This window comes from Canis aureus, chromosome 28, assembly GCF_053574225.1.
Source record: "Canis aureus isolate CA01 chromosome 28, VMU_Caureus_v.1.0, whole genome shotgun sequence".
NCBI classification, from domain to species: Eukaryota; Metazoa; Chordata; class Mammalia; order Carnivora; family Canidae; genus Canis; species Canis aureus.
Window position 1 is genome coordinate 22672657 of NC_135638.1, and position 288358 is coordinate 22961014.

At 41.1% G+C, this 288358-nt stretch overlaps 2 protein-coding genes and 1 pseudogene across 11 annotated transcripts in view; all 3 read left to right on the forward strand.

Annotated features, from left to right (window-relative positions):
* The first annotated feature begins 5187 nt into the window (after positions 1-5187).
* On the forward strand, positions 5188-188534 carry PRDM14 (PR/SET domain 14). 8 transcript variants are annotated; one of them, XR_013367184.1, is made up of 10 exons: positions 5188-5932; positions 6536-6589; positions 6677-6834; positions 7830-8100; positions 13157-13359; positions 42862-42966; positions 46557-46618; positions 49958-50026; positions 185391-185444; positions 188459-188534. XR_013367184.1 is itself a non-coding variant. In XM_077876620.1 (7 exons), exons 1-7 carry the CDS (start codon positions 5212-5214, stop codon positions 21290-21292), a joined length of 1737 nt encoding a protein of 578 aa, XP_077732746.1. In that variant the 5' UTR covers positions 5188-5211; the 3' UTR covers positions 21293-21717. The 8 variants fall into 8 exon arrangements, 3 of the variants coding, with proteins under 3 accessions (XP_077732746.1, XP_077732747.1, XP_077732748.1); XR_013367186.1 differs by lacking the exons at positions 185391-185444; positions 188459-188534 and adding an exon at positions 169727-170043; XR_013367187.1 differs by lacking the exons at positions 185391-185444; positions 188459-188534 and adding an exon at positions 158722-158766.
* On the forward strand, positions 50264-72713 carry LOC144300149 (vesicle transport through interaction with t-SNAREs homolog 1B pseudogene; annotated as a pseudogene).
* Positions 188535-193825: 5291 nt separating the features above from the next.
* Positions 193826-288358, forward strand: part of SLCO5A1 (solute carrier organic anion transporter family member 5A1) — a 135401-nt gene continuing 40868 nt past the window's right edge. Inside the window, exons 1-5 of one of the 3 annotated variants that reach the window (XM_077876619.1) lie at positions 193827-194010; positions 195716-197120; positions 246529-246661; positions 251981-252198; positions 271964-272128. In XM_077876619.1, the coding sequence (XP_077732745.1) occupies positions 196205-197120; positions 246529-246661; positions 251981-252198; positions 271964-272128 (1432 nt within the window). In that variant the 5' untranslated portion in view covers positions 193827-194010; positions 195716-196204. Of the gene's footprint in view, positions 194011-195715; positions 197121-246528; positions 246662-251980; positions 252199-271963; positions 272129-288358 lie in introns of all 3 variants that reach the window. The other 2 variants (XM_077876617.1, XM_077876618.1) reach the window with 2 other exon arrangements.

A 288358-nucleotide genomic window follows, 5' to 3' on the forward strand; every position in this document is an offset into this window, starting at 1 on the left:
AATATACAGAATGTGCTGTTCAGTATACTGTCAGAGTCTTTACTCCGACCATGAAATGTTTTGAGGCACCCTAGAAAAAGCACACAGCCAGGATAAGGGGTAGAGATGTACTGATACATGCAACTGCCAAAACTCATGGTACGCTTAAGATATGTGCATTTTGTCATGTATAAATTCTGCTTTAAAAACAAAAAAACTCCAAATATTGAACTTCAGTTAATGATATTTATGTTGAAATTATTTAAGCATGAAGTATACTGATGGCTACAGTAGCTTCCTATTCCTTTTATTAAAGACTGACAATAAATAGATGATAGATAGATAGGTAGATAATAGATAGATGATAAAGACTATTATTCCTTTAATAAAGACTTGCAAGTAAGGAAGTAAGGACACTTACAAGTGTCCTTTGAGAGACCTGGCCTCTGCAGATTCTGTGACTTCCTCAGCTGTCTCCTCCATACCAGACACCTTTCAGGCCTGTAAAGTGACCCTCCAGGCCTCAGGGCCTCGGCCCCAAGTGTTCTCTTGAACTGGAAAACCACTTGCTCTCATTGCCTAGTTAACTTCTGCAAATCCTTCCAATCTTATAGGGCACAGTCCTCCCTGCCTAGGTCAGGACATGATCCTCTTCCCCTTCATTGCTGCTTTGTGTTTTCTTCTTTGCGCCCATCACAGTTCACAGCTGCACATTCATCAAGTAATCACAAGAACATTTATCTTCCTTGTAAGACTGTTATGGGGACCAGGGCCTTGACAGAGAGCTACTTGACTCACAATTGTATTCCCCAGTGTCTGGCTTGGTGCCCGGCACATCAATAGCGAGATATTCAGGAAGTTTATTGGATAAATGATTAAAGCAAATTAAAATAAGATACCACTTTTCACATACAAGATGGATAGCTTTAAAGGACTGGCAATACTTACTATAAGGTAAGGGTGTGGAAAAGCAGGGCACTTGGACTCATTGACGGAGGTGTAAATTAGTATGGTTTGAAGTGCCTATCAAAATGTTCAGCGTTGGGACACCTGAGTGGCTCAGTGGTTGAGCATCTGCCTTTGGCACAGGTTGTAATCCTGAGCTCCTGGGTTCAGGTTCTGCATTGTGCTCCCCACAGAGAGTCTGTTTCTCCCTATGCTTAGGTCTCTGCCTCTTTCTGTGTGTTTCTCACGAATAAATAAATAAAATCTTTAAAAGAAATGTTCAAAAAAAAAAAAAAAAAAAAGAAACGTTCAATGTTGATACCTGTGGATCCAGATCTTTCACACCTAGGTATTTATCCTACAGGCACAATAGCACAAATATGTATTTGTATAACAATGTTCCCAGGGATCCCTGGGTGGCGCAGCGGATTGGCGCCTGCCTTTGGCCCAGGGCGCGATCCTGGAGACCCCGGATCGAATCCCACGTCGGGCTCCCGGTGCATGGAGCCTGCTTCTCCCTCTGCCTGTGTCTCTGCCTCTCTCTCTCTCTCTCTGTGACTATCATAAATAAATAAAAATTAAAAAAAAAATAATAGTTTCCTGGGAGCCTATTTAAAAAAAAAAAAAAAACAATGTTCCCAGAAGTTGTTTCAAGTGCTGAAAAACTGGCAACAATTTAAACACCTTTCCAGAGGAGGCTGAAAAACTAAACTACATCCATAAAATAAATTTCTGCATTATATAACCATTATAAGGAATATAAATCCCTTAGGGGATAGGAGTAAAGACTAAGAGTGAGAAAAAGTTGCACACAAGTATAATCCCATTTTGTTAAAAAAAAAAAAAAAAAAGCAAACCCTACCCATGTAAACACAATTTAAAACTATGTATTAAAAAAAAAAAAAAGAGGGATGCCTGGGTGGCTCAGCGGTTGAGCATCTGCCTTTGGCTCAGGGCGTGATCCTGGGGTCCCCAGATCGAGTCCCACATCAGGCTCCCTGCATGGAGCCTGCTTCTCCCTCTGCTTGTGTCTCTGCTTCTCTCTGTGTGGTTCTTTCATGAGTAAATAAATCAAACCTCTAAACGAATTAAAAAGAAAGAAAGAATAAACCAAACTATTAATCAGTATCGCCTCCAGAGAGTGGGATAGGAGACAGTCGGGGACTGCTACTTTTACTTTATGATTATGCTAAACAAGCAAGTCTTATCATTAATTTTTTTATCATTGTAAACTCTAGATTATTTCCAGAACAAGACCTGAAGATAAGGTTCACGTTGCTTCTGCTAAAATAAAGCCACAACCGGTGAACGACTGCACAAGAAAATGGCCTCCTAAGGACCTAAGTCCACAGACCATCCAAGTGTCGGCGCATGTCTTTAAACCCCACAGGTTTGGGCAACCCAGGTGGCTCAGCGGTTTAGCGCCGCCTTCAGCCCAGGGCCTGATTCTGGAGACCCGGGATCAAGTCCCACGTCGGGCTTCCTGCATGGAGCCTGCTTCTCCCTCTCCCTGTGTCTCTGCCTCTCTCTCTCTCTCTCTCTCTCTCTCTCTCTCTCTCCCTCTCATGAATAAATAAATAAAATCTAAAAAAAAAAAACAAAACCCACAGATTTAAAAAAAAAAAAAAAAAGGCAGCCCCGGTGGCTCAGCGGTTTAGCGCCACCTTCGGCCCAGGGCGTGATCCTGGAGACCGGGATCGCGTCCCACGTCGGGCTCCCTGCATGGAGCCTGCTTTTCCCTCTGCCTGTGTCTCTGTGTGTGTCTCTCAGGAAGGAAGGAAGGAAGGAATGAATGGATAAAAATCTTTAAAAATAAAAAATAAATGAATAAACCCCACAGGTGAGGTCCAGGAGGAAGGAAGGTAAGGGTAATGGAAGCGGGTGGGAGTCCTGGGGTGGACACGCCTCCCCAAGAGGCCCGCAGGACTTACTCGGCTTTTCCAAAAGCACAAGATCCTTCCTAGACCTGCTGTCCCTCGAGGGAAGCTTCGTCGGGTTCTCCTTGGACGACTGGCCAGGTTCTCCGCAGGACTGGGTAGAGATTTACAAGAGGGAGAGAAGGAAACCCCGAGCTCCTCGCCGACCCGTCCGGGGTGAGCAGATAACGCTCGCCCGCCCCCGAGCCTCGGTGCGGCGGGGGAACCGGTCAGCACCGCCTGCTCCGGCACCGCCGCGCCGCGGGCTGAGGCGTCGCTGTCCGCCGGCCGCCTGGACGTGGCCTCCCTTCCCTCAGGGTCGGGCCGGCGTGAGGGCGCCGACGGCGGGGGCGGCGGGGAGCCCGGCCCAGGCCGTCACCGGCGGTACCGGGGCTTCTCCCCACCCCGGATGCTTCCCCGGGAATGTGAACGGGCCCAAGTGCTCCTTTCTTTCCCTCAAGGGCCGGCGCGGGGAATAAAAATGCGGTCCCTGAGCGCCGGGTCTGGGTCTGCGTCTGGACGGTGCCTTCCAGAGCCCCGCGCGTCCGAGGCCCGGCGCCCTCCTTCCCCGGGGGCAGCCGCGGCGGCGCTAACCGGGCCCCGGACGGCCGCGGGAGCGTCGGGGCCGGGCGCCGCGTCCCAGCCCGAGGGGCGGCGCCGCCTCCCCACAAGGTACCCGGGACCAACGTCCCCCCGGCCCTTGGGGGTGACGCCGCCTTCGGCCGGGCTCCGCGCTCGCGAGCTCGGAGCCGAGGGGCCGCGGCCGGCGGGTGCGCGGGCGCCCGCGCCCCCCGGGCCGCCCCCCGGCTACCCCCTCCCTCAGCCGGCGGGCCCGGGGGCTAGCGGAGCCCGAGCGCCCCCGGCAGGGGTCCGGGGCGGGGCTGCAGCTGAGGAGCTACAGGCGCGACCCCCTGGGGACGGGAGGCTCGCGCGCGCCGGCCAATGGCTGCGGTGGGCGGGGAGGAGAGCGGCCGGGGCCCTGCGTGGGCCGCGGGTCCCTTCCCCACCCTCGCCGGGTCCCGGCCCGCGGCCCCGCCCGCCCGCCCGCCCGCCGCCGCCCTCTTAAACCCGGCGCTCGACCCCGTCGGCCCGCCCGAAGCCTACCGGTGCGGAGCCCGCGCCGCCCTCGGGCTGTGGAGGCGCCCGGCCGGCGGCGGCGCTCGGGAAGGTGGGTGCCGGGCGGGGGCGCCGCGGGGTCCGGGGCCGTCGTCCGCCGGGGCGGTTGGGCGCTGTCACCGCCGCAGGGGCTCCCGGCCCCCAAGGGGCAGAGCTTGGCCCGGGGAGGCGGCAGCCGAGCGCCCTCGGGGCTCAGGAGAAGGCCGCAGGCGCCGCCGTCGTGGCTGACCTCTTCGCCCGACCCCGTGTTCTTCAATTTCGGAGTCACGACCCCGCCGCGTCTCCTTGTTGGCTCATCGATCCTGCCCTCGAGCCCCGGCGGCCCCTCGGCCTGGGACGACGCGCGGCCCTGAAAACGCCGTCCTGGCGGCGCGGGGGCGGCGGCCGCCCGGGCTTCCCTCCCCCCGGCCCGGGGCGCGTCCTCGAGCGCTGCCGAGCGGCGGCCGCGGGCCCCCGAAGGGCCAGGTGCGGCGACCAGAGTCCCCGGAGGGGCTCGGGAGGTGGCGGGCCCGGCCCACGTGGCGGACGCGGCGCGGGCCGCGGGCTCTGAGGGGGGCCGGAGGCGGCGCCGTCCTGGGCCGGGCAGCCCGGGCCCCTGGGGCCGCGGGGTCAGACCCGGGGCTCGCGGAGGGGCGGCCTTCCCGACCTGCCCCCGGGCTCGGCCGCCGCCGCTCCTCCTGCGCCAACTGGCCGGGGCGGCGCGGGGCGGCGCGGGGCGGGGGGCGCCTTCGCTGCGTGGGGACCCAGGGGCCGCCGCCCGCCGCGAGGCTCCGTCAGACCTGGGCGCCCGGCCCCGGGGGAGGGGGAGGGGGAGGGGGCGGGGGAGGGGCGGGAGGGCCCGGGGGCTGCGACCCACCCTGTGGGGGAGTTTTGTCGGACCGAGAAGAGGGCGGAAGAGGGACCTGGAGACGGGTTTGCGGGAGCCGGGTCTGGGGCCGGATGCAGGGAGTGGGGTTTGGAAGGCAGCGGTGCTGGGTCGGGCTGTGTTCGGAGAGGGAAGGCGAAAGCGACCCGCACCGGGCACTGGGGGTCGAGCCAGGTCGCGGAGGACTTTGGTGTGCGGCTTTGCGTGCGTGTTTGCCCGGCGGTTTCTGTTGGGCTTGTGAGCACAGGGACGGCTTGCGGGATCGAATCGGAGGCTCGCTCGGACGGTGGGGTTTGGGCAGGCGGCAGCAGGCCCGCGGCGGCCCCCAGCCCCGGCTCCCCTGAGATGCGGCCTGCTTCCCCGCAGGTGCGCCGCGCGCTGTGGCCCGGGATGGCTCTGCCGCCGCCAGGGGAGGCCGGCCCGCAGGACAAGATGTGCTACGCGCCCGAGAGGCTCCAGCGCAGCCCCCAACACCTGGACGCCTACAACATGCCCTTCCTGCCCTACGGCCACTATGGGAACTTGCTACCCGCTGCGGAGGAAAATCTCCAGGCTTTCCCGCCCCGGGAGGCTGCGGTGTCCGAGCCCCACACCGTGCCCCCCTTCACCTTCCGGCCCGCGCCTCCCTTGCTGAGCTCCAGCCTGGCCCTGCAGAGGGAGCCACTCTACGATCTGCCCTGGTACAGCAAGCTGCCACCGTGGTACGCGATTCCCCACCTCCCCAGAGAGGTGCCACACTTCAACAGCAGCCACGAGTACAGAGGCGCCACCAGCGGAGACTTGGACCACGTTGGTGGCCAAAGCGACAGTGGCCAGTGTTGTGGACCTGAGATTTTAATTAAACCGACGGCTGTGAATGCTTCCCTGGTACCCGAGGTGATGAAGACCGCCCAGTTACTACCTTCCTCCCCAGGCAGGCGATCTGAGGAGGGCTCCAAACTCCCCAACCCGTATGGAAAGTCGATTCCCCGTTACCACTTCACCCAGGAGGACCTGCACTTCGTTTTGTTCGGGGTTATCCCCAGCGTGGAGCACTCAGCCCCTCTGCACCATGCAATTTCCGGCTTCCTGGTCCCCACAGACAGCTCTGGTAAAGGCGGTCACAACTGGCGTGAGTCAGGTGGCATGGGAACAGAGGTGGGAGCCCCAGGGAGTGGGGGAGGTGGGTGTCAAGGTGGATCTGAGACCGTACAAGTCCAGGGGGGAAGTGCATGTACTTCCCATCAGAGTATGAAGGGGGTAGGCCAAGCTCACTTCTGAGGCTCTACTTGCTTAAATGCATGATTCCTAAGGTGGGTTTTACTGGGAGCTGAGGGTCAAGAGAGACCTGGTTCACCCCGTGGACTTGTCAGCTGGGATCAGATTCTACCAGAAAGTACAAGATATCTCCTTGATAGCCTCATGCAGTTCATACTTGGAGTCCCAGCCTAGACAGCTATCTTGACCTTAGTCAAAGTCAGCAGGATCTCTGATTCTCTGATTCTTTAAGTTCTTTAAATTTGCAAAATGGGTTTAATCACATAACCTTCCAAGGGTTGTTCAGAGTCTCAAATGAGAAATTTTATGTATAATATATAAAAGGAGCGGAGGGAAAAAATAAAAAGGAGCAGGAAAAATATAAAAGGGTAAACCTCAAATTCAGCATAATGGTTACCTCTAAGATGTAGGGAGGGAAACACCTTATGAAAAATAAAGTTTTAACCCTCTTTTCTAGGATCCGATTCTCTTTGTCGAACTCTGGATAAAGACTCCCTTCAGCTACCAGAAGGTAGGCAGGGCTCCTTGCCTGCATTTTTGTCCCTGAACCAACACAGTGACTTTCCTCATTGGCTCTCCTGCCTTGGGTTTCCCCCAGGTCTCTGCCTCAAGCAGACGACGTTCGGAGAATTGCGGCATTTTGGTGTATTCTGCAGTAGCCTCATTGCCAAAGGAGTCAGGTTTGGGCCCTTTCAAGGTAAAGTGGTCAACGCCAGTGAAGTCAAGACCTATGGAGACAATTCTCTGATGTGGGAGGTAAATGAATATGTTTCTGGTGGGTCGACAAAGTGGGAAATGACACTGGTGGGGCACAATGTTGGCCTCTGGCCCTCTAGGAGATCACTAGCCTGGAGGAGGGGACACTCTGCTGTCTGTGCTGCCCGTTTTTGCAATATAAAGAGGAGGGAAAGGCAGAAGTTCACTGCATGAAGATAGCTCTTCGACATGAATTCTTTGCATTTTGTGCTGCCTTAAATCTGTGAAGAGTAACCATGGAATATGTATTTAAATAATTAATATTTGTCTATATTTATAGACAAAACCAAATGCTTTAAAGGTTATACAGTGGTGCTGAGAATATGCCAAAGAGAATAAAAACAAATTTTAAAATTTGTGGTATCATTTGCCTGTGACATTCGCAATGGATTTTTAAAAACCGATACTCTTGATTCTGTTGGGATGCATGCTGGTAAGACTCCAGTTTGTCAGAATATATCGATCGGATCCCTCCCCTTGGCCCAGAATTTCTACTTCTAGGACTATAGTTTAGGAAAGTAATCTGAAATTCAGACTATGTGGAAGATGTTAATCACAGAGTTGCTTATAATAACAAAACATTATTCGAGTCAGTGGAATTGCCAACAGCCCAGAAAGAATTAAAGTATGGCTCCACTAATATGCATGACAACTAGGTGGGGATAAAGCACAAATCTAATTGGTTGTCTTTAAGTTGTGAATTAAATGCAACCTTGCTCTTGTTCCCCTTTTTCTTGGCTAATGGAATTAACATATTCACTATAGAAATCTGAAAACGAAGCAAGCGATAGAAGTAAGAATCTTAAAATGTCACAGCACCTATGGAGATATTCTGAAGCTAATAAATCCATTTGGGCTTCATAATGTTAATAAGTAATAATAAATATATTCAGTGGACTCAAGCATGAGATTTGGACTATAAATTTTTAATAAGTAATTTTATAAGTGAGGCCAAAAGAAAGTGCATTTTAAACTTTCTGTTCTATTTTATTTAGATCTTTGAAGATGGTCATTTGAGCCACTTTATAGATGGAAAAGGAAATGCAGGGAACTGGATGTCCTATGTCAACTGTGCCCGTTTCCCCAAGGAGCAGAACCTAGTTGCAGTGCAGTGTCAAGGGCAGATATTTTATGAGAGCTGCAAGGAGATCTGCCAGAACCAAGAGCTCCTTGTGTGGTATGGAGACTGCTATGAAAAGTTTCTGGACATTCCTGTGAGCCTTCAAGTCACAGAACAGGGGAAGCAGGCTCCTAGGTCCTCTGAGGGTGAGTGTAACACCTTTGCCTTTCCCCGGGGAGTCTTTTCTAGTGGAAGGACTTGGCTCTTTTCGGAACTAGAACAACCCTTCAGCAGTCTCTCCCTGACCTGTGGGGCTCATCCCCCCACAGAGGCTAATGTGGGGGAGATTAAGCTGAGGGCATCTCTAACTAGGGGGACACTACCCAGCTGGAAGAAAGTGCCCTTATCTTTCCAAAGCTGCTGAAGGTACTTTTGTTCATAAGGATACCTTTTCTTTTTCTGATTCGCCTCTTTCTAGAGAAAAAAATAAGGGCAACATAAATAGATGCAACCTCTTGCCTAGGTGAGCCAGATTCTGATTCATCTCTGCTCAGACTAACCCAGCTGATGACCCCATCAAAGCCCTAGAGCAAGCGGTGCTTTTCCGATGGAGGTTGCAGTATCTTCATGTGGGAAATGTAGTGGTTTAGATCATCTTTAAAGGAGAAAAAAAAAAGAATAAAATAGAATAGAAAATGTCGATGTGAATCTCAAAGTAAGAGGAAGCATTGTTTGGGGAAGTTTTTTATTTCAAAAGGAGATGTGTGTACATGCTAAGTATCAAGTATAAAATGTCTTTCTTACTGTGGATCTTCGTCACCTTTGAGAAGCATTGAGCTAGACTCTCACTCTCAAATTTTATTTATTTATTTAAAGATTTTATTTATTTATTCATGAGAGACACAGAGGCAGAGACATAGGCAGGGGGAGAAGCAGGCTCCCTGTGGGGAACCCAATGCGGGACTCGATCTCAGAACCCCGGGATCATGACCTGAGCCAAAGGCAGATGCTCAACCTCTGAGCCACTCAGGTGTCCCTCACTCTGAATTTTTATTTTATTTATTTATTTTTTAATTTTTATTTATTTATGATAGTCACAGAGAGAGAGAGGCAGAGACTCAGGCAGAGGGAGAAGCAGGCTCCATGCACCGGGAGCCCGACGTGGGATTCGATCACCGGGTCTCCAGGATCGCGCCCTGGGCCAAAGGCAGGCGCCAAACCGCTGCGCCACCCAGGGATCCCTTACTCTGAAATTTTAATGTGGATGTGAATATCTGGGGATCTTGGAAAGATGCAGATTGTCATTCAGGGTTGGGACCTGAGATTCTGCTTTTTTTTTTTTTTTTTTTTTAAGATTTTATTTATTCATTCATGAGAGACAGAGAGGCAGAGACACAGTCAGAGGGAGAAGCAGGCCCCATGCAGGGAGCCTGACCTGGGACTCGATCCCAGGTCCCCAGGATCAGGCCCTAGGCTAAAGGCAGCACTAAACCGCTGGGCCACCAGGGCTGCCCAGATTCTGCATTTCTATCAGGCTTCCAGGGGAGGCTGATGGCTGTTGACCCCTGGACCACATGTGAGCAGCAAGAAGCTAGAGGACCACCAACCCACTTCTGGGAGTGAGCCTCTGGAATTTGCATTTTTAAAAGCTCTCGGAGTGATTTTTACTTACACAAAAGCTTGGGGAACGCCCCCACCCCACCCCCGCCATCCAGTAGGTGGTATGAGATAAATGCAAATTATTACAATGTGTGTGCATTGAATGAAAGCAGAAGATGTTAGGACCAACTTGGAAAAAGCTGCTTAAGGGTGAGGTGTGTTAGACTGGGAGAGAAAGGCAGGTTTGGGGAATAGTGAAACCAAAGGAAGGAGGACATGCTCACAGGGCTTAGGAAGTGAATAATGAACAGCCTCTTGTTTCAAGAGTCCAAATAATAAGGGATGCTTGAGTGGCTCAGTGGTTGAGCATCTGCCTTTGGCTTGGCTCAGGGTGTGATCCTGGAGACCCAGGATTGAGTCCCACATCAGGCTTGCCTGCATGGAACCTGCTTAAAAAAACTTTAAAAAAGGGGGGATCCCTGGGTGGCTCAGCGGTTTGGCGCCTGCCTTTGGCCCAGGGCGGGATCCTGGAGTCCGGGGATTGAGTCCCACGTTGGGCTCCCTGCATGGAACCTGCTTCTCCCTCTGCCTATGTCTCTGCCTCTCTCTCTCTCTCTGCGTGTCTCTCATGAATAAATAAATAAAATCTTTAAAAAAAAAATCTTAAAAAAAAAAGGGTCAAACGAGGGCCTGTCAAAATTGTCTTGATAAACTATCTTCCTGCTACCCCTGTTCGTGGATGGTGTGGGGGTCATGCTGGGAATGGTGGTGAGATTGTGGACTCTCTGAAGTGTGTGGACCTCACAGTTGTGTCATAATGATCACCAAACCAAGTCTTTTGGTCACTTCCAAAATGTACTGAATGTTTTTGAAATAAAAGTGAAAAGTAGATTTGAGAAAAACACATGCTTGATAATTCACAATATAATCATTGTTTTGAAAAAGCACTTAATGCTATGTATTAAGCTATTACAATGATCATAACTTTTGACTTCTCAGTAATACTCTTCTGGAAATTTGTCTTCTGAAAATAGTCCAGAAAGGAAAGCTTTGTCCATGAGGAGTTTTACTGTAGGACCATCCATATTAGTGAAAAATCACAAACAACCTGAACGCTCAATAGAAGACTAATTCTTGGGTAAATGATGATATATTAATATATGGAATAATATGGATGCAGAAATGAGAAATCCCTATCTGGTAATAAGGAACAGGGCTGAGGGTTTATGATAGTAAATGGGATTGAATATTGTATTTGGGACAATGTGTGGAAGGAAATCGGTGAGCAGTTTAATTTGTTGGAAAGAATTATGGATGAATTCATTTTTTTTTCTATTATGAGTGGTTTGGGATAGGATTAACAAGGAAAGAAAAATAAAAATTCCTCTGTCCTCTGAAAAGAACTGTTTTCCTCAAAGGCTTTAGGCGAGGATTGGTGGAAACTTCCCTCTTCAAGGTGTTGAGTGGAAGGGAAGAGTCTGAACCCTATGTAGGCGGGTTATTTGAGTATGCAAGCCTGCAGAATGTGTGTTTTGGGGGATGGAGGTGTGGAATGTGAAGACCACCCTTAATCGTTACCAAACTGTATGTGGTGGGGCAGGAGGCATCATTGTCCATGTTGGGAAAGCCCTTGGCTAAAAAAAGAGTAGTTAATGTGGTTGGGGCGGTGGAGAGGAGAAAGAAGGAAAGGGAACAGGATAAAATTATTAGGTTATAAAGTTAAATTTCCAAAGACCCGAGCAGAAAAGGTAGGCAGCTAAGGGGATGGTATGTCATTTTTTGCCTATGCCTAAGCCGTTGTTCTTATGCAAACTTACTATTGAACCATTACTCTGAATTTTGGTGTGCTTTAGTGCTTTGTAAATTTGGATCACTGATCCTGCCTTGTAGACCCTCTCCTCTCACCCCAAGAGCAGAAAAGCCAGGTATTTCTGACCAATGAAAATTCTAGCTCTGAACAAAAACCATCCCAGCAAGGGGATTCGGAAGAGTATTAGCACCTCAATGAAAGTGATAGACATCCCAGGCAGTGGCTGGTCCTGGGGTTGGTGGTTGCCTTCCTGGTTATTTACTTAGTGAATGGTTTATTTCCTTAGCTACCTGTAAAACGTGCCTGGGATGTAGTTGTCAACTAACAAAGCCCCTGATGGATAGCTTCCCTGCAGTCCTGATGCTAAAAAGATTTCCATCTACAGACTCTTGCATATACTTACTTACTCCTGGGTCTTCTCTCCCTCCCTAGGGCCAGACAATGAGGTCTCAGTGATGCATTCACAGTCAAAGCCACTTGATCCTCTGGAATCCAGAGTGTCCTCAGCAGGGATGCTTTTGTAGGTGGCCCCTGTCCTCTCCTCTCCTCCAACAATAGACACCCCTGGACCTGGGGACCTCCCTTGCTAGAGTCCGATGAACCCTCTCTAACCTCTCTCCCCCACCTCTTCCTTTGATAAAAACAGATTTACCTTTCTGGGTCTTGTCTATCACTCAGCGATAGTATCACTCATAGTGGTAAGAACTCAATAAGTGATAAGATTAAATTAATCATCATGATAACCCTATGAATACAAGGGAAGGCAAGATAATGTCATCCTGACTCTATACATGATGGTTCTAGCTCTGGAATCTTTTCCAAAAGTTCACAGAAGCAAACTGTAAGCTAAACAGGTGCCTAGGACTTCATAAATGGGGGCAAATGGAACAGCCCTTGTGAAGGCTAGAAAGTAAGCCATTGGTATCCATCATTATTTGGTGTTCATCATTGATGGAGGTGAACTGTTTTGAACTTAGAGCTTACGCTGATCTGAAAAGGGACACTGTAGGTATGTTTGGTATATTAACCTAACTGCTTAAGACCTGCCAGTCAAGAGTGCGTTAAAGAGCTGTTAGGGTTAGGGGGCGCCTGAGTGGCTTAGTCTTCAAGTGTGTGCCTTTGGCTCAGGTCATGATCCCAGAGTCCTGAGACTAAGCCTGAGTCCAGCTCCCTGCTCAGCAGGAGAGTCTGCTTCTTTCTCTCCCCCTGCCCCCCCCTTCCCTGCTTGTGCTCCCTCTCTCTCTCTCTAATAAATAAATAAAATCTTTCTTAAAATGAACTATAGAGTTGAACTGCTCTTAAGTAGGGCTGGAGGCACTGCTTCTACAAATACATTTCAGGGAACAAAAGGAAAGGAGAGCCTACGAATTAAGAACTTGAGCAGAAAAAAAAAAAAAAAAGAACTTGAGCAGACATAGCAAACCATAGACTACAAGAAGACTTTGAATCCTAAATTGAACTAATTGGAAAATAATTAAACGTATGTGTATACCAATGTATTTCTTTAAGGAAAAAATAATTGTTTAAGTATGTCAGTGGCAATATGGTTACTACTTTTTAAAAAGTATTGTCTTTTAAAAATTATAGTTTGAGGTATTTTATGAACCAAATGATGATTACTATGGAAATAGTCATGGAGGCAAGTGATATAAATGAAAACAAAATTGGCTATGAGTTGGTCATTATGAAAGCTTGGTGTTGAGGACGTGAGGGTTAGACTCCATTGTTTTGACTTTCCTATATGTTTAAAGTATTCTGTAATGGAAGTTTTTTAAACTTCCTCTTGGAAGAAGTAAGAATGCAGTAAGATAGCTGACAAAGCCACTGGCACTTATTTCCCCTGTGTTTGACAGAGTCTGCAGAAGGCTACAGATGTGAAAGATGTGGAAAAGTATTTACCTACAAATATTACAGAGATAAGCATCTCAAGTATACCCCTTGTGTGGACAAGGGTGACAGGAAATTTCCCTGCTCTCTCTGCAAACGATCCTTTGAGAAGCGAGACCGGCTCCGGATCCATGTCCTTCATGTTCATGAGAAGCACCGGCCTCACAAGGTAGGAAGTAGGGCTGGTGAATGACGGATGGCCCGTAACTCACATTGCTTTCATGCTCCTACCTCAAACGCCTGAATCCACCTTGAGGATCTCCTAGGTATGAGTTGCTGGGACACAGTACCTGATAAGACAGGGTCTGTGGAAGAGAGGACAGTGCTGTGGACAGTGGTTGGATGTGAACTACCTTAAGAGGTAGTCCCTTAGGGGCAGTGCTAGGACAGATGGACAAGGCAGAGAAGTGCACGATGGAAGGGTGTCTGCTTCTACCTGGACACATAGGTTGTGAAAGTTCTCAAGGTGGCCTTGAGCCGAGCCTGAAAGGACAACGGGATAAAACTAAGAGTAATCTTCGTAAAATTGCCCTTATCCACCCCTTCCTGTTCACTGCTAAGCTTCAGAAGAATCCCAATCCCTATATTATTTGCTCCTGTAAAATTTGAGTATTTTTACAATAATCTAAGAACTCCTTTTTGCTCATCAAAAGACATTTAACACAATTAGTTTTCAGTAACCCCTTGGTGATGCAGATCTACAAAGATATCCACGCCAACCTGAATCCCTCTAAATCCCAGTTCCCACAGAAAAGCACATACAACTAGAATTCTAAGAACATTTGAAGTATTAAGACAATGAAATTCTATCTTTTACCTGTTGACTAGGCAAAAGGAAAAAGGTATGCTCCAGTATATTTTGATAGTAGGAAGTTAGATATTGCATGTTCGCATGTTCATCAACACAGAACTGGTTGTATAAATTATGTTTTGCTTATTAACCCAAAACAAGCTGCAGAATATGTATATCATGATGCCATTGGAAATGGTTTATTGCATATGCTATACATGACGCTCACACATGAATGGAAAAGTGGAAAGTTAACACATCAGACTGCTAACTCGTTCTGGGGGTATGATGAAGAACAAAGCCAAAATCGATTTTCATACTTTTCACTTTGGTAAATGTTTAAATTTTTTTATTTCCAATTTGGGGGGAAAAATGTATGCTTGGTAAATAGAATTTGCAGAAAGCAAAACAAAAGTCACCTGATATGCCATGACCCAAGTTGAAACATTTAAGGTGTAACTTTTTTCTATATGTGTATGTGAATATGTGTGTGTATGTGTTTAGTACACTTTGGGCTACTGTGAGGCTACTTTTCTGACTTGACACTACATCATGACTAATTTTATAAACATGGTAATGGCTGCATCAGTGTATGAGATGGATGTGCCATCATTCATTGAACCAATCTCCTGCTTTGTGAATTTTCCCCCCAGTATGTCTGCCTTGAACAATATTATATAGAAATCATTATCTCTGTTATCCGTGTCTGATGATTTCTATGGGATAGATTCCTAGGAGAAAAACCGGGTCAAAGGGTGTGTACAATTTGAAGGCTCGAATTGAAGCACTAACCTGCTTTCCAGAGAAGGTGTCAATTTATGGTCCATCCGGTGGTGTTTGCAGTGTGGTAGGCAGCACTGAGCCTCTTGCGGTACTGCTGTCCTTTTATGTTGCCATTTTGATAGATGAAAATGATATCTTGCTTTAATTTGCATCTTACTTAGTAACGTGGTTTGAAATGTTTAAACTATATTTTATTGGCACTTTGTATTTGTCCTGCAATCTGTCAATATATGTCCTTGGAAAATATTTCTTTTTTTTTTCTTTTTTTTTTTTTAATATTTCTATTGCTACATGCTTTTGTAATATTTCACAAGTCATATTTGATCAATTCTAGGTTTTGGAGTTTTTTGACCTTTATGTTTCTGAAACATATTTTCTGAAACCGAATGTGTTTAACAAGTGATGGTATACTATAATTTTAGTCAGTAGCATTTTCATTTTTAGTTAGCACAGCAAGTGATGATGGATCTTAATGGCCAATGGGATATACACCACTTGGGATATTTGTCAAGTTTGCTGTGGCTGGACCAGAGGCTATTTGTTAAGAAAGTGGAAACTACAGGACTTATTTTTGTTTGTTTTTAACTAAAAAGAATACAGGAAAAGGTTATTAGGGCTCACTCAAGATATTTCTACTAAAATGTTGGCTAGGTCCTCTGCCTAAACTCTGAGTGGTGGTCTTGGGTTGGGCTTCGGAGAAGCTGTACTCAGGTGCTGCCATCTTTGAAACTGGGGACTGTTGACCAGGCCATCTGTAGGTGACAGGGATGACAAGGAAAGTGTGGAAGCTAGTAATAAGTGAAATAAGAACTCGATTTTACAGTAGAGCTGAGGAATAATAATTTTAAACTGGCAATACAAGAGGATGAATCCTGTGTCCTCAGTATTCCCAAGAATTCTTCTTTAGTGATCTTCTCTTTGCAAACTCTCCCTGCGTGGTCTTGTATTATGACTATAAATAGCATTTTACATTGGGTTTTGATCTCTAGCCAATTCTGTCCTAAGCTCATCTGTCTAGCTGTATTCTGAGCATCTCAACTGAAGTTTCTCATGGCACTTCTTTCTTACTTTTTTACTGCTAAACATTTTTTATGCTGTTAGTTTTATTTTATATACTTTTTAAGTTTGAGTACTTAACTTCTAAGGCAATTAAATATACTTAGTTTCTGCAGAAGCTCAAAACAAAACATTAACTTAATTTGAAAAAAAAAAAAATCTCCAGTGAAGCAGACATGCAAAACATAAGATAAATGATTTTATTTTATTTTTTTTTTAAATATTTTTTTTTTATTTATTTATGACAGTCACAGAGGGAGAGAGAGAGAGGCAGAGACACAGGCAGAGGGAGAAGCAGGCTCCATGCACCGGGAGCCTGACGTGGGATTCGATCCCGGGTCTCCAGGATCGCGCCCTGGGCCAAAGGCAGGCGCCAAACCGCTGCGCCACCCAGGGATCCCAAGATAAATGATTTTAAAAACAAAAACAAAAAACATTCCATTTCTGCAAGAAAGAAAAAATGCTTGACCAAAAAAAAAAATGTCAGAAGATGCTGGGTGCAAACCAACAGTGGAAAACTTCGTATTATCACCCGTTTCTAACATTTAAAACCTAAATGTACCTCTTTTTCAGATGATTTGTCAAGCATAATTAATAAAGAACACAAAAATGTCAGAGGAAATCTCTAGTTCATAACAATGAGACCCAAAAATTTATACACGAATTTAGAATGTTAGCCCTCTCCACCCTCCTGAAATTCCTGACCAATGGAGAGAAGCCGGTTTTTCCAAAAAGCATTTTTTTTTAATATTCTATCCATTGCTCAAAATTATGCCAGACTTTAGCTTTCTTTATTTTCTGTTTTTTACTTCCTTCCAAGCTTTTTGTTTTTGCTAGGATTTCTAATTACAAGAGGAAAATGTAGTTTCTTATTTTGTGTGTGTGTATGTGTGTTTGTAGTTTCTTAATTGTGTAAACCTGTGTAATATTTACATCTTCTTTGAAAGCGTTCTTCAGGGAGCTTATTCGAATTTGAAGCAGTTGCTTTATAGGCCTGTGAATTATCGTATTTGGATGGTTACCATCACGTTTATGAATTAGTTCCACTGATTTTTCTATCCTGCTCTTCCTCTTTCTTGATTTCCTTTTTGTAATACTGGGTCATATCTTCAAATAATTTTTTATCTAAAGGTTTTATTATTCATGAGAGACACACAGAGAGAGGCTGAGAGAGAAGCAAGCTCCCTGCGGGGAGCCTGATCCAGACTCCATCCCAGGACCCCAGGGTCACGCCCTGACCCTAAGGCAGATGCTCAAGCACTGAGCCACCCAGGCATCCCCAAATAATTGTTGTTGTTGTTTAATTTTATTCATTTATTTTTAAGATTTTATTTATTTATTCATGAGAGACAGAGAGAGAGAGAGGCAAATACATAGGCAGAGAGAAGCAGGCTCCATGCAGTGAGCCCGACGTGGGACTCGATCTTGGGACTCCAGGACCACGCCCTGGGCCAAAGGCAGGCACTAAACCACTGAGCCATCCAGGGATCCCCCTAGAAATCATTTTTAAAAACCTTCAAGACATCTTTCTATTTTCTCTTATCATTTGGTGGCAATTTGTTTCTGGTCTGTTTTATAAATAACCAGTTTTCTTCTTTGTGGAAACTGCACTTTATCTTTGGAATTCTGAAATTTTAACAGAACATGTCAAGTTGGGAGGTCTTTCTCTTTGTTTTCTGCTTTGTAATCAGTGAAATATAATGTACTCTTTACATTTGAAGACACAAGTTCTAAACTGAAAGGAATTTTCTCGTTCATCTGTCTTCTAGATCTTTGCTCTTCCTGGAACTCCTTTTGGCCAGATGTTCAATCTACCTCCCTGTGCTTAACCTTTCATTTCTTTTGCTCTTCATTCTCAGAGTCCCCTAATCCTGTTTTCCAAGTCATGTATTTAGACTTTATATTTGATCTCTTCTTTTGCAGTATTAACTCAAACATCTGACCAGAACCCAGGATTGCAGATTTGTCAGGGTAGCCCTGGGTTGTTTTTCTACTACCTTAATTAGACCCCTCAGCTTGAGTCTGTAGCCTCCGACTACAGACATATGCTGGATAAAAACAATATTACACCTCTTATAAACATAATGGCAAAATGAAGACGCGATTTTAACTGTATGTTTCTTTTACACCTTAGTGTTCTACCTGTGGGAAATGTTTCTCTCAGTCTTCCAGCCTAAACAAACATACAAGAGTCCACTCTGGAGACAGACCATACCACTGTGTATATTGTACAAAGGTAAATGGAACCTCCTTCCAAGGGATCTGCATTGAGCCCTGTTTGGATGTTCATGGATAAGAACTTGAAGCATAAAGCCTGGCTTATAAGGAGTTCTTAGTTAGTCCATTATCAGCCCAATCCCCATTTTTACCACTGAATATGCTCCAGTTTGCTTAAGATGGTCAAATATGACCTCCTATTGCCAAATTGGCATTTACGACATATGTAATGAAATATACCCCTAGGGGTACTGGATGGCTCAGTTGGTAGAGCATGAGACTCTTGAGCTCAGGGACAGGAAGTTCAAGCCCCGTATTGGATGTAGAGATTACTTAAATAAACTTAAAAAAAAAAAGAAGAAGAAGAAGAAGAAGTACACCCCTAATTTACAAGGAGACCTGATGATTGCAGACATGGTTACATAGTATTTAAGAGCATAGAATCTAACTTCCTAGAGCAAGAGTGCTAAAGTGGAATCTAATGTAAATTATACATACAGAATATTGAAATGATAAAAATGAAGAGACAGATATGTGATTAGGGGGTCACTGGAATAGAAACTATGGTTTGACCATGCTTTAGAAATTATACCTAAACACATCATGTCCTATTTCGATGATAAACATCTGTGCTGTTCAATGCTTAATTAGCCATTAACCATATGTAGCTATTTAATTTAATAAAAATGAAATAAAATGGCAAATTCTGTAACTTGGGTGTACTATCCACATTTCAAGTGCTCAATAGCTCCGTGTGGCAAGTGACCACCAAATTGTATAGTACAGACATAGACCACTTTTGTCATTGCAGAAAGCCCTGGTGGATAGCACTGGAAGAGACTGGTACTATCATCCAGCTACTTAAATTTTTATGATAAAGCCATGAAAGAAACCTAGGCCATGTTAGAGGGATATCTAAACGTCCCACAGAAACATAAAACATTGAGTGTACCAGGCTTAGGGACAAACACTGCTGAAGAACTTGTGTGTCAATAGAATGAAAATAATCAACATAGAAAAATGAGGCTGACACATAAGTAGACCATGTGGAGCCAGCACAAGCTATAGGAAGAGACCGTGGATTTGTTTTGTTGTTGTTTTGTTTTAAAGATTTATTAAAGACAGAGAGAGAGGGAGAAAACATAGTTAGAGGGAGAAGCAGGCTCCATGGAGGAAGCCCAATGTGGGACTTGATCCCGGTGCTCTGGGATCACGCCCTGAGCCAAAGGCAGACACTCAAACTGCTGAGCCATGCAGGTGTCCCGAGACCGTGGATTTGTGTGAAAAAAAAAAAGCAAGCTGTCCTACGGAAGAAATTCTCTCCAGCGGGGTTTCCAAGGCAAGGTCACAAAATAGCCCCACGACACATCCTGTTTCTGGGTTCTTACTCTGATCCTCACGTTGGACTTATAGCTTACCTAAGATTGAGAAATGCTTGGAAGGGGAATTAAATCCACGTAGGACATGAACTAGTTATTTGGCATCCCGGTTTACACATTAGACTCCAGTTACTTAAGCTGGTGAAGACTGGCCAGGTTCCAGACAAGTATGGCTTGTGCACCTCACTAGGTAATGACCCAACTCCAGACACCCCATTGTTCAGTGCTTTTCTCCCAGCCCCTCAAATCTGAAGTCACCAGGTGTTTAACCTGGTGTTTTATACCACCAAAATAAAGTCATTACGTCTCTAATATATTACTTGAAGGTGACAAAGGTCAGAGCATAGTACTGAAATGAATGAGGAGAAAGGCTATAAATAAGGGAAAGAACAGAATTGGCCAAGAGAAGATGTAAAAACAGCAAAGTACTCATGTTACAGCCATTCTGGAAAAGTTTGGCAATTTCATTGAAAACCAAACTTGTTAACTACCACAGAACCCAGTAATTGTCCTCCTGGGCACTTATCTCAGAAATGAAGGTGTATATATTCACACAAAAACCTGTACACAAATGCTTGTAGCAGCTTTATTCACGAGAACTCAGACTGGAAATAACCCAGATGTCCTTCAGTGGGAGTGTGATTGAACAGACTGAGGCATATTCCCCTCCTCTCCCCCCATGGAGTGCTACCCGCAATAAAAAAAAGCATGAACTGTTATGCACATACCAACCTCAATGGATCTCCAGAGAATCAAAAAGTTTTAAGGTTTTTTTGTTTTTTAGAGAGCAAGTGCTTAAGAGCTGGGTTGGGCTGGGTTGGGGGTGGGGCACAGTGGAAGAGGGAGAGAATCCTAGCAAGCTCTATGCCCAGGGCAGAGCCTGACCTGGGGCTTGATCCCAGGACCCTGAGACCATGACCTGAGCCAAAATCAAGAGTCAGATGCTTAGCCGACTGAGCCACCCAGATGGCCCTCAGAAAGTTGAAGTTTAAAAAAATAAATAAAAATAAAATTAAAAAAAAAACAAAGAAAAAGAAACCAGAGTGTCCGGCTGGCTCAGTCTTTAGAGCATGCAGACCTTTTTTTTTTTTTTTTTTTTTTTTAAGATTTTATTTACTTATTCTTGAGAGACACACACAGAGAGGCAAAGACACAGGCAGAGGGAGAAGTAGGCTCCCCTCCAGGAGCCGGATCCCTGGGAGCACACTCTTGAGTTTAAAGGCAGAGTGGCTGAGCCACCCAGGTGTTTCTCCACCCCCACCCCCCTCACCCCAGCATGCAACTCTTGATCTTGGAGTTGTAAGAGTGGAAAGATTACTCAACAAAGTCTTAAAGAAAAGAAAAAAATAAGGTTCTGATTTATGCAGAGACCTTGGCCAATAGTAGCTGCTCCATAATGCACATTCTTGGGGTGTGGTCCTAGGACCAGCCACACTGGAATTGCTTGTTTAAATGGAGGCTCCTGAGCCTTCTGTCAGTTGTGCCCTTTTTACGAAGGCTACTACTGTTGACCAAGCCTGCTCTATGGCCTGAAAACCCAGATTCATCCATTGGAGAACTAAGGATCAGTGACAGTGAAATTAACCCCTTTGCCTAGTTAGCTGTCAGGGTGAAGGAAGTTTACTTCTGCTGCTTTGTGTTCTCTGCAGAGGTTCACTGCCTCCAGCATCCTCCGCACACATATCAGGCAGCACTCCGGGGAGAAGCCCTTCAAATGCAAGTACTGTGGGAAATCTTTTGCATCCCACGCCGCTCACGACAGCCACGTTCGGCGCTCACACAAGGAGGATGAGGGCTGGTCTTGCAGCATCTGTGGAAAAACCTTTCCGAATCAAGAAGCATCCTACTCCCATATGAAGCTGCATGAAGGCCACTAGCCCTCAGAGTATGGAGACCATGCAAATCTAAAGGCTAGGATTCTGTCTTCATTTTTGTCGCTTTTGGGTGTGTCAAGTGAACAGGTGATAGTTACACTGAGATGAGAAACAGAAAAATGGGACCAGCCAATGAACTGGATTTATCGATTTATTTCCTCTGCTTTCGCAGAAATATTTTCCACAAAAACGGAGTTTTGGTGAATCTACCTAGAAATAGTGAGAGCTGGCTATTGATATAGCTCAAGGGGTCTGGAAACCACACAAACCCTGGGAGAGGGACTGTATTTTATTTCAGAAACTGGGAGTAAGTAGAGTTTGATTTTTGTGATGAAAATTACCCTTTCTCTACTATTTGCTTTGGATTGTAATATGGCTGTGGCCGTTACCTGGTCTATTCTTCATAGAATAAATTCTTTAAAAATTCATTCAACTCTGAGCTTCATTATATTATAACTAAGTGTTCAGACATAAATTAATCCCTCGTCTTTTTTGGAGTCATTTTAAACCCCTGGTTCCCACCCACCCCCATCACGTGACAAATGCCTGTTAATTTGTTTAACACCACACAATTACTCAGAGGACACAGAAGTTATTTATTCACCTCATCATCTATGAGCTTTGTAATTGGGGAAGAAAAATTATTACCAAATGAAGAAAGGCTTAAAAATTGCAAATCGACTAAAAAATAAATATGTATTGCTCTAGTTTTAAACCTGATTTCATTCCTGATAAAGAGACCAGTGGAATCTTTTCAGGTCTAATTAGTGGTTCATACTAGTATATTGAATGTTTAAAAAAAAAAAAGGAGGAGGAGAAAAATGCGCTTATCAGTTACCACGAAGCGAAGCGGATACAAGCCTTGGGGAATATGTTTTCTAATGTGAGAGAGAGGAACTCATTTCATGTGGGTAATATTAGCCAATATTTATAAATGAACATGAAACCTGTTGGATGGTACCACTGGCCTCCCCATTGACAGATTAGAAATCTAGGCTGAGAATAAGGAAGTGATGCAGTCTTTGCCTCCAAGGGACAAAGCCAAGTCTCACCACTCCACTGCCCAGTTTCTTAACGAATGAGAACCAGTATGCTCAACAATGAATCCTGCTAAGGACATAGCATTTTTCAACCAATGATCCCATTCTTCCCTATATTAAAGCAAACAACACACTTTTAAATATTCACAGGAACATTTGAGACCAGAATAAAAGTGTTCCATAGGCGACCATATTACTAAGCTATTATGTCACATCCCTAGCCATGCTGCTATTGACTGCTTAGGATTTTTCCTCACCCTTTATCCATGGTCCATGGCTTTCAAAGTGGAGCAAATTCAATATGGAACAGATGCCCCATCCAGAGGGAGGCTCCCAGCTGTAGCAGAGTCCTTTGAGAAAGGGCTGTAGTGCAGGTGGAAAAGCAGTGACAGATTTTCCTCTGGGGAATCCTGCTGCCTTGACTAGGTCTGAGTAATTTATCCTAATGGGAATGTGCCCTGTTGTTTTAGGACTGTTTTAGTTCATGTTAATTAAGTCAGAACAATGGTCTTTTGAAAAGATGGGGGCTCATCCTGTAATTAGGCAGCCTTTCTTTGACTGCTAGTTCATTTTAAAATCAAACAGTAAAAAAAATAAAAAAATAAAAAAATAAATAAAAAAAAAAATAAAATCAAACAGTAAAGCAAGACATCAGGAACTCGTGTGATGCCAATTTTTTCACTAGTTGAATAATTCAAATTAAGTACTTTGTTCTTTGAGCCAGCATAGTAGCAAAGGAAGGTAAAAATTTTTTTTTTTTTGTCCTTTTCTAGCAGTCACTTCGAAATGCCTCCATGCCAAGTAATACTGTATACGGACCAAGCCGACTTAATCTGACCTGCTTCCACAAAGTTTGGATCATCCTGATCAGATTACATATCTCAATTTTTGGTTTGGAAAATGTAGTCAATTCACAACATCCTTCTTTAGTAATTACGTTAAGCTCTCATATTTATTTAAAACATGTATCTCATCTTTTTTTTTTTTTTTTTTTAAGATGTTATTTACTTGAGAACAAGCATGGGGGGTGGACAGCAGAGGGAGTTGGAGAAGCCGACTCCCTGCTGAGCAGGGAGCCCAATGCAGACTCTGATCCCAGCACCCTAGGATCCTGACCTGAAGGCAGACGCTTAACCGATAGAGCTATCCAAGCACCCCTCATCTATTTTTTTAAAGTAATCTTTATGCCCAAAGCTGAGCCAGCCAGATGCCCCTTAAGTGTGTATCCTACCTATTTTTTATTTTTATTTTTTTAAGATTTTATTTATTTATTCATGCGAGACACACACAGAGAGACAAGCAGAGAGAGAAGCAGGCTCCATGCAGGAAGCCCGATGTGGGAATCTATCCCGGGACTCCAGGATCAAGCCCTGGGCCAAAGGCAGGCGCTAAACCACTGAGCCACCCAGGGATCCCCCCTACCTATTTTTTTAAAGATAATTTGAGTCTGGTTATAACAATTTTAAAAAGACTAAGGCAGTCCATTAACCATTACATGAAAGTAGAATGAAATTAAAGCTCTGGGCTGATACAATTGCACCTGCTAGATATTGTTGGAACATCACACATGAAATACAGATTCTAGAGTTGAACAAGCTTGTATTTGTCTACCATTTCCTCATTTGCATAATGCCGGGCAAGTCATTTCATTTCTGAGGTTTAACATTTTCATCCATAAAATTATGTCATAATTATGTTGTAGGGTGTTAAGAGGATTAAATAAAATGAGATGACTTTCATTCCGGATGATACTTAATAAATCCATTTCCTTTCTCTTGTCCGTCAAGGAGACAGAATTATGTAGATTTTACTGATGTCTATCTTTGAGTGGTTCTCAGAAAGTGTGATTCCTGAATCAGCAATGTCAACATCACCCGGGGACTTGTTAGAAAGGTGAATTCTCTAGTCCTACCCAATATCTACTGAATCAGAAATTCTGAGGGTGGGGCCCAACAGTTTGAGAACTGTGGCTGTATTTGAGATCTCTTCCTAGTCCCTGCAGCAAAGCAATGGGTAAAACTGAACAGCAGTATAACATGGCAAAATCACAAAAGCTGTTCATTAGGAGGAACCCTTAGAACACAGATTGCAGGCACAATAGTGCTCTTCCTTGGAATAATAGATACCAACAGAACACAATTTTGTCTTTTTACTGTTGGAAATACAGAACTCTTTCTGCTGCTATGACCTGATCAATGGAATTTAAAAGCCCGCTCATGAGTTAATTTCTCTGGTTATATTTCTTTTCTCAATCTGAGTCTAAGTGTGATGATAAATAGCATCCTTTGATTCATTCAAATGTTCTTTTAAAAAATGTATAAAAAGGGACATCTGAACCCTAGAAAAATAAGTAGGCTCAAAATAAAGTGGTCTCCTGATATTGATGGAGCTCTTAATGGGCCCTCAGGGTGTCCTAGGACTGGGGGAAGTTGCTAGTTGCAACAAACAAAGCTAGCAAAGCAGACAGATGCTTGAGTCTAGGCTCAGCGTGGTAGCCATAAAGTCATAGCTCCATTTGTACCCAAGCAATGATGGGCAGGTTGGGATTTGGAGGAGCTGCCATTCACAATATGATAGGGATAAGATCACAAATACTGTCCTAGACTACCTATTATTGTTGAGCCTAACTTTGACACCACAGGTATTTCATTCATGGGGATTTTAAGTACTTTGAGTTATTTATGACTTCTTAGGCCCAGTAATTGCACTGAACTGTGATTTCTTGAACCCTATCCAAAGCTTAGAAGGACACATTTCTACACTGAATTTTAATAAAAACATGTAACCAGAACATCACATCACAGCACTTTTTTGTTGACTACATATGTCAAAATAGAAGAACCAAAAATTTTTTTTAGGATTTTATTTATTTATTCATGAGAGACAAAGAAAGAGAGGCAGGGACACAGGCAGAGGGAGAAGCAGGCTCCGTGCAAGGAGCCCATGTGGGACTCGATCCCAGATCCTGGGATCATGCCCTGAGCACTGAGCTACCCAGGCGTCCCAGAATAACCAAAACTTTTAAAGAATAGTGTTAATATAAAATAGAAAAAAACTTCTACCTCATTGATAATCTCTTCCATAGAGTATGGGAATCTCATAGAAAAGAATACTTTTTTGGGCAGCCCAGGTGGCTCACCGGTTTAGTGCTGCCCTCAGCCCAGGGTGTGATCCTGGAGTCCCGGGATAGAGTCCCACATCAGGCTCCCTGCATGGAGCCTGCTTCTCTCTCTGCCTGTGTCTCTGCCTCTCTCTCTGTGTGTGTCTCATGAATAAACAAATAAAATCTTTAAAAATATATATATACATAGAAATATAAGGCACATGAAGCTTTCCTTTACTGTTGCAAAGAATTTTTACTTTATTGCTTTGTTGACCTAAAGTAACTTTGATAAAATATGGTATTTTGAAATGAGATATTTAGCCCTAATTGCAGTGAAGGTAGAGAAGGGTCATGGAGAAGATTTGGGGGGTAGGGGTTGCATATGTTTTCAGGATAAAATATGTTTTCACTGCCACTTTTTCATCTTAAATTATCTCAAGAATTTTGTAATCTTGGGCGGCCCTGGTGGCTCAGCGGTTTAGCACCTGACTTCGGCCCAGGGCATGATCCTGGAGACCTGGGATCAAGTCCCACGTTGGGCTCCCTGCATGGAGCCTGCTTCTCCCTCTGCCTGTGTCTCTGCCTCTGTCTCTCTCTCTCTTTCTCTGTGTCTGTCATGAATAAATAAATAGAATCTTAAAAAAAAAAAAGAATTTTGTAATCTCATATTAAAAACTGGGATAAATTGGGCAGCCCAGGTGGCTCAGTGGTTTAGCACCTGACTTTGGCCCAGGGCATGATCCTGAAGACCCGGGATCGAGTCCCACGTCGGGCTCCCTGCATGGAGCCTGCTTCTTCCTCTGCCTGTGTCTCTGCCTCTCTCTCTCTCTCTCTCTGTGTTCTCATGAATAAATAAAATATTTTTTTAAAAAACTGGGATAAATTGTGTATGCTTTCACGTAAATTCTACCTATATGCTCATGAAATTTGATTTGGATTTATTTCTAGCATAGTACTTTGTGTCGAAGGCAGTTTGCTATCAAAATATATCAAAGGGGGGGATCCCTTGGTGGCTCAGTGGTTTGGTGCCTGCCTTCAGCCCGGGGTGTGGTCCTGGAGACCCGGGATCGAGTCCCAGGTCGGGCTCCCTGCATGGAGCCTGCTTCTCCCTCTGCCTGTGTCTCTGCCCCTCTCTCTCTCTCTCTCTCTCTCTCATGAATAAATAAATAAATATGTAAATATATATATATATATCAAAGGGATTGAAATTGCGTTCTTAATTATTTACAAACGGTTTAAAAATGTTATGTGCTCTTCCGCTTGCTTTCACAGTATGTTCTGTTTTACATATATCTATATTAATTGTTTTTTAAATACCAATAAAAATAACAAGTAAGATTTTCGAACCAAATATGTGATCTTTCCTCATTTTTAACCAGTTAGACACAGCAAGACAACTAAAAAGGCAAACACCGACCGCCCACATCACTTTGGGCTTGTTTTTGACAACAGCAGGATTTTTCCTTTTCAAAGGTTTTCCCCACCTCTGATTGTTGCAAGACTGTTAGTAACCTGAACTGAGAAAGGTGGGCAGGAATCCTCGTGAAGTCCACTCTTGTGGGTTATCTGATTTAAAGGTGCCAGAGCAAAAAAAAAATAAAATAAAAAATAAAGGTGCCAGAGCCAAATTCTTCAACTTGTTTTGAAACTCTATTCCATTAAAAATGGGCAAGATGTCTTCTAAGGTTGTTGCAGTTTCTCCTTTAGCCAAAGGTCTCTGTTCCCTCCCTTTTTTTTTACTTTAAATTTTAATTATTTTATTTTATTTTATTTTTTAAAATTTAAATTCAATTAATTAGTATGCAATGTATTATTGGTTTCAGAGGTAGAAGACAGTGATTCATCAGTCTTTTCTTTTTTTTTTTTTAAGATTTTATTTATTCACTTGACAGCACAAACAAGGGGAGGAGGAAAGGGAGAAGTAGGCTCTCCAAGCAGGGAGCCCTATGAGGGCTCTATTCCAGAACCCTGGGATCATGCCCTAAGCAGAAGGCAGATACTTAACTGAGCCACTCAGGAGCCCCAATTCATCAGACTTATATAACACCCAGTGCTCATTATCACACGCCCTCCTTAATGTCCATCACCCAGTTACCCCATCCTCCCCACCTCTCTCCCCTCCAGCAACCCTGTTTGTTTCCTATGATTAAGAGTCTCTTATGGTTTATTTCCCTCTCTGATTTCGTCTTAATTTTTTCCTCCCTTCCCCTATGATCCTGTTTTGTTTCTTAAATTCCGCATATGAGTGAGATCATACGATAATTATCTTTCTCTTTTCTCTGATTGACTAATTTCACTTAGCATAATACCCTCTATTTCCACCCATGTCATTGCAAATGGCAAAAAAAATCAGCCAATTTTTTTGATGGTTGAGTAGTATTCCATTGTGTATATATACCACATCTTATTTATCCATTCATCTGTCAATGGACATCGGGGCTTTTTCCATAGTTTGGCTATTGTGGACATTGCTGCTATACACGTTGGAGTGCAGATGTCCCTCCGGATTACTACATTTATGTCTTTGGGGTAAATTCCCAGTAGTGCAATTGCTGGTTGTAGGGTAGCCCTATTTTCAACTGTTTAAGCAATCTCCAATACTGTTTTCCAGAGTGGCTGCACTAGCAGTGTAAGAGGGTTCCCCCTTCTCCACATCCTTGCCAACATCTGTCATTTTCTAACCTGTTTAACCATTCTGACTGGTCTAAGTGGTGTCTCATTGTGATTTTGATTTGTGTTTTTCAGATGCCTAGTGATGTTGAGCATTTTTTTCATGTCTGTTGGCCATTTGTATGTGTTTTTTGGAGAAATGTCTTTTCATATCTTCTAGCCATTCCCATTCTTAAATACCAAACCCCTTCAGCCACAAATATGCCCCTGAGCAAGGCTTTTTTCTTTTTTTTAGATTCTGTTTATTCATGGAGAGACACAGATAGAAGCACAGACACAGGCAGAGGGAGAAGCAGGCTCCCTGTGGGGAGCCCGACACAGGATTTGATCCCAGGACCCCAGAATCACAACCTGAGCCAAAGACAGATGCTCAACCACTGAGCCACCCAGGCGTCCCAAGCCCAAGGCAGTTTTATTCCCTTAGCAAGAGGGCCTAAAATCTTCCCAGGTAACTGGAAGGGCAGTCAAGAGCAGGCTTGAGATGGGACTCCAATCTTTTCCACTTGCCAGGTGAGAGGATTAAAGGGCCTGGAAGGGCCAGTGCTGAAGATAGTGCTTAAATACAAAAACCAAAGCCCCTTTGCGCTCTCCCCAGCTCTGGGAGCTTGCCAGTGGAGTTTAGAAAAAGACCCTTGAGCTTGGTTGCCAGGAACTTTGATACAAATTGCAAAGGCCTCAGCTGGTTCAGTCAGTAGAACATAGATGGGATTCTTGACCTTGGGGGTCTTGAGTTCAAGCCCCATGTTGGCTGTAGACATCACTTAAAAAAAAAAAAAATTAACGAACTTAGAAAGAAAGAAAAGAAACTGCAAGGGCTCTCCTGGTTCACTAGTTACTAGAGTACTTACATGCATTTTTTTTTTTTTTTTTTTTTTTTGAGGAGTGGCAGGATTTGAGAACAAAGGGAAATACAAATGAAGAAATGGGTGTTTATAATCTGTGTTACATGAATAACAAATACAAAATGTCGTGAGACACCAAAAATGGAGGTCTAGGGGCACCTGGATGCCTCAGTCTGTTAAGCTTCTGCTTTTAGCTCAGGTCGTGATCTCAGGGTCCTGGGATCCAACCCCATGCAGGGCTCCCTGCTCAGCGAGGTGTCTGCTTCTTTGTTTCCCTCTGTGCCCCACCACCTCCTCCCCACCCCACCCCCCAGCTTATGCTTTCTTTCAAATAAATAAATAAAATCTTAAAATGAAATAAAATAAAAAGGGTGGTCTGTGTGTGAAGGATACTAATTACAGAAATACTTCAATGCAGAGAGGAATTCTGAGAAAGGTAATCCTACAACCAAGGTCATCAGTGAGTCTATCAAGCCAGACTTAATGACTAATTTTAGATATAAAATGAGAAGGATGGGTTTGTGGTTACAGGTATTCACTTATTCATCCTGTGATAGTGCCTGGCCCCTAACTTTCTAGTAATAGATAACAAACTTCAAGAACAGGAATCCAGGGATCCCTGGGTGGCGCAGCGGTTTGGCGCCTGCCTTTGGCCCAGGGTGCGATCCTGGAGACCCGGGATCGAATCCCACGTCGGGTTCCGGGTGCATGGAGCCTGCTTCTCCCTCTGCTTATGTCTCTGCCTCTCTCTCTCTCTCTCTGTGTGTGACTATCATAAAAAAAAAAAAAAAGTTAAAGAACAGGAATCCATACTTTGAAAGAAATACAACCAGCCATTCATTTATCAAATTTGTGATGTTTTTAACTTCTAAATAGAAGGAACTTGTTGGTAGTGAAGGGGTCTGTATCAAGCTAAAGCTTGACTATCTCAAACTTGCCTAAAGATCAGAATCACCCAGGACACCTAGTAAACCTCAGGTCCCCTATACATACCTCCTCCAAACCACTGATTCCCAGTCCTGGGTGAGATGAGGATCTAAGAATCTGAAGTTTTTATGAACACCCAGATGGTTCTTCTCAGAAGTTTGAGAAATTCCAGTCATCTTTAAAAGGTTTCATTGCACCATTGTTGTAGTATATATATATATATATATATATATATATATATATATATATACTCTGAATGGTAAACATTGAGGGGAGGGGCAAGGGTGGGAAAGGCAGGAGGCTTGGGATGCTCCAAACCAGGTATTATTTTTCTAAGTATCTTGGGAAGGCTTTCTGGGTCTCATTCTTTCAAAATTGACATCTAGGAAAGAAGATGAGGAAGTGAATTTGGAATAAAAACTCAAGACCACACAATAGCCAAAAGGCAGAAACAACTCAAAAGTCCAAGGACAAATAAATGGGTTTTAAAATGGTATATATACATATAATAGGATACTATTCAGCCTTAAAAAGGAAGGAAATTCTGATAGGTGCTACACCATGGGGCAAACCTTGAGGACATTATGCCAAGCAAAATAAGCCAGTCACATACTGTACCACTTATGTGAGGTACCTAGAGTGGTCAAATTCATAGACAGGAGGTAGAACGTCCAGGGGCTGGGGAATGGGCAATGTGGCGTTATTGTTTAGTGGGTACAGGCTTTCAGCTTTGCAAGATGAAAAGACTTTTGGAGCTGGATGGTGGTGCTGGCTGCACAACAGTGTGAATGTACTTAGTGCCACTTAAAAAATGGTTGAGATGGTAACTGGTTACATGTATTTTACCACAGTTTTTTTAAGATTTTATTTTTAAGTATCCTTTACTCCAACATGGGGCTTGCTAACCCCGAAGTCAAGAGTGGCATGCTCTACCGACTGAGCCAGCCAGGTGCCCCTATTTTACCATAATTTTTAAAAATTAAAATAATGGGGCACATGCAACTCTTGATGTTGGAGTTGTGAGTTCAAGCCCTATGTTGGATGTAGCAATTACTTAAAAAATAAAATATATATATATATATATATTTTTTAAGATTTTATTTATTTATTTATTCATGAGAGACACAGAGGGAGAGAGAGGCAGAGACACAGGCAGAGGGAGAAGCAGGCTCCATCCAGGGAGCCCGACGTGGGACTTGATCCCAGGTCTCCAGGATCACACCCTGGGCCGAAGGCAGTGCTAAACCGCTGAGCCACCCGGGCTGCCCTAAAAAATAAAATCTTAAAAAAAAAAAAAGAAAAAAAATAAGCCAATGACAGATCCTACAAATGGACAAACCTTATGAATTCTGGGGTTCTAAAAGTACCACCACACCTGGCCCCCAAAAAGAAAAACGTACCACTCAGATGGAAGGCCTTTCCTAAGCTCTGAATGGCTTTTTCCCCTGTTACCTAGTCTTTGTCCCTAATCTTTTCCTATCAGATCCCAGCACTGACTGTAATGTGAGGGCTGGACACTCCCTCACTCCCAAGAGAAGCTTTACTTCCAGAGTGTTTACCCCATACCCCCTCTCTAAGTGGCTACCTGTCAGTTTCCATTTCAGCTCTACCTTCCTACTTACAGGGCTGCTGACCACCAGCTGACATATTACCTGTATTGATTGTCTAAGAGCTGTCAAGGTGGAGGGAAAGACTATTCTAAGGCAGGCCTGAGCTCTTAGCTGAGTGGGATCATAAACGCTCCCATTAAAGGTTTCATTCAATAACAATCTTTGCTAAAGTAAATGGACATCAGTCTCCGACCCCCACAACGAATACAGAGCCCATTATCAATGGGCAGAGAGCACTGAACTGTGGCAGTATCAGTTTCCACATTTTCAAATGATTCCTTTAATGAAAAGCTGCGTTCTTTTCAGGCCATAAAACACCAAGGAAAAGTCTATTCATTTAGTTATGGTACATATTAGCTTATTTATTTATGGCTAATGCTGCCATCAGCATTCCCCGGATGTGGAGTTAACTCACTTAATGATTGCTTGATAAACTGCTAAAAAACAAATATGCTGAAATCAGCTCTCATGCAGGGCGTGCTGCATATTGCCATCACGCAGGGTAATTTAAGGTTATTTTTTTCATTTCAAACAAATCCACTGGTCTTTATACTCTATGTTAAACTATTCATCCCCTGTAGAACATTTTACATGTGCATGCTTATTTGACCCAGAGCTCACAAAAATTTATTTTCAACCAATTTCATAGGAAATAAGCATAGTGCCATAACTTAGCCAAATATCCTTTAGTGATTTAAAGAAAATCTTTAAAAAAAATAAAAATAAAGAAAATCTTTACCACCAAATTGTGGGCTCTCCCCTGACATTAATATCTTCACCCTTCTTTTGTCTTCTTCCCTACCTCCTCGGTGTCCTGTGCTCGTGACATAATTCCTGAGCACCTAATCTGAAGCGTCTTAGCAGTTGTGTGATTTATATGGCTGGAACTCAATGGTTGTGGACAGAATCAGGTTGTGTGTGTGTGTGTGTGTTTTCAGAATCAGTTTTGTTGAGGAAAAAATAGTACCTAAATGAGACTAGTCATTGAAGGATATAGGAAAAGAATTGGGACTTGTCCATTGGTGTTTGCTAAAGATTAGGATTCAGAATTTGATTCACTGTTTCTGTTAGCACAGTTCTAAAAACATTTTTAAATGTTCAATTATATTTATTTGTTAATGGCTAATACCTAATGGAAATAGGAGTAATGAAAGTGTATACAGAGAAATAGAAGTGTTAGAATTAATACCCTTTTCTGTTGTTGCTGGTGAGATTATAAATGTAAAAATCTGAAAGAAACTACAAAGAAAGGCCCTCAAAGTCACTTCAAAATCCTGTTCTGCTGAAACACTTGGGGGCAGAGGGAGAACTGTTCAGCGGCCTCACAGTGTGTGAGGGCTTCCCCCTAAACCCCATGGATATTTTAATCTCCACCCCATGTCGGTGGTGTCAGAAGTGTGGGTCTGCATCTGAAACACATCAATCCTCCTGATCTTCTGCCCGCCCGTTTCCTCTGGAGCCCCTCACAGGGTCCCTTCCTGTACTTCATCTGTAAATGCTGGCATCCTGCCTTGTCTTCTCACTGCACACTGTCACTACGGTCTCCTGCCATGCCGTCTTTGGCTCCAGCAGTCATCGCTACCCTGGTAATTCCTACATTTTTTTTTTAATTTTTTTTTAAATTTTTTATTTATTTATGATAGCCACAGAGAGAGAGAGAGGCGCAGAGACACAGGCAGAGGGAGAAGCAGGCTCCATGCACCGGGAGCCCGACGTGGGATTCGATCCCGGGTCTCCAGGATCGCGCCCTGGGCCAAAGGCAGGCGCCAAACCGCTGCGCCACCCAGGGATCCCTAATTCCTACATTTTGATTTGACTTCTCACTTGGGATTTCTGTGTGTCTTGGAAGCAACCGATTTCAACACATCTGAAAACAAACTTAAAATCTTTCCTACAGGGACGCCTGGGTGGCTCAGCAGTTTAGCGCCTGCCTTTGGCCCAGGGCGCGATCCTGGAGTCCTGGGATCGAGTCCCGCGTCAGGCTCCTGGCATGGAGCCTGCTTCTTCCTCCTCCTGTGTCTCTGCCTCTCTATGTCTATCATAAATAATAAATAAATAAATATTTTTAAAAAAATCTTTCCTACAAACACGACTGCCTACCAGATATCTTTGGAGTGGCCCCACCACCCACCATCCTAGGAACCTGGCTGTCACACAGCATAACTATTGCATCTATTCTTGCCCCTCCCCAAATCATTTGCTTCCCGCCAGAGGCATCTTTTCAAAACACAAATCTGTTAGCAATTCTTTGCTTGAGTATCTTTAATTAACTTCACATTTATAATTCAAAACCTTTCACCCTAGGGCACCTGGGTGGCTCAGTCAGGTAGGTGTCCACCAGGACCCTGAGAAAGATGAAACCCTGATTCAGGCTCCCTACTGAGGGAGCCTTCTTCTTCCTCTCCCTCTGCCCCTCCCTTTGCTCATTCTTTCTCTCTCCCTCTCTGAAATAAATAAATAAATTTTAAAAAATAATAATAACTTTTCACCCTAACCACAAGGCCTCCAGTTTAATTCTGAGACACATTCCTCTTGGAACTCTGTCCTTTGGTTAATGAGCCAAACTGTTCTCTGCCCCAGGGCCTTTACTAATTATTTAATTCCTTCAGCCTGGAACGTTCCCTATTCTTGGAGCCTACTTAAGATTCTCTTTCTTTCTCTCTCTCTCTCTCCCTCTGCCCCTCCCCCCACCCCCTCTCTTCTCAAAAGAAAAAAAAAAGAAGGTACTCTACCCTGTGATGCCCTTGGAAGATCCCATATGGCCACCATTTAGTTGCTTCTGGACCTTGTTACTTTCATGCACGCAACAAGTTCTAACATCACCAGTAATCAAAGGAGGTGGGCGCACTCGTTCTACCAGGGACAGCACACAATTGGCACAATCCTTTTAGAAAGTAGTTAGGCACTGTGCATCCAAAGCCTTCAAAAAATTCTGCCGTCTGTAACCTGGTAGCTCTAGTTCAAGGAATGCATTCTACAAAGTGAGAAGTAGGAGGCTTGTGAACAAGCATGTTCTTTTCAGCATTGTTTTCAGTAATGAAAATTGATAACATAAACATTTGGCAACAGAGCTTGTAGTACATCGATACAATGGAGTACTGAGTGGTTGTTGAAGTTTTCCAAAGAATGTTTGATATTATTTCTACAACCCAGCATGACATTGGGAAAAGCTCACAATATAATGCTAGACCAAAGAGAATCCAAACTCTCATCAGCAGGTGTAGGTCTATACAGAGATTGGTATGCACAGCTCTTCATTTAAAACAGATAAAAACTACAATTTTCCAGGTATTAGTACCTAGGCAGAAGGAAATTAGAAAAAAAAAAGAGAAAAAAAATAGAAAAAAAGAAAAAAGAAAAAAGAAAAAGAAGGAAATTAAGACAGGAAACCTTCCTAGCAAGCTTCCTTCTCCTTCTTCCTCTCCCTCTGCCCCTCCCCCTGCTCATTCTCTCTCTCTCCCTCTCTGAAATAAGACTGTCTCTAAGCAATGAAGGTATCATGCCAGCCAGGACTGGCCTGACACTCCACGGGCTTCAGTTTCCTTATCTGTGAAATGAAGGGGTTGAACTCTATTATTATCACTAAGCCTTCTGTAAACAAACAAATACGCAAGGTAGACTCGATCTCGGTTAACATTGGCTATTGTCAGGACTTCCTCTTTTTGGCCCCATTTGGAAAGGCTCCATTGGGGTGCAAAGCTAATAAGCATTTGAATCGGAAAACTCTAGAAACAGCTAGCAGCCTCCAACGTGAGAATTGAGGCAGAAAGAGAAAAGCACAGAATGGGGGGTCTAGCATGTTGGGGGATGGGGTGGGCAACGTGACAGGTTGTGAAGAATACAATCACGGATCAACCGCTCCTAGGGACCCGCAAGCAGATGCCTCGGGGCCAGCAGATGGCCAAGATACACTCTCCTGGCTGCGTCCCCGCCCCGCCCCCCACCACCCGGGATTCCATCCCCGCCTTGCTTTGTGGTCTCGAGTGGGTATCGATCTGGTGAGTGTTTTGGGTTGCTCAGACCTTCCTTCCCCGCCAGTCTAAGGGGCGGGGTGGAGGCTGCCAGGGGAGACGCGGCGCAGCCCCCTCCCACCTGCAACGATTGCCTTCGGCAGATTTCGGGGTGAGAGGACGCCAAAGGTCACCGCGGCGGAGACCTCCAAGGGACTGAGGGGTGTTTGAAGCGTCTCAGGCCTAACCAGAACTCTAAATCGGAGGGCATTTAATTGGCCTTGTAATTTCCGATCAATTCCCGAAATCAACACTCTGCGAGAAGGGCGGAGACCCCACGACCCCGGCCGCGCGCCACCCCCCACCCAGCAGGAGGCGGGGTCGCACCGACCTCCGCGGGTTCTCTGGGCCCCGGCTTGTCGCGCCCCTTCGAAGTGCGGGTTCCCGGCTCGCGGCGGGGGGCGGGGGGGGGGCGTGGAGGGTATGCAAGCGAATACCCTTCTCCCGGATTGGCAGCCCCACAGCCCGAGGAGGCCAGAGGGAGAGAGGATTCCGAGAGGGGCGGAGTAGAGAATTTTAAAAGATTTTTCCCCCCTCTTACCCTTAGACAAAATTGATGCTTAGCATCCCGCCACCTAGAGATAACTATTTCCTGGTTTCTGTCCATTCAAATTATGTCTGTACGTTTTCTTTATTAAACGGAAATTGTTGGGGTGCCTGGGTGGCTCAGTGGTTGAGCTCTGACTCGGGGGTCTGACTCGGGGGTCCTGGGATCCCCGCAGGGAGCCTGCTCCTCCCTCTGCCTAGGTCTCTGCCTCTCTCTCTCTCTTATGAATAAATAAACAAAATCTTTTTAAAAAATCACTAACTGTATAAAAAAATAAACAGAAATTGTTTTATAAACTGCCCCACTTACTATGTAGTGAACGTCTTCTGTGTATCGTTAAGTATTTTATAAAATGACTTTAAACGCGCGCATTAAATTCCGCTCAAAGGATGTACCAGGAGTTGGAATCGATGGCGTCCTGTTGGCCACTTCGGTAGCTTCCAATTTTTCAATATTGCAAAGAGCTGTGCCAAACATCTGTGTGGATAAATATTTGCCTACATCCCGGATTGTTTTTCATTCGAATCGATTTCTAGACGCAAACTAATGGCACCAAACAGGGAAGGAATGGAAAGATTTAGAAGGGCCCAGGTGTGCTGACAGCACAGCGACCGCGCCACGGCGGAGACCCGGACAGAGGCTGAGACCTCCACGGTGGCTACCGTTATTACTTTCCTGATTTATCCTCTGGCTTTCTCCCAGCCCCCCCTCACCCCCCAATTATTATTCAGAGCTTTCTCGGAGAAAGCCGGGCCCGGATTTCCCCGGGACAGCCAGTGGTTTCCCAGGTAGGGACGACCGAGCCAGCCCAGAGGCTCAGCTTCGGGAGTCGGGGTGGAAGGGCTGGAGGGAACAGGCGCACACGGGGTCCAGATCCAGCTTGAGGGTGGAAGCCTCCCCTCCAGGTGACCTCCAGGGCCCGGCCCCTCCGCATCCCCCCCATGCATGGGCGTGTCAAGGGGGGGTCGTGACAATGGCCTTGATGACTGGTGGCCCTCCTCTGAGCCTCTGGCCGTGGGACCCCCGCAGTCTCCCCCTTCCTCCTCCTTCCTCTCCCTCCCAACACCTTCGGACCTCCTCCTCCCCTCCACCCCGGCTGCCGGGGCCCCGCACCCGGGTGAGTGGGAAGTCTGGCCCGGGGCTAGAGAGGGGGCGGGCGAGAGCAGCGGCCGAGCGTGCGCATCCTGCGGAGAGCTGAGGCCGGGACTCGCTGCCTCCCTCCCCTCCCCGCCCAGCCCCGGAGCTGGAGCGCGAGACCCGCGGCGGGCTCAGCCTCCGCCCGCCCGGCTCACCGCCCTAAGCCTGGAGGCTGGGCCGGCTCTCCGCTGACTTCCCGGAGCCGCCCAGGCTGCTGCTAGAGACCGGCCGGTAGAGGAAAGGGTCTAACTCGGGGCTGTCTACCTGCGCGCCGAAATGGGGCGACTGGTTTCTCTTGGTGATCTTTTTCTTTTTTGCTGGAACACGTCCCAGACCTCAGGGAGAGCTTCTCGGTGGGGCAGGGCTGAAGCAAGGCCTCGGAGGGCCGGCAGCCTATTCCCGCCGTCCGTATCTTTCAGTGTCGAGAGCTGGTTAGAGAGTGAAGAGGTGAAGCTTGGTGCAGACCACGCACCTAACATTTTGCGAAGGGTTTCCATTTCCCACTCTCCCTAAGTCGGACACTCTATGTCCTTCACTATGTAGACTTTTTGAGTGCAAGAGACTACCTCTTACACTTATGTTGGTTCCTTGATTTTTTATTTTATTTATTTAAATTTCTATTTATTTATGATAGTCAGAGAGAGAGAGGCAGAAACACAGGCAGAGGGAGAAGCAGGCCCCATGCACCGGGAGCCCGACGTGGGACTCGATCCCGGGTCACCAGGATCGCGCCCTGGGCCAAAGGCAGGCGCCCAACCGCTGCACCACCCAGGGATCCCTGTTGGTTCCTAGATAGATGAAGATGCATATGATTATTTTCATATACTGAATTTCTATTTTAATATATAACCCATCTATCTGTATACTACTCTTTAGGCAAGTGATAAAGCTCGGTGTAAAACAGCAGCCAGGTACATGAAATAGGCTGCCTCTCATGCTCCCTGTCAGGGGAACCAGGGTCAATGGGAATGTCCTCTGAGTACTGTGGGGGTGGGGTGGATATAATTTTCTCTACCTGGGTCACAGCTTTCGCCTAGCTAAAATCCACATTCCGTATGTCTCAGCCTCATTTACATTCCTTCACAAAATTAGAAAACAAATCCTCAGGAATCCCCCTGTTGAATGGATTAATTCAAATGGATGATCTCCTTCTGATAGTCTAGATTCCATTGGAAATGAAGGAGTGTGAGTTGTTGGAAGTATACCAGATATAAAGTAAGCATGAAAATGAAATATGCACCCAATATACCCCTCGTGAGGTAGAATGAACCAGAAGGATTGGGACACCATGAAGTCAGAACGAAGAGAAACTCTATGGAAGGCAAACTTTGTGAACAGAATTTTAGAGAAATGGAAGGGCAACATTTAAGAAGAGGGATGAAGTCTTGTTAGGCTGTCACTCTAGAAAGATTGACTCAAGCTGTGGGAAATCATAAAAGAAGCCAAGCAGTTTGAAAAATTGAAAGGTTTATTTTGCCTTTGTTGTCCTATTTCTGGAAGCAAGTGTGATAAAGACAATAAGATTGGTAACTACTATAAGCTTGCACAAAAATGTAAATTAGGGAAAAAGTGCCAACTTTCTTTTGTTTGCTTAGTTTGAAAAGTCCAGAGGAAACATGGCAGTTTGAACCCAAGTGCTTGTATCTATTCCTTCATAAAACTCTACCAAAATGATACTAAAAGAAAAAAAAAAAAAAAGGAAGGAAAACGGGAAAAGAAATCACAGAAGATGAGATATATCTTTTTTTAAAGAAAGATTTTATTTATTTATTCATGAGAGACACAGAGAGAGAGGCAGAGACATAGGCAGAGGAAGAAGCAGGCTCCCCCCAAGGAGCCTGATGTGGGACTCAATCCCAGGACCCCAGGATCACGACCTGAGCCAAAGGCAGACACTCAACCACTGAGCCACCCAGGTGCCCCAAGATGAGATAGTCCAACAAAATTTTGGAATCTGGAAAGCAGATGGTCAAGTGTTAGCTGACAGCCCCCCTGAAAGAGCTGACTCTCAAGTGACTTTGCTGGACCTTGACGAGAACCAAGATGAGCCCTCCATAGATCCCAGGAAGACTCAGAAAATAAGACCTCCAGTTCTTCTGCCAGTGGGAGTGTGGGTGGGGTTAAAATTAAAAGAATTGGTTGAAGATTTTACAAAGACCAGTTAGATCCTCCGACCTTATTCCAGCCTGTGAATCCCCACTTTATGCCAAAATGAGCATCTACATCCTAAACAAAGATCACTAACATTGGGGATCCCTGGGTGGCTCAGCAGTTTAGTGCCTGCCTTTGGCCCAGGGCGCGATCCTGGAGTTCTGGGATCGAGTCCCACGTCGGGCTCCTGGCATGGAGCCTGCTTCTCCCTCTGCCTGTGTCTCTGCCTCTCTCTCTCTCTCTCTCTCTCATAAATGAATAAATAAATCTTAAAAAAAAAAAAGATCACTAACACTGAAAAAGCCTTTAATGTGCCAGATAGAGATCAAAACAAGCAAAAAAAAAAAAAAAAAACTGGGAAGACACAGAGACAATGTACAGGAGCAAGAGAAAAGTTTTTTTTTTTAATTTTTATTTATTTATGATAGTCACAGAGAGAGAGAGAGAGAGGCAGAGACACAGGCAGAGGGAGAAGCAGGCTCCATGCACTGGAAGCCCGACGTGGGATTTGATCCCGGATCTCCAGGATCGCGTCCTGGGCCAAAGGCAGGCGCTAAACCGCTGTGCCACCCAGGGATCCCGTGGAGAGAGAAAAGTTATTTTTAAAAATCTCAGGTCTCTAGTGAAAGAGATGTGCTAGATGACCTTGCATTCATGGAAGAAAAACAGGGGGCTCTAACCAGGAACCCATAGGGCAAAAACCTCTTAGGAATTAAAAATAGGTTAGCCAGAAAATAGAAGAGTTGAGAAAGCAGAAGAAGTCGAGGAAATTACCTAGAAAGTGGAACAAAGAGACAAAAAATGGCAAATGGGAGAGAAAAAAAATAAAAGTTCAATTCAGAAGACCCCAAATCAAAATAGAAAGTACAGGTTCCCCTTTACCTCATAAGCACCCTTTCCTAGAAAGCTCTGCAGGGTGTTCTACTAAAGGAAAGGCCGCAACAACAACAAAAAGAAGTCCTAGGATCCAGGAAAGAGAAGGCACAACTTGGATGTGTTGTATCCTAGAATAATGGCAGGAGAAGTCACAGGATGATGGCCATATCCCAGGGTAAACTGAGAAGCAGTCCAAACCAGAGAACGATGGAGGCCACCTGAAGGAACATCTCAAAAGGGATGGGGAACAGAGTGAGAAAATCCCATAGAAACCCAAGCAAGTAACAAACCAAAAAGGCAGACAGTTATGAACTTTGGGATAAAAAAAAATGATACAAAAAAGAAGAAGAAGGAGAAGGGGAAGGAGAAGAAAGGAAGAAAAAAGATACAAAGAAGGAAAGGTACACTGTAGCCATTACACAGTTTTGTTCAGCTGGGAATAATATTTACATACATAGTAACAAGGAATAATATTGATTAATCTGAATATATTATGAGAGTAGACAGAGGGAATGAAAAGAAATGGTCATATATACACATTATACAGAAATTTGGTGATAGCTCTTGTTCATAGTTTTCTTCGGGAAAGTCGGTATCACAACCTAGAGGGCTAAAGTGAGGGCTTGCTGTAAACTTTGTAAAACTGTGTGAGTCTCAAAAGTTTTTATTTTGAAATATTTTAAGCCTAACAAGAAGTTACAAAAATACTACAGAGAGAGATCCCTGGGTGGCGCAGCGGTTTGGCGCCTGCCTTCGGCCTAGGGCGCGATCCTGGAGACCCGGGATCGAATCCCACATCGGGCTCCCAGTGCATGGAGCCTGCTTCTCCCTCTGCCTGTGTCTCTGCCTCTCTCTCTCTCTCTCTCTCTGTGACTATCATAAATTAAAAAAAAAAAAAAAATACTACAGAGAGTTCCTATGTGCTTTTATCCCATTTCCCCCGTCAATAACATCCTATGTAACCACAGAACATTGTCAGAACTGGGGGATTTACATAATACTATGAACTCTACTTAACTTTTTTTTTTTCTACGTAACTTTTATAATTGCGTTCGGGTATTATTTTGTTTTGAATAAGCATTAAAAAAGGCCTATTTCCTTCTTAAATGTGTTGGTATAAAGTTGTGTAAACCATTCTCTTATAATTTAAAAAGCTCCTTGGTGTCTGGATTAAGTCTATTTACTGTTCTTAATGTTATTCATGTTTCTCCCTCATTCTCATTCTCTTGTCCTCTTTTTTTTATACCACGCTTAAAGTTTTCTCTCTTTTTTAAAAAAGATTTTATTTGAGAGAGGGAGAAACATGTGGGGAGGAGAGGGAGAAGTAGAATCCCCGCTAAGCAGAGAGCCAGAAGCAGGGCTTGATCCCAGAATCTTGGGATCATGACCTGAGGTGAAGGCAGAGGTTCAACCAACTGAGCCACCCAGGCACCCCTAAAGTTACCTCTTTTATTGATCATTTGTTTTGTTGATCAACTCTAGTAGCTTTTAAGCTTCCTATATAAATGATTTTTGTTTTTATCTTTTGTTTTAAGAATTTTTAAGATTTTATTTATTTATTTATTTATTTTAAAGATTTTATTTATTTATTCATAGAGACAGAGAGAGAGAGAGAGGCAGAGACACAGGCAGAGGGAGAAGCAGGCTCCATGCAGGGAGCCTGATGTGGGACTCGATCCAGGGTTTCCAGGATCATGCCCTGGGCTGCAGGCGGCGCTAAACCGCTGTGCCCCCAGGGCTGCCCAAGATTTTATTTATTTATTCATGAGAGACAGAGTGAGAGAGAGAGAGAGAGAGAGAGGCAGAGACATAGGCAGAGGGAGGAGCAGGATCCCAGCAGGGAACCTGATGTGGGACTCCCTTCTGGAACTCTGGGATCATGCCCTGAGCCAAAGACAGCCGCTTAACTGCTGAGCCACCCAGGCTGGCTTGCTTTTTCTTTCTTTCTTTCTTTCTTTCTTTCTTTCTTTCTTTCTTTCTTTCTTTCTTTCTTTCTTTCTTTCTTCTTTTCTTTCTTTCTTTCTCATATAGAGAATGCGCGCAAGCACACAGGAGCATGTAAGGGGAGGGGCAGAGAGAGAAGCAGGCTCCATGCCCCAGGAAAGCCTGGCTGGGGGCTGGATCCTACCACCCTGACGACATGACCTGAGCCAAAATCAAAAGTCAGGGACCCCTGGGTGGCTCAGCAGTTTAGCGCCTGCCTTAGGCCCAGGGTTTGATCCTGGAGTCCCGGGATTGTGTCCCATGTCGGGCTCCCTGCATGGAGCCTGCTTCTCCCTCTGCCTGTGTCTCTACCTCTCTCTCTCTCTCTCTCTCATGAATAAATAAATATAATCTTTAAAAAAAAAAAAATCAAAAGTCAAAGGCTTAACAGACTGAGCCATCCAGGTGCCCCTACTTTTATCTTTATCTGTTACCATTCCTACTTACTTACTTACTTACTTATTTATTTATTTGTTTGTTTGTTTGTTTGTTTGTTTATTTATTGTTCCTACTTTTTTAGAGATATACGTGTATTTCTTTTACCAAGCTTCTTGAATTGAAATACTATTTGTTTTCAGTCTTGTATCAGGTAAACTTCTAGCAGGAAACAGTGTTGATTGAAGACAGGTGAATAAAGGAACAACTTATAAAGTGTGGGTACTTCTATCTTCTCTAGACTAAGAAGGAAGAGCTACAGTGACCCCACAGTGGGAGTCTGGAGGAGTAGACACCTGATCTTATGCATTTCTCTGACATCCACCCCTGCTGAAGACTCCAGAAGGTAGGGAGCTCTTTCATGGGATCCATAGGGTCATTTCCACCAGGTCCAAACTATGGAGAAGGAGGAGAGTGAATGTGGAAAGACCAGCAGAAGATATTCAGCACACTTTTTTCCTAATAAAGTCGCTTAAGGCTTTAATTCCTCTGAGTATTATTTTGGCTACATTCTTGATTTCTGACTAGTTTGAGATTTCCCTCTTAAACCAATAATATTTTGGAACAGCAGGTCAAAATTCCAAGGAAAGAAGAAGGTATACCTTTTGGTTAACTTATAATTTTAGGGGACACCTGGGTGGCTCAGCGGTTGAGCATCTGCCTTTGGCCCAGGGCATGATCCTGGGGTCTCTGGATCAAGTCCCACGTCGGGCTCCCTACATGGAGCCTGCTTCTCCCTCTGCCTGTGTTTCTGCCTCTCTCTCTCTCTGTGTTTCTCCTGAATAAACAAACAAACAAACAAATATTATTTTATTTTATTTTTTTTTTAATTTTTTATTTATTTATGATAGTCACAGAGAGAGAGAGAGAGAGAGAGAGGCAGAGACATAGGCAGAGGGAGAAGCAGGCTCCATGCACCGGGAGCCCGATGTGGGATTCGATCCCGGGTCTCCAGGATCGCGCCCTGGGCCAAAGGCAGGCACCAAACCGCTGCGCCACCCAAGGATCCCCAAATATTATTTTAAAAACTTATAATTTTAGTAGATTATGGTCAATGAATGTGGCTTCTATAATTTCTAATTTGAGAACTCCTTGGTATCAGAATGGTCTCACTAGTATATGGCTAATATTTGCAAATATTCCATGAGTGGTTGAAAAGAATGTGTAATTTGTTGTTGGGTAAGAAAGTCTGTATGTGTTTAATGTATTATTTAATCCCTCCATCTACCTTTCTGTAGATATTTGATCTGTTGATTTTTGAATAATATAGGTTAGTATCTCCCACATTCTTCTGGGTTTGTCAATAGCTTTTTGTTCTGCTATACAGTTTTGCTTTATATATTTTCAATCTGTAATTAGGTACATAAAGTTTTCTGGCTGTTATATATTTTTGGTGGATCATAATTGTTATAAATATAAAATATTTTTCCTGTCCTAAGACTTTCAGCAATGATTTCAAGTTTGTCTGCTATTTTTATTGGCATCTACCTCATAGATCAATTTTCTTTGGTTCCTTTCTTTCCTTTTTTTTTTTTGTCTTTTATTATTTTACTTTTGTCTTTTATTATACTCAATGAGAGGGAAACAGTCAGTCTAATAGTGATTTCTACCATTTTTGTGATCATTTTTCAAATTGTATCAATATAGTTTTGTTCTTTTTCTTCTTTCCGTTCAGATAGCTCTCTTTTGGATTTCGTTAAAAACCTTCATCCTCCAAGGGAGGAGCAATGAAGGGAGTCTCAGAGGCTGAGCAATACTCTGGTGGCTGATGTCTTTCAGGAGGACCTAGAGGTCCTGCACCTATAATTCTAGAATAGCAAAAAAAAAAAAAAAAAAAAAATTCTAGAATAGCTTAACTGGACTGAACCATGCTCATTTTGATAAGCTCATTTTTATGTGCCTGTTACCATTTTTAGTTTTGAATACCATACTGGTTTGAGTTGTCTCAAGTAAAGATTATACATGAAAAACCCATACTCAGGTGGTTTTTATGGTTTTATTTATTTATTTATTTTGGTTTTATACTATGCAATGTGGACATTGAGTAAAATCTATACAATAATAATTAAATCGATTGGAAGTGTGTAAACAGTAAAAAAGTTTCTATTCACATCTATTAGTTAAAGCTATAAATAGTAAAATCATCTACCTCCTTACAATTCAGTGGGTATGTATTCTAATTGTGTTATTAGAAGAGCTGATAATTGATCTATTTCTGGTAACCAAGCTTTCACATTCAGAAAGCATTGACTAGGGATCCCTGGGTGGCGCAGCGGTTTGGCGCCTGCCTTTGGCCCAGGGCGCGATCCTGGAGACCCGGGATCAAATCCCACATCGGGCTTCTGGTGCATGGAGCCTGCTTCTCCCTCTGCCTCTCTCTCTTTTTCTCTCTGTGACTATCATAAATAAATAAAAATTAAAAAAAAAAAAAAAAAAGAAAGCATTGACTAATCTACTCGCCTACAAGAGAGATTTGGGTATTCTGGTTTTATGATATGACTTTAAAAAAAAAATTATTCATGAAAGACACAGAGAGAGAGAGGCAGAGACACAGAGAAGCAGGCTCCATCCAGAAAGCCCGATGTGGGATCGCAGGACTCCAGGATCACACCCTGAGCTGAAGGCAGGTGTCAAACCACTGAGCCACCCAGGGATCCCCTATGATATGATTTTGAATAACTTTCTATGATTCGTCCTGCAGCATTTTTGGCACATACCCTGAAATTCCAAATTTATTTTCCTTTTCCATTTGTCTGGGGAAATGTCCTTTTGCTTTAGACATTTTCTTTTCCCTTTTAAAAATCACCTCAGGAAAAAAAAAATAAAAATAAAAATAAAAATCACCTCAGGACGTCTGGATGGCTCAGTTGGTTAAGTGTCTACCTTTGGCTCAGGTCATGATCCTGGGGACCATAGGATCAAGCCCCGTGTGTTGAGCTCCCTGCTTAGCAGGGAGCCTGCTTCTCCCTCTCCTGCTCCTGGACTTGTACTATCTTGCTCTCTCTCTCGCTTATACTTTCTCTCGCAAATAAATAAACACAATATTATTAAAACGTTTTTAAATATATTACAGTCTCTATATTGAAATGTAGTCTTTAGTCATACTGAGCAATTTATCTTCCTGAAAAAGAAACTCCAAATCATTGAAAATATTTTGTCTAAGACTTTCAGAGAGTTGCTGATCTATCTTTTGAAGTAGTTTGGTGGAGATCATAATTTTAAAAATTTTTTTGGGGGGGCATGAGGCATGACTTTTGAGAGAACATGTAATCTTGACCAGTTTTTCATCAATCATCTGGTATACATTTCTGGTTGTGTACACATCTCTGAGCAAACATTGAGGACTGATTGAACATTTGCTCTAATTCATGCAAAAGGCTTCTTACTAGAAATTGATTTGTTGATTTTTAAAATGCCTCTTAGAATAAGAATCCGCATTAAATTTTGTATTGGATAAAGAAGCAATATGCATGATTGACATTACCAAGATTGTCTGTGTGCTGCATGTGTACACTTTTTTGCAGTCATTATATTGAACATGCCTCATTTTGAAGATATAACCTTGAGTTGTCATTGCTTTAGAAAACACGGACTGGTTAGGACATCCATTAATGTCCTAGAACAAACACTATAGCAGAATCCCCAAGGGAGACAGAGATTTTACTCGTCTCCGGACACAGGAATCCATTTGTTGGAGCATATGCTGAGTGTGATGAGCTGTAAAATGAAGTTAATTTCTGTGTCAGACCAAACTAGGTGAAAGATCAAGTAACTGGATAAGCCACATATTCTTCAGAAGGAAGAATAACACTTTCAGATAGTGTCACACATTTTTGGTTTATATGTGACAAGGCCCATATAGAGCAATAAAGAGGAACACAATCTAACGCCATGTTGGTATCTAGGAAGCTCTCACTGTGAAATCTTTAATTTCAGGTTGTACTTCATGCAGAGTAGTAGAAGAAAAGAGGACAGTACCTCATCGCTAAAAGCATCCTGTAAGTGGAAAAGCTATTAATACTCTCATGAGTTCTTGTAGTTGAAGTTTTAAAACAGAAGAATTTGAATTTTCTGTCTTCCATTTGTGTTACTGATTGATTACCAAAGCAGGATCAATATAACTTTTTTTAAAAAATATATATATTACGAGGAGTTAATTTTGTTGAAATTTTAGGGTATTTTTCTAGATGAGATTCTCCTTAAGTTAGTAATAGTTATTCCATTATTCTATGCAAAGCTTTTCCCTGTCATTTACAGCTGTCCTCATATATTTTTTTAAGTTTTGTTTATTTTTTTAGTTGTCTCTATACCCACTTTTAGGAGTGAGATCAAGAGTCGCCTGTTCTTCTGACTGAGCCACCAGGAGTGAGATCAAGAGTCACCTGCTCTTCTGACGACCCAACTTTAGCCCTGCCATTTTTATTCTTAAAATTATTTTTTTGAGGGATCCCTGGGTGGCGCAGCGGTTTGGCGCCTGCCTTTGGCCCAGGGCGCGATCCTGGAGACCCGGGATCAAATCCCACATCGGGCTCCCGGTGCATGAAGCCTGCTTCTCCCTCTGCCTGTGTCTCTGCCTCTCTCTCTCTCTGTGTGTGACTATCATAAATAAATAAAAATTTTAAAAAATTTTAAAAATTATTTTTTTGAAAGATTTTATTTTTATTTTTTTAATTTTTTTTTTTTTTTTTAGATTTTATTTATTTATTCATGAGAGACACAAACAGAGGCAAAGACATAGGCAGAGGGAGAAGCAGGCTCCCCGATCAAGTCCTCACTGTGGGACTTGATCCCAGAGTCCTGGAATCACTTGAGCCAAAGGCAGACACTCAACCACTGAGCCACCCAGGCGCTCCAGTCCTGACATTTTTAATATTATATATATATATATATATATATATAGAGAGAGAGAGAGAGAGAGATTTTATTTATTTATTTATGAGAGACACAAAGAGAGAGGCAAAGACACAGGCAGAGGGAGAAGCAGACTCCATGCAGAGAGCCCGACGTGGGATTTGATCCCGGTTCCCCAGGATCAGGCCCTGAGCTGAAGGTGGCCTCAGACACTCAACCACTGAGCCACCCGGGCTGCCCCTAAACATAATATATATTGACAGCAAAGCTCACATTTTTATTCTATTTCCCACCCCTTCCTAGCCCTCAGTCATAATTGCTTTGTAAGTAGAGTATTAGTCTTATGATACTGCCAAGTATGATAACTAGCTTGGATATTTTTAAGCTATTGTATTTATTTATTTATTTTTTATTTTTTTTTTATTTTTAAAGATTTTATTTATTTATTTGAGAGAGAGACAGAGAGAGCAGGAGCCAAGGGAGAGGGAGAGGGACAAGCAGACTCCCTGCTAAGCACAGAGCTCCACCCCAGGACCCTGAGATCATGACCTGAGTTGAAGTCAGATGCTTAACTGACTGAACCACCCAGGAACCCTGAACCCTATATATTTTATGTTTTTTCCCAATAAATACATACTGGTAATAAAAGTTTAATTTAAAAAAAAGTTTAATTTATAATTTAGACCCAGGAAGCAATTAACAACATAACTAATAATAAAATAGAACAATTATAACAATATATCATAATAAATGTTATGTGAATATGGTCTCTCTCTTTCCATTGACTGGACAACTATAAACCAGCCATTTGGAAATAAAGGTCAGCCCTGAAGCTGGACATCAGGGTCCCAATCACACCTAGAAGGCAGTCAGCCTCTCTCCTATTCCCCACAGTGGTCATTCTGAACCCTTTCACTTCTCTCAGGTTCTATACTCCATATCTAGTCTCATCTCCTGGTACAGAGAACTTCACCTCCTTTCTACCCCTGGGGAAAAAAAGAGAGTCACCGGTTTCCACCATCACACTTCCTGTATACCTTACATTATAGTGTAGTGAAGGGCAGCACTGGCATACAGCAGGTGGTCATAAAGTAGGTGTTGAATGATGGAGAAAGCATAGGCTTTAGAATCAGTCTAGGCTGTAAGCCCATATCTATTCCAGATTCCCTAGAAAATAGAGCCTGAGGCAAAGCTTACCTGCTGGTCCTTTATTGGGAAGTGGGACCCCAGGCAACAAGAGTGTGAGAAAATGAGGCAGGAAAGAATGGGAAGAAAATACAAGGTGGGGTGCCTGGTAAAATGTGACTCTTGATCTCAAGGTTGTGAGTTTGAGCCCCATGTTGGGTGTAGAGATTACTTAAGAACAATAGAAAAAAAGAAGGGAGGAAGAAAGGAAGGAAGGAGGGGCACTTGGGTGTCTCAGTTGGTTGTGTCTGACTCTTGATTTCGACTTAGGTCATGATCTCTGGTTCAGGCTCAGCCCTTAGGAGGGAGTCTGCTTGAGATTTTCTCTCCTTTCTCCCTCTGCTCTAACCCCACTCAGGAAAAGAAAGGAAGAATAAAATGTAGTGTGTATGGAGCTTCCTGCTTTATGAAGGCACCCAGGCTCAGCCGCAGGTATTTTTCTAGGGAGACTATACGGCAACAATATGTTTTAGAAAACATTTCAGAAGGTAAAATGGAGAAGGACTTAATCTGCTGCTCATGGGAAGTTAACTTCTGCATTCCTTGGGCAGTCACTGGAGGAGCTCTGTTGCCTGTTGATTCAAATGAATCTGGAAATTGTGGGAGGAGCCAATGAGTTTGGTGGCCAAGGACTTCAGGATGGGGCAGGAGCCAAAGGCAGACACTCAACCCAGGTGGCATGAAAAGAGGTGTTCAGTAGGCCATCTGGGAGACTTATCCTCTCTGGTGGGGAAGAAGTTATTTAACTTCTTTTTCTTCACTTTCTCTTTTTTTAAAATTTTTTTTAAGATTTTATTTTTAGGTAACTACCCAATGTGGGGCTCAAACTCACAACCCTGCCATCAAGTCGCCCACTCTACTGGCTGAATCAGCCAGGTGCCCCTCCTTATCTGTAAAATAGGATAAGGGGCGCCTGGGTGTCTCAGTTGGTTAAACATCAGACTCTTGATTTCAGCTCAGGTCATGATCTCAGGGTCATGAGATCAAGCCCCACATCAGGCTCTGCACTCAGCAGGGGAGTCTGATTCTCTCCCTCCCCTCTCCCCTCACCTTCCCTTATTTACATGCTCTCTCTTAAAAATAAAATAAAATTGGAATAATAGTAGCCTTTTAGGATTAGTGTGGAAATTAAATAAAGCAATGACTATAGGAATGATAAATAACATATGGTAACAGCATCCCGCATTTCCTGAGCATATGCTATATGCTCTCTACAGGGTGCTAAGCACTGTATGCTAATTGCCTTATATAATCTAAGCAATAATCCTATGAGGTAATATCTTTTTTTTTTCAATCAACAGATGAGAAAAAGAAGGTTAAAAAAGGTTACACAGCTAGTGAGCAGCAGAGCCCAGATGTGAATTCTAAGTGTAAGTGACTATTGAGTGTAAACATGTAATTCGTACTCTTTCTCATTTGTTAATTGGTTCATTCATTCTTTCACCAAATATTTTTGAGAACCTATGCTGTGTCAGGTATGCTCTAGGTGGGTGGGACACATGGATGTCAAAACCTATACCCCTACCTTCATGGAGCTTAAATTCTAGTGGTGGAGGGTGGGGGAAACCTTCACTAGGGAACAGACAGAATGAAAAAGGAAATGTGTCATGTCAAAAGCAAGTGCTTTGGAGATCAGGCAAGGTCAGGGGAACTGGGAATATGAAAAGGTGGTAATCAGACCAAGGGCAGTCAGGGCAGGCCTCACCACCAAGGTAAGGAAGTCCTGGGTGGTTATCTGGGGAGGATCCTTCCCATCTGAGGAGCAGGCACATTAAGTCTTAAGGACAAAATGTGTCTGTGATGAAAGGATAGCAAAGGGGCCAGGCTGGTTGGAGCAGAGGCAGGGAGAATGATAGGATTAAGGGGTGGGAGGTTGCAGACCATACAGTCTTGGAGGACCTTGGAGGCCATTGGAAGGGTTTAGCTTGCACTCTTGAGTAATGCATAGCATGCCATAATGCTATAGAATGTAGAAGCACTTAAAAAAAAAATGTAGAAGCACTTATTACATCAAAGCATTTATGACAATTGCAATCTTTTCCTTGTTTTCTGTCCTCAGCACGGATGGAATCTACTCTTGCTAAGTAAGATCATTAATAAACTCCTAATGGGCAACTGCACGTACACCTAAAAAAAATTTTTTTTTAAGATTTTATTTATTTATTCATGAGAGACACAGAGAGAGGCAGAGACATAGGCAGAAGGCAAAGCAGGCTCCATGCAGGGAGCTTGATGTGGGACTTGATCTTCGGACTCTAGGATCACATCCTGAGCTGGAAGGCAGAGGCTTAACCGCTAAGCCACCCAGACGTCCCACATTCACTTTTCTTGATCAAAGAAGGTTTTCATTTGGGGCTCTAATTTCAGAAACTACATAGTTTGCACTCATTGCAGCAGCATGCAATTTCTTTTTTTTTATTGTGGTAAAATACACCAAACCTAACATTTATTTTATTTTATTTTTTTAAAGATTTTATGTATTTATTCATGAGAGACAGAGAGAGAGAGAGGCAGAGACACAGGCAGAGGGAGAAGGAGGCTCCATGCAGGGAGCCCTACGTGGGAGTGGATCCTGAGACTCCAGGATCACGCCCTGGGCTGAAGGCAGGCACTAAGCGTCCCTAAAATTTATTATTTAAATCATTTTCATTATTACTTTAATTATGGTAAAATATGCATAACATAAAATTTAGCATCTTAACTCCTTTTAGTGTACAGTTTAGTGGTATTAAGTACATTCATTCACATTGTGGTGCATCTAACACCAGGATTAGTCTCCAGAACTGTTTTCGTCTTGTAAAACTATAACTTTGTATTCATTGAACAATAACTTCTATTCAACCCTCCTCCCAGCCCCTGGCACCCTTCCTTCCTTCCTTCCTTCCTTCCTTCCTTCCTTCCTTCCTTCCTTCACATTGTGGTGCATCTAACACCAGGATTAGTCTCCAGAACTGTTTTCGTCTTGTAAAACTATAACTTTGTATTCATTGAACAATAACTTCTATTCAACCCTCCTCCCAGTCCCTGGCACCCTTCCTTCCTTCCTTCCTTCCTTCCTTCCTTCCTTCCTTCCTTCCTTCCTTTTTTTTTTCATTTATAGATGAACTTTATTAGACACAAAAACAGTCATTACATAATGATTAGAAATTCAATTCCTTTGGAAGATATCAATTCTAAGTTACCTATACCTAGTTAAAGCCCGAAACACACAAAGCAAGGAAAATTGACATATCCTCCATCATACTGAAAGATTTCAACACACATTCTCAGCAGTTGGCTATTGAAATAACATAAAAATCAGTAGTTTTATAGAAAACTTAGGAGAGCCTGGGTGGCCCAGGTTAGGCATCTGCTTTCTGCTGGGATCGTGGTCCTGGGGTCCTGGGATCGAGCTCTGCATTGGTCTTCCTGCTCAGCTGAAAGCCTGCTTCTCTCTCTTCCTCTGCCTGCCTCTCCCCCTGCTTGTGCTCTCTCTCCCTCTCTCTGTCAAATAAATGAATGAAATCTTAAAAAATAAAAAAGGAAGGAAAGAAAGAAAGAAAGAAAGAAAGAAAGAAAGCAAGCAAGCTTAAACAACACAGTGAATAAATCTAAACTAATGAGCATATATTGAATGCTGCACTTAATGGCTCAAAATGTACATTCTTTCCAAACATTCTTGAAACATTTTTATCAAATGGTGTTTCCAAAGAAGTTTCAATAAACCTACCCTTACTCCCACCCCCAAAATAGTATCATACAGATGAAGTTCTCCAACCACAATGGATTTGCAACCAAAAACACATAATTAGAAAAATTCCTCTATGTTTGTAAATTAAGAAACCCTTTCTGATTACTTAAGGTTCAAAGCAGAAACTATAATGAACATCAGAAAACATTCAGAACTGAATTTTATTTATTATTCATGAGAGAGAGAGAGAGAGAGAGAGAGAGACATAGGCAGAGGGAGAAGCAGGCTCCATGCAGGGAGCCCGATGTGGGACTTGATCCTGGAACTCCAGGATCATGCTCTGAGCCAAAGGCAGATACTCAACTGAGCTACCCAGGTGCCCCTCAGAACTCAATTATAAACAAAATAGTACATATCAAAACATATATAACATATAAAATAGTACATTATGGAGCTAAAGAACTAACAGGAAAATATACAGCTTTAACCTTTTTAAATTTCGGTTCAATTAATTAGCATATAATGTATTATTGGTTTGAGAGGCAGAGATCAGGGATTATATAACACCCAGTGCTCATTACATCATGTGCCCTCCTTAATGTTCATCACCCAGTTACCCTGTTCCCCCACCCCCGCCAATGGCCCTCAGTTTGTTTCCTGTGATTAAGAATCTCTTGGGATGCCTGGGTGGGTCAGCAGTTGAACACCTGCCTTTGGCTCAGGGTATGATCCTAGAGTCCCAGAATTGAGTCCCACATCCGGCTCCCTGTGTGGAGCCTGCTTCTCTCTCTGCCTCTCTCTGTATGTGTGTCTCTCATGGATAAATAAATAAAATCTTTTCAAAAAAAGAATCTCTTATGATTTATCTCCCTCTCTTATTTTGTCTTGTTTTTTTCCCTCTCTTCCTCTATGAGCTTCTGTTTTGTTTCTTAAATTCCACATATGAGTGAGATCATATGATAATTGTCTTTCTCTGATTGATTTATTTCGCTTAGCATAATATCCTCTAGTTCTATCCATGTAGTTGCAATTGGCAAGATTCCTTTTTTTTTGATGGCTGAGTAGTATTCCATTGTGCATATATACCACATCTTCTTTATCCATTCATCTGATGATGCACATCTTGTCTCCTTCCACAGTTTGGCTATAGTGGACATTGCTGCTATAAACATTGGGGGACATTTGCCCCTCAGATCACCACATTTGTATCTTTGGGGTAAATACCCAGTAGTGTAATTGCTGGGTCACAGGGTAGCTCTATTCTCAACTTTTTGAGGAACTTCCATACTGTTTTCCAGAGTGGCTGTACCAGGTTGCATTCCTACCAACAGTATAAGGGGGTTCCCCTTTACCATTCTACTTTCAGTCTCTATGATGAGTTTGACCACTCTAGGTACCTCATATAAATGGAATCATACAATATTTGTTGTTTTGTAACTAGCTTATTTCACTTTGCATAATGTCCTCAAGGTTCATCCATGTTCTAGCACATGTCAGAATTTCATTCCTTTGTAAGACTGTATAATATTACATTGTACATATAGGCGACATTTTGCTTATCCATGCATCTGTCCCCAGACATTTGGCTTGTTTCTACCTTCTGGCTATTGTAAATAATTTTGCCATGAACCTAGGTATAACAGATATCTTTTTTGAGGGGTGCCTGGGTGGCTCAGTCAGTTAAGCATTTGCCTTCAGCTCAAGTCATGATCTCAGGGTCCTGGGAACAAGTCCTGCATCAGGCTCCCTGCTCTGTGGGGAGTCTCCTTCTCCCTCTCCCTCTGCCATCCCTGTTCACTTGTGGTTGCTCTCTCCCTCTCAAATAAATAAAATCTTTAAAATAAATGATATTTTGAGACTGTTTTTAAATCTTTTGAGTGATTTTAACCATTTTTAAGTCTACTACTCGGTGGCACTAAGTATATGCGCATTATGGTGCAGCCATCACTACCATCTGCTCCAGAACTTTTTCATCTTCCTCCTGACACTTTTTTAATGTTTTTTTTTTTTTTAAGATTTTATTTATTTATTAATGAGAGACAAGGAGAGAGAGAGGCAGAGACACAGGCAGAGGGAGAAGCAGGCTCCATGTGGGGAGCCCGATGTGGGACTCGATCCTGGGATTCCAGGATCACACCCCGGGCCGAGGCAGGTGCTAAACCGCTGAGCCATCCAGGGATCCCCCAATGTTTTTATTTATTTATCTGTACACCCAACTTGGGGCTTGAACTCATGATCTGAGATCAAGAGTCACCTGTGCTCCTCTGACTGAGCTAGCCAAAGCTCTCCCTTCCTGACATTTTTAATTAACACCAATTCTAAGCAAGGCAGGTGATGCTGGAGATAAGTGATAAACAGGATAAAATTGTCCCCAATTTTCCAGTGACTCTGGAAACACTGTCAGGAAAATTTTTTATCTCAAAGGTACAGCTTTTCAGTCATGCAAATGATGGGGCTTGCTTCATCTTTGGGCCTGACAGTTTCTTGGCATGGATAAGTCACCTGAATCTAGTGTGTACAGACACATTAATTTTTTTTTAAGATTTTATTTGTTTATTCATGAGAGAGAGAGGGAGGCAGAGACACAGGCAGAGGGAGAAGCAGGCTCCATGCTGGGAGCCCCATGTGGGACTCAATCCCAGGACCCTAGGTTCACAACCTGAACTAAAGGCAGATTCTCAACCACTGAGCCACCCAGGTGCTCTGGGGCCCCTGTTTTAAATGTTGAATGGTCTCTGAGCTTCAGGGTTGGACTCTTCTCTGCCTGCCTGCACACTCTCCCTAGGGATCTCATTCACTCTCTTGGCTTCGAATACCACATTGATGCATGTGGTTCCCAAATCTCCCTTTCCAGTACAGACTGCCTCCTAGCCCTTCCATCAGCATGTCCCACAGGCACATCAAGCTAGAAGCGTCTTCTTGACTGTCACCTCATCTAAAGGTATGGCACCTACATACCTGGATGCCAAGTCAGAAATAAAGGGCTCATCTTTGATCCCTGCCTTCCTCTCCCTTGGACACAATGTCTGATCCCCTCAATTCTATCTTCTTCTGTCCATTAAACTTGCCTGGTTCTCTCCACCTATACTGCTACGCATAGTCTGAGCCACTCTGCATTTGTCTGCTGTTGGAATAGCTTCTGAATTGGTACCCTCCTCTCACTCCCTTCTCCACACAGCAGTCTGACATTTGAAAGAACACACTGGGTTTTAATACTCCCCTGCTTAGAGCCCTTCAGCGGCATTCTGTTGTTCTTAGGAAAAGTCCAGTCGCTTTAACATATGTTCAGAGTCCCACCTGATCTGGTTCCTGCCAGCCTTTCTGGTCTCATGTCTACTTTCCTGTGATCCAGGTACATTGGTCATTTCACATGCATTCCCTCTTCCCTGGAGTCACACAATCTCCTGCCCTCTCTCCTATCCATCCTCTTTGCCAAGTCAACTTAGTTTTAGTTTTCAACTTAAATGCTTCTCCCTCCAGGAAGCTTTCTTTGGCACTTCCACTTCCCCTCCACACACATTGGTTAGGTCACCCCTTATATGATCCCTGTTATATGTGGCATGTGGAGAAGGCATGAATTAGCAGGCTGTGTGCAGGGCAAACCAAGAAGCCTGTTGTTGTTGCTAGCAATGCACACAGGGCAAGGTGGCAGTACGAACAGAAAGGCCTGCAGCAGCTGTGGTGGGAAGACCTGAGAAGGTGAAAGAGTGAAGGGCATGTGGGCTTTGGGAAGAGACGGACAGTGGTTAGAATGGTGCCTGGGTGGCTCAGTTGGTTAAGTGTCTGCCTTTGGCTCAGGTCATGATCCCAGGGTCCTAGGATCCAGCCACAGATTGGGCTCCCTGCTCAGTGGAGAGCCTGCTCCTCCCTCTCCCTCTGCTCTCCACCTGCTCATGCTCTCTCTCTCTCTTTCTGTCAAATAAATAAATAAAATATTTTTAAAAAAGTATTCAATCTTTAAAAATAAAGAAATCATATAAAAGCTTTATTTGACGGTTTTATCCTCCATGTTTTTAATAATTTGGTAGTTACAAAAACAATTCCTGTCCCATTTGAAAGGAATCTGTTATACTGATCCATACTGTTTTAGCTGTTTAAAGGTAACCCCACCCCCACAGTGCTGAGTCCCAGAACTGAGTATTGAGAAAAATTGAAAAAATTTCTCACATTTAAAATCTTTTTAAGCATTCAACATGCCTTACCCATGCTCTTTCCTTTTTCTCTTGGCACTGGATCTCAGGAATGAAGCATTCTTTGTCAAATGATCAGGGAAAGAGGAAAATTTCCATATGCCATCATTTACTCTATCATATCTTTAAAATCAAAATCCTGGACGCCTGGGTGGCTCAGCAGTTGGGCATCTGCCTTGGGCTCAGGGTGTGATCCCAGAGTCCCCAGATAGAGTCCTACATCAGGCTTCCTGCATGGAGCCTGCTTCTCCCTCTGCCTATGTTTCTGCCTCTCTCTCTGTGTCTCTCATGAATAAAGTCTTTAAAAAAACAAATAAAATAAAAATCTTCACTGCAGACCAAAATATTACATTTCTAAGGTCATGCATTTCCTTTAATAGAGCTGTGGTTATATAGAGGAATGCAAGTCCCAGAGACTTATCTAAGGTGACTGGTGTGGTCATTTGGGGCCCCAGGAGGGGGCTTTACACTTTGAACCACAGATCAGTTTGGATGAGTGAGAGTTGCATTTTTCTTTTATCAAGCTGTTGCAAAGCTGGGTAACTATGGAAGTAAAGGGTCTGGAAAATAATTCCTTTAAGACCATCCAAGGTAGAGATCCCTGGGTGGCTCAGTGGTTTGGCTCCTGCCTTTGGCCCAGGGCGCGATCCTGGAGTCCTGGGATTGAGTCCCGCATCGGGCTCCCGGCATGGAGCCTGCTTTTCCCTCCTCCTGTGTCTCTGCCTTTCTCTCTCTCTCTCTCTGTGTGTCTATCATAATAAATAAATAAATAAATAAATAAATAAATAAATAAATAAATCTTAAAAAAAAAAGACCATCCAAGGTCATATAATTTCTAGCAAGTGTCTACCCCAGGTATGTGCACCCCAGTTTGTATATGTGCTGCCGAAGCGAGCACAGCACCCCAGTTTGAAGTCTTGGCCACGGGAGTGATCTATGGAAGGCAGAATTTTCAACACTCCTGGGAACCTCCATCTCCACTTGCTCAGAGGCCACAGGGAAAGAGGGTGACTCTCATGTTAAAGATGTAACAACCAAGGTGCTAAGAGTAGTTCTAGCACATGTCTAAGATCACACAGTTGCTAATGGCAGAGCCAACATTTGAGATTGTCTGCCTCCGCAAGCACACCTCCACTCTGCCATTATTTTGCCAATACCCTACTCTCCAATGATCTAAAAGTTTTCATTATTTTCAGAGCTCTTCTATGATCATCACCTCTTTTCATTCTCATGACAACTTTGTCAGGTCAGGAAGTATAACCTCCACTTAGTAACTTGCTACAATGGGGTACTGGTGGTCAGGGAAAGCTTTCTGGAGGAAGTGGTGCCTAAGCCAAGTCTTAAAAGGAAAGCAAGAGTTAGCCAAACAAAGGAAAAGTGGAGAACCTTCCAGGTGGAGGAAATAGTACTGTCAAAGGCAGAGCAAAAATGAAGACATCCTGATGAAAGCAAGGAGGTGTAAGCAGTCTTATAGATGGAGGATGAAGTGGGAGATTGGGGGTGGAAAAGGCATGAGACTCAGAAATCAGGCAGGGGATTTGTAAGCTGTGAATGTCTGAGTGGGAGCTCACTCTAGAGAATGAGCCAGGACTGGTGCTTTAGACTGGCACCGTGGACTATGGCCAGGGGTGGCTGAAAGGCTGGAGAGTGGGGAAACCGTTTGGAGGCAGTGTGTGTATAGGAGCGGGGAGATCATATTTATGAATTCCTCTAACAATGGCCATCTTCAGGATGCCTGGGTGGCTCAGTGGTTGAGCTTCTGCCTTAGGCTCAGGTCATGACCCTGGAGTCCTGGGATCGAGTTCCACATCGGGCTCCCTGCATGGAGCCTGCTTCTCCCTTTGCCTGTGTCTCTGCCTCTGTCTCTCTCTCTGTCTGTCTCTCATGAATAAACAAAATCTTAAAAAAAACAAAAACAATGGCCATCTTCATGTACAGCGATGGTCACAGCGCTGAAGAGAGAGCAATACAGAGCTGTTGGTTGAAACCAAATTACCTGTCTCTGCTTCCCAATCCTTTTTTTTTTTCCCCAAAGATTTTATTTATTTAGTTATTCATGACAGACACAGAGAGAGGCAAAGATACAGGCAGAGGGAGAAGAAGCAGGCTCCTCGCAGGGAGCTCAATGCCAGAGTCGATCCTGGGACCCCGGGATCACGCCCTGAGCCAAAGGCAGACACTCAATCATTGAGCCACCCAGGCGTCCCTCTGCTTTTCAATCATTTATGAATATCTTTTCTGTTGCTTTTTCAAAGTTAAAATATATTTTTTTTATGAAATCTAATATTGTTTCTGCAATCTTCAGAATACAAAGGAAGAGTTTAAGCTTCTGAAATTTCCTTTTGGAGTTAGAGGAAGCATGGTCTGTGGGCTATCTGTAGAAGCCACAGTCATTTAGGAAGTATTTATGAAGCTTGCTTATGTGCTTGCTTCTCTGCTGGCAATTCATTGATATCTAAGGGCTTCTTTGCTATGTGTCTTATATTCTTTTTAGAAGTTGAATGTTCTTTGATTTTTTTCTTTTTTTTTTTAATGTTACTTGATTCTTTAATTTTATTTTATTTTTTTTAATTTTTATTTATTTATGATAGTCACAGAGAGAGAGAGAGAGAGAGAGAGAGGCAGAGACACAGGCAGAGGGAGAAGCAGGCTCCATGCACCAGGAGCCCGACGTGGGATTCGATCCCGGGTCTCCAGGATCGCGCCCTGGGCCAAAGGCAGGCGCTAAACCGCTGCGCCACCCAGGGATCCCGATTCTTTAATTTTATTTAATTTTTTAATATTAAGTAGACTACACTGAATGTGAGGCTTGAACTCATGACTCTGACATTAAGAGTTGCACACTCGGGACGCCTGGGTGTCTCACTGCCTTTGGCTCAGTGCATGATCCCACAGTCCCAGGATGGAGTCCCTCATCGGGCTCCCTGCATGGAGCCTGCTTCTCCCTCTGCCTATGTCTCTGCCTGCCTCTCTCTCTGTGTCTCTCATGAATAAATAAATAAAATCTGGGATCCCTGGGTGGCGCAGCGGTTTGGCGCCTGCCTTTGGCCCAGGGCGCGATCCTGGAGACCCGGGATCGAATCCCACGTCGGGCTCCCGGTGCATGGAGCCTGCTTCTCCCTCGGCCTATGTCTCTGCCTCTCTCTCTCTCTCTCTCTCTCTCTCTCTCTGTGACTATCATAAATAAATAAATATTAAAATAAATAAATAAATAAATAAAATCTTAAAAAAAAAAGATTTGCACTCTACAGACTGAACCAGTCAGGTGGCCTTTTTTTTTTTTTTCTTTCTTTCATTTCTTTTTTTAGACCATCCTTTGATTTTTTTTTTTAAGATTTTATTTATTTATTTGAAACAGACAGCAGGGGGAGCAGCAGAAGGAGAGGGAGAAACAGGATACCACTGAGCAGGGAGCTGAATGAGGGGCTCCATCCCAGGACCCTGGGATCATGACCCCAGCAGAAGCCAGACACTCAATCGACTGAACCACCTAGGTGCCATCCCATTCTCCGCCTCTCTGATTCTTAATATCAGATTTTATTTAGTTGTTTTGTGGTTTCTTAACCCTTAATGTCAATTTTTTGTGGGGTACTAGAGTGGAATTTTTTTTAAAGCTTTCTGGAATTAAAATATTAAAAATTGCTCAGTCATCAAGTTATCCTGCCTAAACCTCAAAGCTATTATTAGCTGGTTGCAATTCACCTTTCTCTCTTTCCCCATCTTTCACGTGAAAAGTTCAGTTGGTTGCATTCAATTTTGTGGAAGCTGTGTACTGTATTTACTGGTTCTGGAATTGCACTTGTGGTATGATTTATTACGATTGTTTTACATCTTTGAAATGAAGTAGGGCTAAAACCATAGACTAGCTGCCTGTTCTTTTCTTTCCATTTTAAAAATATAAGTGTACATATATGTGTGTGTATATAAAAGCATATATATATATACACTTACTAGTAGATTATCTCTGGAAAGGCACACACAACACTGAGAACATGTTAAATTCCTGGGAAGGCAATTAGATGAGGAAAACTCAGACAAAAGGGAAGGAGGCACTGCTTTCTCACTGTCCACCCTTTTGTAGTGTCTGAACTGGTTCCATCACGCATGTGTTACCTTATTAGCAAAAAGAACTGGAGACAAAAGTAAGAAACTGTACTTATTTGGTGGTGATTTTCTTAAGCCGACAGTATAGGGAAAAGCAGCTTGAGATGGTAGGGGAGGGACTGGGTGAGGGAATGAGCCAGAAGGTCTCAGTGCTGGCACAGCCCCTGCTGCACAGACCTGGGGAGTCTGGCAAGTAAAGCCTTTCTCCCAGGCTTCTGTGGAGTGGAGCCTTTGGTGATGAAACAGGTGTCTGGAGACACAGGTCATGAAGACACAAAATAATTTGATTTAGTACATGCTTAATGCTGACGTGATTACAGAGTACAAAACAAGATCTAGTCTATTCCTTAAACTTTAGAATCTCATGTGATTTGGGGAGACATTGGAGGGTTGAAGCTAGACCAGATTTTAAAAATGATGGAGGGAAACAGAACTGAGACGAAGTCATGAACCTACCTTGGTGGAAGGGGATGTTGGTTTTCTATAGATCTCTGTAACCTGGAGAAGATGCATTGAAATCTTTAAAAAGTATATATATATATATATATATTTTTATTTTTATTTATTTATGATAGTCACACACAGAGAGAGAGAGAGAGGCAGAGACATAGGCAGAGGGAGAAGCAGGCTCCATGCACCAGGAGCCCGATGTGGGATTCGATCCCGGGTCTCCAGAATCATGCCCTGGGCCAAAGGCAGGCGCTAAACTGCTGCGCCACCCAGGGATCCCTAAAAAATATATTTTTTAAAAGGAATATATCTTGTCCACGGATGGATGAATGGATAAAGAAAATGTGGGGGAGTATATATAGCTATACACACACAGTAGAATATTATTCAGATAAAGAGAAGAAAATCTTGCCATTTGCGACAATATGAAAGGAACTTCAGGGCGTTATGCTGAGTGAAATTAGACAGAGAAGGACAAATACTGTATGATCTCGCTTATATGTGAAATCTAATAAAGCTGAACTCATAGAAACAGAGTAGAACAGTGATTGCCAGGGGCAAGTGGTGAGGAAATGGGAAGATGTTGGTCAAGGATACAAACTTGCACTTACAACATGAATCAGTTCTGGTGACCCAAGGCAAGGCATGATGAGTAGTTAACACTATTGTATCATATTTTTGAGAGCTGCTAAGAAAATTGATTTTACTTGTTCTCAACACACACACACACACACACACACACACACACAGATGAGGTGATGGAGGTGTTATTAACTAACATTATTGTGGTAGCCATTTCACAATATATACATGTATCAAATCCTCACATTAAACTCCTTAAATTTACACAATGTTATCTATAAATTATATTTCTTTTTTCTTTTTTTTTAAATAAATTATATTTCGATAAAGCTGGGGGCTGGGGCAGCCCGGGTGGCTAAGCGGTTTAGTGCGGCCTTCAGCCCAGGACCAGATCCTGGAGATCCGGGATCGAGTCCCATGTTGGGCTCCTTGCATGAAGCCTGCTACTCTCTCTGCCTGGGTCTCTGCCTCTCTCTCTCTCTCTCTCTCATGAATAAATAAATAAATCTTTAAAAATAAATAAATAAAAAGAAATAATAAAAAAAAGAAAAGAAAGAAAGAAAAGAAAATTGAAATATTCCCCCAGTGGTAGGGAACGCCCTTCGGAGTTTGGGTTTAAGGGAGAGGAGTTTCTTACCTCTTTTGTCAGTTCCTGCAGAGAAGGTCATCATCATCCTCACCATCATCACATTCTTTCTCTGGTCATGGGCAACACCTACCTGATTTCCAGAATAATGGAGATCCTGTGTTGCTAATGCAAGGTCCCCAAATAGTGTGATCAGATAGGACTATTGGAGCAAACAAAATGGCTATGATTGCAGGATCTGTGGTCTTCTTGGAACTATTCATGTATTACTGTATTTCAACCTGGCTGCATTAAAAAGTAAGGTTAAAAAAAAAAAAGATGGTTAAAAACCAGTAAGTTCTCTGTCTTGAAATAAAATTGCCTCCTTAGTTTGCCCTTGCACAGTTTGGCATCAGTGCCTTATTGATCAGAATTAGGAAGTTAATAAGGTTTGGGCTAATTAATCAGATGGGTAGGGACTGGAACTGCACTGCAAGGCTTAATCAAGTCATCAAAGCTCTCAAGCCATGAAGAAGGTAATTAAAGGAAAAAGATGCCTGTTATATAGTAACAGGAGACCAGGAGAGGACAAGAGCAAGATAGAGAACCTCCATTTTCTTTTGTACGTTTTCCTCATATAAATCAGACCCAATGACCAGAGCACATTGCTCAGCTTCCTATCAGAGAATTAAGTTGAATGAATTTATAAATCACCTCATTGGGTAATTTACTTGCCCTAGACTGAATGTCAATGAAACTATACTTATTTATAACAAATTTTATCTTTGTCAAGTTCCACAGAGATGAGTTCTTTGGGATAACCTGCAGTTGTGTCTAAGGACTGCAGTAATTTTGATTTATGAGCCACAAATAATTCAACAGATACTGAGTACCTCTGCTTCCAAACATTGTACTAGATACTACTGTGGACTCTGTAGAGAGCTATCTATTCGGGTAAATTTTGCTGTATGGCAAATATTGGAGGTTCTTGGGGAGCCTTTGTAACTCCTGGGTCTTGTCAGTGTAGTTCCCCTCCCCCCCAACTCTTCCTGAGGAACTCAAAATACTTAGGAACTCAAGTGGGGAAAGAATAAGGACAGTGTTGTCAGGGGAGGCTAGGAGGTGGGGGAAGAGGTGGAGGGGGTAGGGAGCCGGGAAGTAAGGGCAGAGATTATTGTGTGTGTGATCCAAATGTCACCATGTGGACTGGAAAGACAAATTCTAAAGGAGTTGAGGTTTGCAGCCATTCCAACTGCGTCTGATCTTACAGCTTTGAGAAGGTACCAACAAAGTACTGCTATATTTTGGAGGCTAGCCATAGGCCCCTAAGAGAACAGCCCATTGTATACAGGAACCAGAAAGCCCAGTGTCCCTGTCCAGAGCCCTACAGTGGAGTGGAGAGAAGAGAAACCATATCGAAGGGGGGAGGGAATGCCAGTTTCATCTTAACTCTTCCCTTCTCAAAATTATCTTCCTCATCCTCTTTCTTTCAGGAAGGAGGTGTCTGTGTGGCCCAGCTGAGCTAATTAACATCTGAATGTTCCTTTTTTTCCTGCCCTAGTCAAATCTCTGATTCTTTGAGTATCTCTAGTACATGCTTTATTATAAAGTGTGAATGAGGGACGCCTGGATAGCTCAGCGATTAGGCTCTGCTTTCGGCTCAGGGAATGATCCTGGGGTTCAGGGATGAGTCCCGCCATCAAGATCCCTGAGGGGAGCCTGCTTCTCCCTCTGCCTATGTTTCTGCCTCTCTCTGTGTGTCTCTCATGAATAAATAAATAAAATCTTTAAAAAAAATAAAATAAAGTGTGGGGGAGAAGTATCTCTAAAGTAATTCCTCTCTACGATGTAATGCAATTTCTTCACGAAAATTCAGAAAATCAACAAATAAAAGGAATGAGGGAGTTTTATCCTTAATAGATCTCAAAATGTTTTGTAGGGGCCCCTGGGTGGCTCAATCGGGTAAGCATCTGCCTTCAGCTCAGGTCATGATCCTGCTCCCTGCTCAGTGGGAGTCTGCTTCTCCCTCTCCCTCTGTCACTCCCCCTCACTCTGGCTTTCTCTCAAATAAAATCTTTTTTTTTTTTTCAAATAAAATCTTAAAAAAAATGTTTTGTGAAACTTCAGTATGTGAAACAATTTAGTATTGTCACATGAATATACGGATCAAGAATATATAGATCAATGAAACGTGACAGGGAGTACAGAAATACAACAAAATTATCCTTTATAGAATAAAGGTAGAAGTTCAAATTGCTGAGGTAAAATACAATTCAGTCAATAAACCATATAGACGTTACTAACTTTCTCACCTCAAAATCTAATTCCACATGGAAACAAGCATTTACAAGGGTGATAATTACTAATTTATTTGTAATAGAAAAGATGGAAAATAACCTAAAATATGTTGTAGGGTTAAATAATTTTTGGTAACTGGAGAATAATGGGCTATCTGAAAGTAAAAAGGTGTGTTGTAGCAAATAATTCCAACATCTATTGCTAAATATGGAAAGGAGGGTGCAAAACCACATGTAAGTATGTATGTACACATATACACATCTGCCTGTGTGTGCAAGGAAATATTCTAGTAGGTTATTGAAGAAACCAAGAATGGTGAAGATAAATTCTACCCACCAGCCTTACCTGAAGGTTTTCCCTAAGCATATCCATCTTTATGGCTTGAATTTTAAATTAATCTTTAAATCAATTGAATTTAATAAATTAATTATTTTTATTATTTGTTTCAATTCAGTAAACCCAATGTGGGGCTTGAACTCATGAACCCAAGTTCAAGAGTTGGATGATCTATGGACCGAGCCAGCCAGGTGCCCCTATGTCACATCTTTTTTAAACTAGTCTTTAAAAAAAATAAAAATTAAAAAATAAATTAGTCTTTTTTCTTTTATTAAGATTTTATTTATTTATTCATGAGAGACACACACACACAGAGAGAGGCAGAGACACAGGCAGAGGGAGAAGCAGGCTCCATGCAGGGAGCCCGATGTGGGATTCAGTCCTGGGGCTCTGGGATCACGCCCTGAGCCGAAGGCAGATGCTCAACCACTGAGCCACCCAGGTGTCCCAATAAACTAGTCTTTAAAAATTAATCAGTTTAGGGGCACCTGGCTGGCTCAGTCGGTAGAGCGTGGGACTCTCGATCTCAGGGCTGTGCATTTGAACCCCATGTTCAGTGTAGAGTACACTTAAATAAATAAAGAAAAACTCTAAAAATAATAATACTAATAATGAAAAACCAAAAAGATACGAAAGAGGTTTAATTCTTTCTAGTGACTTCTGGAGCAGTTCTGGAAAAATGGTAAGATTTGGGGGTGAGAACAGGGGTGCCTGGCTAGCTCAGTAGGAAGAGCATGGGACTCTTGATTCCAGAGTGGTGAGTTTGGGCCCCATGTTGGGTGTAACGTTACTAAAAAAATAAAGAAACTTGAAAAAGTAAAGACATTAAGCTTATTTAAAAAACAAATGAACAAAACAAAATGAAAAGATTTGGGGATCAAAATGGGGTACCTAGCTGGCTCAGTTGGTAGAACATAATACTCAATCTCTGGGTGGTAAGGTCAAGTTCCATGTTGTGGGTAGAGCTTACTTAAAAAAATAGAAAGATTTGAGTCTCCACTAAATCCTTGACAAACTGTGTCCCTTACTGGCAAATGTCCTGAGCACAGCTTTTCTTTAAAGAGAATTAATAGGGATGCCTGGATGGCTCAGCGGTTGAGCGTCTGCCTTGGGCTCAGGGCGTGATCCCAGAATTCGGGATTAAGTCCCATATCGGGCTCCTTGCAGGAAGCCTGCTTTTCCCTCTGCCTGTGTCTCTGCCTTTCTCTTTGTGTTTCCAATCAATCAATCAATCAATCAATCAATCAATCTTTGAAAAAAATAAAGAGAATAATAATCTCTGATTTTAGCTTTATTTTGAAGGTCAAATGAATTAATCCATAATTAATGAATTATGCGTACAGTTCATAGCATAATGCCTGACTCTTTTTTTTTTTAATTTTTATTTATTTATGATAGTCACACAGAGAGAGAGAGAGAGAGGCAGAGACATAGGCAGAGGGAGAAGCAGGCTCCATGCACCAGGAGCCCGGTATGGGATTCGATCCCGGGTCTCCAGGATCGCGCCCTGGGCCAAAGGCAGGTGCTAAACCACTGCGCCACCCAGGGATCCCTGCCTGACTCTTCATACGTGCTGATGAAGTGCAAATTCCTTCTATTTATTTATTTATTTATTTATTTATTTATTTATTTATTTATTTATTTTGTGGGGGGGAGTGCAGAGGGACAAAATCCTCAAGTAGACTCCCCACTGAGCTTGGAGACAGGGACCCATGAGATCGCAACCCAAGCTAAAAACCAAGAGTTAAATGCCCAACTGACTGATCCACTCCAGCACCCCAAATTCCCTCCATTTATTTTTATTTTTATTTTTATTCCCTCCACTTATTTTATTTATTTTATTTATAAATGATTTATCTTTTTATTCATGAGAGACACACAGAGAGAGAGGCAGAGACACAGGCAGAGGGAGAAGGAGGCTCCCTGCAGGGAGCCCCGTATGGGACTCCATCCAGTATCCCAGGATCACATTCCAGCTCAAGGCTGACTCTCAACTGCTGAGCCACCCAGACATCCCCAAATTCCATCCATTTAAAATGACTCCTTATGTCAGGGAACTATGTTCCTCTCTGCCCTATTCAGAGACTTCTGTCTGAAATGGCTGTGAACTTTACCTTCTGAAAATAGAAAATACTGGCATCTCTAGACCTTGCTGTCTGAGTTACTTTTTCTCAGTCTTCTGCACCCCTCCTGTCTTTCCTTTCTTCCTGGTCCAGTTCAGATTCCCCAGGGACTCCAACCACTCTCCTGTCATAACCTTTTGCCTTTTGTCTATTTATCACATTCATTAGGCAAAACCCAAACCCTGGGCTATTTCAGTGCCACCTTCTACAAGCCTCTGTCTCCAACCTCAGGCGAACTCTCAACACTGCCTGGCAACTCTTTCTCTGCCCTAGTGAGCTTACTTTTCCACTCATCACAATTTTCATTTCAAACCTCCTCTGTCCTAAAATCTCCAGGCCTTCTAGTGCTGTCAGCAAATATGCCCAATCTACAATTTCACAGAGAAGATAGAAGCCATCAGAAGAGAATGCCTTGAAAAAAAGAGAGAGATTGAGAGAGAGAGAATGCCTTCAAGTTCTGGTCCATTGCATACTTAAATTACATTCTGCACTTACTCTACTCTCCTATTCTCATGACAAAAGGGAAAACATGCCCTTCATTCTATCAAAAACTAATCCCAAACTCTGGATTACCATTCTCCATGTGTCCCTTCCTCCTCAGCATCGACTTCTCCCTCCTTCCCTTCATTCAAAACATACTTCACTGTCCCTATCTCAAGCAATGACAAGGACAATAACATTATCACCATTGTTATCTATAACCTCCTCACCACCACTAACTGTAAATCCTTACATAAAAGGTAACAAAAACAGACTCATGGGTTTCTCTAGAGTATCTCCAGTTATCACCATCTCTCCCTTCCTTTTTATAAGCAAATGTTCTGCAAGAATTTTGTACACTCACTGTCTCTACCTCCACACTTCCTCCTTCCCTCCCTGCCCTCTGGTTTCTCCCTCTTCTCCACTCAGAAGTTCTTGACAAGGATGCAAGATTGTTTTAATTGTTAAAATGGACTCTTCTTGGGACACCTGGGTGGCTCAGTTGGTTGAATGTCCAACTCTTGATTTCAGCTCAGGTCATGATCTCGAGGTCGTGGTATTCAGCCTCATGTCAGGCTCCATGCTCAGCCAGGAATCCATTTGAGATTCTCTTTTTTTCCTCCCTCTCTGCCCCACCCTCCACTCACTGTCTGTCTGTCAGTCTGTCTCTCTCTCTCTCTCAAAAAAAAAAAAAAAAAAAAAAAGGGCAGCCTCGGTGGCTCAGCGGTTTAGCGCCGCCTTCAGCCAGCCCAGGGCCTGATCTGAAGACCCTGGATCAAGCCCCACATCAGGCTCCCTGCAGGGAGCCTGCTTCTCCCTCTGCCTGTGTCTCTGCCTCTCTCTCTCTCTCTCTCTCTCTGTCTCTCATGAATGAATAAATAAAATCTTAAAAAAAAGACACTTTTTTCATCTTTATTGTCCTCTTATAGTGTTTGCATCTATAAACTGAACACTTACATATTCCTTCTTCTACTAGAGAAGCCACCTTCTCGTTTTCCTCATATCACTCTGAAAGGGCTTCCTCTTTATTAGCCTCCCTTCCTTGGCCATTCCCTTGAAGGTTGACATTCCATGCATGGAACTCTGTCTTACCTCCTACCCTGTTCCTACTGTACACAGTCATCGAGGATAATCTCATACAGCTCTGTGGCTTCAAACTCTACTTGCTAATGATTCTCTCATCTCTACTTTTAGCCCAAATCTCTAGAAGTTCAGAACTATACCTACATCTTGTCACTCATTCATTAAAGGATTTGTTCATTGAGCAGTTACTATGCACTTGGAAACAGAAATGGCAAACAAAGTTTAATTCTACTGTTGCTTCCTTCAAGTGTATATTCAAAGATTTTCAATTTCCATTTATTTATTTATTTTTAAAGATTTTATTTATTTATTCATGAGAGACAGAGACAGAGACAGAGGCAGAGACAGAGACAGAGGCAGAGACACAGGCAGAGGGAGAAGCAGGGTCCATGCAGGGAGCCGACGTGGGACTCGATCCCAGGACTCCAGGAACACGCCCTGGGCTGAAGGCAGGCGCTAAACCACTGAGCCACTCAGGGATCCCCTAAAATTTCCATTTAAATCTCATTTTTCAGGACACCTGGGTGGCTTAGCGGTTGGGCACCTGCCTTGGGCCCCAGGTGTGATCCTGGAGTCCTAGGATCAAGTCCCATGTTGGGCTCCCTGCTTCTCCCTCTGCCTGTGTCTCTGCCTCTCTCTCTCTCTCTCTCTCATGAATAAATAAATAAAAGTCTTTAAAATAAATTAATTAATTAATAAAAATAAATAAATCTCATTTTTCTTCTGGGATGTCTATTTGGATACCACCAATGTACAAAACCACCTATTCAAATATATCCAAACCAAAGTCTTGATATATGTATGACTCTTCATCTATCTCTTTCCTGAACTATTCAACCACCACGCTCTATATTTTTGCCTCTTGAATCTCTCTTTTTAAAAAAGATTTTTAAAGATTTTATGTATTTATTTGAAAGAGAGAGAGGGGCAGAGATAACAGCAGAGACCACAAGTGAGGAGGAGAGGGAGAAGCAGGCTCCCACTGAGCAGGGAGCCCCACGTGGGGCTTGATCCCAGGACCCTGAGATCATGACCCAAGCCAAAGGCAGATGCTTCATTGACTGAGCCACCCAGGCACCTCACCATGCTTTCTTTTCTCTCTACTTAACACATAAACTCTTTCTACCTATAACACTTCCTTATCCCCTTCTTTGCTCCAATCCTGGTAACTCCAACTCAGCCTTCAGGTCATAGCATAGACACTGTTTTCTGGGAAATTTTTCCCTAAATACCCTGAGTTCAGGTAATCAAAAGAGGTAGAATGCATGATTAAGAACATGGACAGGAAAAAAAAAAAAAAGAGAGAACATGGACAGGAGACACCTGGCTGGCCCAGTCAGAAGAGCATTGTGACTTTTGACCTCAGGATTGTGGGTTTGAGTCCCACGTTGGACATAGAGATTACTAACAAAAATAAATAAATAAATTAAAAGAAAAAAAGGAACATAGACTAATTATGATTGCCTAGGTTTGAAGCCCCACTTTGTTGTCTTCTGTGTGACCTTGATCAAGTGACTTAACCTCACTACACTTTAGTTCCTCATTGACAAAATGCAGCTGATAATACTACCTTCCTCATAGAGTTATTATGAGGATTAAGTGAATAATTTGTAGTGCACTTTATACGTACGTCACAGAGTAAATGCTATTTACTCTTTAAATAATGTGAATGGCAAATATTAGCCATTATTTTCCTATTTGTCCCAACCATGACACGGTCATGGTTAATTGCTACTTTGCAAATCTGCATCCCCCACTATGAAGGCATAGGCTTCTTCAGAGCTGGGACCACATCAATCCTGTTCGCCACTGTTATCTCCAGTACTTAGCTCAGTGCATACCAACATTCATTGAGCAGGCTTCTAAGCACTGAAGATATATTAATGTATATAATACATATTTTCATCACAAGGTAGCCGTTATTATTGTCTCATTTCATAGGCGAGGAAACTATGATACAGAAAGTGAAGTCATTTGCTCATGATAGCCACAGACTTAATAAGGCAGAGCCAGGATTTTACCCTATCTTTCCAAACCATGTTCTGAACCACTGTATTCTACTGTGTAGAGGGTACCACAAATCAATATTATCGACTGACTGGCTGGCTGAATTTCTGTAGTTGCTCAGCAAGTTTCTTGTATCTCACTGCCCCCAGCTTGGGATAGTCTTCTAGGATAAGAATAATTACTAGTCAGCATTGTATCCTCCATTTCATGGTTCCCATTTCTCTGGCAATTCTCTGTCCTATTGAGTTGGGCTGGTTCCAGCAAATATTCAAAGAAGAGTCAACAATGGAGAAAGCGCTTATATAGAAAGAAAGTGGTTTTGTTGGAGAATAGATCGAAAAATATTAAATACAAATCTTTCTTTTATATTCTGGCCTCTTGCCTCATGAAGGGCATTCATAATTTCTAAGACTTAGTGATGTAATAGAGTCTCCATTTAGATTCAACCACATTTAAGTGCGCTTTGAATTAATAACCAAAAAACCCCAATACAATTATATGCTGATTATTTACTTTATTTTTTTTTTATTTTTTTATTTTTTGCAAATTTCAAACCTGGAGAAAAATTTCAAGAAAAGTACAAAGAATTCCCGTATCTTGACCATAAGATTTACCAATTTATTTTTTTAAAAATCACTAAAATAAATAGATAACTAAATATTTGAAAAGTACTGATCCTAAACATTTTTTCCACCCATTTTTACTGTATCATATGCTTGCTAGCAAGCATATGATATACAATAATATCTACTTACTTACAAAGTACATATTTAATAAATTACCTTTTTTTAATGTCAGTTTTTTATGGTTGTTCATAAGAGCCCCTATTTGCAGGTGTTCTATCACATTAAAAATCTTGAAAAAGTATTTTCCCCATAATGTCCCCTTTCGAATTTTTCACAAGAAATACTAAAAGAAAAGAAAAGAGACATTGCTTGTAGCTGGCGGAGGTGGCTGCGGTGGCCGTGATGCCGCGGGGCTGGGCGGGTGACGCCGCAATAGGGGCGGCCCAGGGCCCCAGATCTCGGCGGCCGCCGCTCCAGTGCAGCCTGCGCCACGGCCACCTCCGCCGTCCCCTCGGAGCATTTCGAGAAACTTCACGAGATCTTCCGCGGCCTCCATGAAGACCTGCGAGGGGTGCCGGAGCGGCTCCTGGGGATGGCAGGCACGGAAGAGAAGCAGCAGCTGATCAGAGATTTTGACGAAAAGCAACAGGAAGCAAATGCAACACTGGCAGAGATGGAAGAGGAACTACGTTATGCACCTCTATCTTTCCGTAACCCTATGATGTCTAAGCTTCGAACCTATTGGAAGGACCTTGCCAAACCCCATCGGGAAGTGAGCAGCACACCGTTGACAGCCACACCTGGAGGCCGAGGAGACATGAAATATGGTTCATATGCTGTAGAAAACGAACATATGACCCGGCTGCAATCTCAAAGGGCATTGCTTCTGCAAGGCACTGATAGCCTGAACCGGGCCACCCGGAGTATTGAGCGTTCTCATCGGATTGCCACAGAGACTGACCAGATTGGCTCAGAAATCATAGAAGAGGGATCCCTGGGTGGCGCAGCGGTCTGGCGCCTGCCTTTGGCCCAGGGCGCGATCCTGGAGACCCGGGATCGAATCCCACGTCGGGCTCCCGGTGCATGGAGCCCGCTTCTCCTCTGCCTGTGTCTCTGCCTCATTCTCTCTCTCTCTGTGACTATCACAAAAAAAAAAAAAAAAAAAAAAAAAAATCATAGAAGAGCTGGGGGAACAATGTGACCAGTTGGAACGTACTAAAAGTAGGCTGGTAAACACAAGCGATAACTTGAGCAAAAGTCGAAAGATTCTCCGTTCAATGTCCAGAAAAGTGACAACCAACAAGCAGCTACTTTCCATCGTCATCTTACTGGAGCTGGCCATCCTAGGGGGCCTGGTTTATTACAAATTCTTTCACAAGCATTGAACTTCCTAGAGGGAAAGGTTTGTGGACCAGAACTTTGACCCTGTGAATGAATGGTGTTAAGAGAGGAGGAATAAGCATAGTGCTGCTGTGAGGTAATGGTTCAAGGATGCACGGTGTAGCCAGACCGTTAGAGGATGGGGTGGGGAGAGACAGAAACCACAGCAATGAGACCAGTATGATATACCAACGTAATAAATGCGGTTTATGACTTCTTTAAAAAAAAAGAGAGAGATATTAAAATGAGCAACATCATTTCCTGGATCTTCATCTCAGTGTGATTTCCTGAAAGCATTATGTTGTTCTAGCATTGGCCTTTCTATGAAAATTATTGATTCAAAAAGTCTTCTTTGCAGTAGCTCATTAGCTGCTCTCTTACTATCCTTACTCTATTGGTATAATGGAAAGTGCATGAGTTTTAAGTCAGACAAACTTGGAGTTGAATTATGATGATTGCTTACTAATGGTAGGAATTTGCTCTTCAAGACTTGGAGACCAGGGCAGCCCGGGTGGCTCAGTGGTTTAGTGCTGCCTTCAGCCCAGGGTGTGATCCTGGAGTCCCGGGATCGAGTCCCACATCGGGCTCCCTGCATGGAACCTGCTTCTCCCTCTGCCTGTGTCTCTGCCTCTCTCTCTTTCTCTGTGTGTGTCTCTCATGAATAAATAAATAAAATATTAAAAAAAAAAAGACTTGGAGTCCATAAAGTAGCTGATCAAACAGGGTTCCTACAAGGATTAAATGAGATCACCTAGGCAAAGTACCCAGTACATCATAAGTTTGATAAACAGTGCTTAAATGATTTGTAGATTGCTGGATAACTACGAAAGCTAGGAAGATAGAAGGGAAAATAATGATGGAGCATCTTCAGACCACGCTGAGGCATAAGTCAATTTACCACACTGCTGCTCTAGACTCTGCATACTGTCCATGGCTGCGGCACTGCTGGGAAGGCTTTCTCTTGCAGAGGAGCTAGAGACGGTTTATATCTCTTATACCTCTACATATCAATTGTCATCTACTGTCTGACTACTATCTATCCACCTATCACATATAGTATCTATATTTATGTCCATCGCCTATACTTACATCCCAATTTCTTTTGTTGACATATCTAACTTCCTACAGTAGATATTAGCTTATTGACATTAAAGGATTTTTGGTCTAGGTCATCATGTATCTTCAGAATGTAACAGAGTAAATACTCATTAAATGTGGAAAGAATAAAAGAACAGTGAATGAATACATAAATAATGAATGAATGCTTTGGGAAGAAAGGGCATGATTTGGCCTCACTGCAGATCATCAAGATAAAGGATGTTTCTCAGTCATGAAGTCACTGCACACTCTGATACGTCATAGTTGTTAGTAATTCACAAATATATTTTTTTCTAGTAATATATTCAAGGATGCAAACATACCAAGGTTGGTTTACCTAAAAAGAAACTCAGCACAGATTTGAGATTATCCATACAGTATCACTTTTACTTGCTTTCCAATATGCTTTCTTGACTGGAAGGAAAAAAGGTAAAGTAAGTAGTGGCCAATCAAGACTGATGCCCTGCCCTGGAGATGTTCAGATATGTGCTATCAAAGTGGACAGCATCTGTTAGCAGTCACAGAGGAAAAGAGGACAAAATTTCCAGGTTAGGAAACCATGATGAAGGAGCCTGTGGGATGTTGATTCTAGAGGCTCCTTCCCTGACTATGAATGGAGCAAAGGCAGCATGTCGAGAATGCATGAGGAGGATGGTAATTCTGCAAGATTCTCATCCTTGGCATGTAGAGTAGATGCAGCATTCATGTTTTCTTTTCTTTTTTAAAGATTTTATTTATTTATTCATGAGACACACACACACACACACACACACACACACACACACACAGAAGCAGGGACACAGACAGAGGAGAAGCAGGCTCCATGCAAGAAGCCCCATGGGGGATTCAATCCTAGGACTTCAGGATCATGCCCTGGGCCGAAGGCAGGCACCAAACCACTGAGCCGCCCAGGGATCTCCTCATGTTTTCTTTTCTCTGAATGTGCAAAGCACTGACTAGTAGCCATATTTCTTTCTGGATGTCAAGTGAGATTTTTCTAAAAGAAAGACCCAGGGATGCTTGGGTGGCTCAGTGGTTGAGCACCTACCTGCCTTTGGCTCAGGACGTGATCCCCCGGTCCCAGGATCGAGTCCCAGATCGGGCTCCCTGCATGGAGTCTGCTTCTCCCTCTGCCTGTGTCTCTGCCTCTCTGTCTGTGTCTCCCATGAATGAATGAATAAATAAAATCTTAAAAAAAAAAAAAAAAAAGACCCAGACTTTCTTGGAAAACATTGCGACAAGGCTCATGCATTTAGAAAGATTTCTATCTAAAATGATCAGAAGCATTGGTGATGGAAGCCTCTGTGACCTGGAAAATTCATTTGTTTTTACTTCTTTATAGCCTGAGTACAAAGACCCATTGTCTACCAATTCCTCTTAAAGTTCAATTATTAGAAAATTGATCACTTGTCGAAAAGTGACAGATTAATTGCCCCAGAAGTCCAAATGTGTAAGGAGCTGGCATCTGCAAACCAACTGGTGCTTGCATGTTTGACTCAGGAAGAACTGACCAGGCTCATATACACGTATTATTTTGGCTGTTTAATAACTAATAGGTATAGTGGCTCATCTAGGTTTGCTCGGTATATAGGATGATTTAAAAGTGGCAGCCAATGATGATAATGTTTGTTTTATTTATTTATATATACCTTAATTCTAAGGGAAAATCTTGAAGAATCTACGTGCATTTTTCCCTCAAGATTTTTTTAAAAAATATTTTTAAAATTTATTTATTTTTAGTAATCTGTACACTCAATGTGGGGCTTGAACTCATGACTGACCTGGGGATCTAAAGTCACAAACTTGGGGGATCCCTGGGTGGCTCAGCAGTTTAGCACCTGCCTTCAGCCCAGGACGTGATCCTGGAGACCCGGAATGGAGTCCCATGTCAGGCTCCCTGCATGAAGCCTGCTTCTCCCTCTGCCTGTGTCTCTGCTTCTCTCTCTCTCTCTCTCTCTCTCATTCTATGTCTCTCATGAATAATAATAAATAAATAAAGTATTTTAAAAAATAAATAAAGTCACAAACTCTTTTGACTGAGCCAGCCTGGCACCCCATCCCCAAGATTTATTTTTTTTAAGTTTTTATTTTTTTTAATATTGTATTTATCTATTCATGAGAGACAGAGAGAGAGAGAGAGAGAGAGAGAGAGAGGCAGAGACACAGGCAGAGGGAGAGGCAGGCTCCACGCAGGGAGCCTGACGTGGGACTCCATCCCGGGACTCCAGGATCACACCCTGGGCTGAAGGCAGCGCTAAACCTCTGAGTCACCTGGGCTGCCCTGTATTATCATTTTAATTATGCAAAATAGGTGCTGTAGAATAACAGCTAATACATTGAGCGCCATTCTCAAGTGTCCTGGTTTCTATATGATTACCCTACTCACTGAGCACTTACTTTGTGAATGTGCTTTCTTAAATTTTATATAGACTCATTTATATATAGTCACGGTCCCATATATCATAAGACCATGCCTTCAAATTTTGAAGACAATTAACCATTTGGCATCAGCTAAATGATATTGTGCATGCTGTTAATAGACTCTTAGCATTTTCATCAGTCAGGAGTGTAATGGTGCTGGGAAAATCTAATAATAAAGGTAGGCAATGGTAATTGGTTGTTATGGATTAATCAAAGAGTATATAAAGCAGAGCATATAAATTTTGGATCTAATCATCACTGTTTGGAAGTGTTCTGTGTCCTTTCAGGGAAGATGAATGAGCATTGAAAGAAAACTGACATTTTTTTCTCTGTTTTAATGACACTTCTTTTCATTAAAGATGAGTTCATCACTGGTAATTACCTTCTTTCCTTTAAGTAGGCTTTGTAGAGAATAACATGACTAGAGGGAAAAAAAAAAATACTAAAAAATTTACCTTAATCATGGCAGTTGTTGGTCATTTCACATTTACCCTCCTGTATAACAAAGGTTAAATTTTAGGTTCCTGACAACTCTGAATACAGTAAAAACCATTGAATTGCACACTCTAAATGGTTTGATCACATGGTATATGAGTTATATCACAATAAAGCTGTTTAAAAAATGCAGGTCCTTGTGCCACTGGGGTTTATAATCTCAAAAAAAAATGTATTGCTGCAACATATTGTATAAACAGCTGAGTGAAGTAAGTCAGTCGGAGAAGGACAAACATTATATGTTCTCATTCATTTGGGGAATATAAATAATAGTGAAAGGGAATATAAGGGAAGGGAGAAGAAATGTGTGGGAAATATCAGAAAGGGAGACAGAACGTAAAGACTGCTAACTCTGGGAAACGAACTAGGGGTGGTAGAAGGGGAGGAGGGGGGGGGTGGGAGTGAATGGGTGACGGGCACTGGGGGTTATTCTGTATGTTAGTAAATTGAACACCAATAAAAAATAAATTAAAAAAAAACATATTGGGATCCCTGGGTGGCGCAGCGGTTTGGCGCCTGCCTTTGGCCCAGGGCGTGATCCTGGAGACCTGGGATCGAATCCCATGTCGGGCTCCCGGTGCATGGAGCCCGCTTCTCCCTCTGCCTGTGTCTCTGCCTCTCTTTCTCTCTCTCTCTCTCTGTGACTATAAATAAATAAAAATTAAAAAAAAAAAATGAAAAAAAAAGAAAAAAAAAAAGATAAAAAAAAACATATTGTATAAACAAAAAGTATATATAACTACATCAATTTCCATTTAGTGCATGTAAAATTATTGCATGCTTTGTACCATAATTTTACTTGAGAGAGGATTTATATAATATGGGCAAAAAGAAACATGGGCATTGTATGTTCTATAAAAAGACTATAAAAAGACTAAATTATGCTTTGGTAGGATTGATATTTGTTTATTTATTTATTTATTTAGAAGTCCGTTTCTTTTCTTTTTTTTTTTTAAGATTTTGTTTATTTATTTATTCATGAAAGACACAGAGAGAGAGAGGCAGAGACACAGGCAGAGGGAGAAGCAGGCTCCATGCAGGGAGCCTGATGTGGGACTTGATCCCAGGACTCCAGGACCACGCCCTGGGCCTAAGGCACGCGCTAAACCGCTGAGCCACCCAGGGATTCCCGGTAGGATTAATTTTAGTGTAAACTGAGCAATGATAAACACAATTTGATAAACACAAATGCACCAAATATAAAAAGTGAAATCTGCCCTACTGACACTCAGACCTATCAAAGCAGGATCTCTGCATGTGGGATCGGAGCATCAGTAGCTTTAAAAATTTCCCAGGTGGAGATACCTGGGTGGCTCAGTCAAGGATCAGATTCTTGATTCTGGCTTAGGTTCTTTTTTTTGGTCAGCAGCAAAGCAAAATTTGTTTATTGGATGATAGTACAAAGCTCCCAAGAGGGAGGGAACCTGAGAGAGTTGCCCTGGCTCAGGTTCTGATCTCGGGGTTGTGAGATCAAGCCCCATGAGGGAACTCCCTGCTCAGCAGGGAGTCTACTTAAGATTCTTTCTCTCTTTAAAAAAAAAAAAAAAGATTCTCTCTCTCTCTCTGCCCCTCCTCTACTGAGCACACACTCTCTTTTTCTCTCACCCCATAGCTTAAAAAAAAAGTTTCCCAGGTTATTTCAATGCCCCACCAAATTGAGAGACCTCAGGTTAACTGAAAATGGCTGGATTACAATCAACTTCTTTCACGTGGTGCTAGGGATGGACTTCTATCAATAGTTAAGAGCTGCTCTGCTTATATGTAAATATACTCCAGGATACTTTAAGTACTAATTTAGGATAAGCTCAGGACATACCAAGTGGACCAAAAATAAGAGGAAAGCACAGGGCTGGAAGCATGAATTAAAATAATAATAATAATAATAATAATAATAATAATAATAATAAAAATAAAAATAAGGAAGAGTTAAGAAGGCAAACGAGAATCTTGAGGCCCTTCCATTGTTCTTACATTTTAACACTAGAAATGACATTAAGAACCCAAGTCAATATCCACACTTTTCCCAGTTAGATAAGGGATTAGAAGTCAAGCAGTGTGTCCAAGGACATACAACTAGTTCACAACAAAACCTTGAGTACAAGCCAGTACTTGTCAGGGCCTGTGTATTCTAGTCCTCATACTGGGTGAGGGGTGCTCCTTTTCCTCCCAAAGGATCTGTTGCTGCAATTTTTTTATTTCCAGAGAAGCTACAAAAATATGTAGATAATTCCCATCAACCACCCACCCAGCTTTCCTTAAGGTTACTCTTCAATGCCAAGGCACAACGATCAAAGTCAGGAAATTAACATTGGTACAATGCTGTATTCTTTTACAAATGGAGAATCTGAAGCCTAGAGAGGTTAGGCAACTTGCCCAAGGGTGCACAGCCAGTCGGTGACGAAAACCCACTTCAAGGATCGAGTATCCAGTTTCCTTTGTTTCATCAGAAATCCACTTTACATTAAAATGTGTTTCTTGAGTAACAGCTGGGGGCAATCATCTTATTGTCCCGAAGAGATCAGGGATGTGACACACCTTAAGGGCATGGGAGAGCCCTGCCTCTCAGGAGGGCCCTCGCACGTTAATACTCTGCTGCGGTCTTTAAACTTTTAATAATTTTATCTCCGAACTTCTGTTTTCAAAGTAAAGGCCGATGGTATCAAGAAACGATAAATCAAGGAGCTGCAGGGCTGAGCTGTTGGCCTGGAGTTTAGTGCGCATGCGCAGGCCTTGGGGCGGTCCCGGACAGTGGGGCGGGGCCCTGAACCCAGGTGAGCGGTGGCCAAGGTCGCTGCACCTGTGGAGACAGGTAGACGGTGGCGATCTACACCACCGATCCCTGGATTCCTGAACCTTCAGCACCTTTCTGGCCTGGAAACTTCATCAGAAAATTATTACAATAAAAAAAAAGAAAGAAAGAAAATTATTACAAACAAAGGCGTACACGTGGACATTGCGATAAAGCATACCCATTGCTACTAGAATCTTAAGTGAGTTTATTAGGATCTCTAGTTTTGAAAACTACCCGCCACATTGCAAAGGCAGACTTAGGAATAGAAATTTTTGTTGTTGTTGTTCTGAATAAATATTTATCTTTTGTATTGCTAAAAAAAAAAAAGGAATAGAAATTAAATGTAAAGATTGTTGCATTCAATGAAAAAGAACACGATTCTCATATGATGCTTCAGAGAAGGCAGGGTTTTTTTGAGATTTATTTATTTATTTATTCATGATAGACCCAGAGAGAGAGAGTGAGAGAGAGAGAGAGAGGCAGAGACACAGGAGACGGGAGAAGCAGGCTCCACGCCGGGAGCCCGACGCGGGACTGGATCTCGGGACCCCAGCATCATGCCCTGGGCTGAAGGCAGGCGTTAAACCGCTGAGCCACCCAGGGATCCCCAGATAAGGCAGTTTTTAACCAAGACAATTTTAAAATTAATTTTTCTCCTGTAAGTGAAGATATAGCGGTAAAAATGCATACACAGACTTTTGAATTAGGTACAAATCATGAAGCCACTTTCGGTTTCTTCCTTTTTTTTAAAAGATTTTATTTATTTATTCATGACAGAGAGGCAGAGACACAAGCCGGCTCCATGCAGGGAGCCCGACGCGGGTCTCGATCCAGGTGTCCAGGATCACACCCCGGGCTGCAGGCGGCGCCAAACCGCTGAGCCACCCGGGCTGCCCCCACTTTTGGTTTCTTGTACAACTTCCGCCAGTCATAGGAAATGTCAGAGGTAGCATTAAAATACCGTTGTATATATTTACATTTAAAATTAAGGGCAGGGATCCCTGGGTGGCGCAGCGGTTTGGCGCCTGCCTTTGGCCCAGGGCGTGATCCTGGAGACCCGGGATCGAATCCCACGTCGGGCTCCCGGTGCATGGAGCCTGCTTCTCCCTCTGCCTGTGTCTCTGCCTCTCTGTGTGTGTGTGTGTGACTATCATAAATAAATAAAAATTTAAAAAAATAATAATAAAAAAAAGAAAATTAAAAAAAATAAAAAATAAAAAAAAATAAAATTAAGGGCAAAGGGCAGCCCCGGTGGCGCAGCGGTTTAGCGCCGCCTGCAGCCCGGGGTGTGATCCTGGAGATCTGGATCGAGACCCGCGCCGGGCTCCCTGCATGGAGCCTGCTTCTCCCTCTGCCTGTGTCTCTGTCTCTCTCTCTCTCAATAATAAATAAGTAAATCTTAAAAAATAAATAAAATAAAATTAAGGGCAAAAAAAATAATAATAATAAAAAATTAAATTAAGGGCAGCCGGGATCCCTGGGTGGCACAGCAGTTTGGCGCCTGCCTTTGGCCCAGGGCGCGATCCTGGAGACCCGGGATCGAATCCCACGTCGGGCTCCCGGTGCATGGAGCCTGCTTCTCCCTCTGCCTATGTCTCTGCCTCTCTCTCTCTCTCTCTCTCTCTGACTATCATAAATAAATTATTAAAAAAATAAAAAAATAATAAAATAAATTAAGGGCAGCCTTAAATCCTAAAACATAAGGGCAGCTAAATCTTTTTTTTTTTTTAATTATCTAAGGGTGGGATCCCTGGGTGGCGCAGCGGTTTGGCACCTGCCTTTGGCCCAGGGCGCGATCCTGGAGACCCAGGATCGAATCCCACGTCAGGCTCCCGGTGCATGGAGCCTGCTTCTCCCTCTGCCTGTGTCTCTGCCTCTCTCTCTCTCTCTCTCTCTCTGTGACTATCATAAATAAATAAAATTAAAAAAAAAAAAATTATCTAAGGGTGCCAGGGTGTCTCAGTCAGTTGAGCAACGGAGTCTTGATCCCTGCCCAGGTCTTGATCTCAGGTCCTGAGTTCAAGACTGGGTTTGGACTCCTGGCTGGGTGTGGAGCCTATTTTTAAAACAAACAGCCTATTTTTATTTTTTATTTTTTTAAATTTTTATTTATTTATGATAGTCACAGAGAGAGAGAGAGAGAGAGAGAGAGAGGCGGAGACATAGGCAGAGGGAGAAGCAGGCTCCATGCACCAGGAGCCTGACGTGGGATCGATCCCGGGTCTCCAGGATTGCGCCCTGGGCCAAAGGCAGGTGCTAAACCTCTGCGCCACCCAGGGATCCCCCAAAGCCTATTTTTAAAAACTAACAAACAACAACAACAAAAAGCATGAAAATCATCAGTAGTGAATTTGCTAACATTTATGTTTTGAAATAATTTGCCAGAATTGATCCAAATATTGCCACAGCCTATAAAATAGTCTTCAAAATTCCAGAAACGGTTACATTAGCAGAAAAATCATTATCAAAAATTATTTGTGATATCACATTTGCCAAGTGACATTCAATTATACCCATTGAAAGTGAAGTCTAGTGTTGCCTGTTGGCTCAGTTGGTGAAATTCGCCACTCTTGATCTCAAGGTTGTAAGTTTGAGCTCCATATTGGGTGTAGAGATTACTTAAAGATAAAATCTTTGGGACCCCTGGGTAGCTCAGTGGTTGAGCAGCTGCCTTCAGCTCAGGATGTGATCCTGGGGTCCTGAAATCAAGCCCCATGTCAGGCTCCCTGCATGGAGCCTGCTTCTCCCTCTGCCTCTGTCTCTGCTCTCTTTGTGTCTGTCATGAATAAATAAATAAAATCTTTTTAAAAAAATCAAAAATAATTAAAATCCTTTAAAAGAAAATGAAGTTTAAGAAGTACACATTTTTTAGGGGAAAAAAAGCATAAATTCTGATGACATAATACATGAATTTGCAGAAAAGTGAGCCAGAAGTCTTATGAGATATCCATTAATAGGGGGCCCCTGGGTGGCTCAGTGGTTGAGCATCTGCCTCTGGCTCAAGGCTTGATCCCAGGTCCTGGGATTGAGCCCTGCATCAGGCTCCCCACAGAAAGCCTGCTTCTCCCTCTGCCCCTGTCTCTGTCTCTCTCTCTCGCTCTTTTTTTTTTTTTTTTTAAGATTTTTAATTTAATTATTCATGAGAGACACAGAGAGAGAGAGACAGAGACACGGGCAGAGGGAGAAGCAGGCTCCATGCGGGGAGCCTAATGTGGGACTCGATCCCGGGTCTCCAGGATCACACCCTGGGCTGAAGATGGCGCTAAACCGCTGAGCCACCGGGGCTGCCCTGTGTCTTTCATGAATAAATAAACAAAATGTTCCCAAAAATTCCATTAATAGGTATTGTTGTGTTCTTAAAATTATGCCACTAAATTTTTTTTTGCAATTTTATTTTTACTCATGTATTGCTATCCCTATTATAGTTTATATGTCATAAGATATTTTTAAAGGAAAAAGCTTTACATTTCAGTACTCAATGGCACTTTTTCTCAGCCCTTCTAATGAGGGACTGCACTTTCATTTTGCACTGTGTCCTCCAAATTATGTGGCTGGGCCTACTGAGGTACCACCCTTTTCATAATGATTTGCTTCCACATTTAAATCTTGAGATTTTGGGGATCCCTGGCTCAGTGGTTTAGTGGTTTAGTGCCTGCCTTTGGCCCAGGGCGCAGTCCTGGAGTCCCGGGATCGAGTTCTGTGTCTGGCTCCTGGCAGGGAGCCTGCTTCTCCCTCTTCCTGTCTCTCTCTCTCTCTCTCTCTCTCTGTCTCTCATATAAATAAATAATAAATAAATAAATAAATAAATAAATAAATAAATAAATAAATAAATAAATAAATCTTTAAAAAAAAAGGTACCGGAATCCATCTTTAGGTGGAAATTATGGTTTAAAAAAAAAAAATCTTGAGATTTTAAATCTCTGGCAGATGTGTCTGTTGGCAGACTGTACCTTTCTTGTACAAGAGGCTAGTATGCATATATTTGGATGCTTTGATGGCAAGTGGTGGCTCTGTCTCATAAACTAGGAAATTATATACCTAAGAAGGAGGTTCAGATACTAAGCAGCCAAAAAGAAAATGATGACTGTCCACTAGTCCACTACAAGGGGATACCCTAAGACTGAATTAGGAATAGCTGTTACACAGGACCCCATGGATTAGAAACACTCTGAGTTAGGGGCATTTGGCGGCTCAGTTGGTAGAGTGTGCAACATTTTTTTTAAGATTTTATTTTTAATTTTTTTAAAATTTATTTGTTTATGATAGTCACACACAGAGAGAGAGAGAGAGAGAGAGGCAGAGACATAGGCAGAGGGAGAAGCAGGCTCCATGCACCGGGAGCCCGACGTGGGATTCGATCCCGGGTCTCCAAGATCACGCCCTGGGCCAAAGGCAGGCGCTAAACCGCTGCGCCACCCAGGGATCCCTAAGATTTTATTTTTAATAATCTCTACACCCAACGTGGGGCTTGAACTCACAACCCCAAGATCAAGAGTCACATGTTCCACTGACTGGACTAAGCCAATCAGACTCAGCATATGACTCTTGATCTTGGGGTTGTGAGTTCGAGCTCCACATTGGGTATAGGGACTACTTAGACATAATATCTCAAGAAAACCTACATTGCTCTGAGTCAAAAACAAATGCATTTAATAGTGATGTTATTATTGACTTAAACTTGAATTCTGAATAAAGGTGTCACTTGAGTGAGCAGCTTTATAATACTGGCTGCCTAATGAATGCATGGCTATGAGTGAATGACAACATTATTGAACAGACACCCAATCAGAAGGTTTGAAGCTTAGAAAGTAGTATGTCCACTGCCTGAATGATAATTATGGGGTTGGGTATAAGGAGTGAAACTGGCCAAATATGTTTTTTTCAGCCTGAGGAACCTGATTCTCAATTACAATATAATTCTGTGTTCAGGGAGTGGTGGACATTTGGGTCTTGTATTGATCAGACTCATGAAAGGACAAGAGTCTAAAAAGATGCTACAGAAGATGCGTGTAGGAAAGAGATTTACCAAAGATTCCTCATTTAAATTAACCTTTGGTTGTCATGGCTTGTTCCTTCAGTGTACAGGATTTGACCCTCTAACAAGTAACCATGAAAAAACTACCAAGAAAATCCAAGTAAATAGAAAAGTGAGACCTTTGTCCTGGTGTCCCTATGGTGTACTCATAATAAGTTAGCCTTTGTTTTTGTTTTATTTTTTATTTTTTATTTTTTTTGCTGTGATTGTCATTGTTTTATTGAGATGATAAAGATATTTAACATTCAAAGGATTAAGTATTCAGAGCTGGTAGTTGGAGTAGGGTTAATGGTGGACCCCCAGAAGATATGTCCCTGTCCTAACTTCTAGAAACTGAAACTGTGACCTTATTTGGAAAAAGAATCTTTGTAGATATAATTAAGTTAAGCATTTTTTAATTTAATTTTATTTATTTATTTATTTTCATTTATTTATGATAGTCACACAGAGAGAGAGAGAGGCAGAGACATAGGCAGAGGGAGAAGCAGGCTCCATGCACCAGGAGCCTGATGTGGGATTCGATCCCGGGTCTCCAGAATCGCGCCCTGGGCCAAAGGCAGGCGCTAAACCGCTGCGCCACCCAGGGATCCCCAAGTTAAGCATTTTTTAAATAACACTATCTTTTTTTTAAAAAGATTTTATTTATTTATTCATGAGAGAGAGAGAGAGAGAGCCAGAGACACAGGCAGAGGGAGAAGCAGGCTCCATGCAGGGAGCCTGACGTGGGACTCAATCCCAGGTCTCCAGGATCACACCCTAGGCTGAAGGTGGCACTAAACCGCTAAGCCACCGGGGCTGGCCCAAGTTAAGCATCTTGAAATGAGTTCATCCTGGATTATCTTAGATCTAGTGGGCTCTAAATCCAGTGAAGATGTCTTATAATAAGATATAGAAGGCATGGAAGCCATGTGAAGACAAGGCAGAGATCAGAGTCATACATACAGCCATAAGCCAGGAATGCCTGGAGCCACCAGAAGCTGGAAGAGGCAAGGAAAGTTCCTCCCCAAGACTCTCTGGGAGATGTGCAGCCGTGTGGAGCACCTTGATTTCAAACTTCTAGACCACAGAACTGTGAGAGAAGACATTTCTGTTGTTTCAGGCCACCGTTGGGACAACAGTCCCAAAGTTGTAGGACTTTGTTATAACAGCTTGGGAAACTAACATGATAGTCTCCATAAGGTAGTGAAGTTGAATGAACTTCAGTGTTCATCAGTCTTTTTAAAAAAAATATTTATTCATGAGAGACATAGAGAGAGAGGCAGACACAGGCCAAGGGGGAAGCAGGCTCCCTGCAGGGACCTCTGGTCTTCAGGATCACACCCTGGGCTGAAGGCCGCGCGGCACTAAACCGCTGAGCCACCTGGAAGCCCCCCCCCCCCCCCCCCCCCCCCCCCCCGTTCATCAGTTTTTAGAAGATTCAGGGCAGCCCTGGTGGCTCAGCGGTTTGGCGCCACCTCCAGCCCGGGCTGTGATCCTGGAGACCCAGGTCGAGTCCCTGCATGGAGCCTGCTTCTCCCTCTGCCTCTCTCTCTCTGTGCCTCTCATGAATAAATAAATAAAATCTTAAAAAAAAAAAAGACATTTCGACTGCATCATCCATAACTGTCCTGTGGCTCTTTGATCTTACTACCACCATTAGGTAATGCTATAAGCACCTCCCCCTTTCCATTTTTAATTTTTTTCTTGAACCGCTGCTCTGAAGAGGGCATGCATAGGAAATACCAAGATGGCTTAGTAGTAAAACAACTACCTAATTTAATATTCCAGAATCTGAAAACATAAATCTAATGAAGGATGATTTTTACCCAAATGAAGGTCAAGAAGGTCATCATCACTGTGATTTTGCGGTGCAGTGTTCTACATTGTTTCCTCAAGGTATTGCTTCTTTGGGGCAGCTTGGGTGGCTCAGCAGTTTAGCCCGCCTCAGCCCAGGGCATGATCCTAGAGACCCCGGATCAAGTGCCATGTCAGGCTCCCTGCACGGAGCCTGCTTCTTCCTCTTCCTATGTCTCTGCTTCTCTCTCTGTGTGTGTCTCTCATGAATAAATAAAAATCTTTATTTAAAAAAATTCATTCTTTCACATTTCTGGAGGCTAGAAGTCCAAAATCAAGGTGTGGGTGGGGCCATAGTCTCTAAGGATCTAAGAGAATCTGTTCCATGTCCTTCTCTTAACTTATGTTGCAAGGGATCCTTGGTGTTTGCTGGTTTGCAACTATAAACCTCCGATTTCTGCCTGTGTTGTCACATAGTGTCTTCTTTCTGTGTCAGTCTTTTTTCTTTTCTTATAAGGACCCCAGTAGCACTAAGGACCCACCCTATTTCAGTGTAGCCTATCTGAAGTAATTACATCTGCAATGACCCTATTTCTGAAGAAGTTCAGATTCTGAGATACTAGGGGATAGGACTTTAACATATCTTTTTTGGGGGAGACACAATTTAACCCATAACAGTCTGGATGTCACCGAGCTTGTTAAAATCATACTTTTTAAACTTTTTTTTTTTTTAAGATTTTATATATTTGGGCAGTCCCGGTGGCGCAGCGGTTTAGCGCCGCCTGCAGCCCAGGGCGTGATCTTGGAGATCCAGGATCGAGTCCCATGTCGATCTGTATCTCTCATGAGTAAATAAAATAAAATCTTAAAAAAAAAAGATTTTATATATTTATTTGTGAGAGACACAGAGAGAGAGGGAGAGGCAGAGACACAGGCAGAGGGAGAAGCAGGCTCCCTGCTTCTCCTGGGGAGCCTGATGCAGGATTCGATCCCAGGACCCCAGGATCACGCCCTGAGACAAAGGCAGATGTTCAAACACTGAACCACCCATGTGCTCCTAGAATTTTTTTTTAAATGAAAGAAATACCAACAAGTACACCAGTGAGATAGATTTATATAATATCTCCTGAAGAGAGATTCATTACCCACTGGGATTGAGGCTTATTAACCTTGGCCTCATTGTGGTCTGGAGCTGTCACTCATTTATTATTTATCTTCATACCCTCTAACTCAGATCTCTATCCATTTTAAACAAACAAGGCAGCCCTAAGGACTCTCTTAAACCACGTAAAATATAAGCATTCTTCTACTTGCATATAGGCACTAGGTCCTCTCTGTGTAAAAAGTGGTTGATCTATGCAGGACCAGCAGCAGGCCCAGAATTCTTGAGATAGATAAGACTTAATTCTTGCATTTTTAAAAGAGATCCAAGACTAAAGAGCTACTGAAAGATTTCTGGCATTTGTCAGCAGAGGCCTGGAATTCTCCAGGGCTTGCTCTCTTGCCTGACCATCAGTGGCCCTGCATATTGCCACTTTATCAGTGTCAACCTGGAACATAGGTAATGCAGAGTGCTAGAGCTGTATGTACAACTGAAATTATAACACTGCATGCAACCAATCCCTTAAATTATGACACTGATTTAAGAATACCCACTTAGGTGGTCAATTACACATTATTTTCCTTATCTTGTTGCCCAGAAGACATTTCACTAAAACCTAACCAACTCTATTTTCTTTCTTTCTTTCTTTCTTTCTTTCTTTCTTTCTTTCTTTCTTTCTTTCTTTCTTTCTTTCTTTCTTTCTTTTCTTTCTTTCTTTCTTTCTTTCTTTCTTTCTTTCTTCTTTCTTTCTTTCAAGATTCTATTCATTTATTCATGAGAGACACAGAAAGAGAGGCAGAGACACAAGCAGAGGGAGAAGCAGGCTCCATGCAAGGAGCCCGACATGGGACTGGATCCCGGATCTCCAGGATCACGCCCTGGGCTGAAGGCGGCGCTAAACCACTGAGCCCCCCCCGGGCTGCCCCCCCCCCCCCAACTCTACTTTCCATGTTTCCTTTGTCTCTGTACACAGGCACATCTCGCTTGTTCTCTTTGTCTTTGGCAAGGGTTTCTTTAACTGGGGGAAACAACCATTTACCTCCCTCAGGCTTCCTTGGTCTAGTTCATGCTGGAATCATCCTCTTCACCTCAACCTCACTGGCTCTGGGGTGGGGCCGAATATTTGCATTTCTCACCAGATCCCATTGGCAGCTGCTGCAGGTCTGGGAACCCCACCCGGACAACCGCTGAGTCCAGTCCAGTGGCTTCATTTGAACCTGACTTAGTGGACTACCGGCGAAGGGACACTTCGGCTACATCTGTGCCACGGAAACGTGAGCCGTACTTCTCAATTAAAAACACTAACTAGAGAACACTTCCTAAAACAAACAAGCCCGCCTCCGAACCTCCTGAACAAATCCGCAAAAAGTCCCTATAACTGGGGGTTTTCTCACGCGCCAGAATAACCAATGTCTTATTCTTGGTTTTCAAAGCTCTAATTTCACCTTTGCTTTCCACGATTTTCCAGTTCTTTTCGTTGCCAAATTCTCAGAATGGCTGGGGAAGCTTGTGCTGTCCTAGCCAGAGAGCCCCACGACTACTGTAGCATAGTGTCGGCAGGGAAAGGAGCTCTGGGTCCAAACAAAGAGGCGCGGGACCCCCTTGGGGATCGGGTGTCGCTGCTTCCTGGGCTGCGCATCGCGGGCGGTGGAGACCGTGCAGCGCCCGGGCCTCTCTGCCTGGAAGCGGCTTGCAGCCTCGGTCGTGCTGCGGCTCAATGCGGCACCGATGCGCTCGCTGCTGTAAGTAGGTCTTCCGGGAGGACTAAGAGGGGATCCGATACTTTGATGCTGCGCTACTTTGCAGACAGTTTGCAGAGAGTTAATAAAACTCATCACCTCTTAGCTTCTTAGCTTCCTTCTGGCGACGGACAAAACGCTCGTTTATTGGAGGCATGGTCCCGTGCATGTGTTCGCGTGCAATTAAAGTGACTTTCGTGGAGAGGAATGCAGAGTGCAAACCGGGTTCCTGACGTTTATCAGCAACGTGTTTGTGAAAGCCTACAGCCTCAGTGTGTTGTCACGATCCTACTTTCTGTGCCTGGCTTCTTGGAATATAAACATCGGCAAGAGAATGGTAACCTGGCGTGCATTCATAGGCAAACATTTCCATTCGTGGCCACAGACAGAAGGGAGAGCTTAGAAAGCACGGATCAGGTCGGCGGACCGGGGAAGGAGCGTGCGTGAACCTGTCAATTACTGTTTCACGGTGTACAGGGCGCACGTGTAACGTGAGAATAATTTAATAATAAAGGGCAAAGGACAAGTGTTCTTTGCGGGATGATCTGTAGGCAGAAAAGTTCAAATTCGTTACAGAGGGAGAAAAATAAGTATTGGAGATTTCTTCTAATCGACGGCACAAGTGGGCTCTACAAGATTTTCAGTACTTCCTAAAGTCTTTGTGTAAATGTTGGGGAAATATAATGAATGGTCCAACAGGAAATCAGATGTAAATCAAACGTATAAGCCACTAGGCAAAGGCAGTCAGAGCGAAAGAAAAACGTAATCAAATCAAAGTTCTGTTTTCAAAACTACTTCCTCATGCCTTCTTTCAAGATTTACATAATTAGTTTTTATCCACTGAGGAGAGATGAGACTCCAAGATTCCGTTCTGTATATTGTGCGGGGAAAATAACTCAGAAACCATGTTCCTGTCTAGCACGTTTTGGGAAGATGTGCCTCAGAGAATTCTTGAAAGTAGTAACCATACATTTCATAGAATAGATGAAATGCATACATTCCTCTTTCTTGAAAAAAAGTAGTGGAAGTCAATATTTTGTCAAAATATTTTTTTACCATTATTATTTTTAAATAAGCTCTTCACCAATGTTGGCTTGAACTCAGGATCCCAAGATCAAGATTGTCAGCTCTACTGACTGAGCCAGCCAGCTATGCCTATCAAAATATTTTTTTAATTTAAAAAATTATTGTTTTGTATGATTCCAAAATACTGCGTGCTCATCATACAAAGCTCAAATATTACAGAAGTGTATGTGACATAACTATCTCCTTACTCCAGTATTTCTTGAGTAGGGGTAGCACTAGCATTCCCATTTTAATCAGAAAACTAGGGTAGATTATGAATAAATACGTTCACCACATTTTCTAAAGAATTAATTGGAGGGATTGGCTGCCTCAGTCCCGTAGAACATGTGACTCTTGGCCTTGGGGTTGTAGGTTTGAGCTCTACACATTGAGTGTAGAGATTACTTAAAAATAAAATCTTAGAGATCCCTGGGTGGCGCAGCGGTTTAGCGCCTGCCTTTGGCCCAGGGCGCGATCCTGGAGACCCGGGATCGAGTCCCACGTCGGGCTCCCGGTGCATGGAGCCTGCTTCTCCCTCTGCCTGTGTCTCTGCCTCTCTCTCTCTCTCTCTCTCTCTCTGTGTGTGTGACTATCATAAATAAATAAAAATTTAAAAAAATCTTAAAAAAAATACAGGGTTGTCTAGGTGACTTAGTTGATTAAGAATCTACCTTTGGCCCAGGTCATTATCCCAGGGTCCTGGCATCGAGTCCCGCAGTGGGCTCTCTGCTTAGGGAGAAGCTTGCTTCTCCCTCTCCTCCCTGCTCAAGCTCTATCTCTGTCTCTTTCTCATAAATAAATAAATAAAATAAATTCTTAAAAAAAAAAAAAAGAATTGGAAATCCTAACCACTGAATCTTAAGCTCAAGGCACGCTTTCCTATGCTTTCTCTCTGTGGACTTCTAAAAATGTATATAACGTTTTTACTAAGCTGCCTCACTTTCAGAATAAAATTTAAGGTTAGATTTTGACATTCAGGGATCCCTGGGTGGCGCAGCGGTTTAGCGCCTGCCTTTGGCTCAGGGCGCGATCCTGAAGATCTGGGATCGCATCCCACGTCGGGCTCCTGCATGGAGCCTGCTTCTCCCTCTGCCTATGTCTCTGTCTCTCTCTGTTTGTGACTATCATAAGTAAATTTTTAAAAATTTTTAAAAAAAGATTTTGACATTCAGTAGAATTTGTCAGTTAATCATTCTTTTACAGGATAAATTATTGCACATAAATGCTTCACTTTTCCTTTGTGGTTCTATTAATCCATTCATTGATGAATGTCTCATGAAAAAATAAAAAGGTAAGAATAGACTTTATGGCATATAGACCCACTTAGTTAATAATCTACAGAGTGGACTTGTCTGCTCCTTTAGGAAAGACCCGGCCCCAAACACTCTAACCTAGTAAGTCTAATTAGTATGTGTTTAAATAATTGCAGTTGCTGCAATGTGGTTAGGAATGAGGGAGAGCGATGCTTTTTGGAGGGCGGGGGAGTTTTTAAAACCTTTAGGGATTTTCAGTTTTTCATCTCATTGTAATCATGCAAAGATGTTGCAGGGACCCACGACTGACTTTGGTTCTTTGTGCTAGTGGGGTCTCTATTTAGGTTAAAACGAAGCACTTAGCTCATCATTTAAACAATGCAAGGTAGTCACGCTCTAATACCTTAACCCTGTGGTGCTATTGTCTACCTGCAAGTATATTCTATAGGCTTTGCATTTAAGATTGATCTATGCAAATAAGAGAATCTTTTGTTAAGTAAATTTAGGAATGCAAATAAATATGCAAGAAAAAGAAGTAATTAAAAAATCTTTAACTTACATCAATAGTCACTCAGGTAATAAAGCAATGGAGAAAAAAAAGAAATGTGGGGTTGTAAATGCTTACTTATTAAGAGTTGCAATAGATACTGTATTGCTATTTTAACACAGAATTATACCATTTGTAAATTTGATGGGGAACAGATAAATGGAGTTAAGTGAAACATTTAGAAATGTATTCTTAATAATAATGATGTATACCAATCATATTCTATCTCCTGAATATAATTACAGTGTGCCAGATTTGGTCTAATCATTCACAATTTATCTCTGTCTTGTTACTCTATTTAATGGAGGCAAGATAAACATCAAATCATGTCTTAAGAGAAAGTTTCGAGAAGTCTACTTTCTACTTTTTTTTAACGTTGGCAATGCTTTATCCTCATGGTTAGGACTATGGGGCTGTGATTTTACCTTGTACTTCTACATTGGGCAAATCTCAATGACATTTTACCTGTAGAGAACTGGTCTTGGGTGAGTGGTGGTGGGGGAGTGGGTAGATGAGGAACACACAGAGCAGGCTTTGTTATTCCTTTCCTAGATTTTGTGCTGGGCCAAGGCCTTCTTCCTTCTCCCATCCCCCTTCGTGCTTATAATGAATCTATGACCTTGAGCAAGTAAATAAGCTCTCAATACTTAAATTTTTTCTCATCTGTAAACTGGAAATAATAAACTAATACTATATGAGAGAAATGCTATGTGAATTGAAGAGACTAAAGCAAAATGCCAGCTCATGCTTTGAAATCTAGCAAGTGCTTAAGAAGCAAACTGCAGCTTCTTATTATTATATTGTATAGTAAGGTATATATTATTAGATATAAAAGTTACACATTCAAGAACTTGTGAAAACATTGAGATGTTTTCCAGTAGAGAGAATAACCACTAACATTTATTTAGTATATGCTTGGTGACAAGCATGTTTCTCATTTGATTGTCACAGTTATATCTTGTGGCAGAGCTGAGATAGAGTACCTGGTGTACTGGGTTGGGCACAAGCTCATTGTGTGAGTTCACTGTTGACTTGGTTCTTAGCCTTCTGAGTGAATTCAGGCAGAAAACTCTCTGAGGATGATGCCTGGCTGGCTCAGTTGATGGAGCATGTGAGTCTTGATCTGGGGGTTGTGAGTTCGAGCCCCACACTGGGTGTAGAGATTACTTAAAAATAAAATCTTTTTAAAAAGAACCCTAAACTTTCTTAAAAAAAATAAAAGGAGGGCAGCCCAGGTGGCTCAGCAGTTTAGCACCCAGGGCGTGATCCTGGAGACCCGGGATCGAGTCCTGATTTGGGCTCCCTGCATGGAGCCTGCTTCTCCCTCTGCCTCTGCCTCTCTCTCTGTCTCTCTCTCTGTCTCTCTCTCTCTGTCTCTCATAAGTAAATAAATAAGATCTTTTAAAAAATAAAGTAAAAGGAATGGAAAAGAAAACTTCTAACCAAGATTTGGAGAAAAGTTCTTACATGGGATAGAGAAACAAGAGATTTGAGAGTTAACTTCCCATGGGGCAGAGAGGAGGTAATAACTATGATTCTGTGCATGCCAGTCAGGGAGGCCTGCTGCATATGAATGACATTGATTAGATTCCTTCTACCATGCAGCCATTACCAAAAACAGCTCCAGATTGGAACACTGGATTTTTCATACTCACATGTTATTTTTTTTTAAAGGTAATTGAAGGGCAGCCCTGGTGGTGCAGCGGTTTGGCGCCTCCTGCAGCCCAGGGTGTGATCCTGGAGACCCAGGATCGAGTCCCATGTCAGGCTCCCTGCATGGAGCCTGTTTCTCCCTCTGCCTCTCTCTGTGTATCTCTCATGAATAAATGAATAAAATATTTTTTTAAAAAATAAAGGTAATTGAAGATTATCCGTCCATCCACACACACTCACAACATATTTCATATATAATAATAAATAATACATATGCATCTCTATATGCTATTATTCCCCCCCCCCTTTTTTTGGTAAAAATGAAAAAAGTCTATTTTGAGGGGCATCTGGCTGCCTGAGTCAGTAGAGACTCAGATCAAGAGTCTTGATCTTGGGATTGTGGGTTTAAGCTCCATTTTGGATGTGGAGAGTATTTACAAATAAAAATTTTATTTTTTTATTTTTTTAAAGATTTATTTATTTATTTATTTATTTATTTATTTATTTATTTATTTATGATAGACAGAGAGAGAGAGAGAGAGTCAGAGACACAGGAGGAGGAAGAAGCAGGCTCCATGCCGGGAGCCCAATGTGGGACTCGATCCCGGGACTCCAGGATTGCGCCCTGGGCCAAAGGCAGGCGCTAAACCACTGAGCCACCCAGGGATCCCCCTACAAACAAAAATTTTAAAAAATTATATTGAATGGAAGTTTGAACACCACATACCCTAAAGTTGCTGTTATCTCAACAATTTTAATTTTGAATCTGCCGCTTTACTGGATTTAAATGTATTTTTCATTATGAGAGTTGGGTTTTTAAGTGGTGGGGGCATCTGGGTGGCTCAGTTGGTTAAGCATCTGCCTTCTGGATCAGGTTATGATCTCAGGGTCCTGGGATGGGGCCCTGCATCAGGCTTTCTGCTGAGCAGGAAGTCAGCTTCTCCCTCTGCCCCTCCCCAACTCCTGTGTATACTGTCTCTTAGATAAATAAATAAAACCTTCAAAAAAGTGGGGGGTAGGGACTCCTGGGTGGCTCAGCCAATGAGCATCTGCCTTCGGCTCAGGGCATGATCCCACGGTCCGGGGACGGAGTCCCACATGGGGCTCCCAGCCTGGAGCCTGCTTCTCCCTCTGCCTGTGTCTCTGCCTCTGTCTCTGTGTCTCTCATGAATAAAGAAATTAAATCTTAAAAAAAAAAAAGAAATTGGGTTTAAATCTTTTTTATTTTTTAATTCCAGTATAATTAATATTATATATTATGATTTGTTTTTAAAAATTATTTATTTATTCATGAGAGATGCAGAGAAAGAGGCAGAGGGAGAAGCAGGAGCCTAATGTGGCACTCTTGGGATCAATCATGCCCTGAGCCAAAGGCAGAGGCTCAACTGCTGAGCCACCCAGGTGTCCCGTATATTATGATTTTTTTTTAAAGGGTTTTATTTATTTATTCATGAAAGACAGAGAGAGAGGCAAGAGACATGCAGAGACACAGGCAGAGGGAGAAGCAGACCCCATGCAGAGAGCCTGAGGTGGGACTCCATCCCGGGTCTCCAGGATCAAGCCCTGGGCCGAAGGCGGCGCCAAGCCACTGAGCCACCGGGGCTGCCCCTATTATGATTTTTAAACTTTTTTTTAACTTTGAAATTCATTTCCTTCAAGTGGGTGACAGTGCTTTGTTAAAATTCTCACATTTTATTGCTAAATATTAATGACATTGCTAGTTTCTTTTTTTAAGATTTTTATCTTAAAAATGTATGGATGTATGTATTTTTTTAAATTTTAAAGATTTCTTATTTATTCATTTGAGAGAGACAGAGAGAGCACAAGCAGGGGGAGAGGCAGACAGAGAGGAAGAAACAGGCTCCCTGCTGAGCAAGGAACCTGATGTGAGGCTTGATCCCAGGACCTGGAGATCATGACCTGAGTCAAGGCAGATGCTTAATCATCTGAGCCACCCAGGCACCCTTGTTGTTATTTTTAGATTCCACATATAAGTAAGGTCCTAAGTATTTATCTTTCTCTGACTTATTTCACTTAGCATAATGCTCTCAAGATCCATCCATGTTGTCACAAATGGCAGGATTTCCTTCTTTTTAATGGCTGAATAGTATTCCTGCGTGTGTGTGTGGGAGGACATTTCTTTGTCCATTTATCTATTGATGGACACTTAGGTTGTTTTCATGTCTTGACTGTTGTAAAGTAAATAATACTGCAGTAAATGTGAGGGTGCAGCTATCTCTTTAACATAGTGAATTCATTTCCTGCAGATATATACCCAGAAGTAAAATTGTTGGATCATATGGTATTTATATTTTTAATTTTTTGAGGAGCCTCCATAGTGTTTTTCATAGTAGCTGCACCAATTTGCATTCCCACCAATAGTGTGCAAGGGTTCCCAAGGAAGAAAGGTTGATCACCGTAGTTTGAGCCAGGGTCCCGATGGAACTAATCTGCCTTGACCAGGTTGAGGTTGGGTTTCTCCCTAGGTGTGGAGGGAGCCATTCCTATAACCAAGAGTATGGATAGAGGGCATTCATCCCACCCTCAGATAACAGTGAGCCACTGGCAGACAGTACAAGAACGGTCTGCTGTGCAATGTTATAGCACTTTTATTAAGAATACTGGGCAGCCCGGGTGGCTCAGCGGTTTAGCAACGCCTTCAGCCCAGGGCTTGATCCTGGAGACCTGGGATCGAGTCCCATGTCGGGCTCCCTGCATGGAGCCTGCTTCTCCCTCTGCCTGTGTCTCTGCCTCTGTCTCTGTGTTTCTCATGAATAAATAAATAAAATCTTAAAAAAAAAAGAATACTTAAAAGTGGACACCTAGGTGGCTCAATCAGTTAAGCATCTGCCTTCAGCTCAGGTCATGATCCCAGGGTTCTTTTTTTTTTTTTTTAAGATTTTATTTATTTATTCATGAGAGACACACACAGAGAAAGAGGGAGAAACAGGCGCCATGCAGGGAGCCTGACACGGGATTTGATCCTGGAACTCCAGGATCATGCCCTGGGCAGAAGGCAGGTGCTAAACTGCTGAGCCACCTGGGCTGCCCTGATCCCAGGGTTCTGGTATGGAGCCCCACATTGGACTCCCTGCTCAGAGGGAGTCTGCTTCTCCCTCTCCCTCTGCCCTGCCCCCCCATTCTCTCTCTCTCTCACACACATAATTAAATAAAATCTTAAAAAACAAACAAACTTAAAAGTTATTAGCCAAGACCTAAAATGTCTGCCTTGTCTGCTCACATTTTTTCCCTAATACTCATGCAAAGAGAAATACATTAGCTAAATGCCACTTAATTCAGAAACATTCCTGGGGCACCTGGCTGACTCAATCAGTAGAGAAGTGATTCTTGATCTCAGGGTTGTGAGTTTGAGCCCCATGTTGGGTATGGAGATTACTTAAAAAAATAAAATCTTGGGCAGCCCCAAGCGGTTTAGCGCCGCCTGCAGCCCAGGGCCTGATCCTGGAGACCCGGGATCGAATCCCGTGTCAGGCTCCCTGCGTCGAGCCTGCTTCTCCCTCTGCCTCTCTCTCGCTCGCTCTATATCTCTCATGAGTAAATAAAATAAAATCTTAAAAAAAAAAAAAAAATCTTAACCAAGCAATTCAGAACATTCTTACAATATCTTTTATCTTTTCCTAGCAATCTGCCAACCTTTCTTTTATGATGCTTTCTGGGTCATATCACATCTTCTGCTAGTGACAAACCAAGGTCAGCCTAACACTGAGCACTTATGGTAACCATTAGAGGAAATGGTTGTTGTTTGTTTGTTTGGTAGTCCTTTTAAAATAATTTTACTTTTTAAAAACAATTATTTAAAAAATATCTAAATATGAGTGAACTTCATATAAAAATAGAAGAGGAGAGATGCCTGGGTGGCTCTGGTTCAGCATCTGCCTTTGGCTCAGGTCATGATCCCAGCATCCTGGGATCAAGTCTCATGTCAGGTTCCTCGCAGGGAGCCTGCTTCTCCCTCTGCTTATGTCTCTGCCTCTTTGTGTCTCATGAATAAATAAAAAGTAAAAATCTTAAAAAAGAAAGAAAGAAAGAAAGAAAGAAAGAAAGAAAGAAAGAAAGAAAGAAAGAAAGAAAGAACACTGAAGCCTTAGCCAAAAAAAAATAGAAGAGGATGCACCAAAAGTATAAAGAGAAATCATGTTCTCTTTCTTTCTCCCATCTACTTTATTCCCCATTCTAATCTTTTATATGGGTAAGCACTTTTGTTAATGCTTGGGTATCTTTACAGTGTTTCTTTACTGCAAAAACAAGAAAATACAATTATATATTATTCTTCCTTTATTATGCAAAATATAGCCTGCTATAAACACTGTTGCATTATTTAACTACTGGTGAATAACGAATTTTACTCCCTCTGCCTCCTGCCAAAAAGAAAACTTAGCATTGTAAAGCAACAAACATGTATTAATTACCTCCTAGTTACTGAGAACTCTCAATCCAGGATTGATTTGGCTGAGTAGTTCTGGCTCTGTCTCACATGAGATTTCTGCCAAACTTTGGCCAGGGCCGCAGTCATCTGCATGTGGGACTGTGGATAGAAGATCCACTTCCAAGCCGATGGCTCACTTACATGGCTGTTGGTAGAAGGCTCCAGTTCCTTGCCACCCAGGACCATCAGAGTGTCCTTAGTCCTTACAACATAGCAGGTGGGTTCCCTGGAGTATGTGATTCAAGAGGAAGAGCAAGGAGGAAACCATACTGCCTTCTAAGATCTGATCTTGGCAGTCACACATCACGACTTCTGTTCCTCTTCTTTTCATGAAACCCTTGACTGAGTCCACTCAAGGAGACAGGGTTTGGTTCCCACTCTTTTTTTTCTTTTATTATTATTATTATTTATTTATTTTTTATTTTTTTAAATTTTATTTATTTATGATAGTCACAGAGAGAGAGAGAGAGAGAGAGGCAGAGACATAGGCAGAGGGAGAAGCAGGCTCCATGCACCGGGAGCCCGACGTGGGATTCGATCCCGGGTCTCCAGGATCGCGCCCTGGGCCAAAGGCAGGCGCCAAACCATTGCGCCACCCAGGGATCCCTTTTTTTAAAAAAATTATTTATTATTTATTTATTTATTTTTTAATTTTATTTATTTATGATAGTCACACACACAGAGAGAGAGAGAGGCAGAGACATAGGCAGAAGGAGAAGCAGGCTCCATGCACCGGGAGCCCGACTTTTTTTCTTTTAAATATTTTATTTTTAAGTAATCTCTACACTCACGTGGGGCTCAAACTCACAGCCCTGAGATTGAGAGTCACTCACTCCACCACCAGAGCCAGCCCAGGCACCCCTGGCTCCAATTCTTGAAGGGAGAAGCATCAAAGAATTTGTGCACAAATTTTAATACCACCATATTGTAATTGTTTTGCACCTTAAAAAAAGTAACGATATATATCATGGAGATTTTTCTATAGTTATGTGTATAAAACTTCCCCATTCTTTTCTATATTGTGTGAATGTGTTAATTGGAAAGTTTCCTATAGATGAACACTGGCATTGTTTTCACCTTTTACTGTTTTTTATAAATAATGCAGATATAAATAGCCTTATAATAATATGATAATATAGTGATAATGTAGATATGAATAGAACTAATGTAGGCATGTCTTAGGGGAAATCCCCAAAAGTGAGATTGCCAGGTCAAAAGGTAAATTCATTTGTCATTTAAATATATGTGGCCAAATTAACCTTCAGAGGGGGTGTACTCTCCCTATATCCTTACCTCCAGAGTATGTTATAATTTTGAACTTGTGCCCATCTGATAGTTAGAAATGGTCTCTGTGGTGGCTTAACACACATATACTTTCTCATATTATGTAGTCAAGCATCTCTTTACTTGATTTAGGGCTCTTTTGCTTCCTTATCCGTGAACTGTCCATTCATGGCCATTCTTTATTTTTTATTTATTTATTTTTAAAAGATATTTTATTTCTTTATTATTATTCATGAAAGACACAGAATGAGAGAGAGAGAGGCAGAGACACAGGCAGAGGGAGAAGCAGGCTCCATGCAGGGAGCCTGACGTGGGATTTGATAATGGGTCTCCAGGATCACACCCTGGGCTGAAGGCAGGTGCTAAACTGCTGAGCCACCCGGGCTGCCCATGGCCATTCTTTATTAACAACAAGTTAAACGTGGCACTTTTTTTCTCCTGGTGGTGTGTGTATGTGTATGTTTTATAAGTGTGTAAAGAATAATAAATGTCTCTGGTGCTATCTTCCCTCCTCTGCCTTCTCCATTCTGATTTTGTACTTCAACCCCATTTTTCTTCTCACCAACCTCACAGAATACAAAAACTATTAGTCAATTTATTTCAGCTATTCCTAGCAAGGAGCTCATCAGAACTCTCATTAGGTGGATATTTCATGCTTTTTGCACTAGTGTCTTTGCTGCATTCAAGAAACAGACAACATGTAAGAGATAGATAGGCAATAGGCACCTATGACACTTTTTGTTTCCCACGTGGGACCTGTGGGGCCCCATTCTGTTTTATTTCAAAGAGCTGATAGGCAGTGGACAGGTTTTCAGACCCTCCTGACTACTGAAGGGAATGCCTGCAACATTTTAATGACCTTTTAGGAAGCACAGGGGAAATTGGGAAAGCCTAATGAGCTTCTGAAAGCACCTGTGTAACATCTCCCAGTTAAGTTGTACCGTAAGGAGAAATAAAGTGAATGTAGAATCCATCCCCTTTCCTTTTTTTCATGCTAAATCACTCCCAACTTTGTGTGGTCTGACTCGGGAACATCTGAACAATATTGGGCTTATAATTTTCATGTGAAAGTGAATCACGTATAGAGATTAGAAGTGTCTATGTACCAGGGCACCTGGGTGGCTCATGGATTAAGTGTTGATTCCTGATTTCAGGTCATGATCTCAGGGTTCTGGGATGGAGCTGCAGTTGGGCTTGCTGCTCAGTGCACACTGGGCTTGAGATTCTCTCCCTGCTTCTCCCTTTGTTCCTCCCCCTATTCTTGGGTGTGTTCTCTCTCTTTCAAATAAATAGATAATAGAGTTTATTTATCTGAGAGAGAGAGAGACGAGGGAGCATGTGCATGGAGGAGGGATAGAAAGAGAGGGAGAAACAGACTCCTTACTGAGTAGGGAGCTCAATGGACTTGATCCCAGCACCCTGAGATCATAAGCTGAATGGAAGTCAGACATTTAACCAACTGAGCCACCCAGGTGCCCCATAAATAAAGAAATCTTAAAAAAAAAAAAAAAAGTGTCTATGTACCAAAAAAGAAAACTTTCCAGCCAGAGACAATTTCATTAACTAAGGATAAAATTTAAAAGTTCATAAACAGGGTCTCCTGGGTGGCCCAGTTGATTAAGTGGCTGCCTTCAGCTCAGGTCAGGATCTCAGGGTTCTGGGATTGAGCTCCAGGTTGGGCTCCCTGCTCAGCAGGGGGCCTGCTTATCCCTCTCCTCCCTGCTAGTGCTCTCTCTTGCTATCTCTGTCATTATCTCTGTCTCTCTCAAATAAATCAATAAAATCTTTAAAAATATAAAAAGTCCATAAACTCTTAGGAGAATCTGATATTATGATAGGCGATCATTTCCTTAAGAAAACCGTCTCAGCTCACATTTTTCATAATAAGTATGGAAATGGTGGTGACATCATCATGTGCTATTGGGTGTGATTTCTAGGTATTGAACTCTAGGTTCATTTCCTAGGGTTGCTGTTACAAAGTCTCATAAATTGAGTAGTTTAAAACAACAGAATGTATTTTCTCCCAGTTCTGGAGGCTACAAATCCAAAATCAAGATGTTGGCAGGGACATGATCTCTCTAAAACCTCTAGGGGAGGGACCCTCCAGCTTCTGGTGGCCGCTGCCATTCCCCCCCCCCCTTTTTTTTAGATTTTATTTATTCATGAGAGACAGAGAGAGAGAGAGAGAGGCAGAGACACAGGCAGAGGGAGAAGCAGGCTCCATGCAGGGCGCCTGACGTGGGACTTGATCCCAGGGTCTCCGGGGTCTCCAGGATCACACCCTGGGCTGAAGGCAGTGCTAAACCCAGTGGTTTAGCCACCTGTGCTGCCTGCCATTCCTTGACATAACTCCCACCTCTCCTTCTGTCTTCACATAGCCATCTTCCCTCTTTTTTTTTTTTTTTTTTTTTTTTTTAAGATTTTCTTTATTTATCCATGAGAGAGGCAGATACATAGGCAGAGGGAGCCTGATATGGGACTCAATCCTAGGACCCTGGGATCATGCCCTGAACTAAAGGCAGATGCTCAACCACTGAGCCACCCAGGTGTCCCTAGGGACCACTTCTAATGATCTTATGTTACTCTGATGACATCTGCAAAGACAATTTCCACATAAGGCCAAATTCACAGGTGAGGGGAGGTTGGTACTTTATTCTTTTTGGAGTACACAGTCCAACCCATAACAGGCTCCAATCCTCTCCCCTCTCTATTGGGTTTGCTGTATCCTTCCATCTCTGCTATTGTGCTAATAATTCCTAAGAGAAACCATAGATCAGTTGAAACAAGTTTAAATTTTGAAAATCTGGCTTCAGCTTTTGCCCCGCGTAGCTAACCTCAAAGAACTACCTTTAATCCTTAGGCTTTAAGCATAGATAGGAGCAATCCTCAAGACTCCACCCTGGCTGAGATGGGAAGTGCTCACCTACCTGGTGGGAAGGGAGGAGTCTCAGGTGAGCTAGTTCAGATCTCTGCCTCATCTCAACCTCTCTTCTAGTAAAAGCTCTTCCCTCCGCCTTTACCCTGGCGAGCTCTGTTCCTGACTTGATATCAGAGTCCTTGCCTCTTTTTTTTTTTTTAAGATTTTATTTATTTATTCATGAGAGACACAGAGAGAGAGGCAGAGGCATAGGCAGAGGGAGAAGCAGGCTTCCTGCAGGGAGCCTGATGCAGGACTCGATCCCAGGACCCGGGGATCACGACCTGAGCCAAAAGTAGACATTCAACCACTGAGTCACCCAAGTGTCCCTCCTTGCCTCTATCTTAAAGAAGATGAAGAGGAATGGGGAGTATGTGTGTCCAACAGGCTTTCTGCTGCAATCCAAAGGATTTCTCTTTCTTGTTTTAAGCTTGTATAACACTATGTCAAAATCTTTTCACTCAAGCCAACAATGTGTTGATTGCTGACTGTCTTCCTACAAGGAACATTTCACTGAAGTCCATTGCTTGCCTCTGTGTCCTTGTACTCTAATATGACAGATAACAGGTGGAATTAAACAATGGTGATATTTTGAGCCAAGGATCCTGTTAATACATCAATGAGTAGGCATGAAGAGGATGTGTTGCTGTTGGTGGGAATGTAAAATGGTGTAGCCACTATGGAAAACAGTATGGTGGCTTCTCCAAAAGTTAAACACAGAATTATCATGTGATCCAGTAATTCCACTTTTGGGTATACTGCCGAAAGAAATGAAAATAGGGATCAAACAGGTTATTTGCACACTCATGTTCATAGCAGAATTACTCATAATAGCCAAAGGCAGCAACTACCCAAGTTTCTATCAACAAATGAATGGATAAACAAAATGTGGTATCTCCATACAGTAGGATTTTATTCACCTTAAAGAAGAAGGGGGGATCCCTGGGTGGCTCAGCGGTTTAGCCCCTGCCTTCAGCCCAGGGTGTGATCCTGGAGTCCCGGGATCGAGTCCCACATTGGGCTCCCTGCATGGGGCCTGCTTCTCCCTCTGCCTGTGTCTCTGCCTCTCTCTCACACATCTCTGTGTTTCTCATGAATAAATAAATAAAATCTTTATTTTATTTTATTTTTTTTTAATAAATAAAATCTTTAAAAAAAATAAAGAAGAAGGAGCTTCTGACACATGCTATGCTATGAATGAACCAGTGAAATAAGCCAGTCACAAAAGGAAAAATATTGTGTGATTCCTCTTATACAAGGTTCCCAGAGTAGATACATTTCTAGAGACAGAAAGTAGAATGCTGGATACCACAGGCTGGTGGGAGGGAGGATGGGAAGTTAGTGTTTAGTGGGCACAAGGTTTCAGTTGGGGATGATGGAAAAGTTCTGGAGACAGATGGCAGTGATGGTTGCACACTGATGTGACTAGATTTAAGGTCCCTGAAATATACACCTAAAAATGGTTACAATGGTAAATTTTATGTGTATTTTACCATGATTTTTTTGTTAAGGATATGCTAGCTCCCTTGTGATGGAAGAAACTGACTGTTCCAAGGGTGGTTGCAGCCCTCCTGACCCATGGTAACTCTTTTGATGCAGTAAAGCATAGTCTCATCAGACAATCAAAGTTTATTGGAGAGGTGGTAGCGGAAGGGCTACTTCAGGGTGATTTGATATGGAGTTGTATTTTAGTCCAAGGGCTCAGCATTCTGACTGAAACTCCTTTTTTTCGGTTTGTTTGACATCTTTTCAAAGGAGAGTTGTTTTCTCTTCTCTGATTCTACTGATCACTTGCAGAGCCGTTTTCTGAGAGACCCAAGTTCTCTGTTTAGAAAGGCAGTTAAGTGCCCCTGGTGCCTTTACCAAAAAACATGGACACAGTCAAGGGCAGAGGCGGTGGGTATTTGGGATGAGATATTTGGCCTTTCATCTTGTTAATTCTTGAATCTCAAAGAGCAAAACAAATCCTTTGCCTTTCTAAAACCAAACTATTATACCAGTAGATTTCTTTTTTTTTTTAATTTTTAAATTTTTAAATTTTTTTGTAAATTTATTTTTTATTGGTGTTCAAAGGTAGATTTCTTGATACTCTGAATTTCCAGTTAAAACAAAGATTCATTATAGTGAAAAAGTTGGTAGTGGTCTCACTCATGTGTGTAAGGATGCAATAAGAGACTAAACTGTGTAGCTTTTTAATTCCAGCCGGGCCTGTGCTCTTCATGAAAGCTTGGTGTCCCCTCTCTTGTGATCATGGCTAGTTGTCAAGTTGAAAAGGTAAATGGCCCTTCAGTCTTTGCTGAGAAACATTATCTATTCAATTAATGGCCCATAAAATGATTTAAGGAAAAGACAAGACCTCAATTTCTTCTTCCAAAGGAGAAAGATGATACTGTCTAATTTACCAAACTTCAAGCTTTTAAAAGGTTTTAGGAATTGTAAAATATCACTTGCCTAGAATTATAGAGGCCACAAGAGGAAACCAGAAGCTAAGAGGCCAAGAAAGACTATGGGTCTATTTTGAAGAGGAAGAGCTTCACCAGTTCCTTTCTTTATGTGAACAACTTTGCAGATGAGCTGCTCACTTGATGGGAGCAAAAATGTTGATAGAAAACGAGGTGAGAAAAAAAAAAAAAAAAAGAAAGAAAACGAGATGAGGGCAGCCCAGGTGGCTCAGCGGTTTAGGGCCGCCTTCAGCCCAGGGCCTGATCCTGGAGACTCAGGATTGAGTCGGGCTCCCTGCATGGAGCCTGCTTCTCCCTCTGCCTGTGTCTCTGTCTCTCTCTTTCTCTGTGTCTCTCATGAATAAATAAATAAAATCTTAAAAAAAAAGAAAAAGAAAAAGAAAGAAAACGAGGTGAATAGTCATTCTATGTACTTAAAAAATATAGAAAAACAGTGAATATACCTCACATGGAATATACATAGAGTATTTGCTCTTTATCACACACACTGTAAGTCAATAAAATGGTTAATAAAAATAATCTGAGGGGATCCCTGGGTGGCTCAGCGGTTTAGCACCTGCCTTTGGCCCAGGGCGTGATCCTGGAGTCCCGGGATTGAGTCCCACGTCAGGCTCCGGGCATGGAGCCTGCTTCTCCCTCCTCCTGTGTCTCTGCCTCTCTCTCTCTCTGTCTATGATAAATAAATAAATAAATCTTAAAAAAAAATAAAATAAAAATAATCTGACATGGAAATGGAAGTGTGCAGAACATGGCAGCACCCTGGCTATTAAGGTGCTATACTCTGGCCATCAGAATCTTGGCAGACATTTTCATTAGTCTCCACTCCATCAGATTGTCCACTTTATCAATATCAGAAGAGATTCTTTAATTTAGGACGTTATATAACAACATCCAAAGGTTTAATTGAGGGTGCTGGGCTGGCTCAGCCGATAGAGCATGCAACTTGATCTCAGGGTGTAGAGATTACTTAAAAATAAAATTTAAAAAAAGATTTTTTTTTAATTTTATTTTTTAATTATTATTTTTTTAAAGATCTTATTTATTTATTCAGGAGAGACACAGAGAGAGAGAGGAAGAGACACAGGCAGAGGGAGAAGCAGGCTCCATGCAGGGAGCCCAAAATGGGACTAGATCTCAGGTCTCCAGGATCACACCCTGGGCTGAAGGTGGCGCTAAACCGCTGAGCCACCGGGGCTGCCCTAACAAAAAAAGCTTAATTGAGGGGTGCCTGCCTGGCTCAGTTGGTGGAGCATGTGATTCTTGGAGTCTGAGTTCAAGCTTCATGTTGGGCTTAGAGCTCACTTGAAGAAAAAAAGTTTATTTATTTGTTGTTTTACAAAAGATTTTATTTATTCATTTGAGAGAGAGAGCAGAGTGAGCTCGTGAGAGAGAGTACACGAGCTGGGGGGAGGGGCAGAGGGAAGAGGAGCAGACTCCCCCTGAGCAGGGACCCCAACTCAGAGCTTGATCCCAGGAACCTGGGAAGGCAGATGCTTCACCAACTGAGCCACCCAGGTGGCTGAAAAAAAAAAAAGTCTGAGAATGGCTAGACTACACAATTGAGTCAGGCCTCTGCTTTCTGAAACCCTTGCCTTAGACAGGAGTTTCTCTACCACAGATACCTTACAGAATGGCTCTGGCCACTTCCTCACGAGGAAGCTGGTGGGATCCTCAGCTGGGCATGTTTCAGGAAACGTCCTTGTTGGTTGAGCCCAGATCCTTTTGGCTATCCTAGTTCTATTCTGGTTCCTTTTCTGCAGTTTCCCAGGATCTGTTCCAGACACCAGCCACAGGAACAGTCTCCATCTGTGATTGCTCAGAGTTCTGCAGAGCGAGGTTTGTTAGCATGGAGAGGTCTTCTAACTTTTCCTGGGAGGGGCTTCTGCTGCCCAGCATTGCGGCTGTCTTGTCTGTTTTCCCCTGGGGTCACTCTGAGCCACCAGATAGGGTGGATGTTAGTGAGGATACCTTTCTACCGTCTAATATTGGTAGAGCAGCTTCCAGTTTGAATTACACCTGAAAAATCCTCCCTGTCACAAGCAGGAGTTAGGGACTCTGAAATTCATTCAATCATTCATTCTTTCATTCAATCTTGGTCTTTTAAAATTTTCTTTTCTTGGGGATCACTAGGTGGCTTGGTGGTTTAGTGTCTGCCTTGGGCTCAGGGCGTGATCCTGGAGACCCAGGATCAAGTCCCACGTCGGGCTCCCTGCATGGAGCCTGCTTTTCCCTCTGCCTGTGTCTCTGACTCTCTCTCTCTCTCTCTCTCTGTCTCGAATAAATAAATAAAATCTTAAAATAAAATAAAATAAAAAATAAATTTTCTTTTTTCCATAATACCTAAAGCAATCAAAAACATGAATTTGAGCATGTCACTTTCCTGCTCAAAATCTCCCAAACAAACCATATGTCTTCATCTTGGCCTTCATGCCACTCCTGCATTCACCAAGTATTTATTTATGTATGTATGTATGTATGTATGTATGTATGTATTTATTTATTTATTTATTTATTCATTAGAGACACACAGAGAGAGGTAGAGACACAGGTAGAGGGAGAAGCAGGCTCCATGCAGGGATCCCAATGTGGGACTTGATCCCGGGACTCCAGGATCACGCCCTGAGCCAAAGGCAGAGGCTCAACCGCTGAGCCACCCAGGCATCCCTCCTTCACTAAGTATTTATTGTGGGTTCTGTGCTCACTGTGGGACCAGTTTCAGATGACTGGGACAGATCAGTGAAGCCAACAGAGGAGATCCTTGTGCTGTGAGAGCTCACATTCTGGCCAGGGGAGGTAGGAAAACATAAATACGCTAGGGAAGTAAAATCTAAAGCTTGGTACAAGGTGTCAAGCACCATGAAGAAAGAAAGAGCACGCGGCACAGATGTGAGTGGTGGGGTGTCCCCTGCCTCATCAAGCTCCTAACTACCTGTCTCTTGTACTGGGGGGCCTTCCCATGCACTGCCTACCAAGGGCTTGGCCTCAGGACCTTGGCACTTGTTGCTTCTCTGGAGCTCATACACCCCACATATCCCATATTTGTTCTTGTCTTCAGTTAGTTCGCTACCCAAATGCTATCTCCTTTGAGACTGCCTAGCCCACTCAACCTAAGCACCCTAACACCCCAGCATCCTGGGTGACCTCACCATGCTGCTTTTCTGCATGGTACTTACGCCATTGTATGTATTATGTGTCTTGCTTGCTTTGTTGTTTCTCTCCCTGCACTAGAACATAAGCACCACCAGGGCAGGAGTTCTGTGCAGTTTCTCCACTTTTTTTTAAATTTTATTTTATGTTTTTATTTTTAAAAAAGATTTTATTTATTTATTCATGAGAGACACAGGGAGAGAGAGGCAGAGACATAGGCAGAGGGAGAAGCAGGCTCCCTGTGAGGAGCCTCACAGAGCCACCCAGGCGTCCCAGTTTCTCCACTTTTCTACCACCAGCCCCTAGTGATTAGTGGGTTTTATTCAGCTCCTGAGCTGCTGCTGCTCTGCTTTTGCTGAGGGTGGAGCTAGAGATGGATGTGATGAAGAATAAGACCTGACCCAGAAGCTTCCTCTGGTTATTAAATATTCTCTCCAGAGGCTGCCCTGGGGTGTTTGTTAACTAATGCTCAGTTTTCTGTGACTCCATGTGGGTATTTATAATATGAATTAAAGCCTCCCCTCCCCCATCATGCTGACACCAAATAGGTGTGTTTTAACCTCAGTTTAAAAAGGTCTATTATAATCACAATGGCTCACATTTATGGAGCCCTTATTTTGCAGTCACTTCCAGATAATCTCTTTAAAAAATGTTTTATGTATTTGTTTGAGAGAGAGACAGTGCAGTGTTGGGGCAGGGGGTGGAGAGAGGCAGAGGAAGAGGGAGAAGCAGATTCCCTACTGAGCAGGGAGCCCCACGTGGGGCTCTATCACAGGACCCCGGGATCATGACTGACTGCCCCCTCCCAATAACTTTTTTTTTTTAATTTTTAAAATTTATTTATGATAGGCACACAGTGAGAGAGAGAGAGGCAGAGACACAGGCAGAGGGAGAAGCAGGCTCCATGCACCGGGAGCCCGATGTGGGATTCGATCCCGGGTCTCCAGGATTGCGCCCTGGGCCAAAGGCAGGAGCCAAACCGCTGCGCCACCCAGGGATCCCCTCCCAATAACTTCTTTATGAGAGCTTCAGACCTTATATTCTTACTCCTCTGAGGTGGACAGTATCATTATCTCTGTGCTGTAGATGAGTTCACTAGGCTCAAGATCACACAGTTGCTACAAGCCTAAGCCAAGATGGAAGATCAGCTCACCAGGATTCTACTCTTCACCTGGTTTCAGGTCTCCCATTTTGGAAGACACATTTTCATATCCCATAGTCCAAGTCCTTTCCCAGCCCCTAGAGGGTGCTTGGTTCCCAGGTTAGAGGGTAGAGGATGACACAGGCAAATACTCTCTTTTAGGGTCACCTGGGCGGCTCAGCAGTTGAGCATCTACTTTTGGCTCAGGTCATGATCTTGGGGTCCTGGGATGGAGTCCTGCATCAGGCTCCCTGCAGGGAGCCTGCTTCTCCCTCTGCCTAGTTTTCTCATGAATGAACAAATAAAATTTAAGAAACAAAACAAAACAAAAAAACTCTTATTTTATTCCTGCTGCAAGGTTGCCCCAAACCCCTATCATATCTTTCCTGTTGCTAAGCTGAGGAAGATAGTCTGGGAACCTTAGATTTCTTTCTCCTTCCTGTCCTAAGGCCCAAGGAATCTACACGCTCTGGGCTTGCTTCCTTTAATCTGGGCACCATGGGGATCCTGCTGTGCCTGGGAGGGCTAGAATACTTCACAAGCTGCAGGGTCCCAAAGTCTCTCTTACCTACAGTTGTTTTTGGGTGCAGGGCCTTTTAAGTACTGTTTCTCCTCCCACAGAAAGTTCTGCTCTCTAGTATTGTTCCTAAATTTTGCATCTTACAGGACACTATTTTGTCCTTTATCCGAGTTCCTTTAGAGGGGATGGAAGTGTAGGGTGGGAATGAGGCCTTGACCTCTCCCCTCTAAAGGTTAGAGGGTCTGACCCAACACAAAGCAACATGCATTTGGACTTAGTTTTCATTTCAACAAAGAGGTGATGATTTTCCAAAGTGACATATAATCATTAACCTCCTAGTTGGATTGGAAAATGGATCTTTCTTTGCAGCTTCTACGCTCAAACCACTTCATCACGCTGTTGTCTTTGGGTAATTTCAATTAGAGTATGGACTGTCTAGCAGAGTATCACGTCCCCCAGTAATACAGTGGCTGGATAAAGGATAAGGAGAGGTGAAGAAATTATATGAATCATAGTTTGTAAACTAGAATATCCGGTTTGCATGCGTAGGGGTAAAGGAGGCTGGTCAGCAACTCAACATCTATTTAATGTATTCTGACCTTTTGTGATACAGAGTTCTGTGATAGTGGGATTAAGCTGAGGGTGTAAAAATCTGCGTTGTTAGCCCTCAAGACATCATTTAACTAAAATCCAACTCAGGGACCGAAGACTTGCCTCTTGCCAGTAAACTGAAATGCAACTTTCCAAAAGATCTGGTTTACTCTTAAGAAGTTATATTACCGAATATTGAACCTCAATTGTCAATTTTGTGGGAACCAGAGAATAAGATGTTATGATTCTTTGTTCCCTTTTGCACATAGTGCAGAAGTTCAAAACCAAAATTCATTTCCATGGTCTACTAGCTGCATAGTCCTATGGGAGACTGAGTAAGGGAAAATAAAAACTTGGTACTAGTTTATGCTCTTGAAGGATTCAGGTTTTCTATCCTGGCCCTAATGGCTTCCATGGAAGGGCGATGAAAAAAGAAAATGTTAAATGCTGATCATGGAGCCTCCTGATCTCCATAAGAAGTTATTGACATGCATCGAGGGTCAGGCTAGTTTAAGAGTGGTGAGCGCTGCACATTTTCTTGATCATATTGATGGCTACTGCTTATAGCCCATCTAATCCCAATAAAAGTTTATAAATGAAACGGACATAAAAAAAGTACACAGGAATTTTAATATGAAATGGAAATACTTTTAAACTAAAAAGAGAGCAGCCTGGGTGGTTCAGTGGTTTAGTGCAGCCTTCGGCCCGCCACCTGATCCTGGAGACCCAGGATCAAGTCCCGCGTTGGGATCCCTGCATGGGGCCTGCTTCTCCCTCTGCCTGTGTCTCTGTTTCTCTCTCTCTCTCTGTGTCTCTCATGAGTAAATAAATAAAATCTTAAAAAAAAAAAAAAAAACTAAAAAGAGAACATAAAAGTCCATTCAGTAAATATATTGGATAATAAAATAGATAATTTCCAGTAACCATCAGGGGCAGGGATGCCTGGGTGGCTCTGTGGTTGAGCTTCTGCGGGTGGCTCAGGGTGTGATCCCTGAGTCTTGGGATAGAGTCCCGAATCGGGCTGTCTGCATAGAGCCTGCTTCTCCCTCTGCCTATGTCTCTGCCTCTCTCTCTCTCTCTGTGTCTCACTAACAAATAAATAAATCTTAAAAAAAAAAAAAAAAACATCAGGGGCAATACTAAAGAAAGATAATTAAGGGAAATATTTGGATGGCATCATAGATGTTCTGTTAAGCCCTCTCATGCAGATAATGAAACTGGAGTTGTTAGGTTAAATCCACTATCAATAAATTCAATCAGAGATTAATGTAAACACCTTGATTGGTCAGAAATCAGAGGCAAAGGTTCAGGGTGGGGAAGATTTACCTTGGCACTTAGGTGTCAGGCTGCATCTGTGCGTCAGCTGTGGGTGGCCGACTGGAGATTGTGTTGAGAAGGAATCTGAGGCTACTTCTGGATTCCCAGGAACAATGCGCTACACTGAATAGCATTTTCTTTTCTTTCTTTCTCTCTCTCTCTTTTTTTTTTGAATAGCATTTTCTAACATAGCTACACTGAGGTACACATGCAATGAATAGCATTGCATAAAATCATCTCTGTACTTGGGTAGACTGCAAATTCTGAATGTGTCAATGGTATAATGTAACCACCTCCAATCATTAGACCATTTTATTTATTTTTTTATTTTTTATTTTTTTAAAGATTTTATTTATTCATCCATGACAGACAGCAAGAGAGAGGCAGAGACACAGGCAGAGGGAGAAGCAGGCTCCATGCAGGGAGCCCGACATGGGACTCAATCCCAGGACTCCAGGATCACGCCCTGGGCCAAGACAAGCGCTAAACCGCTGAGCCACCCAGGATCCCCCATTAGACCATTTTAGACGAAGGTTAGTGTCAGGTGGACCGCTGGGAGCTGATACATTGCAGGAGTACTGTGTTCAGTACTGGGTGCTGTGCTTTATGAGGGATGTTGATAGGCCTAATCTATTGGGTTTTGGAGGAGGACACTCAGGATGGTGAAGAAATTCAAAACCATTGCCAGTGAAGAATGACTGAAAATACCAGGATCGCCTGGATATGAACAGAGTTCATAGTCCAGGAGTGTCACTTGCTGGGGCGCCTGGGTGGCTCAGCGGTTGAGTGTTTGCCTTCAGCTCAGGGCGTGATCCCGGGATCCGGGATGGGGACCCACACCGGGCTCCTTGCATGGAGCCTGCTTCTTCCTCTGCTTGTGTCTCTGCCTCTCTCTCTCTCTCTCTGTCTCTCATGAATAAATAAAATCTTCAAAAAAAAAAAAAGGTCACTCACTACCTTGGTATATAACTGTACCCGCTATGTTGAAGAAGAATTAAGTTTATTCAAAGGGCAGAAATAAGACCTTGAGTTGAAGTTTTAAGGAGTCAGATTTCCGCTTAATTTAAGGAAGGATTCCTTGACGGTAGAGTTTTTTGCAAAGGAACCTTTCCCAGGGAAATCCCGAGCCCGCTGCTGGCGGAGGTGTTCCGCAGCGGCTAGGTGGCCCGCACTGCGGGTTTTGCAGGGATGAGGCAAGACAGGCTAGAAGTTTGAGTGAAAGGATGTCTAAGACTCCTCTACGGTTCCCTGACCCTGAGACAAGGGGGCCAAAGGGAAAGGCTGGCTCGCACTGGACTTCCACGCAGTGTGCCTGCCTCCCACCTGGCAAGCTTCCCGTCTCGCAGTTCTACTACCAGGCTCCAGCCCCGGCCTCCTCACCCCATGGTCTGAAAGCCCAGCCCAGTTTGGGACTGCCTGCCCTCTCCAGCTGCAGCCCTGCTATGTCAGCCAGTGCCCCGTGTTTGTCTCCCTGGATGCCTCCTTCCCAGCCCCAGGCCCAGGCCCACCCTGACCCTGACCGGGAGCTTCACTGATTGCTCCGACCTTTCATCCATCACCTCTCAGGCAGGGGGTGGGCAGGTCCGAGGAATACAGTAGACCATGGAAATGCATGTACGCTGTTCCAATGACCCGAAGTATTATTTAACTTAAAAAAAGCACATTCGGGACGCCTGCGTGGCTGAGCGGTTGAGCGTCTCAGGGCGGGATCCCATGATTGGGTCTGGGGATCGAGTCCCACATCGGGTTCCCTGCAGGGAGTCTGCCTCTCCCTCTGCCTGTGTCTCTGCTTCTCTCTCTGTGTCTCTCATGAATAAATAAATAAAATCTTACAAAAAAAAAAAAAAAAAAAGCATATCCAAGGTGATGTTTAATGGGTCATTTCTTTTCCTTTTTTAAAGATTTATTTATTTGAAAGGGAAAGTGGGTGGAGGGCCAGAGAGAGAGAGAAAGAGGGGGGAGAGAGAGAGAGAGAAAATCTCAAGCAGGTTCCTCACTGAGCACAGAGTCGGACTCAGGGTTTGATCCCACAACCAGGAGATCACAACCAGAGCCAAAACCAAGAGTCCAATGCCTAACCAACTGAGCCACCCAGATGCCCCAACTTTGTCCATATTTTAATCAAAGGCTTAGATGAATATAAATAGTTTATTTATCACATTTGTGGATCACATGATGTTGAAGGGGATTGCAAATGTATGGGATCAGAATTCCAGAAGACCATGTTGCCTGGTTAAATAATAAATCAGACTCGAGAAATAGAAATGTAAAGGGCATTAATATAAAGTTCTACATTAGAATTTGAAACTCCAACTGGACAGACTTGCAGGGGATATAGAGATTGGCAGTTACTTTGAATAATTTGAAGCAGCATGGTCTAGTAGAGTAATATGAGCTGTACACATAATTTTACCTTTTCTAGTAGGTCTGTTAATAAAAGTTAAAAGAGTTAGATAAAATTAGTTTTAATAATATATTTATCAGCCTCAATTTATCCAAAATTTTATAATTTCAACATATAATCAATATAAAAATGATTATTTATACTTCCTATGTGAAATCTTTGAAAACCAGTATGTATTTTACACTTAGAGCACATCTCAATCCAGAGCTAAACTTTCACCGTAAATACTTGATCTGTACATAGATTTCATAAAATTTACAGGTAAAAAATAGATTCATGTATCCAAGTTGTTTCCAACTTATTCGAAAGGTTTCCCTAATAATTGAACTTGAGTACTTGTAGCCACTTGTATCTGGTGTCTGCCACACTGGATCATGGGGCTTTAGAAAAAAATTTTTTTTAAAGATTTTATTTATTTATTCATGATAGACACACACAGAGAGAGGCAGAGACATAGGCAGGCTCCCTGTGGGGAGCCTTATATGGGACTGGATCTGGATCCCTGGTCCCCAGGATCACACCCTAGGCCAAAGGTGGCACTAAACGCCTGAGCCACCCAGGCTGCCCGGTGTTTTAGAAGTTTTAGTTAACTAGAGCTGTTTAGGAATCTATAGGACAGTGTGCTATGAATAATATGAAATAATAAAGGTACAGTATTTGGAACGACAAAGTTGATAATTTTGTTCTACTCCACCTTAGATAGTTTTGTTCTACTCCACCTTAGTTTAAGATTCTCTTAAAGAGAATCTTTAGGTGAAGGTACAGGGAGTTAGATTTATCCAGAGCATTTTTAAAAAATATTTTATTTATTTATTCATGAGAGACACAGAAAGACAGAGAGAGAGAGAGAGAGAGAGAGAGAGAGAGAAAGAGAGAGGCAGAGACACAGGCAGAGGGAGAAGCAGGCTCCATGCAGGGAGCTTGACATGGAACTTGATCCTAGGTCTCCAGGATCACACCCTGGGCTGAAGGCGGCGCTAAAACGCTGAGCCACAGCTGCCCTATCCAGAGCATTTCATTGACTTCTAGGTAGCAGGATTAAGAGGGAAATAGAGGGGTGCCTGGATGGGCTCAGTTGGTTAAGCATCTGCCTTTGGCTCAGATCTTTGATCTTGGGGTCCCAGGATCCAGTCCTGTGTCAGGTTTCCTGCTCAGCAGGGGAGTATGCTTGTCCCTCCATTCCTCCCTCTCTTTCAAATACATAAATAAAATCTTAAAAAAACAAAAATAAAAAAATAAAAGGGAAATAGATAGGGGTGTCTGGCTGGCTCAGTTGATAGAGCATAAGACTCTAGTGTCATAAGTTTGGGCCCCATGTTGGGAGTAGAGATTACTTAAAATGAAATTAAAAAAAAAATTAAATGGGCTAGATAGCCTCTGGGGATTTGTGTACGTATATGAAGTCGGGGGCATGATCTCTGCTTTCTGATAAATGGAGAGTGGGCCTGTGTGGTGAGCCTTACCATAGAATGTAGGATTAGGGCCAGCATGGCAACTCAGCATTAAGAGCTTTCTAGCAGTCATATGGGCTGTCCTGTGGACTTCTGGAGGCCAAAATCCACTGGGGAGATAAGGGAAGGACTTCCAAGAACCAAACAGCTTTTTGAGCTGGATCACTCTTGTTGTCCCTTTCACCTTTGACTTTACAAATTACTTTTTTTTTTTTTTTTCCTTTCCTTAGGGAACACTCAGGATTCTTTTTGTGGGGGAACAAAATAAAATTTGAGTCAGAAGGGACACTAGAGGCTCTAGATTACCCTTATCATTTTCTAGATAGGAACCCTTAGAGGTTAGGTGCCTGCTCAAGGGCCTAGGGTCATCTGTTGAGGCTTAGAGGTGTCAGGAATCTGGCACTTTCGCCCTCAGTGCATGGGTTATATCCTCTCCAGGTGAACATAAGCCTTGTTAAAAGAGAATCTTTAGGTGAAGGTACAGGGAGCAAGGCTCCCTTTCTTTATCACCTAGAATAAAAGGGGGTGTTAATTTGATGTATGCTGTGTGCCTATTGTGATTCCTGAAAGGGCAAGGCCGGTCCTTCTGTTAAAACTAGTGCATGAGTGCCACCTACAGGATCTTTGGAAAAGAGATGTACAGCATTTTCCTAGTAGGACACTTCGCTTTCAGTACAAAAGTCCTAGGAACTCATTTAAGGCCATCCAGAAATTCTTATTTTTTTAATATTCAAAAGAAGCTGATAACTAGTGGTTTTGCTAGGGGAAAAATGATAGCCAGGTAAATGAGAAACTTAGGAGTAATGGCGAAGTCTGTGTGCCTTTGGGCTGTATCTTTCAGGACCATCTTAAAAATCCCTCTCTTCTCCCCAAAAGGCCCAGTGTTTACCAAGGCTTTGCTTCCTTGGCTCTTAAATTCTTTTCCCTTCAAAACACTGTCTTTTGGTAAAATATAATTAGTAGGAAGTGTTGCACTTTCGAGGGGCAGATGGAGTAATGAGAACAATGCAGGCTTCTGATTTGGGCAGATTTAGGTTTAATCCTGACTATGATAGCCTTTAATGGCTGATCACCATGCATAGTTTCTTCATCTGTGAGAGCAATAATGTTTACCTTGTGCGGTTGTCATGAGGATTAAAGATACACAAGGTCCTAGCTTCAAGTCTGGAAGTTCTACAAGGCTAATTGTAATGAATTTTATCAGTTCTCATCCCAGAAGGCATTTTGATGTCTGGGACTATAGGACTTCTGTAGGTCTCTGGAGACTGCCCTAGAAAATGGTCGGCCAAGCTGGGAGTGGTATGACGAGCCCCTAACCACAAATGGTTTCTTCATTCTTCTCCACAGCGACATGTGAACTTTCCTTTTCTGCTGTAACCTATTTGTGCCTTTCTGATAGCACTGCAATGTTCTGACTTGCAGAATATGGTAATTTGTGCCTTTGTCTAAATATGCTTTTAGATTATAAATTCACTGTGGACAGAAACTAGATTTACACGTTTCAAGTCTCCCCAGCATCTGGCATCTTGCTTGTCCAGGAAAGGCACTTAAAATGAACTTACTGAGTGAATGTCTGAAACACAGACAGAACCTATGAATAGGACATATTGCGGGGAAATTATTAATAAAATAGGTCTTAATTGCTGGAAATATTTGACCTATTTTTTATTTTTATTTTATTTATTTATTTAAAGATTTTATTTATTCATGAGACACGCACACACACACACAGAGAGAGAGAGAGAGAGAGAGAGAGAGAGGCAGAGGGAGAAGCAGGCTGCATGCAGGGAGCCTGATGTGGGACTTGATCCTGGGTCTCCAGGATCACGTCCTGGGCGGAAGGCAGGCGCTAAACCACTGAGCCACCCAGGGATCCCCCCCCTTTTTTTTTTCTTAAAGATTTTATTTATTTATTCACGAGAGACACACAGAGAGAGGCAGAGGCACAGGCAGAGGGAGGAGCAGGCTCCATGCAGGGAGCCCGACATGGGACTTGATCTTGGGTCTCCAGGATCAGGCCCTGGGCTGAAGGCGGTGCTAAACCGCTGAGCCACCAGAGTTGCCCAACACCCAGGGATCCCTTGACCTATTTTTTAGAAATAGATTTTATTTTTAAGTAATCTCCACATCCAACATGGGGCTTGAACTTACAAGATAAAGAGTTTCATGCTCTACTGACTGAGCTGGTGGGGCACCCTTCTTTGGCCTATTTTTGGTGACTGTTCTAAAGGGTCATCTGTTGGGAAGGCTGCTGGAGTTCCACAGATTTCCCTGGTCAATTCCACTCCACCTTGCTTTCCATGTAAACACATCCTTGAATCCCTCCCGGTTCCCACCCAGAAGGTTACCCTAAGTGCTTTCTCTATAGAAATTCTGGAGCTGGGTCGGCAACCAACATACGCTCTCTCTGGATACTCCCTAGGAGGTGGACTGCTGTGCTGTCCTTTCTGCCTATACCAGAGCGCCTCTGCTGGAAATACCCAGAAGTTATTCTCTAAACTCAGTGTGCTGGAATTGGCACTGCCCCTTTTGCTGGGAAAGATGCCCTCGTTTTTCTCAGTGTGGGTGAAAGATGAGTATTTCTACTTTTTCTCATCCCTCTCTTCAAGCCAAGAGGGAACGTTTTCTTTGAAGTGAGCATTTCTGGTTGGGGAGTGGCACTAAGCCAGGGGAGTCATTCTAGTCTGCTCAATTTGGCCCTGTTGGTAGAGCCTAGCTCAGGGGTCCTCCAGAACTGAGCTCTCTGACCTTGGTCAGGGTGAAGCAAGACTGTGCAGACCACCAAGCCCTTCAGGAGGGCACCTGGAAACTCTGAGCTTATTTGCATTAATCCTTAAGAAGAAGGGGATTAGCGCCCAGAATTCATGCAGTGACATCTATTCACTTCAGGAGGGAAATAGATAATTGACTCCGAGTTTTCTAGCAGCCAGCATGAGGAGTAAAGCATGATCAGACATGACAGCTGGTGAAGAACAATGAGGCTCTCTGATACCTAACGAACAACACTGTACTAATGTGCACACTGGGGCACCAGACTCACTTATTAGCAGGAGTTTCATACTACATCCCAGCTTGCGGTGGTTGTGAGTTAAACCTGAGACCCGTCTGACTTGTCTCTTTTGAATGCTGGGATTGCAAATATCAAATCTGCAAAAATGCCATGGGTCTACTGTTCATAGTTTGTGTTTAAAAAATAGGCTGCTTAGGAGAAGTACAACTATTTCTGGGATTGAAAGCAAAGATAAATTTCTACTTGTAGAGCACATCATGTTATATAGTAACATATCCTTAACAAGATTCTTACAGTACATATGAATTTCATGTGGGCTAGGTTTTTCTTGTTAATATTGCCGCATTGTAGGCTGAGGACATGTGCTACCAAAGCACAATTTATTAGAAATAATTTGAGGGTGATGTGGGATTGTGTTTGGTGTATGAGAAGAATTCGGTCTAAAACACACACCAAGAAGAATCTTCTGGCAAAGCATCACGTCACTGGCATTTGTCTGAGTACATTTTCTTCCATAGTAAACCTTCCAAGCCAGTTGTGGATGCTATTTTCAGCAATGGATTATCTTTTGTCCTACTTGCTAAATGATCATTTTTATTTTTTAATACTCAGCAAAAACCTCACCTCATCACAATGAATGAACACAGGATCTTTCTGACCTTGAACAGAACATTTAGATTATTTAAATTGAAATGTAGAAGACAGAGAACTGGTGATCTTGCAGTGCAGTGCAGGAGGCTTGTTAGCCATTGATTTAATAACTCATGTTATTAAAAAGATGTGTAGCAACTCTTCTCTGTCGAGTTTCATCATTTGGTTAATTATATATTATACAATAGTGGGTAAAACACATGGAAGGTCATATTGATTTAGCCCAGACAAGATAATTTGTCCAGCCTCATCTTTTAAAAAATTATCAGTGATAATTCTTTCCTCTTTGAAAGTAGAAGAAAAAAAAGATACTCAATATTTTTGCCTAAACTTGTATGTTTCTGTTTATAAAGCTTCTAAATGTCAGAATTGGGGGGCACCTCGGTGGTTCAGTCAGTTAAGCATCTGACTCTTGGTCTCAGCTCAGGTCTTGATCCCAGGGTGGTGAGCTTGAACCCCATGTTGGGCTCCACACTGGATGTGGAGCCTCCCTAAAAAAGAAAAGTCAGAATTGGGGCTGGGTTTTAAGTGGACTGTCCTGCATCTGCTGTGATTTGCAGAGGCACTATTATGTCACAAAACCACGTTAAGATGTATGTGAGTATTGCAGATTCCACAGGACCTGCCCATCAGAGGCTTTTCTGGTCAACACAGATCAAGCATTCTCAAGGAGGGAAGTGTGGGAGGGTGATAAGGTAATATGACTCCCAAGGGAGTGATAACTGATAATTGGGGAGGGGACACAGGAACAAAAATATCTCAGATATTTCAAGAGATAGTACACTGATTTGTGGCCCTCTAAAAGGACATGGTACTTAACAGTATATCTGTAGTGTTAAGATTTAATAGTGGGCATCATTAGGAGAAAAAATGTCTGTGGGTATAGAAAGGTGTATTTATATGATCCTGCAGCTCTGCTGGTGTGATAGAGGTCATGTGGGGAAGATGAGGATGATGGCATATACTTTTTTCTTTTAAGTGATCTATACACTCAACCCGAGGCTTGAATTCAAGACCCCCCAAATCAAGAGTCTCATGCTCAAGGGTGCCTGGGTGGCTCAGTTGGTTAAGCTTCTGCATTTGGCTTAGGTCATGATCCTGGGGGCCTGAGATTGAGCCCCATGTTGGGGTTCCTGATCAGCTGGGAGCCTGCTTCTCCCTCTGCCTTTCCCCCCCACACTGGTGCTCATGCTTATTCTCCCTCTCTCTCATATAAATAAATAAATAAATAAATAAATAAATAAATAAATAAATAAAATCTTCTTTTAATAAAAGAATCCCATGGTCTACCAACTGAGACAGCTACGTGCCTCCACTTTTTTTTTAACTCTGTAGATTACTCTTTATATATCTATTTTAATGTGGTAAGAACACTTAATATAAGATCTACCCTTTTATCAAAATTTTAAGTGTACAATACAGTAGTTCTGACTATAGGTACAGTATCATATAGCAGATCTCTAAAACCTTTTTGTCTTGCAACTGAAACTATGCCTGTTTATTAGCAACACCTCATTTCCTCCTACTCCCAGCCTTCGGCAATTACCAGTCCACTCTTTAGTCTATGAATTTGACTACTTTAGAAATCTTGTGTAAGTAGAATCATGCAATATTTGTTTTTCTGTGACATCTATACACCCGACATGGGGCTCAAACTCATGACTCTAAGATCAAGAGTCACATGCTCTTTCAACTGAGCCAGCCAAGCATCCCAGGATTTACCTTTTTATTTTTATTTATTTATTTATTTAAAATGATTTTATTTATTTATTCATGACAGACAGAGAGAGAGAGAGGCAGAGACACAGGAGAAGAGAGAAGCAGGCTCCACGCAGGGAGCGGGACACCGGACTCGATCCCAGGTTCCCAGGATCACGCCCCGAGCTGAAGGTGGCGCTAAACCATTGAACCACCAGGGCTGCCCTACCTTTTTACTTTTAATTTTAATTTTTAAAAGATTTTATTTATTTATTTATTTGACAGAGAGAGAGAGAAAGAGAGAGAGAGAGAGAGAGAGATGGGGGGCAAGCACAAGCAGAGGGAATGGGAGAAGCACACTCCCCTTCAAGCAGGGAGCCCAACATGGAGCTCGATCCCAGGGCCCTGATATCATGACTGAGCTGAAGGCAGATGCCTTGTTCCTTTTTGTTTGAGCCACCCAGGCACCCCAGGATTTACCTTCTTATTTTTTATTTTTTTAAAATATTTTATTTATTTATTTATTTATTTATTTATTTATTTATTTATTTATTTATTTATTTATGTGCCTGGGTTTATTTATTTATTTATTTTTATTATTATTATTATTTTTTTTTTAAATTTTTTTTTATTTATTTATGATAGTCACACAGAGAGAGAGAGAGAGAGAGAGGCAGAGACACAGGCAGAGGGAGAAGCAGGCTCCATGCACTGGGAGCCCGACGTGGGATTCGATCCCGGGTCTCCAGGATCGCGCCCTGGGCCAAAGGCAGGCGCCAAACCGCTGCGCCACCCAGGGATCCCTATTTTTATTATTATTATTTTTTATTTTATTTATTATTTATGATAGTCACAGAGAGAGAGAGGCAGAGACATAGGCAGAGGGAGAAGCAGGCTCCAAGCACCGGGAGCCCGATGTGGGATTCGATTCCGGGTCTCCAGGATCGCGCCCTGGGCCAAAGGCAGGCGCCAAACCACTGCGCCACCCAGGGATCCCTGATTTTATTTATTTATTCATGAGAGACACAGAGAGAGGCAGAGACATAGGCAGTGGGAGAAGCAGGCTACCTGCCCAGAGCCTCATGTGGGACTAGATACCCAAATCCTGGGATCATGACCTGAGCCAAAGGCAGCCGCTCAACTGCTGAGCCACCCAGATGTCCTGGATTTACCTTTTTAAAGGCCAAATAATATTCTATTGAATGTATATACCATATCTTCTTTATCCATTTATCCATTAATAGACATTTAGGTTGTTTCCATGTTTTGGCTGTTGGGAATAGTGTTGCAGTAAAGATGAGACTCCTTATATCTCTTCAAGGTTCTGATTTCAATTTGTTTAGATAAATACCTGGAAGTGGAATTGCTGAATCATATGGTAACTCTATTTTTCATTTTTTGAGGATTTTCCATACTATTTTCCATAATGACTGCACCATTTTGCATTCCCACCAGCAGTGTACAAGAGTTCCGTTTCTGCACATCTTCACTGACACCTGTCTTTTGTAACATCTTTTGTAACATACCATTTATCAAGGGTGTGTTATGTGCTGGGCACTGGGCTAAGCACCATGTATGCATGATGTCAGTTAGTCTTCAAAAGATCAAGTGTGAAAGTTGAGACTTGGAGAGGTTAGACTAGTTTTCCAGGGGAGGCAGTAATGTTTAGTTTTTGAGAACTCGGACAGAGGCATGAGGCCAGACCTTGAAGTATAGCATTTTCTAGTCATTTGAACTCTGCTGGCCTTGTTTCCTCAGTTATAAACTGAAATTTTTTTAATAAATTGGAAATATTGACAGTACCTCTCTAAAGGGTTATTCTAAGAATTATATGAGAAAATGCATTTACGTGCCTAGCAAAGTGTCTGAGTAACTCTTTGTTATTGTAGTAATGATAATAATTTTTACTAGTAAAGATTGTGTTCTCAGTCACATTCCTATTGTTCCTTTTTGTTTGAGTACTACATATTGGCTTCCATATGCATGCTTTTTTTTTGCTTATGTATGCTTCCTGGGTTTAGTTTCTTTCCCTGAACTTGATAAATATGCTTCTAGGGATAATAAGCTGGCATTTCAGGGTATAGCCAAGTATATAACAACATTCAATTTCATAGATGCTATTTTATCTTTCAAATGTATTTGCGGGGATCCCTGGGTGGCTCAGCGGTTTAGCGCCTGCCTTTGGCCCAGGGCACAATCCTGGAGTCCCGGGATCAAGTCCCAGGTCGGGCTCCCAGCATGGAGCCTGCTTCTCCCTCCTCTTGTGTCTTTGCTTCTCTCTCTCTATGTCTATCATAAATAAATAAATAAATCTTCAAATTTATTTGCTATTTGAAATGCCTATTCAAAAAAAAAAAAAAAAGAAATGCCTATTCGATAAAGGCAACTAACTAGAACATTTTTGTACATATATGACAGATGATTAATAAATATCCAAAGAGCTTTTATATATCACTGAAACAACAAATACTCCAATGGAAAAATGGGCAAAGGACATGAGGCTATCTATCTATCTATCTATTTTTAGGTTTATTTATTTATTTTTGTAATCTCTGCACCCAGTGTGGGGCTTGAACTCACAACCCCAAGATCAAGAGTCACATGCTCTTCCAACCGAGCCAGCCAGGAGCCTCAGACACGAGGCAACTTATGCCAAAATGAAATACGAATGGCTAATAAACATGAAAAAGTATTTACTCAGTAGTATTATGGCAATGAATTATCATTTTTGTTCATAAAATTGGCAAAAGTTTAATCAGAGTACCTGTTGTTGGTAAGAATGTGAAAAAACGAGCAATCATACACCATTCATTGTTGGCAGCATAAAATGATTTAACCCATTATTAAAAAGAACAGCTGTTTCTAGACCAAAGTTTTTTATATATCCAAAGCCTTAAAAAATATGCAAAACTTTTAACAATTCTAATTCTAGGAATTTAATTAAGGCAAAGTCAGATATATGGAGAGATATGTATATGTATAGAGATATTTAGTGCATGTGTGTTTATAACAATAAAAAATTAGAAATGTTCAGTAATAGCTATTATGGTTGTTATTGTCAAAGACAAAGTGTTCAGTGAGATGGAAAGATTTTCCAAGTAATATTGTTGATGTAAAAATCAGACCAGTGCTATGATACTATGTTTGTTGAAGAAGGAAAAAGTATACATTTAGATAGCCACAGAAAAATGTTGGAAGCACGTGTTCCAAAATTTTGGATTTTTTAAAAGTAATCCCTATACCTAACATGGGGTGCAGATTTATGATACCAATATTAAAGAGTTGCATGCTTTACTGACTGAGCCAGCCTCAAATTTTTGAAAGCAATTGCCTTTGCATGTGGAATAATTATTAGAGGATTATTTTCTCTTTTCAATTTTTTTCTGTGATGAGCCTGTATTATACTTTAGTTGGTTGGTGCATAACAGACCATTATAAATTTAGTGGTATAGAGTATCTGTCATTTTACTATGTTGACAAGTTCTAGAATTTGGAAAGGTCAGAGCAGGGACAGCTTGTATCTGCTTAATTATGTGTCTGACCTTGGTTAGGCAGAAACTTGAAGTCTAGGGGTGACTCAACAGCTGAGGGCTGGAATTATCTGAAAGACACTTCACTCACATGGGGGACCTCTGGGCTAGGAGGATTTGAAGAATGAATCTACTTCCTGGAGTGCCTCCTTGTGGACTCTCCTTGTGGTGTGGCTCCATCCCAGCCTGGGGCCTCAGTGTAGCTGGACTCCAGACATGATAGCTCAGTGCTTCAGATGTGTGTAGTACCATGAGCAAGTCAGATGCTGCATTGCCTTTTCTGATTGACCTCGGGAGTTATGTGGTATCACTTCTGCTTCTGTTGGGTACAAATCACAGGTTCATCCATATTCAAGGGAGAAGGGGCATCAACACCATTTCATGGTCACATTGTAGAAAAATGAGATGAGAGATACTGTTATAGCCATCCTCGGAAAATACGTAGTACTCTTGTAATGTAAAAAAAAAAAAAAACCATAGATTTCATTGTATTTTTTTATTAAAGCTTATTATAAGCCATCTAAGAGCTTAATTCTCGAGGTTTGGATTGGAGAAGCATTTTGTGTAATTGAGTTGAAAACAACCTTCCCAAGTATCTGCATGTTTTTCCCTGTGTCTTGGTTGAGTTTCCTGTCTTAGATGTGTTCCTGTGTGTGGGCATGAGGGTAGAAGTGGAGACAAGTTGGGGATAGGGTTGCCAGATACAATATTGAAATTTGAATTTCAGATAATTCAGTGTTTAGTATAAGCATGTCCCAATTATTGTATGGACTATACTTATACTAAACAATTATTCATTGCTTATCTGAAATTTAAATTTAACTGGGCGTTCTGTATTACTCTTTGCTAAATCTGGCAGCCATGATTGGGGGGACATCTGGAGATAAGCCTGAATGGGTCATTGCCACATTCTCTTGACTCTCCCTGTGCTCAGCAATGAAGGGAGCTTTTGGCAGTAGTGGAGAGATTCTATTTTCAGTGTGGGCATCAGCACCATCTGAGAATAGAACAGGGGGAAAGATGGGGTGAGGGAAAGAATGTTCTTCAACATGTGAAGTGGATCAGCCAGTAGAGGCCGGAAACCTGGACTGGATTCCTGGACTCGTTGAAAACTCACCACGACCTTGGATAAGTCACTAAATCCCTCTGAGGGCTGTTTCTTGTATGAATCATACTAACCCAACATAGGGGTGTTGGGAGGTTGAATATGAGAGGAAGGAAATTGCTTTGAAAATCTTATAGGAAGATTTAAGTGTTGGTGCAAATTCCCTTACTTTGAGCCTGGTGGCTCAGGACAGTGAGAGACACACCTGATGAGCTTTCTCTCCCTCTCCCTCTCTTTTTTTTAAAATTTATGATAGTCACACACACACAGAGAGGCAGAGACATAGGCAGAGGGAGAAGCAGGCTCCATGCACCGGGAGCCCAACGTGGGATTCGATCCCGGGTCTCCAGGATCGCGCCCTGGGCCAAAGGCAGGCGCCAAACTGCTGCGCCACCCAGGGAGCCCTGATGAGCTTTCTCTACAGGCTTTTCAGCCATGGGATCACATCATTGTTTTATTTATCTGTTTGGTTATAGAGAGGGAACAGAGAGAGGGAGAGAGGAGGGGCAGAGGGAGAGGAGGAGAGAATCTTAAGCAGGCTCCATACCCAGCACAGAGCCTGATGTGGGGGCTTGATCTCACAACCCTGAGATCACAACCTGAGCCGAAATCAAGAATTGGATGCTTAACCGACTGAGCCACCCAGGTGCCCCTCACATTGCTGTTTTGCAACAAAATATCACACCAATGTGTAATTGCTTTTTAAAATCTATCATCCCACCAAGAGCTACTGGAGTGAAGAAAATAGCAGAAGTGTCTGTTAAATGTGTCATTAAGTCCTTTTTCTTCCTCTTCGTTTATTGACTGTGACTCTCTCTTCTTCAGTGAAGTTCACACAAGTTGAGGCTAATTTGCTTTAAAAAGTTACATTCTTTTCCTGCTTTCTCTGCGAAGATGCAGTTTTAGTAGCTAAAATTAAGACTAGTGAATTTATGCCTGTTTCCAAATGGAGAACTGGCCAATGACAAAAGGTTTTTTTTGTTGTTGTTTATCAGTTGCTAGGTAGAAAAAGATCTGGCATAGCTGCAACCTGGCATAGTTCCGCAAAGTGAGACAGAAAACTGCTCTATGAATAAGGAAGTAATTTTTACATCATTCTTGTAAAGATAGAAGAGACAGTTATATTTTTATTGCTTGTAATGTTGGTGACTTAATTAGAGCAAAATTTCTATTAGAAAACTTCAAATGTGAAGTTTTCTTAGGAGTGACCTGTTTTACTAAAACTAATACTCAGCAAATACTTGAGTATTTGCTCAACAATGCTCTAGTGCTAAAAGGTAGAGTTGGAGGTGAGGTGAATCTGAAGACAATTGGTTCCTAATTAATAGAAGTACTCAAATACTCAAATATTTGCTGAGTATTAGTTTTAGTAAAGCAGGTCACTCTTAAGAAAACTTCACATTTGAAGTTTATTAAAAATAAATACAGGGCGGCCTGGGTGGCTCAGCGGTTTAGAGCCTGCCTTCAGCCCAGGGTGTGATCCTGAAGACCCGGGATCGAGTCCCACGTTGGGCTCCCTGCATGGAGCCTGCTTCTCCCTCTGCCTGTGTCTCTGACTCTCTCTCTCTGTCTCTCTGTCTCTCATGAATAAATAAATAAAATCTTAAAAAAAATAAAAATAAATACATTAAGGGGTGCCTGGGTGGCTCAGTCAGTTAAGCATCTGCCTACAGCTTAGATCATGATCTCAGGGTCCTGGGATCAAGCTCCATGTGGGCTCCCTGCTCAGTGGGGAGCCTGCTTCTCCTTCTCCCTGCTCTTGCATTCTTGCTCACTCTCAAAAAAATAAAATCTTTTTTAAAAAAGAAATAAACACAAAAATGAGAAACTGAACTGAATGTATACCCAAATCAAGCTATTCTTGAAACTCTTTTAATGTATTTCTTTTTTTTTTTTTAAAGATTTTATTTATTTAAGAGAGTGAGTGAGGATGAGTGGGGGGAAGAGCAGAGGAAGGTAGAGGGGCAGACTTCCCTCTGAGCAGGGAGCTGAGGCCAGGCTGGATCCCAGGACCCTGGCATCATGACCTGAGCTGAAGGCAACCCTTCACAGACTGGGCCACCCAATATTTGTATTTCTTATTTCTGATGTAGCATTGTGGTCAGAGTATACAATGAGAGTTATATCTAGAATTGTGACTGAGCCCTGGCAAAATCCTTAGTCATGGAAGAAAGATGAATTGCCATATATATACACAATATTTATATTTGTGTATAAATTGTTTATACATATACAAACATATAATTTATATAAAAGTACTATATGGTACTCAGTCAAGGGGGGAAAAGTCTATATTAAAAATAAATTACTGGGAATCTCTGGGTGGCTCAGCGGTTTAGCGCCACCTTCAGCCCAGGGCGTGACCCTGGAGACCCAGGATGCAGTCCCACGTTGGGCTCCCTGCATGGAGTCTGCTTTTCCCTCTGCCTTGTCTCCGCCTCTCTCTCTCTGTCTCTCATGAATAAATAAATAAAATCTTTAAAAAAATAAAAATAAATTACTTGCTTTACTTAAAAAAATAAAAATTAGAAAAGAAAACCAAAGATCTAGGATGTGTGCTCATGTCACCAGTGATTTAAACAATTGCATTCACAAAATACTCTTTTTAAAAAATTTTATATATTTATTTATGAGAGACACAGAAATTGATGCAGAGACACAGGCAAAGGGAGAAGCGAGAAGCAGGCTTCGTGCGGGGAGCCCGTTGCAGGACTCATCCCGGGACTCCAGGATCATGCCTTGGGCCGAAGGCGGGCACTCAACCACTGAGCCACCCAGGCATCCCTCTTTTGCTTTCTCAAAGACAAAATACCTTCCCATGTCTTTAATGCTCACTCTTGCTCACTCTTACGTTCTGTGGCAGAGAGATGAAGGGGATGCAGGCCTGCCCCGACAGCGTTTGGCAGGGGTCTGCATAGGTCACCCTTGCTTTCTTTGGAGACAAGGCAGACGTCTGGCCTCCAGCTTTATGATACTTTGGTTAGAGCCTTCAGGCTGGCCTTAGCAGGTAACATTTCCTGTAAACAATAAGGGAAACCTAATATCCTTAATGGCCAAATTGAAAGTGTTGTCAGCAACTCTCTATACTGCCTGCCTATCCAGATACGTTGTGATTATTGATAAGTATGCATGCCTAGGATTAGAATAAATTTGTACGTATACATATGAGGGTGACCGCTCAGGGTGTGATGGGGAGGAGAACATGAGAGCTGTGTTTTATTTTTTAGAACATTTTATTTATTTATTAATGAAAGACACAGAGAGAGAGAGGCAGAGAGGAGAAGCAGGCTCCCTGTGGGGAGCTCGATGTGGGACCCGATCCCAAAACCCGGGGACCATGACCTGAGCTGAAGGCTGACGCTCAACCACTGAAATACCCAGGCGTCCTGAGAGCTGTGTTTCAAATCTAAATGAAACCCACCTATGTGAAAATACTTAAATTTTTTTCATTTTCTTTTTTTTTTTTTTTTAATTTTTTTCTTTCTTTATTTATGATAGTCACACACAGAGAGAGAGAGAGAGAGGGAGAGACACAGGCAGAGGGAGAAGCAGGCTCCATGCACCGGGAGCCCAATGTGGGATTCGATCCCGGGTCTCCAGGATTGCACCCTGGGCCAAAGGCAGGCGCCAAACCGCTGCGCCACCCAGGGATCCCTTTTTTTCATTTTCTAAATATGGATTATTACTGCTTTGTCCTCCTGCTTCAAAGACTTTCTTTTTTAATTATTTTTAATTTATTTTTTTTCTTCAAAGACTTTATAAATCTTGAAGTATTTTATACAGCTGGCAAAAAAAAAAAAATTATTCTAGTCATTTGTCTTTGCTCTTAAAAATTTTTTTTTCAGGGATCCCTGGGTGGCGCAGCGGTTTAGCACCTGCCTTTGGCCCAGGGCACGATCCTGGAGACCCGGGATCGAATCCCACGTCGGGCTCCCGGTGCATGGAGCCTGCTTCTCCCTCTGCCTATGTCTCCACCTCTCTCTCTGTGTGTGTGACTATCATAAATAAATAAAAATTAAAAAAAAATTTTTTTTCATAGAGTGCCTGGGCAGCTCAGTTGGTTAAGTGTCTGACTCTTGGTTTTGGCTCAGATGGTGATCTCAGGGTCATGGGATTGAGCCCCATGCTCAGCATGGAGTCTGCTTGAGATTCTCTCTCTCTCCTTCTCCCTCTCCCTTTGCCCCTTCCCCTTCTCTACAATAAAAATAAATAAATCTTAAAAATTTTTTTTTTCATGGCTTCTAATGAAACTGTTTTCTTTGCTTTTATCCTAATTGTTGGGCGTGGGGATTGTGTTTCAGTTTCTTTCTAAAAATGTCAATTCAATCATTTAAACTTAGAGCTAATTAATCAGAGTTGCTACCATTTCTAAGATATCTATATTGATTGCCTTGTCTCTTAAAATTTTTTTTTCTTCCATCTGAGTAATGATGATGGTACAAAATTCAAAAGATCTTAAGTATTTATGCTTCAAAAGGAAGTTTTTCTCTTATTTCCCTTGCTATTTCTTTCCTCTTCACAGAAGCAACCACTGTTTCTTGTGTATCATTTCAGAGAATTCTACAGCACAGTGAAGCTTGTGTATGTGCGTATGTATGTGTGTGTATCTTTTTAAAGGTTACTGCACACACACACACAGAGTGGTGGCATATATATACTGTTCTGCACCTTGCTTTTTGCATTATATATATTGGATATATTGCATATAGAACCATGTAATTCCTTTCAATAGTTACATAATATTCCATTTACCCAAGCAGTTCTTCAGCCAGACATTTTGTTGGTTCCAGTGAAAATTCTTGTACAAACAGCATTTGTTATAAATGTGAGCATAACTATAGGATAAATTTATAAATATGGAATTTGTTAGGCTCAACAGACTATACATTAAACATTTTTCATATACATTTCCAAATAGCTCCTCCTAAAAATTGTATAAATTTTTCTACCAACAATATATGCAAGTGCTAGTTGGCTCATTTTCTCACCAACAGTGTGTCATCAGATTATTGATACTTGCTAATATGAAACTGATCATGCTATCTCATTATAGTTTTGTTTATTATAAGCAAACTAAACATTTAAAAATATGTATAAAAGACATTTTTACTTCTTTTGTATGATCTGCTTACCCTCATACCTATTTTTTTTAAAGATTTTTATTTCTAAGCAGTCTCTACATTCAACAGGAGGCCCAAACAACCCCGAGATCAAGAGTTGCATGCTCTTAAAAAAATAAGTTGCATTCTTCTTGGAATGAGCTATGTGGGAGCTCTACTCTTTTACCTATTTTGGTGATTGGTCTTTTTCTTATTGATTTTAGATATTGTTTATATATAAATGAATTATTGTTTATTGTCCTGTGATGTTTGTTGCAAATAAATATTTTCCTCATATTTTATCATTTTTTAATTACATTGTTATATTCTTTTATGGGTTTTGTATGTTACATCCTACTAAAGCTTGTTCAACTTTGAGATTATTTAAAAAATCCCTCGTGTTTTCTTCTCATACTTGTGTGTGTGTGTGTGTTTACACTGAAATCTTTGATTCAGTTAGCATTCATTTTGGTGTGTTAATAAGGTAGGGGTCTCTTTTTTCTCATTTTTATTTTTCACATGGCTACTCAGTTGACACAATATTATTTATTAATCTATCTTTTCCTTGTTTGTTTGAAATCCACCTATATTGTATACTAAATTTAGATTTGTTTCTGAGATTTTTTAAAAAATATTTTATTTATTTATTTATTCATGAGAGATACAGAGAGAAAGAGAGGCAGAGACAGAGGCAGAGGGAGAAGCAGGTTCCTCGCAGGGAGCCCCATGTGGGACTCATCCTGGCTCCCCAGGGTCACACCCTAGGCTGCTAAACTACTGACCACCCACCCACCCCCCGCCCCCGCCCTGGGCTGCCCTGGATTTGTTTCTAGACCATGTTTTGTTTCATTGGTGATACCAAACAAATCTGATAACTTTTATTTATTTATTTATTTATTTATTTATTTATTTATTTATTTATTTAAATCTGATAACTTTTAAAGGGATTTTTGCAAAATGATTCAGAATTTAATTGAAACACAGTGTTTCCTATCATTTTAGATAACTAAAATCACCAGGATTCTAAGAGATTTGATTTTTGATTTGGTCTTTGATTAAAAGACCTTTAGATTTATTCAATATTTTAGTCCCACATCCAGTAAAAAATGCTTCTACTTTGTGCTACTAAAATTTGTAGGTTCTCATGTAAACATTATGCATGAAAACAAAATATTTCACATTAGTTTTATGAACTCTTTGCTCTTTTGTTCAATTTTAATATTGAAATATATGAAAACCACTGTTGAAATAAAACGCTGTTGGTGGTATCATTGTGTCTCCTTACTGTATCATTAAAGGTGAAACTTTCTTTTCCTCTTTTTAGAGTTGAGATTTTCAAATATGTCTCTATTTACTTTTTCTTCTGAGTGCAAATCTTTAAAAATTGTGGTAACATAAAACTGACCTCTTAATCCTTTCCCGCTGTATGGAGTTCAATGGCATTAAGTACATTTGCATTGTCGGGCAAACATCCCCGTTAATCATTTACTTTTTCAAATAAATGTACAGCCTGTCTTTAAAAAGACAGAAATCAGTTTAAAAATGATAACGTTGAATCCTGAGAAGCAGGAGCTCCTTGGTAATTTGAAACTGATGTGCTTAGTGTCTTTCTGGAACATAAATGCATTCTATAAAAGGAATGTGTTTCTTGGCTCTAAGTGCCAATACATTATATCTGGCCATTTGCAAATTGATCTGAAACCTGGTTCTTAAACTCTCATATTCAGCTGGACTCAGAGACCAAGTGGTGGCTTCTGTCCTTGTTAACTCTTAGGACAACGGGAGGTGTCAGCTCCCTCCACTCCGTAGCTATGGCTTTCTATGTAGAACTGTCCAAGGCCCACCCAGAGCTTTTTTAGTTTTTGGATGAGGGTCTCCTAAGGTCACTCAGGTAAATGAAGAAATGCCTCTTTTGCGCCTCCTGAATATGTGTCCCCTGCCCCCTTCTCATCTTGCTTTAGATCTCCCATCAAAAGAGCCACTTCATCTGAGAATATCTTTTTTTTTTTCCATATAGACATATGTCAGTGGTGCTGTGAATGAAAAGGTGCTAGCCAGCCATATTGTTGCTCACTATCACATAAAAAGTGTTATCCAGGCAGGATTCTAAAGGCTGTCCTTCTGAGTGGAATGGCCCATTTCCAAAGAGACTGTTTTTTTTCCCTCTGTCATGTGGAGGGACATATGTTAATGAATGGGGGCAGGAGAGAGGCAATTAAAGGAAGCTCTTGGCCTCTGGCAGCAGAGTCAGCTCTTGGAGCCGGATCAGGAGCAGCTGTGCAGCTCTTCCTGACAAAACCCTGACCCTCTGCACGTTCTAGAGGCTGCTTTCCGGCAGATTGCTGCCAGAATAGGACACGTAAGGGGCATCGTGGGGCCACTTGCCGGCGGCACCCAGTTTTATACATTCTTTCTGGTGTGCTTATTTGCATCATTCATCTCGCAAAAGTTAAAAATTCACATCCCGTTATGGAAAATTATAGGACGTGACAGATTATATTTGTGACCAGAATTAATCTTTGCATGAGAAAGGAATAAAGATCTCCCCTCTCTCCACTTTCTAAATCATGTTGAGAGAAGCTGGAAAGAAAAAATATCTGAATGAGCACCGAATCAACCAGTGAAAGTTAGTGAATGTGAGACACAATGTCAGTGGGGACACTGTGGGGACACTGGGGTGGCTCAGTGGTTGAGGGTCTGCCTTTGGCTCAGGTCGTGATCCCCCCGGGGACCTGGGATCAAGTCCCATAATGGGCTCCCTGCATGGAGCCTGCTTCTCCCTCTGCCTATGTCTCTGCCTCTTTATGTGTCTCTCATGAATAAATAAAATCTTAAAAAAAAAAAGGGCAAAGCCTTGATGTGTTTTTTTTTTTTTTTTTTTCTGTAGCTGACTAGAAGACTAATAATAGAATTTTCCATGTAGGGTTGTGGGGAAGGTTAAGCCAATTAACAGACCCATAGTGCTCAGATGAGTGCCTAGTACTAAATAATCTAAAATTTTTTTTTTTTTTTTTTTTTAAATTTATGATAGTCACACAGACAGAGAGAGAGAGAGGCAGAGACACAGGCAGAGGGAGAAGCAGGCTCCATGCACTGGGAGCCCGATGTGGGATTCGATCCCGGGTCTCCAGGATCGCGCCCTGGGCCAAAGGCAGGCGCCAAACCGCTGCGCCACCCAGGGATCCCTAAATAATCTAAATGCCAGCTAGTGTTGTGAGTATTCTAGTCATCACTTCATTTCTCAGGCCATCTCTGAGACATCGCATTTTTGAGAACCTCTCTTCTAGGTTTACCTTCTGTTTGAGTGTTTGCTTCAACTTCCTCTCAAGAGGCAAAAGCTATTTCTCTGTGAAACGAAATAAAACAAAGTAGAAACAATATTATTTCAAATTGCATTTTGTTTTGGATCAGAGCTAGAGATCACATGGCTTTTTTTCTTTAGTAAATGATGCTTTCTTTACATGTATTTGTTCATGGAAAGATATTTTGGAAGAGAAAATGGGTCCTGGAATCTTAGACTTGGAAGGTTTTCATTCATTCACTCAACTGCCAGGTGCTATTCCCTTAGCTGGGAATACAGAAATGAACAAGCAGATGTGGCTGCTGCCCTAGGGAAGCTTTCCTTCTAGAACTGAAAATAGGCAATAATCATATGAATAAGTGGACAAAGGAATTTAAACTATAAATATATGTCATAAGAAAGCAAAACAGGAATTTGCTAAAGAGGTGCTGAGGTAGGGGAGAGGTTGCTGTAGATCAGGTGGTCTTGGAAAATTTATAAAGTTGGTGACATTTGAGGTCTGAATGGTAAAGAGGAGGAATGAACCCTGGAAGATCATGGGGAAGAGTATTCAAAGCAGAAGGAACAAGTCCTAAGTCCTAAAGCAGAAGCGAGATTGGTTTGTTGGAGGGACTGAAAGGCTGTCTATATGGACAAAATGATAAATTGAGGCTGGAGACAAAGAGGCAGGGCAGGATCTTTTAGGGTCTTCCCTCATGGTAAGGAATTTGGATTTTATTACAGGTGAAATGTGAAGCCATTTGAGGGCTTTATGGGGAAGATCATGACCTACAGACATTTTTAAATGCTCTGGTTGCTGAATGGAGAATGAATTGAAGTGATGGGCAAAGAGTGTGACCAGGGAGGTTGGTTAGGAACTTGCTGCCATGGTTCTGGTAGGAGAGATGATGGGGCACTTGGGCTAGGGACATCTTGCAGGATAGAAGGGCCACTCTGGGGACATGTTGTGAATATAGAGTCAATGTGACAGACTCGTATGTCATGGACGTGAGGGGTGAGGCCAGAAAACTGAAGGTTTTGAGATGACCCTACCCCAAGGTTTTGGTTTGAACAACTAGGTGACCTTTGAGTTCGTGTAGCCTAATAGTCTCCTGACTTTTGAATTCTATGAGCTATTAACACAAATGAAAAATTGAGGGTAGTCAGTGTAGTGTTGCTGTTTTTACTTTTGTGAGGTAAGTCAAAAATAAAGCAGCAACTATCATCTTCTATGACCGTTATTTCAAGAAGAGTGGAGGGATCCCTGGGTGGTGCAGCGGTTTAGCGCCTGCTTTTGGCCCAGGGCGCGATCCTGGAGACCGGGGATCGAATCCCATGTCGGGCTCCCGGTGCATGGAGCCTGCTTCTCTCTGCCTCTCTCTCTCTCTGTGTGTCTCTTATGAATAAATAAATAAAATCTTAAAAAAAAAAAAAAAAAAGAAGAGTGGAGACTAATGATGTAAAGGTAGGAAGGATTAATTTTGTGTAATCTCAGAACTGAGGGCAATCCTTTATTCATTTTTATTTTATTTTATTTTTAAAAGATTTTTATTTCTTATTTTTTATTATTACTATTTTTAAGTAAACTCCACATCCAGTGTGGAACCCAACTCAGGGCCTGAACCCATAACCCAGAGATCAAGGCCTGAGCAGAGATAAAAAAAAAAACAGACACATTCAACCAACTGAGCCATCCAGACACCCCAAAAGATTTTTATTTTTAAATAATCTCTATATCCAACATGGAACTCAAACTTACAACCCCGAGATTAAGAGTTGCATGCTCCAAAGATTAAGCTAGCTGGGCACCCCAAAGGGCAATCCTTTGAATTCAATAAAGTGAGCTCTAGGAAAATTTATAACATTGCTTTTTAAAAAAATCATTTTGTCTGAGATCAGTAGAAACTGTTAGAGCTGGACAGATATTTGGGAACCACTGGTTTAGTTCATCTTTTCAGTGTAGGTGGAAATCCCTCTTATGGCATCCCTGACAGATGTTCTTCTAGCTTCCGCAGGAATACTTCCCGTGGAGGGCACACAGTGTCTCAGCAGGCAGCCCATCCCAACTGATGGACGGTTTTGCTGTCACCTCTCTACCCTAGCCTTGTCTGCCTGATGCACACAGAGTGAAGCTGATCTCTCTTCAGCACTCAGTCTTTCAAACATCTGAACATCATCATGTCCACCTTTTTCAAAAGGCAAACATTTCTAGCTCCTTTAACTAATTCTTGCTGGGTACGAATGCAGAGTAGGTAAACAACATAGGCCTGTATGTTCCTAAGATTGCAGCTCTTTATGTCACCCAGCAGGCATTCAGTGGGCCTTTGGTATCTGCCCTCCGGCCCAGTCCCCACGCACAGGAAAGAGAAAGGTGGAGAAAAAACATCTATCTCCCTTTAAGCAGATTTAGGCTGGATACCTGGACATCTATTTTGAAATTGAGGCAGGATGAGGAATTTATTTTTTTATTTTTTATTTTTTTATTTTTTTCAGGATGAGGAATTTAAATGCACACACAGATTTTGATCTCATAACCCCCTTTGGCATTAGCATCATTTGTTTGAGAGAGACCTGGATTTAGAGACAAATTAATTCCTGTTCAAAGCTTTAGGGCTTAAAAAATCTGGCCTTGCTTATGATTAATGTCAGGGAGACTATTTCTGACTTCACAGGCAGGTAACTTAGAATTAATGGTTGTGAAAACACCTAGCACAGTACCGGCTATTTGGTAAAGGTTTATATCTTTTCTTGAAATTTTCCCTTCGTGCCTTCTTTCCTTTCTTCCCTCCTTCCTTCCTTTTTGTCTTTTTTCTTGTATGTAATTGATCTTTCCAGTTTAACTGATATGTAATTGACATACGGCATTATGTGAGTTTAAGGTGTACGTTACAATGACCTGACTGCCATATGTTGTGAAGTGATGACTACGATAAGTTTAGTTAACATCCATCATCTCCTATACAAGGAGATACAGAACAAAAAGGAAGAAAAAGTTTTTTTTTCTTCGTGATGAGAACTCTTAAGATTTACTCTCTCAACAACTTTCAAATATACTATACGGGTATGTTAACTATAGTCATCCTGTGGTACAGTACACATCCAGTATTTATTTATCTCATAACTGGAAGACTACCTTTTGACCACATTCCCTACAACATCCCCCCCCCCCCTTCTCCTGGTAACCACACATCTGATCTCTCTCTCTCTCTCTCTCTCTCTCTCTTTTTTAATGAGTTTCATTTAACTTTTTTTTTTTGGTTCCACATATAAGTGAGATCATACAGTATTTATCTTTCTCTGACTTATTTAATTCAACTTCATGTCCTCAACGTCCATCCATGTTGTAACAAATGGCAGGATTTCCTTTATTTGTATGGCTGAATAATATCCTATTGTGTAGGGACACCACATTTTCTTTATCCATTCATTGGTTGACAGACCGGTTGTTTCTATGTCTTGGATATCATAAATAATGCTGTAATGGACAGATAGTGTTTTTACATATGAAATGAAGAAGTGGAAATCCTGGATCATAAAGTAGTTCTACTTTTTAATTTTTTGAGGACCCTTCATACTGTTTCCCATAGAACTTGTTTCTATTTACAATCCTAACAACAGTACACAAGGGTTTCCTTTTCTCCACATCCTCACCAACACTTGTTACCTCTTGTCTTTTTGCTGATGGCCATTCTAACAGGTGTAAGGCGAATTCTTACTCTGATTCTGATTTGTATTTCCTTAATAATTAGTGATGTCGAGCACCTTTTTTAGGGATCTATCAACCATTCACATATCTTCCTTGGTAAAATGTCTATTGCCAATTTTTAATTCAATTGTCAGGTTTCTTGCTATTGAGTTATATGATATTAATCCCTTATCAGATATATAATTTGCAAGTATTTTTTCCCATTCTGTAAGTTGTCTTTTCATTTTGTTGATTGTTTCTTTTGCTGTGCATAACATTTTTAGTCGGATGTCCCACTTGTTTATTTTGTTACTTGAGCTTTTCAGTAACATATTAAAAAAAAAATCATTGCCAGAGCCGCCTTCTCCCTTAGCCTATGGCTCTGCTTCTTTCTGTGTCTCTCATGAATAAATAAAGAAAATCTTAAAAAAAAATCATTGCTTAGGGGTGCCTGGGTGGCTCAGTTGGTTGAGTGTCTGCCTTTGGCTCAGGTCATGATCTCTGGGTCCTGGGATAGAGCCCTGTATTGAGCTCCCTGCTCCACGGGGAGCCTGCTCCTTCCTCTCCCTCTGCCTGCTGCTCCCCCTACTTGTGCTCTCTTGCTCTCTGTCAAATAAATAAGTAAAATCTTTTAAAAAAAATCATTGCCTGGACCTGTGTCAAGAAGCTCTTCCCCTATGTTTATCCTGTCACCCAGAATCAGAGAGGAGCATCTGTGCCAGCCATTTCCTACCAGAAGGACCAGATCTTTATGCTACTCCCCACCTTGCCCAACTTACCCTCCTGAAGACTAGACTGGGAGTCTTTCTTTGGCTGAGTTACCAGTGGCTACATTCCAGTGCAGGTAGCCTGGCCATGAATGACTGCAAATCCCACTCCATCTCACACTCTGTGAGGGGTTGGGCTGGGCTTGCCCAGTCTGGAGGCAGCCACTTGCTGGCAGGGAACAGTGACTACTGTCTGCCTGGAGGTACATAATAAGGCCAATGACAGCATGCATTTACATTTGTTCACTGTGTATAAAGTGGTTCTCAACAACTAAGATTCCTTTTCTGGGACAAGGGCAGTTAAGACCTCAAGACAAACCTGCCAAGGTCAGCTTTCCAATATTATTCAGTTTGAATATTGTATACCTATCAAACTCTCAAATTTAAAAACAATCTTTTGGGGCACCTGGGTGGCTCAGTGGTTGAGCATCTGCCTTCGACTCGGGGCATGATCCCGTGGTCCCGGGATCAAGTCCCACATGGGGCTCCCTGCATGGAGCCTGTTTCTCCCTCTGCCTGTGTCTCTGCCTCTCTCTGTGTCTCTCATGAATAAGTAAATAAAATCTTAAAAAAATAAAATAAAAACAATCTTTTCCAATATTCCAGGTTTTACTTCTCCAAACACATTAAGAGCTCTGAGAGAGGGCACCTGAGTGGCTCTGTGGTTAAGCATCTGCCTTTGGCTTAGGTCAGTAAACAACAGTAAACAGCACATGAATAAAATAATGGCTTTGAAGAAAAAAAAATAAGACACGTGTCATTAGAGGGGAGAGATCAAAGCAGGTTCTCTGAGAAAGTGGCATCAGATTTACTGTCTCTCTTTTCTGCTAAGATTTGGGTGTCAGAAGAGCAGAAACCACATCTATATTTTTAATTCTGTGTTCCCAGTGCCTAGGACATAAAAGATCCTCAACAAATTTTGTTGGACAATTGGTGATAGTATCCATTTTGGGAAGAGAGACAAGAGAGAATCTACCTTCCTTCACTTCCCAGTAACTAAAAACTTCTTTGTGATGGGGAGGAAAACAACCTTCCTTTCTCCTTAGTTCTGATACTTTAGATGAGCTGCTTGCCAGTTGGGAGAACTATCCAGATGACTTAGATTGAAAATCCATTTTTGACATAACCACTTAAGGTGTGCGTATGTGTGTGTGGCACTCCAGATTTGTCATGACTTTTTTTTTTAAGACTTTATTTATTTATTCATGCAACACACACACACACACACACACACAGAGAGAGAGAGAGAGAGAGGCAGAGACACAGGCAGAGAGAGAAGCAGGCTCCCTGCAGGGAGCCTGACGTGGGACTCGATCCCAGGATCACACCCTGGGCTGAAGGTGGCGCCAAACTGCTGAGCCACCCGGGCTGTCTTTGTCATGACCTTAATAAAGAAAGAAAGGAAGTGAAGAGGGAGATAGGTGTGAGTCTTACTGTAAGAAAATCACAAGAGGGCCTGCTAGGAAGCAGGGTGAACCAATATGGAAATGTGGGGTAAGCTAGTGCATAAGGTGTAGAAACTATGGGTAGAGGAGCAGAAGACTTCTCATCCCCCCTATTTGTGCTTTTTCTTTTCTTTTTAAAAGATTTTATTTTTTTATTATTTGAGAGAGAGCATAAGCAAGGGGAGGGGCAGAGGGAGAGGGAGAAGCAGACTCCCTACTGAGTGTGGAGCCTGACTTGGGGCTCCATCCCAAGACTCTGGGATCATGATCTGGGCTGGAGTCAGACACTTAACTGATTGAGCCCTCCAGGTGCCCCTGGTGTGGGCCTTTTCTAGTCACTTTGCTCTAGTCATATGTTTGGGTAGACATAAGAAAAACCAATTAATTATAAGTAAGAAATATAGGAAAGTGGGGAAAAAAGTAAAGATAGGGAGATGTGAAAGGTCAAAGTAATTAAAATGAAGAACAATCTAGGGGCAACTGGCTGGCTTAGTTGAGTGTGCAACTCTTGATCTTGGCATCGTGAGTTCAAGCCCCACGGTGGGTGTAGAGATTACTTAAAAAAATTGTAGCACCCATCCAAGTGTAACCTTATTTCTGAAGATTTGTTGTAAGTAAAAAGACTATATAGAGAAAAGAAAAATGTTCATAACCTATTGAGAGAATAAGGAAACCTAATTAAAAAGAATCCTCTAAGAAAAAATTAAAAAAATAATACGACTAAAAGCTCAAATATTTTTTTTAAAAGCTCAAATATTAAAACAGGTAAAAGTAAGATTGAAAATGAGAGATGAAATAAAAGATTTATTTATTTTTTTTTAATTTATTTTTTATTGGTGTTCAATTTACCAACATACAGAATAACCCCCAGTGCCCGTCACTCCCACCCCCCCGCCCTCCTCCCCTTCTACCACCCCTAGTTCGTTTCCCAGAGTTAGCAGTCTTTACGTTCTGTCTCCCTTTCTGATATTTCCCACCCATTTCTTCTCCCTTCCCTTATATTCCCTTTCACTATTATTTATATTCCCCAAATGAATGAGAACATATAATGTTTGTCCTTCTCCGACTGACTTACTTCACTCAGCGAAAAAGATTTAAAATAAAAGATGTGAAAAGCTACAACTACTAAATAAAAAGAAAAGTAAGAAAGTGAGAAACCTATAAAATATATTAAAAATAAAGTAAAGGAAAAAAATAAAGTAAAGGAATTAAGAAATGAAAATAGATTTCTTAAGTGTCAAAATAAAGAAAAAAAGACTTTAAAAAGTCCTCAAAAGAGAAAAAGGAACTTTTATTTTTATTTTATTTATTTTTTATTTTTATCTATTCATGAGAGACACAGAGAAAGATGCAGAGACATAGGCAGAGGGAGAAGCAGGCTCCCTGAGGGGAGCCTGCTGTAGGACTCGATTCTGGAACCCCAGGATCATGACCTGAGCCGAAGGCAGATGCTCAACCACTGAGCCACCGAGGTGCCCCAAAAGAAGAATTTAAAGTGAAAAAAAATGAGCGAGAAAGTAAGAGCAAGAAGTCTGAATGGTGAAGAAATTCTAGAAGGAAACAGACCACTGACAGAGGTTGAAATGTGAGGGAGGGAGGCTGGGCTTCCCCTTCCGGACCTCCTACAGTGCATGACCTTGGGAAACAAACACGCTGCAGTGCTGGCCAGCTGTGCAGAGGCTATGTCCAGCAGTGGCATTTGGAAATGTGCCACATGTGCTGCTCAGTAGGGCATGAGTCTGCTTGAAATGAAGTTGGGCTAGTTAATCACACGCTCAAAACTTCCAACTAAGACTTTTTTTTTTAAAAAAATTTTATTTATTTATTCATGAGAGACAGAGAGAGAGAGAGGCAGAGACCCAGGCAGAGGGAGAAGCAGGCTCCATGCAGGGAGCCCGATGTGGGACTCAATTCCAGGACTCCAGGATCATGCCCTGGGCCGAAGCCAGGCGCTAAACCGCTGAGCCACCCAGGGATCCCTAGACTTTTGAAAACTAAGTGAAGAATTTAGCCAACATTCACTGAGCAAAATTGGGAAACTATAAATGTTTGCCACAAGAGGCCATCGTATATGAGAAATATTAAACGAATGGGACTGACACTGGAGACGAGCTATGAAGCTACATGAGTGAGTAATCCAGAAGTGAAATGTTCTATGTGTCTGGATTGGCAGTGAGATGTAAAAAGGGAGGGAGAGATGGGTGAGAGAATCTAAAAAGGCTTGACTATAACATAGTGATGGGTTAGTTCATAAGTCATTGATGACTCTGGTTTTAAACTGGGTCTGTATTTTGGGGTATTAGTAAGAAATCCTGCCCCAACAGACTTAAACATTATGAACTTTTCTTTTTTTTAAATATTTTATTTATTTATTCATAGAGATGCAGAGAGAGAGAGAGAGAGAGAGAGAGAGGCAGAGGGAGAAGCAGGCTCCACGCAGAGAGCCTGACGTGGGACTCGATCCCGGGGCTTCAGGATCACGCCCACCGCTGCGCCACCGGGGCTGCCCACATTATGAACTTTTCAAACAAAAATGAGTCTACTGTGATTTTTAAAAAAGATTTTATTTAATTGAGGGACAGAGACCATAAGTGCGGGGGTGAGGAACAGAGGGACAAGAAGATTCTCCACTAAGCACAGAGCTCAGTCCCAGAACCCTGAGATCATGGCCCCAGCTAAGTCAGATGCTATAACTCACTGAGCCATCCAGGAGCCCCAGTCTAATGTGATTCTGACGTTGGTTAATTCAATGGCTCAGAGTCAAAGGTGATATCCTACTTTTGTCTAAATAAACTTAGTCCTTTAAAAAAAAAAAAAGATTTTATTTACTTATTTATTCATGAGAGACACACAGAGGGAGGCAGAGACATTGGCAGAGGGAGAAGCAGACTCCCCGTGGGAAGCCTGATGCAGGACTTGATCCCAGGACCCCAGGATCATGCCCTGAGCTGAAGGCAGACACTCAACCACAGAGGCACCCAGGTGCCCCGGTCTTAATCCTTTTAATTATCTCTCTAAATCATTTCTTCAAACTTTTTAGTCCTTACTGTGGCTAAGCTTAGAGTTTTTTCCAAGTTTAAATAGGCAGATAAGGATGTAGGAAATAATATGTTCTGTTTATATTGAATTTTGGGAAAGGAACTAAAGAGGACTTGAAATTGCTGATATTATATCATGTATTATAAAATGAGAAAATAACCAAAAAAATGTATGTTAGCCAAAGCAACTCTAGAGCTCAGTGTCAGAGGCAGCAGAGCGTGTATTGCCACATCTGTGGAGGAAGTGGTTCCATGGAAGAGGGCCCTTGTTTATACCCTTGTCTGTATGCGCAGACATACAGAAATTTTACATGCAAAAGCCTCCATTCAAACAGCAGGACTGCAGCAAATTTAGTTCAATGGGAGCTAGGAAATTTAGCTGGAAGTGATTTCCCTCTTATGTCAAGCCACTCATCCAGTTTATTTCAGAATTTTGCTTTTAGCTATGTTTTGTTTCCAAGTATATAGCATAAAATAGATGTTTATTTACATAAAACTCATGGATTCATTTTGTTAAAGAGAAGCCAATGGAAAGCATGTGTGCAATACTATGCAGATTTGTTCCAACAGGGGTATTGTGGAGAGATGCCAGGACTGGGATGTGTCACAGTTCTGTCACACGGTCCCACTACTTACTCGGTGAGCCAATGCTCCAAGGGCATTAGCCCAATGCCTCTCCTGTAAAACTGCTACTATACCTACTATTAAATCTCATATATTACGAGGTAGATAGTAGAGTTATCCCCATTTTACATGTAAGGGATTAGTAAATGGCAGAGCTGGGATTCGAGCTTCATGCTAGTGAGATGACACTGGGTAGATGGCCTTTTGACCCTGCTTGCTTGCTTTAAAGATTTTATTTATTTATTTGTGAGATACACACAGAGAGAGGCAGAAACCTAGGCAGAAGGAGAAGCAGGCTCCATGCAGGGAGCCTGATGTGGGACTCGATCCTGGGACCCTGGGATCACGCCCTGAGCCGAAGGCAGAAGCTCAACCACTGAACCACCCTGGCTTGACCCTGCGTCCTTAGCTGTGTCAGCATTAAAAGTAAAACAGCCAGTTTTTGTTGTTGTTGTTGTTTGTTTGTTTGTTTTTTTATCAGCAAAATGGATTTATTTGGGAACAGCAGAGGAATTGCAATTAGGGACAGTCAAGTGATGGCTGAGCATAGGCAAGTCTGGGAAGGAATGTTACTTTATAGATAAAAGGAGGAAGTTGGGAGGGGTTGCTTTGTATGAAAGTCCATTGGAGGAAATGGAGAGTTCAGGGTGATGACAGTTCCTCATTGGCTGAGTTGTGGTATTTTCTTATTGGCTGAGCTTGTTGTTGGGCAAAGAGAAATTCTTCCTCCTGGAGTAGTAAAGTAGGCTTCTTCCTGTTGAGAATCAAAGGAAGTCTCTTCCTTTTGGGGTCTGCAATTAAAAAGTGGTAGGGCACAAGCCTCCCACTACTGGTCTCTCCACTCATTAAAAATTTAAAAAATGTTTTTTTAAAAAATTATTTATTTATTTTACAGAGAGAGTGAGAGTGGGCACTGGGGCGCTTGTGAGTGGAGGGAGGGGAATAAAGAGAGAGAGAATCTCAAGCAGGCTCCCCAGAGCCGGACTTGGGGATCATCCCTGAGATCATGACCTGAGCCTAAACGGACAGTCAGGCAGTCAGGTGCTTAACTGACTAAGCAAGCCACCCAGGTGTCCCTCCCCACACATTTTAAATGAGGTTTCCTTTCTTTAGTTTTACAGCTACATAAAACATCTGTTATTTGGGATGCCTGGGTGGCTCAGTGGTTGGGCCACTGCCTTCGGCTCGGGTGGTCTCCCAGGATCCAGGATCGAGTCCCATATCTGGCTTCTGTGAGGAGCCTGCTTCTCCCTCTGCCTGCATCTCTGCTTCTCTCTCTTTCTCTCTCTGTGTGTGTCTCTCATGAATAAATGGATAAATTAAAAAATTTACTGAAGCCCTTACTTCCTTGGGTTGCACCATTCTTGGAACCTATCAAATCTAGGGTGACCAATGTAGTGATGGATAGTGCCCTAAGCCCCCTCCTGTGTTTTCCCCTCCAGCTTCTCCCCTTCTCCCTTTGGGTGTTGATGTCCTGCTTAGAATTTGCAACTTCAGATGTGGCTGTTCACGGCTCTTCTGTTCTATGTGCACCAGAGCCCTTTCTTTTCTGGTCTTGTGTTTTCACCATGTTTCTTGCTGTTGGTGGGATTGAAGGGAGTCTTTGTCCTATGATCGGTAATTCCATCGTTTTTCTAGGCCCTTAAAAGGTAGCCACCCCTTTTGAGTATAAAGCTTCTTGGGGCCAGGGCTGCAGCAACTGGGGGAAAACACGCAGTTTACTGCCTATTGCGTTCCTTTTTTTTTTTTTTTAAAGATTTTATTTATTTATTCATGAGAGACACAGAGAGAGAGAAAGAGACACAGGCAGAGGGAGAAGCAGGCTCCATGCAGGGAGCCTGATGTGGGACTCGATCCTGGATCTCCAGGATCATGCCCTGGGCCGAAGGCAGGTGCCAAACTGCTGAGCCACCCGGGCTGCCCGCCTAATGTGTTCCTTGATGATCATTTTATTCAGTTCCTAATTGTTCGGATAGGCAGGTGTATTCATCTCGTTCTTCGCTCTCCTTTCCTTCTTGTAACTGAGACTTTCTTTGTGGTGTCACATTCTTTATGCCTGAGATTACAACTATGAGAATTTCCTTTAGTGAAGATTTGCTGCTGACAATTTCTGTTTTTGTTTGTCTGAAAAGACCTTTCTTTATTTGTCCTTCTTAAGGCTTTTTTGGTCTGTACAGGACTCTATATTGGCAGTTACTTTTTTATAGAACGTTGAGGATATCATTCCACTGCTTTTCTTATTTCCCTTATTGCTGTTTACCATCAGTCTTGCTCTTCTGAAGTTAATTTGTCTTTATTCTTAGATGCTTTCTTTATTTTTAATTTTTAAAATTATTTTCAAAGATTTTATTTATTCATGAGAGACACACCAAGAGAGGCAGAGACATAGGCAGAAGGAGAAGCAGGCTTCCTGCAGGGAGCCCAGTGTGAGACTCAATCCTGGATCTCTGGGATCACGCCCTGAGCTGAAGGCAGATGCTCAACCACTGAGCCACCCACGTGCCCCCTTAGATGCTTGAAAAAAAAAAAAAAGATTTACTTACTTATTTATTTGAGAGAGAGAGAGAGAGAGAATGCACATATGTGGGAGTAGGGAGAGGGGCAAAGGGAAAGAATCACAAGCAGATTCCATGCTGAGTGCAGAGCCCAGTGCAGGGCTCCATCCCAAGACCCTGAGATCATGACCTGAGCCAAAATCTAGAGTCTGATGCTTACCTGACTGAGCTACCCAGGCACCCCTACTCTTAGATACTTTTAAGATTTTCTGTTTCTTGTTGTTCTGCTGTTTTATTATGACGTATTTAGTTGTGCATTTATTGTTGTTTATCTATTCTTCTTGGAGTACATGAGGTCCCTTGAATCTGGGTATTAGTGTTTTCCATTATTTTGGAAAATTATCAGTCATTCTACACATATCACTTCTGCTCCATTTATCTTCTCTCCTCCCGGAACACTGATTAAATGCAGGTTAGACCTTTTACCCTGTTATATTTTGCATATTTTGTTTCTCTTAGCTGCATTCTGCCTTCTGATTTACTTTCTAGTTTATTAATCTTGTCTTTAATTGGTTTTGAAACATGTCCAGTGAGTTTTAAATACTGTTATTATGTCCTTTATTTCAAAAAATTCAATTTTTTTCCTTTATTTCATTGTTGTTTTAAGTCTTTTAGCAGGCTTATCCCTAACAAAAATAAATGGATGCTTGGCATTTCTCGGGAACAATAGAGTTTTGCAAGGATTTATTGAATTTATGTTGACCGAGAGAAAGGATTTGACAAGTTTTCTTTATTCTGACTAGCATATTTCTGTCTGTTAAATCCCCTCCTTACTCTGAGGGGGTATGTGCCTCTGATAATGGCAGAGACAGGACACAAACAGCTTCACAGCTTTTAGATGCAGTTGATTTTGATGACAAAAAGAAAGATTCTGAAGGGTGTTAGTTATAAGAATGAAGTGTGCATGATCCTGAGTGACAAATTGTCTTCATGTATTCTTTATTTTTATATGTGTTTGTGATAATAAGGACTCTGTAAAGTATGTGGTCCTGCTTGACTTCTTGCCTCGATCTCAGAGTGACACTCTCTGCTACATCTCTTTTTGTTGTTTCCTATTTTCTTCACGTATTTCAAGCTTGTAGTTCGTTTCTTTAAATTCAGTGAGGGAGTTTTTTGTTTTTGTTTGTTTGTTTTTGTTTTTGTTTTACTAAATGGCCATTAATGGTTCATAAGAAGAGGCATGAAAAGTGCTACTGCATTAGTGCTTATCTTATGCTACTAGCAACACGTTGTTAGTACGTGAACAAACCTGAGCTAGCCTCTTGGAAGATGACAGGATGTATAGAAGGAGACCCCACCGATTCCAACCATTCCAGGCATCCCAGCAGTCTCATATATGGGTGAGGCCATCCTATACCATCCAGTCCTAGATTGGAAAATGCTCCCAACTGACCCAAATTCATGAGTAATAGAAATATTTGTTGTTTTAAGTCATTGAGCTTCAGGTGGTTTGTTATTTAGAAAATGCTGATACACATAGTAAGTATCATTTAGAAAAAAACTGGTCAGTAAATCCAATATTTGTAGTCTTTACAAGTCTATTTCTTTCTTTTTTTTTAAGATTTTATTTATTTATTCATGACAGACAGAGAGAGAGAGAGAGAGGCAGAGACACAGGCAGAGGGAGAAGCAGGCTCCATGCAGGGAGCCCAACATGGGACTCGATCCCGGGTCTCCAGGATCACGCCCTGGGCTGAAGGCGGCGCTAAACTGCTGAGCCACCCAGGCTGCCCTTAACATTCAGTTTAAAGAATAAATTAACAGATATAACAAAGGTGGCTTTTTTTATTTTAGAAAAAAGCCACTGAAAGGATACTAGTTTTACTGAATAAATATTCAATAAGTGATGATTATAATAACTTGGACTATTGCTACAAAAGAAATAAATATTACCATTAATATTTAGAGGACGGCTGTCTAATAGGCTTGATCATAGGTAGGAAATCGTGAGAAACAAACAATAGAGAATGGAGAGATTGGGGCACCTGGGTGGCTCAGTGGTTGAGCATCTGCCTCCAGTTCAGGGCATGATCCTGGGGTCCTGGGATCGAGTCCCAACTTGGACTCCCCTTAAGGAGCCTGTTTCTCTCTTTGGCTATGTCCCTGCCTGAGTATGTCTTTAATGAATAAATAAATAAAATCTTAAAAAAAAAATAAGAAAAGGGAGAGATTATCTCATAAAGAAGATCTGGCTATTGATTGGTTTGGAGGGGAAAAATCTGATTCATGTCTTATATAAATTTTGTCTCCTTCATTGACCATAATGGAAACCGGAGAATCAAGGCTTGCAGGATAGTTTATGTTAGAAGTCTGAGCTCAATAAGTCTTGCAGGACCACTAATTGTTGGTTTTGGTGTGTGTGAGGTGGAGGGAGCAGGTCTAGGTATCTGCTCTACATACAGGAGCATGTGTGAATGTGTGTTATGTATGAGTATTTGTTCACTATAACATTATACAAAATAGTAAAAGTTGGAATTACCTTTGATGATCAACATGGAAATAGTCTAATTTTGATACATTCACATAATATTGTACCAAACTATTAAATATTGTATCAGCTAGGAGCACAGTTAAGTGTCTCACTCCTGATTTTGGCTCACGTCATAATCTCAGAATGGTGAGATTGAGCCCTGTGTGGGGCTCTATGCTCGCTGGAGAGTGTGTTTCTGTTTCTCTCCTTCTGCCCTTCCCCCAGCTCTTTTGAGCACAACTGCTCTCCCTCTCTCTCAAATAAATAAAAATATATTTTAAAAAAGGGGTTCTTGGGTGGCTCAGTCAGTTGGGTATCTGACTGTTGGTTTTGGCTTAGGTCATGATGTCAGGATCATGGGTTTGACCCCGAGTTGGGCTCTACCCTCAGGTTGGAGTCTGCTTGAGAGATTCTCTTTCTCCCTCTCCCTCTGTCTCAGCCCCTCCCCTGACTCAGGTGTGTGCTCTTGCTGTCTCTCAAATAAACAAACAAATAAATAAAATCTGTGAAAATAAATAAATATTGCATCAGCTATTAAAAAGAATGTCTAAGATTAATATGTATTTAGAAAGGATTAATAAAGAGGATCCCTGGGTGGCTCAGTGCCTGCCATTGGCCCAGGTCATGATCCTGGAGTCCTGGGATTGAGTCCTGCATCAGGTTCCCTGCATGGAGTCTGCTTCTCCCTCTGCCTGTGTCTCTGCCTCTCTCTCTTTCTCTGTGTCTCTCATGAATAAATAAATAAAATCTTAAAAAAAAAGGATTAATATGTATGGATTTAAAAAGATGTAAAAAATGTCTCAGAAATATGTAAAAACTATTTCTTGTTTTGTGAAATAAATTAAACAGAATTCATGTGTATGCAACTTATGTAGTGCCTATGTAGATGCTCTCCAGGGCCCTAGGGCTCTGGGATTACCATTCCTTTTAATATTTAATATCCTCTCAAAAAATATTTAATATCCTCTCAACATCCTCCGAGGATATAATTTTTTAATAAAATTATTTATTTTAAGATTAAAAATGTTTATATTTACTTATTTATTAAGAACTTTTTTGTAGAAAGTTTTTATTTTATTTTTATTTTTATTTTTATTTTTATTTTTATGTTTTAAGCTAAACCCCAAAATACATTTTATTTATTTATTTAATTTATTTATTTTATTGGAGCTCAGTTTGCCAACATATAGCATAACACCCAGTGCTCATCTCACTAAGTGCCCCCCTCAGTGCCCATCAGCCAGTCACCCCAATCCCCTGCCCACCTCCCTTTCCACTACCCCTTGTTCATTTCCCAGAGTTAGGTGTCACTCATGTTCTGTCACCCTCACTGATATTTTCACTCCTTTCCCCTTTATTCCCTTTCACTAATTTTTATATTTCCCAAATGAATGAGACCATATAATGTTTGTCCTCCGATTGACTTATTTCACTCAGCACAATACCCTCCAGTTCCATCCACGTTGAAGCAAATGGTGGGCATTCATTGTTTCTAATGGCTGAGGAATATTCCATTGTATACATAAACCACATCTTCTTTATCCATTCATCTTCCGATGGACACCGAGGCTCCTTCCACAGTTTGGCTATTGTGGACATTGCTGCTATAAACATTGGGGTGCAGGTGTCCTGCCATTTCACTGCATCTGTATCTTTGGGGTAAATCCCCAGCAGTGCAATTGCTGGGTCGTAGGGCAGATCTATTTTTAACTCTTTGAGGAACCTCCACACAGTTTTCCAGAGTGGCTGCACCAGTTCACATTCCCACCAACAGTGTAAGAGGGTTCCCTTTTCTCCACATCCTCTCCAACATTTGTTGTTTCCTGCCTTGTTAATTTTCCCCATTCTCACTGGTGTGAGGTGGTATCTCATTGTGGTTTGGATTTGTATTTCCCTGATGGCAAGTGATGCAGAGCATTTCCTCATGTGCATGTTGGCCATGTCTATGTCTTCCTCTGTGAGATTTCTCTTCATGTCTTTTGCCCGTTTCATGATTGGATTGTTTGTTTCTTTGGTGTTGAGTTTAATAAGTTCTTTATAGATCCTGGATACTAGCCCTTTATCTGATAGGTCATTTGCACATATCTTTTCCTATTCTGTAGGTTGTCTTTTAGTTTTGTTGACTGTTTCTTCTGCTGTGCAGAAGCTTCTTATCTTGATGAAGTCCCAATAGTTCAGTTTTGCTTTTGTTTCCTTTGCCTTCATGGATGTATCTTGCAAGAAGTTGCTGTGGCCAAGTTCAAAAAGGGTGTTGCCTGTGTTCTCCTCTAGGATTCTGATGGATTCCTGTCTCACATTTAGATCTTTCATCCATTTTGAGTTTATCTTTGTGTATGGTGTAAGAGAATGGTCTAGTTTCATTTTTCTGCATGTGGCTGTCCAATTTTCCCAGCACCATTTATTGAAGAGACTGTCTTTTTTCCAGTGGACAGTTTTTCCTCCTTTGTCGAATATTAGTTGACCATAGAGTTGAGGGTCCACTTCTGGGTTCTCTATTCTGTTCCATTGATCTCTGTATCTGTTTTTGTGCCAGTACCACACTGCCTTGATGACCACAGCTTTGTGGTACAACCTGAAATCTGGCATTGTGATGCCCCCAGCTCTGGTTTTCTTTTTTAATATTCCCCTGGCTATTTGGGGTCTTTTCTGATTCCACACAAATCTTAAGATGATTTGTTCCAACTCTCTGAAGAAAGTCCATGGTACTTTGATAGGGGTTGCATTAAATGTGTAAATTGCCCTGGGTAGCATTGACATTTTCACAATATTAATTCTGCCAATCCATGAGCATGGAATATTTTTCCATCTCTTTGTGTCTTCCTCAATTTCTTCCAGAAGTGTTCTGTAGTTTTTAGGGTATAGATCCTTTACCTCTTTAGTTAGGTTTATTCCTAGGTATCTTATGCTTTTGGGTGCAATTGTAAATGGGATTGACTCCTTAATTTCTCTTTCTTCAGTCTCATTGTTAGTGTATAGAAATGCCACTGATTTCTGGGCATTGATTTTGTATCCTGCCACACTGCCGAATTGCTGTATGAGTTCTAGCAATCTTGGGGTGGAGTCTTTTGGGTTTTCTATGTACAGTATCATGTCATCTGCGAAGAGGGAGAGTTTGACTTTTTCTTTGCCAAGTTGAATGCCTTTTATTTCTTTTTGTTGCCTGATTGCTGAGGATAGGACTTCTAGTACTATGTTGAATAGCAGTGGTGAGAGTGGACATCCTTGTTGTGTTCCTGATCTTAGGGGAAAGACTCCCAGTGTTTCCTTATTGAGAATGATATTTGCTGTGGGCTTTTCGTAGATGGCTTTTAAGATGCTGAGGAATCTTACACTCTGAAGAGTTTTGATCAGGAACGGATGCTGTATTTTGTCAAATGCTTTCTCTGCATCTATTGAGAGGATCGTATGGTTCTTGTTTTTTCTCTTGTTGATATGATCTATCACATTGATTGCTTTACGAGTGTTGAACCAGCCTTGCATCCGGGGATAAATAAATATTTACTTATTTATTAAAAACTTTTTAAAAAAAGATTTTATTTATTTATTCATGAGAGACACACACACACAGAGAGGCTGATACACAGGCAGAGGGAGAAGCAGGCCCCCCACAGGGAGCCTGATGAGGGACTCAATCCTGGAACCAGGATCACGCCCTGAGCCAAAGTCAGATGCTCAACTGCTGAGCCACCCAGGTGTCCCCAAAAACAATTTTTTAAAAGATTTTATTTATTTGAGAGAGACAAGGAGAGAACCAATAGGAGGAGGGGCAAAGGGAGAGGAAGAGGGACAAGCAGACTCCCCGCTGAGTGGGGAGCCTGACATGGGGCTCAATGCCAGGATCCAGAGATTACGACCTGAGCCAAAGTTGGAGGCTTAACTGACTGAGTCACCTAAGTGCTTCCCCTCCCCCATCCTGCTGTAGAATATATATATATTTAAATTTTTATTTATTTATTTGAGAAAGAGAGAAAGAAAGAAAAAGCATAAACAGGGGGATGGGCTGAAGGAGAAGCAGACTGCTGAGCTGGGAGTCCAATGTGGGGCTCAATCCCAGAACCCTGGGATCATGACCTGAGCTGAAATCACTTAACTTTCTGAACCAGCCAAGCACCCCCCAGAATATCTTTAAAGAAGTCACAGATAGCCCAAGCTTCGGTGTCTTGCTTCCCTTAAATGCTTGTTCTCTGCTTCTTATCTTGCCACCAGTGTTCTTTCTTTTTTTGTTTCTATATTATTCAAATATATCAAAAGAGCTGTAATGCATCTCCTTTTCCATGTAGTTCCCCTTATGCTATCTTTAGTATAGGTCTATATGTGACTTGTTTTATTAAAAGTTGGGAGTTTTAAAGAGAGGCTATATATCAACAGAGGTCAATAAACAGTAAAAAACCCAGCATAGGTATGTCTATTTCTATTATTTCTATTACCTATTGTATATAATATGTAATATATCTCTAGTCCCTAGCAACTGGTAACCTTTCCCTAGCTGTGTTTTTTCCGAGGCCGCCCTTCCTAGGTCTCCTTTTTTTCTCCTTTTACACAAAGAGACCCCAACACCCTTAAAATTCACGTTCATTTTTCATACTGCATAGTTTTAGGCCTCCAGGATTCATTCATTTGACTTCTATTGCTACCCTCTAATGTCCAAGATGTATGTTTTTTTTTTTTAAGATTTTATTTATTTATTCATGAGAGACACAGAGAGAGAGGCAGAGACACAGACAGAGGGAGAAGCAGGCTCCCTGTGGGGCGCCCGATATGGGACTCGATCCCAGAACTCCAGGATCCTGCCCTGGGCCAAAGGCAGACACTCAACCACTGAGTCACCCAGGTGTCCCCAATATGTATGTTCTAAGAACTAAGATGTTCTGTTGAATAAAGAATAATCTTTAGGCCTTCAGCTTTACCTTTGAAGCGTGGCTGACGCTTGAAGCGTGGCTGAAATTTAAAAGATAGTCTGCAATCTCTTTAAGGCAATGATAGCTTTAAGTATGCCTTCACTGCTTTCCCCAGTCTTTATAAACAGGAAGGAACAGTATACAATTTATGTCCCAATTTATGTGAATAGTGGTGCCACTTACCTTCTTTTATTTTTTTTTTTTATTTTTTATTTTTTTTACTTACTTACCTTCTTTTATAGGGAGTATTAGAGACCATCAGATTTTATGTTGAAAATAGCCTATTTCCTCAAAAATGCATATGTATGTGTGTACATGAGTGTATATATATTTGTGTACCTCTAACATCACCACATATAACCTCTACTCTGAAGGATGACCTGCTGATATTGAGATTTTCCTTAAAAAAAAAAGAGCCTAGATTTATTATAGCACTTGAACAAATAGATGACAGAGGATGCAAAGTGGTAAGTCAGAGATCAGTGTTGTTTTTTTATAGAATTCTTAAAAAAATTTTTTTTAAAGATTTTATTTATTTATTCATAAGAGACACACACACACACACGCAGAGAGAGAGAGAGAGAGAGAGAGAGAGGCAGAGACACAGGCAGAGGGAGAAGCAGGCTCCATGCAGGAAGCAGACTCTGTCCTGGGTCTCCGGGATCACGCCCTGGACTGAAAGCAGGTGCCAAACTGCTGAGCCACCCAGGCTGCCCTAAAATTTTGTTTAATTTAAATTCAATTTGCCACTATATAGTATAACACCCAGTGCTCATCCCATCAAGTGCCCTCCTTAATACTCATCATCCAGTTACCCTATCCCCCCACCCACGTCCCCTTATGCAACCCTTTGTTTCCCAGAGTTAGGAGTCTCTCATGGTTTGTCTCCCTCTCTAATTTTACCCATTCAGTTCCCCTCCTCTCAGTTGTAATCCCTTTCACTATTTTTTATATTCCATATATGAGTGAAACTGTATGATGGTTGTTCTTGAGATCAGTGGTTTTCAAAGTGCCTTCCAAGGGGCCTCATGGTTTGGGAAAGCCCTGTTAGGACAGGGCCCTGTTGGGGGTCAGAGGTGAGGATAAAGAGGAGAAGAGGAAACACCCAACCTAACCAGGCCAACTCTTACTCTTTTTTACATATTTGGATACTAGTAAAATTTTGTCTGTATAGTGAGCTTGAAAAAAAGCTTGAAGTTATTGCCTTAAAACATGGATCTGCAAACTGCAGCCCACAGGTCAAATATGGCCTGTAGAGTTTCTTTTTGTACAGCCTATAAGCCAGGAAGGTTTTTACATTTTTAAGGAGATGTTTAAAAAACAAAGGAGGAAGAAGAAGAATATGTGAGAGAGACCATATGAGCACTGCAAACCCCAAATATTTATTATCTGTCTCTTTACAGGAAAAGTTCTTTGGTCCCTTTCATGCAGTGGCACTATTTCAAGAGGCTAAAAATGGAAAACTAGCTAAACACACAGTAGGGAAATAATTAAGTAAATCATGTATATTACTTAGGATGTTGTTCAGCTGTAAATAAAGGAAACCCCCAAATAGAAGTAACTGAAGGAAAATACAAGTTTATTTCACATTTGAGAATGTGAAGGGTTATGAGTACTGGAATGTTCTGAAACATCCTAGGTCAGAAATGCAGGCTACAATCCTCTTGTGGCTCTATCCTGGGTTACTTTAATTCCCACGGTCACCTTTTGGTATACAAGGTGGTTGTTGTAGTTCTAGCTTTTATACTTGCATTCCAGCCAGCAAGAAGGAGGAAGCAAAGAAAATGGAGCATTCCACTTCTACTTTTTTTTTTTTTTTTTAAGATTTTATTTATTTATTTGAGAGAGAGTGAGAGGGAATGGCAGGGAGGGGCAGAGGGAGAGAGAGAAGCAGCATCCCCCCCCACCCTAGCAGGGAGCCCTAGTGAGGCTGGATCCCAGGACCCCAGGATCACCACCCCAGAGAATTCAGATGCCTACTTCACTGAGCCACCCAGGTCCCCCTCCACTTCTACTTTTATCTCATGGGTTACAACTTAATAATATGTACATCTAGCTGCAATGGAGACTGGGAATGTAGTTTTGATTCTGGGCAGTCCTATACCCTGCTGAAAATTTGATATTCTATTATTATAGAAGGAGCAGAGACTAGATATTAGAGTTCTCTATCACAGCAGAAAACATCAACTCATTTATTTATTTGTTCAGCCTCCTACCATGTGGCAGGCACCTTGCTAAACATTGAAAATATAAATTGAGGGCAGCCAGGGTGGCTCAGCGGTTTAGCGCCACCTTCAGCCCAGGGTGTGATCCTGAAGACCCGGGATCGAATCCCACGTCGGGCTCCCAGTGCCTGGAGCCTGCTTCTCCCTCTGCCTGTGTCCCTGCCTCTCTCTCTCTCTCTCTGTGTGTGTGTCTCTCATGAATAAATAAATAAAATCTTAAAAAAAAAAGATTAAAAAAAAAGAAAATATAAATTGGATAGGATTCAGTCTGGAATCTTATATTTTTGATGGCTCCTAAAGGCTTTTCCAGTCTTTTGGTCTTTGACTAATTGAAATGTAATGTTAGCTGTTTTTGTCTTAGAGACACATGTTTTTGACCACTGTCAATCGTGCATGTGTCATTCACCTCTGTTTGTTTTTTATACTTAAGAGTTCTAATGAAAAGTGCATGGAGTTCTTTGTCCTCCTGCTGTCAGCATTAGCGTCTGTTAGTTTGTTGTGGCTTTATTATAGCATGGGGACAGGACCATGGGCAGAAAGAGCTGCCTCAACATCAGTATCTTTGATTTATTCTGTAAGAATCTGTAATTCTGGAAGTAGCACTGACATATCCACAGCAGTCCTGTATTGAGAAGCAAAACAAAAAATCTGGAGTAGGATTAAATGGGGTCCTTTATTTTTAACTACATACAGATTTGCATCAGACCAGTATTCATTCATTAAATGAATAAAACCCCAGCATGCTCAGTGACTACTGGATGCATTTACAAATGGGTTAATCTGGGGTCAGCCGAACAATTTTCTGGGAATCCTTTGCCAAAAGCCCTCAGGCTTAAATGTATGGTGAGTGAGTTGGGACTTTTATCCTTTTTTAGGTTGATTCTAAGCTCTGATAACAGTGAAGAGTGTTCAAGTAAAAGTGAACAAAAACGAATTTTTGTCTAATGTATGGTTTATTCAGAGGTTTAATCAATCTAGGATGTTTTCTCTCATTAAAAATCTCTTAAGCTAGTGAAATATTTGGGGATATTATTTCTTGTTTATGAGGTTTATTTTGATTAAATGCAGATAGTACTTTCAGGTACTTTGTATTACCAAATCACTTTATGGATGCTGCTGTTATTTTATCAATAATGCAGGCTTTTAGTGATTTTCCCATTGCTTTTTTTCCTCTTGCTTTTGTTTTACATTGCCTTCTGAAGTGTTTCTGTGATCCATTAGATCAGCTCCCAGATTAGACATGTGGGAATTGGGAGGAAAAAATATAATCAACTCCTGGAAACAGGTGTTGAGTGAATATCACTTTTATAGCTGATAAATTTAATCCCAGAAGTATCATGTGTTATTCAAAAGGGCTAATGCTTTTTGGAAAGCAGGTATATCAGGACATTAGAAAAAAATTAAACATGATTAGCCTAGACCTGTAATTTTGTTTTATTTTTTTAAAGATTTTATTTATTTATTTCAGAAAGAGTATGAGAGAAAGAGAGAGAGATCACGAGCAGGGAGGGATGGATAGTGGCAGAGGGAGAGAGACTCCCCACTGAGCAGGGAGCCTGATGTGGGTCTTGATCCCTGGACTCTGGGATCATTATCTGAGCTGAAGGCAGACATTTAATCGACTGAGCCACGTAGATACCCTTAGACCTGTGGTTTTAAATATTAGTGGTAACATAAAGAACATCTATTATTTATTAAACACAACTGCTTATTTATTTATTTATTTATTTATTTATTTATTTATTTATTTAAATTTTATTTATTTCTTCATGAGAAACAGAGAGAGAGGGGCAGAGACACAGGCAAAGGGAGAAGCAGGCTCCACCCAGGGAGCCCGATGTGGGACTCGATCCCAGGTCCCCAGGATCATGCCCTGGGCTGAAGGCAGTGCTAAACCGCTGAGCCACCCAGGCTGCCCTGCTTATTTATTTATTTATAAATTTGGAGTTTAGTTGGCATACAGTATTATATTAGTTTCAGGTGTATGACATAACGATTACATGTTTATATATACTAGAAAATGATCACCACAATGACTCTAGTTACTATTTGTCATCATACAAAGTTATTACAATATTATTGACTATATTCCTTATGCTGTACTTTACATCCCTGTGACTTATTTATTTTATAACTGGAAGTTTGTACTTCTTAATCCCCTTCACCTATTTTTCCCATCCCCCTTTCTCCTTTCTCCCCTCTGGCAACCACCAGTTTGTTTTCTGATTTATGAGTTTGTTTCGTTTTGCTTTGTTTGTTTATATCTCACATGTAAGTGAAGTCATATAGTATTTGTCTTTCTCTGTCTGAATTATTTATTTTTTTTTAAAAGATTTTATTTATTCATGAGAGACACAGAGGGAGAGGGAAGAGACATAGGCAGAGGGAGAAGCAGGCTCCATGCAGGAAGCCTGATGTGGGACTCGATCCAGGACTCCAGGATCGTGCCCTGAGCCAAAGGCAGATGCTCAACTGCTGAGCCACCCAGGCGTCCCTCTATCTGAATTATTTTACTTAGTACCTTGGTCCATCAATGTAGCAAATGGCAAGATTTCATTTTTTTAATGGCTGAGTACTATTCCATTTTGTATCTATGTCTAAATCTACATCTCTCACATTTTTTTTTTTTTACAACTCTCACATCTTCTTTATCCATTCATCTATCGATGGACACTTAGGTAGCTTTCATATCTTGGCTATTGTACTATCCCCCTGCTTTTTTTTTAGATTTTATTTATTTCTTTGAGTGAGACAGTGAGCACAAGCAGGGGGAGGGGCAGAGGGAGAGGGAGAAGCAGATTCCCTGCTTAGCAGGGAGCCCGACAGGGGGCTCCATCATGACCTGAACCAAAGACAAGAGTTGGAGGGGGCTTAGCAGGGGGCTCCATCATGACCTGAACCAAAGACAAGAGTTGGAGGCTCAATGGACTTGCCATCCCTCTGTTTTATTTTTTTAATGTAATCTCTATGCCTAACTTGCCTAACTCTATGCTCAAGTTCAGGACCCTGAGATCGAGAGTCTCATGCTCCACCTACTGAGCCAGCCAGGTGCTCCTTGAGTAATATAAATAATGCTGCAATGAACATACAGGTGTATATATCCTTTCAAATTAGTGTTTTTCTTTTCTTTGGGTAAATACTCAGAAGTGGAATTGCTGGATTGTATGAAATTTCTATCTTTAACTTTTTTTTATGATTTTATTTATTTATTCATAGGGACAGAGAGAGAGGCAGAGACACAGGCAGAGGGAGAAGCAGGCATCATACAGACAGCCTGATGTGGGACTCGACCCAGGGTCTCCAGGATCACGCCCTGGGCTGCAGGCGGCGCTAAACTGCTGTGCCACCGGGGCTGCCCTATTTTTAATTTTTTGAAGGACCTCCATACTGTTTTTCACTGTGGCTGCTCCAATTTACTTTTCCACCAACACTGCATGAGGGCTTCCTTTTCTCAACATCTTTGCCAATACTTGTTATTTTTTATCTTTTTGTTACTAGCCATTCTGACAGATGTGAGGTGATGTTTCATTGTGGTTCTGATTTGCGGTTGCCTGATGGTAAGTGATGTTGAGCATCTTTTCATCTTGTCTGGTGGCCATCTGTATGGCTTCTTTGGAAAAATGTATGTTCAGGTCCTCTGCCCATTTTTATTTTTTTATACTTTTTAAAAGATTTTATTTATTTATTTATGAGAGACTAAGAGAGAGAGATAGGAAGAGACATAGGCAAAGGGAGAAGCAGGCTTCCGGCAAAGTAGCCCCATGCAGGACTCGTTGCGGATCTTGGGATCACGCCCTGAGCCAAAGGCAGACACCCAACTGCTGAGCCACCTAGGTGTCTCCCTCTGTCCATTTTTATTTATTTATTTATTTACTTACTTACTTATTTATTTATTTAAAATAATAGTTGCCTTTTTGTTTTGTTGATGGTTTCCTTCCCTGTACAGAAGCTTTTTAGTTTGTTGTAGTCCCAATTGTTTATTTTTGCTTTCATTGCTCTAGCCTAAAAAAACAAATCCAAAAAAACTTTGCTAACTGGTGTTAAGAGTTTACTGCTTTTGTTTTCTTTTAGGAGTTTTATGGGTTCAGGTGTTAAATTTAGGTCTTTAATCCATTTTGAGTTTATTTTCATATGTGGTGTAAGAAAGTGGTTTTATTTTCTTGCATGTAGGTATTAAACACAGCTGTTCATTTTTAAGTTTTTAATTTTTATTTTTTTAAAGATTTTATTTATTCATGAGGGACATGGAAAGAGAGACAGAGACACAGGCAAAGGGAGAAAGAAGCAGCCTCCCTGCAGGGAGCCTGATGCAGGCAGGACTTGATCCCAGGACCCCAGGACCATGCCCTGAGCTAAATGCTCAACCACTGAGCCACCCAGGTGTCCCTAAACACAGCTGTTTAGAAATGCCATTTATTTTCTTTTTTGAGAAACAAGAATAAAAATAATATGAAATTACCTCTAATGTTTCCATATGAAATATCATTTTATTATGATTATGCACAAAGTGGTTTTGTCCGAAACAGTACTATATAATATTCTAGCCCAAGCTTTGACCCTTAAGGACGTGAATATTTGTTCTTCCCCCCCACCCCCCCACCCCACTCTGAATGTCAGCCTAGCTTACAGGGCCTTGTGAACTTATAGATTCCCTCTTTTGGAAGACTATAATATCAAATATGTAAATCTACAGTGTCTGCTGTGTGGTGCCCTGGTGCAGGGCAAAACCTGCATAGCCTCTCGCTGTGCTCCTAGAAGAAATGCACTTTCCTGGATGTTCCTGTAGCTTCTGCAGGTTTGAGCTGCAGAGCATGTGCTCCCTCCTATGTGCATACTGGAGTCTCTGTAGTGGGAATCTCAGCCTTGCAATGATTTGTGTCACAGACAGAAGGATCTTTCTCTTCCCTTCTCTTTCTTTCCTCCTTTTTCTTGCTTGAAATATTTTCCTCCCTTCTTCCTTCTTCCCTCACAGTCAATACTTTTGCTTTCCTTAAAAATTCAAAACTGACTCATTATGGGAATTTTCTAATACACAAAAGTTGGAAGAGTATAAATAAGGACCTGGTTATATAGATATAGATATAGATATAGATATAGATATAGATATAGATATATATAGATAGAAGGTAGATATACATCTACCAACTATCTTTAATAATTGTTAACATTTGTCATCTTTACTTTATTTTTCTCTGTTTATTTCAACTAAAAGTTTATTTGAAAAAAAAGTTTATTTGTGGTAAAATATATGTAATGTAAAATTTACCATTTTAAGGTTTTTAAATTTTATTAAATTTTATTATTTTATATTTTATTTTATTTTATTTTATTTAAAAAAAAGATTTTATTTATTTATCCATGAGAGACACACAGAGAGAGAGAGCACGAGGGGCAGAGACACAGGCAGAGGGAGAAGCAGACCCCGTGCAGGGAGCCTGATGTGTGATTCGATTCCGGGTCTCCAGGATTACATTCCGGGCTGAAGGTGGCGCTAAACTGCTGAGCCACCTGGGCTGCCCCAAATTTTATTTTATTTTTTTAAAGATTTATTGACTTTAGAGAGAGAAAGAAAGAGAACTGTTGGGAGGAGGTGCAGAGGGAGAGGAGAATCTCCAGCACACTCCCCAATGAGCAAGGAGCCCCATGGACCTTGAGATCATGACCTGAGCCATAACCAAGAGTTGGCTGCTTAACTGACTGAGCCACCCAGGTGTACCTAAGCTTTTTTTATTTTTAAGTGTTCTTTAAATTTTTAAGATATTTCAGTAAAATTAAGGACTATCTTTTTAAAAAAATATATTTTATTTATTTATTCATGAGAGACACACAGATAGGCAGAGACACAGGCAGAGGGAGAAGCAGGCTCCTCACAAGGAGCCCAATGTGGGACTCGATCCAGCATCCTGGGATCACTCCCTGGGCCAAAGGCAGATGCTCAACCGAGGGCTCAAAGGCAGATGCTCAACCATCCAGGTGTCCCCAAATTAAAGACTATCTTTTCTCCACTGAATTACTTGTGCATCTTTGTTGAAAATCAGTTTTTCATATAAATATAAGTCTATTATTGGACCCTCTATTTTGTCTCATTGATCTCTTTGTTATGCCAGTACCACACTGTCTTGATTAGTCTTGAAATCAGGTACAGTATGTATGTAGTATATGTTTTTTTCAGTTATGTGGATATTCTATGTTCTTTGCATATCTATGTGATGTAGTATCAATTTGTCAGTTTCCTTTTTTTTTTTTTTTGGATTTTATTTATTTATTCATGAGAGTCACAGAGGCAGAGACACAGGCAGAGAGAGAAGCAGGCTCCACGCAGGGAGCCCGATGTGGGACTCGATCCTAGGACTTCAGGATCACGCCCTGGGTGGAAGGCAGGTACCCAACTGCTGAGCCACCCAGGCATCCCAGTTTGTCAGTTTCTACACAAAATCCTACTAGGATTTTGATTGCAATTATGTTGAAACTATAGATCAGTTTGGGGAGAGCCAACGTCTTTGGCTCTATGCTATATCTCTCCAATTATTTTAGATCTTTTTTTTTTAAAGTAAACTCTACCTCCAATGTGAGTTTAAGCCCCACCACCCCAAGATCAAGTGTTGTATGCTCTAGTGACTGAGCCAACTAGGTACTCCTAGATCTTCTTTAATTTCTTTCTGTAGTGTTTTGTTTTTGTCACTGTACAGATAAATCTTTTGTCAAATGTATCATTAAATATCTAATATGAAATAGTGAAAGGGACCATAAGGGAAAGGAGGGAAACTGAGTAGTGAAAAATTAGAGAGGAAGACAAACCATGAGAGACCTCTAATTCTGGGAAACAAACAAAGGGTTGTAGAAGGAGAGATGGGTGGGGGAATGGGGTAACTGGGTGATGGGCATTAAGGAGGGTTCAAGATGAGATGAGCACCAGGTGTTATACTATGTGTTGGCAAATGGAATTTAAATAAAATCTAAAAAAATAAATTAAAATTACATTAATTCCTAAAGGGGGGGGGGACCTGGGTGCACCGCTCAGTGGTTGAGCATCTGCCTTTGGCTCAGGTCATGATCCAGGGATCCTGGGATTGAGTCCCGAGTCAGGCTTCTCGCAGGGAACCTGCTTCTCCCTCTGCCTATGTCTCTGCCCCTCTCATGAGATAAATAAAATCAATAAATAAAATCTTTTTTTTTTTTTTTTTTTTTTTTTAAATTAACTGACTGAGCCACCTCAGTGGCGGTGTCCTGGGATTGAGTCCCGAGTCAGGCTTCTCACCTGACAGAGGGCAAGAAGGAGCCGCCTTCTGGCAGAGGGAGAAGCAGGCTCCATGCAGGGAGCCCAACGTGGGACTTGATCCCAGGTCTCCAGGATCAGGCCCTGGGCTGAAGGCGGTGCTAAACCGCTGAGACACCCAGGCTGCCCTGAATAAATAAAATCCTAAAAAAAAAAATTAATTCCTTAAGGACCCCATCTCCTAACAATCTCACTGGGAGTTAGGACTTCAGAATATGAATTTTGAGGGGACACAAACATTCAGCCCATAGCATTTGATTAAGATAACCATCACCAGTACTTTCACCTTTACCATTAGCAAGGAATATGTTGGTTGATAATTTTCTACTTTGTGAGTATCCTGTTGCACAAGCATCTTCACCTAGTGGGATTTGTTTGTTTGTTTGTTTTTGTTTTGTTTTAGCATGCATTGATGATTCTTGCCTGAATCAATGTCATTGTTAGGGTTTGGAAAATAGTGAATTTTCAATTGTATCTCTCCTCCTCCATTTATTATCTGGCGTTCTTCCATAAAAGCAAGCTTTCCCTCATGAAATGAGGATGAAGTGTTGTTTCTCCTTAAAAGGTAGTGATCAATATTTATTTTTTTCCTGTTTAATTGCCAATTTTTTAGAGAGGGGAGTTTGTTTAATCATTACTTCCAGTAAAGATGAGTGAATTTTCTTCTTTTTCTTTACTCCTCTGCTTTTTATATCGCTATAGACTCCTGGATTCTGTTTATCCAATATTTACAATAGTCTATAATTATCATTCTTTTAAATGCTCATATTATCCCACATTTGGCCAGTGGAAATTCTTCCCAGTTCCTGATCCTTTGGAGGCAGGTCCCCAAATCCTACTCCATTAGTCTTTAATAGCTTCTGGTACTATATGCTCATTTTCATTATTCCTGATTCAGACTTGGAAGCACTAATTTTCTCAAGGAGTCTTGGTTTCTTTTAGTGGGGGAAAGTTTTTGGAAATTATGATCTATGTGATGGGTGGATTTATTGCTACTTAGGATTCACTGCCTATAGGTTCTAATTATAAACAGAGGTAGGAAATATATTAAGAAAAAGAGTCAGTAGTTTATTTATTTATTTATTTTTAAAGATTTTATTTATTTATTCATGAGAGACACAGAGAAAGAGAGAGAGAGAGGCAGAGACACAGGCAGAGGGAGAAGCAGGCTCCAATGCAGGAGCCCATCCTGAGACTCAATCCAGGGTCTCCAGGATCAGGCCCTGGGCTGAAGGCGGTGCTAAACCGCTGAGCCACCCGGGCTGCCCAAGTTAGGATCTTGAAATGAGATCATCCTGGATTATCTAAGTGGACTCCCATCCAATGACAAGTGTTCTAATAAGAGACACAAAGAGGACAGAGAAAAGGCAGGCGATGTGACCATAGTGGCAGAGATTGGAGTGATGTGGCCACCAGCCAAGGAATGCCTGGAGCTGCCAGAAGCTGGAAAAGAGAAGGAACGAATAGTTCCCTTGACCCTTTGGAGGGAGCATGTCCCTACTGATATCTTGCTTTTGGACTTCTGGCTCTGAGAAATGTAAGATAAGAAATTTCTGTTGTTTTAACTTGTGGTTGTTTATAATAGCAGCCACAGGGAAGTAATGCAGATTTTGGTACATTTTGCTGAGTCAAAGTAACCAGTTATAAAGGACTGTATGTTATAAAATTCTGTTTCTGTGACATGTCCAGAGTAGACAAATCTCTGGATACAGAAAGTATATGAGTGGTTGCAGGGGTTTCAGGTGAGAGCAAATGATAGTGACTACTCATGGATATGGGGTTTCCTTTTGGGGTGCTGAAAATGTTCTGAAATTAGATAGTGGTGAATATACTAAAAGCTACTGAATTTTACACTTCATTTATTTTAAAAGATTTCATTATTTATTTGAGAGAGAGAGAGAGAGTGCATGCACAAGGGGGGGTGGTCGGAGGGCAAAGGGAGACGGAGAAGCAGACATCCCGCTGAGCAGGGAGCCTGAATGGGGCTCCATCCCAGGACTCCGAGATCATGACCTGAACTGAAGGCAGATGCTTAACCCACCCAGCCACCCAGGTGCCCCTGAACTTTACACTTTAAAAAGGTTAATTTATGGAATGTGAATTATATTGCAAAAAATCTATTGTAAAAAATGTAGCATTATGAAGTTTTCTTAACTGATCGATTTTATATTTTTCTCTTTCACTGGAATTTTCAAATAAAATTAGCATATTTATTTGCTTTATCCTGGTAGATACATGAAAAGGCTTCATAATTACAATATTTGTATTACTACATCATTACATCAATAAAAACACTAAGTGAATTTTGAGGATTTTTTTTTGGTGGTTCTTTTAGTCCCCAGACTATATCCCTTTAAGAAATGTACAGTTTAAATGTGTGTTTAAAAGGTCACTTGATTAATAAAAACTTATAATAAAAATTTATTTTAACCTAAAAAAAAAAGGTCGTTTGAAATAAATTTCTGCTTTATGTCAGTATGGTACTCATTTGATATAGTTATATCAATTTTTTTCTTCTCAATTTTAGGGTTGCTTTTCCTTTTTGATTTAATTTAATCTATTTTTGAACATTTGAAACATTTATATAGGTCAAAAATCAAAACTATATAAAAAGACATGTTTAGGAAAGTCTTCCTTCTATCTGTAGCATTTCTCTTCCTGTTCCCCACTCTGCCTCCCTGTGCTCACTCTCTTGGTATTTATTAGTAGTTTATCTTTCCAAAGTTTCTGGAAAAATAAGCAAAATAAACAAACACACATATATGTATATGTACTTGTATAGATATTTTTTATTCGATTTCCTTTCTTATAAAAAATGTAGCATTTTATATATACTGTTATGCATTTTTTTCCCCACTTACCATATGTTGGAAACTACTCAAACTACTCCTTATCAGTACATAGAAATCTTATTCATGGGACACCTGGGTGGCTCAGCGGTTTAGCGCCTGCCTTCGGCCTGGGGCATGATCCTGGAGTCCTGGAATCGAGTCCCGCGTCGGGCTCCCTGCGTGGAGCCTGCTTCTCCTTCTGCCTGTGTCTCTGCCTCTCTCTCTGTCTCTCATGAATGAATGAATGAATGAATGAATGAATGAATAAATAAATAAATAAATCTTTAAAACAACAAAGAAAGAAATCTTACTCATTTCCAAGACTATGTATACTTCATTGTGTGGGTTTATTCAACCAGTTCCTTATTGGTGAATATTTGGGCTGTTTCCAATGTTTTGCTTTTACAAACAATTCTGCAATGACTCACCTTGCGAGTATATTGTTCAGTATTTATTTATCTTCGGGGTAAGTTCCTAGAAGTGAGATTGCTGGATCTAACCGTAAATGCATCTGTAATTTACTCCCACCAGCCTGCTTGACAGTTACCAGTTTCCTCATAGCATCAGGTAAATGAATTGTCAAGCTTTTGGCTTTTGGCCAATTTTATATGTGAGAACTTCTATCTCAATACAGTTTTAATTTACATTTCTCTTATTATAAGCATCTTCTCACATGTTAACAAGCAAATGGCTTTTCCTCTGAGAACTGTTTATTGAACTTTTTTTCTGTAGGGATTTTGGTCTTTTTCTGAAATTTTAAGTTTTCTATATATTAGAGTTTTTTGGGATAGGAGTTGTAAATATTTTCTCTTAAGTTACCATTTGTCTTTTGACTTTTTCTTGTAATCATTTCTGAAATGGCAAAAATAAAATGACAACAAAGCCAAAGAAAAAAAAGTCTTGTTTTTCTGTGGCTTCAACATAACTTTTCATTTTGCAAAATATCCTCCGGGATGTGTTCATATTCATGATATTCATGATATTCATGAATATATTTGTTCAAATCTAATCAAGTCTAATTACTGGTCACATCTTTTGTATTCTGCTTTTGTCACTTAAAATTAGAGGATAAACTGCTTGGATGGGTCACATTCTAACCAATTAGTTTGTTGGCATATGGTATTTTCTTTAAAAGGAATCAGTGCGCTGGGCATCTGGAGTTCTGATTCACTTCCGGACCTGCCAAGGTCACTGGAAGTTGTTTGCAGGCGAGAATCAAATCCTCCCTTGCACCTGGAAGACTGAGTCAGTTCTGAGGCCAACAACAACTGTACACTCAAGTTCCATTTGGAGTCTTGAGACTGGTTAATTCCTTGGCTTCTGTGCCTGTCCCCAGTCACCACCCACAGTGCCAGTGCTAGGAAAACTGTCCGCCCTCTCCTGCCCTCTCATTTCAACATGGCTGGTCCTTCAGACAAGCACATGGTGATCTCTCTCTCTCTCTCTCTCTCTCTCCCTCTCCCTCTCTTTCTCTTCCTGTTTCCTTCTCCTCCTCTCCTCTCTGAGTCATGGCCTTTTATACTCAACATGACATTTATAGTTAGCAGCATGAAGATAATTTACTCAATGTTTAAAAGTGTCTAATAGAATTTTTCTGTTGGGGGTGGAGGAGGTTTGGTGTTCTCCCATAACCCCAATCTCGCTTAAAATATTTTTTCTTTGACAGATGCAAAGTGACTAGATTCACAATTCTAAATAAATAAAAAGCAAAATTTTGTATGTGTGTTTTTTTTTAAAGCCTAAAGCGCTTTTTGCTACAACATAAACATCTTGAGCATCTAAATAATCTGTAGAAAATACACTGAACTTATTTTTACCTTTTATTTTTAGAAAACCAGTTATATAATGAGTCTAGACACATCTTAGTTTGAGTGCTTTTCTCACTGCCCTATTTTTCCTCTTTGTTAAATAGGAGAATAATGTATAATATAGTATATTGTATATATGTCTGGAAGTTGCTTAAAGGTAACAATATAGGTTGCACCTCTTTTCCTGGGATCTCTATTTGTTCTTTAATTCCTATATTCCAGAAGAACTTTAAAGCTATGACATTAGTAAAGTGGGGCCTTATATCAAGCCATCATGTTGTACACTTTCTATACAATTTTTATTTAATTATAACTCAATAAAGTTGGAAAAAACTTTTATTTTTATTTTTAAAAATTTCTTTTGGAAAAAACTTTTTGAATAAAATATATATTGACCAACCAACCAACCGACCGACCAACCAACCAAGACTGGGGCCTTCCATACATACATCAGGTTGTTGTTCACAAACGTTTTTGCATGTATTAGCTCATTGGACTCTGGCCAGTTATGTCTGTGATAGTAGTTTAGATAACAGTTATGTTAAGTTCTCTAGAACTCCAAAGAAGTTGTCTAAGGTCTTTGTGAAGCTTTAATTCACAAAAGATGTTTTCCAGCTTCCTTGAGATATAATTCACATATAACATTGTGTACATTTAAGATGTACAATGTGATTTGAGATATGCATATGTTACCATAATAAGATTTGTTAACACATCCATCACCTTACATAGCTATGTGTGTGTTTGTATGTGATGAGAATTTTAAAGATCTACTCTCCGCAACTTAGAAGCATACAGTACTATATTATTAACTATATATACTGTACCTTAGATCCCAAGAACTTTTATAATTGGAAATTTATACCTTTTGACCACTTTCACCCATTTTCCTCATTTTCCTGCCCCTGGAAACCACCAATCTACTCTAAGTTTTATAGATTCCACATACAAGTGAGACCATATGGTACTTATCTGACTTATTTCACTTAGCATAATACCATCAAGGTCCATTCATGTTGTTGCAAATGACAGGATTTCCTTCATTTGTATGGCTGAACAATATTCCATTTACATTTTGGTATATGTACATATACCAAATATGTACATATACCAAATATGTACATATACCAAATATATATATATATTTTTTATTCATTCATCTGTCAATAAACTGGTTGTTTCTGTGTCTTGGCTAATGTAAATAATGCTGCAATCAACATGGGAGTGCAGATATCTATTCCAGATAGTGATTTCATTTCCTTTGAAATAGACCCAGAAGCAGGATTGATGGATCATGTTGTAGTTCTATTTTTAATTTTTTGAAGAACCTCCTGTTTTCTTTATTTTTTAAAAAATATTTATTTATTCATGAGAGACACACACAGAGAGAGGAAGAGACACAGGCAGAGGGAGAAGCAGGTTCGATGCGGGACTCAATCCCGGGACTCCTGGATCACGCCCTCGGCTGAAGACAGGGCCAAACCACTGAGCTACCCAGGGATCCCCCTCCTCTCTGTTTTCTATAGTGGCTATACCAATTTACACTCCCAACAACAGTGCACAAAGGTTTTGTTTTCTTCACATTCCTGCTAGCACTTTTCATCAATTATCTTTTAAATTTTAATTTTTAATTGAGATATAATTGATGTATAACATTGTATTATTTTCAGGTGTACAATGTAATGATTGGATATATGTATATATTGTGAAGTGATCATCACAATAAGTCTGGCTAACATCCATCACCACATCTCTTGTCTTTAAGAATAGCCATTTAAAAAGGTATAAAGGGGGCACCTGGGTGGCTTAGTGGTTGAGCATCTGCCTTGGGCTCAGGTTGTGATCCCAGAGTCCTGGGATCAAGTCCCACACAGGGCTTCCCATAGGAAGCCTGCTTCTCCCTCTGCCTATGTCTCTGCCTCTCTCTCTGTGTCCCTCATGAATAAATAAATAAAATCTTAAAAAAAAAAAGATATAAGGTGATGTCTCACTTTTTTTAATCTGCATTTTCTAATGATTAATAATATTTCATGTACCTGTTGGCCATTTGTATGTCTCCTTTGCAAAAATGTTTATTCAAGTTTTCTGCCCATTTTTGAAATCAAATTTGAGTTGTATGAGTTCCTTGTATATTTTGGATATTATCCCCTTACCAGATATGTAGCTTCCAAACAATTTCTCCCATTTCATAGGTTACCTTTTCATTTTGATGATTGTTTCTTTTGTTGTGCAGAATTTTTTTCCATTTGTGGTTGTCCCACTTGTTTATTTTTGCTTTTGTTGCTTATGCTTTTATTTTGTCATACCAAAATATCATTGCCAAGATCAATCAATGTCAAAGAGCTCTTTCTTATTTTTCTTTTTTTCTCTAGGAATTTTATGGCTTCAGGACTTACATTTAAATCTGTAATCCATTTTAAGTTAATTTTTGTGAATGGTGTATGATAGAGATTCAGTTTCATTCTTTTGCATGTGAATATCCAGTTTTCCTGTCACCATTTAGACAGTGTCTTTTACCCATTGTGTATTCTTGGCTCCCTTGTCAAGTATTAGTTGACCAATATGAAAACTTTCTCTCTCTCTTTCAGTATGCTCCCTGCCCAACATAGGGCTTGAACTCACAACCCTGAGATCAAGAGTTGCATGCTCTACTGGCTGAGTCAGCCAGGCACCCTGACCAATATGAAAACTTTAAATTTAAGCTTTCACTTGAAATCTTGACTTATTCCTACAGTTGAAGGTACTAAAGTTGATAGAGAGCATAACAGTGTGTGTTGGATTTTGCAATTGTTACCATTTATCCATATGTCTAAATGTCTAGGAACCGTTTTACATAGGGACCTAAGAGTTCATAAAATCTTTTCACAATTTTGCTTTTTACTGTTTAAAGTGTTAATTGGGAGATTATTATGATAATCTGGTAATCATAATCACTATTCTGAAAAGTTAGTAAAAATTTTTCTTTTAACTTGCTGACAATGTTCTTAATTAAAGTGAGGACTGAAGCATGTGAGATATTTCTCTCTTAATGAACATTTATTCATTTGTATCATTAAAAGCTTTGTTTTAAAAATGGTTAGTTCCACTTGCCTTTGTTTTAAAAAATGGCTTTATTTCTGTCTGTGCTGTGTAAACCACTAAGTGTGATTTTTGTAATCTAAATATAATATATTTCTTCCATAGATGTTCTTGCTTGAGGCATTCTGTTCCCTGTTATGACCAGTATTATAACAGCATTCTATTTTTGCTTCTGCAGATTGGAGTAAGAGTAGATGAAGAATGGAAAATAGGGCTCCTTTGTTTGGGGCTGCTTAGTAGTTATCATGAGTGTATAATTTCTGGAACTAGACAGAGCCAAAGGGCACCGTTAGCCCTTTAAAAACAGCCGAGAGAGATCATTTTCCTTTGTTGCTCTATCATTACTATGGGATCGTGACATTTTCTCCTCACGTGATTCAAAAACTGATCCTTACAGCTGCCGGGCCAGTCCTCCTACCACAGAAAAAATGATTTTGAGACTGTGCATGACTCCACTGCTTATTGTGCAGTGTAACCAGCTCACACTGTTCATGCTAATGAATGTTAACTGATAATCCCTGGGGATCCACTTTAGCCATGAGCTTCAGCCTTTTCCTTCATCAGCTCTACTATGAACACAGCTCATGAGAACGGGTACAATGAATGGAGTTGAGTGTAATGTCTTTCATTTCCCCTGCCCTCACTCCTAACTGCCAAATTCAAAGGATATTTTCCCATGTTTTCATGATTCCCTCCTCCTGCTATGTTTAAAAAAAAATGGTGATTTTTTCTTTCCTTTTTCTCAAAAGCCTTCTCCTTTCTTCCCTGGTCTTTTAGGACTTGTAAATTAACTAACTTCCATTTTATCCTTCTGGCTGCTATATAGCATCTGCTTTATTAATGTCACCTCGATCAATATCTTCTAATGGTTAAAAATCTGAGGGACTCCTTAGTCTCCTTGTTATTCTGCAGGAGCTTGGACAATGGGATCTCTTGCCATAGATTCAGAGACTCTCTGTGACAGTCAAATCTGCCTGCCTGCATTTGTCTCTCAGCCTGTGTGCCTCCCCGGTTTAGGTAGAGCTTGCCTTCGTCTCACCCAGGACCTCGTGCTGTCTCTTGGTTGTCTACACTGTAGACTGTGGTATCCCTTTCAGATCTCTTCTGGGTCTATTCCGTGCACTTAGTCTTTCCTTTCTCAAATTGGAGTCTTTCCTGTCATTGACCCTCATTTCTTCAGGGCCTTACTCTTTCCAAGGGCCAAGACAATTCCTCATCATGTTGGCAGGTAGCCTCCGTGTATGCCAGTTCCTCAAGGGCAGCTGTGGTCTCTACACCTTTGCTGTTTAGTGGCCAGTCCTTCCTCCATCCACCTAGTCCCTGGCCTCTTTCTCTTATCTTGCTTCTCCCAACTAGTTTATTTTATTTTATTTTTTATAATTTATTTGTTTATTCCTGAGAGAGAGAGAGAGAGGCAGAGACACAGGCAGAGGGAGAAGCAGGCTCTATGTAGGGAGCCCGATGTGGGACTCCATCCCGGGTCTCCAGGATCAGGCCCTGGGCTGAAGGTGGTGCTAAACCACTGAGTCACCAGGGCTGCCCTCCCAACTAGTTTAACTCTTATTTGCTAACTTAGATTCAAGTAGTGTCAGGTTATGTATACTGATTTCACTGGCTCTCCTGGGTCTCGATGACTTCCTTATCAATCAGCTTCATTCGGCTACTAATTAAGAAGAACCATCCCGGTTCTAGCAGACATTGTTTCCTACTCACTGCTCTGCTTAGCTGAGTCTGTCCTGACTTGGGAAGTTTTGTTTGTTTGTTGGTTTTCTGTTTTGTTTTGTTTTTAAGTAGGCTCCAGACCCAGCATGGGGCTTGAACTAATGACCCTGAGATCAAGAGCTGTGTGCTCCACTGTCTGAACCAGCCAGGCACTTCCTGATTTGGGAAATTTTTGATATTAATCTGAGAAATTAATTCAGGGCCATCCCCCTTCTTCTTTTCCTCCTCAGCTTCTTCTCTGCTCAGGTGTAAGAGTCATGTGTCATGGCTTATATTAAGATGTCACAGTGGCTGTTGTCCATCAAAATGGGCACAATTTCCCTTCTAAGTCTACACTTAGCCTTAGAATTGTTCTAACCCAGAGATCAAGGCAGCCACTAAAAATTGAATAAAGTTGAGATGTGGTAGCTCTGACTATATAGTCTTATCTCGGGGCGCCTGGGTGGCTCAGAGGTTGAGCATCTGCCTTTGGCTCAGGTCCTGATCCCGGGTCCTGGGATCAAGTCCCACATTGGGCTCCTAATAAGGAGCATCTTCTCCTGCCTGTGTCTCTGCCCCTTTCTCTCTGTGTCTATCATGAATAAATAAATAAAATCTTAAAAAAAAAATATATAGTCTTATCTCCCAGGGATATTGGTGACAATATAAGTAGGAACTTTGGGAACTTAAGCAGGTTGATTACAAGGATATTGTGAGCAGAAAGCATTTTTGTCACTTCTCAGGCTTCCTGGATCTGGACATTTTATTTATCTGTGGATAGTACTGACCCTTCATTTAAGCAATGCTCCTTAATTTTTAAAAATTTATTTTGAAAAATATTTTATCTATTTATTCATGAGAGAGACAGAGAGAGGCAGAGACATAGGCAGAGAGAGAAGCAGGCTTCCTGCAGGGAGCCTGATGTGGGACTCCATCCTGAGTCTCCAGGATTTTTAAGTAATCTCTACACTCACCATGGGGCTTGAACTAACAACCTGGAGATCAAGAGTTGCATGCTCCACTAACTGAGCCAGCCAAGTGTCCCAAGAAGGGGCTTTTATTTTAGAAAAAAGTATCTAGCAATATGGAAAAAGATTGGAGGGTGCAGCAGGAGAAGGGAAGGTTTAGGTAGTCACTGCAATGGCACGGGAGACATTATGAGAATGTAGCCTGAGGCAGCAGTAGGAGGAAAGGAAATTGAGTGACAAGTAAGAGATAGTGAGAATTGCAGTGTAATGTGGAGGTTTTGTTTGGGTGAGGGTAGGGGTTAAGGAAGAGTAAAATCAATCATCACTCTCAGGTGACTGGTTTAGTGATGCTATAGAATGAAAATGTATCTCCCAACCCCCCAATTTCATATGTTGAAACCTGATGCCCCATGTGATGATGTTGGGAGCTTTGGGGAGGTTATTAATGGAGGTGGAGCCCACATGAATGAGATTAGTGCCCTTATCAAAGAGACCCCAGAGAGCTCTGTTGCTCCTTCCACCATGTGAGGATACAGTGAAAAGATAGCTTCCTATGAACCAGAAACTGAGCTCTCCCCAGACACTATATTTGTTGGTGCCTTGATCTTGGACTGTTTAGCTTCTAGTGAGAAATTCATTTCTGTTGTTTATAAGCCTCCAGGTCTCTGGGATTCAATTATAGCACTCCAAATGGTCTAAGATGGTGGTGATGTCTCCATTAATTGTAAGCTACTATTCACCTTGTAGAAATGTCTTAAGAAGTTGCCTTCAGAGAGAATTACAAAATATAAAAATAAATTTTTAAAAATTTAGGCTTTTTTGTGTTCAATCCAAGAAATATATTTATAGATGGTTTATTTCAGGTGCTTAATACTTAGGTAGATGCAAAGTGGAAGGTTTGCAGTCTCAATGTGGAGGTAAGACATACATAATATTCAAAGACAGATTATCAAGTGAGAACTATGAAATTAATTATCAAAATTCAATGTATATTAAAATATTTAAAATTGCTGTTATGTACCATAAAAGAACCTTTTACCACCATTTAAAAAATACCAACTTTAAAAAAAAAATTTTATTTATTTATTCATGAGAGACATAGAGAGAGAGAGACAGAGAGGCAGAGACACAGGCAGAGGGAGAAGCGGGCTCCATGCAGGAAGTCCGACGTGTGATTCGACCCCAGGACTCCAGGATCACACCCTGAGCTGAAGGTAGATGCTTAACTGCTGAGCCACCCAGGCGTCCCAAATTATAGGGTTTTTAAAAAGCTGACAAATATCACAGACATAAAAATTAATCCAGAAAAATAAGATAATATTTTTATTAACTACCAGACATACATCTTTGATAGCTTTTTTGCTTACAGATAACTGAGAAAAGTTTGCTTCAGTTTTGAAATTCATTATGAGTAATGTTATATAAGTTTTAGGATTGTTGTCAAATTTGGGAAAATCTCTACTAAGAGTCCATCATATGTGAGCTATAGGATTTGGCAGGATTTTCTGGCATGGTAAATGTGATGTTTAATTTTTTTTTTAAAGATTTGGTTTATTTATTCATGAGACACACAGAGAGAGAGAGAGAGAGAGAGAGGCAGAGACACAAGCAGAGGGAGAAGCAGGCTCCATGCAGGTAGCCCTACATGGGACTTGATCCCAGGTCTCCAGGATCAGGCCCTGGGCTGAAGGCGGTGCTAAACTGCTGAGCCACCTGGGCTGCCCCTGATGTTTAATTTTATGTGGCAACTTGACTGGGCTGTTGGGCATCTAGACATTTGGCCAAACATTATTCTGAGTGTATTTGTGAGGGTGTTTCTGGATGAGATTAAGATTTGTCTTAGTAGACTGAGTAATGCAGGTTGCTTTCTTCAATGCGAGTGGGCCGTATCCAATCCATTGAAGACCTGAGGACAGTCTTTCCATTGGACTGTTTGAGCGGAGACATGGGTATTTTTAATTTTTTATTTATTTTTGGCCTTTGGACTGAGAGTTGAAAAAATGGTTTCTTCTTGGGCATTGAGCCTGCTGGCTTTCAGACTGGAACTTATCCACATTGGCTCTCTTGGGTCTCTAGCTTGATGATTGTGGAACTCAGTTCCACATAGTTGCATGGGCCAATTCCTATGATAAATCTCTCTTTCTCTGTGTCTCCATACTATCTAGCTAATCTCTTGTATTTTTTTTCTGGAGAACCCCAACAAATATAGAATATTTCACACCTTATTTCTTGCCCACTCCCTGTAAGCTGGTGAGCATAATATCACAGTTTGACCTCTGCCAGTATAACCTTTGGGTCCTAATTTTGAGTGAGTGGGTACAATGTGCTTTATGTGTATTTCTGGATGCCATTCTTCTTCTGGGTGCACTAGACTCAATGTAAGTGTGCATGGATGCAACTGTGAATCAGAAAACTGCAAAATAAATTATTCCCCAGTCCTATGTCCCCTTAGTTGGATCCCACAAATGCCAATGCCAACAGATGAAGATTGGAAAGAGACCAGGGTTTTTATGGATTAGAGTGAAAAAATCCTACCTTTGCAAATTTTATAAAAATCTATGAACATGTGAACACAGGTTGTAGACATCCTCTGGGATATCATTAGGAGTCATGCAGGTGAGTAAGGTTTTGAATCTGGCCCAGAATTTTGTACTGGCAGAGCAAAAGTGCACAAACTAAATACTGTCTAAGAATATACAGTGGAATATATAAATTAACATGATTTTAGGTCATTAGAATCTTAAAAATAGGCCGATTCAACCAGAGGAGAAACCAGCAACACGACTTTTTGAAGTATGCTTGTTTTATGAGAGAGCTTCTAAGTATTGAGTCCTTGCAGAGCTGTTGCTTGGAAAGCCAATTAAACAGAGGCTTCTTTTATTTATTTATTTATTTTTCAGAGGCTTCTTTTAAAAGGTTGACAGCTGTAAGAATCCTGGCAGGAAGTCGAATGGTGATGGGCGTTGCTTGCCATCAGGTATTCTTGGAGGAAGCCAAAGAGTAACTCAAATGAAGAAGGTTTATCACTAACTAGGGTTGATTAAAAAGCAAAATTTCAGAATGTCTCCTGATGAGTGCCATCCCTTGCAAAGTAGGAACTTTGGGATGCTAAACATGCCTTCCAATATTGCCACTATTGCCCAAACTTTTTGGAATCTTTTAGAAAGAAGTTTAGTTCTTATGGCACGATCTTTCGAATACCAACAATGGTGGACATATCCTATCAGGCATTGGATTATATTCTTTGGAGATGAAAAAGATTTTGAGAGCCAATAATGAAAATAAAGTATCCAATCAAACCCACTAAAGTGTTTGTGTGTGTATCAAAGCTGTGTGTGACTGTAAGATTATATATAATAAGATTATATATATGATATATAGTTCTCTCCTATGATTGACAAACTAGTTCTGAAGGCAATTTTGTGGCAGATACAGTGGGTTGGTTCACTCTTCTTGTATGCTCTCCCACATGGAAAGGGCTAGGAAGCTATGAGATACATTTCTGGGCACTTTTGCATTTGGGGGCTCACATGTGGTTGGTTTTGCTAAACAGGAACATTGAACAAGGCCTGTGGAAGGAAGTGAGAGCCATTGGGGGCAGTGGCCAGGCAGGGCAGGGAGATCTCCTTGCAAGGGATAGAAGTGGAGGCATTTGGTTCTTCTGGGGCTATTCTGGCAGAGGTTTAAAGTTCTGATCCGTAAAGTCAGAGATGTGAAGTAATTTGAGGTGACAGCACTGGAATTCTGGCCAGGACATTCCTGCAGACGTCCAGATATTGTTCCAGATATTGTTTCTGGCTGTATGATGCCCAGGTCTGCTTCCTTGACTCTCCTGGAGATTCTGTAAGGTGGCTAATACTCTCTAATAAAATCTTTACTACTTAAACTAGCAACAGTGGATTGGGTTGTCCGATTAATACAAATTCCAAATGAGTAATAAATGCATCATTGAAATAAGTATGGAGTTTCCCAGGTCAGCAACTTGAAAATAAGAAAACTCATTTGAAAAAACAAATTTGGGGATCCGTGGGTGGCTCAGTGGTTTAGCGTCTGCCTTCGGCCCAGGGCGTGATCCTGGAGTCCCAGGATCGAGTCCCACGTCAGGCTCCCTGCATGGAGCCTGCTTCTCCCTCTGCCTGTGTCTCTGCCTCTCTCTCTCTGTGTGTCTCTCATGCATGAATAAATAAAATCTTTTTTTTTTTTTTTTTTTTTTTAAAGAGAAAAACAAATTTGGTAGGGTGCCTGAGTAGTTCAATTGGTTGGGCGTCTGCCTTTGGGTCAGGTCATGATCCCAGGGGTCCTGGGATGGAGCCCCACATCGGGCTCCCTGCCCAGTGGGGAGCCGCTTCTCCCTCTGCCCCCCCCCAACTGCTCATGCTCTCTCTGTCTCACGCTTTCTCTCTGTCTCTCAGATAATGAATATAAATAACAAACCTTCAGTAAGTGCTGCATGACCGACGGACCGGATAGGTGTAGGCTCTTGTGGAGAGCTATGAGGCAGTGCCTGAACCAACAGCTCTTACAGATGCCATTCGCAGTGAAAGAGATTCAACTTTTGGTTCTTGTGGGCTGATTACGCATATCTGAAGTGATCACATCTCTGAGCTAAAAATTTGGAAATCATCTTGTGTACTTCTATGTACAAAGCTTTTGCCACATCCCAGTTATGGAGAGTATTAGTTTTGCTGGGGCTGCTGTGAACAAAGTACCTTAAATTAAGTGGCTTAAGCAGCACAAATATATTATTGTCTAGAAGTCTGAATTCAGGTGTCGGCCATGTGGGTTCCTCCTGAGAGCTGTGAGGGAAGTCTCTTCAGGCCTCTCTCCTTGCTTCTGGTGGTTCTTGGCTTGTGGCAGCCCATTTCTCACAAGGTGTTTTCTCTGTATGTATCTGTCTCCAAATTTCCACTTCCTATAAGGACACCAATCTTACTGGGTTGTGGCCCACCTTAATGACCTCATTGTAACTTGATTACCTCTGTAAAGACCCTAGACCCTAGATCCTTTCCCTCTGTAAATACCTTATTTGGAATAAGATCATATTCAGAGATAGCGGGTACTAGGATTTCAGTATATCTTTTTTGGGGGGGAGGGGCACACAATGCAACCCTAACATAGGAAATATATTAGGATTTTTTTGGGTGCCAAGTAGCAGGAACCCAATTCAAAGCAGTCTAGTAAAGGGGGCAATTTGTTGCCTCACAAAATAGGGAAGGACAGACTGCATTAACCTCAGTTGGGATTTTTTTCTCTCTCTCCATCACTCTGTACTGTGCGTGGCCTCATTCTCTACCATTGCAGGTTGGGATTTTCCATGTGGCATGGGACATGGCTTCAGGCAGTGCCAGACTCTCAACATTCCATCTTGGTGATGCTAAAGGAAAGTGGTCTTCTCCTCAGCCTCGGTTTCTACAAGCCCAGGGCAGGATTCTGGTTGCCCTACTGTTCTCCTGCCTGAGCTTGGAGCAATCACAGCAGCCAGGAGACTGTTCACCACAGGGGACTGTTGCTCTTCATGCTGTCAGTTTCCATTTTATTCACCTCTGGCCTCTGTAGCATTCTTCTGTACTTTTCACAGAAACCTACCATCCATATTTTCTAAATCTGTCTTTAATATGAAAACTTTAAGTTTTTAAAAAAGATTTCTTTATTTTTAGAGAGAGAGAGGGGTGAGGGAGGAGCAGAAGAGGGAGAGAGAGAATCTCAAGCAGACTCCCTGCTGAGCACAGAGCCCGATTCAGGGCACGACCTCACATCCCTGAGATCATGACCTGAGCCGAAACCAAGTTGGATGCTTAACTGATTGAGCCACCCAGGCATCCCAAAGCTTTAAGTTTTTGAAACAGAACCCGGGGGCACCTGAGTGGCTCAGATGGTTAATGTCTGTTTTTGGTTCAGGTCATGATCTCAGGGTCCTCGGATCGAGTCCCACATCTGGCTCCCTGCTCAACGGGAAGTCTGCTTCTCCCTTTCCCTCTGCTCTGTGAGCCCCCTGGCTCTTGACTTCCAATGGATTTCAACCAGCAGGAGATCAGAGTCTGGCAGGAGAGGGAGGACATGAGACTGAATTTATTCCCCCGGTTTATATTTATTCCCCCTGTGTGTGTGTTGTGTGTTTAAATATATATATATATATATATATATATATATATATATATATATATCTTTTTTAAAAAATTGAAGTATAACTAATAGTTTCATATATATATATGTGTGTGTATCTGTATTGTATATAGAAAATGTAATGATTCAACAATTCCATACCTTAGTACTCATCATGATAAGTGTACTCTTTTTTTCTAACTTTATTTTATTTTATTTTTTATTTTTTTGTTTTTTTTCTTTTTTTAAAAAATTTATTTATTTATGATAGTCACAGAGAGAGAGAGAGAGAGAGGCAGAGACATAGGCAGAGGGAGAAGCAGGCTCCATGCACCGGGAGCCCGACGTGGGATTCGATCCCAGGTCTCCAGGATCACGCCCCGGGCCAAAGGCAGGCGCCAAACCGCTGCGCCACCCAGGGATCCCCTATTTTGTTTTTTAAAAAGATTTTATTTATTCACTCATGAGAGAGAGAGGCAGAGACACAGGCAGAGGGAGAAGCAGGCTCCATGCCGGGAGCCCGACGTGGGATTCCATCTCCATGATCACGCTCTGGACCGAAGGCGGCGCTAAACCGCTGAGCCACCAGGGCTGCCCTCTAACTTTCTTTAAAAAGTTTTTTTTTTAAATTTAAATTCAATTTTCTAATATATAGTATAACACCCAGTGCTCATCCCATCAAGTGCTCTCCTCATTTCCTGTCCCCCATTTACCCCATCCCTCTACCCATCTCCCTTCCACAATCCTTTGTTTGTTTTCCAGAGTTAGGAGCCTATAATGGTTTATCTCTCTCTCTAATTTTTCCTACTCAGTTCCCCTCCTTTCCTTTATAATCCCTTTCACTATTTCTTATATTCCACGTATGAGCGAAACCATATGCTGATTGTCCTCCGATTGACTTACTTTACTCAGCATAATACCCTCTAGTTCCATTCACGTAGAAGTGAATGGTGGGTATTCATTTCTTCTGATGGCTGAGTAATATTCCATTGTATATATATATATATATATCTTTAGATTGTATTGTATATATATCTTCTTTAGATAAGTGTACTCTTTTTTTTTAAAGATTTTTAATTTATTTATTCATGAGACAGACACACACACACACAGAGAGAGAGAGAGAGAGAGAGGCAGAGACACAGGCAGAGGGAGAAGCAGGCTCCATGCAGGGAGCCCGATGTGGGACTCGATCCCAGGACCCCAGGATCATGCCCTGGGCCGAAGGCAGGCTCCAAACCGCTGAGCCACCCAGGCGTCCCAGATAAGTATACTCTTAATTCCTTTTATCTGTTCCACTCATCCCCCAAGCCACCTTCCCTCTAGCAACCTCCAGCTTGTCCTCTGTATTTAAGAGTCTTTTTTCTCTTTGTTCTGTTTCTTAAATTCCATATGTGAGTGCCTTTGTCTTTCTCTGACTTCTTTCTTGGTTTCTTTCTTCCTTCTTTCTTTTTTTAAAAGATTTTATTTATTTATTTATTTAAAATTTTTATTTATTTATGATAGTCACAGAGAGAGAGAGAGAGAGAGAGGCAGAGACATAGGCAGAGGGAGAAGCAGGCTCCATGCACCGGGAGCCCGACGTGGGATTCGATCCCGGGTCTCCAGGATAGCGCCCTGGGCCAAAGGCAGGCGCTAAACCGCTGCGCCACCCAGGGATCCCAAGATTTTATTTATTTATTCATGAGAGACACACAGAGAGAGGCAGAGACATAGAGGAGAAGCAAGCTCCCTGTGGAGAGCCTGATGAGGGACTTGATCCCAGGACATGGGATCATGCCCTGAGCCAAAGGCAGATGCTCAACCACTGAGCCACCCAGGTGCCCCTCTCTCTTTCTTTTTTAAGGATCTTACTAATTTATTTATTTATTTATTTATTTATTTATTTATTTATTTATTTATTTAGTGCAAGCAGGAGGAGGGGCAAAGGGAGAGGGAGAGAAAGAAACCCAAACAGACTGCCCTGAGCATAGAGCCCGATGTGGGGCTTGATCTCATGGCCCTGAGATCATGACCTGAGCCAAAATCAAGAGTCAGAGGCTTTACCAATTGAGCCCCCCAGGTGTCCCTCTTACTGACTTCTTTCACTTAGCATTATATCCTTTAGATACATCTGTGTTGTTGCAAATGGCACAATTTCATTATTTTTTATGTGTGTGCATATATATGTGTGTATATATATATGTTGGAACATTATTTGGTCACAAAAAACAGATATGTGTATATATGTATACACACACACATACATACATATATACCTCATCTTTATCCATTCATCTGTTGATGGATACTTGGGATGCTTCTATATCTTGGCTATTGTAAATAATACTGCAATAAACATAGTGGTACATATATCTCTTTGAATTAGTGTTTTCATTTTCTTTGGGTAAATACCCAGTAGTGGAATTACTAGATCATATGGTAACTTCAATTTTAATTTTTTGAGGAACCTCCATGCTCTGTCCCCTACTCCTTCAGGCCTGGTGTGGGAATAGTGTAGTATCCCACTGTTACTTCCTCAATGGTACTGTGTATCCCTCATGGTTTCCCATACTTTGCCAAATTTTGGTAAATAGTCCCATCAAGCCAGACAACAGAGTTGGCAACTTTTTTCCATGGGAACCTTGACTGTTAGATGTCTTCGTCTCTACCTCCAATTTAGAGTTAGTTAGTTTCAGGTATTGAGAAAATATAAGAATGATGTAATTCATTTTAAAGTGTGAATGCTTAATAGTAAAATTCCTCTGGCACATTTTGTTTGAAACAAGAGCTGTGTAGACAAAATTAAGAGAATTTCAAACTCTATGACTGAAGGGTTTTTTTTTTTTGTTGTTGTTGTTGTTGTTTTCTGGAGCCCTCTAAATCAAAGGCACACCTCCTGAAGATAAACCTGGCATCAGATAAAGGCACTTCTTAAACTTTTCAACAAAAGTGGCCTGGCTGAAGGGAGGTGGCCACATACCCCAGGGAGTCTAGGATGCCAGTAGCCCTAAGTAACCTTAAGCAAGCATCACATTTATTAAAAAGGTTCTCTTTTATTTAAATAATATATGAGTTCTTCTTTCTACACCATAATGTATCTCTGTTTTTTCATATTACTTTCAAAGTTTAATAAAGGTGAGTTTCTAGGGAGATGCACATGTTTATCATTTTGCTTTATTACTGGCAGGCAGCTCAGTGCTCTTGGGGACACATGGCTCCAGTTTGAGAAGCCTGAAGTGGGGAGAACTTGGGTACATTGATAATATTACCACTTGATTATTAGAGGTTTATTGCTTTTTTCCAGATCTGTGTTTTCTTATATACTTTCAAGTCCTAGGGAAATTCTAAGATTTGTGATAAGCATTTCTATTTTATTTTATTTATTTATTTTAAAAGATTTTATTTATTTATTAATGGGAGAGAGAGAGAGAGAGAGGGAGAGAGTCAGAGACACAGGCAGAGGGAGAAGCAGGCTCCATGCAGGGAGCCCGATACGGAATTGGATCCTCAGTCTTCAGGATCGCACCCTGGGCCGAAGGCGGCGCTAAACCGCTGAGCCACCCGGGCTGCCCAGCATTTCTATTTTAAACATGGGTATACTATATGCCATTTCTTTTTCAATTGGCCACATCCATTTGACTTTCTTTTAAAATTTACTTATGGATTACATTACTTTGATATAAATTGCTTTTATTTTTTAATATGTCCTAAATGGCAGTATTTTCCCCCCCACCAATCATTGTAACATTTTTCACACATTAAAATGCATGCTAGGGGCATCTGGTTGGCACGGTGGTTGACACTTAACAGTGTCTGGCTTTGGCTCAGGTCATGATCTCCGGGTCCTGGGATTGAGCCTTATGTGGACTTTCTGCTCAGCGGGAAGTCTGCTTCTCCCTTTCTCTCTCCCTCTGTGTTCTCTCTCTCAAATAAATAAATTAATTAAAAAAATGCTTGATGAGACCATATCCTCTGTTTGACAGGTGCTGTGAGGTTTTTTTTCTAATTTATTCTAAGAAATGAATCACAAAAGTGTTTAACTACTTTTCCTTATTGTCAGAAATGTTTAAAATCCTAAAACTTCTTTAAGAATAACCTTTAAGGGATCCCTGGGTGGCGCAGCGGTTTGGTGCCTGCCTTTGGCCCAGGGCGCGATCATGGAGACCCGGGATCGAACCCCACATCAGGCTCCCGGTGCATGGAGCCTGCTTCTCCCTCTGCCTGTGTCTCTGCCTCTCTTTCTCTCCCTGTGAGTATCATAAATAAATAAAATTAAAAAAAAAAAAAGAATAACCTTTAAAATATTAGCTATTATAATTGTAAACTGTTCAACTTAAAAAAATCAATACCTGTATTAATTTTCTAGGGCTGCCATACAAAGTAGTACAGACCATGTGACTTAAACAACAGGAATTTATTTTCTCATAGTTCTGGAGGCTGGAAGTCAGAGATCAAGGTTGTCTGTCAGTGAGCTGATTTCTTCTGAGGTGTCTCCCCTTGGCTTGTAGGTGGCCATCCATGTTCTCCATGGTTTTTCCCTCAGTACTTGTCTGTGTCCAAATTTCCTCTTCTTATAAGGACACCAGTCATATTGCATTAGAGCCCACCATAAAGACCTCATTTCAACCTAATTACCTCCTTATAGATTCTATTACCAAATACAGTCACATTCTGAGGTCCTGGGAGTTAGGACTTTGACATATAAATTTTGAAGGGAGCACAATTCAGCCCAAAATAGCATTTAGATAGATATTTAAGAACTGTAGTGTACTTGTTGGCTTATGGAGCAGTTTTGATTCTAAAAACATGTCTAAATTAAAAAAAAAACACACATCTAAATTATGGAGAGCAGAGGAGAAAAGCACCTACTGAGTATGTTGTGCCCTGTCAGAAGGTTAGTGGAGGGTATCGTTGCGACACACAAATGAGACTGGAGCAGAGGGCAAATCTAGACTGTTCTTCACTACTCAGGTGTGTTGCATTTTTTTAAAATCTCATCAAAACGTGGATAACAGGGGCAGCCCGGGTGGCTCTGCGGTTTAGCGCCGCCTTCAGTCCAGGGCATGATCCTGGAGACCTGGGATCGAGTTCCAAGTCGGGCTCCCTGCATGGAGCCTGCTTCTCCCTCTGCCTATGTCTCTGCCTCTCTCTCTCTCTGTGTCTATCATGAATAAATAAATAAAATCTAAAAAAAAAAAAAGGCCAAAAGTTAAAAAAAAAAAAGAAATCTCTCAAGTTTAAAATAGTTTTGGCAGCGAATATAAATATATATATACTTTATCATAAGCCCAATGTGGCCATAGGTTTATAAATTTTTGTCTACACAATCCCTAAAATCCTTCCATTCTAAAGTTATCAATTCCATGTCATAAAACCAACAGTGGTCTAATTCCTAGTCCTTACTTCTAGGAATCAGAGGTCATGGTTTTGCCTGTACTATCCTAATTGTTTTTGGGAATAGTCTTTCTACCTATAGTCTCTTTCCTACTCTAATCCCACTCATTGCTTCCTGAGAAATTAATCTTCATAAAGTTCTACTTAGTCTTGTCACTGCTTTGCTTAGAAACCTTCAATGACTTTCCTTGTATGGAATAGAGTCTAAAAGTCTGAGCTGGAGGTGACCAGCTTTCCTTCCTTACTTCCTCTTTCACATATCTTAGTTCCCCAACAATGCCCTCTTCCTGAGATGTCCTTCCTAAAAGTGTTCCTTTTTAAATCTCCCTCTGGTGTGCTGCTCTGTCGCAGAAGTCTGTGGTCCCACCCACACATGTGCATATTCTGTTTACCCTTCAGGGTTCAACTCAGATCCTTTATCATGCATACAGTGTTTCCTTCCTGTGCTTTGCACTTAGCAGAAATCAGGATTTTTTTTTTTAAGATTTTTATTTCTTTATTTTAGAGAGCAAGAACATGATGGGGTAAGGTAGGGGCAGAGGCAGATGGACAAGCATGATGGATGGACTCTGCATGGATAATATGCACATGTGTATTACTTTGCTTATTCTGTTTTGCTTTGTTACGTGTGTGAAAGATATTAATAAAAAGACAATTTTTAAAGATTTTATTTATTTATTCATGAGAGAGAGAGAGAAAGAGAGAGGCAGAGACATAGGCAGAGGGAGAAGCAGGCTCCCAGCAAGGGGCCTGATGTGGGACTTGATCCTGGACTCCAGGATCACACCCTGAGCCAAAGGCTGATGCTCAATCGCTGAGTCACCCAGGTGTCCCAAAAGGACATTTTTAAAGACTAGTAAAAATAGTTTCTAGGACTTCAGACTTTTCTTCCTGAAGGTTTTTTAAACAATTTTTATTTATTTTATTACTTTATTTTTTTAAGGGAAGACTAAAGAAGGATGAACTTAGTATGGAGAGAAAATGCATATTTTCGTTTACCTGTAAATCTCCTTTTTTATCTCCTTAGAGCATGTTTCAGTTCCTCCCTGGAGTTTAAAATCCATCCTGAGTCCAAAATGAGGTAACTCTCACAATAATTCTTTTCTGCTTGATAAAAATCACATTTTGCCTCTGGTATGAAATTTCACAAACAAAGCCAACTGGAAGAAGGAAGAAGGATCAGCATGTTTAGATGTTATATTCCCACTATCTACAGGTGCATTTGTCAGGTCATTCCTCAGTTTAGGCAAACTAAGACTCTAACAGCTCTAATTTTCTCAAAGCGATAGAAGACAATTCTTTTGTCATTTATTTTTATTTTTTTAAAGATTTTATTTATTTATTTAAGAGAGAAGAGAGCAGGGGAGAGAGTGTTAGAGTGAGCATGAGCAGGGTGAGGGGTAGAGGGAGAGGGAGAAGCAGACTTCCCGCTGAGCAGGGAGCCCAATGTGGGTCTCAATCCCTGGACCCTGAGATCATGACTTGAGCTGAAGGCAGACTGAGCCACCCAGGAGCCCTCATTTATCATTTAAATCTCATTCCTTGATGGCAGGTTTTGTAGCCCCCCAAATGGAAGACTAAATCCTTGAAAATCACTTTTCTGGTGGCCTAAGTGGTGCATGATACTTATATTGGGTAATTTTGTATTCATTAGCTACAATAAGACAAATGGAGCAATTGTCCTTGTATCACAGCCAAAGAGAATGGAGCCTAAAAGTTGGCTAAAAACAAGCTCCTGCACACACATGTCAAAGCCAATACTGGTAACAATTAAAAACAATATAACACTTCAACCTGGACTTCTGGAATTTTTTTGCAGTCAGATAAAAATGTCATTCACAATAAAAAAAGCTAGAGAAGGGAGCAGGGGATTTGAATGAACTCTGTGAAAAGCTTTCAGAGCATCTTTCCATTAAGGAAGGGATGTTTGAGCTCTGAGCTCTTGATCATCCCACACAATTCCCTACATTTCTGTGTGTGTGTGTGTGTGTATTTAAGATTTTATTTATTTATTCACTGGAGACAGAGAGAGAGAGGCAGAGACACAGGCAGAAGGAGAAGCAAGCTCCTCACAGGGAGCCCGATGCGGAACTCGATCTTGGAACCCTGGGATCACACCCTGAGCAAAGACAGATGCTCAACCACTAAGCCACCCAGGTGTGGCTCACATTTCTGTGTTTTTATTAAAAGAATTCTACTATGAGTGTTTGTGATTCGGGATCTCAGGAAGCCAGTTTTGATTTCATCTCTCTTGCAAGACTGGCTATGAGAGAAGGAGGCTGGATTTATTCACCCCACCCAACTGTCCAGTTATTTCTCAGCCTTACAAGAGAATGTAGTGGAGGTGGAGGGGCAGCAGCGATCTGAGGGATGGACTTTATGGTAAACTTGTTCTGTGATGCTTGTGATGCTCCTTAGTCAAAGGAGAATACAGGGAAGGCTGGGAGGAGTCATGATTTGGGAATGAAACCACAGCTTGTGACTGGACAGTTGGGTAGCCTTATAAAAACATGAATCCTAGTCATTACAGAGATCATAGCTCTATAGGTAGTTTGTTTTATATTTTTATTCAAAAGTGATGACATGCATTGTTTGTGTTTAGACTGTTTTATCCTTTAGCTCACTTTAATATTTCACTATAAAGTCATGCTTATCTTAATCAATAGATGGTTCCCTTAAAGTTATATAAGGCACAATTGTGAGAAAATACAGCTAGGTTGCTAGGAGCCTAGGTCTTGGAACATGGTTGATCTGGATTTGGATCTCCACACTTTCTATGCCAAATGATTTAGGGCAGGTTGATGATCACTTTGAGCCTCAGCTCTCTTCCATCAACAAAACTGATAATATATACTGAGGAGTGAAGATTAAATAATATGTGTAAAATATGTAGTCAGTCCTAATACGACAAATTAAAGGCATAATTATTATTTAGTTTTCATCAGTATTTAAGTAGTGGTGGGGTACTGATACAGAAGGGATTTCCCATGGTTGAAAGGTGAAAAATGAAACAAAACAAACAGAAACAACCAAATACTGGACCCAAAATGGTATATAATGTTTAATCAGCCCGACCATAATTTCTCAGATAGGAAATAATCCTAGAGAAGTATATGGCCGGGCAGCCCCGGTGGCTCAGCAGTTTAGTGCCTCCTTCATCCTGGGGTGTGATCCTGGAGACCCGGGATCGAGTCCCACATCAGGCTCCCTGCATGGAACCTGCTTCTCCCTCTACTTTTGTCTCTGCCTCTCTCTCTGTCTCTCATGAATAAATAAATAAAATCTTAAAAAAAAAAAAAAAAGAGAAGTATATGGCCCGCAAGAAGTAAAAGATTCTGGATCCCCTGCCCTCTGACAACCGGAGACAAAAACTATGTAAGATGAATGCAAGAGCCAGCAATGCAGATCTGTAGCAATGGCTAACATTTATGAGCACCAGCCTTGGTCCTGGCCCTGTAATAAGCATTTTGCCAATGTTATCTCATTTACTGCTTACAGCAACTCTGTGATATACTGCGATGAACCCCAGCTCGAAAACTGAGGCAGAGAGGTTTGGTAAATTGTCCAAGGCCATACTGCCCTAAATGACAGAGCCACAATTAAATTTAGGCAGTTTGGCAACAGAGCCCTTTTTTCCTCTCTTTCATCATTAAGGCATGTGTCATGGTCTAATTGGAAGCATTTTTTTCCCTTATTAGTGGCACATAAAATAATGGTGCCTCTTAGAATTAGGGCATCTTCTGGTGATGAAATATGGGTAAGTGACACCCATGCACTCACCACAAAGATGAAATAGTGTTCGTTTGCTACAGATGACACAGATCTTCTGAAGAGGGGTGGGGGAGAGGGGAAGGATGCTGCTCCAGAAGCTAGCTTGCCTTTTGCTACCAGCAGGACTGTACTGCAGATGATTTATAACTGTCAGTGTTTCAGGTCTTTCATTATTTTTCTTTAATTTTATTATGGTAAGAACACTTTACAGTGATACCTCTACCCTCAACAATTTTTTTTTATCCACAACAAAATTTTAAGCACACAACACATTATTATTGACTACAGGTAGAATGTTGTACAACAGATCTCCTGGTTTTTTAGGTCAATTTAATGAAATAAGAACCTGCTGCCATCCTACCTGCTTTGGAGGGGAGCCTCGACAGTGTGTCATTGCAGTGAGTGTGTTGTTTTATGTTTTCTTGGGTTAATTATTCTACGCTCTGGAATAAGATCACTTCCTTCATGTCAACCATGAAATATGGATCTTTCCAATCATCTAGGGGAAAAAATGTACTTAGGGAATGGAAATCGAGAAAGGAAGAAGGAGAGAGGAATTCTAGCTTTTTCTTCACGTTGCTCTCTGGATCTAGACTTTGAGAAGTTTACCAGTAGTCCAAGGTCATCCCTAATATAGGTCCTAAAGAGACCTCTGCTTTAAGATTATTTATTTGGGGGCGGGGGAGGGGGAGAGAAAAAGAGCATAAGCTGGAGGGGCAGAGGGAGAAGGAGAGAGAATCTCAAGCAGACTCCTCACTGAGCATGGAGCCTGATGTGCGCTTACTTTGATTATCCAGAGATCACCATGCGGAGCTCACCACCTGAGCCCATGACCTGAGCCAAAACCAAAAGTTGTACACTTAATCGACTGTGCCACCCAGGCGCCCCAATAGACTTCTGCTTTAGAGAGGCAAGTTGAGAGCTAGGCAGAGGGACCCCAAACTAAAAGCCAAACTAAAAGCAGAGGGAGCCATAAACTAAAAGCCAGCTATCTCCTATATTAATCTTGGCCCAGTGTAGGACAGAGAAATCACTCTGGGTTTTTGGCAGAAAGGGGTTCACTACAGAAAGATAGATGCTTTGAAAATCTCTGGAAGTGATGGACAAATGAACTCCACATTGGGTGACCAGGAGTGACTCTTAGAACACAATAAATCTGTCCTGCCAGGGAAACTGGTGTATCTTCCACAATGTGGGGGAGGGACAGGGTGGGTGTGTTAATCAAAGGCCTTCCCTGGTATATTGACTTCGAGAGACCCTACTGTGGCCCAATTCAGAGATCCAATGCTGCAGCTCCCTTTCAACATCCAAAAGCTGGGGTCTGACAACTAGATATTGAAGCAGAAAAATAACATGTCTCTATGACTTGCTTGCTGGCAGAACACAGCCAAAAAAGATGTGGCCTGTGACTTATTCCATCTTTCAAAACTCACAAGAATACTTCAGTTCTTATCCAGAACCCGATCAACAGGGAGTCTGGGAAATGTGTGTGTTTTAAGATTTTATTTACTCATGAGACACAGAGAAAGAGGCAGAGACATGGGCAGAGGGAGAAGCAGGTTCCCGGTGGGGAGTCTGATGCAGGACTCCATCCCAGGACCCTGGGATCACACCCACATTGAATGTCAATCAGGCATATCTAGCACAGTTACATTTCATTTTATCCCTTGTATTTATTTTCCTTTGTTAGTCTACAGTTTGGGCTTTGATGTAACTTGCCTACAGCTTGTAAGGGAAGCTAATATCTGGAAATTGCTTGGCTCCTTTAGAGGGTGAACCATGTGTCCAGGTGTTCTTGGGACTGTGGCCTCTTGGGCTGTGGGACTTGCAGTGCTAAAGCTGATATAGTTAGATACTCCTTTAGTACTTGCAAACCACAGGGCTGGAGAGACTGCCTCCACTCACCGGACCCCAAGGCCATATGTGTTCATCTTCTGTTTCACCCAGCTTGGAATTTACTTTTTTTTTTTTTAAGACTTTTATTTATTTATTCATGAGAGACATAGAGAGGGAGGCAGAGATATGGGCAGAGAGAGAAGCAGGTTCCTCACAGGAAGCCTGATGTGGAACTCAATCCCAGGACCCTGTGATCATGCCCTGAGCTGAAGGCAGATGCTCAACTGCTGAGCCACCCAGGTATCCCTTGAAATTTACTTCTAATTAAGGGTGTAAATGTCACATTGTGTTACGAGTTTACCTTTTTACCTAATAGTTAACAATACTGTATTGTATACTTGAAAGTTGCTAAGAGAGTACATCTTACATATATATATATATATATATATATATATATATATATCTCAAACCATTATGTTGTACATCTAAAAATGTTATGTCAATTATATCTTGGTAAAAATATAATTAAGTTAAAAATAAAAGGAAGAATCAGTTATATCATAAATTAAATTTTTGAACTAAGAATAGAGATGTAATTTAAATGTGTCACAGAGGCTAATATTCTGGATACCTCCTCAGGGTCTGTGATTAAAGCTGTATTTCAATATTAAAAAAGGTCAAGTGAAACATACAACCAATGTCTAATTCAATTATAGTACTGTAAATTGTTTATTAGATTTTAAGCCCAGAAAGTATTCTGGACCAAAATCCAGTTCTTCTTGTGTCTGGGAGACTTCCGAAGTGAGCCTTTTTCTTTTTTTAAGGAGGAAGGGAAGGGAGTGAAGAAAAGCCTCCCTTTTGCTTTCCCTGTTCCATTCTTCAAAGCAACCAGATTTTAAGTCCATGGAATGCCATAGGTAATTCCAAAGGCTACCATCTTCTTTTTTTTTTTTTTTAAGATTTATTTTTTTTATTCATGAGAGACACAGAGAGAGGCGGAGACATAGGCAGAGGGAGAAGTGGGATCCCTGCAGGGAATCATGACCTGAGCCAAAGGCAGACTCTCAGCCACTGAGCCACCCAGGCGTCCCTAAAGGCTACCTTCTTATATGAAGGTTGGGAAAGGAGCAACTTATGCATAAGTTAGACTGAGAAGAAGCATTAGCAAGCTGGAAATTTTTTAAAAAATATTTTATTTATTTATTCACGAGAGAGACAAAGAAAGACAGAGAGAGAGAGGCAGAGACACAGGCAGAGGGAGAAGCAGGCTCCATGCAGGGAACCTGTCGTGGGACTCAATCCCAGGTCTCCAGGATCACAACCTGGGCTGAAGGCGGCGCTAAACTGCTGAGCCACCCTGGCTGCCCAGCAAGCTGGAAATTTGAAGAGAGTTTATCCCCATACACCTAACAAGGTAGGCATCCTAGTTTAGGCAACTGTACTCATTTATATTATGTGAAATAGCCACGGGTATAGCAGAATCCAATAATCTGAAGCCATTTCTTTCTGAGACACACCTGGCCTTTTCCAGAGTCATACTTAACTGTGGAAGAGAAAGTGAAAGAAATGTCTCTTGCTGAATGCTTTCTTCTTGTTTACTATATGGATAGCTAATTGGACCTTTTAAATTCTGTCTATAAATCGTGATCTTTCTATTAGGGGCAATAAAAAAATCTATAGGTTCTTAGAGTTGTTTCTAGTTTAACTATGGTAATTGACCATGAATAAACACAGCATGTTCCAGGGACATGATTATTTGACTTTCAGCGGGGAAGCCCTCTGCTGGCACCTAATGCAACAGATTGAATTTGCTGTAGAACCACTGATGTCTGGGGCTGGAGCTGAGATGAGGGGATGGGCCAAAGAGCTTAGAAGGACGTAATAGGAGGCAGATCGATTCTGTTTGGATCCAGAATAGCTCAGAGGAGTATATAGGTACACAAAGTGATGCATATTTTTACCAACAGTAGGGAACTAAAATCTGGGTAAGGGTGGCAGCTGGAGTCATCTTGCCTGTTAGTGTAAAAGTGACAGTGGCCTTAGTGACTATTTCAAGAGGAGAGAATAGTAGCAGGTGATGAAGAAATGAGTATATTTGCTCGTTTGTTTGGTCAGTCCACAAGCTGCTAGGAAATCAGTGTTGTCTTAACACAGGTGTCAAGAATACACTAACTGCTCTTGGGTGTCAGCTGGCCTATTTTGTTTTTTAAGGATTGACTGTTAATGGTAGTTGTTGAACTACCATTATCTACTTACTATCTCACTAAAGTGAGATAATTAACAGATACAAAGTGCACTGAAAAGTCAAGCTGCTGTACAATTATAAGAGAGAGAGTATAGCATCAGAGTCAAGAGCATGGGCTTTAGGAGCACATGGGTTCCACAGACTAGCTTTCTGCCCTCACCAAGTCCCTTAATCTCTTTACACTCTATCCATCATATCTTAAAGTGGAGACAGTGATCTCATTGGATAAGGCCAAGGCTCAGCCAAGTGGCTTTGTCATGACAGCAGTGGCCTGCATATAGCCATGGCAGTTGTAGAGGTGCAATCTCCTACCTTGATTGGATCACCACTTCCCTCTCAAAGTTTAAAGTGTTCTCCTACCTACTACAGCTAATCGGCTCCTTTCAGTTATCCTTTCTGACTTCTCTGCAGCCTTTCATGCATCCGATAACTCCTTAAAGTTTTCTGCTGCTATGGCTTCTGTGACTTCTCTGATTCTTCACATACCTCTCTGACCACTGCTTCTCATCTTCCTCCTTAGCTTTTCCCCCTTTCCTTCTCTTAGATCGTGGTGTTCTCAGGGCCTGTCCTTAGCCTTCCTCTGCTGTCTCCCTGGTTTTCCTTATTCATCTGATGCCACCTTTGGGCTGGTGACTCTTAATTCACATCCCTACTCCAAACTCCTGTGTGTCATCTATCAAGATGGTTTATGGGACACGTATTGGAACGCCATCTGAAAGGAGAACCATCTTTCTGCCAAAAGCATGCTTCTCCTTTTTTTTTTTTTTTTTTGGACATTAACCAACCAGTCACTGAGCTATGAAACTTAAGAGACATCAACTGTTGGACCATTTTTCCATCTTCCAGGTTATACTGGCCTCCAGGCCTAGCCACTTATCCCACTTATCCCGTCTCATTGCTTATCTGGCGGGTTCCCTCCTCTCCATGTGCTTGCCACTATTCACCCACTACTGCTAGGACAGCTTTGTGGTGAGCAGGTCATTATGTCCCTGGCCATTCAGCGCTGACAGGACACACAACACAGCCTGTGGAGCCCCAGCTGATCCTTTCGCTCTGCCACCCTTGCAGCCCAATCCTCCGCTCCTGGCCTACGGTCTCCCTGCAGCTCCTCTACCTGTTAACTTGGGAGCACCGCGTCCGTGCTCCTGTACTTTCCTGCCTTTCCCTCTGCCTGGCAATGAAGATGGAATAGGTTAATGGAGATTAGGTCCCTCGCTAGCATCCTGTATAGAACTTACCTCGTTGTTTTAGGCTACTTACGGGGCATTTCTTCCACAAGACGGAGGTTTCCTCAGTCCAGGGATCCTGTCCTGTTCCCCGAACCTCCTCTGGTCCCTAGACCTTGTGGGCGCCCACGGCACGGGATAAACGAACAGAAACACTGTTTATTCCGAGCGGGCTCTCGGGCTGTGCAGCTGACAGTCTGGGAGACCTGCCCCCCGCCCCCGCCCCGGGCCCCGGTGCTCCTCCGCCCCCCCCCCCCCCAGCCCCCGCGGCGCAGGTGGAGCGCGGCCGGGCGACTCGCTGCTTCGGGCCGGGCTGGGCGGCCGCCCGCGCGCCTGCGCCCTCTGCCGCTCGGCTGGCTCCGGGCGCGTCTCGGTGCGCGCGAGTCGAGGGGAGAGGCTGGGTGACAGCGGGGGGGGGAAGAGTTCAGCCCGACTCCGTCTCAGTCACCGATTTCTCCGCGGCTGGGCCGAAGCTGCCTCCCCGGGCGGCTCCCAACTGCTCCGCGCCGCTGCGGTCCCCACCGGCCGCCGCTCGACTCCGCCGGACGCCGCGACCGACCGACTCGCGAGTGAGTAGCGGCGGCTGGAGCGCCCGGCGGCGCGGCGGGGTGGCCCCCGGCGGGGCGCGCGTGTGTGCGCGTGTGCGAGTGCGAGTGCGTGTGCGCGCGGGGATGCCCCTGGGATTCCACGGCGGGCCGGGGCGCCCCGGGACCGCGAGTCCCTCCGAGCCGGCGCCGCGGCGTGGGTCGGCGCGCGGAGGGACTCGGCCGGGATTCCCCGGCCCCGCGCGGCCGCCGGTGGGGTTCCCCGGGAGGCGCCGGGGCGAGGAGGCGGCGGGGAAGCCCGGGCGGGGAGCGGCGGCAGCCCGGGGATCTGGGCGCGGGTCTCGGCCCCGCAGAGGCGCGGGAGCCGCTGTCTCCGCTCCCCTCCCTCCCCTCCCTCCTCTCCCCTCCCCTCCCCTCCCCTCCTCCCCCTCCCTCCCCGCCTTTCTCCCCTACCCTTCCTCCTTTCTTCCCTCCGCAGCATCACAAAAGCGCGAAACGAAACCCAGTGCGGCCAAGTCCGGCTTCGCGCTCCCACCTGGTGCGCATCGCCCCGGGGCCGGCGGAGCGGAGTGGGAGTCCCCGACCTTGGGGGGGGGGGCTGGCCCCGGGGACACACCTGTTTTCGCCTCGCGCTGAATTCGAGCCGGGGTGCAGGGTCGCGCGAGGGGATCCGCCACATGCTCGCCGGCGTGCGTGTGTGTGTGTGCGCGCGTGCGTGCGTGTGTGTGTGTGTGTGCGCGCACGCTCCCCGGGCCCACGCTCGCGGGGGCGCTTGGTGTAAACACCGGTCCCTGGGCCGCCGTGGCCGGGACCGCCCGGGGGCTGCGAGCGAGCGGCGTGACCGCGAGCCCGCGTCTCTTTGTGTGGCTGTCGCCTCCCCGCCCCGCCGCAGAGCAAACCGATTTTCGGTTTCGCGTGACACTGCGCGCTGGGACTTGGTGTGGGCCGCAGCCTCAGATGCCCCCGGTATTTGAAATCGAATAGTTCTTTCGGGCTGGGGGTTATTTTTAGCGTTGGGAATAAAGAGGGCTCGCGCGGTGACCTCTTCGCCGCCGCCTTGCGCTTTACATACGTGTCTCTAATTGATGCAGCAGACGGATTCGCATCCCGTCGCGCACACGTGCTTGCGCACAAGTGTGTACACACGTTTCTACACACGTAGCTTTACCCCCTTCTTTTCTTTTCTTTCTTTTTAAAACATTTTTATTAAATCGGTGCTAGGAACGTACTGTTTGTAAACAAAACCCAACAAACCGAAGAACCAAAACCAAAACCAAAAAAAAAAAAAAACCTGAACCAACCAAACAAAAAAACTTTCCTTTGTTCTTCTGGGCATTTTTCTATTTTGAGTAATGGAGTAGGAGTACCGAAAGGTTGCAATTAGTTCACTCGAATAAAAGACACTGCCTCTGAGTCAGTGCTGCCGGGTTGATAATTACTAACATATCAAAGCGGTTGCTCTGTTTAAGGCAAAAGGGGCGGGGCGGGGCGGGGGCAGGTCCACGGTACACAATGAGGGAGGGTCTCCGCCGACCGCCTGCTGCTTATTGTTCGGGCACTGGAGGCTGCAGCCTGCAGCCGCCGCCTCCTCCTCCCGGGCTTCGCTCCTCGCTCGTCCCTCGGTCCCCCTGGGGGCCGTCCGAGCCACCCAGCGCTGGCCCTCGGGGCGCCGGGACGCCAACCCCAGCCGCAGCCGCCCTTCGCTGACCGCCCTCTCTCTGCTTTGCAGGTTGGCATCTTTGCGCCCGAGGGTGTCGCAAGCCGAGGCGGCGAGGACCGGGCGCCTCTGGCCCAGCCCGCCGGGCGCTATGCGGCGCGGGCAGCAGCGCTGAGCGCCCCCACGCCGGGCACGGGGCGTACTCGCTCCAGGCGGCGGGCCGAGCGGCGGCGGCGGCGGAGGGGATGCGCCCGGGACGCGCAAGGCTCCCGCCGCGAGCTACCGCCCCGAGGTGGACCCCAAGCAGGGCTCATCGCAGGACCGCGCGGACCCCTGCCCCGCGGGGCACGCGGCTGCGGAGCCTCGGGGCCGCATCTGCGGTCAGGATGCCCTGGGTGCCTCTCTGCTGGTGAGGATGCCCTGCTGCGCGGCTCTGCATCACCAGCCCCGCTCCCCGGTGGGCACGACTGAGCGGGCCCGACTTCGGCCCCTCGCGCTGGTGGATGCAAAGCGCCGGAGTCCCTGAGTGCGATCTGCGATCGAACCTGAATTCTAAGAGCCATGGACGGAGGCGCTGGGTTGCAGCCCCGGGCGGGAGAGCAGCTGGAAGCACGAGCCGCAGGAGGAGCTGTCCAAGACGAGTGCGAACCGGAGACCTTTAGGTCCAAGAGTTTACCGGTCCTGAGCAGCGCCTCCTGCCGGCCAGACCTCAGTCCTGTGCGTGCAGGAGCCGAGCCAGCCATCGGCTGTACAGATCCTTTGGGCCAGCGCGGGTTGCAGCAAGGGCCCAGCCGGTTGGCCCCCAGTCCCTCTGCCCCTTCCACTTCGGCAGAGATGGCAGGGCTCATGGAGTGTAACCACAGGGTGGACGTCAGCAAGGCCGTGTCGGTGTCCTCCGCTTTGGCCACGCTCCAGGGGAGAAGGTGCCTCTATGTGGTCCTCACCGATTCCCGTTGCTTCCTGGTTTGCATGTGCTTTCTGACCTTCATCCAGGCTTTAATGGTCTCTGGGTACCTGAGCAGTGTCATCACCACCATCGAAAGGCGCTACAGTCTGAAGAGTTCCGAGTCGGGGCTGCTGGTCAGCTGCTTTGACATTGGGAGCCTGGTAGTGGTGGTGTTCGTCAGCTACTTTGGTGGCCGGGGTCGGAGGCCCCTGTGGCTGGCCGTGGGTGGACTTCTCATCGCCGTTGGGGCTGCCCTCTTTGCTTTACCTCATTTCATCTCGCCTCCGTACCAGATCCAAGAGTTGAACGCCTCGGCCTCCAACGATGGCCTGTGTCAGAATGGCAACTCCACGGCGCCTTTAGAGCCTCCCGCCTGCCTGAAGGACTCGGGAGGAAATAATCATTGGGTCTATGTGGCTTTATTCATTTGTGCACAGATTCTCATTGGAATGGGTTCCACACCTATTTATACCTTGGGACCAACCTACTTAGATGACAATGTCAAGAAAGAAAACGCATCCTTGTACCTAGGTAAGACTTTCCTGTCTCCTCAAATAAGCTTGAACTCAACAGTCAAAAGGAAACACTTCCAAATTTCAGAGAGATTTTGTATATACACACACACACTACATACAGCATCTCATTATATATCTCACACATATATACAGTATATATAATGCCATTATATGTATTGCATGTATATTTTAAGCATTATGCTTCAGTTTATGTTTTCATGTTTTAGTCTTAGTGTGATATGTTTTAGTTTGGAAGAGAATTAGTAATAGTAGGTCTGTGGGCTAATCATCAGACTCACACTTCACACTCTTCTCCCAAGTAATACAAACTTTTAACTATGGGGTGGTGCTTCTTTCTCGTGCTGCCTGCTTTTGTAAAAACTCTAATTTATCAAGTTTATCCTCTAATGGCTGTTCTTCTAGAAAGTTCAGGAAGGAATAGAAGTACCTGGTGTGTGGTGTGAAGTTTTGGATTCTTTACTGCTTTCATCCCCTGCTGCTTCTCATTCTTGTCCCCCACATCAGGGCTGATAGAGTACCCAGACTGCCTAAAAGATGCCTTACTGCCTACACACCTGTATTTTTTTACCTAACACCTGCATCACCATTAAAACAAAACAAAAACTTGAGTGATATCAAATGACTAGGTTATCTTTATGCAGAAGCAAGATCACGAGTTGTAAAGTTAAAGCTATTTTTTTTTAAAGCTATTTTTTATTGCTGGTTGAAGACCCTTAAGTACATGAACTTGGTAGCGAGTGGCTCTGGGATATGGTGATTTGACTTGCATGAATCAGCTCCTGTGAACAGGGGGTGCTTGGGTTAAATAGAGGGTGCTAACATGAGGCCAGACAGCCATGGTAGCAGATAGGAAAATGCAATGTCCTGGAAACCTGTGTGGTTGTCAGCATCTCCCTATACTAGCTGCTCCTCCAAAACTGAGCTTTTAAAGGGATGGATTTGAACCCTTGAGAAGGATGAACAGCAGTCATGCTAGATGAGATCTTTGTTTTTTTATATTTCTATACTGGAGTCCTAACTAAAAGAAGAGAAAGGATTGTACTTTATGAAAAAAGGTAAATAAGCAAATACTAGTTATACTTACCATTTTATTAGTCATGCAGTGATAGGATCTTGGGTGTGGGAATAACAAGGTTTCCAAGGATGGTGAAAATGATACCCCATTAAGAGGGCTGTGCTCTTTCCTCAGCATAACTGCTGTCTCCCAGAATCCACAGTAGAAGTGTCTGAGCCATGTATAGTCCCCAGTAACTGGCCCAAATGCATTAGGACAAGAGTTTTATAATTTATTTTTATTATTAAATGCAAGAGAAAGAAATTTTCCTTTAGGACACTAGCTTGCTTGTTACTTTGCCATCTTGTTTTCTAACATTTATTACAACAAATTTTCAAACAGAAAATATGAAAAAATGAACACCAGTATTTCCTCCACGTAGACTCAGTAATCGTTCATTTTGTCATATTTGCTTTATCAACTGTGTGTGTGTGTGTATGTAATATATTTTTTTTTGGGTGGGGGGCACAGCCCTTTGAAAGTGATTATAGACATCCCTAGGTTTCAGCCTGTATCTTATAAAAATAAGGACTTTCTTTTACTACATATGTACAGGAACTTTAACATGCTAAGTTCATAATCGTTCCCTAATGTCATCAAACATCCAGGCTCTATTCAAATTTCTTCAATTATCTGTTCAACATATTTTATAACTATATGTTTTTCAGACCAACAGGCAGTCAAGATTCTCATAGGTCACTAACCTTTTTGGTGATTTTATCACTTGTCTTCCATCCCCTATATTTCTTGTATATTGGAAGTTCAGTCTAAAGGTTTGAATAGATTCAGACAAAACATTTTTGGTCAGACTACTTCAAGGTAATTGGTGTGTTTTATGTTACATGTATCTGGACATTTATTAGTGATGTTAATAAGTTTAATCACTTGGTTGAGTTGGTGATTGTTAGGTCTTTCCATTGTAAACATGCATTTCTCCCTTTGAAAATAATAAGTAATCTGGGGGATCCCTGGGTGGGTCAGTGGTTTAGCATCTGCCTTCGGCCCAGGGTGTGATCCTGAAGTTTCAGGATCGAGTCCCACATCGGGCTCCCTGCATGGAGCCTGCTTCTCTCTCTGCCTGTGTCTCTGCCTCTCTCTGTGTGTCTCTCATGAATAAATAAATAAAATATTTAAAAAAATGAAAATAATAAGTAATCTTTAGAATGATAACTCTGTAGATATTCTAGTTGTTATTCTTATTTTTGCTAATCTTTGTCTCCATTTACTTTGAAAACTTAGATTCCTTTCCACTCCACTTCCTAGATACCATTTGTACAAATTTGCTTCATCAAAAACACAGGTAGAGCCACACACAAAGAGAGAACATCCACTAGTAAGAGCTCTGAGATTTAACTTTTCTAGTTGTTGCCCACTGAGAAGAAAAACAGCAGGTGCTACTTTTGGGAAGACCGAAAATGAGACAGAGTCCCTGTACCTGAAGAGCTTTCAGTATAACAAAGAAATATTGCCAATTTAAGGGAGGAGTGTGAAGTGACACATGCAAGGGGAAGAAATTTATACAAAGGGTACTTGCTTTTTCATCCTTCTATTCCTCTTTAACCCCCTTCCCTTCTTCCTCCTCTTCTTTTGAAAAAACTTTCATGAGTGCCTTAGGACACATTCTTTGGGAAACTCCTGAGAATTCTGCTTCATATTAAATGGATCTCAGTAAAAGCTATGATGGTTTGAATGCCAGGAATCTTACCTGTACTATTTAATGTTCTTAATGGCCTCATGAGATGGGATTATTTTCCCTATTTTCCAAGGATGAGGAAATCGAAGCTCAGAGAGTTTGAGTGTCTTGCTTAACGGCTTCAAACCCATACATCTCTGGCCCCAGAGCCCTCGAGCTTCCCTCCTCACTGCATGTTTTTTTGGCGAGAAGCTCTGGGAGCCAGCTGAAACCAAGGGCTATCCCGTGTTCAGCAGAGCTCTGAGAATGGTGCAGAAGGATGCAGAACTGGCCTACAGTTATCAAACACGATCAAAACAAGATCCTTCCTAAATCTTTTCCAGCAGGTTTTATAGGTAACCTCCATGTAAATTCAAAGAAGAGAGACTACTAAGTTATTCTTAGAATATAAGGAACGTTAACCTATTATGATAGGGGGATTTTTTCTAATAACTGGTTTGATAGCTTTGTTATTTTCCCCAAAATGTTCTCTGTTACCTTTTCACTATCCACTCCTTTCTGAATTTTGTCAGTCTTTCTAATTTCTCATTGCAACCATACAAGAAAAGACAAAAGCAGGTAGAGGGTTGGTATTTGTAAGCACAAATATCTGAATTAGCATTGAAACCATTGAGATGGAATGTAAATGTATGTCCTAATCTTTTGAGTGTTTGGTGTTAACATTCTTTTTTTTTTTTTTTTTTTTTAAGATTTTATTTATTTATGAGAGACACAGAGAGAGAGAGGCTGAGACACAGGCAGAGGGAGAAGCAGGCTCCATGCAGGGATCCCAATATGGGACTCGATCCTGGGTATCCAAGATCACGTCCTGGGCAGAAGGCAGGTGCCAAACCACTGAGCCACCCAGGGATTCCGGTGTGAACATTCTGGCCGCTTTAACTGTAGAAGAGCTGTGGTCATAGACGAGATATGGCAGCTTTTATACCCACTAAATGCCCTAAATCCTTCTGCAAGGAGAGAGCTTTAGTGTTGACCTGGAGGGTAGAGAAAGCTTTGTACTATTAAGAAGCAAGGTTAGTAACTAGACCATGATTTGTAATTGTATCTCAAGAGGGAGAGGGAAAGAGAGAGAGAGAGAGAGAGAGAGAGAGAGAGAGAGAATGTGGTCCTTTGAGGGCAAGATATTAATGAACCAACAGTGAAATGAGAAAGAATGGCTAATCGAGTGGGAAAAGGGGGGGGGGTTAAAAAGGGAGGCATTTCCAGAATAGAAAGCCACAACACTGATTGCGGGATCATCAGGATGAGTAATGATGGGCACGACCGGTTGGCCCAGCGCTGTGGGTGCGGCCACTGCGCTTCCCTGGCGTGAGGGCCCTGACTTCACACGGCCAGAGCAGGGGCGGACTTGAAGATCTCTATTTTAGTCTGGTTCTGCCAGTGACGGGCTGGGGGGGTGAGACTTGAGACAAATCCCTTAACGTCTCCCAGCCTCTGTTTCCGCCTGGAGATTAGTACATTTGTTTCCCTCACTGTAATATTTTGAGGACCAAATGGGATTACATGTGTGCAAGCATTCTGCCAACTGTAAGAGGCAGCACTCTGCTGTGTTCAAGTGGAATCCAGACTCATCCCACAGAGTGGGCAGGCTGAGGAGTGAGATATTTTACTCTCTCTGCGTATGAAAACCCTTAACCAGATCTTTTTATAGTTGGGAAAAAGGGAAGAAGCAGCGTGTAGGAAATGAAGACATTGTAGGGGAAATCGCTCCTCAGCAACACTGTACGGGTTCGATTTGATCAACGTCTCAGCAGCATCATCTGCTGATTAATTGAGTTTTCTGAGAACCCAAGATTTTATTACCAGTGCTTTCGGCATGTCAGGCTTTGGTGGCCGTGTTTCACACAGAAGTGTGTGAACGTTTATGCAGTGTGTATTTGGGCCCAGTGTAACATAACAAGAGCCCTCTTGAGGTTTGAGGGGGCTCTGTGGTGTCCCAGCTTCACTGCTGTGGGTCTTCTGGCAGGACGCCAGACTGGCAGGACGTTTGGTCACCAAGAATTGGTCCAAGGACATCCTCAGAAGTAATATTATTGTCTTAAAATAAATAGCTGGTGGCTTCTCCTTTTTTTTTCTTTTTTCTTTGGCATTGCCTCAGTCTTTTAAAAAGTACAGTGAGGTTAAAATCAGTTGAGTTCTATTTTTTCCAGATTTCATAGTATAAACATTATATATGTGTATGTATAGATGTGTGCACAAATATACATATTTGTGCTCTTTCACAGTTTTTTTTTTAAATAAAGATTTTATTTATTTATTCATGAGAGACACACACAGAGAGGCAGAGGGAGAAGCAGGCTCCATGCAGGGAGCCTGATGTGGGACTCGATCCTGGGTCTCCAGGTTCACATTGTGGGCTGAAGGCAGCGCTAAACGCCCTATTTGTGCTCTTTCTGAGATATGAAAACCCTTCAACATATCTTGTCTGGCTTTATCAGTGACTGGGGGTGAGACTTGAGACAAACCCCTTAACATCTCCCAACCTGTGTTTCCACACGACGATTAGTACATAATCCCCTTCAACATGTCTTTCTTTATAATTGGAAAAAAGAAAAGAAGTTACTTCTTAGGAACATTGTATAGAAAAATCTCGATCAGTTTTTAGCAGAGTTCTATAGAACAACCTACATCTGTGTATGTCAGGTTTTATTTTTTAAATTTATTTTTAAAGATTTTACTTATTTTTTCATGAGAGACACACAGAGAGAGGCAGAGACACAGGCAGAGGGACTCCATCCCAGGACCCCAGGATGATAACCTGAGCCAAAGGCAGATACTCAACCACTGAGCCACCCAGGTGACCCTATAAAGTTTTATTTATGGTAATAAAAACAATGAAAGATATATATACGTATCTTTAAGTTCGGCCTTCCCCAAATGGTATAACCAAATGGATATATGGCTTTGACAAGATCAGGGTTCTTTTATCTTGAGCAACAAGCGAGCTTCCTCTCTTCCCCCTGGCTCATTTTTGCAATGGCTCTGGCGCCTGGGGCACTGAATGGCTGCTGCTCCCCACAGGGAGAGAGTGGAGGAGGTGGTCTCTGCTTACACTCCAGGATATCCCCTGGCCTCTTCTAGCTAACATGATTTTGAGGAAGGCAAGAGTTAGGTTTTCCTATCTGTATGGAAGAGGAAGCCAAGGAAGTTGAAAGTGGCGTGAATGCTCAGTGACTTCTGGTCATAGGGGTCCTCACAGCAGTCGTGTTTCTTTTTTTTTTTTTGTCTCAGTAGCCAGAAAACTCAGGGTATTTTCTTTTTCCCTGACCAGTATTAATAACTTACCCTCAGTGGCTTATAGCATTAATTTTCCTGATGACCTTTTGTTAGGATTTTGAAAGTGCCCAATAAAAATAGCACTCTTTCCCTCACTTGAGTTCTGAGTTCATTGAGAAATAAGTCAAAGGCGTAAACCCATAAGGACCAAAACAGCACTTTTTTAAACTGATAGAATCGAGATTGAAGAATGTAGCTCCTGTCTTTGTGCAGATGGAGTTTGTGATGATCCCACCATTACACAGACTTACTCACCCAGCCACAGGCCATGCATGCGGGAGCTCAACAGGGCAGCAGCCTTGGATCTCCCCACGTGGGGTGGGGCCAGGTCTGGGGGTAGCATCAGGTAAGACTTACCCCAAGGGGGAGCAGGACAGAATTTTTACCTCCTGTGTGCGTACTTACTCCCAAGAGGCAAAAAGGAGGAGTTGAGCTGAACATCCCAGTTTATATTAAAACTCATCGATGACATTAATCTCTTTCTGCTCTCCTGGGGAGGAATAGTGCTGGGGCATGGGGGGAGCCAAGAAAGGGAGCATCATATAGAACGTGTATTCTCTTCTAAGACTTTTTTTTTGAAGACTTTTTGTTGTTGTTGTTTATTTGAGAGAGAGCACAGAAGGAGAGGGAGAAGCCAGTTCCCCGCTGAGCAGGGAGCCCAATGCGGGGCTCGATCCCAGGACCCTGGGATCATGACCCGAACCAAAGGCAGATGCTTTAGCCACTGAGCCATCCAGGCACCTCTCTTCTAGGACTTTTAATTCCTTTTTTATCCTGCTTTAATTTTGCTTGTCTCATTTACAATATTTTCATCTTTGTAAGCCTCATAAAATCCTTTTGGGAAGTAGGCTCCACAAATCATGAATAAATAAAAAATAAAATCTCCACTGAAAACTAATATGGGGGAAGATGATGATTGAGGAATTGGAGGAAGTGGTCCAAGACACCTGAGGAGCAGTGACCAGAATGGATGCAGGGCAGAGAGTGAGAACGACCTGGCAGTGGCCTCTGTGGCCTGTGGCAGTGTCTTGTTGGGATGTCAGTCAGTTGCACATATACTTGGGGCAGCTAATCTGTGTCAGAACAGGTATGTCTTCTCTACCCTTAGCTATTACTTTATTAAGGATTTTATTTATTTATTCATGAGAGACACCCAGAGAGAGACAGAGACATAGGCCAAGGGAGAAACAGACTCTCCGCAGGGAGCCCCATGTGATACTCGATCCCAGGACCCTGGGATCATGACCTGAGCTGAAGGTAGATGCTCAACCACCGTGTCCCCCAGGTGTCCCCCATTACTGATCTTCTATCAGCTGCATGGTGGTCACTTGTGGCCTCTAAGACGAACTAGTCAAAGATGTTGAGAAACAAGCTTCAGATTCTAACTGACAAGCAGAAGGATTTACTGCCTTGCTGTGGAAAAGACAGTTGAGTGCGCCTTGATTTATTTAGCCCACCTGCAAAGAGAATGGCCTTTTTAATGGTATTTATACTACTGTTTTCAAGCATGATTTTATCGATCTCTCCCCTCCCAGTGCTATGAAGGCTGTTATGTGCGCAGTCTGAAACAGCTCTTCTGAAACTTTATTTATTTTTTATTTTTTATTTTTTAAAGATTTTTTTATTTATTCATGAGACACACACACACAGAGAGAGAGAGAGAGAGAGAAGCAGAGACACAGCTAGAGGGAGGGGCAGGCTCCATGCAGGGAGCCCAACGTGGGACTCAATCCTGCATCTCCAGGATCACAGCCTGGTCTGAAGGTGGCACTGAACCTCTGGGCCACCAGGGCTGCCCCCTTCTGAAACTTTAATGTGTGAATTATCAGGATGTTTTTTTCCCAAATGCAGATTCTGCTTCTGTAAGTCTGGAGCGGGCGCTCAGGATTCTGCATTTCTAATGTGCTTCCAGGTAAGGTCAATGCTGCTGGACCATGTTTGGAGCAGCAGGGATCTCGAGACCACAGATCTTTGGTCCTTTTCACAGGTGGGAGGTTGCTGTCTGGGCTTGGGGCTGGAGCCCCAGTTGTCCAAACCAGTGACTGACTGAAGTTCTACTTCGTCAGAAAGAATCCTACCATCTCTTACTCATTTGTGAAGGCAAGATGTCAGTTTTGGGTATTTCTTAAGCTGTGGCTACTGTTATGAATTCCACAGTCGTGTGACATCACGATCACTGGTGCGTTTAGTAAGAGAAAGTGACCGTAGACAGATGGAGTTCATTTTGACATTAACTAAAAGAAGCACCACTTTCTTTATTCTCTTCTCCACCCCGAAGGCTCTGTGCTGGTGGGTTCCTCTGTGTTGGTGGGACTCTGCATGTCAGAAATATGTCTGTGAGCTCACCTCAGGTGAGCTCACCTTATGAGGCCCCTTGGGTGGGGGAAAAGCAAACATGTACGTGGCTCTGCTTTTGTCTTTCTAAACAATCTAGAAAATTTAGTAGTGCATTGGGAGTTTGATAATAGATAAATGTAAGATCTGGGTACATTGGAAATGATTTTGAAGAATGAGGCTCAGAAGTTTTTCCTTTGCAAAGGGTGATCAAACAGAAAAGGGCACAGCCTGGATTGGCTGGCAATGTTCTCTCTGTAGTCAAGTCAGTATGTGTCCCAGAGATCATCTCATTTAGCCCTAATTGTAAAGATGATCATTTGATAGATGAGGAAGCCTGGACTTTAGGATTGAAGCATTTGTTTTATGTGAAACAGAATGGCAGCTCCTCCAGAAATGAAAAATAGACTTACTATATGATCCAACAATCTCACAACCAGGTATATTATTATCCAGAAAGAATTGACAGCTGGGTCTCAAAAAGATATTTGCACACCCACGTTCTAGCAGCATCATTCACTATAGCCAAAAAGGGGAAGCAATCCAAGTGTCTATCAGCACATGAATGGATAAACAAAAAATGGTATAAGCATACAATGGGGTATTATTTGACATTAAAAGGGAGGGGAATCCTAACACATTCATCTACAACATGGATAAATCTTGAAGACATTGTGCTAAATGAAATGTGAGGCTTAACATATACCAGGCATTGCCTTATCATCTTATTTTATTCTCAGAACCACTATGGGGCAGCTACTTTTCTTCTTTTCTATTGTGGTAAAAAACACATAAGACTGAATTTATCATCAACATTTTATTTTTTTATTTCTTTTTTTAAAAAAAGTTTATTTGAGAGAGAGAGAGCAGGGGGAGAGGCAGAAGGAGATGGAGAAGCAGGCTCCCCACTGAGCAGGGACCCCCCTCCCCCCAGTGGGGCTTGATCCCAGGATCCTGGGATCATGACCTGAGCTGAAGGTAGTCCCTTAACTATCTAAGCCACCCAGGTGCCCCACCATCAACCATTTTTAAGTGTACAAGTTAGTAGTGTTAAGTATATTCAGATTGTTGTGCAATAGATCTCTATATGTTTTTCATTTTGCAATATTAAAACTCTATATCCAGTAAACACTAATTCTCCCTCTCCTAGTTTTTGGCAAATACCTTTCTACTTCCTGTTTCAACTGTTTTGACTACTTTAGATTCTTCATATGAATAGAATCACATAGTATTTGTTCTTTTGTGACTTGCTTGTTTTGCTTAGCACAAGGTCCTTGAAATCCATTCATGCTCTTGCAAATGGCAAGATCCTGCTCTTTTTTATGGCTGAATAATATTCTGTGGTATACACATACCATTTTTTAAAATCCATTCATTGTTGATGGACACTAGGGTTGCTTCCATTTCTTGGCTCTTGTGGATAATGCTGCTGTGAGTATATCTCTTTGAGATCCTGCTTTTAATTCTTTTGGATATACCCAGAAATGAGATTTCTGGATCGCATGATAACTATTTTTCATTTTTAGAATATCTTCCATAGTGTTTTCTGTAATAACTGTACCATTTTATGCTCCCACCAACAGTGCATGGGGGTTTCAACTTCTCTATATACTCACAATAGAAGAATATCTTTTATTCTCTTGATTAGTTGCCATTTTGATGGGTGCTAGTTGATATCTTATTATTGTTTTGGTTTGCATTTCTTTAACGGTTAGTGATATTAGATATCTTTTAATATGCGAATCAGTCATTTATGTACCTTTTTTGGAGAAATGTCTAAATATTTTGCCAGTTTTAATTGGATTATTTTTTATTGTTGTTGACTTGTAGAATTTTCTTACATATTCTGGATATTACCTCTTATCAGATACATGATTTGCAATTATTTTGTACCATTCTATGGGTTAGCTTTTCACTCTGTGGATTGTTTCCTTTCATGTGCAGAACTCTAAAGATGTGGTATAGTTTCATTTGTCTATTTTTTATTGACCGGACTTTTGGTGTCGTATCCAAGAAATCATTGCCAAATCCAATGTTCAGAACATTTCTCCCTATGTTTTCTTTTTTTAAAAACAATTTTATTTAAATTCAATTTAGTTAACGTATAGTGTATTATTGGTTTCAGGGCCTATGTTTTCTTTTAGGTGTTTAATACACGTAGATCTTTAATTTGGATAATTTTTTGCATATGGTATAAAGTCAGGGTCTACCTTCCTTCTTTTGCATGTGAACATCCAATTTCCCAGTATCATTTGTTGAACATCATGTCCTGTCTCTATTGTGTAGTATTGGTTCCCTTGTCAAAAACTGGCAGCTACTTTTATATTTTACATATTTATAGTTTTATATATATATTTATATACATTTTATAGGTGAGGAACTCCAGATTAACAATACACTCAAAGTCATCTCAAAAGTGGCAAAACCAGCACCCATGGTCATCATCCAAAGCCTGAACTCTAAACATCAACATCATGGAGAGAGGAGGGGACAGAAAAGTTGATAAACTTCTAGTATGATTTTGGTTGACTTTCTTAATTTTATTATCTATAAAGGAGATGAGGAGGTAAGGCTAGAGTTGTTTCTTAGATTTTTATCATTTCTTAAGTTCTCCAGTTCTGTGTCTTCTCAGCCTGACTTGATATGGTTGTGTACTGGATTTTTGTACTCAGGTCTGCAGAGAAATTGTAGTTGGTTTGTTTTTCCTTGAGCCATTAAATGCTAGTCTCTTGGGCCCTTCTTCCACCACCTGGTGGCTTGACTGTTACCATCATGTGACAGCTATACTGTGGGAAATCAGGCATTCTTAAAAAAAAAAAAAAATATATATATATATATATATATATTTATTTATTTATTTATTTATTTGAGAGAGAGTGTGCACATAAGCTGGGGGGAGGGACAGAGGGACAGAGAGAGGGGAAGCGGAATCACCACTGAGTGGGGAGCCTGACTAGGGGCTTGATCCCAGGACCCTGAGATCACAACCTAAGCAGAAACCAAGAATCAGACACTCAACCGACTGGGCTACCAAGGCCCCCCTAAAAATAATTTTTTTAAAGCAAACTCTACCCCCAATATGGGGTTTGAACTCACCACCCAGAGATCAAGATTCGCATGCTCCACTGACTGAACCAGTCAGACATTCCTTTTGCTCCTTTTTAGGCAGCTGTGTGTTACCTGATGGTAACTTCAGAGTCTACTTCCCCTCCTGGGATTTATGATTACTTGTGAACTGTCACCCTGCAAAAATGCTAATCCTTGTTACCTAATATAACCTAGAAAGGCAGGTGCAGGTTACTCTTGCTCAAAAGAGCATATTTATGTAATTAATATTTTCAGCAGGATGAAATCACATAATTTGCAACTGTATGAAATTGAATTGTACAGTTCCTTTCCTGACTGTCTAGAGTGTGGGAATTCTTAACTATAATACTTTAATAATAACAATAGTAATAATAATGGGATTTGGTTTTGTCAGGTTTTTTAAAAAATTTTTTTGGTCTTGAAGCCTTATGAAGGAAATAGAAGTTTTATGTTTTTTTTTTTTTTCTTTTTTTAAGAAGAGGGGAGAGATTTGCTTGCTTTCTGGCCATAAATCTCTTATATTTATGTATATATATATATATATATAAATCTGATATAAATCTACTTCTAATCAATATATAAAGATGGACCAACAATGGTCATATGCAAAGTGTCTTTGTATTATTGGGTGGAAGCTATTTGCCAGTATTTTGTCTAGAAATATGCTGTTGGAGTTCAGCTGGAAGGGGAGCTTTTCCTGATTTGAACTGCATTTTGATGGCTTTCCTTTTAAGTGAAGGACAGAAGCAACTTTTAACAAGATGCAAACATTTTCCTGAGATAAATCTGAAAAGTTTCCCGTGAGAAAGACTTATTTAAAAATACAAATATAAATCTTAGGGGCACCTGGGTGGCTCAGTTGCTTAAGCATCAACTCTTGGTTTCAGCTCAGGTTATGATCTCATGGGTTATGGGACTGAGTCCCGTGTGGGACTGTGTGCTTCTGAGGAGTCTGCTTGAGGATTTTCTTCCTCTGCACCTCCTCTACTGATGCTCTTTCTCTCAAATAAATAAGTAAATCTTTAAAAAATAGAGATATAAATCTTAGAATACTTATTCTGAAATTTGGTTTTGATGATCTTAAAAATGTCTCCTGGTATTTCAATCTTGTGAAACTCTCAAAGAAGTCAGTTTTAATTTCTTTAATTAGGATTGGTGGAGGGCAGTGATGGCTAATGCAAGAAAGGAAGAGTGATGGGTAGTCTTCCTCGTAATCTCTGGGTTCAGTTTTTTGGGTGTGCATTGTTCTCTTTTATTCACCCTTTCTTTTCTTTTAGTTTCTAGAGCCATTGTTGTCAGGGAGAGACCCTCACGTGGATTCTCCTGGGACACTTATTTATTCACTTATGTGACATTTCATACCACTTTGGAAATGACTAATTTAGGACTTGGACCTTCTGGGTCATACTGTTTTATAGGAATGATAAATCATATACAGATGGCTAATTTGTAATTTGACACAAACTCTACTGTAATTACTGACATGACTTTGACCAAATCATGTAACCTTTCAGGTACTCAGCTCCCTTTTCTGTAAAATCATCTAGTGTGATCACACCAGAAAACTTCTAATCTAATCTGTGGTGATTTTCAAAAGCTTGATTAGGGATGAGAGCAGTGGGAGAGAGGAGTGGCTATATAGTGTATGCTGTATTTCTAAAACTAACCCTAAGAAGTGGGTCCTGATCCCTCAGGAATTTATAATCTAGTTTGACTATTTATTTAGCACCATCTGTTTTGGATGGTTTAAGATGATCCTGTGAGCTGTGTGACCTCTGGTAAGTCCCTCAACATCTCAGGGTTTTCCATTTTCAAACTTGTAAGTTGATGGGTTGGAATTAGAGAGTCTCAAATATTCTCTGATTAGAGATATACAGAGATATTTGTCTGATACAGAGAGTCTCTATACTCTCTGATTTCTTCTGAACCTACTGTGGCATAGATCCATAGGCTAGCATGTTCAAGGCAGTTGAATCTAACAGTTAAGAGAGTGGCTGCTAGAGCAGAGTTCGAATCCCAGCTCTCCCAGGGGCAGTGGTGAACCTGTGGCAGGTTCTCTGGCGTTTCTGTGCCTGATCTCACTTCTGTTAACCCTGGGATCATTGTGGGCTGCTTCAAAGTCATGAATTAATGTGTGGGATGCACTTAAAACAGGATCTGGCCTGATACATGGTTAAACACTCAAAAAAAAAAAAAAGTGGGCTGTCATTATTTTTTAGAAAATTAATCCTGTTCAGGAAGAGAGTGATGTTAGTTTTCATTGCTGCTGGCAGGGTACAGATCTCTTGTGGCTCTTCTGAACAGGTTGCCTGCCTCACAAAGTTATGTTCAATGTGTCTCCATTGACTATCCCTATTTGATCATTGTGTGTTAGGCTGGCCCTGAGTCAAGTGGGATGAGACGTGTGGGTTCCATCACATCACTGGTATTTTTGACTGGCCAGCACTTTTTCTGGAGGTATCCACTCCATTTTCCTCCTCTCCACAATGATATATGGACTCTGCTTCCTTGAATCTGGAATGTCTGTTATCTGCTCTACAAAATGAAGAGCAACCATGATGAGAAAGAAGACAAAGCTTCCAGGTTATAAATAGCTTCCTGATGAGACGCTCTTGCTATGGGCTTGTGATAATTATGATGGGAGCTGTTGGCTATAATCAAGTTTAATTGCTGAGAAGCATAGGGAGGTAGCCCTAAACACATATGCTCAAGGGCTATCGTTATGCTGTTTCTGTCCTATTCTAGACTTAAAAATCTCTGATCACCTCTCCAGCCAGCAAGTTCTTGTGTGTGAGAGTAAATCTAGAGCCTTCTGTGGTTCTTGGAGTGAGCCTGTGACCTTCCTGAGCCCACTTACTGATATCATGACTCATGAGGTTTATTACGGATGGAAAGTTTGGGTGGATTATATAAGAAAGCCAATGCCCCAGAAATACAGAAATGGGCCTTTTTGCTTTGCTTATCTTCTTTCATAGAGGGCACACAGTGTGTGTGTGTGTGTGTGTGTGTGTGTGTGTGTGTGAGAGAGAGAGAGAGAGAGAGAGAGAGAGAGAGAGGAAGGGGGAGTTGGGAGTACAGGAGAGAAAAAAAAGACCAAAACAAGTGGAAGAAATGGGTACGTTTTCAGGAGTTGCCTATACTGTGTCCCAGAAATATGATCTTACCTTGCTATTGCTGGAGTAGGAATTTTTGCTTTTCTTCTAATCTTTATTTTTCCAGGGTCAAATGATAATTTATAGATTATTATCAAAGACTTTTGTTCTTCTCTCTTTGTTCTGAGTTTATTGTCTATCAGTGTTCCATTCAGAGTTTGCACGGGCAAAAAAAAAAAAAGTAAAGGCTGAATTAACTGATTTTTGTTCTATATTTAAGTTCTCTTTTAAACAGTTTTACTTAAAAAGTGGAAAGTGATATCTAAAAAAAAGTTTGGGGGTACCTGGGTGGCTCAATGGTTGAGCATCTGCCTTTGGCTCAGATTGTGATCCTGGGGTCCTGGAATCAAGTCCCACAATAGGCTCCTCAGAGGGAGCCTGCTTCTCCCTCTGCCTATGTCTCTGCCTCTCTCTGTCTCTCAGGAATAAATACATAAAATCTTAAAAAAATAATATAAAGTTTGGATTCAGATCAATGTAGTTTGGGCCATGCTATCATAGATGATGGTTGGGTTATCAGTGTTATTTGGCTTTCTGTTGTCTTGACTGCACCAGCTCCCACTGTCAAGTGCATACCACTTTTAAGGCTTTGGTTACATATAATAAGCAGTCAGATGTCTTAGAAAATCTCCACAGACTCCACTTCCTACCCTAGATTCTCAACCAACTTGCCTTTGCCCTAGTACCTCCCATTCATGCCCACCGCCTGGAACCTTTTCCCTTCTCAGTTCCTGTGGATTCTAGTGGACTGTTTGAATCTTAATTATGACTTGTCTGGGATGCTAAGCTTTGCTCTCTATGGACTGTTTCCTGCAGTTTGGCCCATTTCACTATATATAGAGTGCCTACTTAAGCTCTCAGAACCTCCATTTGGGTCTCTGAGGCACTGGCCTGTTCTGGCCTGGAACTCTGACATTTAGGGGATGCCTGGGTGGCTCAGCGGTTGAGCGTCTGCCCTTGGCTCAGGGCGATCCCAGAGTCCTGGGATCGAGTCCCACATCGGGCTTCCTGCATGGAGCCTGCTTCTTCCTCTGCCTGTGTCTCTACCTCTCTCTCTGTGTCTCTCATGAATAAATAAATAAAATCTTTTTTTTTTTAAAGAAGATTTTATTTTATTTTATTTTATTTTTTTAAAGATTTTATTTATTTATTCATGAGAGAGAAAGAGAGAGAGAGAGAGGCAGAGACACAGGCAGAGGAGAAGCAGGCTCCATGCAGGGAGCCCGACGTGGGACTCGATCCCGGGTCTCCAGGATCAGGCCCTGGGCTGAAGGCGGCACTAAAGCGCTGAGCTACCGGGGCTGCCCTGAGCTACCGGGGCTGCCCAATAAATAAAATCTTAAAAAAAAAAAAGAATTCTGACGTTGAAACCACACACAGATGCTTTGCTGTATACAGCAATAATTCTCAGGGGGGGGGTTATTTTGTGTCTGTAGCTGGTAAACTCACTGGGTTATGCAGAGCCCAATGTTAATGAGGCCTGTGATCATGAGTTACTGTGAGTCAGTCACCATTGCTCTGTTCCATGATGCAGGGCTCTTTCCTTGTCCTATCAACTTCCAAATGAGCTTATTTACTGACTTCTAGGAGACTAGGAATAGGAACAATGCTCAGCTACCTTTACTGTAAGAACAAAAACAAAACACATGTTCTGTATTTCAATACATGGAAAATGTATGATAATAATAATTAAACTTAGCATAATAATGATGATATAGTAATTATAATCATCATCTTATAAGTAGCCCTGGGAGGCAGGGTGTTTAAGTATTCTGACCAAGCTGGTTTTAAATGACTCAAATGATCTTAGGTCTTTGCAAATTTTCTTTTGGCATATTTCATTATGTTCTAATAGGTTGCTTGTAAATTTTTAAAGAAAATGTATATGCCAAAAAAAAGTATTTACACATTTCATTGGCAATTGTATTTAGGGTAAAAAAGCAGAATATTAATTTTCCTCTTTGGTGTTGATATTATTTCAGATACTTAATAAATTGTTACTTTAGCTGCATTATTTGGTTAAAAAGTACATGTTGATGATTGTACATTTTCTTTAATGAGTTGATTTCAGACTACCCTGGCTCATTTTTTTTTTTTTTTAATCCCAGCTCAATTTTAAACCATTAGCTTTTTTTTTTCTTTTAAGAAAAGATGCTATACAAAAGTAAAAGCTTAGAATACACACTTTTTTTCTAGATGGGAAGATGAATTTCTTACATTATAACAAAGTTTTTGCTTTCGTATGAATTCCTTTAGCTACGATTATCAAAAATGTATTTTGTAGCTTTCAGGAGCATTTTCATCCATGAAAATCCCACACATGTAGATTTTAATTCCAGATATTTATTTTTCACTGGTCACAGAATCTGGCTAATAAATGGTTCTCTCCCTTTTGAGTTTTCTTCTCCCTTTTTATTTGGCATCATCTGGGATTTTAATTTGAGAACTCTTAATCCATTCATTGATGTGACAATTAGAGCTTACTACCAAACCTATGGGTTCCTTATGGAATCTTCCCTAACTCTTAAAACATTCTTGGTTGGTTATTGCCCTTTGCTTTAATTTACTCCTACTGATTTAAAGTCTTATGACTGCTCTAATGTGAGTCAATTTGAATTAATGTTTCAGAGAAGACCCTAGGAGGCCTATAGTCAAATGCTTACTGAGGTCACTGTGTCTGCTCATTTACTTACTTGGTAAAAACTCTGCTTTTTCTAAAATGGATAGATATTTTATTGCTGATTTTATTACCTAATTAGTTATGATTCATTCCCTCTTTTGTATTATTCTTTTGCTAGAGATTTTTGTTAGGAAGACTTCGTGTCAACATAATTTGAAAAATTCACTGGCTTTTTTTTTAATTGCCAGTATGATAATAGGCTTAGTAACTGATTCCCCTTGTGACTTTGTACAATCTAAACCTGCTGTGATTAAATACCAGTTCTCCAGGAATAGTACAAATATGTCACAGTCTGTGTTAACAAAGTATTACTAGTCCCTAATGGACCAGGTTCTAATTTCATTATTGTTAAATCAGACTTTTAATGACCAGGTTAGTCATTTGAACATTATTAGAATGTTTTTATACATTTAATTTCCAGAATTTCTTCTTTCTGGATATTCCTTTTAGTTTCTTATAAATCATTTAGGTTACAATACACTCATTATATATAATTGATTAACCTCTCCTCTATATTCTCAGTTTCCACTAAATGTGCTTTCTCCTTTCTTTCTGGTAAAGGATTCTTTTTACTATCAGTTTTTTGAAAAGTTTTTTTTATAGCTAAGTAATTTTTGTTTCATAACATGCATTTTTCTTTTGACTAAAACTAGAATTTATTAGGCCAGGATTTTCCAGTGAACTTCCATTTTCCCACTACATCATGTATATTGTTTCTCTGTTAAATGAACAGTGTGTTCAGGCTTTTCTGAGTTGCACAATTACCTGTCATATGTAACCATAGAGACTTTGAGACACAGGCAACACCTCTTTAGTATATTTGATATTAATAAATTGGAACCATGTTTTGATATTCATTGAAGGGAGGCAGCGTGGGAGGATGGAAAGAGTGGAGGAGAAACCCGAAGCCTGAGTCTGGGTGTTAGATGTGGTCTCGCCACTTAATCACCATGTGATCTTGAGCCGCCCAGCTGTTCTGGTTCATCTCATTAACTTGGGAATATTAACTTGGACTGTGCCTATATTCTACAGGTGGCAATCAGATGAGACGAGTACAATGTCCTTTCATTCACCAAGTTGATAGACACTCTGTGCTAGGTGCTGGGGTATGATGCAGAGTGGGACTGCTTTCATGGAACTTAGTTTAGAAGGGGAGACAAAAAAAAGTAAATGATGAGTAATTCATGATAAGTGTTGTAAATAAAAGACATCACATGGCATTACATTTGGGGAGGAGGTACTTAAATAGTAAGATTTTAAAGAGGAAGAAGCCACATGTAAGCTAGGGCTTAAAGGATATTTGAGAACTGTGACAAGTAAAATGTAATCTAAGTCTGATATCAAAACCCCTAGAATAGTTTTTTTTTTTTAGATTTTATTTATTTATCTGAGAGAGAGAGTGACAGAGAGAGAGCACAAGCAGAGAGAGGGGCAGAGGAAGTGGGAGAAGCAGATTCCCCGCTGAGCAGGGAGCCTGTTGGGAGGCTCCATCCCAAGATGCCCGGATCAGGACTAGAGCCGAAGGCAGACAACTAACTGAGCCACCTAGGCATCCCCAGAATGGAATTCTTAAAAATGTCTTAACATTATAATTACCCAAGGAGCTTGCTTACAAATTCAGACTCTGGACCCACTTCTAAGGGTGCCTAATTTAGTAGGACTGTGGTCAGACCTTAGCATCTGTACTCTTATTTTTGAAAAAAATTTAAAAGATCTTATTTATTCAAGAGAGACACAGCGAGGCAGAGACACAAGCAGAGTGAGAAGCAGGCTCCCTGTGGGGAGCTCGATGTGGGACTCGATCCCAGGACCCCGGAATCACAACCTCAGCAGAAGGCAGATGCTCAACCACTGAGTTACCCAGGAGTCCCAGAATCTGTACTTTTAAAAAACTTCCCAGATGATCCTGTTGATCTGTCAGATTTGGAAACTTGTCCTAGAGAACTCCTAGTCAGAAACAACAATTGCCTTTCAAAGGAATGAGTGTGACTTAGTCTTCTTGTACCCTACTTTCTACCTGTTGAGTTGGTCTCCATTTCCTATGTGCCTATGGAGGGAGCTTCTGGATGCTATCTAAGTGGGGAAATGAAAGTCTGTTTCTAGTACACGTATTGGAATCCTGGTGTATAATATTGTATATTAAATAGATTGTTGTGGGTTATCTTGGAAATCTGAAAGTTTTCATAACTTTATGCACACTGGAAACATATTTGGAATTCTATGAAAGTAAGCATGGAGATTCCTCACGGCAGGATTCATTATACTTTTTCCCTGTACCTAGTTTTAATAAAACTTTAATATATTTTTATATCTATTTCATTTTACTGAGTGGCTTTAAGTAAGGAACTAGGAATTGCCCTAACGTTGGATCCTAAGGTCAGGCACAACTCAGTTTGAGCCTTGGGGCAAAGGAAACAGGAGCCTCTTCCTCTTTTCTCTTCCCTTCCTGGGGGTTTTCAGGGAAGCCAGTAGCAGTAAATTTGAAAACATAAAGTAGCCACTGGGGTTTACCAGTGAGAGGCTTTTTCAAAAATTATTTATTGTAGAAATCTTCCTGTACTTGAAGCTGTATCTTTAAAAGATTGCTAGCAGGTAAGCAAAGTTTAGTAGCTGGTAGGATATGGCTAGTGACAAATAATTTTTTGGAATACTACTTGTCTTTAAGTGTAGAATATTCTGGGGCAGCCCGGGTGGCTCAGCAGTTTAGCGCCTGCCTTCAGCCCAGGGCATGATCCTGCAGACCCGGGATCGAGTCCCATGTCGGGCTCCCTGCGTGGAGCCTGCTTCTCCCTCTGCCTGTGTCTCTGCCTCTCTCTCTCTCTGTGTGTCTCTCATGAATAAATAAATAAAATCTTAAAAAAAAAAAAAAAAAAAGAAGGGGACATTTGTATAAAAAAAAAAAAAGTGTAGAATATTCTGAGTAGTGATTCTCTGTAGTCTCAGGGTATGAACTCAAAGTCATCTTTCATGCCCGTGATTGCTGCCTTTAGGACCGTGAAGGTCTAAATGATGATGGGCATTCTCTGGTCTAGAGGAGTTAACATGTGGTCTCTGAATGGATTTATCTTTATAAAGCAGTATGTGACTGTGAGGGCTTACCCTCTCCTTTAATGAAAGAGAATGCAGACACTTCCTGGTTTCTCTGACAGGAGTCCCTTCAGGTGGAGTAGACTCTGATGAGACTGCTCATCTTCCCCTGGAGATGTCTCGCTTTTGTTTTTACATCATTTCCACACTCACCCTCAGGTGTAGGGGTGCAGTGGGTAGCCTCTGGTTTGATATTCTAATAACCATGGAACAGATGACTCCCCTTCCATTGGTTTTCTTTGGCATACTGAAATAGGCTTTTGCTCAAAAAAGGCATCCACAAATACAGTAAAGAATAGGGAGATAAAGTCAGAAACTATAAGGAGCCTATAGCTTCACTGAGTTTTGAGATACAGATTTTAGATCCTAACAAAAATGCTTTACTTCTAGGCCTGGCTTTGTCCTACATCCTCTCTTGGAAATTCTAATATTTACTTCCAGAGGACAGTGAAAAACTCACATATACCTGATCAGATGTGACATCTATCCTGGTCTCTCTGACTGTCTTTACAAGGAAGGTGCTGTTCTCTTTTACTATAGTCAGGATTCCTATATGTCAGGATTCCTTTCTGGCTATTGACTCAGATTTCTCCCTCTTATCCCTTTCCTCAGCAGGGAGGTGAGGAGGTGAGGGTGGGACTCACCTCGTCAGTGGAATCTCTTGCATTGGGATAGCCATTTATTTATTTAAGATTTATTTATTTGAGAGAGAGAGAGAGAGAGAGAGAGAGAGAGAGAGGCAGAGACAGAGAATATGCATGCAAGCAGCGAGAAGGGGCAGAGGGAAAGGGGAGAAAGTGTCCCAAGCAGACTCTATCCTGGTCTTGGAGCCTGACTCGGCGCTAGGTCCCAAGACCCTGAGATTATGACCTGAGCTGAAACCAAGAATCGGATGCTTAATCGACTGTGCCACCCAGGTGCCCCATGGGATGGCCTCTTAGCTAGAGCTTTGGATGTAGCTGAAACTGGGGGATAAGCCAAAGATTCAAGGGAGTAGGTTCAGAAGGACAACTGGTGAGGGAGGGTGCAGAAATGTGTAAGTGCCCCTCTTTTCTTTCATTGAAACTAATTATAAGAAGAGGTGAAGCTCACATATATCAGATGACAACAGTGCAATCCAGTGTGGCTCCAGGACTGGTGGCCAGTCCTGTCTTTGAATGCTGTCAAACTCCCAAGAGGGAGGTGCTTTTTGCCCTGGGATGGTAGACATGGTTTGCAGAGGAATCCAGCTTGACTGATGGACAAGATAGGGCTGGGCCAAAAGGGTGAGAGGGGAATAATACGAACAACAGAGATGAAGAAGTGTGAAAGCACAGAGTGGAGGCTGCAAGTTTGGCAGGAATAGAGCGTCTTTCTAGGTGAGCATGACGGCGTGTTTGGGCCAGATTGTGGACGGCCTACAGGTGTTGTGACTTGTAAATGATACTTATACACCAAGCTTTTGTGTTCAATAATGCTTACTTGATTTGGCTTCTTCTAGAAAAACTTTTATTAAAAATTGCCCCACTGGAAAAAAAAAATAAATAAAAATTGCCCCACTGTCCATTTTCAGTTAACAGGAAGTGAAAATAGATAAAAATGAAAAAAACATAGATTATCCTTTGGAGTGTTTTTAAATATTAAATATTAAAATTAATTGGGTTTTCTGTATTATCATCGAGAATATAATCAAGGGATTAATTCATGATGAGAAAGTGTGTGTGTGTGTGTGTGTGTGTGTTATTTTGGAGGAACTTAACCTTTATTGGAGAGAGCTTTAATTGTTCTAGGGTAACTGATTTCTCTAAGTTACAACAGACAGTAAAATGGCCCTCAAGAGTGCTGGGGTAGCTCTTAAACTGATTAATTCTCAGTGGGACATTTTGTGTTAATTAGGGCTTTCCTTCTATTGGAGGGAAAAGCAGTATGTTGCCACATATGATAATTCTAAGACTCTAAGGATGCTTGAGAATTTAGTCCATTCCTCCATAAAATGCTCAAAGCATCTTAAGGGAATTGCTCACAGAGAATAGAATTCCAGAATTTCATGGGTTGATTTTATCTTAAAGATAATCTAGGCCATTGGTTTTCAAACTTTAGCTAGCATCAGAATTGCCTGGAGGGCTTGTTCAAATCCAGATTGCTGGGCCTCACCCTTAGTGGGTCTGGTTGAGTAAGTCCAGGGTAAGGCCTGAGAATTTGTATTTCTATCAAGTATCCAGGTGATCACTGATGCCGCTAGTCTGGCAACAGTTTCCTTTATCTGTTAGAACCAGGTTTCATAGGCTTTACTAATTGGTTCACTAGTTTACTCATTCAAGAAATATGTACTGCCAGCCTACTCTCTTCACACAGTGTTTCAGGTGCTGGGGGTTACAGCAACGTACAGACCAAGTCCTGGGCTCTGGAAGCCTCTATTCTAATGCTAGAGGTAGATGGTACATCCTGTCACTTTGGGCAGGTGAAAGAAAATAGCACCAAGTAGGACACTATAGGAGAATGGTGTCAGGGAAGATCTTTTCAGGGAGATGTGATCTCTGGGCAGAGACTACAGCAGGTCCAATGGTCTGAGGCAGTAAGGAGTTGGGGTGTTTGAAGCTGGTCTCTTGGGGGTAGAAGGAACAAAAGCCAGGAGAGCCATCTGAGAGCAGGGGAGGACGCTGATGAGCATCACACACACAAATGTTACGTTACCAAGTAAGTTTGGGAAATACTAGTCTCAACAGCATAAAATGGTTTTTCTTTTTTCTTTTCTTTTCTTTTCTTTTCTTTTCTTTTCTTTTTTCTTTTCTTTTCTTTTCTTTTTTTCTTTTCTTTCTTTTCTCCCTTTCTTTCTTTTCTCTCTTTCTTTTCTTTCTTTCTTTCTTTCTTTCTTTCTTTCTTTCTTTCTTTCTTTCTTTCTTTCTTTCTTTCTTTCTTTCTTTCTTTCAGATTTTATTTATTTGAGAGTGAGTGAAAGAGAGCAATCATGATCAGGGCAGAGAAGAAGAGGGAGATGGAGAAGCAGGCTCCCTGATGAGCAGGGAGTCTCACATGGGGCTCGATCATGACTGAGTGAAGGCAGATGCTTAACCCACTGAGCCACCCAGGCACCCCTAAAATAGTTTTCTTTATTGTAGAATATCTTAAAGCCTCTACTCTGCTGATATCCATTAGAAATCTCTAGGAAAGGACGAAGGCATTTAGTCTTTCTCAAACTTAGACGACTACAAAACTTAATTCCATAGTCATCTCAGAGACTGGTGTACTTTGAAACATATTTGGGAAATCTTGATCTAGTGAACCTTTCTCCCTCATGTCCAGCTAGGGAGATTGATGGCCAGAGAAATTAAGTTACTGGTCAAAAATAATAATAATGTCGCTTGAGGCGATGTGGCAGGGAAGGGAAGAACACAGAGCATGGAGGTGAAGGACTAGGTCTCAGACTTTGCTCTGACATGTTCTGAATGCTCCCATTTCACAATAAGGTATCTGCTGAGCTCTGTGGCTCTTCAGATCCTCAGCTAAGATGAGGGGATTTTGCTATCTATTTTCTAATGACCCCAGGAGTCACTCTGGGTCAATGATTGGGAAATTAATGATTAATTATTTTCATCTTTTATTTTTTGGAAAATAATTTAAAGAGCACATGTCAGTTGGCAATCACACTCCTTTAATGGACTCTTCCCGAAATTCTGGTGTTCTTTTTTTTTTTTTTTAAGATTTTATTTATTCATGAGACACACACACACACACACACACACACACACACGCAGAGACACAGGCAGAGGGAGAAGCAGGCTCCATGCAGGGAGCCCGGGACTCCAGGATCACGCCCTGGGCCGAAGGCAGGCGCCAAACCACTGAGCCACCCAGGGATCCAATTCTGGTGTTCTTATGAACAGCAAAGCTTACAGACTTGGCTAAAGAATGAATGAATGAGTATAGGTTCTATTATTATGCATTCAAATTGATGCACATTATATAAGCACATAGTGTAAGGGGCAGTATACATGGTGGTTAAGAGCCCAGGTCAGGCAGCATTGCCTGGGTTCAGAGCCCAACTCTGCTTTCTTTCGTCAGATTTCTTAAGCTCTCTGGGCTTCAGTTTCTTCATGGGCAAGAAGAGATAATATAGTATCTATTTCATACAGTTGTAAAGAATGTATACTGTTGTGAAGTGCATACAACTGTCATTGCAAACCAAGAGTTTAAACTAAGTGTGTGGAATGTACTAGGCAGTCGATAAACCTTAGTTACTTTCTCCCCATACCCTTCTCCCCCCTTTCTGTCTTAATATTATTGATATAGAAAAAAGACCGAAAGGGTTGACACTTTGTTAAAGCAGTCATCTCTGGGTAGCAGGATTCTGAGTGCTTTTTCATTTTTTTTTGGTTCTGAATTTGTTTGCCCTGAACTTGGTTGCTTTATAATTAGAAAAAAAAAAAGCTATTTAAAAATAACATATGTACATGGTTGTTTTCCAAGAAAATATATGGCAGTATCCACGCTAAATCCTATGATTGCTGTTTCTGCCTCACCATTTTGTGATCCTATTTCTACTGAGTTTTCTTCTGCTCTGAAACCAGCTTTCTTCCTTGACTTTGTTAATGCTTCGTTCCTTCTCTTGGCCACACATTGTTGAGGCAGATGAATCTGTTAGTCTCTTATAATTTACCAAGTCTATCCTTTCTTCTAAATTTCTCACACTACTGTCCATTGCCACAGCCTAGTTCAGATCCTTACCACTTCATACCTGGATTATCAGGTTTTCTTGTCCATTGGTTTCTTTTAATCCTTATATAGGGATGCTAGACTAGTGTCTTAAAGTTCCACTTTTCTTATTATCATTGCTTTGCTCAAACACTTCCATTATTGAGGATAAAATCCAATTTCTTAGCTTGACATTGAAGGATCTCCACATTTGCTCTTTCTCTGCTCTCCCAAATATTCCATTCCTTACCTTATTTATGGTCTTTTCCTTTCATATTTTTATACATGAGTGCCTTTGCCTGCCTGGCCTCTTTGTGTCCAAATTCTATTCCTCCTTGAAGATCTTGCTTAAATACATCCTTGTTCAAAGTGTTCACATTTTTGCCTCTGTAAGTTGCAGTAGCATTGCTCTGTTCATTTGTCGGTTAATCACACACTGGCTTGTGGTTTTCTCATATTGAAATGGTATTAATCTCTGTGTCTTTTAACATTTCATGTGCTTATCTCCTCTCTCCAACTAAATTGAAATGTTTCTGAGGGTGCCTACATTTCTAACATCCAGTGTTCTGCAGAAGATGGGTGATATATGGGATATTGATTGATGAATTCATATATCTTTAATATTTGATAAAAATAGATGCTGGAATAAAAGCCTTCTTTTTTTTTTTTGAAAGAAAAGACAGAATTTCAACTTAGGTATTTTCTTCATTAACTTTATTTTTTATTTTACTATTTATAATGTTGTTTATCATGAGAATCTGAGCTTCTTTTAATGGTCAGATCAATATTTGCTTGAATATCTCCCAAAGCAAGCCTTTTGTAATTCAGTTATTAGAGAAAGCCATTAAATTGTTGAGTGTAGGATTTTTAAAAATGGAATAAAGTCTAGCTAATAAAATCTCAGTGACAGGGAGGAAATGCTCCTGTTATTTATGTCCTGAATGCTCTTCTGCTGAACTGTGAGCTCCTGGAAGGAAGTTACTACTTTTCAGTCATCTGCATGATCCGAAGTAACTGACACAGTGTCTGGCCCAAAGTGAGTGCTGAATGTGTGTCAAGTGAAGAAACCACAGAGAAGCACTACAGATTTAAATGGAGGGAAAAATTGCATCTCAGGTATTTTTTTTTTTTTAAGATTTTATTGATTTATTTGAGAGAGAGAGATAGTGAGAGCGAGCACAAGGCAGCATAAGTGGAAGGGAGGAGCAGGCTTCCCGCTGAGCAGAGGGGCCCATGTGGGGCTTGATCCCAGGACTCTGGCTGGGATCATGACCCGAGCTGAAGGCAGATGCTTAGCTGACTGAGCCACCCAGGTGCCCTTCGTCTCAGGTATTTTTAATATACTGAATATTTATCATGAATTTTAATTTTTTTTGTAGTGAACAAAGCACAATTTTTAATGACTATAACTCAACAATATAATGATTTTTAAAAAGCTCTCACTTTCTGTTATGAACTAAATTGTGTCCCCTCCCAACCCCTCAAATTCAGGTTGAAGCTCTAACCCCCAGTGTGGTTATTTCTGGAGCTTGGCCTTTAATGGAGATAATTAAGGCTGAGTGAGGTCAAAAGAGTAAAGCTCTAATCCAATAGGATTGGTGAACCTTTAAGAGGAAGTAACACCAGAGCTTTCTTTCTCTCCCCACGTGTGCATAGAGGAAGGGCCATGTAAAGATGCAGTGAGGAGCCAGGGAGAGAAGTCTTCCCAGAATCCAGTCCTACTGGCACCTCAATCTTGGACTTCTAGTCCCCAGAACTATGGGAAAATGCATGTGTGTTGAAGCCAGCCAGTCTGTGGTATTCTGTTACGACAGCCTGAGCTAACACATTCCCTGACTCAGTACATCCATGTATTGGATTGATAGCACCTGCTCATTTTACTGTGACTGCTGCCATCCTGGTTTTGCAAGAGATTTTGAAATTCCATTTCTCCATTTCTACAGAGTGATAATGCTGGCTGGTTATGTGCATGTCCTCAACTCCAGTTTCTGCTTCTTTGGGACTTAGCCCTAAACATCCCCAAACTTCCCAGGTAGTGGTGGTGATGGAAGCCCAGCAAGCAAGGAATGAAAGAGTGAGTAGGTGTAATTGGAGAATCTCTGGGGAGTGGGAATTGAGGAGCAGGTATAGGGAGCCTCCACTCTGGACCATTCGATGGCCTGACAGGAAAATCCAGCCCTTTGCTCTTTTTCCTTTCTTATAAATGATGTTAGTAACATTTGAAGGGAACCCACTGTCATATAATGGCAGTTTTGGCAAAGTCTCTCTGTTCCTTTCAAATCCCCTGAAGTCATGGCTGCCTCTGGCCTTAGTTCTCTCTGGTTGCCACTCTCCTAGTCATTGACGAGTCTTCCTGAACTGCAGTTATGCTTGTGACACTCTCAGAAGATCAAAGGACATCCTTCACTAATCCTGCCTGCCAGCTGATCGTCACTCTTACTGTCCTTGGCCATTTCCTTGGTGACCTTCAAGAGACATAAAACTTAAAAAAAAAATAATAGAGATACAAAACTTACTTGCCTTTCAACATCCTGGCTGATTCTCTTTCTAGATTTTTTGTTGTTGTTATTGGTCACATGACCAATACTATTTCTTATATACTCTTTTTTGGACAGTATGAGTCAAAATTGTCGACAGAATGAATGCAAAATAAATGGACAGAAGAAAAGCCAACAACCGTGCAGATATATTCACTCCAGATACTGGTTGAAGATGATTGTGCTGTATGGTGCCTAAGGCCCATTGGGCAAGAGGCAGTGTTGTTTCCCATAACAACTCCTACTGCTTAAAAACAAAACATATTTCTTGGGGGATGGACACACCCACAGAACTGAAATAGATTATATATGTTCAAATAAATATTATATTTGAGAATATTTTAGAGTACTTAGATGAGTCAGCACTGGGTGTGCTATCCCTAAACTCCGTATGTATATATTCCAGAATCGTACTAAACTACTTGCACTCAAATCCTTGTCTTAAGGTTTGCTTCTGGTAGAGCCCAAACTAAGACAACTGCTACAGCAAAGACTTTCATATTTGTGTGAAGAAAATTTTAGATTATACTAAGTCTGATTTTAGTCAGAATGCCTTCCTTGTTCTGTAATTAAGAAGCATGATAGGGAAGCATCTTATTTAAAGAATAAAATGATCATACATTATATTGTTATAGTATCTGATTCATTGTTTGAGCTAAATGAATATTAAAAATGATAATTACATGTGTAATCAGTTTATATGAGGGTTATTAGAGTGAATTGTTCGCCGGAGGTATAAGGGATTATTATCACCATCACTCTGGTCTTACATATTACAAGGTTTGTGACTCTTGGCGTCTCATGTTTATGATCCCAAAAGATATAATGTGGGCTGGCAATTCTTGAGCTGGCAGGGTCTGGATGAGAACTAATCCAAATTACTAGAGTAAATGTGGAGTGAACAGAGAAGAAGACTGGATCACTTAAGCTGCTTAGGGTGACCATGGCTGAGGACAGGTAATGAGATTTGCACAGGTTTCTGTATGCCAGCTTTGGACTCAGCAAATAGCTGTCCAATTGAATATGAATGCTTTTAGCCCTTTCATAGCCTTTTATTATTATTTTTAAATCAAGTTTTCCCTTGTAATAGTCAGAATAAACACAAATTTCAGAATTATGAGATGGGCATACAGAAATTCAATGAAGGAAGCAAAGCTGCCTTAAAGGGATGACTGTTACCATATAATTTTGGTCAAAGGAGCAGAACTAGGGAATAACTTAAGGGTTGATCCTGTGGCTGTCTGAAGGCCCTGCAATAATTTGAAATTATGTGATTAAAAAAATCTACCTCTGGACTTGCTATGTAGGCCTCTACTGATATTAAAATCCTACATTCAAAGGGAAGTAGAAGTCATGTTCAAAGAGAAAAGCCAGTCAAATAAAGGACTAATAAGAATATTAAGCTTAATACATGATTTAGGAGGGTTTTTTTTTTTTTTTAAATCAGTTTGAGTAAAACACTTCTTGATAACAGTTTGGATAATAGATAATAGAAGTTGTTGGGGAGATTAAATGAGAGGCTGCATAGCTGGTCCCTGACACCTGTTCTCATATACCAGTTTTTATAACAATTGCAAACATTTTCTACTGCTACTACTACTCTACTATTATTTCATTCTATTAAAAACTTTGAAATCCAAAAGTAAGTTTTGCAACCCATTTCATGGCAAAAGAAGGCCTGATCAGATAAGGAACATGGTTTTAAACTGCATTTAGTGTGAATATTCATTCATTTGGTTGCCAAAGCATTAGTGCCCTTGATTTTGGAGCACCATTCTGGACTCCACCAGAAGTTACATGATAGATAGCTCCATTCACCTTTTTACTTTTGAAAAATGTGAAGAATTCTTAATTCTGCATCACATCCAGCCTCCAGGATTTGGCTGAGGGATTGTGGGCCTGAACTCCTGTTATTATCCAACACAGACACTCTTGATTAATTATGGTGGTACATACACAGATGCAGATGCTGATGACTAGGGCTGTCTGTGAAGTTAATAGTCTCTTTCAGGTCAGTGACTGGATATGACTCCATATCATGAGACATAAAGGAAGTTAGATGTTTGAAGCAAATCTGTGTTAGTGCTCTTCAGAGAAACAAAACCAATAGGATATAGATAGGCAGACAGACAGGTACATAGGTAGATAGATTTATAGGAATTAGCCCACATAGTTATGGGGGCCAAGAAGTCCCTCAATCTGCTGTCTGTGAACTAGAAGCCAGGTAAGCTGGTGGTATAATTCAGTTCAAGTTCAAGAGCCTGGCACACTGGGGGCTGCTGGTGTAAGTCCTAAGTTAAGTAAAGTCCGAAGGCCTGAGATCCAGGAGCTCTGACGTGTAAGGGCAGGGAAAGATGGACATCCAGCTAAAGAGGAGAGAGAGGGAGAATTTGTCCTTCCTCCGCCTTTTCATTCTGTTTGTGCCCTCATCGGATCGGATGATGCCTACTCATCCAGTGAGGGTGGACCTATTTACTCAGTCCACTGACTCAAATGTGAATATTGTGAAACCGCCCTTATAGACACACCCAGACATAATGTTTTACTAGCTCTCTGGGCATCCCTTAGCCTAGTTAAATTGACACATAAAATTAACCATTGCAACTGCCAGTAGGAAAAATGATATGTCAATTTAGGGCATGTATAGGTCTGAATTTTGATTTATCAGCATTGTATCAGAAATTAGAAAGAATAATATTACTTTTCATAAGGAGAGCTTGATGTGTCTAGTGCTAGATGCCATGAATTGAAATGACGTAAGGTTCTTTTAGATTTCTCTCTTGTGTGAGAGTCAGCCACATTAGTGGGAGAAGAGATGAGGAGTATCCATGGTGGAGAACTGCTCAGCCCTGTGCCTCCTTCCATGGAGGCAGCTTTGCATATTCAATCTGCTAACTTTTTTTTAAGCTCTACGCTTGATGTGGGGCTTGAACTCACTACCCTGAGATCAAGAGTTGCATGTTCTACTGACTGAGCCAATCAGATGCCTCCCAACCCACTAACATTTTAAATATTTATTTAAGAGAGAGAGAGAGAGAGAGAGAGAGAGAGCATGAGTGCATGCAAGCATGGTGAGGGACAGAGGGAAAAGGAGAGAGAGAATCTAAAGCAGACACCCCACTGAGCCTGGAGCCTACCAGCGCAGGCCTTGATCTCAGGTGCGTGAGATCATGACCTGAGCCAAAATCAAGAGTCAGACACTTAACTGACTGAGCCACCCAGGCACCCCTCCACTGACATTTTCATTCATTCATTCATTCATTCATTCATTCATTCATTTACTCACTCACTCACTCACTCACTCACTCACTCACAAAAGACAGAGGGAGAGAGAGGCAGAGACACAGGCAGAGAGAGAGAAGCAGGGTCCATGCAGGGAGCCTGACGTGGGACCCGACGCCAGGTCTCCAGGATCACACCCTGGGCCGAAGTTGGTGCTAAACAGCCAGGCCACTGGAGCTGCCCTCCACCGACATTTTTAAATGAATGTTTACTGTTACTTCCAAGATCATAGATAGTCAAGGAAATAGATTCTTAACAATTTACTGTTTTCTTGGACTGAGTAGTCATTTACTTGAGGCCTTTTAAAAATTTTCTTATAGGCCACTTAAGTAATCAGAGTATTCTTAAATCTTTCCCCAAATATTTGACATAAACATCATTTTCCCTGGCTTATCTAGATACTAGCTGATTTTTTGAGGGGTTGGTTCCAGGGTAGCAGATGTGTACCTTAGCCCTTCATTTCCTTGTTTTGCATTGTGTGTGTGTGTGTGTGTGTGTGTGTGTGTGTGCTAAATCATGAAAAGTTTACTGTCTTGAAGGGAATCAATAACTGATTGTTTTTACATTTTCTTACTAATTAATAGCATTACCAAAACTCCATTAACTAAGATGCAAGGATGCATGACACTTATGAAAACTTGGTACATAATATTAATTAAATCTACTTTAAGCACTGAAGCTAACTAGGCACAACTTAGAAATCTTATTTTTAAAAATGCTTTTAGGAAGTATCTGATTTTTCCTTTATCATATTTGCCTACTGTTGAAACTTCCTGAAAGCAGTTGAAAATTGACAGATTGGACAGGTTTGTGGGGTTTATTTTTTTTTTTTTGTTTTGTTTTTTTTTTTTTGGTTTGTGGGGTTTAAAAGATAGTTGAGAATGGGCTGAAATATAAAAGAGTTGCCACATATCAAATGGTGTTATTTTTATTTTTTTTAAGGATTCCATTAATTTATTCATGAGAGAGGCAGAGAGATAGGCAGAGGGAGAAGTGGCTCCCTGCGGGGAGCCTGATGTGGGACTTGACCCCAGGACCTGAGGACCACAACCCAAACCCAAGTGGTTGGGTCAGATGCCCAACCACTGAGCCACCCAGAGATCCCTCAAATGGTGTTATTTATTCAGACCCTCCCTGACAAAAAATGCAGAAGCCTTGAAAAGAGTATGAGAGAATTAGAACTCAAAGCAATTTTTGATGATCACAGTTGACATTTTTATATACTAGTTTCTTTGATATTTTTAGAAGTATATTAACTTCTCATTTTGAACTATTAAATATTACATAATAGCTATATTATCTCTAGTCAGGTCTCAGACTTAGTGCTCTATAAGTGATGAGATTACTCTAAAAATGCCCTTGAGAACTAGATAGAGCCTGTGAGTAAATTTGAAAATGTAGCATAGTAAATTCATGAAAAATCTCTAAGGTAACTCTCCTCTGAAAATCATAGTAGCTTCAATGACAATTCAAGATTTTCTTTTTAAAAGATTAGGACTTACCATTGAGGTTTCTTATGTATTATTTGGCTGATGTATAAATTAATATCTTTCTTCTGGGAGAATGCTAATGACAGCTTGATTTTTTTTTTTAAGTGGTTTGCTTTTGATATTTGTTGAGTGTAGAGTAAGATTTAACTTGTGGCCTCATTGAAATCACATGGGAGGTCATGTGCTCTTATAGTGTAAGAGTTTGAACTCTGGAGTCAGACAGACTTGGACTTGAATCTTCTGTTCACTAATTTTGTGACTTGGGTATATTCCTTAACATTTCCAAGTCCAGAATCCTTCTGTAAAGTGGGAACTAATTAAATTTATCTTTCACGTATTTTCTTGGGAGAATTAGCTATTGTGTTTAAAAAGCACAGAGGAGGCATTTAAAAGTATTAGTTTTCTTCTTCCATTTCTTTGTCTCCTTTCCTCATCCTTGTTATTGGAACCACAATATAGCAGTTGTCATAGAAAGTCTTATGTTGGCAATTAGCTTTTCTTGTTTTGTTTCTGAAGAAAGGGTTCCCAATAAGCTCTTTTTAGGAAGGGGATGGCCCTTTTATCACTTGTAATATTTAGCACTAGTTATTTCACACACTATAATTTCACAAAGTAACTACTGGTTGATTAATGATTAGGGAATAAGGTGTTTTGAGTAATTGAATAGTCTGATGATCTGATCACCAAATATGTGAATTCTGTATGGGAAGACTTTGGAAACAATAAAATACACTTAACACTAAAATAATACTGAGTAGAACATCATCATCCTTTGGTGGCTCTGAAGATTCTTTAAAATCCTGTATTGTCTCAGAATCATAATTTTAACTATGAAGTTAGATATAATAATAGAAGTAATAATGATAATTGTTATAGCTGACATTGACTGAGCACTTAGTAAGTGTTAAGGGTTTTATGTGCATTATCTCATTTATCCCCTCAATAACTCTCAGAAGTAGATAAATTATGATCCCCTATTTATAGATGAGGAAGCATGTCTAGTAGGATTAAGTATCTTGTCTAAGTTCATGGAGCCAGTCCCTGATTGGGACCTACACAGACATCTAATGCTAAAACCAGTGCTCTTATGAACCACTCAAATATTGATTTGAATCATAATTGCCCCCAGGACATTGAGTATTACTTTTTATTTTAAAACAAAATGCTTGATATTACTTCAGTCATTTGCCATATTTTTCTTTTTTCTCTTTCTTTCTTTCTTTCTTTCTTTCTTTCTTTCTTTCTTTCTTTCTTTCTTTCTTTCTTCTTTCTTTCTTTCTCTCTCTCTCTCTCTCTCTCTCTCTCTCTGTTTTTCTTTCAGAGAGAGAGAGTGAGAGCAAGCAGGGTGGAGGGTGGGAGAAGAGGGGCAGAGGGAAAAGGAGAGAAAGGGAATCTTTTTTTTATTTTTTAATTTTTTTTATTATTTATTATTTTTATTTTTTTTAGAGAAAGGGAATCTTAAGCAGGCTCCATGCTCAGCTCAGAGCCCAAGGCGAGGCTCGATCTCAGGACCCTGAGATCGTGACCTGAGCTGAAATCAAGAATTGGATGTTTAACCGACTGAGCCACTCAGGCGCCCCTGCCATATTTCTTTTTTTTATTTTTATCCATGCCATATTTCTTATAAAAGTAGACTATAGACCAGCTTTCCAAATGAGAATTTATTCTACTACTCTAAATGTTGTGTGATAGAAGAAACATAAAATGTTTAAGCATATTAACTTGGTAAATCTGTTTGTATTTATAAATTATCTTTGTTATTGTTAGGTAATAGTCAAGGGTTATCCATTTTTAATTCAGATGAATTGTATTATTTCACCGGTGAGGTGACTACAAAAGAAAATGTCCTAAATTAGGACAATAATAGTACCTGCCTCATAAGGTTGCTATGAATATTAAGTGTGAGATACATATAAAGGCATTTAGCACAGTATCTCACATATAATAGATAACTCAGTGTTATCTTTTAGTAGTAGCTCTGCTGTCAGTGGCTGTAGACTTGGACTGCTAACACTGTCAAATACAAGAATAAGCTTTGCAGTGAGCCCTAGTGGAAGCAGTCTTACTGTACTAGAAGTAATTCCTGTATACTGATAGGAAAAAAGAAGGATAATATTAAAGGTGTCCTAAAACATTTGTCTCACTTGAATGCCTATAAAATCCAATAGATGGCCTTGGTGATGCCAATAACCATAGGAACATTTGTACATGATGTTATTCCATCTATGCCTAAGCATTACTTTAGACTTGAACCTTTCCTATGGGAATCATGCTTCTTCTGGTGCCTGGAAAGCAAATTGGAGGTGTGTCATACCTATGCCTGTTTACTTGGAAGGTGCTTCCTGGCAGTGACTTACTCTTCCCAGGAGATGAATCTGCTCTTAACAGCTGGTACCTTCTTCTGAGTCTTCGCTGTAATTATTGAAGTAAATGTCATACAACATATTTGGAATGTGTTTTTCATATGATGTACATTTCTCTGCCATCCTTATGGCAGCCAATTAGTGACGAGACTAGAGATGGAAATCTAAATAGTGAACTTCTCTTTCATTTAGAATGCTCTTAAGAGGGCAGCCCCGGTGGCGCAGCGGTTTAGCATCGCCTGTAGCCCAGGGCGTGATCTTGGAGACCCGGGATCGAGTCCCACGTCGGGCTCCTTGCATGGAGCCTGCTTCTCCCTCTGCTGTGTCTTTGCCTCTCTCTCTAGCTATGTCTCTATGAATAAATAAATAAAATCTTTAAAAAAGAAAAAAAAAAAAAAAGAATGCTCTTAAGACTGCTGCTACTACAACTCTAAAAATATTTTGAGATTTTCAGCTCTTAAGGGATTAATTTTTTCAGTAGTAGAGACCTATATACTTCTTACATTAAACCTCTATTGTTTTTTTTTTTTTTTTTGTATTTTAGAGATATATGTCCATAAATGGAAAAAAAGATGGGCTTTGGTTTCAGATAGAGCCAAGTTCTAGTTTTGGCTCTGCCACTTACTAATTGCTGATAATCCTTAACTTCTCAGGGACTCTGCTTTCTCATCTGTAAATTGGAAATGACAATATTTTTTTCCCAGAAAGCTGTTAGTGTTGAATAGCAAACAATATTTACGAAAGATATAAAATACCTAGTGTAGTTTACGGAAGATTGTCAATAACAATAGTTATGATATCATTTTACTTCCCAGTGGATTATAGTTCAACTAAAATATTACTTGGGGAGTATATACTCTCATAAATAGAATCTTTGAGAAATTGCCAACTCTGGAAAAATTGACTTTGCAAATGAATTCTTTTATACAAATGTTTTTCCCTTTTATATTAAAAAATTTCGATCTGGGCAGCCTGGGTGGCTCAGCGGTTTAGCGCCGCCTTCAGCCCAGGGCATGATCCTGGAGACCCGGGATCGAGTCCCACATCAGGCTCCCTGTGTGGAGCCTGCTTCTCCCTCTGCCTGTGTCTCTGCCTCTGTGTGTGTGTGTGTGTGAGTGTGTGTGTGTGTGTGTCATGAATAAATAAAGTCTTTAAAAAATTTTTTTTGATCTATGTAAGTTGTTAGAAATAAAACATTTATAAAAGAGTGGCTTTACCAGATATTCATTTAAACAAAAATGCACCCATACCTCTGTGACTTATAGCCATAGCTTAGATAATTATAACTACTATAAGAGATGAAAATCAAAAGAAATAGTGTGTGCAAACATTTGGATGATACTTGAAACAGTAAATATACACTAAATGTCATTATTCAAAACAAGGGTTGGCAAATTTGTTCTTCTATAAAGGACTTGCTCTGGTAAATATTTTAGTCTGAGGACCATATTGTCTTTATAGGAACTACTCAACTCTGCTGCTGTAATGAAAATAGTCACACAAATATATAAAAAAATGCATGTTGCTATGTTCCAATAAATTTTTACTAAGTTTGGCAAGTCATTTGTCAACCTCTAATTTAAATTTAGGCTGAGAAGAATCATCACAAAGTATTGGACAGATCAATCTTAAGAAAAATTGGAATATTGCTTTATAGATGCTGTACTCTCTGGAGGTTAGCTGAGAGTTCACTATGTGTTTTCTGCCTCTGGAGGAGGTACTAAAGATATAAGAACAAATAAAACAAGCCATTAACCTATAAAGATTTCCTTCAAGTTTTAAAAAACATATTGATCATAAATTGGCATAAAATAATATATTTGATGGCTGGATATTAGTAGCTGAAAGAGATAAAAGTACTAATTCCAGAAGATATGTACAAAAGTTTTTTTTTTCTCACTAAATTTTAAGTTTGAAAAACCTGCAGATATGGAAAGTTATAAGGAAAACACCAAAAAACCCACTGTAATTTCACTACCCCAAGCTAACAGCTTTCAATACAGGATATGTTCCATTCCAGTCTTTTTTATGGCTCTTCGATGCATAATTTATATACCATAAAATTCACCGCCTGGAAGTGTGTAATTCAATGATTTTATTTTACAGAATTATGCAACCATCATCAGAACCCACTTTTAGAACAGTTATCCTTTTTCATCTTAAAGTAAAATTGACATAAAACAAACTGCACATAATTAAAATACATGATTTGATATGGTTTGACACCCCCCCCCCCCCAGGAAATTGTTGTCACAATTGAGACTATGAATGTTTTCCTTTTTTTCTGCCTCGTCCCCTTCCACTCCCAGGTCACCACAGACTGCTTTTTTAATTACTTTAGATTAGTTTGCATATTTTTAGAAGTTTATAAATTGAACCACATACTATATACTCTTTAATGTATGCTTTCTCTTACTTAGCATGATTGTTTTGAGATTTATCCATGTTTTAGCCTGTATCAATAGTCATTTCTTTGTAATGCTAGACAGTATTCCATTGTATACATATGCCACAACTGTTTATCCATTCACCTCTCTCTCTCTCTCTTTTTTTTTTTCATTCTCTTCTTGATGGGCATTTTGGTTGTTTCCAGTTTTTGCTGTTACAAATAAAGCTGCTAGGATAATTGTACATAACCCTTTGCATGGACATTTACTTTCATTTCTCTTGTGAAAGTACCTAGAAGTGAAATGGTTAACTTGTATGCTAGGTATATGTTTAACTCCTCAGACACTATCAAACTGTTTTCCAAAGTGATTGTAACATATTCCATTCCACATTGGCAGTGTAAGGGAGTTCTAGTTCAACCTTACCAATACCTGGTATAATTTGTATTTTTAATTTTAACCATTTGAATAGGAGTTTTAGTGATATCTCATTGTGGTTTTAATGTGTACTTCCCTAATGACTCATGATACTAACCATCTTTCATGTGCTTATTGACTGGCTACTCATATATCTTCTTTGGTAGCATATCTGTTGAAAAATATTTGCCTCAGTTGTTTTCTCCTAGAAGTTCTATAGTTTTAGGTTTTACATTTAGGTCTATGATTCATTTTGAGTTAGAAATATAATGGATTTCAGCACTGTTTGTTGAAAAGACTACTTTTTGCATTGAATTATCTTTATACATTTGTCAGTAGTCACTTGTCCTTATACCTGTGTGGGTTTGTTTCTGGATTTCCCTTTTTATTTTAATTAATTAACTAATTTTAAACTCCCTTTTTTATTTCACTGATCTACTTATCTATCTTTTTTTTTTTTTTCCTAATTGTCTATCTTAAAGCTGGTACTACACTGTCTTGATTACAGTATCTTTATAAGTCTTGAAATCAGGTAGTTTTAGTATTCTAACTTTGCTCTTTTTCAAAATTGTCTTATCTGTGTCCTTTGCTTTCCCATATGTTCTTTGACTTGTAGAATACGTTTGTCAATTCTACAAAAAAAGTCTCTGGGATTTTGATTGGAATTGGATTGAATTTATCAATCCATTTTGAGAGGATTGATAGCAATACTGAACCTTGTGACCCACAAAAGGCATATCTCTCTGTTAATTTAGATCATCTTTAGTTTCTTTTAGCAGTGTTTTGTAATTTTAAGTGTATAGGTATTTCCTATATTTTTTCAGATTTATTCCTAAGTTTTATATTTTATGATTCTATTTTAAATGATATTTCTGTTACTTGCATATAGAGATATAATTGTTAAAATATTGATCTTGTATCATGCAACTTTGTTTATTAAATCCACTTATTGGTTCTAGTAGCTTTTCTATAGACAATCCTTTTTAAATTTTTATTTATTTATAAAAAAGAATTTATCTGATAGAGAACATCAGAGAGAGAGAGAGAGATCACAAGCAGGTGGGAAGGGTTAGAGGGAGAAGCAGGCTCCCTGCTGAGCAGGGAGCTCGACTTGGTACTCAATCCCAGGACTCTGGGACCATGACCTGAGCTGAAGGCAGACACCCAACTGACTAAGCTACCCAGATGCCCGATAATCTTTCTTTAAAGTGTATGTTTTTTGACATGATCACACTGTCAACAGAACTTTGTATTCTTCATTTTCACTTAAATTTTAAAAATAAATATTTCCTCAAGGTATAAAAACTCTTTGTAAACATTAAAGTTAATAGTTGCATTATGAATCAAAATTTAGTTAGTTACTATTTTTATTTTTTTAGAGAGGAAAGTGGGGAGGGGCAAAGGGAGAGGGTGAGAGAGAATCTTAAGCAGTCTCCATGTTTAGCACAGAGCCTGACTTGGGGCTCGATCTCATGACCCTGAGATCATGACCTGAGCTGAAATAAGAGTCAGAGGCTTAACCAACTGAGCACCCAGGTGCCCCAATTAGTTAGTGTCGTTAATATTATTTCTGTTTTTCTATATACAAAATGCAGTGACAAATGTCATCATGATGTATATGGTGAATTGCTATCAAAAAGCTTATACCGGTTGTAACTTTGTACCAGTAATGGATGAAAATAACGAGTTCACTGATTTATATCCATACTGAGTACTCTCACAATTTAGTCTTTGCTAGTTTATTTTAGTAGAATGGTATTTCATTGTTTGTACTTTCTGTTTCTTTGATAACTAGCCAATTGGTTTCTCATGGGTTCATTAATATTTTGATTATCTGTTACACATTTTCTGTTTGTGTTCTAAGGAAATCCATTCCTAACTTTTGTCTTTTTTTGGCCCAAAATATAACTTAAAAATTCACTTTTTTGGTGGTTTTTTTTTTTTTTAATGCTTTCATGGCAGCTGTTTTTGGGGTCCTTCTTAAGGACTAGATTGAGTTTCTAGATAGTGGTCACTCACAGGTGGCCAGTTTGATGTTTTAAAGCTATAGCACATTAACTGCTCCTCCATGCCCCAAGTATTAATTAAATGTAAGTGGCTGCTTCTATATGTACTTGTGTGTTTTCTTTTAGAAATGAACTAATTTGAAGATATTTCTAAAGGAAGATAGTGAATTTAAACCAACTATTGCTTGCTATGGTAGTGAGGAAAAACCACTCCGAATCTACCTAAGCTCTTTCCCCTTGTCATTTGTGACCTAAGATGCTCTCTGGATGTTTTAGCAAAGTGATAGACTATTCCCTGACTGCTGTGGCAGCTGTTTTTTTTACTGTCAGGCCTGTGTCAAAATAACTGAATCACTTAAAAGAAAAAAAAAATGCTGTTCCAAATAACAGAGATCAGAGGTCTCATATCTGCCTGTGCTTGTGAGTGGAAGGAACGAGCAAGGGAATATTTTCTTTAAATATGGTGCACTGGTGCTGTGAAGTACTTTGGCTAATTTTCAAGACATTGTGCAAGTTGAATGTGAGTTGGTGTCATTGCTGTGATACCATGGTGAAGTGTGGATTTCTTTTCAAGTCCTCTTCTTATCTGTAGCAGCTGTGCCACCAAACATATTCAAAAGGGTGACCTTCTATCACTATGTCCTAGACTGGGTTTAATAGGCATGTGTGCAATATGTTTCTCTGTGGGACCATCCTGGGTGAATCCCAGGTCCTGGGACAGAGCCTAAATTACGCTTGTAACCCAAACCTCTGTCATCATCAATTCTCGGCAGCATTTACTGGCATGTATGGCAGCTGAGAAAGTGGGTCCTGCGCCAGAGGGAATGTAGGGGAAGTGGTGGACAGCAAGTGATGAAAAGTGGGAAGGGGGAGCAATGTGGAACAGAGGCTGATAATTAATCAAGACACCAAGTTCAAATGAGGGCACAGGAAATGCAAGCCAATTGCAGTGAGGCTCTGAGAACTGGGGAAACCCAGCTGGGGAGGGTGGTTAACCTTGGAGAGCCTGGCAGAAGCAAGGGTCAGGTTGTAAACCACAGGAGTCAGCTCTGTCAAACCAAGGATGTTATGGGGAAGGAAGGTAGGGATGGCTCACAAGGGCAGTGCAACCCCAGGGGTCTAGGGAACAGGAACCGATGGATGATTCTTTACGGCCATGTTGCAAGGATGAATCCACTTCGATTGCTTTTGTAACTTCACTCAAGATTGAAAGTCCATGTCTTCAACCCTTCTTTGTTCAACAATATTCATTAGTGCTTATGGTCAGCACTGTTCAGGCACTGATAAGGCATCAGTGAAAAAAAAATGGCCCTTGTTCTCATGGAACTGATATTCCAGTGGGAGAGACAGAGAATAAACAAACAAATTTATTTTTTTTTAAAGATTTTATTCATTTATTCATGATAGTCACACAGAGAGAGGCAGAGACACAGGCAGAGGGAGAAGCAGGCTCCATGCAGGGAGCCCGACGTGGGATTCAATCCCGGGTCTCCAGGATCACGCCCTGGGCCAAAGGCAGGCGCCAAACCGCTGCACCACCCAGGGATCCCAACAAACAAATGTATTGCCACTTGGTGGTACTTACCATAATGAAAACCCCAGCCAGAGCCAGGTGATGAAGAGTGATGGGGTGGGAGAGGTGAGGTGTGTCATGTTTAGATATGTGATAAGCTATGGCTTCTCTGAGGAATGATATTTGAGTATAGATCTGAAGAGGTAAGGGAGTGAGCCACATGGTATGTGGGAGAACAGCATCTGATTGGCCTGGGTTGGTTACCTGTCTACCAATGAATAATGGAGGACAGGGCCCCATGAATGCCAGGCCATTGAGGCTGTGCAATGAAAGGTGGGTCGTTCCTAAAGGAAAATGGAATTGCTTTTGCCAAGAGAAAGGATCATAGAAACTGAACAGATAGAAAAGATGTCCACCCAGTTGAATCTGCCCATAAATGAAGAGAATGAATGAGAAGGAGAGTTTTTTGTTCTCCCAAGAGCTAGGGACAGCAGGAATGAGGTGGAAGGAGAGGCCTTTGGCAGTAACATGGTGGCTGGGACTTCTGACTATTCCAGTAGTTGATACAGAAGGAGAGAGGGAGGAAAGGAGAGTGGGGGAGACAATCAAGTGCTCAGTTGAGCCCAAGGACTAGTGCTCTGACTTCCCATTCTCAATGTCATGGCCTTTCCTCAATCACACAGTGGAAGTGACTTGTTTCTCTACTGCCATGTGGACAACATCAGCAAGAGCATTTCTAAATACCACTGAATGGTAGGGGAAGCTGTTGCAATGCTGCCATCCATCCCCACTGTCCTCAGAGGAGAGCAACTCGGAGCCTGCACAAAGCTGGGTACCTAGACCCCTGGGTGGGACTAGTTTGAGTCGATGGTGGTCACTCTTCTCTGAGGTAGTTGCACCACTAGGTCACTTGTAATTCCCTAAACAGGCCATGCACTTCCAAACTTGCACACTTTTGCCCATATGGGTTCCTCAGCCTCTAGTGTCCTTTTCCCCTCATTTTTGCAGGCTTATGTCAAAAGTCATCTTTTCTGCGAAGGCTTCCCTGGTCCTCCCTCCTCAGCTAGTTGCTATGAATCATTCCTCTCCCATGGTCCATGGCATATTTCTGGTGCTTGTTGCACTTACTCACTGGGTCTTGAATCATAGTTGGTTTTACCTGTTCCTCTTCTGGATGACTGTGCCCATCTTATTGATCTTTGCAATGCTACCTCCTTGTCCCAGGGCCAGGCATCACAGAGCACATGGGTGAGTAAGTGACTTTTGATCTGGCAATGTGGAGCCCTATTCACTATTTGGGATTGAGGCTTGGAAAGAGGTGACTAGTGATCTGTGATACTAGGATCTTTGCTGATTTTGATTGGACCCCTGGTTTCTCAAGTCCAGCAAGACTTGTGGCTCGCTGGTCACTATTAGGAGTTCTGGAATCATTTGTGATTCAGGAGCAGGTTAAGTTACTGAACGTGGACTCTGTAGAGTTCAGAGAGCTGTTCCCCTAGTTGCTTCTGACCCCACAGAACAACCCTATTTGAGATAATACCAATGTAGTCAAGTTGGGTTTTTGTGATCAGGAAGGAGGAGTGTCTTTTAACTCTGCCAGAAATGGAGGTGTCAGCTTCAAGAAGGGACAAAATAGGTGCAGGCAAGCTTTGCAGGATGCTATTAGCCTCCTCTCTCGAGTAGCCATTGGGAAGGTCAACCCATAGGACCCTCCCCGGGCCAGGTTGGAACTGGATGAGGAAGAGCACTCTGGTGTATGTGATTTAGTCTGTGAGCCTGCCTTGTTTTAGAGTCAGTGCTTATTCATCAGAGATCTGAGACTTAGAACTCACATTTTGTCATTATTGGATCATGTGAGATAGCAGTCATGGGGTCCAGCTAATCAGACATACTATGTGAAAATTAGCCTTGAGCCCAGGGGAGAATTAACCCTGAATCTTTCAAACTACCATCCTTAACTGGCTGGAAAAAGCCATGCAGGGCAGCTGAGCAGAATTACAGAGACAGTGGGGGAGATGGGCCTGGATGAGCTATGAGGCCAGCTGTAATGAGCTATCACCAAAACTGATCACAAAACAAGCATAATATAAGAGAAGACTAAGATAAACAAAGATTGTTAAAGGAAGTTATTACCAGAAGATACAAAAGGAGAAAGCACTGAATGTGAAAAATAACATAAAATTCAGGAATATAACAAAGATTCAAAATTTAAAACCAAGAGAGTTTATAAAAATAAAAAATTAGCCTAGAGTCACTTGAGTGTCTCAGTCAGTTAAGCGTCTGCATTCAGCTCAGGTCATGATCCCAGGTGTCCTGGGATCAAGGTCTGTATCGGACTCCCTGCTCAGCGGGGAAGCTGCTTCTCCCACTTCCTCTGCCCCTCCACCTGCCTGTGCGTGCTCTCTCTCTCAAATAAATAAATAAAATCTTAAAAAAAAACTTAGCCTACTATAAATAGGGCTAAAAACATAAGCAAACGTACTTAAGATATGAGAAATAGAAGGCAACAAATAATTTGAAAGGAAAACTTGATAGTTAATTTTAGATTGAAATTTTTCTGAAAAGTGTTTTAAAAAAGACAAAACACATTCCAAAAAAGTAAGAGAGCAGCAGCTAAAATATTTTATGAGTGAAAGTAAAAAAGTGGTATTAAATTAGAATAAAGGATAAATCTACAGGAGGAGAAAAATGAAAACTGTAAAGGTAAACGGGATTAAAAAGAGTAGTTAATGTGCTTTAGGGATGCTTGGGTGGCTCAGTGGTTGAGTGTCTGCCTTTGGCTCAGGTTGTGATCCTGGGGTCCTGGGATTGAGTCCCCCATCAGGCTCCCTGCAGGGAGCCTGCATCTCCCTCTGCCTATGTCTCTGCCTCTCTCTCTGTGTCTCTCATAAATAAATAAAATTAAAATCTTAAAAAAAAGTTAATGTGCTTTAATGTAAAGAAGAATAAGTGATCACAAAATAGGGTGAAAAATTATTTAAAAAGAAAATGAAAATGGAAGGTCTAAAGGTAAAACAACTTGGGGAAAGGTAAGTGAAGGATTCACATGATGGAGGCAGGAGAGGAGACAGTTATAAGTTGTTGTTGGGTCAGCCTTTCTCAAAGGTTGTTTCTTTGTCAGATCAGCCATGATGTCCAAGGTGAGGGCCAAGAGCTGGCCCCACCCTGTTGAAGGAGCCATTAGGCCTCCTTCATTTCCTTATTTTTTACCTTTAAAAATATTTTATTTATTTATTTGAGAGAGAGCACGCATGCTGGGGTGGGGAGGGACAGAGGGTAAGAAGCAGACTCCCTGCTTAGCATTGTCTTGACACAGGGCTTGATCCCAGGATTCTGGAACATGCCCTGAGCTGAAGGCAGACACTTTATCAAATGAGCCACCCAGGTACTCCAAAGCCCCTTTCACTTAATAGTGGCTTCTTAGCTCTACAAAAGCTCACCCAACTGAGATTGGTTTGGGGTGGGGGATTGTAATTCTAAGATTGGAGTCTAGTTCTGTGCAGCATGTGTAATAACACAAGGTTGATATAATCTTCAGAGTAATAGCCCCAATCAGAAATTGGTGATAGGAAGCAGCTAAGGATTATTAAAGGAAGTATGTCAGAGCCACATGATGACACATCCTTGAACCATAACAAATGTTCCAGAAGAATTTATTGACATAAGAAATGTTTGAGGTATTATATGAAAAAGCACATTATAGAGCAATAAGTACTGTATAATTCTAGCTACTTAAAACAATTATACAGTATATGAATAGTAAAAATATTTATTACTATTATTACCATCATTATCTGGATGGTAGGGATGGATTGTTGGTGATTTAAAAAAATTTTTTGTGTGTTCATATTATATTTTATAATCATTAGAGAAAAAAACCCTAAAAGTTATTTAGAAAGAATAATAGCCACAGGCATATTCTCAGCTTCAGGAAGATAACTCTATACTGGCCTTTGTGTGAGGAAAAAAAGGTCTGGATATTCTCTTTTCCCACTTCCATCTGCCCAGGCCATTGTCAAAACTAACTCCTGGATCAGAATTAGGATTCCAGAAATTATAATTTATTAAGGTAATATAAAGATAAGTATGTCTTCTGTTAAATAATGTATGCATTTGGCTTATATAAAATTAATATTTAATTAATTACATGTTAATTTATTATATTAATTAATGTTAATTTAATTAATATTTAATTACTTGTTAGAGAATGGATAGGTGATCATTCAACATATAAAAATACAACTTAATATTTCTTCATGTTTGTTATATCCTTAGCACTTTATATGCATAATAAAAGCAGGGATTCGAACCCAGGAGTTTGTAGTCTGTGATTTAACCACTGCATAGTACCGTCTCCTGCTGTCAAGGAGAAAGAGTTACTTCAAAAGATAAGATATAAACATTTGAGGAAAGAAATAAAAATGAAGAGCAAGGCATACTTTATTTCAAATGAATGGAATCGTCCAGGGTTCTCTCAAAGGGAAATGAAGCTGAAATGTATACAATCCAGGGGGAATGTAGCACAGTCCACTGGGGTGCAGGAGGAAGATTCTCCAGATGAGTCTGATGTTCTAAAGGACAACAGCCAGCAGCAGCTAAATAAAGGACATGATTTGAAACCCAAATATAAATACATATACAATCTCTAAAGTTCCTTGCTTTTGGATGCTGTTAACCGGGTTTAACTGTGACATATATGTGGTATGACTGAAATTAGACCACTCTTGAAACTTGGAACTTCTAGATTTATTTCTATTGCTAGTTCGATGGATAGCCTGTACTCCCAGTATAAGCTTCCCATCATGAGAGAAAACCAATGACCGTGTACTCAGATCTGATGAGACACAGTCATAAAACATGAAACTGTCCACTTGATAGCGATTAGTTAATATCTCAAGGGGTGATATACACTGAAAACAACTTTTATCACTGATATCTACTGTTGTTAATAATGACAGGACATTCACAGACTGGGAGTGATGAAGGTAATGAGCAATGGGAACAAAATGGGTCGAGTGCCTGCTACATTGCTTTGTCAGTGAACGCCACTGGCAAGATCCCTGCCTTCCTGGAGCTTATACTCTAGTTGAGGAGGACAGCTGATAACCAAGATGAACAAAGGAAATATAGAGTGTGTTGGGTGGCAGCATATGCTCAGGAGCAAAAGAAAGCAGAGGAAGAGTGGGAAGAATGAGGAAAAAGTTTTAAATTTTTAGATAGAATGGACAACCAAGCAAGGCCACAGTGAGAAGGCACTGTTTGAATACCTATCTGGAGGGAGTAAGTAAGGGAATGTACCATGTGGCTACCTAGGGGAAGGGCCTTACACCCCCTCCTCCCCCACACGCAGAGCAAGCACTAACACCCCCACATGGGAATGTGCCCGAAAGGCTGAAAAAGAGTAAGAAGGTCAATTTGACTGGAGCAGAGAGATAATAGGGAGCCGTGCCAATGTGTGGGTAGGTCTTTATAACCACACAAAAGGATTTGGGCTTTTATTGCAGGTGAGGTGGGAAGCCACTTGGGAGGGTGTGAGCAAAGAAGTGACATGACCTAGCTCATGTTTCTGGAGGGTTGTTAGGGCTGCTGTGTTGAAAATTCATTGTAGGGAAGGAAGGCCAGAAGCAGGGATACCAGTTGGAAGGCCTGGAGCAATTTTTCAGATGAGCGACATTAGTGGCTTGGGCCAAGCTAGAGGCACGGAGAAGGAGCTGCTTATTGGATGTGATTTGATGGTAGAACCAGCAGAGTTTACTGATAAATTAGGTGCAAGCCATGAGAACGAGGCTGGTGGTAAATACACATTATGCAGAAAAGTACACTGTGGGCAAATGTTTAAAATCTTTTACTGATAGGCATAAAGCACTGGATATATAATATGTCATCCACTGGAATGGACAATATGTCATCTACTGAGATTCTGAGGAGTTAGAAAAACCACTTAAGGGAGGATGAACAGTGCTGGACTTGGTTGGGCCTTGAAGAAAAGGCAAGATTCAGACAGACAGGAAGGCCTGGGGGTACTGTGGGTCCTTGAGGCAAGACAAGTGGCTTTGCCCAGGTCTGTTCTGAGAGTCAGTCTGCATGGAGCCCTGAGTGCAGGCAGTAGGTTTTAAGATGGAAATGGCCACGGGAGGCCAACTTGTCCTACCCTTGAACTCCAGATAGAGCAGTTTAGACATTTTTTAGGCAGCTGGGGGAGGGGGAGTGATTTGGAGTTTTAGACTGGGAGAATGAGTGATATGAATTTGCATTGACAATTTGCCCCTCTAATAAGCTCTGAATAAGTTCCAGTAGTTAATCAATTCATAAATGTTAGCTCAGTGGCCAGGATGGTTTATTTACTCAGTGGGACCATGTCAACCAGTTATTCTCTATCTCTATCTCTAGTGTTATATACTTACTGATTTATAGCTATAGCATATGTAGGATAGTTGTGACACTATATTATATATTGTATAATATATAGTACAATTATATAGATATCTGTATATACTTATTGATGAGAATGGTTCAGTGGGCCTAAGTGTTTGCCATATATTATAAACATTTTTCTTCTGATTACATAGCTGCATTTTATAAAGCTTTCTCTGTATTTTATAAAGTAGTTAAGGTTTTTTGGTGAAGGTTATTTAATTGGTTTTCCATTCACTGTATAATTGTGAGGTCTTGCCAGCACACATCCTGCACACTGCTGCTTGGCATTCCGAGATGCTGCACTCAAGTGCCCCAGGCATAAACAGTATGGTGGAAATACCCTTTTCCCTGTCTGTGTTTGTAAGACAGTCTCTTTCATGCCAGAAGAACTATTTTGGGAAGATGATTCATGTCACATTTTGGCCTCATTACAGTTTTAAGTTGTAAATGGTGCTGGTTTGCCTGGAGGTGTAAACATAAATTTTATCTTCATATGCATATTGGAAAACCTGGGACTGAAAAAGCAGTTTTTCTTCTTGAGTTCCGTTTCAGGCTATAAACAGAGAGGTTAACAAGATATCTATCAAAATTCTAATTTTAATTTTATTAAGAGCATGCTTCCAAAAGAATACTGATTCCTTGTGGCTGTGCTTCCATTCTCCACTTCCAAACACAGATGGAGAAGCCGAAGCACCTAACATCTTATTGTTACAAGCAGATGATTCTGTAAAATAGATAAACACTGTGCTTTCTCCTTTGAAATAGTGTGAAAAGTGAGAGCAGGTGTTAAATTACTGTCTGTAGTTATAAGTAACAGGAGGTACAAGTTTATTCAAAGTTTATTGAGGTGCAGAAGATAAAGTAAGGTGAAGCTATTCTGATTAGTTCAATTTGCTTTTTGGTAAATATAGTGCTATTTAAAGGATATGGCAAACTGTTATTTATTCAGTGGTTTAAATACATGATGGCAACAGAAATGAGAAATATGTGACCCCTGAGTTTATCATGCCAACAACACAGAAGTATCCTAAATGTATTTATAGATTTCTCCCCAAATAAGTAATTTTTAACAGGAAAAAAAGTGGGTTTGTAGTGTGGCTAGAGTTTTCTGTGACTTTCAAGGAATATCATATCCTATATGAAAATTTAAAAATTGTCAAGATTATTATTTTTTATTTGAATCACAGCAGTGAAAACAGTATAAAGGAATGGCAGTGAATTTATTGTTATTTTTTTGCTATAAGCCCATTTTGATGGCCAAATTTTTTTGGATAGAATGATACCCTTTCTGATCGACTGACACAATCCCTTTAGTGGAATGTGCTTTAAGAAATTATTTTCTAATTCAGGCTGTGAGTTGGTGTTGTTTGGATCTTTTCCCTCATGCCATTTAAGGAGATTTATTGATCTTTAAGATTCTTCAATTAACAGTAAACCAAATGCATTGTGAGCTCTTCTTTGATTCCAAAATGGTGATTTGAAAAGTTCCTTCATTCTGCTGGAATCTTCCAGCTGTGACAAGTGACATTTACTTTTTTTCTTTTTCTTCTTATCTTGAGATGATCTTTTATTTATTTATTTTTTACTCTTGAGACAACTTTTATCTTCTCTGGGTTTTCCAGTGACTTCTCATTAACTAGCACTTTCAGATATTTAAATTTAGTCAGTCTGGGGTGGGGCCTGAGCACTTATATTTAAAAAAAAAAAAAAAAAAGAAGCAACTGAAAAGCTGTCCAGAGATGATTCTCATATTCTAAAAGGATAACAGACAGCAGCTAAATAAAGGGCATGATTTGAAACCCAAATATAAATATAGACACATCTCTAAAGTTCTTTGTTTTTGGATGCTGTTACCTGGGTTTAGACATATATATGTGTGGTATGACTGAAATTAGACCACTCTTGAAATTTAAGTAATATGTTGCTGTATTTCACGTTTCCCCTTCTGTTTTCTCAGCCATCATGTATGTCATGGGAGCACTTGGTCCTGCAGTGGGATATTTATTAGGTGGACTTCTTATTGGTTTTTATGTCGATCCCAGAAATCCTGTTAACCTTGACCAGAATGATCCTCGTTTCATTGGAAACTGGTAAGAATTGTTTACTAAATTTTTCATTCCACTTACTGTTATTGATAGTTCAAGTCGTAGTACCCTTGTAGTTAAAGGGTAGTTAATTTTCTGCCACGGGAATATGAAAAACAGCTAAAAGTCATCTAGAAGGGAGTGGAAGGCAGAACAGTAATCCCCCAGAACTATCCATGTCCTAAAATCTCCGGAACCTGTGAATGTGTTGGCTTACATGGCAAAAGATACTTTGCAGATGTGATTGTTAAGGGTCTTGAAATTGGGAGGTTATCCTGATGTTGGGTGGGAATGGGCCCCGAATAATCACAAGAGTCCCTGTCAGGGAAAGAGGGAGGCAAGAAGGTCAGAGTAAGAGAAAGAGATACAGTGATTACAACAGAGGTTAAAGCAACATCCTTTGGAGATGGAGGAAGGTATGGTGAGCCAAGGAATGCTCTCGGGGCTCTAGAAGCTAGGAAACCCAAGGAAATAGGTTCTTCCCTAGAGCTTCCAGAGAGAATTCAGCCTTGCCAACCCACTTGAGACTTCTGACCTCCAGAGCTATAAGATAACTATAGCTTAAGTTGTTTTAAGCCACTCAGTGTAGAGTAGTTTGTTATAGCAGCAATGGGAAACTAATGCTGAGGGCTTGGGAGCACCAGCTTAATCCACCTTCTTGGGGGTTGAGGCATTTTTTGCTATAAATAGCAGAGTGTAGGGATGCCTGGGTGGTTCAGTGGTTAAGCGGCTGCCTTCAGACCAGGGTGTGATCCTGGAGACCTGAGATTGAGTCCCACATCCGGCTTCCTGCATGGAGCCTGCTTCTCCCTCTGCCTGTGTCTCTGCCTCTTTCTCCCTCTCTGTGTCTCTCATGAATAAATAAATAAAATCTTAAAAAAAAATAGCAGAATAGAGGAGGAGAAGTTGGCTGTGTTGGGGCTTTCCTGGGCCCTGGGGTCCTAGCTTTCATTATCTTTTCTGTGCCTTTTAAGAAATATTTTCTTCCCACTTCCTTATATCTGTGTTTCTGCTTTGTCAACCTTCCCGGACAGCCCAAATCTCCAGCCCCCCCACCCTTCCATTGTCACATTCTTGGTGAATCTTTTCACCCGTTAATTGTTTTTCCAACATAGTGCTGGAGAGATTTAGCTCTTCTCTCACTTGCTAGCCCTTAATTGTTTTGCTAAATAAGACTTAGAATGAGAACTCCAACTTTGGATGTTAGGTTATTTATCCACTTAGCTGGGACTGTGTTTCAATTCTTCATAACCCTCAACTTGAACAGAAGTGATTTAGTCATGATAGCAAGCGCTAACCAAAAAGTGTTGGCTTCCTGAATTCATTTAACGTGCATTAGTAATAGGTATACATTCATAAGACACGTTCATTTTATAACAGAATAGTTCAGGATTCGAAATTAGTGTCAACTAATTACTTTCAAAAGAGTTTCTTAGAGCACTGTGTTATCTCTGCATTTCATTATAAGATAATCCCATAACTGAAGTACGTGGGAATAATGCTTAACGCCGTCTGTTTTCAAAGTGGTTAAGAAATATTAATTAAGTTACATCACACTTCTTATTTTCATAAGCAGTGCTCTTTGAAGATGGATGTGCTAAGATCTAGATGAACCTGAGCTGGTGGAAAATTCAAATCGTACAAAAGGAAGTTCCCTTGTCAGCATTAGGGGAATAACACTGGAATTTTAAGTTCTTCACCAATAGTGAAATTTTTGGACTCAACTACTGTTTTCTTTGCAGTTCTGAAATAAATCAGAGCAAGGATTTTTTTTTTAATTCTCAGAAAAGTAGATCATTAAAATATGTTTGTGAACATTCAGTGTATATTCTGTGTTCTATATAGGTATCGGTGAAAAGAGTATGGCAATAAGGGAACATCTAGAGGGAGGGAGAAAAGGGAGGAGGACCAACTTGGGGCAGAGAGAAGGAATGAGACAGGAGATTTAGGTTTACGAGTACTTTATGCTAACTTTTAAAAGTTCTCTAGACATCAGTCCAATTGATGCAAAGCAGAGTAATTAAGAGTCCAGACCTCAAAGCCATACTCTCCAGGGTTTAAATCTCAGTCTGCCACCTAATAGTTGTGTGACCCTGGGGGAAGGAAGTTGCTTAATTTCTTTGTGCCTCAGTTGTTATTGTTGCTGTTTTTTTTTTTTTTTACATTTTTAAAAATGTAAATTCAATTTGCCAACATATAGTATAACACCCGGCGCTCATCCCATCAAGTGCCCTCCTCAGTGCCCATCACCCAGTTACCCCATCCCTCCCCATCCACCTCCCCTTCCGCAACCCTTTGTTTGTTTCTCAGAGTTAGGAGTCTCCCATGGTTTGTCTCCCTCTCTAATTTTTCCCACTCAGTTCCCCTCCTTTCCCTTATGATCCTTTTCACTACTTCTTATATTCCACATGTGAGTGAAATCATATAATGATTGTCCTCCGATTGACTTATTTCACTCAGCATCAGTTGTTGGTTTTAAAGAAATCCACAAAATGGAAGTGATTACAGTCTCTACTTCATAGGGTTGTTGTGAGGAATAATGAGTCTATATAAGTGGAGCTTTAAGTAGTTCTTGCGACCTAGTATGTGTTAGCTCTTTTTAAGTCCTTTGAATTTAATCAATGTTCAGGAACTTTTATTTTAATGATCCAATATTAAAAATGGGATTTTATTTATTGAGTAGCACTGTTTATAACAGACTTCTACCTTGACCAATGGCAGAGTTATTTGATATAATGCTATTTAGTCCAATGCCTAGCAATAATGGTGGATTTTTTCAACAGATAAATGCTGAAAGAGTGAAGGAAGGAAATGAATAATGCTAATGTTTATTGGGGGCTTACTGTGCGCCAAGCATTCTACTAAGAGCTTCACAAACATTTTTGTTTGAGCGTCATGTTTAAGCCTTCTATATATAACAACTATATCTAGTCACTGAGATTATGCCCATTTTACAGATGAGGAAATTGACGCACTGATTTGGATAACTTGCCCAAAGCCTCAGAGGCAGTGAAAGCTGGGATAAGAAACTGAATCCAGAGTGAAGCTCTTAGTCAGTATACTTAACTGGCCCTGTTTTGTGAATAGTCTCTGAGGAATGGTTTGTAAAAGGGACTTAGAGACCTGGCTTTTCAGTTTTATCTCTTACTGGTGGGTCTTTTCCTAACATATGACACACAGTTTCTGTCTTACTTAGCTTATCTCGGGGTCATCACTGGCCTCGTCATTGTATCATGCATTTTGTCAATATACTGAAGACCATTGAAGAATGTGGACCAGTTTGCTCTGCTTTGAAAAAACCCCAAACATTTATACGATTTTCATATATATATATTTGCTATAATTCTTCCCCTCCTTCTGTTATTTATTCTTATTCTGGACTACTAAAGTGAATCTTTAATGTTTGCATTGAATTTTAAGTCGATGGCTCTGAGTGGAGGTATGGGGAGGGGCTGAGTACAGATCAACAAAACAAAACAAAAAATCACAACAAAACTACCATGAAAAAAGCTACCATGAATTGATTGATTTGTGGGCAGGCATTTTTCTTTTCAGGTCCATTATATACATTGTCTTACTAATTTTGATGACTCCAAAAAGCAGTTAGTACTATTTCCTTTTCAGATGAGAAGGTTGGTTTGGGAAAGTGAAATAATTTCCCCAGGACCTTAGGGCTAGTAAGAGGTAAAGATAAGACAAAAAAACACATTTATCTGAAGCCTCAGCTCAAGAACTGTCCCATTTATTACGCCATTTGTCCTGTTGTGGTTTGGGAACTGAAGGGGTTCAAAGGACTTGAATGCAGAACTTGTGGAAAGAGATTCAAAGGTGATAGACAAGCAGGTGTGGATTACTAGTAAAGGCCTCATCAGCAGCCAGGTCCCTACAAGGGCCAGGTATGATCATAGCTATGTTCTCTGCAGACTTTTAAGAAAAATATTTATTTATTTATTTATTTATTTATTTATTTATTTATTTATTTATTTATGATTTTCTGTATTTATTCATGAGAGATGAGAGATGAGAGATATGAGAGAGAGAGAGAAAGAGAGAGAGAGAGAGAGGCAGAGACACAGGCAGAGGGAGAAGCAGGCTCCATGCAGGGAGCCCGACCTTGGACTTGATCCTGGGACTCCAGGATCACACCCTGGGCTGAAGGCGGCGCTAAACCGCTGAGCCACCTGGCTGCCCCTAAGAAAAATATTTAAACCTATCTTATTGTGTTTATTTATTTGGGAAATTTTTTGAGTACCTGATCTATATCAGTCACCGAGTTCTTTGTTATATACTGAATAATTGAAATTAATAGAAGTCTGCTCTGAGCAGTCTTCTCAAAATAAAGCCTTCCTCCCCCAGCAATTAAGATTCTTTATTTGATATACCTTTAAGTATCTTTGAAAATAGCACACTGGATTATTAATGACTGATTCATGGAATTATTTATTTATAGCATTCATAATCTATACCACATGATCTAACACTTAATTGTACACATTCTTGCATTTCTTGGAGATTGTTTCTTATACTTGTAGTTCCCTTACAAGTAGGTTGTAAGTTCTTGAAGACAGTGATCAAATATAAATGTCTTCAGTGGCCCTTATGGTTAAGTATTGTAAGGGTTAGCTAAGAGGGTCAATATATTCTTAAGTGTTTGCAGAAAAATATTTGAATGCCACTAGTAATTTAAAATACCTTTCACATGAGGTATGAATGGTTTTCTTTTTTTTTTTTTTTTTTAATTTTTATTTATTTATGATAGTCACAGAGAGAGAGAGAGAGGCAGAGACACAGGCAGAGGGAGAAGCAGGCTCCATGCACCGGGAGCCTGATGTGGGATTCGATCCCGGGTCTCCAGGATCGCGCCCTGGGCCAAAGGCAGGCGCCAAACCGCTGCGCCACCCAGGGATCCCCTGAATGGTTTTCTTCTAAGAAAAACATGTCTGTTTTGGCCCACAAAACATGCTATAGAGTCTATATTATTTTTCTATTATATTTATGAGTTATAGACTTATTTTAATATTTTTTGACTTATGAAATGCACATTATAGCAGAACTAACAAATATTTCAATAAAATTCTAGTCAATTACTAATTATAATGTTCATTATAAAACTAGTATGACTATCGGGTAGATTTCTCATTTATAATATAGAAAGGGAAAAGTCCTATGTTTTCTTAGTTTGTCCAACTTCCTACTGCTTTACAATTGATGAAGGTGAAAAGTTTTCCCTGGAGAATTTTATTACCATGAACATCTACTTTGCTAATTTGTTCTCACTCATAATGCAAAAGCCATAAATGCTATTCACATTTCCCAATTTTTTAGGTGGAGTGGATTCCTCCTTTGTGCCATTGCAATGTTTCTTGTGATATTCCCAATGTTTACTTTTCCAAAAAAGCTTCCTCCTCGACACAAGAAAAAGAAAAAGAAAAAATTTTCTGCTGATGTTGTTAGTGATGATGATGTTATGAAGGAGAAATCAAACAATAGTGAACAAGTGGACAAAAAAGTTTCTTCTATGGGATTTGGAAAGAATGTCAGAGGTAAAGTATATATTTTTTGAGTGAATATGTGCACAGTATTTTGTTTTGTTTTTTTTCTTTTTTTGCACGTGGTATTTTAGATCAGTGCTACTCAAAGTATGGGTCCCGGTCAGTGTTGCCTACCAACTGTTACTGGCCTGTGACAAGATAAGTACTGAAACTTTGAGTAAGCATTGAGGAACTTTTAAATTTTACAATAATTTCATGCCTATCGAATCTCATAATAATAATAATGAACCAGGCTTACATTTTGTGTTTTAAAATTTTTGTTTTCTTATAATTCATCTTTAATATATTTTACAAAAGTACCAGTACATGATAGACTGGAAATATTAATTTAGAAATGGTTCTTCATCACAGATTGCTTGAGAAGCACTGATTTAGATCCTAAAGATACAGATTTTTATATATGTCATTTACTGTCAAGAGAGATGTCTGATTTTTAAAATATTGCATTGTATGATGAATGGTTTGTTTCAGGGGAATGATGGGTTTGTTAGTGTGTCCTGATCCTCACCTAAATATAAAATCTACCATGAGACAGCAATCTCATTCAACAGTGGCTCTGTTAGATGTTTGTAAGTGGCCATAGAGAAGAGTAGCCAAGGAATGGGCCTCTGAATATCCAGAAAGTTTCAGTGATGTGTACTTGTCTATTTTTTCATTTTTATTTGTCTTAAAAACAAGGACTTTATTAAAACTAGGTTAGGTAAGCTCAAATCTAAATAATTTAAAGTAATTTTAACCATGCAATATTGTTCAATGTACAGTATATCTGTTGAGTGACTGTGTAATCTAAGAAACCTATAATGCTACATTCCCATTAATTTCAGCCTATTTCCTAAATTCTCTGAATTGATTTTTTTTTAAATTAGGAAGCATAATATTTACCAAGTGCTTACATGAGTTAAGGTTGTTTTATGTAAAATTTACCTAGATAATTTACCTTATCGACTAACTTTATCGTTGATTGTATAAATGCTAAAGCCAAAGAGGAACCTTTCAGGCCTAGAAGGATGTTACTAATATATTATGGAATGTCCCTGCAGCCAAAGAAAAATGATGGTTAGATTGGACTATTTTTAGGACTATATTTGTTCAAAGCAAGTGAAGTCGCATTTCTTTGAAAATGCTCCTTCCCAGTTATGTTTTAGATCTGCCTCCCCTACCTGCCCTCCCCCACCCATTATTTTGTGACGGTGTGTACTTTTGGGACTGCCAAAATTACCTTTGCTCTAATACTGTCAAGGATTCTTTAGATGCTAGTGTGGACTGAGCTCTTACCATGTGGACCAACCCATCATTTTTCTTGGATGTCTTATAGGTCATACAGGCTATTACCAAAGGAGTAATTTTTTTTTTTTTTTTTACAACTCAATTGAGAGCAAGTTTGGTATTAAAGAATTTACAACACAGGAGTAGACTTAGAGTTTAATTTATGAAGAATATAAAGTAGACTGAAGGGGAGAAATCCCAGATGTAGGTAAGCTAAGTTGTGTATACTTATAGCTTAGGAGCAGATGGCTTGAATGTGAAATATATGCTCTGTTGGATAGTTGAGATAAGTAAGAGAAGACTGATGTCAAACACCAATGATGGATATGACCTTACAGGGTAATGGCATGCCTTTGGAAGATAAAGTGTAGACAATGATGTTAATGACCTGTCTGCCTCTGGGACCTTATGGTCTTCCTGGTGGAGGCCTGCTGACTGCTGGTCCCTGCCTGAAGGTCTGCAGATCTTCCTTGCCTGAAGGTTTTCTTTGTGGGCTGGGAAGCCTGTTGGCTCCTGCTCGAGGCTGGCATCAAGTGCCAAGGAATTAACACTCTCCCACCCTCACACAGCAGTCTTAACCACTGACTGATGAATACCCCAGTGTTGATGGGTGAGACAGTTTCTGAGTTATATTTATTTCTACATCCCTCGTAGGCTGCTCTTGCTTCACGTGCATCACATTTACATTCCCCGAAGGGCATTTTCTGAGCCTCCCAAATAAACTGCATGGACTTGAATCTTTGATTCAGGATCTACTTCTGGGGGGAAGGGCACCTTAATTAGGCATGCAGGTTCAAAAGCTGTCATGGAACTTTAAGATTGTTTTTCCAAATTGAATCTATATACTGTTTTATTGCATATTATCTTGTACTGCTAGGGATTTCTCTTCTCCACCTTTTCTAAGCTCAATATGATAGATTAGGATGTTATTTTCTTTTAAAGGAAAGAATAAGAGGAGTCTTTTGGCAGTGATGGGTAGTTGGTTTATAAAATCTGTTTCCTTTCGGATTTTCTTGTCAGTGTTTCTGATACGTGCTCAGCTTTTTCATCCTATGCCTTCATTGTGATGACTGATCTCATGTCTGCATCTAAATCTCCCGATTAAGACACGGAGCTAGTTCATTTTTTACTTTCACTTGCACTGAATTTTCTAATTGTATTTAGACTGGAACGTCAAGAACCATTTTCTCCTGTTAGAAAGGAATCCTGTTGTAATGGGAGTATAAAGTGCAAATGTTTTGCTAAAAATGATTCAAACGATATTGATGATGTAGGAATAATGTTTGAATACAAAAGTATTTAAAATTAATTCATATTTTTATTTTATACTTATTGATTTCTTCCAGATTATATAATACATATCGCTTATAGGAAATGACAGTCTAATATTTAATCTGATTTTCAAAAGGACAAATTAAATCTCTGGGAGTCATTCAACTGTTGACATAATTTTTTATTACAAAGTTGAGATTCATCAGTAAGGCCTTGAATTAAAGAATTGTTGCTAAGGTTTCATTTTGAGTTAAATCTGAGGTTTTTTTTTAAGATTTTATTTATTTATTCATGAGAGACACAGAGAGTAGAGAGACAGAGAGACACAGGCGGAGGGAGAAGCAGGCTCCACGCAGGGAGCCCGACGCAGGACTGGATCCCAGGTCTCCTGGATCACACCTTGGGCTGAAGGTGGCGCTAAACCACTGAGCCACCCGGGCTGCCCTAAATCTGAGTTTGATTCTCAGATCCTCTTTTCCCTTGTCCTGCTTTCTGGGAGGGGGGGGGGGGGGGCTCCTTTAAGGCTTTTTTTCATATTCAAAATTTGGATGCCAGTATTAGCTTCTTCAGAGAGGAGGTGGCAGGATGTCTAAGTTAATAACTTGTATGTCCTTAAAAAATGATTTGGGCCATACAAATCTACTCTCTGCCTCCAAATTTAAATGATAGACATTGGGAAAATCTGACTCAGTGTTTCTTGATTCTTATTATAAATTATGCAGGAATAAGACTGTTTTTAAAACACCACAAAGGAGAAAGTAGAATTTTTAGTGTGTCTGAATCACCTTTCCATAAAGAGATTAGCATTGATTGCATCAAATCTTACCAACAAAAATAAACACTTAAAATATTTAACTGGATCAATTTTCCTGAGGTTTGAGGTAGAGCGTTTTAAAGCCTTCCAAATTTAGCTGGGTATCTTCCTAAAAAGAAAACTTTGGGTGGCAGTTAATCATAAGAAAAATTTTATTTTTGTGTCCACTTTTAATCTTTTAACTGCTTAGCATTATTAGTAAGCATAAAATATAACAGGTTTTTCTCGGCTAGACTTTTGTCTGTGTTAGACTGCAACATGTTTATAATCCTAAGTAAAATAGTACTCTGAGATGAGGAACTGCTTTATTTTATTTTATTTTTAAAAAATTTTTTTTTTAATTTTTATTTATTTATGATAGTCACAGAGAGAGAGAGAGAGGCAGAGACACAGGCAGAGGGAGAAGCAGGCTCCATGCACCGGGAGCCCGACGTGGGATTCGATCCTGGGTCTCCAGGATTGTGCCCCGGGCCAAAGGCAGGCGCCAAACCGCTGCGCCACCCAGGGATCCCAGGAACTGCTTTAAAGGGGCTATTTGAAGTTAGGAATTTTGGTCACTGAAGGATTGTGTTGTCATCATTTAATTCAACGACTAAGTCACTCTATAAGAATTCTGTACTCCATGCTGCGGTGGAGATGAAGATGAGTGAGCCAGGGTTTGCCTTCAGGGAGCTTGTAGTCCAGGGAGGGAGACAGGACAAGTACAGATGGAAAGACCATAAATGAGGACAGATGCAATGGTGTGAAGTTCAGTGGCAGGCAAGGGAACATCTAGTTGAGGGATCAGGAGAGGTTTCGCGGAGGAGGTGGGATTTGTGGAGAACCTTGGCAGGCTGGGAAAGTTTCAGTAGGTGGAGGTGAGATGGTTCCAGTCAGAGAGCAAAGGCAAGGTCAGATTGTGTAGATGTATTTGGGAACACTGAGCAAGTGTATTGTGGTTGGTGTGTGGGTTGTATGTGGAGATATCTGGGAGATGAGGTTGGGTGGGGGGAGGGTAAGGCAGGGCCATGTTGTTCATAGAGAGCTTGAGTTCTAGTAGCAGGTATTTGGCAGCACTCCATTCAGTAGAATAGGGAAGGAAAGGGGTAGAAAGGGAGGAGGTGGCCCAGGTAGAAAGCTGTGACAGAGTCCCAGTGAGAGGTGGTGATGGTTTTGACTAGCAAACAAGGAAAGGACAGTCGCCTGTGAAACTAGTTCTCCCTACCTTTATCCTTGTCCCCTCTTGCTTTCAACTCTGCAGCCAGAAGGATCCTATTAAAATGCCTCTTCTCTGCTCATAGTCCTCTGCTTTTACGGTCTCCTATCTCTCTCTCTTTTTTAAAAAAATATTTTACTTATTTATTCATGAGAGACACAGAGAGAGAGGCAGAGACACAGGCAGAGGGAGAAGCAGGCTCCCCATGGGGGAGTGGGACTCGATCCCAGGTCTCCAGGATCACGCCCTGGGCTGAAGGCAGGCGCTAAACCTCTGTGCCACCCAGGCATCCCACGGTCTCCTGTCTCACTCACAGAAAAGTCTCTTCCCTGGATGACCTACCAGGGATAGAATCTGGTCCCTGCTTATCTGTTTAACCCCATCTCTCTCCTGCAGCCCCATTTGTTTATTTCACTTCAGCCATATTGGGCTTCTCAATGGTCCTCAAACCTGCCAGCATTGCCAGGCATACACCTCATGGCCTTTGCCTTTGATATTCCTATGCTGGGAATGTTCTTCCCCAGTTCCCTTCACTTCCTGCAGGATATTACTCAAAGAGTCTCTTCTCAGGGAGGCCTTGCTTACTCACCCTATTTAAAAATCTCCAACTTCCTCTCCAAAGCTTTTCTAAAGAAATTTTATTTGAGAGAGAGAGAGAGAGCACATGTGTACAAGGTTGAGCATGATGGGTGGGGGTGGTGGTGATGCAGAGGGTGAGGGAGAAGCAGACTTCCCGCTGGGCAGCCAAAGCTTCTTATCTCCTGCCCTCTACTTTTCTCCTTAGTACTCATCATTGTCTAACATACCATATATTTTACTTATCCTATTGTTGTCTCCACAGTGGGAAAGTAAGCCCCATGAAGGCAGGAGATATTTTGTCTACCACGTTCCCTGATGAATTTGTACCACTTTGTAGATACTCAGTCAATATTTGGTGAATGAATTTTTGAGAAAGGAGAGGTTATGTCTATAGATGTGGCAACTGTTGAGTGATGATAAGTCTGTATAATCCAAGAAACCTATAATGCTACATTCCCTTTAATTTCAGCCTATGGGGATAATGGAGAGGGAGTTATCAAAGGTAGTTTCAGGATTTCAACCTCAGATAATGGGGAAAGGAGCTAGTTGAAAGTGGTAGAAGGAATAAATTCCAAATTTGAGTTGCCCAAGAACATCCAGAAGTATTGCATATGGCCCTTTGCTAAAATTTTTTTTTAAATTTTTTTATTCTTTTAAATATTTTACTTATTTATTCATGAGACACATTTATTCATGAGACACAGAGAGAGGCAGAGACATAGGCAGAGGGAGAAGGCTCCCTCTGCAAGGAGCCTGATGTGGGACTCAGTCCTGGGACTCCAGGATCATGACCTGAGCCAAAGGCAGATGCTCAACCACTGAGCCACCCAGACGTCCCTAGGTGTTTTACAACTAGTATAGTATGGAATATGTTGGGGTTACTCCTTGACTCAGCAAAGAGGGATGACCAAATCCACATGCCTGGTTCATGCTATCTTAGCTCTCTTGCATATTGCCTTTGCTCCTTTGCTGACTTACATTTTAGTTTTATATTTACAGCTTTTATTGGAAGCTGTTGCTTGAATTCCTCATATGTGCTGTAGGAACATGCTCACTGTCCTTTATATAAGAACCTATTTGGTGAGAATAGTGGTTCTCAAACTTAGGCTACCTAGGAAGCACCACAAGGGCTTCTTAAAACCCAGAGTGCTGGGCACTGGCCCACAGTGTTCAAGTCAGGAGGCCTGGGGTGTGGCCTGGGTATTTGCTCTTTTCAAAAAATTATTTATTTATTTAATTATTTTTAGAGAAGGAGTAGGGGAGGGGCAGAAGAAGGGAGAGGAATCCTAAGCAGGCTCCATGCCCAGCAGGGAGCCCGACGAGGGGCTTCATCTTACAACCCTGAGATCATGACTTAAGCTGAAATCAGGAGTCCGACACTTGACCAACTGAGCCACTCAGATGCCCTTTAAAATTTATTTTATTTTATTTATTTTTAAAGATTTTAGGGGATCCCTGGGTGGCTCAGTGGTTTAGCACCTGCCTTGGCCCCAGGCATGATTCTGGAGTCCTGGGATAGAGCCCTACATCGGGCTCCCCGCAGGGAGCCTACTTCTCCCTCTGCCTGTGTCTCTGCCTCTCTCTCTCTGTGTCTCTCATGAATAAATAAATAAAATCTTTAAAAAAAAGATTTTACTTACTTATTTGAGAGTGAGAGAATGCTCATGAGCGGGGGGGGAGGCAGAGGGAGAGGGAGAAGCAGACTCCCTGCCTCGCAAGGAGCCCAACGCAAGACTCAATCCCAGGACCCTGAGGTCATGACCTGAATCAAGGGCAGACGCCTACCTGATTAACCACCCAGGTGCCCTGCTTTTTTAATTTAAATTTATTTATTTAAAAATTTTTTTTGTATTTGCATTTTTAATAGCTTCTCAGGTGATACTGATTCTGGTAGTTTGGGGACCACACTCCGTGAACCACTGCTCTAGAACATAGTGAGGAAAAACAATTCAATTGTTTCTGCTAATGATGATTATTCAGTTTTTTGCTTTAGTGGCCAGGAAACTAAAGCCCAGCAAGGATCTTTTTTTTTTTTTAGATTTTATTTATTTATTCATGAGAGACACACACAGAGAGAGACAGAGAGAGACAGAGACACAGGCAGAGGGAGAGGCAGGCTCCATGCAGGGAGCCTGATGTGGGACTCGATCCCAGGACTCCAGGATCACACTCTGGGCCAAAGGCAGGTGCCAAACTGCTGAGCCACCCAGGCGTCCCCCAGCAAGGATCTTTTAAGATATATTTAGTTATTTTTTCTGGTCATGGTGTTGTGCTGTGTTTACATCTTCTCTGTCTCTGGTTCTTTGTTTTGTTCTATTGCATTTATTTTGTTGTGCATATGTTATCTTATGGTAAGCCAAACTTGTAGATTTGGACCTACAGCTTAGGTGGTAACTGCTAACATGCCTGGCAAGAAATTCCTGAAAAAGAAAGCTCTTTCTTTGTATTCAGTGCAAACTAACTATGGGATTACTCATCAACTCATCAAATTACTATCTACTTAGAAAGCTATATATGAAAATACTCATTGGTGCTAGATGTAAGCAAGCAGAATAGTACTGTGGCCACTAACCACTAATGATATATTTTGGGCCTTGACAGCCACTGTTTCTGTCCCCTGTCTGTAGGTAAAGCGCTCAAGAGCCTCATGTGCTGGTCCATAGGTGACTATAGTGTGCATGATCAACTTGGTTCCTTCTGCTCTTTTATTGGCAAGCAGGGAATGTCATTTGCCAATGTGTTACGGAAGAGAGGGAAAAATTGAAATACTTTCATGGAGACTTGTGAGCAGGGACCACAGAGAGAGTCATTAGTTTCAAAGAAATGAACAGATAACGGGGACACTTGGATGGTTTCTTGGTCATGTCACATATGAGAGGAGCTTTGGTTTTGCTTTTACAGAAAGATGTGACTAAAAATAATTTGATGTTCCTGGGAAATGGGCATCAAAAAGTTGTATCTACTCTATGCCCACGAAATACAGGATGGTGCAAGACTTACAGGCCATACTGGAAGTTATTGAAATTTTTGCTGCTGGTGATGGTATATTTCCACCAGCTTTTTTTTTTTTTTTTAGGATTTTATTTATTTATTCATGAGAGAGAGAGAGAGAGAGAGCCAGAGACATAGATAAGGTAGGGGTAGAAACAGGCTTCTTGTAGGGAGCCTTATGCGGGACTCAATCCCAGGATCATGACCTGAGCCAAAGACAGACACTCAACCACTGAGCCACCCAAGTTCCCCTCCATTAGTTTTTTGATGTACCAGAAGGCTTTAAAGTATACAAATAAGAACGAAGATATTAGAGGTGAAGGAAGAATTAAATACTTTTAGAAAGTAGTTACAAATCAAAGAATTTTGTAGAGAGGTGTTAAGAGAAGTGGCTCTATTAACTTGTACCCACAGCACTGTAATTTATGGAGGTGACCGAGTCATGACACGCAGAGGTCAATGTCATTGAAAGAAGGATTTATTATGTTTATTTCCCAAGATAAGGGGACGGACACACAGGGCTGCAAGGGAAGAACCAGGTTTGCGGTCAGGAAATAAAAGACAGGAGTGAGGGAAAGCCGAGCTTAGACCCCTGTGGGGATTTCCATGGGAAAGAAAAGGCAGGGCGGAGTCAACAGCTTACAACACACTGAGTAATTTCAGTGGGTTTTGGGCTGTGGGGGTGGTCTAGTTGTGTGGTGCCCAGTCCTGGGTGATGTAGGATGGGGACAATGCTAGCTTGGTGAGTGAGAGTACTGTAAGGAGGCAGTTGGGACTGTATCGCTGGGACTGGATAGTTTGCATATAAGAGATGTGTTCCCAGCTGACCCTTGCTATCTCTAAAACTTGGTAGTCTAGTCTCTTCCCAGCCAACAAGATTTTTAAGATGTCAAAACATTATAAAATACAGAAAAATTAAAAAAATGTGGTTAATATAAAAGTATACGTTACGGCCAAAGCATACCTCTTACCTGGCCTGACTCCATGATTATTTTCGTATGGTGTTGTCTCCACCTTTCTTTATACTACGTTCCTTCTCCCCACCTTCCAGGGTCCTTTCTGGAACCCTCATGGCTGAGGCTTTGGGTCCTGCCCATGTGCTTTGAAAAGCACTCTGGGGCAGCCTGGGTGGCTCAGCAGTTTAGCGCTGCCTTCAGCCCAGGGTGTGATCCTGGAGACCCAGATTGAGTCCCATGTCGGGCTCCCTGCATGGAGCCTGCTTCTCCTTCTGCCTGTGTCTCTGCCTCTCTCTCTCTCTCTCCCTCTCTCTCTTTCTCTCATGAATAAATAAATAAAGTCATAAAAAAAAGCACTCTGTATTTTGGCACATATTGTATTATTTTCTAATTTAATAAATATCCCAGCCTTTTATATAACAATGACCACCACTCTGGTGTTTCCATTTTTACTCTTGGTCACTTTGTCTGTGCCTCCTGTGAATTCTGTGACTTAGTGCATTTAAGCTGTCTAGATCTGCTTATTCAATTGACACTTCCCTCAAATTTTACTGTCGTTTAAGAAATTAGCATTATCGAAGATGTTTAGGAAAGGACTAGACTGTTCTCCGCAAATCCTTCTTTTTTCTTTCCTCATAGATTTATTTATTTATTTTAGAGGATGAGTAGATAGAGAGAGAGAGAATCCTTAAGCAGATTCCACTCTGAGTGCAGAGCCAGACACGGGCTTGATCTCATGACCCTAAGATCATGACCTGAGGGGGAACCAAGAGTCTGATGCTTAGCTGACTGTGCCCCCCAGGTACCCTCCAAATCCTTCTAATTATTGAGATATATGGCTGACAATATCTATCTTAAGTAAACTTCTCTCATTCGTTCTTTTTTTTTCATTCACAAATATTTTTACTTATTTAAGAGAAAGAGCACAAGCAGGAGGAGAGGCAAAGGCAGAGTGAGAAGCAGACTCCTGGCTGAGTAGGGAGCCTGACACGGGGCTCAATCCCAGGACCCTGAGATCATGACCTGAGCAAAAGGCAGACACTTAACCCACTGAGTACCCAGTCACCTGTACAAATACCTTTATTGAGCAACAAATACAAGACAAAGAATTGGAAGGTAGAAAGGAAAATTGACATAATAAAATATAAGTCTTTAAATGGAGGTATGTACATTCTAAGTAAGGTTGCAGGAGCAGGAGCATAGAATTCCTACCTTAGCTGCCTGAGTCAGGGAAGACTTGTCTTGGAAGATGACATATTGTTGCATTCATTTAAAATTGCAGAGTTTTTGGCTTGGCTTTTTAGAATATAGAAGTAATATATGTCTGTAGTGGAAAATTTACAAAGTACATAAAGATATAAAGAATAAAAGTGCATTCTAATATCATTCCTGAACAAACACTTACATTATTTTTATAACAAAAAAGCACATTTTGAAAAATAGATAGATGTGTTTGCACACCATTGTGAATGTACTGAATGCCCCTGAATCGTTAACTTTAAAATAATTTTATGTTATGTGAATTTTACCTCAATAAATTATTTTTGGAAAGATATTTATTTTACTTGAATTTAGACATAAGGGAAATATACTGAATAGGCTATAATGTTCAGATAAGTCTCTTTTTTTTCCACAAGAAGAGATATTATGTTCAAAAATATCCATGTCAGAAAAATTATGAAAATTATTAACAGAGGTTAGTATGTTTGTTTGGCATTTACTGTTTATCATTTGTATCTGGAAATAATGAAATTTAGTGAACAACTTCATAGTAAAAATTATTTATTTTTTATATTAATAAAACTATCACTCCTCATCCCATCCCCAGTTTAAATTTTAAAAAGTAGATATCAAAAGAATGTTGGAAATCTATGTCTACTTCATAAAGGTCCTTTAGAAGAACAGAGAAAGCTGGTGTGGAAGTAGAATGTCAGCAAGCAAAACAAACACCACAACACATCACAGGGAAGGAGTGTTCCTTTTTTTTTTTTTTTTTTTTTTTTTTTATTGGTGTTCAGTTTACTAACATACAGAATAACACCCAGTGCCCGTCACCCATTCACTCCCACCCCCCGCCCTCCTCCCCTTCTACCACCCCTAGTTCGTTTCCCAGAGTTAGCAGTCTTTACGTTCTGTCTCCCTTTCTGATATTTCCCACACATTTCTTCTACCTTCCCTTATTTTCCCTTTCACTATTATTTATATTCCCCAAATGAATGAGAACATATAATGTTTGTCCTTCTCCGACTGACTTACTTCACTCAGCATAATACCGGAAGGAGTGTTCCTATAACCAAAGAAAAGATCAGAAAATAAATCGAAGGCTTAAAAATGCCCTAAGACAAATTAGCAGATAGATATTATCATTCATAATTGTGACTTAGAATCTTGAATAAAATTTTAAATTGTGCTATGGATATTCCTGTAATACCAGTTAATACATAAAAATGTTTAAAATTAAAAAAAATGTTTAAAATTTTGTTGCTTTAAGAGTCAATTACCCAGTTATCTGAAAAATTCAAGCATGCCAAATGCCTCTTTCCCCCAGATATACTGGATGAATGAAATATTATATATTTCCTCCATCTCTTGTTGGAATTTTTGGTTTATAATCTGATCTACGCAGAAAGCCATATTTTGAAAAGGGGTATCCTTTTCACATTTTTCTGTGGTTTTGTTAAGTCCACCACTACATGGACCACCCTTTATCTTATGACTTATACTTTCTTAATAACTAATTTACCAGGAGGAAATTAGGCATCTTTGGAATAGATTTCATTTTTCTCATAAGTATATGCCATATTTTGAAAAGGGGTATCCTTTTCACATTTTTCTGTGGTTTTGTTAAGTCCACCACTACATGGACCACCCTTTATCTTATGACTTATACTTTCTTAATAACTAATTTACCAGGAGGAAATTAGGCATCTTTGGAATAGATTTCATTTTTCTCATAAGTATATGAATATTGTTTTAGTACAAATTGTTGCTGTGATGTTATAATGAATATTTATTTATTTATTTATTTATTTATTTATTTATTTATTTATTTATTTATTTATTTATTTATGAATGATAGTCACAGAGAGAGAGAGAGGCAGAGACATAGGCAGAGGGAGAAGTAGGCTCCATGCACCGGGAGCCCGATGTGGGATTCGATCCCGGGTCTCCAGGATCGCGCCCTGGGCCAAAGGCAGACGCTAAACCGCTGCGCCACCCAGGGATCCCTATAATGAAATTTAATAAATAAGCACATTCCAGATATATTTTTTGAGTGCCTACAAAATGCCAGATGGATGCTGGGAGCTGAAGATATACAGATGTACCAAAGTCCTGCTTTCATAGCATTTATACTCTCTTGAAAGAAACAAACAGGTAAATACACACAGTTATAGAAGACTTAATGAGTAGCAGTGTGAACAGCATGCCGTGGGAGCACAGAGGAGAACCACCTGTCTGTCTGAAGGGGCTGTCTCCTACAGATCCCATGGATGAGCTTGACATTTGTTTGAGCAGACTGGCAAGGAATATAGTAAACAGTAGAGACGAGGAAAATGATGGCCATGTAGGGAGCTTATGGTGGGCAATCACAGGACTTCAGAACTGGAAAGGTGGACAGCAACCCTGCATCGAGGGCCTTGCAAGAGAGGCCAGGTTTTGGGCAGCTGGGCCTTCTTCTCATTTTATTCGTCATTCTCTATGGTGGCATATCTTTTAAAAGTATATCATTATGTAAAAAAAGTCTGTTTCAGTAATTTAAGACAACAGAATTTGTAAAGGACAGAGCAAGTTGAAGCCCCCTGGGATCCTGGGGTTTTGCCATAACGCTCTCTCGCAGGCTCCTGGCTGTTCTGGGAATGTGTTCCTTGCTTTGTGACCCACAGCCACTCTGGATACTCAACTGCAGGGTGATGCTCAGTTCCTTTTCCTTCCTTATATTCTCACTCAGATCTTCATACTCCTAGACTAACTGTCTCTCTCTAACTCACTTGCCAACAGTAAGGGACACAAAGTAAGGGGCTTGGCCAATCTGTATTCATGTAGGATGCCTTAGACCTCTCCTGGCTGCGGGGCTTCCTTCTGGAAGCACCTTTGAGTCCAGCCTCCTTGCCTGGTGCAATCAGCTCATTTTGGGAATATCAGATCACATGCTGCAAACCTTGCTACATCAGCATAAAGAGCCACTGTGAGCAGTGCCTCACAGACCTCTCTGTAGAATGGGATCCATTTTACATGAGACAAAATGTATTATCAATGAGTTCCTCCCTTTGCCCACCTTAAAAGATGATTGCCACCTTTTAGTTCTATGAGACCCAGACTCACTTAAAACTTTACTGTTCCAAACAAAAACTTTATTCTAAATAGATACTTGAAGTTGTAGCCATTTTATGAATGAGCATAAAACATTCACAAATACTGGAGCATGCTTGCCTGATGGTCAGAAACTTATGCACATATCAGTACCTGTAGCCTCTGCAGCCTCATCTTTCACTGTGAGCCACAAGGCTTTTGAGAACCAGAAACTATGGTCTCTGCCCTTGCTGAGACTGTCCTTTACTCAGCTTCCACAGGAATCCAGTCACACCACACACCTCAGATTTTTTTGAAACTTTAACTAGAGGTTTGCAAGGTCAAAAATGGGAAGGGGGGAACTACATCAAACTTTTTTTTTTATAATTCTTTTTTTGTAAGATTTTATTTATTCATTCATGAGAGACACACACACACACAGAGGCAGAGACACAGGCAGAGGGAGAAGCAGGCTCCATGCAGGGAGCCCGATGCAGGACTTGATCCCAGGACTCCAGAATCACGCCCTGGACTGAAGGCAGGTGCCAAACCACTGAGCCACCCAGGGATCCCCAACTACATCAAACTTATTGTAGCATAGCCCCATCATGATTGGTGTGCAACTCAGCATCTGGTACGGTGCAAATGCTGGCTGTCTGGGGTCACCTGCACTGCTGTGGATGTGTGCATGGGGATGAGCAAAGTATCTGCCAATGACAGTAACACTTTTTTTTTAAGTTTTTATAAAGTTTCAGCTAGCCAACATAAGGCACAATATTAGTTTCAGGTGTACAACCCAGTGATTCAACACTACATCCAACACCCAGTGCTCGCTCATCACAAGTACACTTCTTAACTAACACTTGTTTTGAAAGTTATTTCTATGTGTAGCCTATGTCATATTACATTCTATTAAATCTTGGTGCTTTGTATTGAATTCTTTTCCTACTTTCCTAATGTTAAAGGCATTTCTGGTTTTGGTGTCAGTTTGCCTTTATAATGGAATTTGTAAGATTTTGTAGCATTAAATGATTAAAAATGATAATCATTATTATTTTATCTCTCCTTTATCAGGCTTTTTATTGCATTTTTTAATTTTACAGTGACAGCTATGAATGACACTAAGCAACTTATTTAAAATATATTCTGCAGCATAAAAATTAGATATTTGACTGCAAATGTATGGATACAGTTTAGGTTTTTAAATTTTGTGTTTTTGAAATTATTTTGAATTTCTTTAAAAGTTACAGAAATAGTGCATAGAACTCCTGTGTACCCTGTACTCCAGCTCTCCAATTGTTAACATTTCTGACCCACCTGAGAAGTTGCAGAAATGATGTCCTGCTGTGCTGTGCTACTTTAGTGTATGTTTCCTAGGTACAAGGACATTGTCCTACATGACCACAGGGCAGCCATCAAAACCAGGAAATTGATATTGATCCAGTGCTACCATCTAGACCACAAAGCCCTATTCAAACTTTGTCAGTTATTTCAACAATGCCCTTTATGTCCAAATCCAATTCACAGATCACATGTATTTCGTGAGGTGTATTTTAGTCTTCTTCAATCTGGATCAGTTCCTCATATTACCTTATTTTTATGACCTCAATCTTTTTAAAAAGTACAAACCAATAACTTTATTCAATGTCCCTCAGTTTGGGTTTGATGATGTCATCTCCTGATTTATGCGCCTAGTAGGCATACCACTGAAATGATGCTATGCTCTTGTGCCTTCAGCAGAAGCTATATAATGCTAATATCTCTGTGAACTTGGATCTCTTGGATAAGATTGTATCTACCAGGTTTCTCTAAAGTTAATAAATATATTGCAGTTCTAAACCAGCAAGTAATTTATCAGTGTTTGGTGGGGAAGTACTTTGTAGCTAACACATGTATGTGTGATCTAACACATCACAGCCTCTTAGGAATACTATATAGCACTTCAGTATTATGCCTGGGGGGCCATTTGAAACAGGGAAATCACCAAAAGCACAAAAATGCTAAAAATATGACAATATCTTATGAAAAGGACCCTTGCTTGCAAACATGAAAGCTGACACAAAAAGGCAGGGTGAGAGGCCTCATATGATCTTAGCCAAGAAAGTGTGTGTTCTACAACTAAAATTTTTGGCCACACAGTGCATGTCCTTGAATGGCCACCCCCGCGTGTATTGATTTGGGTGTTACACATCAATTGTAGCGAGTGGGCAAATTTGAAAATACTAAATCTGTGAATAATGAGGATGACTGTATCTTGTTTCTATTAAACTTTCACTTACCACTTTTAGCATCCATCAACCTTAAATTGCTTCATATTTGGCTATTTGGGATCCTTCAAACTGTCTTGGTGTCCTTCTGACATGTCCTCATCATTCTTTGAACACTTTACTTTCTCATTTAACAAGATTTTTCAGGCTTATCTTGTATTTTCTCTGCCTCAGCTCTACAGTTAGACATTTCTCCAAGGAGCTCTGGTTTCTTTGAGTGGAAAATGGCCTTTATAAACCAAGTAGCAGGTGCTAGGTAGGCTCATTGCTACTAGGGTGTTATAACTTCTAAACCCTATAGTGGACAGAATTAGGACATATGTGTATGTACTCACACTCACACTCACACATACCTATCTATCATCTGTCATCTTTATCTATCCATCTACACCACCATTCATATCTATCGATCATCTTCTGTCAGTTTATCTGTCTCTCTATCCATCCCATGACTTCATACCATTACCTTCAGTTCCAATCTGATATCCTCTGTCCATTTTTGTAACTCCCTTCTCTGGCCAATAAAAAGCTAACTGCCGTAATTGTGATATATTTACTTACTCACTCTTCCTGTATTGAAACCAACTCCCAGCCCCATTAGCCAAAGTCACAACCCTGGATATCTGAGGGTTTTTGGTTTTATTTATTTAATTTATTTATTTATGAAAGAGAAGGTAAACATCACATATATTTTTAGTTAGCTTTGAAGTTAGAGGGCTATTTTACCACACCAAGTGGGTATGAAAGAAAAATCAGTGTTTTGTAAGTAGTATCTTTTTTTTTTTTTTTTTAAGTTTATTTATGTAACTAATCTCTACACTCACTACGGGACTGGAACTCAGGAGATCAAAAGTTACATACTCTTGGGCAGCCCGGGTGGCTCAGTGGTTTAGTGCTGCCTTCAGCCCAGGGCCTGATCCTGGAGACCTAGGATCAAGTCCCATGTCGGGCTCCCTGCATGGAGCCTGCTTCTCCCTCTGCCTGTGTCTCTGCCTCTCTCTCTCTCTGTATCTCCATGAATAAATAAATACAATCTTAAAAAAATATTTACATCTCTTCCACTCTTCTGACTGAGCCATCCAGGCACCCCTATAACTAATATCTTTTAAAACATTTATGTGATACATTTTATCCTCTTGTATTAAAAAAATTATAATTCCCCCAGATGTTTTTAGATTCACCACATTGGCAGTTTTTATTTATTTATTTATTTATTTATTTATTTATTTATTTATTTATTTATTTATTTATTTATTTTTGTGAGAGAGAACAAGAGCACAAGAAAGTACAAGCAGAGGGAGAGGGAGAAGCAGGCTACCTACTGAGCATGGGGACTCAATTCCAGGACCCCAAGATCATGACCTGAGCCAAAGACAGGTGTTTAACTGTATGAGCCACCCAGGTGCCCCAACACATTGTCTTTTAATGTAACAAATAAGCTTAATTTGAATCTCCAAATGTTGATAGAAAATCTTAATTTTTAAATGTTTAAATTTTATTTTATTATTTATATATTTTTAAAGTTTATTTTTTTCTAAGTAGGCTCCACACTCAATTTGGGGCTTGAACTCATTATCCCAAGATTAAAAGTTGCATGCTCAGGGCACCTGGGTGGCTCAGTGGAACATTTAGTTTTTTTCCTTAAATTTTTGCTATTATAAAGAACGCTGAAATGAAGATACCTGGACGTACATTTTACATATATATGTATATGTGGCAAATTCTGTGAAATAAATGCAAAGACTCAAAATGAAACTTTTCTTTCTTTCTTGAGAGGCAGCTGGGCAAGTGCCGAGTCCCCACCTCTGGGCTCTCCTCCTTTGGACATCATTTTTCTTTCTTCCCCAGTGATCCTGGGGTCCTGGGATTGAGTTCTGCATTGGACTTCCTACAGGGAGCCTGCTTCTCCCTCTGCCTGTGTCTGTCTGTCTTTCTTTCTTTCTTTCTTTCTTTCTTTCTTTCTTTCTTTTCTTTTCTTTTCTTTTCTTTTCTTTTCTTTCTGACTTTATTCATTTATTCATGAGAGACACAGAGAGAGGCAGAGACACAGGCAGAGGGAGAATCAGGATCCTTGCAGGGAGCCCGATGTGGGACTTGAACACAGGACCCCGGGATCTTGCCCTGAGCTGAAGGCAAAGGCTTGACCGCTGAGCCACCCAGGTGTCCCATGCCTCTCTTTAAATCTTTAAAAACAAAACAAAACAAAACAAAACAAAACAAAACAAAAGAGTTGCATGCTTTATCAAGTGAGCCAGCCAGGCACCTCTGTAATTTTTAAATTTTACATATGACCTTTTGATTTGCATATTTATGAGAGAATATTGGGTAATATTTTGAAGTAGTTTAATTATATATATTTTTCTGGTGTGTTTATCCATGTTAAAAAATGAAGTCAGCATCTTAATTTTGTTTTAAATGTTCATTTAAACTTTAAACAATTAAATTAAGCTATAGAATATTTAATTTATATTTTAAAATGATTAGCAAATAGTCTTGACTTTCTAAGTTTTAAATTCTGGTGAATAGGCTATGAATTATAGCTTTAAGAACAAGTATTGCTTGATTTTTATGAAAGATTTTATTATGTTGTAGCATAAGAGGATAACTTTTTTTTTTTAAGATTTATTTATTCATTTTAGGGAGTGAGAGAAAGAATGCACACTCAAGCAGGGAGAGGGACAAAGGGAGAGGGAGAAGGAGCATCTCAAGCAGACTCCCCATTGAGCATGGAACTCAATATGGACCTTGATCTCATGATCCTGAGATCATGACCTGGGTTGAAGTCAAGAGGTGGACGTTTAACTGACTCAGGCACCCCACGGGATAACTGTTGTAATAACTGAGATGACTATACATGTCAGAAGTAATGCAGTTTACCTTTTCCATGATACATTCCAAGCTATGTAAAGATCCCATAAATGTGAGTTAATTCACATTATAAACATGCAAAAATACAAAAGAATATGCATAAGCATCTCCTTTTATTCCTCTTTCCCAATCTTATTCCCACTTACAGAATCTCTTTGTGTTGTATATATTGGGAAATATATATTTGACCACAATTTGACCATTGTTTTGGTTTGTTTGATTTTTACTTCAATATTATTTATGTATATATATTTACATACTCATGTATATTTCTGCAGCAGCCTGCTTTATTCATTTACAAAAATATTTCTTGGAGTTTGTTTTATGCCAGCACATATAGCTCTGTATCATTTTTAACTACTGCATAGTATTTCATTACAGGGCTGTGCCATATTTTATTTAAACATTTTCCAGTGAGAACATTTAGTTTTTTTCCTTAAAATTTTGCTATTATAAATAATGCTGAAATTAAGATACCTGGACATACATCTTACATATATATGTATATGTGGCAAATTCTGTGAAATAAATGCAAAGACTCAAAATGAAACTTTTCTCTCTTTCTTGAGAGGCAGCAGGTCAGGTGCTGAGCCCCCACCTTTGGGCTCTCCTCCTTTGGAGATCATTTCTCTTTCTTCCCCAGTCCAAATTCCCTGGGAGTCTGACCTGGTGACCTGTCCCTTAAGCCCTTTTAGCTGCATCATTTCCTGTTTCATAATGAGGCTGGAAGATCAGATGTCCAAAATCATGGACCAGTTCCCCTGCTGTGGGTGTCTGCAATGCCGGGTCAGGGATGTGACAGCTCAGAAGTGCGTTATCTCAGGGAAATGGTAGTTGAATGAGTGGAAATTATAAGGTAGGGCTGTACTGCAGATACTTTGCACATCTAGTAGACTTTTGAGTTTTAACAAAGAATAACATTATTTTAATCAATAAAAAATGTAAATAATTTATCTTAAACAATTTTTAGAACAGGAGTCATAGGTTGGGTACTTCTTGTAAGTTTATTTGTGTATGGACATACTTTTTGCTACTTTATTAAATTTCCTTATTCTAGTTGAAAAAATTTTAAAAAACCCAAATCTGCTTAATAAAGGGGATTATTTCAGTCATCAGGTTCCTTTATTTTTATTTTCTATTCAATAGTCTTGAATATTGCTGAATGGCTATTTCCAGTTCATTTCAAAAACAATTCAATTTTATTTTATTTTCCATCCCTTATTTATAACATTCATTTGTCATTTTTGTCATTTTGTAGACCTACCAAGAGCAGCTGTCAGGATCTTAAGCAACATGACATTCCTTTTTGTGAGTTTGTCATACACAGCTGAGAGTGCCATTGTAACTGCTTTCATTACCTTCATTCCCAAGTTCATCGAGTCACAGTTTGGTATCCCAGCTTCCAATGCCAGCATCTACACTGGTAAGGCACTGCCGTTAGAGCTCCTTGAAAACATGATCATTTTTGACCACTAAAATAAAATGCAATGAGTGAAGAGAAAGTTCATTCTAACATCAAAGTGTTAAATAAATTCATTAACAGCTACCTGCCTCCCCCCGACCCCCTACCCCCATCCCCATTTTAGAAGGAGAAGGTCTTTGAGTGTTTTCTTGTTGACTCAGATTGTGTTACTGTGTAACATTTTTACCAACTGTGTTTTGGAAAGGGAGAACTTTGTGTAATTATATTTTTATGATTCTCAGTTAAAAAGAATGAAATAGGCAATGGCATTCAAATTTAAATCTGAGTATATCCTTTTATGGGGCAAGAATTAAATTTTAAAAATTAATTAAAAATTTTTAATGGATAATCTGAAATATAGATCAGGTGTATGGTATCAGAATTCCCCTTCATAAGTATAAACGGATTTTGATTGAATTACTGGAGATGCTTGACCTTATAAAGGAAATCTATGAATTTTGTTTTAGAAGATGTTTTATGTCTGGGAAAATGATTTTTGGAGACTATGGTACATGTACCTATTGTATGTAGTACTCAGCTCTTTTTTCATAGTAAATTAGGTGTTTAGAAATGTGGGAACATTAATTCTCAGATCTTGGGGGAATTTCAGTGTATTATATCATAATATTTTGGATATATCCTTAGTCGTATCAAAGATGGTCGAATGACTGTATCTGCCTAAGGCTTAATCTATTAATAAATATTTAAATAGTTAAGTGGAGATTTATGATAACTTTTGTGATGACTATGGCTCCCACTTTATCCTCCACATTCACATTCAAACTTAGTAACAAGCTTGAGTTATCTGAAAACTAACAGGCAAAGTTATATTATTATAGAAAAAAGAAATTGGCTTGAAATACTTGGGTAATCACTTTGTTCTCTTCTTTCACTTTGCACATGAAAACACATACATATTGGGTTGTAGGTCCATGATAGCAAATATTCTTGTAAAGAGTATACTGCTTTGGATCATAGTAATTGTCACCCAAAAATATATTTTTCTCTATTTGTTTTTCAGAAATATATGTTTTCCTTATATTAAGGTGAAATGTATAGATTACTTAGCAGTTTGGTTGTCAGAAACTCTGAACAACACATTTCTAGTTTAATGCTTGCACTGGGCCTTTGTTTGAGTGACGATTCTTGGTTAGGGAAACCAAGAGTTGTTTTGTAGCTAGATCTGAAGCCACACAGCTAATAAATGTAGTCTCACACATTTCCCTAACTAAGTTTCAATATTAGTAAGTGTTACTTGGCAAGAAGATTCATAGTCAAATAAATTTGGGACCTGCTAGGTTCCAGTATTACAGAGTTGTTTGTTGCAGGACTCATCACAACCCTTACTATGCCCGTGTGCACTGTGACACTCCCAGACAGAGGCTCAAGGTACTGTCTTTCCCAAATCCATTTGACTATGAAATCCCACTTTTTAATGGTATGTCTTCTATGAACAATTTTCTTCAGGACACACCTTGAGAAACATTGCTCTTCTATCCTGTGTGTATCCTCTTCTATCCCAGACTAGGGAGTGGAGCTATCTGGACCATCCTCTTCCTCTCCAGATGCACCATCTTGACCCCTTCGATTCCTGGGGCAGGGGTACATTACTGAGCTAGGTAGGAATTGATGCATATGGAATCATATCGACCAAGGTCATCTCTTTTTTACTGGTCGATGCAGAGGCTAGACATAAAACTCCTTGTGGAAAAATAGAGTAAAGGGTTCAGCTGGACCTGGAGTGCTTGGCTGCAGAGTTCCACAATGATGTGATCAAGGCAGTCATCACTGAATCTGGGACAAGGCAGATGCCAAGACCTTTGGCAATGGAGGGTAAAGATTAAATAAAGCTAGGTCACAGAATTTGTTCATCCCATGTTCCAACATCAGGATTAAAAAAGCAACATCACATAGTGCCAATTCCATTCTGGTTTTGCCATTGGTAATTTTGGTTTTTTTTACACATAGTCAATGCAATTTATACGATGTTTGAAAATCTGATATCAGGGTCCTGATAAAAGATATTTTTATTCCCAGCTCATACTTTTTCCTTCCTTTCCAGACAGATAACAAATAATAATAGTCAAAGATGATATACAGATTGATTAAGAGTAGAAGGTTGCCTGGCATATTACAGTAAGACGAACAAGGATGATAATCTTTTTAAAAGCTTGATTTTTTGAATTTTTATTCATTGATCCTTCTTTTTTCTTTTTTTAAATATTTATTTACTCATGAGAGACACAGAGAGAGAGAGGTGCAGAGACATAGGCAGAGGGAGAAGCAGGCTCCATGCAGGGAGCCTGATGTGAGACTCGATCCCAGGGCTCCAGGATCACACCCTGGGCTGAAGGCGGCTCTAAACTGCTCAGCCACTGGGGCTGCTCCTAATTGAATCCTTCTTTTACCCTCTGAGCAGAGATTTGTATTTTTAAAGGACTTAGTAGTTTAATTTAGTCTTTTGTTCCCTTTCTATGTATGTAAGTGACATGGAGAATTAAGAAATGTATCTGAACAAGAATTTTAATATAGTTTTTTAAAAAAGATTTATTTATTTATTTAAGAGAGAGAGTACGTGAGCAGGGGGAGGGGCAGAGGGCGAGTGAGACAAGCAGACTCCCCGCTGACACTGGCTGGATCCCAGCATCCTGACATCATGACCTGAGCCGAAATCAAGAGTCAGATGCTTAACCAACTGAGCCACCTAGGTGCCCCAAATTTTAGTGTAGTTCTAATTTCTCATCTGACAGAATTTTTCAGTTAAAGTTCCTTTTTTAATTTAAAAGGATTATTTGGATAGTTTTGATCCTCTGTAGCCATTTGCTTGTGTTGTGTTATATGATAGAGATGAAGCTCCATACACGTATCACATGTATCAGAACTCACAAGCCTTTGCTAACTCTTTCTCATAACCCTTGAGCACTGGCTCTCACAGAGCTGTGCCCTGTGTGTGTATAATCTGTGTGTTTGTGTGTGTTTGTGTGTGTGTGTGTGTATGTATTAGACTCAAACCAGAACCTAAACTATTTATAGATCTGCCTGTGTTTGTATTTATGTAACCATGAATCCGGGTTCATGTTATACCTTTCCCATTTGTGGTTTTTCTGCTAATACATGTAGGGTCACATTTGTTGACTGAAATGAACTATTTTGAGGTTGATGTTTTGGAAAGGCTGAAATTATGACAAGAGCCTGAAGGAGGAGATAGAACAGCCTTGAATCTTGCCACTGCTGGTTGCCACTGTTGGTTACTAGCTGGGTGACTTTTGGCAAGTCATTTTGCTTCCTATACTTCAGCTAAAACTGTAGCTTACCTGTATAATGAAGACAATAGCTTCTCTGTCTCTATGTGTCAGTGTTGTGAGGATCGATGAAGTAGTAAATAGTGATCTGTTCTGAATCTTCCTTAACTTCAAATGGGCACAACAATATAAATAAAAAAACACAACTTATTCATATATTATAGGAAAAGGAATTATTATTGATGATGTTGACAGTAGTTACATTTGAAGCCATGCAGCTTGAACAGGTCTAAGATATATATCATATATAGTATATATTATAATAATGGCGATAATAAAACAGCTGCTGACTTTACTGAGTTTTTGTTTTGTTCTGTTTTGACTTTACTGAGTTTTACTAAGTAGAAGACACCAAGCTTTTTCATATGGACAACATTACTTAATCCATGTAACCGATGCCTATGTAGTAGGTGTTCTTGATTATGCCCATTTTCATGAGGAAACAAAGGTCTAGGGAATTTTAAATATCTTGCTTAAAGACATGCAAATAGTTAGAGCCAGGAAGCTAGTGTCTTGGAATATATAAATATTCATATGTGATTTTTATTGAAATATTATAATAGGCCTATGCTGTTTTATTGTTTCCAGGTAGTTAAAATTTTTTTTTTTTTATTATTTCAGAGAAACTGTATTCTAAGATTCAACTTCCGCTCTCTGTAGGGCAGTCTTTGCCACTGAGCCATGATCAACAACATTCATTTTCAGAACACCAGACTTTTTCAGCATAACCTTTGACTTTGTAGGGCCCTTGTGTGTGCAGAATTAAAAAGGGTTAGTTCGTCTTTGCAAGAGAAACAGCCTTGGAGAACTGTTTTGCTTTTTATTGGAGAATAATCAAAATACTTATTACTTTGGTAAGGGGGATCAGGTTGGGGTGTGATTTTTTTAAAAAAACACCTATCTTTTTTTTTTTTTTTTTTCTGATGCAAACACACGAGGGTTTATTTACAAGCTCGAGCTTGGGTCCAAGTATACCCGACACAGCGGAGCAGGGACCTGGACCCCGAGGTGGGTTTCAGCTTAGTTTTTATAGGCTGGTCTAGGGGATCTTCAGAAGGGGTGGAGAACACCTATCATTTTTATTGTTGTCTAATTAACCAAATATTTGCTCTCTGTCTTTAGCTACTGACCTGGGTTTTGTTGATGAGATTCAAAGCAGTACCGCTGAACTCAGACTGTACTCTCTGGAAGTCACTGCATGCTTTGAAGCTAGAGAGACATGCACATGCTTTGATTTGTTTCATTCTTCTGCCTTTCTATACCAGTTCTTTAATTTTATAAGAACGTTTTTTGAGATACATTTTTGTGCTCATTTCATAAATGTATACATAGATTTTTTAACATTAACATTAAACTTCTAAGTGCAAGTAGACCATATTAAGTATGGCTACACTTGGCATCACTGCCTATTTCCAAGGTCGGGCAGTGACATTGGATTCCACAAGACGTGGGCGGGCACTCAAACATGATGTGCTCAGGGAGAGAAGAAGAAGGTCCTTACAAACCAACATCCTGCAGCAGCTGCTAGCAACTTCTCACTTCTATATTTTTAAACAATCTTGAGATAAATAGAGGCTATTAGGACCTGAGAGTGACAATTATAGACTCTTTTGTCTTTTGGGTAATTACACTAAATTACATATGTTTTTCTTCAGTGCTAATTAGAACTTTTGTAGAAGGTTATACTGGACATTAAGTCAAGATACTCAGATTCTTTTTATTTATTTATCAGCTTGTTAATTTAAGGCATGTTTGAATGCCTACCATGTGGCAGGTTCTTAGCCAGTGCATTAATGGTGGCAGTTAAACAGGATCTAATTGCTTAAGAAGGTTCAGAGGCCCTAGAATAACAATGCTTACCCATGAGTACTCTATAACAACAGCACTGAAGTGAGAATATACTTCCCAGTCACAGCTCATCTCTGAAGGGCATGGAAGGACCCATGTCCTCTCTTATATCTGGCACCACTGACATGTACTTGGAACATCCAGGAAGCAGAGCCCCAAACACCTGCTCAGCTGGTGTAATAAAGTATTTTTATAATCCTTTTTATATTTTAAAGTATATTTTTTATTTTTTCTATTTTGCTGATCATATGGGTTCCAGCTCTGCAACCAGCCTTAACATCAGAACTCTTCAGGTGTTCTTCGGGAGACCAGGGACAAATCCTCATGCTCACTTTCATCAATAAACAATGCTAAAAGCTGGTACAAATTATCCCCAAACTCCTCAGATCTGGGTTGAACATCAACAGTATTAATCCACGTGTTTCACATCCTGGCAAGGAGTCCATGCCCTGTACGTGTGCTCTCTTAATTCAGCAGGAAGCTCAGACTGATCCCAGGCCTGTGAATTTACCCCTCAGAGCTACCACAGGGACGTTAGTGCATGAGGTGGGCACCTTCTTGGCCCTCATGCTGCTAATCCGCTGTGACTGTAGGCTTATCAATCTTTCCAGAGAATATTTTTTGTAATGTAGAAAACAATAATTTGGACTGAAGGAAATCTGTGATTTCTTCCTTTTCTTAAATCTTTGATTAAATCATTTTTTCTAAGGCCACATGTGCCAAATAAACTTATTCTTACATTCCCCATAGAGTTGTGTTATTTTCTTACAAGAGGATTAGTTATTAACCAATTTATTTTTGTGGTATTTTTAGTAATGTTGCATCACCACCAACTTTGACCATGTCTCTCATCAACACGATCTGTTTTCCTTTCTGTGGGAGGCCTGATGTAATCCACAGACAGGCTTCTCTTTGAATCGCATATCTATCATTTAACTAAATGCGTGATTTTAGCCAGGTCACCTCACCACTGTTTCTCATTTGTAAAATGTGAGTGATCATATCCCAGGCCTATTGAAAAAAGTGAAAAAGATAATTATATTTTAAAGCATTTGGTATCTGGTAGGTGCTTAATGAAAATTAGTTTTTCTCCTTTATATGTTGTGAAACAGTGTTAAATTCCTGTTAAAAAGTTTGGTTAGGTTTTCTGATTTAAAACAAACTTTCTATTAGTCTAATTTAGAGTGGTAACTTGGAGGCATTTTGTTAAATTCCACCTGTTAAAAAAAGTGACAAATTCAAATGAAATTATAAGGAGGGACTTTTTTAGCCTAATCATAAGAGTAAAAAAGCAGAAACTGTGGAGCTGAGACAGCCAGAGGTGCTGGGAGGTATGTTCATGTCACAGTGCATCATGGAGCTCTGTCTCTCTCTGTCTCCCTCTCTGAATCTCGTTCTCTCTCTCTTAGTTGCTCTAAATTAATTCACTAAGTATTCAGCCTCCTGTTTGGCCAGTTCTCCAAATGCCCATTATTTCTTTTGATTCCTTCCCTTTATTTCCCAATTTTCAGAGTAAAAGTTTGTATCATCACCAATAAATTTAAAAATATATTACAATGAACTCATGACTACTTATATGTTTGATGTGCTTTAATCCTTAGTAGTCATTATCCTGTTTGATGCTCCAGTTGTCTAGTCTCTGGTCACTGGGAGCCCTTTCAAGTTAGCACCTGTATTCTTTGGCACGACTTCAATAGTCTTTGGTTTCCAGCATGACAAAAGATGACTCACTTATGTTTCCTGCCCTAGACTTGGTATCAGTTGTACTTCTGCAAGGAGCTGTGGTTTCTTTTAGAGGAAAATTGTATTTGGGGATCACCATCAAGACAGTAGGGTCGCTCATTGCTACAAGGTGGTCATTGTTTCTAGGCCTTTTTTTAAAATTTATTTTTAATTTATTTAATTTAATTTATTTTTTTTTGTTTTTTCCTTTTTTTTTAAATAAAGAGAGAAAAACAGATCATGAGGTTATGATGATATTTTTGCTTCAAACTTAAAATGTGCAGGTTATTAACTTCTTTGGTATTACATTGTATCTCTTTGCTCTAATTCTGCAAATCTTTTTTCCTAATAACTTTAAAATAATTTTTCCAAGTGTATATGTATGTGTGTTTGTGAATTCTGGCTTCAAACTAACTATCAGTATTCTTACTAACCATGAAATATGAGTTGCAGGTTTGGACCTCTTTGTGGTTTGTTTGTCCGCAGGCTCTCTTTTATGGCTGTGCAAAATTCTGTGACCTCGAGTTATTTGAAATAATTCTCTGGTTATGGCAGCAATGTGATAAACTGTGGGGTTTATTTGCTTTATTTTCAGTTTTTTAGGGATTATTTGATTTTTATATTTTTAAGTTATTTAAAAAATAATGTAATGCATTTCTATGATTTGAAAGTCAGAACCATAAAACAAAGGACATTTATTTTTTTTTTAAGATTTTATTTATTTATTCCTGAGAGACAGAGACAGAGAGAGAGAGAGAGAGAGAGAGAGAGAGGCAGAGACACAGGCAGAGGGAGAAGCAGGCTCCATGCAGGGAGCCTGACCTGGGACTCGATCCTGGGTCTCCAGGATCAGGCCCTGGGCTGAAGGCAGTGCTAAACCGCTAAGCCACCCAGGCTGCCCAACAAAGAACATTTAAAGAGACCTTACTTCATCCAATTCTCTCTCTCCCTCTATAGGTAGCATTTTATTAGTTTATCCCTCTTGTTAATTTTTTGAATAAGTAAGGAAATATGTGGGAGGGCCTGGGTGACTCCTCGGTTAAGTTGTCTTACTTCGGCTCTGGTCATGATCTTGGGGTTGTGGCATTGAACCCTGTGTCTGGCTCCACTCTCAGCTGGAAGTCTGCTTGTCCCTCTCCCTCTCCTTCTGCCCCTCTTCCTGCTTGTACTGTGTCTCTCTTTCTCTCAAATCAATCAATCAAATCTTTAAAAACAAATAAATGATAAATAAGTGTAGTATGTTTGCAACATACATAATATATACAGCAGTATTTTATGTTAGTATCTTTCACCTTTCTTACACCAGGGTTGGTTTACTGTACACTCTGTTGTGTACTGTAGCAGTATCAGAGACCTTGCTCGTTTCTTTTACAGCCACACAGTACTGTATGCTACTATATGGAAGTATCATAGTCTATTTGGCCCCTTATTTAAAGACATTGGGCTTTTTTCCATTCTTTTGCTATAATAACACCTATAATAATCTGTATAAGTAATTTCATACTAATAACCCATTGGTCCGATACACTTATTTTCTTTTTAACTGTTTAACTGTCCGTCTTTCTTTTCTTTAATTGTCCATCTTTCAATTAGCCTTTATCCAGGCAGAGAAGCCAATTCCAGACAGGGGAGGGAAGCAGAGAACTCATGAATATGTTTGTCAGTCCTCACTCTCCCTCCTCCCAACAAGGCTTAGCGTTTTCCCCCAGATTGTTATACTGAGCAAAAGAGGGAATCTTTCTGAAAGTTCTTCAAAAAATCTGTGTAGCTTTTGGGAATCCAAATCAAATTGTAGTTTTTCCTTCAGTTTGTGCCATGATGGTAAAAGCAGATGACTTTTGTGTCAAGTTAGGCTTCCACTCTTAGCTAGGTGCAGTGATACAAAGGGGTCTCTCTATGCATTGTTGGCTGCTCTTGCTGCAATACTGCAATGGGGAGCCCACTCTCTCTAGTTTAGTGGATAAAACAGGTACATAGAACAGTTTTTGTAAGCTGTACACCCAGCAGTCCACAATACAGGTCCATAATATATAGAATGAACTGGTCCTCGGAGAAAGTGCTTACATTTTAGAATTTTTATTGTACAAATTCTCTTTTCCAACTTGTTATGCATTGGGTAAGACATATAGTATGGTAGTTAAGAGGATCAGTTATGGAAGAAGACAGATCTTGTTGAAATTCTTGCTCACCCTTCCATCCATCCATCCATCCATCCATCCATCCATCCGTTGATCCATCAATCCATCTATTCATCTATCCACACACAGATACTTTTTTTTTTTTTAAATTTTTATTTATTTATGATAGTTACACAGAGAGAGAGGCGCAGAGACATAGGCAGAGGGAGAAACAGGCTCCATGCACCGGGAGCCCGACGTGGGATTCGATCCTGGGTCTCCAGGATCGCGCCCTGAGCCAAAGGCAGGCGCCAAACCGCTGCGCCACCCAGGGATCCCTACACACAGATATTTAAGACACAGAGGGATCCTTGCAGTGTAGTGACCTTGCAGTATAGTGATCCTATAAGGCTGCCACATCCCTTGACAAGTTCATTAAGTTCTATGAGTATTAGAAATTGTGAGGATTAAATGAGGGAATGTAGATCCTGTGCTTGATGCAGTGTTCAGGAAGTAGCCATTAGGCATAAGTGCAATACCCATTTTATGAGATACTCTCAGCAGAGGGCATCTAAGGCAGAATAATGAAAGTGAAAACATTAATAGTAGGGATTATCTGAGGGAAATGGGTTTAAAGAATAAAAAGAGAAAAATTGTGACTAACAGGTAGCAGGAAAATGAAAGAGAAGGCAAGAGATTTGATACTTATGTGATTGGCTGAGGGATTATTTCATCTGAACTGAGGAAGGCTTGGAGATGCAGTATAAGTTAAGAATTACAATTGCTTTCCAAGTGTAACACATGGAACATGAAATTGATTTCAACTGAATCAGTTTTGAGCTAGGGGTAAATCTTGATATCATTGATTTATTCTCCATTTATTGTTCAACATCAAATATGTCTATTTTTCACAACTCTTGAGGGGGGAACATTTTAAGTATTTTAATTTCATATATTTGAGCATGTGAAATGTCAGATGACCAAATCTCTCAATTAAGTGAAATGTTTATTTAACTTATCTTTGATGGTTACTAGTCCATATGTCTGGAATTTGTTTCTCAAGCACACCCGTGTTATGTGTGCATACACAGGGAAAGATGAGGACAGACATCACTTATAAGGACTGTTCTGGGCTCAGAGGACATCCAGTCCAGTTTTCTCCAGATTTCTATATCTACATTCATCACCCTTTGATGATCACTGATGTTCGGAATGGCCCAGAGGCCCCTTGAGAGCTCTAGCCATCAAAAATAATACATTTCGTTCACAGAGCAGGATTTATTTATGTATAAAAGTTGAGAAAGATTAGGGAGCTTTTGAAAAGCAGTGAAAACCCAGAGGAGAGAGTGAAATATCTGAAGCAGATGTAAGAGCCTTTCTACTGCTACACCCAATAGATTTGATGAATGAATGACTGTAAATATTAATTTCTCTGGTCCTCAGTCTTACTCTTTAAATGAAGGATTGAGTTAGACAACCTTTCTTCAAAGATCAACTAGCCACATCCCCCACCCCCATCCCCCAGCCAACCCTGCACAATCCTCTGATTTTTGTGAACAACTTCTTTTTCTAGACATTCAGGTTAGTAAATGTCTTACTCTTTTGCTTTGGTATATGTAAGGTATATGTAAAATGTATTTCCTGGTAGTTAAAAATATACATATACATTATAAATATATATTTTTCTCTTTCTTTTTCTCTTTTGTCATTTGTGATGGAACTGAGGTTGAATTGGTACACTTTTCGCTTTTTTTGGGGGTGGGGTGGGGAGGATTATCAGGGAATGAGGTAGCTTGATGATTAATTATTCTCCTTTGAGAACTCAGGAACTTTTTTTATCAGGCATGATCCCATTTTGGCAGGTTTATACCCTGCTAAAGTCAGGTGATCCCCGCATGCTTTGTAGTGGGCCAATATATTATAAGAGAAAGGATATGGATTTTGGAGTCAGAGGGTCTGGGTTCAAGATCTGCTTCTGCCACTTACTAGTTGTGTCACTTTCGGTGAGGTAGTTAATTTCTTTGGCCTCAGTTTTACTAGAGGTAAAATGATGTGGTCATATCCATCTTATAGGGCTGTTGGAGTTTTAAAAAGTTTAAAAATTACTGATTAAATAAAAGGCACAGTCTAAGGAATATAGTCAATGATAATGCAATAGTGTTGTAATGGGACAGATGGTAGCTACACTTGTGGTGAACATGGCACAATGTATAAACTTGCCAAATCACTAAGTTGTACACTTAAAAATAATATAACATTTTGTGTCAACTATACTTAAGTATAAATTAAAAAATACTAAGTGTAAAGAACAACATAAATATTAATTATTAATGAGAATGACCATGGCTTTCCTTTCTCCTCATCAAATATTCCATCCTCTATAATAGGACAGGAGCATCAGGACTATTATGGAAAGAGATGAGGAAGAGAGGGCACAGAGTATAGTATGAGGAAGAGAGGAGAGGGCACAAAGTATAGTATTATCCCAGTTTTATAGATAGATAAGTGGAGATAGAAGCTCTAAATGAAGGATTCTTAGCCCTATAGGTGGTGACATCCTGGGGCTAGAGATGAACTGTTCTGACTCCCAGCTCATGCCACCATCTCTCATTTCCTCAGAGATGCTTTCTGTCAGCTCATAAAAATCAAATCCAGAGTCAGTGAAGATCTTAGCCCTCAAGCATGGCCAGGATATGGTTATTACCACACAGGCAAGGAAATACTTTACGCTTTTCAACTAAACAATACAATAGGGGCTTAAACATGATTAGAAGTTGAAGTAATGTCCTTTTGTAACCTGGACCACAGAAAATTTGCTTTGCTGTCAGGCTCAACCCTTTGTGGCATCTTTACATTGGCTAGAAGGTAAAACATGGGGTGATTTGGATTAGTTACCAATAGTTAATGTTTTCAAGTCATCTCATTGAACATTTTTATATATCTCTATTTACAATAAAGATGAGTGTAATTTGTGTTGCCATTTTGACTAAACTGAATATTTAGAAACAGTATAGGTTCATACTTTTCTTACCTATGCAAGGAACAATTTGTGTATCATTGTTTTATACTGAGTAGTTCCATATTGTTTTGTGACATCTTCCTTCAACTTGTTGGAAATATATTCTCTATAAATACACCTCTTGTGGAAACGCAATCAAACACAGTTGAATTACCCAGTAATGAAGTAGAGTAGGAAAGCTATATAAATAAATATCCATAGATTTTCCAATAGAACATCTGTATTCATGACACTATAAGGTCTTCTTTGTTCCTATTGCAGCCTTGCTCTCTGAGATAGTTACTCATATTATCAATATGTTGGTAGTTATAGTTAATGGAGATATATATGTAATTTACATGTATATTACATATATATCTCCATGTACAAATTGACAGTTTGGTTATATATATATGTATGTGTGTCTGTGTCAATTTATACTTGAGCCTTGTTTATTTGAACAGAGTTATCAGTCTTGACTTTGCTAAGCAAAACATTCTGCATGTTAATTGAAGATTTTTAGGGAGAATGTTTAAAATGTCTAAGAAAAACAACTTTACAAGTTTTCCCGAGTACCATAGAAGCAACAGGTGCATTTTCAGTGCTGACAACTAGTAGTAGATAAATCTTGTTTGTTTTTAGATCAGATTCGCAAGAATCTTGGAAGAAGGGGTCAGTAGAAGTTTTGTGTTCAGATAAAATATCCGCCCTGTGGAGGATTTTGCTTTATGGTATGTGCTCCCGGCCTGGCCTGTCTTAGGGTCGTGACTTAGGGAGAGTAGATCCATTCTCTGAATTCACAGAGTAGTTTTTTTTATTTTTTATTTTTATTTTTTCATGGAGTAGTTTTTGAGTGCCTACCACTTAGCAGACTACTCTGATGAGCATTATGATGTGTATGATGATGATGAATAAAAGAGGAAACAATATAAACTAATAGAGGAAATAAAATAGAAGAAGTAGTGTGCAATGGTTTTGTATTATAGAGACCTTTGCCTCTCTGGTGGAGAAATTTTTAGAGCAACCAGTAATTAAAAATATGGAAACTAATTTTTTTTTTAAAGAAAGATGGCTGCAGTCCTATAAGTTTTTATGGGAGTATATTTTATGGAGTTCCACCTAATTGTGAGGATACTCCCATATTCTGATTTTTTTAGTTACTTGGTATATGCTGCTATTTTTAAAAAGCATACTGAAGTTTTCCTAAACAATTAGCATCTATCCCATTTTTTTTTTTTTGGTGGGGGGATATCAAAGAGATTATACAATTCTTTTTTGTTATCTTTTTTATTAGTTCATGATCCTGTTCATATGTTTTTAGAAATATCAACCTCTCATCTTACATCATTTTTTGAGGGATGTAAGGTAAAAGTGAATAAAATATTGACTATTAAAAGTACTTCAGAAATGCTTAATTGTATTCAAACACTGGTTATGTACAACATTACATCTTTTTTTTTTTTTTTACAACATTACATCTATTAATGAAAATTGACTTGTAGGTAGAACAATTAGTTTCAATGTTATGTAAAACAAATATGTTTTTACAAATGGTTCAACATAGCTGAAGTCAAGGTTCTGGTCTTGTGCTGTACTTTTTATGTTTGGTTAACCTGGTAGGTAGTTTCCTCTGTGAATATGATTTGTTGTTTCTTATTATATTGCTATGATTAAACTGTAAATGTCAATAATTTGCCAAATGGTATATATTTAACATAGTCTCATATATCGTGCCTGAATTATGGGTCAAGACTGATCACTATCTACCTCAGCTAAATTTGTCCATACACACACACACACACACACACACACACGTGTATATATACATACATCCATTCCCATACATACATACATATACGATACATACATACACACATTTGTATGCACACATACCCACATTTACACACATACACATCACATATGTTAACAAATATCATCCTTTTTGTTTTGAGGGTTTGAGTTTGTTTTAGAAGAGACTGAAACTGGAAAAAAAATGTAGGTAGAAGTTAAGAGACTAGGTTTGAGCTTTAGAAGGAACAATGGATTTGGAATTCAGATAGCAGATTTCTCTTCACACTTGAAAGCACTTTGGCTTGGAAATTAGATTTGTCCTGGCTCTGCTCTGTTAGCCTGGCAATATCATTTGTGTGTCTTACTTTCCTTGATGTTTAATTTTATGGAAAATGAGGATAAATAGTAACTCATCTCATGGGATAAGATTAATTTAAATTCTTTAAGACTTAAAGTACTCCAAAAATTTATCATGATGATTATATTGTCATTTCATTTTCCTGAAGTCTGTTTCCTTGTGTATATGGAGATAATATCTGTTCATAGGGCCATTATATCAATCAATTAGATAATTGATATGAATGTGCTTTGAAAACACTATAAAAGTTTATTTCCTTCATATGATTTTAGGTTGTTTCTGTTAATTTTTGTTAAAGTTGAAGAGAGCTTGCTCCAACATTTAACCTTTAATCACAGTACTTATTTCTTGATGTGTACTTCAGGTTTCAAGACAATAATAGGTAAAATTTTTTTAACAGAATTTTGAGGAATTTTTTTTTTTTTTACTGCCTCAGGTGAGAAATTAGTCTAAAACATTTCCCTTTCTGAAATAAAAAAATACAACTTGGAAGAATTAACCATGAAGCAGGTTTCTTTCTTTTTTTTTTTTTTTTATGAAGCAAGTTTGTAGAAATAAAAATATTTTTTCTTTCACTTTTAGAAAAAAACAAGCATCCATTCTTAGGGAAAACAAGTGGCATAAATGGTCAAAAAATCACGCAAAGAAAATAACAAACCTTTGTAATTTTTTAAAAGATTTTACTCATTTGAGAAAGAGAGCATGAATGGGGGAGAGGGACAGGAGAGAGGGGCAGAGGGAGAGGAAGCAAAGACTTCCTGCTGAGAAGGGAGCCCAATGTGGGGCTCAATCCCAGGACCCAGGGATCAGGATCTGAGCCAAGGCAGACACTTAACCGATTTAGCCACCCAGGCGCCCAAACGTTTGTAATTTAAATGTGTGTTTATGGGAGTGTTAGCTCCCATAAATTTAGAAAAGGCATTGGATTTAGAATCAAACAAGCTTAGGTCTGGCGTTAACAAGCCATTGATCCAAGATAAGTCATGCCTCTCCTCTTCTCTCTCCCTCTCGTTTTTTTGTTATTCCCGAGCTCCTACGTTAAGTTAGTATTACACTCTCCGAGAGTATCAGAGACTCAGAATAACTGAGTTATTAACTCAGTTATTAACTGAAGTTTAAGACAAATGGATTTTTATTTCACTCTCACCAAAAAAAATCTGGACATAGGCAGCTCAGATTGGTATAGTGACTTCAGTCACTGAGACCATTTCCAATTTCTTCTCCATCTGGACTTTTGTCCTCATGGTCCAAGGAGAGATCTATCAACTGTACATTCATAACAGCAGGGTGGTAGGAGAGGAGAAGGAAGGCATGGATGGATATACTACTTTTATTTACCTCACAGTAATCAGAACTTATCACATGGCCACATCCAGTTGCAAGCGTGCCTGGGAAATGTAATCTGTATTCCAGACAGTCTTTTTTTTTTTTTTTTTTTAAATATTTTTTATTTATTTATGATAGTCATAGTCACAGAGAGAGAGAGAGAGAGAGAGAGAGAGAGAGAGGCAGAGACACAGGCAGAGGGAGAAGCAGGCTCCATGCACCGGGAGCCCGACGTGGGATTCGATCCCGGGTCTCCAGGATCGCGCCCTGGGCCAAAGGCAGGCGCCAAACCGCTGCGCCACCCAGAGATCCCTATTCCAGACAGTCTTAAGCCATGCTATTACTTTAGAGTAGGAGCCTTGGGTCAAATGTAGCCTGCTACCTGTTTTTGTTGTTGTTGTAGTTGGTTGGTTTTTGTTTTTCTTTTGTTTTTTTCTCTTTTTTTAAAATTTTTATTTATTGAAGTTCAATTTGCCAACATATAGCATAACACCCAGTGCTCATCTCGCCAAGTGCCCCCCTCAGTGCCAATCACCCAGTCACCCAACCCCCTCCCACTTCCCCTTCCACTACCCCTTGTTCATTTCCCAGAGTTAGGTGTCTCTCATGTTTTGGTTTTTGTTTTGTTTCATTGTGAATAAAACTTTTGAAACATAGCAGTGCTTGTGTTTACAAGTCTTGTTTACACAAGACTGTGAGTACTTTAGCACCACAATAGTAGTTGTAACA

What these genes read in the sequence shown, in the direction of transcription:
- PRDM14 (XM_077876620.1), top strand. Translation starts at nt 5,212, where the DNA reads ATGGCTCTGCCGCCGCCAGGGGAGGCCGGCCCGCAGGACAAGATGTGC. An exon ending in TAAAGGCGGTCACAACTGGC is followed by an intron (nt 5,933 to 6,535) that starts GTGAGTCAGGTG and finishes CCTCTTTTCTAG; the next exon opens with GATCCGATTCTCTTTGTCGA. An exon ending in AGAAGCACCGGCCTCACAAG is followed by an intron (nt 13,360 to 17,953) that starts GTAGGAAGTAGG and finishes TTTACACCTTAG; the next exon opens with TGTTCTACCTGTGGGAAATG.